General features: G+C 39.2%; 7 protein-coding genes and 1 long non-coding RNA gene across 11 annotated transcripts; 7 read left to right on the top strand and 1 right to left on the bottom strand.

Moving 5' to 3' along the window:
* The first annotated feature begins 15,364 nt into the window (after window positions 1-15,364).
* LOC119771960 lies at window positions 15,365-19,393 on the top strand. The gene is made up of 4 exons (XR_005279206.1): window positions 15,365-15,441; window positions 17,880-18,036; window positions 18,147-18,209; window positions 18,380-19,393. It is a non-coding gene; the product is annotated as an uncharacterized LOC119771960 (long non-coding RNA).
* A 50,251-nt stretch (window positions 19,394-69,644) lies between these two features.
* Window positions 69,645-115,705, top strand: LOC119771963 (xylosyltransferase 1-like). Its single transcript, XM_038268187.1, has 11 exons — window positions 69,645-70,180; window positions 82,860-83,367; window positions 85,488-85,657; window positions 87,596-87,798; window positions 91,510-91,590; window positions 92,426-92,642; window positions 94,533-94,709; window positions 98,768-99,036; window positions 107,360-107,555; window positions 107,707-108,043; window positions 114,908-115,705. Exons 1-11 carry the CDS (start codon window positions 69,683-69,685, stop codon window positions 115,228-115,230), a joined length of 2,979 nt encoding a protein of 992 aa, XP_038124115.1. The 5' UTR covers window positions 69,645-69,682; the 3' UTR covers window positions 115,231-115,705.
* A 5,442-nt stretch (window positions 115,706-121,147) lies between these two features.
* tmem220 (transmembrane protein 220) lies at window positions 121,148-126,471 on the top strand. Its single transcript, XM_038268193.1, has 6 exons — window positions 121,148-121,297; window positions 121,380-121,409; window positions 121,477-121,537; window positions 122,367-122,490; window positions 126,066-126,125; window positions 126,212-126,471. Exons 1-6 carry the CDS (start codon window positions 121,193-121,195, stop codon window positions 126,342-126,344), a joined length of 513 nt encoding a protein of 170 aa, XP_038124121.1. The 5' UTR covers window positions 121,148-121,192; the 3' UTR covers window positions 126,345-126,471.
* A 274-nt stretch (window positions 126,472-126,745) lies between these two features.
* On the top strand, window positions 126,746-137,719 carry LOC119771965 (protein SCO1 homolog, mitochondrial). Its single transcript, XM_038268192.1, has 7 exons — window positions 126,746-126,978; window positions 127,241-127,363; window positions 135,727-135,817; window positions 135,920-136,117; window positions 136,202-136,294; window positions 137,268-137,383; window positions 137,460-137,719. The coding sequence occupies exons 1-7, from the start codon at window positions 126,838-126,840 to the stop codon at window positions 137,592-137,594; spliced, it is 897 nt and encodes a 298-aa protein (XP_038124120.1). The 5' UTR covers window positions 126,746-126,837; the 3' UTR covers window positions 137,595-137,719.
* Window positions 137,720-151,940: 14,221 nt separating this feature from the next.
* On the top strand, window positions 151,941-217,728 carry gas7a (growth arrest-specific 7a). 3 transcript variants are annotated; one of them, XM_038268188.1, is made up of 13 exons: window positions 151,941-152,080; window positions 161,558-161,666; window positions 184,248-184,333; window positions 187,436-187,498; window positions 195,800-195,889; window positions 199,618-199,733; window positions 202,472-202,546; window positions 203,856-203,934; window positions 208,286-208,417; window positions 209,662-209,785; window positions 211,787-211,866; window positions 213,632-213,730; window positions 215,982-217,728. In XM_038268188.1, exons 1-13 carry the CDS (start codon window positions 152,078-152,080, stop codon window positions 216,093-216,095), a joined length of 1,170 nt encoding a protein of 389 aa, XP_038124116.1. In that variant the 5' UTR covers window positions 151,941-152,077; the 3' UTR covers window positions 216,096-217,728. The 3 variants fall into 3 exon arrangements, with proteins under 3 accessions (XP_038124116.1, XP_038124119.1, XP_038124118.1); XM_038268191.1 differs by lacking the exons at window positions 151,941-152,080; window positions 161,558-161,666; window positions 184,248-184,333 and adding an exon at window positions 186,660-186,733; XM_038268190.1 differs by lacking the exons at window positions 151,941-152,080; window positions 161,558-161,666; window positions 184,248-184,333 and having other exon boundaries at window positions 187,151-187,498.
* A 3,331-nt stretch (window positions 217,729-221,059) lies between these two features.
* rcvrna (recoverin a) lies at window positions 221,060-222,604 on the bottom strand. The gene is made up of 3 exons (XM_038268185.1): window positions 222,114-222,604; window positions 221,825-221,936; window positions 221,060-221,732 (listed from the first exon to the last, which is right to left on the bottom strand). Exons 1-3 carry the CDS (start codon window positions 222,492-222,494, stop codon window positions 221,614-221,616), a joined length of 612 nt encoding a protein of 203 aa, XP_038124113.1. The 5' UTR covers window positions 222,495-222,604; the 3' UTR covers window positions 221,060-221,613.
* Window positions 222,605-232,512: 9,908 nt separating this feature from the next.
* On the top strand, window positions 232,513-253,713 carry LOC119771962 (germ cell-specific gene 1-like protein). The gene is made up of 5 exons (XM_038268186.1): window positions 232,513-233,262; window positions 240,609-240,656; window positions 245,330-245,482; window positions 247,092-247,203; window positions 247,481-253,713. Exons 1-5 carry the CDS (start codon window positions 232,959-232,961, stop codon window positions 247,785-247,787), a joined length of 924 nt encoding a protein of 307 aa, XP_038124114.1. The 5' UTR covers window positions 232,513-232,958; the 3' UTR covers window positions 247,788-253,713.
* Window positions 253,714-258,396: 4,683 nt separating this feature from the next.
* elac2 (elaC ribonuclease Z 2) lies at window positions 258,397-270,068 on the top strand. Of its 2 annotated transcripts, XM_038268195.1 has the most exons (25): window positions 258,397-258,495; window positions 258,710-258,931; window positions 261,816-261,866; window positions 261,951-262,021; window positions 262,820-262,884; window positions 262,951-263,008; window positions 263,093-263,161; window positions 263,257-263,358; window positions 264,615-264,670; window positions 264,747-264,805; window positions 264,884-264,956; window positions 265,034-265,146; window positions 265,602-265,700; window positions 265,774-265,912; window positions 266,003-266,088; window positions 266,260-266,381; window positions 266,751-266,847; window positions 266,932-267,070; window positions 267,147-267,185; window positions 267,309-267,418; window positions 267,628-267,727; window positions 267,808-267,928; window positions 269,189-269,267; window positions 269,350-269,494; window positions 269,579-270,068. In XM_038268195.1, exons 2-25 carry the CDS (start codon window positions 258,735-258,737, stop codon window positions 269,825-269,827), a joined length of 2,439 nt encoding a protein of 812 aa, XP_038124123.1. In that variant the 5' UTR covers window positions 258,397-258,495; window positions 258,710-258,734; the 3' UTR covers window positions 269,828-270,068. The 2 variants fall into 2 exon arrangements, with proteins under 2 accessions (XP_038124123.1, XP_038124122.1); XM_038268194.1 differs by having other exon boundaries at window positions 258,412-258,931.
* The last annotated feature ends 18,290 nt before the right edge of the window (window positions 270,069-288,358 follow it).

The following is a 288,358-nucleotide window of genomic DNA, read 5'->3' as shown; positions in this document are numbered from 1 at the left end:
CTGAGGCCTGAATTTTATCTGCTTCTTTATAAAAACCTGTGGGAGGAAACTCCAAATAAGGATCTATTTAGTTTTACTTTTGTTTCTCCTGTTGCATTTTGAGGTGTGGTCCATCCAACTGTAGGTTTCACTTCTACAAGCAGGTAATTGTATACAATTGGGGGACTTTCTGAATTTTCTTCTTTTTTTCTCTCTTTGTTTCATACTACTAAGATAGATCATATTATTTTTGATGTGTAATTGTAAAGAATTTTATCTGCAATAAAAAAAGACAAATTTTGATTTAAAGACAATCCCATCCAACCATATCTTAAGATATAGTTTAGGTTTCATTTTCTATAAATATTCCATCGTGGGTTGGGCATTGGTTTATTCACATGTAAAACCAAGAGTTTAAAAGGAAGGTTTTAAAAGACTAATGGACTGAATTTCTCACAGACCATAGATCAGATCAAATATTTCCTGATCACCAAAATTATCATAGTTGATAAATGTTCACAAAAAAAGTGTAAATGTACTTTCTTTGAACTGAGAAGTTTACACACACTTTCTGAGTATTTTATCAAACTGTCTTTAAACTGTATATCTCTGGAAAAAAAGGGTGTGGTAATTTACATTTAGTCCAGTAACAGTTGTGTAAATTTTCTTTGAAGTACTTTTAGGTGTAGCTTGATTGCAGCATATTTTATTGGCACTGTAGTAACATAGATAAGTAGTATCACTACTTTTGTGTAGAATGTTTAACTACTCTCACAACCACTGGTAACTTATTCAAATGAAAAAAATACTTTTTTAACAAAAAAATAAATAACCAGATACACAGTTAAAGTGTCAATCCTAGGACAGTTAAAGTCCATTTTCAGTAGATAATGTCTCTGACCATAGGCCTCTTCCTCCTTTGCACTAGTCTGTGGATACTAGATCTGGTGTTGAATCCACCATGCATGGTGAGTAGCTTTGGTTGTTTTACATCAGTGGTCTGAATTTCCTCCTAAGGCTAACTTATTAAAACCGGCATGGTATCGTATAGCAAGGTATAGCTTTCGATTGCCTGGACTTACCATTGAGCTTTTTTTCTTACCATTGAGCTTACCTCTCATCACAGGTATTTGGCTGTTGCTGCCTCCCCTGTGGGCTGTGTGTGGTTGCTATTTGTACGTGGTATTCCAAGGTACTTGTGCCTCCCTTCTACATCTGCTACCCTCCCTTCTGGAGTGCAATCCTCTGTGTGTGGTTTACCTTTCCTCTAATCATTATTCTCCAGTTCAAATCATTTCCAAAGTCCCTGCTGTAGATCCTGGAATTTGTGATCAATATCTTGCTCATGCTAGGTATCAGCTTGATGCCATCCATGTACAGGAAGTGAGTGATAGTGCTCCCATTTGTTGATTATTTGGCTGAGAAAGTACAGGCCTCTGCAGGCTATCTCTATCTTCTGTATCTATAATAGGCTATCTCTGAGCTTCAATCTGCACACACAGAGGGTGTTTTCATCATTGCTTGTGAATTTAACCAGGCTAACTTGAAGACTGTGCTCTGTCATTTTTACCAACATGCGGACTTTGCTACTCAGGTGGAAACATTTTAGATTTAAACTTCTCTAACATCAAAGATGCATTCAGAGCAGCTACCCGCCCCCACCTCGCGTCATCAGATCAACATTCTGTCAAGCTAATTCCTGCATACAGGCCCCAGCAAATCAGGGCAAAACACTGCATGAAAAGTGGGATTTTTGTCAATATGCGGCACTGTAGATTGTCGTGGAAGTTCAGGTTAAAGGCAGTTTACGGTAATTTGCAGGCTTCGCCGAAAACTCCCGTAAATTGTCAGAAATTGACGTGGACTTTCTTAGGCAGTGTTCCCCCCATGCCTCCCCCCCATGGAATTCTAGGGGAGGCTTTAACATGTAAATGAAAAGGCTGTGAGCTATACAAATGCAAATCAGGGTTGCAGGGGGAGTTTTACCCCAAGTGACATTTTTCTAAAAGGTAAGAAAATCTCTGATACAAAGAGATCAGGCTCAGTATAGACTCTTACATTTTAGCTTGAATTGATTTATTTAATTAAAGTATAGAGACCAAAACAGATCTTTAGCTGACAGAGCAATACATTTAGAGCAATAATTATATAAAAAAAATTGCATTTAAGATAAAAAATAAAATGTTGTCTGTCAATAAGCTCAATTCACAATTACTTAAGTGGAAAAGTTTCAAGAAATGAGTCTGGGATGATTCACTTTATAACATGGCGCATTATCCTGCTGGAAGTAGCCATCAGAAGATTGGTACACTGTGGTCATAAGGACATAAGGTCAGCAACAATGCTGAGGTAGGCTGCCTCATTTATTTGATGCTAAATTGGTATTAAGTGGCCCAAAGTGTGGCAATAAATATCCCCCAAATAGATGGTACAATAGATCAGGCTCAGTATGACCTATTTATAGACTCTTACATTTTAGCTTGAATTGATTTATTTAATTAAAGTACGCTAGATTACTGTGTATGCCATTAGCAATGGCAAATGTTTTGTAAAAAAATACACAATATAATTTATTTCAAAAATTAGTTTTAATCAGAATCAGTTGGTAAAATGTGAATCAGAATCAGCAAGGTAAAATGTGCATTCCTTGCACAGCTCCTTGGGATTTTTAAAGCTTGGGAAATCTTTGTTTCCAAATCCAGCTTTAAACTTCTCCACAACAGTGTGTCGGACCTGTCTGATGTGTTCCTTGTTCTTCATGATGCTCTCTGCACTTTAAACAGACCTCTGAGGCGATCACAGAGCAGGTGCATTTATCGGGAGACTTGATTACACACAGGTGGATTCTGTTTAGTATCATTTAGGTCGACATTGGATCATTCAGAGATCTTCACTGAACTTCTGGGGAGAGTTTGCTGCACTGAAAGTAAAAGGGGCCGATTCATTTTGCACACCCCACTCTTCAGTTTTTTATTTGTTAAAAAAGTTAAAAATATCCAACATATTTAATTACACTTCATGATTGGGTAAAACTAGTTGTTGATTCTTCACTAAAAAATGTTTATGTTCGATGCCTGAAATGTGGCAAGAGTTTGAGATTTTCAAGAGAGCAGATTATTTTTGCAGGGCAAACTGTAACTGAGCTGATATCTAAGGAGAGCTCTGACAGGGTTTCACTTAGAAAAAGTCAGCAGCCTCTCCAGAACATATCTCCAAAGCCTGCTATTTTCTGTAACACAAGTTTTGCTACCCACAGTAATTGCTGATAATAAGTCTAAAGACTGTTTTAGAATTTTCATATTTCTTTATGCTATTACTAGTTTTAAATCTGTGGTAAACCATTGTTTTACAGCAACTCCTCTCTCACATTTACAATATTCTGTCAAGAACCGAGGACAGATGGACCCAGTATTCAGGAGAGACAGTCAGTAGGAAAGTTCAAAAGGTTTATTAAAATAAAACAAAAACGAAAGCGGAGCTGTGGCTCGCGGACACTGCAGGTGGGGGGGCGGGGCACCGCCCAATCTCAGACACTCCGGGGGAGAAACACAGGTAAGTGACCACGATCATCTGACAGAAGATTAACTGTGTTGGTCACTTACCTGGTTTAACAGTCCAGACCATGAGTGTCCCCAGTGCTGCAGTCCCAGAGGTGATGGTGGAAGCTGATCCTGGTGAGGGATCCAGAACAGACAGGAACAGGCAGGATCCAGATCAGACAGGAACAGAGACAGGTGGCAGGATCCAGACTTCCATGCAACCACAGGCTTCCAGGAGGGTTCAGAGTCTTACTGGGACCAGAAGCATGACCAGTTGGTCACGCACAGGAGCAGACAGGATCAGGTGCAGACAGGCAGGCACAGTGGAAGACGGTAGCCGAGACAGGACGTGGAACCGGAACTTGAAGCAGACTTTAAACTGGTCTCCACCCAGGAGCCAGGCTTACTTAGATAAAAACTGAACCTCCCCCCAAAATGAGCCAAAAACCCAGAGGACTCCGCAGGGGAGGAACAGTGGACAAGCAGGAGACGAGACAAACACTAAAACCCTCTTTCCACTGGCAGCTAGGATCCAGGACATGAACCAAATAAAAACTGAACAGAAAGACTGACAGAAAGACAAGCAATGATCTGGCACTGAATGCTCAGGCTGAACTGAATATAAACCAAAGGATACAGGTGAGGGGAATAAATTATAATTGAGGCAGGGAAGGAAGAGGGCAGGTGATAGGAATAACTAATTAGGGGAGAGCAAACAGGCCAGATCATGACATATTGCATCTTCTAATATGTTTCCTTAAAGACTGTTTAGGACAGGAAGCTACAAAAAGTTAAATGACCATAAACTCAATGTAAACCCCTAGCTATTATTTTATGTTTATTTTATTTATTTGTTTATTTATTTATATGTTTGTTTCCCTTGTTTTATTTTTATTTATTTTTTACATTATATGTCTCATTTTTTTAAGTTATAATGTCACCAACTGCTTTGTATCTTTGTTTGATGTTTGAATTACTCTATATCGTTACACGGAATTGCCAATAAAGCAACAAAAAAAACAAACATGATAGATGCAGCTGTTCTTGCAAGTCCTTCCATATAACAATGACCTCGTATGTGATTGGAGGAGCTATACTCAGAAGAACTTTATCTCCAGTTCCTTTGTTTGGATTTTGCTGGTACGTGATCCATGGCTGGACGACGTCCCCCGTTCAACTCGCCTTCAACTCCTCTTGGACGCGATGGGGACTCTGCAGTCGAACAACTGTGCTGGACAGACGAACTCAAAGAAGAGATGCTAGCGGTAAATATATGTTTGATTACTGCCTGCTAAGCTAAAAGCAGCCTAGCCTAAAGCTCTGGCTAATAGCAGCCTAGCCTAAAGCTATTGCGAATAGCAGCCTAGACTAAAGCTACGGCTAATAGCAGCCTAGCCTAAAGCTACGGCTAATAGTAGCCTTGCAAGAACAAGCTTTATTTAAGTGTATTTTTTGTGATTCACAGGAAGCAGTACGCCATCTTCACAACTCGGAGACAAATTGCAGGCGCTATGAACCGGAGCAAGGGTAAGAGTTAAAGAATATGATTACATTCTGTGGTAAAAGGAAATGGATACGGATGGATACCGATCATAACTGTATATTTTGTTTTCACAGACTAATCTCGCCTCATAATGAGGCGGTGACCTCCTATTATTCATACCACTCTCATTTAATTGTTTTCCAGCTGCCTGTAAGACGTATTATGAGACGGTACGCAGGAGCTTCAGATATACGCAGCCTGAGATCACGTTGTGCGCGGAATCTGCCAAGCATTCAGAAAAGAAAGGGAGTAAGACTTTATTTGGTGACTATTTTTCAGGTGCATTGATAGATGCGTTGTGTCCATACGCAGTGCATCCCATCGCATAGTGCTGATTCATTGTTTTTTTGTTTTTTTTTTTACAACTGCTGGAATCGAGGCAGAGTGTGCTAGCTGATGAGGAAGTGGAACTCTGGAATGGCCGCCGCCATTTCGTAGGCCGGATCTCTCTGAACTCTGTGTTAAGCTGCAGTCCCGGTTAGAAGCGATGCTGAAGTACAGGGCCACGCACAGTAGGCGTCTGCACATCGGACCTGCCTCGAAGGGAATGCTGCCAGTTACCTCCAACCCCGAGGAAGCAAACGGACCGTTCACGGACTTGTAATTTTTGGATACGCGTTGTATATTGTTGTGTGTGTGTGTGTGTGTTTTAATAAAGCTCTTTCTTTGCATAAACAACTTCCTGGCAAATGTTCATTTCCTGTATAAATTCATTCATGTCCTTGATGGTAGCCTAATAATTGTGTAGTAGTGTAGGATAACATAAATACACAGCATATGAATGAATAAATATATGAATGAATAAATAAATATATATATATATATATATATATATATATATATATATATATATATATATATATATATGTAAATTTATATGTAAATATATATATATGCCAACTAATCACAAGCGACTTTACTTGTTTAAAAAGAAGTGGTTCCGTCCAATACTCGGTAAGAAAATTAAAGCCTGGCGTGGCCACGTGTGGTTTTGCTGCCAATCACGAGCGATTTTACTTGTTTGAGAATAGTGGTTTCAGCCAATACTGAGTAGGTTATTCAAACCAGACCTGGCCAGCCGCGCGGATTTGCTGCATTCATATGCTAATTAGGGCCATTAGTACAGCTGATCGCTCTCCACATACGTCAGAGTCCGTTCCCGACAATTTGTGGCACTGACAAACGGGGACAAGCGCGGGTTGCAAATTGTCGGAAACTGACGAAAATCAGGGAGATCTGCGGGAGTTTACGGGGACAAAAATCTCACTTTTCATGCAGTGTCTGGCACAGATGACTGGTCTGAAGGCTGGTTAAATAGAGACTAAAGCCGGTGGATCAGATAAGCGGGTAAAGTAAACTGGACGGAACTAAGCAGATGTGTGAAATGAGTAATTAGACCATGAATCAGTGCCAAGATCATGACAGACACCTCTTCAAGAGCGATTATTCTCACCTGAAAAGGTCAGGTGGAAAACTTTTGGCTTCCAACATTGACTAATCCTTTAACAATGTACATGTTGTTAACAAAAAATTGATAAAATATTTCCCTGATGATAAATGTTACTCAGCCGAGGCCTTGAATAAGTAACAACAAAATAAACACAAGATAAGAAAAACCAAAATGGTTGATAAGGTAAAGGCAAAATAAGGGTCACATTCATCAATGCTTTGCAGTGCAATCACCGTCTCCCCATGGAACCTGACAAAGCAGCAGGCAGTTGCAACAGAACAATCAACTCCTCTCTAACTGAGCCCCCACAAGCCTTCAAGAGCGCTGTCTTTTGTATCCAGCCCAACACTACTGTTGAATCTGCCCCCTAAAAATTAAAACTCAAGCCCTCCCCATTCAACCCCAAACCCCCTCCTCACCTCGTCTTTGCAGCTAAAAACTACCTCAAAGCTGAAAAGGTATGACTCTGTCTCCTCCATATATAAGGAAATATGGCATCTTAGCCAATCAGGACCTTCAAATCACTTTCTTGCGACATACTTGGGGTTCCAGTGGTAACTTTATCAGAACTGATCCTCTCCAGTAAAAGCTGAGACCCCATAAGTAAGATGCATGTAAAATCTCAGTTTTAATACATGGCAGAAAGACAGTACTAAAAGGACAAATAGTAATAAACCATCCAACTTGAAAACTATAAAATGTGGAGCTCAGCCAGCTAAAGACATAATATTAACCAAGGTATTTACACTAGTTTTACCTAATATAAAATATCTTTCAGTAAAATCTTTTAAATTAACCACCTAACATCAAGGGGCTAATCAAACTATAGAAGAATTCAGCAAGGCTGGCAGTACTGTACAAGGTGGCAGTACTGTATGATGATCATGTCAAACATTTAGGTATTTTCTGAAATCCAAATTAGTTTTCAGAAAAATCCTGAACCATAAAAAAAAAAAAAAAAAACTTCTGCTCTCAGTATTCAGCAGTATGACTGCATTAGGTAGCACCTGGAACATTCCTTATGGGGGCCACTCCTCATAACATTTCCAACCCTTAACGACCTTATATTTCAATGTCTGCTGGATGATTCTGTGAAAATAAACAGCTATGATTTCAATACTTTTCATTTAAAACTCTGATATTATCATACTATGATAATAATAACAGGACATTTTTTAAGAAGGGAAACAGGTACATGTCTAGGTGGAAACATATATAGCAGGGACAGGGGAAAATGAAGTTCATACTAGACAGGAAAGCTTATAAAAAGGATAAAGAAGGATTAAAGCTTTTAAGTTCATATTTCTTTATTGTAATGTTATTTTGATTCTTTGAATTATTATTCAGAAACAGTTTTAAGTTCAAGATCAGTGTCACGACTTTGAAACATTTATTTCTTAGGTCCAAATGGCAAACTTTACCAAATAATTTCTTGTTAAAACCTATTAGAATATAATTGATTGTACAACATGAACCAGATATTGCTTGTTTTTACTTGTAAGAACCCGAGTTCTGGCCTGAAACAGGAGTTGGTTTAATGACTCGAATGACGTTGATTCGCTTGGGATCCCAAACGCAATTCTCCTCCCGGCCACTCTTCACCATCCCACAGTTGGGCGGTACCCAGGCAGTGTCGTATCCATGATCATGCCAGGTCAGCCGCATAGGGTGACCCTGGCAATCAATTTTTTTTACCTTCCCTACATTGACCTTAACCTTGAGGACTGCCTTTTCCTCATCTGGATAAGGAGGATCCCGGATGGGATAGCCACTTGCTTTCTGCAGGTCTCTGCTGAGGTAGACACCAGGACCAAGCATCCCATCTTCAGATTGGCGGAAACCGTTGTCTTGTATGGCCTTTGCATTATCCTTGGTGGTGCCATGATACATTATGTAGGTTCGATTGTTATCCGGTTGGTGGGTTTCCAATCGTTGTGCTCCAGCAGGTGGATCAAAATCATCTTCAATCCACTGAAACCGGCTCATGTTGTCAGAATTCCTGCAAGAAAGAATTTGAGGCTAAATTTACTCATTCATTATATTGTCAAAGGGATGCCAAAAATATTTTATAGGGATGAGGGTTCCAGAGATTTCTGTTCCTAAATGCATAACCAAGAAAATTTTAAGATGAATGATTAATCTTTAGTTATCTATTAGCACAGCATGATAGAGATGTGTGTTTATGAATTTGTTTATTTAAACTAAGACCATATGTATGTTTTGTGATTAATTTGTTAGCCACGGCTTAGCCCTAGAGCATCCATTTATCTTTTAAACAGGTTTCATTTTATGACCCCAAAGGGCTAAAATGCATTTTGAAGCCATCCTCGGTTCTCTTTTATTTCCACACCTTCAGTCAACAAGGCCAGGGAGGAAAACAGGTTAGAGAAGGGATATACAGAATCATTAATCATCTCACTGTGTGGCTCAGTAGCTTTGTTTTGTTTTTTATAAAAATATAATTAAATAAAAACTAACAAATATAAAAAACATTTTTTTAATCAATTCTTTTTTTCAGAGTTTAATCTGATTTTTTCAAAGGTGGGAGGAAAGTTTTTATTAAACTTGTTTAATAACTGTACTGATAATGTCTTTTAGAACATACTGCAAAGTTTAATCGGATTTGTTTATCAATTTTAACACAAAAGTCATAAATTATGGCAGATTATTACTTCTTTAAATTCATAAAAAAAGTTTCAACTCTACACAAACATAAGTCTTTCATTTAAGTTCATCGTTCATTTTAAACACACCTGTTGATTACCTTTCCTTTTAAATTGACATTTTGTTTCTATAAATATAAATTAAATTAGTGTCTTCCTGACTTACCACTGGCCGCGTCTGTCTCAGAGTGTAGTCTTAATCCTGTCCTGCTTTTTTATAAAGCAGGACAGGAGGAAGCTCCAAACAAGTATTTCTTTTGTTTCACTTTTGTTTCTCCCGTTGCCTACGTTTCAGGTGTGGTCCACTTAGCTGTAACTTTCAGCTCTATACTTTTAGAGCCATGCAGACTTGAAGACTTGCAGACTTGCATGCAGGTTTTAAATTTTCATAGGTTCTAATAACTACTGCTTCAAATCTTTCTGATGTGAAGCAGTAGTTATTCTGAAGAATAAATAAATAAATAAATAAAAACTTGTTAGCAAATCCTGCCCAACTAGATTTCCGGTATATTTAAGTTTCATTTTCTGTGAATCATTCCAAAGGCCAGCCCACAAATCTCTCCCTCACAGTTAAGGGCCTGGGGCTCCTGAGATTGTGGATATGTATAGAAGCCTGTGTGAGAATGTTTGACTTTTCATGATTCTTTATCATGACTGTCTTATTTATGATGGGAGCATGTTGTATCATGTAAATTAGTTGATCTCATTCATTTTTCATGTCTGTGTCTGATGACCATTTATATTTATTTATTTGTTTGCCACTGTCTGTGTTTAGACTCGAGTTACAGTTAATATCAAAAGTTTACATTACATATACTGTATAAAATGATTAATACACTTTTTTACTACTGTATGACTATAAATCATATTAGAAATTTCCTTTTATGGGTCAGTTAGAATTAACAAAGGTATTTTGTTTGCTAAAATGTCCTAAAACTAATTATTTTTCTTTCAAGATGTTTACGAACATTTTCTGAGCATTTTCTAGCCCTGCTTTTAGATTTGCATGGTGATAGCTAGCCTGATAAATCAGACTAAATGTGAGATTAAATGTGTAATTTAGTCTGGTCCAGATGAATCAGACATCGGAAGATTGTTGATAAAAACAACCCGTTGTTTTTCAAACCATGTCTGTGCCAACACTCTGAGCAATGAGCGCTCGGCAAAGAACTCATGCTCTTCCTCAACACTGAAGTCCTCAGACATTTTTCTTTCGTTGTTTCTTTCTTTGCACAGGTAAACAGCACATTTCTTCTTCTACGCTTGCATTATCGGCAGAGCAGACGCTGAATGCGCACTTTCATCTGGTTTGGTCTGCCACGGTTTCCGTAGACTCGTGAACGCGCTTTTAGGAAATCCTATACACTACTGTTTATGCTCTAAAAACATTCTAAATGACTTCGTTTCGAGTAAATTCTGGATGCTACCCACTCAGGACACTTGGAATACATTGGACGAGCAGTATGGAGGAATATTGACACGTTTTTTGTGGACTTTTATGGACCTTTCTGCCTCGGGCGCCATAGACCTCCATTATTTGAATGTCAGCAGACAGCAAGAAGCCTCCCAGATCTCCAGATGCATTTGAGATATCAAAAAAGTACTCCAGAGTGTTGTTCAGCATGGGGATGAGTAGAAAATGAAGGCTAATCATGTTTTGGGTGTACTATTCCTTTAAGGCTGATGACCACCATTTCCTACTCATCGAGATCAGTAGGATAGCAACTTGCTTTCTGTTGGTATTGGCTGAGGTAGATCCTAAGGTAAAGCCTGCAATCTTTAGGCTGACTTAAAATTAAAATTTCAGCCTAAATCTATCCATGTATTCTGTTGCCAAAAGCATTAACACAAAGGTATTTATAAGTTTATTTCATTCATTTAAAATAAAACCAGTTTTTATTATTGGCATATTTTAGGATAATGTTTTTCTGTTTTTAAAAAGGTTTCAATTAAAAACAAAAATTTCAACAAAAATAAACAACTTGCCTAATTTACCACAGACTCTGGGGTAGATTTGTGCATGGAATTAACACTGTACACTGCTAAAATCTCTAAAAACTCATCAGATCTTAATTCTAAAAGAAAAAACCAAACAAAAATAAACAATGGTGGTTAATCATACTCCCGTGCAATAGATAATAAGTTAGGGAACAAATTAATTGAAAGAAAATCAATGAATATCAAGTTACTTTTATTTCTTTATTCCTTATGGAATAAAGAAATAAAAGTAAAAATATTTCATTGAAAATGACCTTTAAACAAAAAACCTAAATAAAAGATCTTAAAACTTCAAATAGATCAAATAAAATCCCCTCAAAATGCCACACAGAGCGCAGGCCTGTATTCTTAGAGAAAAGCTATGTGGCTTCATTATACTGTATCTAATTGGTATTTTGGTTAAATTACCAATATAATGATCAAAAACTGATCCAGCCACTGGTTTTGTTTGTATTATTAGTTTTCATTACTATTACATTTTAAGAAAATGTTAGTGGTGACAGTGGCTTCGGTTGTAGGAGTAGTTCTTCAAACAAGAGGTTATTGGTTCTAAACCTGGTCTTAGCCTTTGAAAGTTGTTGTACTACCTGAGCAGTATTTTGGTCCAGCGACCAATTGCTAATGATTGCAATATAGATTGGTTAAATATGTTACCAAATTAGATTGGTTGGTTTAACCAAAAGATTATTGGATACATAACTTCCAACAAGATTAAAACCAAAAACTGTAAAAAATATTTTTTTAAATAAAAATAACTAAAACGTTTCAGTTTGCTCATCATTGCCGAAGTTGCACAAGCTCTTTCAATATTTGCTTTAGCTTGTCACTAAAATTACAAAAAAAACAACACCTTAGAAAATATTTTATTATACATATCAATAATAAACAATTTCAAAGGGACTTAAATAAAAAAAAATTGCAAACATCAGATTATATTGCAAAATATAGTAACAGCAAGGCAGAATTGGTCAGGATCAGGCATTCACAATAACAAACACACTAGAGAACTCTCATCGAAGGCTCAAATAATCTTGCACTGGTGTCTGGGAGCAAGCACATTAAATAAAGGTTGGTGGATAAGATGAACAGTGATTAGAAACTGGAGCTAGAAACCTGAGCTATGCAGGTGATTTGAATGAACCATTAAGCCAGTCATCAGTGCCAAGATCATGACAAATTTTCAACTGAAATATTTTATCTAATCATAAAAAGAAAACACTTTCCACTTTAACAGTTGAAAAAAAAAGAAAAAAGGGTTCTGACTTGGCTAAGCTCCTAATCCAATCTCAACCATCTTAAATTTAATACTAATAAAGGATCTTGCCTAAGGAACCACACTGGCAGCTCGAATCCCCACTGAGGGGCATGAGCTGCCAGTGTGGTTTGGCAATATCATGGGCGTAGGTTTGCATAGGGACCATAGGGACATGTCCCTACCAAAATTTTGAACCGACCTAATTGTCCCGACCAATAATTGGATGTGAGCAACATGTTTATAATTTACAGCAGTAGTTGTTGCAGCAGTGGCTTCTTTTCCTCTCGCAGCTCCTCTGCCTGGTCTCTCCTGTCCCTTTCATGTAGCAGCGCATGGAACTGTGCTGTGCTGTTTAACTCAACTGTCATTGGTTGTTCTGCCTTAAGTTCCGCCTTCTCTCTCTCTGATTGGCTGTTTTCTAGTCCGCGTGTGCTTGGAGCACAACATTGAAAATTTATTCACACTAGAATGCAGCGGTTACTACAATTAATATTAGGCTACAAAACTAGCCCCAATAAAAAAAATGAATATCATGTACACTAAAAAACAAAAACCTTTTTTTTCTTTTATAAAACGAAATATTCTGAGTCAGCCAGGAGTTCTGAAGACACAAAATGGGCAAATAAAGGCTGTAAGCCATCAACATTTCTGATTCTTAGCCACAGCCAACTAAAAAAGAAAATGTGAGGGTTTCCTTTTTACCGATATTAAGTTGATATTACTGTTTTCATTTTTTTGTTTTTATTTTTACAATTTTGATATAATAACTGATCTAAGTGGGTTGCTCTGTGGGGAAAGGCACATTTTACATTTATATTACTGTATGTTTTAAAGTCTCTATACTCCAGTTAATGATGAATCACTCACTAAATTAGTTGACGATTATTGAAATAATCAATTAATATGATTCATTTTTTTTCAGCCCCAGATGAAATGCATAAAATGGGCTACACAGAGTAACTACAGCCCAGATGTTCAACTTTTATAGTGAAGTTAATATTTTAATGAATGTATTATTTTACTTGATACAGAGAGAGCATAGTAGGTAAAATATAAGAGTGGGGTTTAACTCTGCATAATTCTACATCTTCAAAAGAAAATACTGTATTTACCTTCTCTATTAGTCATTCCAATGAAACCATTTACAAAGTGGAAAACAGTCCTAATTCCACATTCATCAGAGCTGGTGACACTTCAAACATTGATAAACAGCATCTAATGAGTGTAGTGCTTAAATTTTTTTTTTATGTAGCAAAATGATGCTTTTCTCTTTTAACAATGAATTCCTCTTATCAGTACGGATGCTCACATCGAGCATAAAAAAGGGCATGCATATTGCATAGCACCAATGACACCAGACCAATAGTGTCCCTACCAAAGTTCAAATCAGACCTACGCCCTTGGGCAATATCCTTCATACAAATGCATACCTCATTGTAATATTGTGTCTAATCTGTAAGATGTTTTGGTTAAAAGTGTCTGCTTAATGGATAAGAATTAAAAATTAATACAAATGAGCAAAAAAGTATCTAGATGTGCAAAGCTGGAGGAGACCTTATTCCGAGGGCTTGCATCTTTAACGGCTGTAAAAGATGGTTGGAACAGCTGCACTTTCATTACTTTTCAGATTTTTATGTGGAAGAACATCATCTTCCTTCCATTTAAAAATAATACACTGCTAAATATTAATCTATTAAAGCAATCCTAAATAAATTTATAAGGGTTTTATAATTTTAATGACAAAACAATCAGCTGGTTAACAATTTCAAAAGATACTGCATGTATATACGTGTAATGTTTATAGGAACGTAAATAGGATTTTACAAAAGTGCACAATAAATGGAATATGACATGTTATATAACTATTTCCCATGTGATAATCTTTGTCCACATTTATCAGCGTATGACTCACTCAAAGAATTTTGTTATCTGTAGGATTTATGTATTTGTAGTCTGTTGTTATCCTGAACACAAATGCTGCTGCCAAAACATAAAGAAAATCAGATCGATAATTTTTTCAATGCTGCTGCTGGAGGTTTGCTCCTGCTAAAAGATAGTTTCCTACTCCATTTTTCTGTGATTATTATGGGATTCCTAAAGGACCTATGACCAGCAAGTTATTGTGGCTAAGAATGAGTTATTTAATGATTAAGCAACAGTAGAACCTACAGGGAGACTTTTTTTCCCTACTGTATCCCATGCATCCAATCATCCATCATGACCTGAAAAGAAAAAAGAAACTGAAAAACTGCACAACAGTTTAATATTAAGAAATCAACTGTTCTCTCGTGATGACGAGATAATTATCTTGTTATCTTGAGAAAACAATTAAACATGTAATAAGGGCTCTTTTACCAGATAAAGAAAAGGCAAATAAGTTCCTCATGTTGTTTTTCTTGTAGCAATTGTGCTTTAACTTAAACTTTTTCGAAGTTAGAGCACAATCAATATTTTTTTACTTACTGTTATTATTAGAAAAGGCTAGTGTCAATCATGGTCATGAAGTTGATGCGGAGGGACGGGATAAAGTTTGGAGGGGTTGGACGAGGAGACAGATGAAAAGAATTGGGATAAAGAGGAGGAGAAGATTATAGAAGATAAGGAGGGAGAAAAGAAGCACTAAAGTGTCACAGAAACCTTACAATAGTACCAGATAGATGTTTGGTGTGCAGAACTAGTTTGGCAGAGTTGTTAGAAAGAATTATTATCTCTTTATATCTGATATCTGAGAACCTTTGGCTTTTTGACATCTAAAAACATCTTTGACATCTTTTTAACATCTAGCTTGTGTTTCAGGATATAGCCTTGTGTTTTGCTTTTATCTTTATGATGAGTTACTGGAAACTTCTAAAGGTCTAATCTTATCATCGGAATTACTGGCAGAAGTGAAAGCTTACTGGGACACACCTATGGTAAACACCAGACAAAAGGAGTGAAAAAAATAGGCCGATATTCACAGTTTATAAGAAGCAGAATATGATTCAGGCTGCATTCTGATGTGGACACAGCCAGAGGTAAGTCAGAAGAACACATACTTGATTATTATTTTTTTAATCTTAAATTTGAACAGGAAATGTGATCAACCTGTTTAAAATAAACAGTGAACCTTTTGGGTGAAAAAAACCCAAAAACAAAACAACAAAAAACAGGTTAATCTTAGTATTTCAAGGATGTAAGGGTTCAACCTCCCAACTTCCTTGAATGAAAATCAGTTAGAATCTGCAGCCAAATTTTGGTAATCAATTAGCTCTGAAACCTAGACCAAATTCATGCTTGATAAAGGTGTATTTAGATTTACTATTTTCTGAAATAAGAAACTAAAGCTATTAAACCCTGTACGAGGCATATGTGACAATATTTTGATTGGGCAGAGTCCAATGGCATTGGGTAACTGGTACTGGGCATCTATTCCCTCCTCTGTTTATCTAGTGGGCCTTGTTGACTAAAGGCATGAGGAACATCAGCCCAGCACAGGGTTAAAAAACCAGGACATCATGACAGGATACCAACTTGGACATTCAATTTTGTGCCTTTAATTAATAGCTAATTTACACTACACCCTAAAATTAACTGCAAGCTAGTGTTTAAGACTGGGGTGATGGAAGAGTATTTGTTTGCTTTAGGAAGAGACCTGGCTGCTCTGAATGGCTTTCAAACATTAACCTGATTATCTGTCCACGGTTATTAAAAAAAAAATCTGAACATGGTGTCAAGTCAATGCACGAAAGTGGTTGCTAGTACTGCTTGGGAGATGATTTTTTTCATATATTAGAAATATTGATTTAATGAAAAAAATGAGAGTTTGATCTGGGTCTATTTTCACAATGATCTTAAAGTCCTCTCAGATTCAGATAGCTCCCATCTTAACTAAAAATGACTTGCTAAGGAGACCTTGATAATGATTGATACAGATAGCTGCTGATAGCAACTCCAAGCAAGGAAGTGACATCCTTTTGTAGCTTACTGAGGAGGTGTGGTTGATTGTGTTGCTAGATGTGACACTGATTTTTTTATAGCAAGAAGACAGATACATGAATACAGCAAATAAATTCCACAATTACGTTCTAAGTAATCCATGAAGAAATATTAAATTATTATGAATTGAGAAAGGGATTAACGAATTGAACGGGGGTGCCTATTTGAGTCAGCGGGGGAGCTGGCTCCCTAGGAGTGCAGTAAGCACCCCAGTAGGGCATTGTCTGGGGGGTGGGGGTCAAGGGCACCGGGGGGGGGTTGGAGGGGAGCTTATTTTTTTTCAGGTTGGGGTCTGAACTGCTCCCTCTCCCAAGCATATCTCAAGTCTTCGCTAAGTGCGGAGCCCATTCCCCCCGTCCTGCTCTCCCCCCGCTGGCTGGCGTGGGGGCTCACCAGTGCACTGGAGGAGCTTGGGGTTTGGGGGTGGATGCCCGGGTGGCTACTGGCTTATTCCTGGCAGCTTCTCCATAGCCCGGCTGGGGCTCCCATTGGGGGGTGGGGCGCCCTTGGAGCCTCGGATCCCTGAGGCCCATGGCCAGATTTACTTCGGGCTGGCTGGCTCTTCACCGCTGCTGCCGGGGTCTCCGGCATTGCGGTGGCTGGGGGACTTCCTTGGGGCTGTCTCTCCTCCTCCCTTGGTGGGGGTCAGATTTCCTGGGTTGGCCCATCCTTGGCGCCTTCGCTCTTGGGGTCCCTTTGGGCATCTGGGGCTTTGGGTCTCCAAGCGCTGGACTTGGTGCTCTGGGGGGGCACCTCTTTGGCTCTTTACAACCAATATTAAGCATTTTTTCTTTGGATAAACTTTACATGCACAAGTGCACTCTCACAAACAACTACATTTGCTTGGTCCCAGGTACTTAGAGATTCACTTCCACACAGAAAGTCCATATTCTTATCTTCAGGTAACACAGAATACATGTCAGATTAAATCATACTACTCATATTTCAGCGATAGTATCTAGATGTTACTTTATTGTATATCTTGTACCATGTCCATTGGTTGTGCTGTTCTTTTTACATCTCTTTGCAGTTGATGAAGCAGACAAATTTTTTTTTTCCGTTATCTCCCTTTTATCTCCTCTTTCTTTCATCTTTTCTCCTTTTTTCTGTTTTTTCTTTCCTGTTCTATTTACATTGCAGTGTCCATTTAAACTGTAAAATTCCCTGTATAATTAAAATAAAGCAATTTATGTGCCTAAATCAAGCGGAACACTATGGCAATAGCCGTATTGCTCCACTTGTGAAAATAAAATCTGTTGGACTCTTTTTGGCATCAAGACAATTATTCATATTACCACATCGCCAGACAGGACACTACTAAATGAAAAAAAAGGGATTAGGAAATTTTTTGCATGATTACATTTTTTAACTGGATTGTCACATAGCATTAAAGACTTTGAATGCGTGTTAGTTCTACACTCTTGTTTGCTACCAAAACTATTGACTTCACTACTTTGTCTGTTCTATATTTATACAGAGTCTTCTGTTAGCCTTTTACTATGATCGCCGAAAGTTCTATTTGGTAACAAGACAAGCATAAAATGAAGAATAAAGGTGGAGAAAACCAGATCTGGATGGAGGAGCAGAGTTTCTGTCCACACAGCTTTGGGAGAAAAATACAGTATTGTCAAAAGGTAAATTGGTGCCATGATCATGGTGCAGAGTTATCTTTTGCCACAATCTGCTTAAAAGGTTAGCCCACTTAAAAGTCCTCATTAGCACTCCTATTATTTTTTCCCTTTAGGAGCTCCCTTAAGGCTTAACGTGCCTTGTGAATAACATATCTCATAGGACATATCTTATCAAGGTAAATTGTAAGAAAGACCTTTTTTTCATAAAATTGTATTTTAGTCCTAGGATTATTTGTGAATACTGGCCCAGATGTCTTAGAAGCCAAATGTAACTCCTGTAGGTGACAAGAAACTATTTTTTATTTTCTTATCTTCTCATACAAATGTTTAAACTCCTCTTTTGCAGGGATTCTGACACAAACATGTCAATACAACAAGTGGTGCAAATAAATAATGTTTCTGTAACATATCAATTCACTACCCCAGGACTTGTAAACCGAACGTACATCATGTATCATGGCACCACCCGGGCAAATGCTCAGAGCATCGCTTCCACAGGTTTCCGTCAATCTGCAGATGGCATGCTTGGTCCTGGGGTCTACCTCACCAGAAGCCTGGAGAAAGCAAGACGCTATCCTATTAATCATCCTGAGTGGGACAAGGTTGTTATCCAGGTCCAGGTCAATGTGGGGAGAGTGAAAGCCATCAGACGCAAAAATCACCCTTTGCAGAAAACCTGGCATCAACATGGATATGACACTGCCTGGGTGCCACCCCGTTGTGGGATGGTGCGAAGTGGTGACGAGGAGGACTGTGTCTGGGATCCTCGTCGAATCCAGATCCTTCAGTACATTTACCCCACTGCTGTTCCCACGCCTACATATGTTCAAATGTAAATACAAGCAGTGATTGGCTCTTTTTTTTAAATCATATGTATTGATATACTCGGATTAAATTTAATTTTGTCATCTTGACCTGACCCTTTAAAGTTCCAACTAATCTTAAATTTAAATTTGTCAGTCTGGGACATCACTAATCATTAAGACCAAAAAGTGTAGTTCAGAGATAATTTAAAGAATGTAAAATACAATATAATAAGAAATATATGAAAACATAGATTTAAAGCTATAAAACTGGAATCTTCTTGATTTGGTTCAGCCTTGGTAATATACATCCTTTAATCCCTAACCCTTTGAATTCTCAGTTTTTTAGTGGGATTAAGTTTGAAACAAAAAAAAGAAAAAAAGAAAAATCAAAATCATATCTGTTGTTGCCAACAGAGAATTACGACAGGGATCATTTACATATGGGCAAATAAGGGTTGTAAATTTGTTTAAAATAGGCCCAGGAAATTATGTTTTATCTACAAGGAGTGTGTTGATTTCCTGTGTTAATTAAAATTGAGCTCCATTACAAGGAGAAAAAAAACAACTAAATTGACTAAACTTAAGTTGAAAAACTCTAATGTTAGGCCATAATCTATGATATTATTTTTGGACATTGAGAACCAATGTCCATGCTGATATTAGCATGATCATTGGGGTAGGAGCATGCATGTTTTCCCTGCTGTTAGACTCTGCTACTTCTACAACCATCACCCAGCACACAAACTTTTTAAGACACGCCCACGGGATATGCAATTCTACCCTCCCACGGTATTTAAGGAGAAAACATCCAACTCATATGAATTCTGTCTTTTTCCATGAGACTCTTGAGAAATATATTGGTAGACTGATCAAAGGGTAATTGGATCTGATGGCTAAGTTCAAAAGCAAATTAATGCAAAATGAATGATTTCTCTCTGAGTTTCAGGAACTTTTAGATGCTTGACGATACTGTAAGTGGGGAGCACAAACAAATTCTACGCTTAACTGTGGATCATTGCTTCCTTTTTTTTTTTATTATGGTTCTCGAATATGTGTTTTTCTTTTCCTTCTTCTGTAAGTACATAGTAGCTGTAGTAGGAAAAGGTATTCAACTTTACAATCCAGTTAAATAAAGGCAATAGATGGCAATTCACTCAGTCGGCACTTTATTTTCTTTGCAAAGAAAATGAGGACAAGATGGCATAAGGTCCAGCCCTGCTCTGGCTAGGCAAAGTGTATTTCATAAATTTTAACCCTGCAGAAAAGCAGTGAAGCAGGGTTGTTTTTGAAAGCCATCTTAGATTTAGTGATAGTTTTCGTCTTCAGGACAAAAACTTTCATTAGTTTTAGTCACATTTTAGTCATTACGATATGTGATATGTGATAGTTTTAGTCCAGTTTTAGTCCAACACCTGGAAACAAATTTCTGGGGTATGTATGCATGGTCATGCTCATGTATAAAGGGTTTACAAAGCTTCTTCGGTAGAAAAATTGATAACAGGTGTGGGTGGCCCTAGACTCCTCCTACAGGCCCTCAGGATCGATAAAGAGTCAACACAAGCCCAAGATCACAAGGATAAGAGAATTAGAATTAGAATCAAACCTTATAGTCTTAAAAGTGTCACAAGTACAAAGCAAAAACAAAGTGCCTAGAGTACCATCAGCATACCAGCAAACAATGGCATCTGTCACTGCGGGAAGCATAAGATGTGGAGGGGGCGGGCCCTGCTCATACTTGGGGCCTAGGATGTTCAGCAGGTTGGGCGTTGCAGGCAAACCTCCTATCTGAAAAGTCGACGAAGGAAACTTCACATTTACACAATCCTACCCTTACAGACAGAGCTGTGAGAACAGCAGAGGATCATTTGGGCTCCTGTTCCATCCATTAAAGAGGAGGGAACGCTGCGTTTCACGGGCTGGTAACATCACCACTGACCTCTAACACTCTCACCATGGATTGTTCTCCCTGCTGCCCTCTGGGAAGAGGCTTCGCAGCATTCAATGCAGGACCAGCGGGTTCTGCAAAAGCTTTTCCCCCGCTGCCATAATACTGTTGAACTCTGGAAATTCTACTGTAATCCAGTCACAAATCAAGACTCTGCATCAAACTTCTTATCATCATATTTGCACTACATGGCAAATTTTCAAATCCTTATAAAAAGAACTGAACTCAGTGTTCTACTGCATTTTGCATCATATTTATTTTGCACTTCACCGAGCCAAGTCAGGAACAGGGCATGCTCAGTGGATTAGAGACAGGACATAATCAGGAACTCTACGAAAGGTGAATAAGATGAGTGGTGATTGGAAACCGGGCAGAGTTAGGCAGGTGAAAGAAATTAGCAATTAGGCCAAGTCTTAGAGCCATGATCATGATATACAGTCACTGTAAGAGACAATAAAACAAAAATATTTTTGTAGCATTTCCCAAATCTAAAATTTTACTTTTACATTTATTAAATCTGACTTTATAAGATATCTTATATTTTTGTTAAACCAACATAATTTTCTGTCTGTGTAGAACTGGAGTGGCTGTAGCAATTAGATGTAATAATGCAAGCTGAAGGATCTGTTTATGGGATTAACAACTTCCGAACTGAATTATTGTCATTTTGACTGAATTATAGAATCAGTTAATTTTGATGTCATGATGCAAATCCAGCTACAAGTTTGCAGAGCAGGTTCTCTGTTGTGAACTCATCCAGTAGCTTACATGAAAGTCCCTCTCTTCTCTGTCCCTTATTGTGGCTCTAAAAATGCAGACATGTTTTAATGTAGATCCATTCATCCATCCATCCATCCATCCATCCATCCATCCATCCGTTCAATAGGGAGGCCCAGAAGTCCCTCTCTTCTCTGTCCCTTATTGTGGCTCTAAAAATGCAGACATGTTTTAATGTAGATCCATCCATCCATCCATCCATCCATCCATCCATCCATCCATCCATCCGTTCAATAGGGAGGCCCAGAAGTCCCTCTCTCCAGCCACTTGGGCCAGCTCCTCCGGGGGAATCCCAAGGCGAGAAACATAGTCCCTCCAGCGTTTCCTGTGTCTCCTCCTGGGCCTAACCCTAACCCCTGGGCCTCCTCTCGGTGGGACGTGCCTGGAACACCTCACCAGGGAGACATCCAGGAGGCATCCTAATAAGATGCCCAAGCCACATCAACTGGCTCCTCTCAATGTGGAGGAGCATTGGCTTTACTCTTATGCTACATTCACACTGCAGCCTGAAGTGACCCAAATCCGGAATTTTTTTGCCCATATATGACCTGGATCTGATCTTTTCATGGCTGTCTGAACAACACAGATCCAATTTTTTCCAATCCGACCCAGGCCACTTGGCTATCTGGTCCTGAATCCGTTACGTATCTGATCTTTTCAAATGCGACCTGTGTGTGAATGGCCAGGTAGGATTCATCCGACCTGAACGTCATTAATACCTGACATAGGTCACTATTCTGCGTTTTGCTACACAGAAGCAGCGAGAACAACAACAACCATGGCAGATGATGATGCGGAGAGCAGTATTTATGTTTAAACATATTGAAAAGATTGAGTTTTTATGGTTGGAAAAGATTGCTAGATGCGCGCCAGCATTATCATCCATATTTACTTCCGGAAAAAAAGAGCACGCTGGCCTTTGATGTAATTGCGTCCTCTACTGCACATGCGAGACACTTGCGTTGTATGACTGCAGTTCACACAGGAGATCCCATACAAGCCGCACATATTTGGAGATATGAATGGCAAAGTGAAAAAAAATCAGATTTCACAAAAAAATCGGAATTGAGTATCAAGGCCTGCAGTGTGAACGTAGCCTTAGTACTCCCCAGATGACTGAGCTCCTCACCCTATATCTAAGGGAGAGCCCAGACGCACTACAGAGAAAACTTGTTTCAATCTTTGTATCCGGGATCTCATTCTTTTGGTCATGACCCAAAGCTCATGACCATAGATGAGGGTAGGAAGGTAGATCGACCGGAAATCGAGAGCTTTGCTTTTTGGCTCAGCTCTCTCTTCACCACAACAGACCGGTACAGCGCACGCTTCACAGCAGATACCGCACCAATCCGGCTGTGGATCTCCCGCTCCATCTTCCCCTCATTCGTGAATAAGATCCCAAGATACTTAAACTCCTCCACTAGGGGCAGTACATCCTCCCCAGCCCGGAGAAGGCACTCTGCCCTTTTCCGGCTCAAGACCATGGGTCGGATTTGGAGTATTGTTGTTTTAATGTGTGAACATTAAAGATAAGCTTTATCTTACAATTAGACCTCACAGAGTCAGCATTTAGTGTTTAACAACTAACTAACTATAAGTCCAGCTCTCTCTTATATGTTGGGCTGTTGGAAGTTTTCACTGTAATCTTTTGGTGTATAAAGACATTAGACGGACATCCTAGGACTAAATTGGTTTTAAGGAATTCTCAAGCATGTGCTCTGCTGCACATTCATGTTTTCAGCTATGTATAGATAACCATTTCTTATCTTTATCTTTTCACTCATCGGGTTAGGGTGGTGCAGCACTAAACGGTGATTATAGAGAACACAGCAGAAATACAGTATATCTGACAGTTTTATCATACATGTTTATAACAGACATGTACTTTCTAATATCTTCATTGTGAGATCAGTGGCCTGTGGAAACATCCAAGGCTTCTACTTAGAAGCATGCTGAATTTTTTTTCTTCTGATGTCTGATCGCATGGGTTGACCTTATGAAAGTTGGACAGCAGATGGGCTCATTATATAGTCATCAATGATTTCATGTGTGTTATGTGTTAGGTGATAAATTTGGTAATTTAGTAATGTTTAAGTCAACATAAGTAAAGCAGACAGGTCACAAGCATTAATTACATTATTTTAGGTTTTCTATCGATTATTTTTATTGGAAATATTTAAGAGAGAAAAAAGTGAGAAGAAAAGTGAATGTAAATATAGTAACAGGGATTATGACTTTTTTCCTTTTACTATTTTACAGTGCTTATTTATTCCTTAATGCCAAATGATAGATTAAAAGTCCTTTTAGTAACATGCATGAAAAAAAAACCTTAAGAAGTGAGTGTGGCAGGGAAAATTATTATAGATACAATTAGGATTTCAAAATTGCATATCGTATTCACCTTTTTTACAGAGTTTTTCTGTATTTTTTTTCTCTCCTTTTGACTTTAAAGCCACTAAGTTAATATTAAGATGATTACAGAAACGTTAGCACTGAGTACTTCAGAAGATTTAAAATCCACCAGAAAGAAAACAAATACATAATCAGCAGATTTGATCTGTTATGAATTAGAGGGGTCTGCAGTTTTACCCCTTGAGAGGAGTTCTTTTATTACTATCATAGACATAGATAGACCTTGCACCATCAGTTGAGAGGTCTGCCGACAGAGCGGCCATCTTAGGTCAGACCAGGCTGCTGTTGGGAAGACAATACCCATCAATTCAGGCATATCTTACTTTATGACTTTAGATGCTCTTAACCCGGTGATCTCTTAACCAGTTTCCAGATAAATTGTCTGACCGAAAAAAAGAGAATGTTTCCCTTGTTATATGGTACCAACTGATTGATCTGATTTTCTGTTTTAATACATAATTTTGACTTTTTTATTGACAGGTAGCAAACAGTGCTTCCTCTCAGGATGCCCGACATTTATACCACATATGGGTGCACAAATAAAAGGAGACCACAAACCAAATCCAGTGGAATAATTATTATCTTGATATTCCACAGGTATATGGGCATGGATTGTTTTTTTTATATTTAGATTCATCTCACTGTAGTCTTGGAATTAATTGGCACTGCATTGGCACTTGACATGAGTTAAGATGGACAAATGACATAAAGTACAAAATCATTTTTATACGAATCTATAAAAATAGATGTAATTACAAAAAGTGAACTAAAGATTGTTTGTATTTACAGTCAAACATGGAGGCACATAGATGGGCTGGGCTGGGAGAACAGTGGGGTAGGTGAGCTGAAGGATCTGGATTCGACGGGGATCCCAGACACAATCCTCCTCCTGACCGCTCCACACCATTCCACAACCCGATGGCACAAATGCAGTGTCGTATCCATATTGATGCCAGGTCTTCTGCATAGGGTGGTTCTGGTAATTGATGGTTATCACTCTCCCCACATTTACCTGGACAGGGATGACCACCCTGTCCCATGCAGGGTGATTAATAGGATAGCGAAGTGCTTTCAGTGGGTCTCTACTGAGATAGACTCCAGGACCAAGCATACCATCTCGAGACTGAAAGAAACCGTTGGTGAGGATGCTCTGAGCATTCAAACGGGTGGTGCCATGATACATGATGTATGTGTGGTTGTCAAGCAGCTGCTGGGTAACCAATGGATATACTACAGGAGGATTATATAATTGCACCCCCTGTTGTATTGACATGTTGGTGTCAGTGTCCCTGCAGAAGAGGAGGTGAAACGTGTATGAGTGTCAAGTTTTTTGGCCTCTACAAACCACCTTGCCTTCTGCCCAAACTTGAAAAGGGCTTGCTCCCATCAAAGAGACTCAGGACCAACTCATCTCAGTGTCATCTTTTTATTTCTCTTTTCTCTTTTTTTTTCTTTAAATCACTTCACTTTCAAAGACAAGACAACCAAGCAGGTTGAAAACCTACAAACAAACAAAACAAAACACAATGAATTAATAAGTTTCCAGTCAAGGTTTTTTACTTTTAAGTTATCAATAAATAAGCAAAATAAAGTTAATTCCAAATGCACAAATCCATCTTTGTAAAGCCTGCTAGGTCCTCTGAATGCAGGTTTAATGTTTTAAAGTTCATTTCCTACCAGTGGTGTCTCTGCAGGAGCTTGAAGATGCAGTCTTTGTCTGTAGAGATTGCTCAGAACACAGGTGTGTTGAGTTACTTTATAGGCTCCTGAAGGCCTGAGTGAGAGAGTTGGGTGCACTTGATTTCTGTAAGGCGCGTACCAGTTGGGTGGAGATGGTATTGCACTCACACCAATACACCATTTGCTGTTTTAACTTGACACCTCCCACTTGAGCTCCTGGTCTTTGAACCTAAGGAGGTCACACCTCTTTCTCTTCACTAGATCTTGTCCCAGCAGGGTTTTCTTGTTCTTCTATTGGCAATAACACAACAATGCGCCTTACGTCTCTGTGAAGTATTGTTGAGGGTATCTTCATTTGAAGTTCCTTCCTCATCTTCCTCGTTTTTCCTCCAGTTCTCACATGTGGCACGGGGTAACTTGGATAAGTATGAACATGCACATCTCTTACCGTCCCCTTTCCGTCACTTTTTACACTAATCACTCTGCCAAGTTTGTACTGACCTCTCAAAGCATTTTGGTCTGCAAGCCAAATAATGTCTCCGACAGCAACATTTCGCTTCTTTGAATGCCATTTACTTCTGATAAACAAATTGGGTCCAGCTAGTTGACTCCATTTTCTCCAGAATCTGTCCACTTCTGTTTGAATGAACCTTAATCTCTTGAGTGGATAACTTTTAAAGTCAAATCCACAGTTATCACTCTTTGGATCAGTTCTTCCAAGCAGCAGAGAGTTTGGGGTGATGTAGCTTATGCAATCTTCTCGACTTTGAGTTCTTGCATCTATTGGTCTTTCATTAGCCAGATTAGCTGCCATATACAGGAATGTTTGAAATTCACTCCATGTAAAAACTCCATCTGATCCTAGATTGTGCAATGCTTGCTTGACTATCTTTACAGCTGCTTCTGCTGCCCCATTCCTATGGGGGGAGTCTGCAGGATGTATTTTCCAGCTCCATTCAGTTCCATGTTTCAAAGCTTCCTGTTGAATTTGCTCTTTGTTTAGATGGTCCAAAAACAAGTAAAGATCAGCCAGGACAGGTTTGGCTCCAATAAAGTTTTTTCCGCCATCTGACCATAACTTCCTTGGATGTCCTCTCAAGGCTGTAAATCTTTGGTATGCTAACAAAAATCCTTCACTTGACTGATTGCTTACAAGATCTGTGTGAATAGCTCTAGATGACATGCAACAGAAGATGATGCCCCACACTTTCAGTTTAACTCTTTTCCGGGCCTCATCCCTCACTTCATAGGGTCCAAATAGATCAATAGTAGTAAACTCAAATGGTCTGGCAGGCAGTGTTCGTTCTGGTGGAAGATCCCCCATTATCTGTTCACATCTCTTTGCCCTGATTTTCCGGCACGTCACACAATTATCCACAACTTTTTTAGCCAATCTTCTGCCTCTCACCACCCATGCTTTTTTCCTCATCTGCAGTAATGTTCCAGCAATGTCTTCATGATTTACTTCATGAGCTTCAAGAGCAACCAATGTGGATACCCATGAGTCATATGGTAAAATGGGGACAACTCTTTTGTCTTCATTAAAGGATTGAATACGACCCCCACATACCTGAAGTCCAGAGTCTTGTTCTTTAAACACAACTAGTCTGTTTAAAGTTGTGTCATTGAATGAGGTACTCACTTGTGCAGCCAGGAAAACATCTCTCAGTGCATTCTCACACTCTTTAACACTAAGCCCAGGATGGATGGTTGGTTGTTTGACATCTGTTGAAATTTTTCCTTTCACTTTTCTGCCACTTTGCTGCTTTCCAAAGTGAGTTTCCAGTTTTCAACAGCTCTTCTCACCCATGCAATGACTCTGACTAGTTTAGAAAGACTACTATATCTTCTCTCTTGAATTAATTGTTTGGCAATGAATGTAAGAGGAGAGATCTTGAGTTGGCTGTCTTTTTCTTTACACTCTGTAGCTTTTAAAGCATTCTTTGTCACATCCTCATCACACATTTTTTCTTTAGTTTGCTTAGACTGTGCTCTGGTTGTTACTGCTGAGAAAGCTTTTCTTTGGAGCTTTTCAACACCTTCTTTTGCACCTATAGCAATGTCTTTGGCTGATCTTATCGGCCATTGATCAATAGGTTGTGACAAGAATTTTGGTCCATTTTGCCACTGTGAGTCCTCTTGGAGGTACTCAGGACATGCTCCTCTTGATGTAATGTCTGCAACATTGAGCTCACCTGGAATCCACCACCAATCTGCAACAGGCCCAGCTTTCTGTATTTCACCAACTCTGTTAGCAAAGAAAGTTTGGTATCCATAGCTGTCACACTGAATGGCTCCTAGCACAGTTTGGCTGTCCAGAAAATGGTACCAGCCTCCAATTTCCATCCTGCTGTGCTTTTCAACATACTTCCTCAGTCGAGCTGCAAACACTGCACCACACATTTCTGCTTTTACAGGTTCTCCTTTCTGGTCAAGTGGAGTTAGTTTTGCTTTGGATTCTACAAGTCTCACTTGGATCCCTTGCTCCGTCTCCCATCTGAAGTATAGAACTGCACCATAACTTTTGTCACTTCCATCAGAAAAAGTTATTCCTATGGGCTTTCCAATCCAACTGATTGGTGTTAAACTCCTGTGAAATTTAATTTGGCCAAGGCGCACATACTCCTGGAACAATTCAATGGCTTCATTTCTTAGCCCATCCGAAAGTGGCTGATCCCAAGTGTCACCTGCTTTACCTGCAGTTCTGGTTTCTTGGAAAGCCTTCCTCACTAGAATGGCTCCTTTCTGTTTGGTGGGTGTGACTAGCCCAATGGGATCAAAAAGACTAGCTACTTGGCTAAGGAGTTCTCTTCTAGTGAGAGGATTTGGAGTATTTGCCCTCACTTCTCCTTCTTCTAGGTTTTGTCCCACCTTCATTTTTTTCCTTCTTTTTGAGAAGTTGATTGATGTCATCACATATAATTTATCCTCCTCCACCAGATATCCCACTCCCAAAGCCTTATTATCATCTTCTTTCAACTGATTAGGGAGTGTAAGGATTTTTTCCCTGCTAGGTAAGGACATTTTTTGCCTCCCACTTTGACCTGATAGGACCCATGGTTTCAAAAAGAATCCCCCAGCTTGTAAGATCTCTTCCACCTTCTTAGTGTGTTTGTGCAAAAGTTCTGGGTCATTGTCAGATGTTAAGATGTCATCAACATAACAGTCTTCTTCCAGGATCCTCCGCTCCTCTTTACAGCTGTCAAACATGGGCAGTTTTGCTGTCTCTCGCATTGCTACTTGGGCAATACATCCAGCAGGTCGATCCCCAATGTTAACTCTGGTAATAGCAAACTCACCGATCTCCTCTTCTGAGCTGTCTCTCCAGAGGAACCTGTGTAGATGTCTCTCCAGGTCCTCAAGCCACACAGAGTTATACATCTTTTTAATGTCTCCCAAGGCAGCATGCAGTCCCCTTCTGAACCTGAGTAGAACAGCACGAATAGGATTTAAAACATCAGGACCTTTCAGCAGAATATCATTCATACTTAGACCTTCAAATCTTTGACTGCTGTTCCATACTAAACGCACAGGAGTGGTCACAGAATGAGGATTTGGTGCCACCTGGTGGTTTACATACCATACTGGTCCTTTCCAGTTGTTTAGGGTGGCTTCTGTTAGCTTTATTGCTGCTTTCCTCTCCACCATTTCATGCACTTGGTTTGCATAGACAGTTTGCCATTCAGGCTCTTTATTTAATCGTCTTTCTGTTCTTAAGAAAGTTGATTCAACACTTTTCCTGTTATTGGGAAGACAAGTGGGTTCTACAATCCAAGGATACTTTGCATCCCAGTGGGGAGCATCACTGTGGTCATCTGCTTGCACATAGGTAAGACCTTGTTTAATTATTTCAAGTTCTTTCTCCTCCATTAATGTCATATCTTTTCCACCTGGTTGACATGTCCCACAGCGACATCCACCACACTTTGGTTCACAAGCTGTTCCTATGCTCTCCCACTTCCACCAATCAATGAACTCTTTATTGGTAGTTATACTTTTGCTTTCTGCTTTAACTTCTTTGAAACTGCAGACTTCTTCATACTTTACAGCAGCAGTGCGCATAGAACGAGCAAAGTGTGTCTCTGACCTGTGTGCTGCCACGTCGACATCTTCACAAAGGTCCGGATGAGCTCCTCCCACGGCCATGCCTAGTGGACTGTTCCACAGGACCAGGTCTCCAACAACCTTGACTCTTTGAGGGGCCAGTCTGCCTTCTCTGTGACTTATTAGCAGCTCAATGGTATCTGGTCTTTTGAGGTCTTCCAGGTCAACATCTGGGAAAAACTTTTGCAGCTGCAGTGGTTGAATGACTTTATGCACTTTAGCAATTTCACTGAGTCCATAACAAATGAGCTGGTGGGCTTTCACTGTGCCTTTGGGGGTTTTGACTCTAACTTTTAACAGGTATCGTTTTGTTCTAACTTTGACTGACATTCCCCCAACACCATGAACAACTAATGTTATGTTCTCACCTTCTAGGTTCAACCTTTTAGCTGCTTGATGAGTAATGTAATTGGTATCAGAAGCCAAGTCAATTAAAGTGCCAATTTTCTGGCCTGCATTTGCAGTGACTTCCAACAGCATTAGAATGACAGGTTGCTCCTTTAGTCCATATGACTCCATAAGCCCAGGGACTTCACACTTTGTGTTTCTTGTTGAAGCAGTTACATTTGAAAATGCTTTTCTGCATTCTTCTGCTAGTTCTGGTGAAAGTCCAGCTATGAATCTCTCCTGCTCTTCTGTTAGTCTATTTTTCCTTCTTGGTTTATCAATCCCAACCCTTGTAAGCTCACCCTTTGGGCAAAGGAGGAAATGGTGATCTGAAAAGCTCCCTTTCTTACAGTCTTTGTTTCTACAAAGGTAAGTGTTGATGCATCCAGCATCCTCTTCATGCTTTCTCAAACACCTTTTGCATGTTTCCAATGTCTTTACAATGTTGAGCTTTTCAGGTACATTCATTTCTTTGAACTGTTTGCAGAAGAATATTTTATCTCCATGTCTTGCGTCTCCACACACAATACAGACATGATTCTTTCTTGTGGATCGAGTAAAAGCATGTCGTTTCTCAACCTTCTTCTCAGCCTTTTCACTCACTCCAAGTTGCTCTAATCTCTCTAGAACTTCCTCCTGTGTTTTTAAAAATTTGAGAAGACTATCAAAATGGTTATCTGGTGTAACTGCATTGGCAGGATTAACCATAAAAACTAGCCAGTCTCTTTTTATAACATCAGGTAGTTTGCTCTCTATGGATTTAATAACCAGAGGGTTTTTCATGGCTCCAGTGTTACCTAGCTCTGTTAAGTCAGCTAGAGCCTTTTCAATTGCTTGTATAAGATCTATCACCTTCCTTGGCTGGTTTGCTTTCAGGGGTGGAGTCTTCTCAAGCTCTTCAATAATTTCTAAAGCAATGCTTGACTTGTCGCCATACCTATTTTCCATCACTCGGAACATATCTGCAGCAGTATCATAAGCAGACAGTTGTAATTCAATACAGATCTTTTCATCTACACTATCCAACAACTGAAACTTTTTCACTTCCACTGAGCCACTTGGTTCTCCCTGCTTCTGCAGACTTTCCCAGTCTTTTCTCCATCTGTGAAAGTTTCTTTTACAGCCATGAAATTTTGGTAGACAAATGGGCCTGATCTTTACAATGGGTGCGGGTGGAGCTAGTATAGGTAAAGGTGTAAGGTCTGATTGAGCAGCATCTGATTTACTCTTCTCCTCTGCAATCGTTTGTGCTATGGCAAACTGTGATTTTCTTGCTTGAAGTTTATTTTTCATCAATTTTATCTGTTTTATTCTGTCTTCTATATTGTCCCTCTCTTCTACAGGAATCCATATTTCCCAGGTCACAAAACTTTTAATAGAATCCTGGATCACAGTCTCCACAAAGGACAGTTGGACTTCATATGCACTTTTGTTCACAGTTAAAACTTTTATGTCAGAAGCATCATTACATGCCTTTTCTGCCTCTTGGATTGCAGTATAGAGCTCATCTTGACCATATTTTTTCCACAAATTAGACTGAACTATTTGTTTGACTTCTTCTAATTTTGATTCACAGTCATCAATAGTCTTTTCCAAATCAGCTTCTTGCGGTTTATCAAGTTCACCAGCTTCAACTTCCATCTCTGCTAATAGTCCAGCTTTGTAATCATCATTTGAATCACTTACATGTCTGGCATCAGAGGTTAGCTTTTTGAACTCCTCTCGCAGTTCCATCTCTGTCATGTTGGAAGCTTTTCTGCTCAGGAAGTTTGCTTGCTTAGTGAAGGAAGATTTTGCCATGGTGCGATCCAGCTTCAATTGTTTCAGTGACTTTCCAAACATTTCCTCAGCCATTGTGGATTGTACAGATGAGATGACCTGATGTCCTCCTTGAGTTGATTCGTCAAAGCCCTTTTGTCAGGACTTCACCGTCATCAGGTCTTCAGTTGGTTTCCAATTGGTTTCCAATCAGCTTCCAAGTGGTTTTCAACTGTCAAGTTTTTTGGCCTCTACAAACCACCTTGCCTTCTGCCCAAACTTGAAAAGGGCTTGCTCCCATCAAAGAGACTCAGGACCAACTCATCTCAGTGTCATCTTTTTATTTCTCTTTTCTCTTTTTTTTTTCTTTAAATCACTTCACTTTCAAAGACAAGACAACCAAGCAGGTTGAAAACCTACAAACAAACAAAACAAAACACAATGAATTAATAAGTTTCCAGTCAAGGTTTTTTACTTTTAAGTTATCAATAAATAAGCAAAATAAAGTTAATTCCAAATGCACAAATCCATCTTTGTAAAGCCTGCTAGGTCCTCTGAATGCAGGTTTAATGTTTTAAAGTTCATTTCCTACCAGTGGTGTCTCTGCAGGAGCTTGAAGATGCAGTCTTTGTCTGTAGAGATTGCTCAGAACACAGGTGTGTTGAGTTACTTTATAGGCTCCTGAAGGCCTGAGTGAGAGAGTTGGGTGCACTTGATTTCTGTAAGGCGCGTACCAGTTGGGTGGAGATGGTATTGCACTCACACCAATACACCATTTGCTGTTTTAACTTGACAATGAGAGAATAAGAAAATAAACCTTATTGTTCCGTAAAAATTCAAAAAATATCCACTGGACTTGGTTTTCAAGATTTGAAGACGTTTCGCCACCTCTCCAGGAAGCTTTCTCAATTCAAATGTCTGGATCCGCAGTGAGTTTGAGTCTTATATACAACGCCTTGTATCGCTTGGAAACATGCAATGGTAACCGATGAATGGGTCGTTAGTTCCATCGTTAGCCTGTAATATCTGAACCTGTCTATGATTCTAGGGGTCGGTCCTGTCCATTGTTTCGCCAATATAAAGATCAGAGCATTCCTCGCTGCACTGAACAGAGTGGTATATGCTGTTCAGTGCAGCGAGGAATGCTCTGATCTTTATATTGGCGAAACAAAACAACCTCTCCACAGACGCATGGCCCAACACAGAAGAGCGGCCGCCTCTGGACAAGACTCCGCAGTACACCTACACCTTATGGACAAAGGACATTCTTTTGAGGACCAGAATGTCCATATTCTGGATAAAGAAAATAGGTGGTTTGAGAGGGGCGTGAAGGAAGCCATCTATGTTAAGAGAGAAAAACCAACTTTAAACAGAGGTGGTGGACTCAGATTCCAGCTTCCAAAAACATACAATTCAATCATAGACATGATCCCTTCCAGATATCTCCAAACCCCCCACCCCATCACAGAGGAACGAGGGACCTACCCGCCCCAGCCGGTGAACAATACCTCCTTAACGACCAACCCTTAACAATCATAGACAGATTTCAGGTATTACAGGAGACAATCCCCCCCCTTAATGGCAATCCCCCCTTTAACGACCGACCCCTAGAATCATAGACAGGTTCAGATATTACAGGCTAACGATGGAACTAACGACCCATTCATCGGTTACCATTGCATGTTTCCAAGCGATACAAGGCGTTGTCTATATAAGACTCAAACTCACTGCGGATCCAGACATTTGAATTGAGAAAGCTTCCTGGAGAGGTGGCGAAACGTCTTCAAATCTTGAAAACCAAGTCCAGTGGATATTTTTTGAATTTTTACGGAATGACTATGACCTGGATGACTGAGAACCTTCATCAGCAAACCTTATTGTCCTATAGTGGGGAAATTTTGGGTGTGACGGTAACAAGATAAATAGGCAGAAGACATAAGACCAACACACAAGCCTAAATCATTTGAATATAACAAAAAGGTACATTTAAAAGTTGAGCTTTATTATCTAAAAAAATATCAAATTACATCCACTGTACCACATTTATGTTAGTTTCAGAACAGGTGAAACATTTATATATGATAATAATAATAATGAGACAAACGTCTATAGAAACCTTTCTACTTCATATCATTTAATCTCTCAGTTTCATAAAAATGTCAAATTCACATGAAACCACAGATTTTAGCTAAATCATTTCTCTTCTCAACTTTGTGGAAATTTTAAAGCTTACATCCCTTTAACCAAAATCAATCATTTATTTTCCAATAGGTTTACTGTTTATTTGATACATATGTAGATCGCCTTTTCTGTTCGTTTTTAAACATATGAATATAAGTCTGTGTCCTCCTGACTTACCTCTGGCTGTGTCTGCCTCAGAATGCAGCCTCAATCTTATTCCATTTCTTACAAAATATAGATCTTTTTTGTTTCACTTTTCTTTACCTGTTGTCTAACATAGGTGTGGCCTGATCAGCTGTAGCTTTGATTTCAGGGCAATAATTTTGTTGATAGGATAGTACCTTTATTAGTTTCCAGAAACTCATGATAAAGATCAAGGGAAATTGATAAGTAACAAATCTATATTCTGTAATCCAAGCTAACCCTTTTACCATGTTATCAGACGTTAAAAACACTTACTGCCTAACCAGTCCTGCACAATGAATATCTATCTGACATTGTTCTTTTAAGCTGCTTTTCCTCTTCATCACTTTACCCCTCCAGCTTCTCTCAGATTTTAAATCATTTAAGTGGAATTTGTCATGGTTGGTCTGATATGTCTGACCCACATGCAAAACACTCAGGAAAAACAGGTCACAGAGTAACGTTTTATTCTTAAAGGAAATAATCATCCGTAACTCCTCTAGGAAACGACCACCAGAAGAGGAGTTCGCGAGGCGAATCTCTCGAGCGGAACACGAACAATCTAGGGATTAAGGAGAGGAAACAATTAGCGGAGGAAGGCAAGAGCAGAGGGAGAAGAAGAAGGTGAGACGCGCCGGCTTACCACTTAGGCTTAAGAACGGCCGGGGGGGGGGGGGGGGGGGGGGGGGGGGGGGGGCTGAGTGAACTTAGCTCTGCAGGCGGAGAGGTTCCGACAGCTGACCGGTGGAGGAGGGCGCAGGCTGGGTCCGAGCGGCGCTGGCTAAATCCTGAGACAGCAGGGGAACCAGACGGATCCGGGGGTGGTCCTTCCACGGCCCGGTTCGGCGGTCCACGAAGCCGAGTGGGTTTCCAGGAGCCAGAGACGAGGGATCAGCTGGGCCAGAAACGAGCTGAGGCGGAAGGCTGCTCTGCTTCGCCTGAGCCTCGGGGGGTAAAAGGCAAGCAGAACCTGGGAGACACAGAGAGCACGAGCTTAGAAAAAGGTTTGATCAGCCTGGAGACTGAGGCCTCTGAAGCATACCAACAACGGATAATACTCTGGCGTCCTCCTGCTGTCAGAGTGCAGAGTGCAGCCCAGCGCCGCTGAACACACGGCGAGGGCGCGCACCCCGCCCATCAGTCAATTGCCGTCAGCTGTGGAGAGAGCAGAGGGAAAAAGCAGGCCAGCAGAGACTGAGTCCTGACACCACCCCCCCCCTCAACGGTCACCACCAGGGGACCGAGAGGAAGACGTGGAGGGACGGGAAGACCGGAAGGACTCGAGGAGTGACTGGTCAGTGATCCAGGAACCGGGAACCCATGACCGGTCCTCGGGACCGCAGCCCTCCCAGTCGACGAGGTATTGAAAACCTCTACCCCGGCGACGGGAGTCCACGATCCCACGGATCCGGCGTCCCTGGAGGTCCGGGGCGGTTGGGGGGGGTTCGGCCGGAGGGCACAAGGGACTAGAGACGACGGGCTTAATTCGGGAAACGTGGAACGTGGGGTGAACTCTAGAGTGGGATGGGAGACGGAGACGGACTGCAGTGGGACTGACGATGGAGGTTATCTCGTAAGGTCCAGAAAAACGGGGGGATAGTTTTCTGTGGGAGGAACGGGAGGGGAGATCCCTAGTAGAGAGCCAGACCCGCTGACCGGGTTGGTAATGGGGCGCCGGGACACGCTTCCGGTCGGCGAATCGGCGGTTCCGCTCCGCCGTTCCTTGGAGGGCCCGAATGGTCTGAGCCCAGAAGTGTCTACAACGGAGAATGTGGTGGTGGACAGAGGGGACCGCAACTTGTTTCTCTTCAGAGGGGAACAGGGGAGGCTGGTAGCCTAGGGAGGCTTCAAAAGGCGAGACTCCGGTGGCAGAAGAAACTTGGGTGTTGTGGGTGTACTCAACCCAGGATAGGTATTTGCTCCAATCTGAAGGATTAGATGAGGTGAGGCAGCGGAGAGCGGCCTCCAGCTCCTGGTTCATGCGCTCCGTCTGACCGTTAGTTTGCGGGTGGTAACCAGAAGTGAGGGTATACCTGGCCCCCAGGGCTGAGGCAAACTCCTTCCAGACCTTGGAAACAAACTGTGGACCACGGTCAGACAGGATGTCCTGGGGGATCCCATGGAGGCGGAAAACATGTTGAACCAGGAGCTGGGCCGTTTGCAGGGTGGAAGGGAGCTTACGTAGGGCGACGAGGTGACAAGCCTTAGAAAAGCGATCAATGATCGTGAGGATAGTCGTGAAACCGTTGGAGGAGGGAAGACCAGTAACGAAGTCTAGGGCGATATGGGACCAGGGGCGTCCTGGAACAGGAAGTGGCTGTAGGAGACCGGCAGGGGGTCTGTTAGAATCCTTGTTTTGGGAGCAGACAGGACAGGAGCGCACAAAGTCTCTAGTGTTGCGGGACATGTGGGGCCACCAGAAGTGACGGGAGAGGAAGGAGTAGGTGCGGTGCACCCCGGGATGGGCAGAAAACTTCTCTGAATGGGCCCATAGTAAGACCTGGGGACGAACGGAGGCAGGAACATAGACACGGTCCGATGGGCCGTCACCTGGGTCCGGGTCCGACTGTTTGGCTTGAGAGATTAGATTCTCGATCTCCCACTTGAGGGCCCCGAAGGTGCAGGAGGATGGTAGAATGGGGGCTGGTTCCTCTTCAGAGTCCGGTGGGGAGTGCAGGCGTGACAATGCATCTGCCTTCTGGTTCTTGGACCCGGGGCGGTAAGAGATGGTTAGATTGAACCGAGAAAAAAAAAGTGACCAACGTGCTTGCCTGGGGTTGAGGCGCTTAGCTGATTGTAGGTAGGCCAGGTTCTTGTGGTCAGTCAAGATCTGCACAGGTTGCTCGGAACCCTCCAGCCAATGGCGCCACTCCTCAAGGGCGAGTTTAATTGCCAGGAGCTCTCTGTCCCCCACGTCGTAGTTTCTTTCTGCTGGAGACAAACGTCGGAAAAGAAAGCACAGGGGTGAAGCTTTTGGTCCAGATCAGACCGTTGAGATAACACAGCGCCAACACCAGTGTCAGAGGCATCAATCTCAACTGTGAACTGTTTCTTGGGATCGGGGTGAATAAGTATGGGTGCCTGGGAGAACCTAGCCCTAAGAGAACTGAAGGCTGCTTCAGCTTCAGGATTCCACTGGAAGGGGACCTTTACAGAGGTGAGAGCATGAAGGGGGGCGGCAACCTGGCTGTAGCTGCGGATAAAACGTCTATAGAAGTTGGCGAAGCCAAGAAAACGCTGCAGCTCCTTTCTGCTTTGAGGAACGGGCCAGTCACGGACAGCCTTAATCTTATCAGGGTCGGGTCGAACACGTCCCCCTTCAAGGATGAGCCCAAGGAAGGTAATTGAGGACTTGTGGAACTCACATTTCTCCGCTTTGACAAACAGTTTGTTCTCCAGGAGGCGCTGGAGGACAAGACGAACGTGGTGTTGATGCTCGGCCAAATCACGGGAATAGATCAAGATATCATCCAGATAAACAAAAACAAAAACATTCAAGAAGTCTCTGAGGACATCGTTCACGAGGGCCTGAAAAACTGAGGGAGCATTGCACAGGCCGAAAGGCATCACGAGGTACTCGAAATGACCTATGGGGGTCTTGAAGGCCGTTTTCCACTCATCCCCCTGGCGGACCCGTACCAAGTGGTAAGCGTTGCGAAGATCTAACTTCGTAAAGATAGTGGCCGATTGTACCGGTTCGAGGGCTGAGGAGAGGAGCGGTAGGGGATACTTATTCTTAACGGTAATGGCGTTTAACCCACGGTAATCAAGGCACGGACGTAGGGACCCGTCCTTCTTCCCGACAAAGAAAAACCCTGCTCCTAGGGGAGAAGACGAGGGGCGTATGAGGCCGGCGGCTAACGACTCGTTAATATATTTCTCCATGGCCTGCCTCTCGGTTTGGGAGATATTATAGAGCCTACTGGTCGGTAGAGGAGCGCCGGGTAACAGCTCGATAGCGCAGTCATAGGGGCGATGGGGAGGTAACAAGCAAGCCTGTGATTTGCTGAAAACCCTCCGAAGGTCCTGATACTGGACTGGCACCAGTTCCAGATCCTCAGGGCCGATCTCGGCAGAGGAAAAACCGGAGGCCGGGCTGGTCGGCACGGCTGCATGCAAACAACGCGATAAACAGTTAGGTGACCAAGATTCGACACGACGGTCGGCCCAGTTAATCTGCGGGTTATGCGACTGCAACCAAGAGAAGCCCAGAACCAACGGAGAATGCTGAACGGGGAACACGAGAAAAGAAATCCGTTCACGGTGATTACCTGAAACAACTAGCTCAAGAGGCTTCGTTTGGTGTGTAATTTGTGGGAGAGCTCCGCCATTTAACGCGGAGACCCTGAGAGGGGAACTCAAAGGAACAGTCTCGAGTCGAGCCTGGTGCACAAAGGATTGATCAATCAAATTAAAGTCGCACCCCGAGTCGAGCAGGGCGGATAACTTAAAAGTTTCTTGCGGAGTAACAACCAAGGCGGGGAGACTAAGCCGCGGGGAGGTAGAGATCTTGGATCGGCCCGCCGGGTTCTCCGCTACTGCCGGCGGACCTGATCTTTTGGCCGTTCAGGACAGGTGCTAATAAAGTGGTCTGAGGAGGCGCAATAGAGACACAGTCTCGCATCCATACGTTTCTGTCTCTCCTCAGGGGAGAGCCTTAAACGGCCCAACTGCATTGGTTCCGGAGGAGAGGGTGGGGCGGTCGCGGATCGGGTTGGAGGGCGATCCGGGATTAATGGCCTGGGTGGAAGCGGCCTATCCGCTCTGCCCCGGCTTCTACCCCTAATACAGTTGTCTAAGCGTATGGCCAAAGTTGTCATGTCATTAAGGGTCGCCGGTTCCTCCAGGCGAGCGAGTTCGTCCTTTAACGGATCGTCCAAAGACTGAAAAAACACTGTTTTTAAAGCACGCTGTTCCCAGCCCGCGGCGGCCGCGAGCGTGCGAAACTCAATGGCAAAATCAGCTACACGCCTCCCTCGCTGCCTGAGGGCGAGAAGCCGACGAGAATCCTGCACCTCATCGGAATCAGCAGCGAAAACCATTTTAAATTCACAAAGAAACTCAGAGAAGGTATAACCAAAACTCTGACAGTCGGGAAAGCGGGACTCAGCCCATCTTAATGCTCGCCCGGTCAATAAACTTAAAATAAAAGCTATCTTGGCATAATCCTGAGCATAACGTCGAGGCGACTGGTTGAAAACAAGAGAGCACTGAAAAAGAAAACCTCCACAATCCCCACTGTCCCCCGAGAATTTGTCGGGGCTGGGAGAGAAAGATTCAGGGATCAGTGGAGGGGCATCAGCTGACGCTGAGTCGGAAGCGGGGTTAAGCATGACGGGAGCGGCTGGATCAGGAGCGGCAGGTTCAGGACCGGCGGTGAGCGCGGCCGTCAGCAGATTAAGCTGAGCAGAGATGCCCTGAAACTGATCCTGCATCGAACGAACTACCGTTTCTAACCCCCGAATTTTATCCTGTTGGGCGTCTAACGCCCTGCCTAAAGTGTCTGCTGGGTCTGTTTGGCCAGAGTATTCTTCTGTCATGGTTGGTCTGATATGTCTGACCCACATGCAGAACACTCAGGAAAAACAGGTCACAGATTAACGTTTTATTCTTAAAGGAAATAATAATCCGTAACTCCTCTAGGAAACGACCACCAGAAGAGGAGTTCGCGAGGCGAATCTCTCGAGCGGAACACGAACAATCTAGGGATTAAGGAGAGGAAACAATTAGCGGAGGAAGGCAAGAGCAGAGGGAGAAGAAGAAGGTGAGACGCGCCGGCTTACCACTTAGGCTTGGGAACGGCCGGGGGGGGGGGACTGAGTGAACCTAGCTCTGCAGGCGGAGAGGTTCCGACAGCTGACCGGTGGAGGAGGGCGCAGGCTGGGTCCGAGCGGCGCTGGCTAAATCCTGAGACAGCAGGGGAACCAGACGGATCCGGGGGTGGTCCTTCCACGGCCCGGTTCGGCGGTCCACGAAGCCGAGTGGGTTTCCAGGAGCCAGAGACGAGGGATCAGCTGGGCCAGAAACGAGCTGAGGCGGAAGGCTGCTCTGCTTCGCCTGAGCCTCGGGGGGTAAAAGGCAAGCAGAACCTGGGAGACACAGAGAGCACGAGCTTAGAAAAAGGTTTGATCAGCCTGGAGACTGAGGCCTCTGAAGCATACCAACAACGGATAATACTCTGGCGTCCTCCTGCTGTCAGAGTGCAGATCTTATAGTGCAGCCCAGCGCCGCTGAACACACGGCGAGGGCGCGCACCCCGCCCATCAGTCAATTGCCGTCAGCTGTGGAGAGAGCAGAGGGAAAAAGCAGGCCAGCAGAGACTGAGTCCTGACAGAATTGTAAATTTTACTTATTAATCTGTGAAAAACTTGAATCTGAAAATGTATCCAATTTCTAAATGAAGATTTGAATACCAAATTCACAAATCTGATAATAAATGTCTTTCCTAATCACACAATTTAAAATTGGTATTCCTTATTCCATTTCCATTTTCTTTTCAAATGCATTTTCAAATCCTTTTTGAAATAGCATTTATTTATTTATTTTTTGCATTACCCAATCAGCTTAACTTTCCCATTACCCTTCTGGTCCTTGAGCACACTGAAAGCACAATTAAACCGATCACAGTTACACTCCCCATGTAAGCAGCTTTTCCATTGGGGGATGACACTTCTAAAGTTCAAACCTTGTCATAAACCCTTTAACCTTACCATTTTGAGACAGATTTGATGTTACTCCTTCCTTCCTTTTAACTGTGGGTGTAGCAGTGCTAAACAGAGATTTTCAACATATGGACCCAACAGATAGCAAACATCTTTGTGTGAGTCATAAGCTCATAATTGTGGTTAAGGACTCACACTTAGGCAATGATTATATAACCATTTTACATTCCATATTATACATTGTGTACAGTTGTAAAAGGCAACCTTACTTCCTGGAACAACTTCACATATCTTCATGAAGTACCGTGAGATTAAATATTAGACTGTTCCTTTCCTTTTACCTGTCTCTATGCTGGAGTTAAGATATGTGAGAAGTTGGGAGTGGGGATGACGGAGAGCGGTTGTCTCCTCCCGCTAGACAAGGGTGAAATATATATAGATACATGCCCTTCAAGGTGTATAAGGCCCCTCTAATGGCATGAAGAGAAGACATCTATGGGGGTATACATAGTGTATTCATAATGAGTCCAGCACTTATGTCCAATGGCAGCCTAACTTTTGCATAACGCACTGCAGCGTAATGCCCATGAAATGATGCATAGGCCAGTGTCCTGAGGGGAGCAGCGGCGCCCGGTCTGCTTAGAAAGATATCTTTGATCGCGGTATAAAGAAGATAAAAAAGAGAAAGGAAAAAGAAAAAAAGAGGGTTTGCCGTCGCAGCAGATTCAGCATCATGTCTGCTAGGAAGTTTATTGGTGGTGGCCGTGGGCATGAACGCAGGTAGGATCCATCATACTCAACTTCTCGCTCACCCTATGATGGGGATGAAGTATGGAGGAGTACTAAAAGTTTCCTTCTGTGAACCCCCTTTATACCAAAGCACTGCCAATATGCCAATTAAGAAGTATCTGTCAGTTAGAAACACGTGCAGCGGTAGCTGGAACACATCAGATAAGTTAATATACGTTGGAGATAAGTTACGCATACGTTATGCACAAGTTACTCATGGGTTTTGAATAAGCTAGAAACCAAAACGTATGAGTAACTTACACTTAATATAAGTCAACAATGAGATAACTCACCTGTAACATATACCTGCATATGTCATACTCGTATGCAGTGATGGGAGTAACGGCAAAATTAAATTGGTGTGACGGGGTCTAATATGAAATTGATGGACAAAGAAAAATCATGCTATTTGAATGAAAAATATGACATTTTAATATGATTAACACATTTCCTATTAAGGGGAAAGTATTTCTAACCATAACAACGAAACATTTTTGAGATTTATTTCATATTTCTTAAGTTTTACATTACACGAATGAGGAAAAATGGTCAGAGCGGACATGAGAAAATGATTGCAGTTTATCATAAAAAGTTATAAATGTGCAAAATATATATTTATTGTTCAATTTTATTTGACCTCATGCTCCCAAATAAACTTGAATCAATGGCTTGAGACACTTAAAGTATTGCTTCCTATTCCTCTTTGAATGTAAACTTAACAGTTTTCATGGAATTAACCTTTTACCTTCCCTACATTGACCTTAACCCAGATGACCACGCTATCCTCCTCAGGGTAATCCAGAGGATATTGACTAGCTTCCTCCAGGTTTTGGCTTAGGTAGACCCCACGGCCAAGCATCATTAGATTGACAGAAACCATTGTTACAGATATCCTGAGCAATCTCACTGGTGGTGCCATGATAAATGATGAAAGTCATCCAGCTGGTTGAGCAATTGAAATACTTCAGTAGGAGGTTCAAAGCTGTCTTCAGGCCCATGTAACCTGAATGTGCTCATGTTTGAGTCAGTTATCTGAAAAGATAAAAGAAAAAAAAGAAGTGTAACATCTAAAATAAATCTATTCATGTATTTTATTGACAAAAGCTCTGTCAGTGAGCCCCAGGCAGCAGTGTGAGTATGTGCGTAAATGGTTGAATGACTACATGTAGTGTAAAGTGCTTTGGACATGTCTCCTGACTTGAAAAAGCGCCATTTAAGTACAGGCTGTAACCATTTAAGATAATGCTTCTCATTTTTTTAATAAATATCACTAAAATTAAAGAACTTTGGCAGCCACTGGAGTAAATTTGAACATTAATTCAGCACTTTACACCTTACAAATCACTGAAAAACTCTTCAAATCCTAATGGTGAAAAAGACAACATGCTGTGCTATAGATAATAGGTAAGGAAACTAAATGATGCAAGATAATTTGATAAAAAGGAAAATTATTCACCAACAAGGTTCTTTTTTAAGTAACACTGAACCTGAATAACTGTAAGCAGAGATGGCAGTTGTGGAGTCAGCAAGTAACCATGACATTCATTTGTTCTGCCCAGCCACTAAACCAATTAAGTCCAATCTGCGCAGTACATAAAGTTTTGCTGATTGGACTCACCTAGTTTAGTGGCTGGGCAGAACAAATACAAGACATAGAGATGACATGTTGACTCCACATCCCCCATCTCAGAGTTGGCAACTCAGTCCAATACAAAATCAGTGGAATCAATTTCTTAACTCTACAGGAGCTGTCTGCATACTGCTGCCAAATGAGTATGGAAGGAATAGTGAACAGTTCAATAATGGGTCAAATGGGAAAAAAAATGGGAAAAAAGAATAGAGACATGTAGGTATATTGAGCATCTATTATCTAACAAACCTCTGTTTTACAGTAAATGGTAAAAATTGCATGTGTATTTGCTCAAGCTAAATGCAAATTCATTTAAAACAGTCCCCTGTTTTAGATGAATACAAAATTATTTAAAATAGTGGGCTGTGTTTAAATTAAGGAAAACAGAATATGTGTTTTCAGGAACATTTTTGTTGTTATGATCCTTGCATGAAGTGCTGCATTTTGAATCCTCTGCGGTTCTGCTCCAACTCCATACCATCAGTCAACAAGGCCACAGAGGAGAAAAGCAACAGGAGCTTGGTTCGCATTGCCAGCAGTAAGTCAGACATGTTCCTGGTGCATGCTGGTCTCTGCCAGGGCTTCCCTTTGTCACTGTTCTGTTCATTATATTTATGGACTGAATTTCTAGGTGCAGACAGGGACCAGAGGTTGTCCGGATTGGAGACCTCAGGATATCATCTCTGATGTTGTCCTGTGTGCCTCTTACAACCAGGACCTTCAGCGTGTACTGGGGCGGTTTGCAGCCAAGTGTGAAGCGGCCAGGATGACGATCAGCATTTCCAAATCTGAGGCCATGGTTCTCCAGTGAAAGGTAAACTCCCCTCTTCAGGGCTGTGGAGAGTCCTTGTCTCAAGTGGAGGAGTTCAAGTATCTCAGGGTCTTGTTCACGAGTGAGGGAGGGATGGAGCGTGAGATCGACAGACGGATCAGTGCGGCATCGGCAGTGATGCCGACGCTGCAACATTAATGGACTGAAAGGCAAACCTTTCACTTCCTAATGTTGTTATGGAATAACGTTACTAAACTTCGTTTCGACTATGTAATAATCATCATACATTATCAAACCAAAGAAGTATAGGATCAAACATGCATTAAATATGTAAAATTAATGTCACTGTTATCCACAACAACACAACTGTTGTTAAAGATTATCATCCCTGAGTTGATAGAAAGCAAGAATAAATCAATCAAATCTGTAAACTTTTATTGATACTTAAAGAATTTGTACCAGTAAAAACTTTAATCAGTCACTTCAGCACAACTAACCCTCTGGAATCTAAGTTGCAAACCTACAATTAAAACATTGATTGGATAATTTAAGCTGTGTCGTCCTGGTTAGTACCACATTAATATCATACACATGTCTACTATTTCAAAAGTCATGGAAAAGAACCTCAGGAAGTTCACCAAAAACATGGAAGCGCTTGTTTCCAGCAACACATTGCTATACATTACTGCCACCACAAGGAGGCACTAAGGTATCAGCTTGTACCACCATTGTTTTTAGTAGCTGAGGACAACTGTTCATGTTTAACATTTACAGTAGGTGCTTCCAGGGTCTCAAATTACTTTTTGTCATGATGGGTGTCACAGAGAGTAAGCCCAAGATGCAGAACACACACGGAGGCACTGGTAAAAGTCCAAAGAGTTTATTAAAGGCTCAAGCACATGAATCACAGTTCAGGAAGGGGACTGATTCGCTGGGGTCTGTGCGGGGAAAGGGAGATGGCTGGATTTGAGCTTCCAGCTCACTGCAGGGAAACAACAGGGGAAATCCACATGGGAACCTCTTAGGGAAACTCCACAGGGGAGTCGACAGGTAGCATCCACGTAGACTTCTTGGGTTGGCTCACCAGGGCAGATTAGCAGGTTAGCTTTCCTAGAGCGTCAGGCTTGGGACTGGCTTCCTATGATGCAACTCTCCCAGAGCTGCAGGCCAGAGACAGGTTGCCAGAGAGACAGTTCTTCCAGAACTTCGCAGGAAAACAGGGGGTTAAGCTCATCCAGAGCTTTCACGAGGAGACAGGTGGTTAAGCTCATCCAGAGCTTTCACGAGGAGACAGGTGGTTAAGCTCATCCAGAGCTTTCACGAGGAGACAGGGGGTTAAGCTCATCCAGAGCTTTCACGAGGAGACAGGGGGTTAAGCTCATCCAGAGCATTCACGAAGAGACAGGAGGTTAAGCTCATCCAGAGCTTTCTCGAAGAGACAAGATTCCTGTGAGGCAGAGACAAGGAAGAATTAGAATCTGATCTCACACTAGAGATAACAAAGATTCATCTGTAACAGAGGTTCAGGAAGCTAACCATCTAAGATCAACACTGCGGCGTGGGATCAAGGTCAGGCAGGAGCTTATAAAGGAGAGGTCTTCTAATGAGAGGATTAGGAACAGGTGTGCAGGAAGGTTCCAGCTACAGAAGACCCACAGCGCATCCTGCTGGAGACAGAGGGTAATCTCCAGATCCCCACAGTAACTCCAAACCTAAGGGAAAAACAAAGAGGGCAGAAGAGGATCCTCGGCGCCCTCTGGTGGGCAAGCCTGAGGATCCCAACAGAGCCGCCCCCTCAAGGGCGGATTCCAGACGCCCCTTGAAAAAAAAGTCCAAAAAAAAAAACAACAAAAAACAACCCACTCAGGGTGGGCGGAGGGGGCACTAGGGTGAGGAGGGCCAGAAACAACAAAAAACAGAGTCCAGAAAACAAAAACAACCCACCCAGGGCGGGCGGAGGTGGAAACAGGCCAGGAGGGCAGAAAACAAAACCAGAGTCCAGAACAAAAAACGATCCACTTATGGTGGACGAAAACAAAAGAAAACCCAAAAACTTTCTTGGGAAAAGTCTCTGGTGGCCGGCCGAGGGACCGGCGGCGGGACAGATTCTCAGGTGACCGGCCAAGGGACCGGCAGCGGGACACAGTCTCAGGTGGCCTGCCGTGGGGCCGGCTGCAGGACACAGTCTCAGGTGGCCTGCCGTGGGGCCGGCTGCAGGACACAGTCTCAGGTGGCCTGCCGTGGGGCCGACGGCGGAGGCGTAGTTGCTGCTCAGGAGGTCGACCGTTGTGATGAAGGTGGAGCAGCGTCTTAGGGGGACCACCGGCGGGCCGGAGACAAGGTTGAGGTTCAGGAGGCCGGCCTACAATCCGGCAACGGAGCAGAGTCTTAGGTGGCCGGCAGCGGGGTCGAAGGCGACGCTGACACTCTGGGGGTCTGCCACGGGGTCGACGGTGAAGATGATGCTCCGGGGGTCTGCCGCGAGGCCGAAGGCGAAGCTGACGCTCTGGAGGTCTGCCGCGGGGCCGGAGTCGAAGCAGCTTATCAGGAGGATGACGCCCAAGCTTCAGCAGGTACCCCCACGGGGTACCCCGTCCCCTCCTCGGCAGCTCAGGAACAGTCTTAGAAACAGCCGCCGACTGCGGCTCTGGAGGAGGCTCAGAGGAGACCGCCGACTGCGGCTCTGGAGGAGGCTCAGAGGAGACCGCCGACTGCGGCTCTGGAGGAGGCTCAGAGGAGACCGCCGACTGCGGCTCTGGAGGAAGCTCTGGGGAGACCATCGACTGCGGCTCCGGAGGAGGCTCTGAAGAGGCCGCCGACTGCGGCTCCGGAGGAGGCTCTGAAGAGGCCGCCGACTGCGGCTCCGGAGGAGGCTCTGAAGAGGCCGCCGACTGCGGCTCCGGAGGAGGCTCTGAAGAGGCCGCCGACTGCGGCTCCGGAGGAGGCTCTGAAGAGGCCGCCGACTGCGGCTCTCTAGCAGGGGAGCCTGCCGATTGCGGCTCCTGATCAGGAACCGGGGAGCGTGCCGATTGCGGCTCCCGATCAGGAACAGGGGAGCCCGCCGATTGCGGCTCCCGATCAGGAACAGGGGCAGGTGACACCACCGACTGTGGTTCACCTTCAGGAGCAGGAGGGACCACTGATTGCGGTTCCACCTCTGGGACTGGAGGGAACATCCATGGAGGCTCAAGTTCAGTCTCTGAGAAGGCTTGAAAAGTCTGTAGAGGGCTCTTGGCGAATTGTGGTACCTGTAGAGAGGCTCTTGGAGGCCTATCACCATCAACTCCGAACTCAGAAGTCCTTCTAACCTTTAGCTCAGGAGTCTCAAGACGGCACAGGGCAGGCTCAGGGGTCTCTGGACGGCACAGAACAGGCTCAGGAGTCTCTGGATGACACAGAGCTGTCTCAGGGGTCTCTAGACGGCACAGAGCTGACCCAGGGGTCTCTAGACGGTACAGAGCTGGCTTAAGGCGACGCCTTTTCTTACGCCGAGAAGTATTAGAGGCTAAGCTAAGTGGTTTATTGAAAGGATCAGACGCACAATTAACCGGTTGATAATAAATAATTACTTTTTTTTTTTTTTTTTTTTTTTTTTTTACAGTGTCCTGTCTGGCAAGGTGGCAATAAGAATAATTGTCTTGATGCCAAAAGAAGCCCAACAGATTTTACTTTCACAAGTGTAGCGGTATCGCAATTGCCACTTGTTTCATGTATATAAATTGCTTTATTATAATTATGCAGGGAGTTTTACAGTTTATATGGACACTGCAATGTAAGTAGAGCAGAAAAACAGAAGAAGAAGAAGGAAAAAGAAAAAAACAGGACAAAAGATGAAAGAAAGAGGAGATAGGAAGGAGACAATGGAGAAAAAATAATTCCTGAATGGATTACAGGATCTGGGGCTAACAAATCAGGCATGGGGTCTGGTTCAAAACAAACTGGGTTATTTTCTGGTCTGGAAGCTGGATTAGGCTGGCGTGAAACAGAAAGCGGAGGCTCGAAAGGGCAGATATCATCCCTATCTCCATAGAAAAGGTTCCATAACTCAGCTTCATGGATGTGGGGAGCTCGATTAACAGGCGAGGGAAATGGTTTTGAAAACACGGAGACAGGTTCAGGTGTCTGGTCAGTCTGTACGGCTCTGGGTCTTGTTAGCAGCTCGATATCTAACCCGACTGCTAGCTCAATGAGATCCTTAAGGGTATCAGGCTCAACGTAAAAGCTTAGCTTGCTTCTGACCGGTTCATTAAGAGCTTGGATAAATGCGGTCATAAGCGCAGACTCGTTCCACCCAGAAACGGCTGCTTTACTCTGGAACTCAGAAGAAAACTCAGCAACGGACCTATTACCCTGTTTTATTTTCAGAAGATTGCCGGAGAAGGAGCACTTAGAAAACTGACTAAAAGTTCTTTCTAATTCTCGGATGAACGTTTCATAATAACAGTTAAATTTTGACGGGAATCTGGTCTCAGCCCATTCAAGGGCTTCACCGGACAGAAAAGACACAACAAACGCTATCCTATCCCTATCATACAGGAAATCAGACTCATAAAATTGAAAAAATAACCGACACTGAAATAGAAAAGACTTGAGCTTACTTGGGTTGCCAGAAAACCTCTCAGGAAGAGAAGGACCGGGTGACGAAAACGACGGGATGAGTTCTGACCAGAAAGGAGGGTTATTATCTTGACTGGAAGGTGACGGACGGACTTCCGGAAGTGACGAAACCGGAACCGGAAGTTGAACTGGCGCCATCTTGTGATTCCCACGAAGCCTGTGGGATCTTGAAACGTGTGTTTTCTTAAAGTCAAAATGGGATTTTAACTCACGGAGGGACTGTGTGTGATCAGGAGTCAGAGCGTCCTGTTTCTCAGACCTACGACGGAGGTGATCTGCTGGGCTTTGTGTTTGGCCGCAGTGTTCTGTCATGATGGGTGTCACAGAGAGTAAGCCCAAGATGCAGAACACACCCGGAGGCACTGGTAAAAGTCCAAAGAGTTTATTAAAGGCTCAAGCACATGAATCACAGTTCAGGCAGGGGACTGATTCGCTGGGGTCTGTGCGAGGAAAGGGAGATGGCTGGATTTGAGCTTCCAGCTCACTGCAGGGAAACAACAGGGGAAATCCACATGGGAACCTCTTAGGGAAACTCCACAGGGGAGTCGACAGGTAGCATCCAATTCAATTTCAATTCAGTTTATTTATATAGCGCCAAATTCACAACACATGTCATCTCAAGGCACTTTACAGTTCAACCAGATCATACAGTCAAATTGATACAAAGTTTTCTATCTAAGGAAAACCAGTTGATTGCATTGACTCATTGACTCAAATACAATCCCCCACACTAAGCATGCTTGTAGCGACAGTGGAGAGGAAAAACTCCCTTTTAACAGGAAGAAACCTCCAGCAGAACCAGGCTCAGTGTGAGCGGCCATCTGCCGAGGCCGACTGGGGTTCAAGGAGACAGAAGCAGAGATACAAAAAGCAGCTGTAAAAGGCGGCCCCGTCCAGGAAACACACAGCCAGGCAGACGAGCTCCAAGGCAGCTCCCATGCCAGAGGACGAAGAGAGCACATCCACTCAGTCACGGTCAGAGAAACAGGACCACACTGGAAAACAGGCCGATCTCCAACATCTATTAACAAGGGTGTTGATAGAAGCAGCACAGCTGATGTTTTTTTCCAGGATGACGTCACAGCCAAACAGGAACAGACGAGGCAAAGCTACTCTGAGGAAAAGCAGAGAGAGCAGAAGGTTAGAGATTGAACTAACAGATTCTGCAGAATAGGAGAACAGAGAGAAAATTAAGCAGAATGATGAAATGGGGGTCCCTATGTCCTCCAAAAGTCTAAGCCTATAGCAGCATAACTATAGAGATAGCTCAGGATAACCTGAGCCACCCTAACTATAAGCTTTATCAAAAATGAAAGTTTTAAGCCTAGCCTTAAAAGTAGACAGGGTGTCTGCCTCACGGACTAAAACTGGTAGTTGGTTCCACAGGAGAGGAGCCTGATAACTAAAAGATCTGCCTCCCATTCTACTTTTAGAAATTCTAGGAACCACTAGTAAACCTGCAGATTGAGAGCGAAGTGCTCTGTTAGGAACATAAGGAACAATCAGATCTCTGATATAAGATGGAGCTTGGCCATTTAAGGCTTTATATGTGAGAAGGAGGATTTTAAATTCTATTCTTGATTTAACAGGAAGCCAATGAAGAGAAGCCAGGATAGGAGAGATATGATCTCTCTTTTTCATTTTCATTAGAACTCTGGCTGCAGCATTTTGGATCAGCTGAAGGCTTTTAACTACAGTTTGTGGACTTCCTGATAGTAAAGAATTACAATAGTCCAGCCTTGAAGTAACAAATGCATGGACTAGTTTCTCAGCATCACCCCTGGACAGGATATTTCTAATTTTTGCAATGTTCCTCAGATGAAAGAAGGAAATTCTAGAAACCTCTTTGATATGGGATTTAAATGACAGGTCCTGATCAAAAATAACACCAAGATTTTTTACTTTATTTTCTGAAATCAGTTTAATCCCATCCAAATGAAGTGACTGGCTAATCAGTTTCTTTTTCAGAGACTCTGGTCCAAAGACTATAACTTCTGTTTTGTCTGCATTCAGAAGCAGAAAGTTAAGAGTCATCCAGGTTTTTATGTCTTCAAGACATGCCTGTAATCTATGTAATGGGTTAGCTTCATCTGGATTTATAGACAGATATAGCTGGGTATCATCAGCATAACAGTGGAAATTAATCCCATGCTGTCTAATAATTCTACCAATTGGGAGCATGTATAAAGTAAAGAGAATTGGTCCTAGCACTGATCCCTGTGGTACTCCACAGGTAACCTTTGAGCGTGTTGAAGATCTATCATTAACATGAACAAACTGAATTCGATCAGATAGATAAGATTTAAACCAGTCTAGTGCTGTTCCTTTAATTCCAACAAAATATTCAAGTCTTTCTAAAAGAATATTATGGTCAACTGTATCAAATGCAGCACTAAGATCCAACAGGACGAGCACAGATACAAGTCCATTATCTGAGGCCATGAGAATATCATTAGTGACTTTCACCAGAGCTGTTTCAGTGCTATGATGAGCTCTAAAGCCAGACTGAAACTCTTCAAAAAGTTCATTATGGTGGAAGTGATCGCAAACTTGTTTGGCAACTACTTTCTCAAGAATTTTGGATAAGAAAGGAAGATTGGATATAGGTCTATAATTGACCAAGTCATCTGGGTCAAGAGACGGTTTCTTAAGCAGAGGTTTAATTACAGCAATCTTAAAAGCTTTAGGTACATATCCCTGTAACAGAGATAGATTAATCACATCTAAAATGGAGGAGGAGATCAAAGGGAATACTTCCTTAAATAACCTGGTTGGAACTGGATCTAACATACAAGTTGAAGGCTTAGATGAAGACAATAATTTTGCTAATTCAGAGAGTTCAACTGGATCAAAGCAGTCTAAACCCGGTTCAGATTCCATGACTACCTCAGGTACAATCGCGGATCGAGGAGTGCTTATGATCTTTTTTTTAATAAGATCAATCTTATTTATAAAGAATCCCATAAAATCATTGCTGCTAAGAGCAGGTGGAATGGACGGTTCAACAGAGCTATGGCTCTGGGTGAGTTTGGCAACTGTATTAAAAAGAAATCTAGGATTATTCTTATTCTCCTCTATTAATGAGGAGAAGTATGCTGCTCTTGCTTTACAAAGGGTCCTCTTATACAGCAGTAAACCATTTTTCCAGACTAGGAAGGACTCTCGCAGGCCACGTAGACTTCTTGGGTTGGCTCACCAGGGCAGATTAGCAGGTTAGCTTTCCTAGAGCGTCAGGCTTGGGACTGGCTTCCTATGATGCAACTCTCCCAGAGCTGCAGGCCAGAGACAGGTTGCCAGAGAGACAGTTCTTCCAGAGCTTCACAGGGAAACAGGGGGTTAAGCTCATCCAGAGCTTTCACGAGGAGACAGGTGGTTAAGCTCATCCAGAGCTTTCACGAGGAGACAGGTGGTTAAGCTCATCCAGAGCTTTCACGAGGAGACAGGGGGTTAAGCTCATCCAGAGCTTTCACGAGGAGACAGGAGGTTAAGCTCATCCAGAGCTTTCTCGAAGAGACAGGATTCCTGTGAGGCAGAGACAAGGAAGAAATAGAATCTGATCTCACACTAGAGATAACAAAGATTCATCTGTAACAGAGGTTCAGGAAGCTAACCAACTAAGATCAACACTGCGGCGTGGGATCAAGGTCAGGCAGGAGCTTATAAAGGAGAGGTCTTCTAATGAGAGGATTAGGAACAGGTGTGCAGGAAGGTTCCAGCTCCAGAAGACCCACAGCGCATCCTGCTGGAGACAGAGGGTAATCTCCAGATCCCCACAGTAACTCCAAACCTAAGGGAAAAACAAAGAGAGCAGAAGAGGATCCTCGGCGCCCTCTGGTGGGCAAGCCTGAGGATCCCAACACTTTTTAGGGAAATCAGGCCCACCTGATTAAATTAATTCAACTTTTGCTTTCTTAATATTGGCACTGAGCATAAAAACAATGGGTAACATCTGGAACACTCTTTAAGGTGGCCATTCCTCATCACAGTTCCAACCCTTATGAAGCTGATATGTTAATATCAGCTGGAGGATTCCTGTGTGGTAGATTCCCATGGAAACCAACAGCAAATTGAGAATAACAGAGAATGATTTAGGTGTAAAGGAGAAGTTTTTGAGTGGAGTAGGGGAAAGCCGAAAATTACTTTTATGATGAACAACAAAGCTGATAAGCATCAAGAAGCGTTCAAGCTTTAAATGCATATTTCTTTTGAATTATGTAGTTTAAATTCTTTAAGTAATTAGTCAGAGACTGGTATATTTAAACTTTTAAAACTTTTATTATTCAGGTCAAAATGACAGAGTACAATTATTGGTTGTTAAAATATATTTGATTGTACAAAATTAATCAGATATTGCTTGATTTTACTTATAACCGTATGAAGAACCTGCAGTGGTCTGGTCTGGGACACGGGTAGGTTTGATGAGCTTAAGGTTCTTGATTTGTTTGGGATCCCACACGCAGTTCTCCTCCAGACCACTCTTCACCATCCCACAGTTGGGCGGTACCCAGGCGGTGTCATATCCATTATCATGCCAGGTCTTCTGCATTGGGTGTTTCTGGTGATCAATTTTTTTAACCTTCCCTACATTGACCTTAACCACAATGACCACCCTGTCCTCCTCAGGGTGATCAATAGGATAGCGACTTGCTTTTTCGAGGTCTCGGCTGAGGTAGACCCCACGGCCAAGCATCCCATCCTCAGATTGACGGAAACCAGTGGCCCAGATGGCCTGAGCAATCTCACTGGTAGTGCCATGATACATGATATAGGTTCTGCCATCATTCGGCTGCGGGGTAAGCAGTCGAGACGCTCCAGCAGGAGGATCAAAGTCGTCTTCAGCCCACTGTAACCTCAACTTGCTCATGTTGGAGTCAGGATATCTGAAAAGAAAAAGGAGAAATATTTAACACTAAATCTATTCATGTATTTTAGTGACAGAAGGAGTGCTACAATGGTATCTACATTTGCTTATTTTCTAAAGCTCAAAAACTTTTAATTATTGCCCTATTTTAAGATTTAAAAAAATGTTTCAACTAAATATCACTTAAAATTAATTACCTTTGCCACCCATTGGGGTACATTTGCACATGCATTAAATCTTGTGTGCTGTTAAAAATATTTGAAAATGTATCAGATCATAATTGTGAAAAAAAAGTTATTTATACCTACTGCTGTATAATAAATAGCTTAGGGAAATAATTATGCCACATCATTTGACTAAAAGTGAAAGGATCCACCAACAAGGTTGTTTTCTAAAGTAACAGTGAACCTGAAAAACTGATACGGCAGGTTAGTCCAGTTTGCTGTAAAATGTATGGCTGCCAAATATAGAGTATGCAGGGGCAGTTTTGGCCTAGTGCTTAGAGCAGTGCACTTGTGCTCTGAGAAGGTTGCAAGTACCCGGCTCGATTCCTGCCGGCCTCAAACTGCACTCTGGGTCTCTGAGCAAGACCCTTAACCCCCGGCTCCCTGGATGCCGCACAGTGGCAGCCCACTGCTCCCCAAGGGGATGGGTTAAATTCAGAGAGTTAATTTGTCCATTGTAAGAGATCAATAAAGTTCAATTTATATCTTTTACACAGTTCGAAAATAGGTACAATGGAAAAAAAAAAAAGAATAGAGTTATATAACTATTGAGAATCTATCATCCTACATTGCATGTATTTATGCTCATGCTAATTACAAATTTATTTAAAAGTTGACAGTGTGAGAGAGCTTTGTTTAAGTTTAAGAAAACAGGATATGTGTTGTCAGGAACATTTCTTGTTATGATCCTTGCAGGAAGTGCCACATTTTGAATCCCCTGCTGTTCTCTTCCACCGCCTTACCTTCAGTCAACAAGGGAGGGATTTACAATATTTCCATATATGCCTCCTAAATGACTCAATAGCTTAATTTGTTGCAGTCATAACGTAATTAGATACAGCTCAAATAAACATTTTTTTTTTTTTAAATATGAATTTGACATTTCATATTACTATCTAAAAAATGTCTAAGTCTTATTTAACAAGAATTTGAGATCCGGTGTTTCTCATTCAAGCCAGCATTTTGTTTTATGCAAATGATTATTCTCAGTCAGCCAGGTCGTTGTCATTCCAAAAAAGTTTAAAAAATTCTCCACTGGACTTTGTTTTCCAAGTTTGAGGATATTTCGCTACCCATCCAGAAAGCTTTCTAGATTCAAAATGTCTGGAGTAGTGTTGAGTTCCAGGCTTATAGGGTTCTAAAAATTATTGATGCATATTTAAAACACCAATCGTTTCTTTTTTTCCTTTTAAGGATGTTCACAGTATGTTTTTTAACATTTGTTAATCACATTTCCTGTATAAAGTCTGATTCTTTAGATAAATACTGATGTTTCTGTTCTTGACTTACCTCTGCCTGTATCCGTCTTAGACTGAAGCATGAATTTAATCTGCTTCTTTCTAAAAACCTGTGGGAGGAAACTCTAAATAAGGATTTATTTAGTTTCACTTTTCTTTCTCTTATTGCATACTTTGGTGTGGTCCACCCAGATGTAGGTTTCACTTCTATAAGCAGCTAATTTTATACATATGGGGGACTTTCTCTCTGTATTTTTTTTTTTATATTTTAGATATTTTTTTATTCTTATTGGAGACAATGTTATCTGCAATAAAGAAAAAAAAAATTAAAATTTAAAGACAATCCCATAAAACCGGATTTTGAGATATATTATATATTTCATTTTTTTTTTATATAATTTCCACACCAATGGCCTCTTTAACAATTATTTGTTAAGTTACATTGAGATTACAATTAGATAATGAGGCTGTGTGATTTTTTTGGAATGATTGGAATAAAACTTTAAATTATCATGACATATTTGTGATTACAACCAGCTGAATCCATTGAAACAGGTGGTGGCATATCTTCCACTTTCTGCTCCGCTGGTGGTCCTCTGTGGCATCTGCACACAATACATTCTGATAATATTTTTCTGCAGGCCGAGTTGACAATTCAGTATCTTCTCTGAGGGCTGAAAGCAGTGGCGGCTGGTGAAAAATATTTTTGGTGGGGCTGATATAGCCTAGTGTATGTCTCCAACTAATCCAGAATAAGAATTCAAATAAACAATTGGAAATTAAATACAATTTAACAGTAATGATTTAATTTACTATATACTAACAGTAACAGTGATGATTTGGGTCACTGTGACGGGGTTCTTTGGCCTCCAAGAATCCAGGCTCAGTCGGGTTACCGGTGTTGATGATTTATTGTGCTCAAAAACTCAAAACAGGGTGCAAAAGAAACTAAACATGTACAAGATACTCTGGGCCTCAGCCTCCCTCCAGTTACCAGCAATGTAACAAAGAAATAGAAAACAGAAATGGCCGCTTTTCTTCCCACAGCCCTCATTAAATAGTTTAAGCCCCTACCCTCAGGCTCTCTTACATCTGATTTCTTCTCATTAATCAGTTTTGTCCATATATTACCTCCACAAACAATTGATGTACAAAAACAAGTAATTTTTACAACTTAATTCCTTTTACACAGATTCATTAACTTATTCAATTACACCAAACTGGGTTTGAACCCAGCAAAGACGCAGCCAGACTGAAGATGACAAGTCCCCGTAGCATAAACACGTACACACACACACACCCACCCACACACACACACGGCTAACCCCACTGAAATATTAAGTGTGCCCCTCAATACGCCAGCAGGTAACCAGGAACAGCTTGTGTGTTTTAAGTTCATGGAGCTACTGGTCTCAGCGCGAGTGAATTGGTCCTCACAAGCACGGTATAACAGGAATGTGTGTGTGGCGCGCAAAGTTAGAGGATGTTTTAAGCGACGAGGTGGATTCTTCACAGTCACAATAACCATGACATTAAACATTCCTACCCTACAACATGGACGTTCTTCTGGCAAACGGGTAGATAAATAAGGATCTCACCCAATTTGGTGGAAGCTGCATCTCGTTCGTTACATTCGCCATCTTCCCTCTAATTGTCTGCACCTGCGCTTGGGTGCAGAAGCCTGTTAAAGTGCAGTATAGGGCTTGGTCGTCATGACGTAAGCACTTCGCGTCGCCGCCATGTTGAATGCGTCTTTTACCGCGGCTCAGACTACTGCCTATGACTACCGCGTACTGTAATCCCTCTCAGCCGTGTCTTAATTTGATTAATTTCACCTTAACTTGATTTCAATCATGGTAAACCGTTGCTGTATTGTGGGCTGTAACAGCTCAACACATGATCGCCATGGGAAAAACATAGAAAATGGGTTTACTTTCCACCGCTTTCCTGACTGGAGGCGTAGCTTTCCTGACTGGAGGCGTAACCATGGAGACCAAGTGTCAGAGATAAAGAGTCGTCGGCTAGCTTGGATCGCGGCTGTAAGACGACCGAACATAACTTTCCACAGTATTCCAATGTCATTGAGAGTGTGTTCCCTGCATTTTCATTCTGGTAAGTTAAAGATGCAGGGTTTTATTTTATAGCCTACTTTGTTTCTTCCCTTCAAAGTTGGGATCTTTTACGGGAAAATAATAAAAACGGCAGCGGGAAAAGGCTCAAATAAGTGAGAAACCCGGAGGGTTGGCAGTTAACGTTACTAACTACACCTTTGAAACACATAGCAGCTAGTTAAAAGTACATTACATGCGTGAGTGGTTGTTAGCACTAGCGGTTAGCAGTTGCTAAACTAGCAGGTTCCAGAGCCCGTCTGATCACAGCTTACCTTCGTACGGATTACTGTGTTCCCACTGTTTGCTGGCTTTATGATGTGCAGCTCCTGAACCCATCCATTCATGAACTGCACATGAGACTCCAAGGACTTGTAGCTTGGGAACTGTTTAGAAGTATAGGCGCTCACTCATCGGTGCTCCACTCATTGTTTGGAACTTCATATGGATCCAAATGATTAATAATGCTGATTTTGTCAACATACCAGTCCCTGGCTTCTCTATTTAATGTGTCCCGGTAAATTCCAGATCCTTTTCGGGATTTTAACATCTTTTTTCTCTCTACTTCTGTCTCTTCTTTCAACAACAACGTTGTGTCAGAGCTATGTTTACGTTTGCTTAGCAGTCAGTATGGCTGCGACGTCCCACAATGCAACGTGGATCCCGAGCCCTATTTTCAGAGCCCCAAGACCATAAAGTTCTGAGACGCTGATTGGCCATTAAATTCACCTAGCAATAGTACATGATTGACAGATTCTCTGCAAATGTGGGGCTGTCTGATCACAGCCCCAAGACAGAGACGGTAGGAGTCTGTCTGTGGAAATCCACAAATGAATGACAGTAGATAGGGAAATGTAGTTTATATAATTTGTTTTGCTTATAGGTACACGCTCTAGAGAGTAAAACTGACATTTATGAGTTAATTTCTAAAAATATATTTTACGTTTCTCTCTTCTTATCAGGGAGGGCGGTGCCCCAGCGCCCCATATGGGCCGGCCGCCACTGGCTGAAAGCATATAATTTCTTCCTGCATGGCCCAGATGCTGATGAAGATCTTGCACTATTTGTTTGGAAACATGCTGGCCTTGAGAAAGGATAACAGGATGTTTCTTTTCCAGAGATAGGGCTGAAGCTGACCAGCCGCGTACAGTAAACCTTGTCCTAATATTGGATCAAGTCTGTAGATATTGCTTGCTTTCTTCGCAACAGATGCTCCACTCTGCAAATCTCTATTTTTTTCTGATGATTTCACATTTTCTTCCTGACGTCCACAACCATCTCCACTGTTTTTAGAGCGATGAGCTACGGTTGTTCCTCTTGCAACAGGTAGCCAGATGGTCAACCTTCCAACTGTAGGTGGACTTGTCACCATCAGAGATAAGTCCGATCAGAGTGGTGTCGTCTGCAAACTGCAGAAGTTAACAGACTGATGACTGGAGGTGCAGGTGTTGGTGTACAGGGAGAAGCACAGAGGAGAAAGGACACAGCCCTGGGGGGAACCAGTGCTGATGAGCTGTGAGTCTGAGACATGTTTTGCCAGCTTCACATGCTGTTTTTTGTCAGACAGCAAGTCTGTAATCCATCTGCGGGTGAAGTCAGGCACACTTGCCTAGGCGAGCTTCTCCTGAAGCAGAGTTGGGATGAATTTTTGAAAATCCACAAACTAGATCCTGGCATAGGCACCTGCGGAAACCAGGTTCTGGAGGATGTAGTCAAGGGCCAATTTGACAGCATTGTCTGAAGACCTGTTGGTTCTGTAGGCAAACTCTAGGGGATCCAGGAGGGATTCAGTGATCTCTTTCAGGTGTTAAAGCACAAGGCGTTCAATTTATTATTCAATAGTGTCTTTCTGTGGTTGACCCCTTTCAATGTCACTTCTTAACCAAAATGTCTGTGGACCCCATGGGGGGCGTTGTTCAAGTTCCATTAATACAAAGTGGGTCAGAGTTCAAACTGGGGTATGTTGGCAAGATCAGTTCAAGATCTTCAGGTGGTCCTTAATCCGTTCAAAATGTATTGTAAGAAAATTCGCTTGAGTCATTTGGGTCTATGAGGTAACAAACAGAACATTCTTTATGGAACCCAATCAGTTTTATACCATAATGGTCCCTTGAGTGAATACTTTCACTTGACAATTTCTTTTGAGGTTTCCTGATTAGACCAACATGATTCAAATAGATTTTCATTTCATACTCAATCCCACTGCAACCTGTAAACTTTGAAGAATAGTTTAGGAGTTGAGGAGGTTTGTCAACTGAAGCAAATATTCAAAAGCATTCAGGCTTTTGAGTTTTGATCTTTTGTTTTTCAAAAATATATTTTTAATAATAAGGTTATGGTTTAAGTGATGTAAAATGCTAAAAATCAAAACTTCAGATTAGCCTCAAAACATAAACGCTTTTATTTTTTCAGGTCAAAATGACAAAATGTACAAAGTATTTGTTTTAACCAAATCTATAATAATGCATGTGATTGCAATAAATGAACAAATTATTGCTTTAAATTAAAAGATTTAAAAGACTTGCAACAATGGATTGAGCAGGATCAAGTCTGGGGTAGATGAGCTGAAGGATCTTCATTCGACGAGGATCCCAAACGCAGTCTTCCTCCTGACCACTTGGCACCATTCCACAATTGGGCGGCACCCAGGCAGTGTCGTATCCATGAAAGCGCCAGGTCTTTTGCATAGGGTGATTATTGTATCTGATGGCTATCACTCTGCCCACATTGACCTTAACCTTTATAACAACCCTGTCCCACTCAGGGTGATTAATAGGATACCGCCTCGCTTTCTTCAAGTCTCTGGTTAAGTAGACCCCAGGACCAAGCATGCCGTCTTCCGATTGACGGAAACCATTTTCAATGATACTTTTAGCATTCTGCCGGGTGGTGCCGTGATACATGATGTAGGATTGGTTCTCAACCGTCTGAGGAATAGTCACCGGATATGCTTTCACAGTAATACTATAAATTTCAATCCGCTGTACCCGGCCATGATGGTGTCAGAATCCCTGCAGGAAAAATGGGGAAACATTTAAACTAGATGTTCTGCTATTGTCCAGATGGCTGATGCTACCACAGAGACAAAGAAGAACCTAAGAAGCATCTGCTGCACTCCAAAAGGTATCTGCAGCAAGAGTTTGCTCTTAAACTTCAATGCATAAAGAGTATTTATGAAATTACTCCTGCACAGGTAATTAAGGCTAGAACCCAAACATTTATAGGAGTCAACTATCTCAGCAACAGTTTGCTGGATTTTTAGTGTGTAAAGCCAACTAAAAAGTAGCTATGCTGATGAAGGTTCTCAGTCATCCAGGTCATAGACATTCCATAAAAATTCAAAAATATATCCACTGGACTTGGTTTCCAAGATTTGAAGACGTTTCGCCACCTCTCCAGGAAGCCTTCTCAATTCAAAATGGATTGAATTGAGAAAATGAATTGAATTGAGAAAGCTTCCTGGAGAGGTGGTGAAACGTCTTCAAATCTTGGAAACCAAGTCCAGTGGATATTTGAATTTTTACGGAATAAAAAGTAGCTAAAGAAACTACCGGCTTCATTTTATCAGTCAAAGCAGTCTTTAAAACAGGGTGTTCCCTTTGGTGGCGAGGGAGAGGCGGCAGTGGCAGAGGCAGTTGCATAGTTCAAAACAGCGACAGAACCAGTGTTCTAGTTGATGTCCACAGTCGCTAAACCACAACCGCTGAACTGTGGTTTATACAGGAAACAAACCCTAATAAATCCTCCCTGCTTTAAAAGCAAAATCAATGGGAACTACTAGACACGCCTGCAATCCACAACAATTATTGAAGATTTCCAGAGGACTTCAGCACTGAAATTTACAAGAGCTATAGTTAAACTGACAATGCCCACGTGCATGCCAGTTGGAATTTGTAATACATCGGGTAAAAGTGAAAAAAATTAGTTATTTCACCATTCCGATTCCTGATTCTCCACGGATGGGTTCGTTGTTGGGTTACCAACTTGAAGAGGGAGGATTTGCCATCAAACTTCTGACCAGAGAAAAAACTTGTAATATGTAGCCAACATTTCGAAGAATAATAATAGAGCGTTGTGACAAACACCAGATACAGCACTGGGACTTGATGAACAGCCGATACCGCACCATGACGTCACAAACTGGTAGGTGGCAGTAGTGTTATTTGAAAAACATGGATGTCTCTAGTAAAGCAAATTGAAATGAAAATCACTCTTAATTAAAACACTGATCATTTATTGAACAATATGTAATAATTTCATATTTAAAGTACTTTCAGAAGTTTGAATTCTGAATATGACCGGACTTTTTCTTTAAGTGACGTACAGTAAGCACATTATAGACTTATTTAGTGTTGCACCAGGAAATCTCATCAAAAGAAAATTGTGTAAAAATATGGACAAATTATAAAGGAGTCATGAATCTAAAAGCCCAGAAGGTTAACAGCTACTGAATAGGAAGCCTAAGGTGCAGGTTGGGGTTTCGAAGCCCCAGGAGAAGCTGGTATCTTGACATGTCTGGTTCAAAGATCACCTGTGTGAAAGTAAGGCAGACCAAACATGAGAAAGCACCAAAAGGACACACATTTATAGTCTTTGTGTAAATGAGGTCTTCTGTTGGTCTGACACGCATCAGATAAATATTTGTATTTCTCTTTATCTTTATTTATTTATTCACTGCCCAACCATGAGCTCATGAACAGAAGACAATAAAATGCAACACACATTTAACAAACTTGAATTTTCTTCTAAGGTTTTCAGAAACATTTCACAGTTAAAAGTTGAATAGGAATATCTTGTGTTTGTTTCAAAGAGGCAGAAAGTATAATTTTGCTAATCAGTGCTAAGAAACATTCACTTTATAAAGAAAATTGTATCCGTTGCTTTAATTAATTTGAATATATCCTAATTATAACCATAATGTTTAGCAAATATTCTCCTTTAATTAGTGGAAAGTTTACTCCTTCATTCTTCAGACATCAAGATCAATCTGTTTGTTTTTTAAAGGTTAACTGTTAATCTTAAATACCCGTTGATCATATTTCATGTTTAAATGATTCCCGTTGGGAAAAATACGTTTTTTTTGTTCTTCTGACTTACCTCTGGCTCTGTCCGTCTTAAGGTACAGCCTGAATCGTGTGCCAATTCTTATAAAACTCTAAATATAGACTTGCTCTGTTTCACTTTCTTTTGGCCTGTTGTCTGCCGGAGATTTGTTCCAATCAGATGTAGCTTTCACTTCTGTCAGCCAGTAATATTGCCGATAGGATGAGAACGGTAGAAGGTTCCAGATTTTTTTTTATACATGTTGGATTATCCTGAATATTTCTGATGTGAAGCAGCTGAGCAGTTTTGGTGTAGTAAATCCAAATATATACTACAACTCAGGCCAGCTGACAAGTTTGCTAGGGCCTGGGAAAACACCTAATTTACATCTAATCTAACAGATTAGCTTAAAAGTTAATGAAATCGATTTCAACCTAGAAAGACTTAGAGAACATAAGCAACTTTAAGAGAGTTTAAATTATGAGAAATATAGACTTTGACACTTAGGGCCTTTTTAAGACATTAGTAAGAGTAGATAATTATGTTATGGTTGAACAGATGAATTAGGATAGGTACATCAGATTGGACTTCTTACTATTTAAATATAGAATTATGTTTATCAAAACATATTAAGTCAAGCTATGATAGCATAAAGTCAGGGCGAGTTAGGGATTCTGATGATTGTTCCAAAATCTAAGGCTTAAGTACCAACTTCACAGCAGTAATTTCCAACTCATGTTGTTCTGTTCTTCTAGAGGATTTGTAACATTAGATTTGTCAATTCTTGTGTTATAGGAGAGTCCTTCAGAAAGTCCCACAGATAGAAAACATCTCAGTGTGACTCATAAACTGCTAAGTGTGGACAAAGGTTATAACGGTGGCAATAATTATACAACCGTGCCATATTTCATTTATTATGTAATGTAAAAAACTACCGTAAGACATGTTTTATTTATTGAGATTTGTATTGCAGATCAAGCGGTACACAATTGTGAAATTAAAGGAAAATAATGGTTTAACTGTGTTATAAAATATAATTAAAAAGGCACGCATTTGTTGATACTGGAATTGTCTTTCACTTCAGCTACATCGGCAGGCATTACTTAAAGAAGTTTTGCACATCTGAAAACAGACATTTTGCATTATTTCTTATAACTCTACTTCTTCTGTTGAGCAGTTTTCTGATTGTCAGTGCTCATAACAATTCTACCATCACAATATCTGTGTCCTCTTCTTCCCGTGGTTCCCCTGTAGGTTCGATGATTGTTTTATTATAAAAGAACTCTGTGTTTGGCAACAATCAATGACTGATTCTGGGTATTTTACCAACCCTATGAAAATGACTGAAAAATATGTAAATAAAATTTTCCTGAAAGTAAGATCTTTTGTTTATGTGACAGTCTAATTCAATTTAATTGGATTCTATTATGCCACAATGATTCACAACAAATCATGTCGAGGCATCAATCAAATCAGAGTGAGAGGTTGGTTAAAATGTTTAAGGAAAACCAGCTGATTGCACTGAGTCATTGAATTGCAGAATATACTCCTTCTAGAGCTTCTTACTTCAAGGGAACAGTAATGCAAACTGCATCCCCTTTGATTTTTTTTTTTTTTTTTTGTAGCTATTTTTGTATTTTCAGACAATCCTGTGAGTAGATTTAAGTGTTTCAATTAATACTACAGTATAACCAGAATTAGTAACTGTCAGTTTAAATTGGGGTCAGGGAGGGCCCTGAGCTGGGGCCTCTTCATTAGAATCAACATGCCAACTGTCACCAAGCTGAAAACTGTAAAGGAAACCAGCATTTCACTGTTTGGAAACACATTTAACAAATCAGTGTAAAAGAAGCTTTACAGTTCTGTAAAACTACAACATCTCTGATTTACCCTCTCCATGCTGAGAAAGAATCTAGACCAGGAAAAAAAAGAATATAATGCAAGAAGCTGTAAAGAAAATTTTTTTTTTTTTTTTTTACAAAAAAAAATCCTTATAATGGGATCTCTGTTTGTAAATTTAACAGGAAAAAAAAAACGCAGCATTTATCTCTAATACAGCCATCACATTTTTTATATGTTTAAAAGTGAAAGAGAAACATGACAGAAGTCATTTTTTGTAGGTCCTGATCATATTTTACAATGAATAATTGTTAAACATCAAAACCATATTTAGCAATATAGAAAACTAATAATGATCTTAAATTAGAGTAGTAAATCTTTCAAATAATCTGAGACCTAGAGGCTAGTGGAAAAATAGTCCTGCCTTTGTGTCTAAAACACTGTTTGGTGCCCTCCTCAGGTTAAATAGGGTTGCTGCATCTAATTTTTACTGCGGGTTTAGCCTGGGATGTGATGTAATTCATTAGAACTCATGAAAGAAGTGATAACCAGATTTATTTATGATGTCTTACAGAAACCTGGCTGCAACAAACAATATTATATCAGTGTAAATGAGGCAACTCCAGCTATTTGAATTCTAGGTGAGGAGGAGGAGTAGCAACAATCGTTCAGTCTGATTTACTGATTAGTCTGATTGACTGATCCTAAGCCACTTCATAGTTACCACTCTTTTGCCTTGGAGGGGGGGATGAATCCCATTATGGGTATTGATTCAGCAAACAAACTTCTAAAAAACAAAAGGAGAGGGGAAAAGAAGGAAATAGTACAATGATGCACAAAGTAGTGTGAAAATAAATAAAATCTTGAACTAAAGCAATTAAACATTTAATAAATATTCACAATGCTCAAAGGTTATGGAATATAAATGAGAAGAAGAAAAAAAGGCGGGTGGTTTTAAAGAGTTGGAGAAATGAGGACTGCTGAAAGGAAAGAAAAAGATTAAGTCGTTTTAATGTCTTAGATTTGACTTAATTAATAATAGGAAAATATAATAAACGGGAAATATAATTATTGTGGAGGATAAGAAACTATTTTCTGGCTTAGGAATCTCTCCAAATTGAAAATAAGATTAAATTCATTTGAATTATTAAAGAGAAATTAATCACCCAATAGATCTCAAAATGTGATAGATTTTCTTTAAATCACTCATTTATTTCAAATTATTTTTTTTTTAGTCCTTCTAGTCCACAATGCAAATCATTTAGTGGTGATAATACGCTCTTACATTTTTTTTTGCCAAATAAAATCTAAAAAAAAAAAACTAAGAGCTCTGATGAGTGCTAACTCCCATGGTGAGGTCAAGCCTTCTGAGATTTGATTAGCTTCTTGTTTTTTTATTAAGAAACTCACTTCTGTGTTTTTGCTCCCAAGGATTCTCTGATGAATTCTCGGATTCCACTCCAGCACACAACTCTTGGACTCCAAGAAATCCTCTGCAGATCCCCCATAGAAACTCTGGTATCAAGACCGGCTGGCAGCTCCTCTCCTCCTTCTCCCTCGCTGGATCAACTTGCACTATGCCATCTGGTCAGTTTTCCACTTAAATTCCTGATTTATCAGCACCGCTGAGACCCCTCGCTCCCTTCTTTCAACCGTGAGGTTATTTTGCTAGAAGACCAGAACACCCCCAACCTGCACTAAACATGGCCGGTTCTAGACAAGGGCCAACGAGGGCCTGTGCCCCTTTAGAACTGGTCCTGGCCCCTGTTATGCCCCTTGTACTGAAAGCTGCAAAAATGTAACGTATGACATTTTTTCTTGAAATATATGTATTTTTTTCCTTTAGTTTAGGCAGGCAAGTTAAATTTAAGTCAAGCATAATTACCATATGAAATCAAGTGCAAATACACTGATTTCTCCTTCTCACTTTTTGTAGTGTTATATTAAACTAATTTCTTATGAAGACATGCGCTGACAGAAGAGACTGTAACTGATTTGTCCCATAATGCTTTGTGAGCAGAGCTCTCTGCGCAAAGCATTCCAGCATATTTTACCAGTCTATCACTGTTTATGTCAGTCTGTAAATGTCAGTCTTGTATATTTCTTGTATATTTCTAGAGAGAAAACGTAATTTCATTTCCCTTGTATGTCTTGTACATATTAAAGGAATAGTACACCCAAAACATGATTAGCCTTCATTTTCTACTCACCCCCATGCTGAACAACACTCTGGAGTACTTTTTTGATATCTCAAATTTATCTGGAGATCTGGGAGGCTTCTTGCTGTCTGCTGACATTCAAATAATGGAGGTCTATGGCGCCCGAGGCAGAAAGGTCCATAAAAGTCCACAAAAACGTGTCAATATTCCTCCACACTGCTCGTCCAATGTATTCCAAGTGTCCTGAGTGGGTAGCATCCATAATTTACTCGAAACAAAGTCATTTAGAATGTTTTTAGAGCATAAACAGTAGTGTATAGGATTTCCTGAAAGTGCGTTCATGACGCTACGGAAACCGTGGCAGACCAAACCGGACGAAAGTGCGCATTCAGCTCGGCAAAGAACTCATGCTCTTCCTCAACACTGAAGTCCTCAGACATTTTTCTTTCGTTGTTTCTTTCTTTGCACAGGTAAACAGCACATTTCTTCTTCTATGCTTGCATTATCGGCAGAGCAGACGCTGAATGCGCACTTTCATCTGGTTTGGTCTGCCGACTTCCGTAGTGTCGTGAGCTCGCAGGCGCGCGCTTTCAGGAAATCCTATACACTACTGTTTATGCTCTAAAAACATTCTAAATGACTTCGTTTCGAGTAAATTCTGGATGCTACCCACTCAGGACACTTGGAATACATTGGACGAGCAGTATGGAGGAATATTGACACGTTTTTTGTGGACTTTTATGGACCTTTCTGCCTCGGGCGCCATAGACCTCCATTATTTGAATGTCAGCAGACAGCAAGAAGCCTCCCAGATCTCCAGATGCAGTTGAGATATCAAAAAAGTACTCCAGAGTGTTGTTCAGCATGGGGCTGAGTAGAAAATGAAGGCTAATCATGTTTTGGGTGTACTATTCCTTTAAGAAAATGACAATAAAAGCTGACTTGACTTGACTTGACATACATCTCCCTCTTCGGGGGCCTTTTTCTTCGCATACACTTCATAGACACTTTTTCTCTTGTGCGCAAGCATTTTCAGGGACCCGCTTTGCAGAGGCGTAGCCAGAAAATTTTTATAAGGGTGGCCAGGCAATTACCAATGTACGCTGAGGGGTGGCTGAAAGTAGATAGGCACCAAAACCTGTCAGTACATCTACAATGTTCCAACAGGAAAATTAATGAGCAAAACATCCATATTTTCTAAATAAAGACAAACTATAATTTTCCACAGCCTTTGCTAACAAATAGACAAATATATTCAAACATCTGTGCTTTCTAGATAAAAGGTGTAGTGGATAACATTTTTTCAGGTTTGAGTTTTGGGCGAACATCTTTTCCATTGCCATCATTCTGCATTAAATTGATATTTACAAGTACAAATATCTACATAAATTGATTATTTAATAATTTTTTAAATAGTTATTTATCTATGATTTCACTGAAGACTCCAAAGTAAATTTTCTCTTTATCCCATTAAACAAAATCTTTTTCTGCTTGAATTCTGTATTTATCATCTTTAATATTAGTATATTGATGTGCATAATTAACCACGGTGTTTTTGTTGTCAAGTAATTGTTAATATATGAAAAATTAAAATGTTTTGAATATTCCACTTGAGAGGATAAATGTTACCAATTATATGGTAGGGTGGCCACAGGGGTGGCCAATGATTGGCTAAGGGTGGCCATGGCCACCCCTGGCCCCCATCTAGCTCCGGGCCTGCCACTGTGAGAAAGGTGAGCTTCAATGACTGGCAAAAACCGCATCTCACCACAGATGTACGCCTGAAAGTGTGCATGAGCAGAAAAAGATAGCTAAAGGGACATAGAATGGCATTACGTAAACATATCACCAGAATGGTTGACAATTAGGAGGGCCTATTATTTAGATGATCCACCCGGAAATAAACGATCGTCCTTTATACCTTTAATTCAACAATTATATAGAAGTGTCAGTTAGCTTTAAGCTTCAGTAGTATCCGTATAGGATCACATTTTTTATGTTAGTATGCAACCTTGGTTTTCTGACTCAATTAATATACTAAATATAAAATATAGGCATAATAATTACTAAATTATGCACTCCTACTCTGTTTTATAAGTGTGTTTGTTCTTCACACTCTCTGGAAAAATAACAGAGTGTGGGGACCAAATGTTCCTTGAGGGGCATATGCCAACTCCTCTTGAGTTGCTGTTTTAGGGTCAGGGGTCACGTTTAGGACCGAGGTGTGAGCTGAGCTTAGGTTGGGGTTAGGTATTAACCCCTAATGGTGAGGTTTAAGGTAGGGGTCTCAGTTGGGCTGTAGAAATGAAGGGAAGTCAATGGAAAAGGTCGTGAGAAAAGCTTCTGTGTGTTTGTGAAAAGAAACACCACCCTAACCTTGACCCCTGTAAAATTGGCCCGGAGCTGCCACTGTTTCAGCTGCCTTGATTTTAGATGGAAGGTCAGTTTGCTAGTTGGACTAAAGAGTAAAAGTAAGGTGGGATTTTTATGGCAGGGATCCACTTTTCTCTTCTTTCATTATATAGTTAAGCCTGTGATCTTTCCACTTTGAGCCTCGACAGTTAAAATCCTGCAGATTGATGGCAGCAGTTATTGTAGGAGCAGGGAGGAGGAAGAGGAAGGGAGATGGGGATAAAACTAATTTAGCAGCGAAATAGAGTTTTTGATCTGAGTCAGGGAAAGACAGTTTTAAATAGTTATCTGGACCCAGGTGTGTTTAAAAAAACTGTCAAACCTCTGTTGATATTTGGTCAAGTTTCAATCAGATTTCCATCCTCTCTATGCATTAATGCTTCTAGTGGAAAAAAACATCCTCTAATCATCATGCTGCCACCACCATGCTTTAAAGTTCACACTCCTCATTGTTTCTAAACAGCTTAATCTGTGTTTAGTCATAAATCGTTTCTTAAAGGCATCTTTTGTCATGAAGTGGTTCTGAACTTTCTTATTTATTCAAAAATAACTTTTTACATTGGTTGAACTTAAAGGCTACTTAGATTGTCGGCCCATTTGGTGTAACAAGTATTTCAAGTGTAGTCAAGTGGAACAGTTTTTGGTCTAGGTTTTCTTAGACATGAAGATAAACTGCTGGTAAAGATTCTTAGTCAACCAGGTCATAGTCATTGCAAAGAAAGTAAAAAAAAAAAAAAACAACCACTGGACTTTGTTTCTATGTTTGAAGACGTTTTGCTTCCCATCTAGGAAGCTTTATCAATTCAAAATGTTGAAAAGTAAGATTTAAAAAAGCGAAATGTCTTCAGACTTGTAAACAAAGTCCAGTGGATTGTTTTTTATTGTTTTGTTGTTTTTTTTACTTTTTTTGGAATAAAGATAAACTAAACTTGACCTTGTTTAATAACCATATATTGGAATGGGTTCATGGGAACCTTTTTGGCCCCCAACAGGTTGAAAATGGTCCCTCCAGGACGTCATTTAGACAAGAAATAAACGTTTCCTCCGGCTGTGGACCCCTGAATGACCACATGGGGGCCTCCTCTCTGCGTCCTCCTCGCCGCCTCCAATCCTCTCTCCTCATTCCGATCTGGTGCCAAACTCCCGCTCCCATTTCTCCTCCTCCCTCCTGTCTGCCCTCCTGCAGCCCCCCTCAGGCCGTGGAGGGGAGCATTCACACCCCGCTGTCTGCGTTTAGCAGACGGGGCCCCCAGTCTCTCAATGAAGCGGAGGGAGATGAACGGTAACCCGTGCGCCCGCAGGCTGGCCCGCCGCTCCCGCTCCGCCTTGCTGCTCGCCGCCGTGTCCGTCCTGCTGATCCAGACCCTCATCGTGTGGAACTTCAGCAGCCTGGACTCCAGCGGCGGGGATACAGGCGGCAGGAGCCGGGAGAAGAGGGACGACCGGACCGGGGGGTTCAACAAAGCCGACAAGGAGCGCATCCGGAGGGGGCTGCAGAGGAAAGACGAGCCGCAGCTGCTGCATGGGAAGGCGGCTGTCCGGCACAAGCTGCTGCAGGCGGTGGGTTTGAGTGATGAGAGCCGCTGATATGATCTTTCCACGCGTGTCTGGAGCGGAGACGTGTCCGCGTGGATGCTGCTGCTGCTTCAGCAGCTGGTGGCTCCCTCTAAGGCCAGATAGATCCTGATTTATGGAGGCAGGAACATCAGCCTCATCAGAGAGGAGCTGTTCTCTACAAAGCTGCTGGTTTGACTGGAGAAGATGCTCCAGGAGGAGATGATGCTGATTTGATTAAAGCAATAAACACGCCTTTATTGTCAGTATTTATGGCGTCAGCATCACTTTAGGCTTTAAGTGCTTTTCTTATTCTAAGGATTTTACTTCAGATTTGCTTGTGCTCCAGTGATATCAGGCTGTTAAGGTATGATTTGTGTTTACAGATTAAAACATGGCCCTGCAAGCCTACAGAGTTATTTTTTAGTTTCTAATGCTTCAGATCAGATTCCACTGTTTTCTCCAGGTGTTTCTGTGTTGTTAAGACATGAATCTGCTGTAATTGCTGCTAGTTGGACTAAAGAGTAAAAGTACGATGGGATTTTTATGGCAGGGATCCACTTTTCTCTTCTTTCATTATATAGTTAAGCCTGTGATCTTTCCACTTTGAGCCTCGACAGTTAAAATCCTGCAGATTTATGGCAGCAGTTATTGTAGGAGCAGGGAGGAGGAAGGGGAGGGGAGATGGGGATAAAACTAATTTAGAGTTTTTGATCTGAGTCAGGGAAAGACAGTTTAAAATAGTTATCTGCACCCAGGCGTGTTTGAAAAAACTGTCAAACCTCTGTTGATATTTGGTCAAGTTTCAATCAGATTTAAAACCTCTCTAGGCATTAATGCTTCTAGTGGAAAAAAAAAACCTCCTCTCATCATCATGCTGCCACCACCATGCTTAAAAGTTCACACTCCTCATTGTTTCTAAACAGCTTAATCTGTGTTTAGTCATAAATCCTTTCTTAAAGGCATCTTTTGTCATGAGGTGGTTCTATACTTTCTTATTTATTCAAAAATAAATTTTTACATTGGTTGAACTTAAAGGCTTCTTAGATTGTCTGCCCATTTTGTGTAATTAATCAATTAAAGTGTAGTCAAGTGCAACAGTTTTTGGTCTAGGTTTTCTTAGACATGAAATTCAGAACTGCAACCGTTGGAACAGCTGCGTCCTTAGGACTTTAAAAGTATGTGTAATATGTCTTGTTGCTAAGGTGCTACACACAGACAAGCAAAAGTACAGTGGACATAAAAACATTCAAGAATAATTTCAAATAAAAACAAGCAAGTGGTTTTGAAACATTATGAAAGCAGAGATGATTAGTGCAACGTTTGTAGAGGAGTAGCACCATGGCAGATATTAAAATAAATAACAGTATGAAATAAGATTGAATTAACATGTACTGAGATGTATTTTTTTTCCAATGAAAAGGTGTCAGTTTGAGACTTTGACCTTGAAACAACTGTTTCTGTGGTTGGAAGTTTTGATGCATAGCTGTCTCTATCAAGGGATCTGCTGTACTTTTTGTGTCTTCCTTTTGATGTATTAGCTTTCTTAAAATAAAAACATGTTTTATAGGCATTACTGTCCTTGGAAATGAAATGCAATCACCAGATTTCCTCATACAGCAAACTTTAAACCAATCGGTCTGGATGATCTGACAGGACTTTCTCCGTAAAGTGCCTTGAGATGACATGTGTTTTAAATTCCTGCTATATAAATAACCTAAATTGAATTGGATTAATACAAACCGGCCAGTGCTTAATAAAATACACAGCTGATGGATTTCATTGTTATATTTAGAAAATATTTTCAGCCAGATTAATATTATTGTGTTATGTTCTTACTTTATGCACATATTTCTGACTGCTGCTCTTACTACAGAGATTTTTCCTTGAGCTTTGCACCCTTGTGCTGAAACAGTTTAAAGATTTAAATAACTTAAATTAGATGCTCTGTTACTGTTTTTGGACTCTTTTAAATGGTTGCGACTTATTCAGTTTGCAAAAGTGGAAAAAAGATGCTGAAAGGAAAAAGGCTGCTGTGATTAACGGTTAGGAAAAATATGGATTCTGATTATCTTTATGACCAGGATAATACAGCAAAATAAAAATAAAACATAGAATCTATTGCCTCTCTTTAAAAACAAAGCAAATTTGTCTGTAAATGAAGTTTTGCAATAATGGTTTGAATTTGACAAAAAGGTTGCTAAGTTTGTAAACTGAACTATAAGTCTGTTTTAATGCATTTATTTTTCCCACTTCCTGAGGATATCAACTAAAAAGAGACAGGAAAACCAGAACCCCTTATTCTTAATTCCTTAATCTAATGGCGCTGCTATGTTTATCTGGTGTGGGAAAAGCCCTTAAGTTTGTTTTGATATGTTTATGTAACCATTTTACTAATGAAAGAGCAAAGTATTCAAATAATTTTTTGCAGATATCCTGAGGCATCACAGTCTGCTGTCATAAACAACATGGGGTGTTTATGGACAGGAAGGAGCTTCAGATTTAAAAAAAATTAGTCACTGGAAGAAACTAAATAAAAGCTGGAACTCCCCCAGCTTAAACATGGCGAGTTCAGACTTGTGTCATCACTGATTTCATCAGATGACACGGTCTGTCCCTCCATCACTGTGTTTAAGTGCTGGGAGCCTTTAAAGAGTAGTTTCAAACCTTATCTTGGTTTAAATGGTGTAACAAACTTGCAGCTTATGATAATATTCTAGCTAGTATATGAACCATTGTCTAGAAATATTTCTGTTTCCTGTCTTTGTGGACAGACAGACAGACAGACAGACATAGATAGATAGATAGATAGATAGATAGATAGATAGATAGATAGATAGATAGATAGATAGATAGATAGATGCCTCAGATTCAGTTTGACATGTAGGATTTCTGCTCTCTAATGCAGTTTTCAAAGGTGATCCCTTAATCATCAGTCTTTCCTCCTTAAAAGGGATTTGCACATTTTACTTCAACAAAAAATTCTTTTGTCAAAACTTGAAAGAAGAAAAGATAAAGATAACCTAAAAGAAGATGAATCACTTTTAAGTTAAACTCTCATTCCGATCTTCCTGAAAACTGATGGATTATATGAACACAATAATTAACTGATTCAGTTCCACTGCAGATAAACTTCAATTAAAACATTTAACAATGAGGAAATTTAAAAGATTTTTGATTTGATTACATTTTTTAATGTTGAGTTTCAAGAAGTTTGGAAACTTCAGATGGTTAATCTGTTTTTGCAATGTATTAGTTTGGTTTTAAAAGAGATTTTCTCTCCATTTATTTTACAAGGTCTCCGCTCTGTCTTGTGGTTTAAGGTTTTAAGGCGGGATTTTGGCTGCATGTTGGCTGGATGTAGGTTATGCTTTCATGACTCTGTGACTTGACCAGACCTGCTCATTATGTCGTTCTGCTGCGGTCGTCATGACTCCACTCTGTTCAGCATCACGCTGATGTAATATTTGATAGAATTAAGTTATAAGTTATTATATTTTGAACTTATTTAAAAGTGGTTAGCATTAGTGCGGAGCGATTCAGTGAAAAATCGAATTTGAAATGTTTTTAACCAATATTTTGGCTTTTATTTAATTTTTCTTTAGACTAACTACAAACATGTAGATGTTTCACTTCAGGGTTTAATGTTTTTAATGACCTTGCTTGTCGGAAGTCCTTTATAGCAGAACCTCACCACTGTGGTGTGGGAAAGTTCTAAGTTTTACTGTCATGCATGGATCTGCTCACTAGCTGCAACTTACACATATATCTGCAACTTAGACTTAGAAAACATTTATTGTTATTTTGTATACACAGAGTACATGCAAAATGAAGTTTCGTTGTACATTTGTACCTTTCCATTTTCTTAAAGTGCAGCAGTGATCAAATGTAAGCATTGTGGGAGAAAAAAAACATGTTGCAAAAAAAATGCATTGATATGGTCAGTTTGATGCAGAGTCTGTGACATGTAACCAGGGTTAGTTAGAAAGTCTGTGTCTTACTCTGATTTTGAAAATTGCATTGTTAAATTTTGATAATGTATTGCAAATGGAGGATTTTCTTGAATTTTTTAAAAGACCCACCCTCTCCACTTAAATCTCCACAAAACATGCATGTGAGAAATGGGCTCATGCATGCTCTGTTTAAAGGTTATTGTTCTCATAGCTCATACAAGATTACTGTGCCCAATGTCTGCCCTAGCACCTAAATCCCTCAATCACTATATAGAGCAGGGACTATATAGCAAACTCAGTCAACTTACCGTTCGGACAGATGATCACTTCCCCATTGGTCCACTGCGCGGTGCCTGCGCCATCTTCATTAGTCGCCACTGTTGAGTAGCAACTGCCAATGGTGACAGCGGGCTGCTGTGACAGCAAATCCCATAATGCTTTGCAAGAGAGCCTTCTGCGAAAAACATTCTGCGATGTATCTGCCTCTTCTTAGGCCTTTCTTTTCTTCTCACAAACTTTGCAGACACTTTTTCTCTTACGACCCTTGGCCATTTTTAAAGAACTGTGGTGAGAAAAGTGAGCTTCAGTTAAATTGTAGCTCACTACAGATATACGCCTGAAATCGGCCAAAAAAAAGACAGCTAACAGTACGAGCACGTAGGACGGCCTTACGTGAACATATCACCTGAATGATTAACAATTAGGAGGACTGCTTACTTAGATGATCCACCCAGAAAAAAACGATTGTCCTCTATACCTCATAAGATAACATTTTTGATGTACTTGTTGGTGAGTTGTGTACAATTAGAACAATTACACCAGAGGATCGTTGTTGTAGTTTAGAATTATGTGCTTCAACCATTTATTGCTTATGACCTTTATGTATCATGGCTAAGAAGCCGTGCTATGAATAGTTGCACCTCAATTTGTTTTATATAGATTATCAGAATAAATGAAATTTTAAGATTATATTTTAATTTAAATAGATGTACCTGTGGTTTTGTTCTGTTTAGGAATTTAATATTGTTTTTACTTTGCTTTGAGGACGCTATTGGATTGAAAGCTTTATTCAGTACCTACTGTTGTCTGGTTTTAGATTTTACATCCAGGACAAGAAGACAAAGTCCTGCTAAGGTTGACATTTAGCTCAACCCAAAGTATTAATTAAAATGATCAGAGAACTGTTGGTAGAATAAGCAGTAATTCCTCTAAAGTGCTTCTACAGGAAAACACAACCAGGGAGTTAATTATATAAAGCTACATCTGGACAATACAGCAAAACTTAACTATATTTCTTACTTTCAGTCGATAAGATATTATAAAGATACCAATTCAAACAAAATAAAAACCTCAGAATGACTGACAAGAATGGTCACAACAGATTAGAAATAATTCACAAAAAAAACATATAAAACTTGACAAAAAACACACTGAAATATCTGAAAAGTCATATCATATCTGAAATATTGTCCATCCCTAAATAAAGTACATGAAATTAGAGCGGAGAATGAGGATTTCATCCTGGGCCGCTGGTGATTTAGTTCCAAACACTGATATTAAAGCTAGAAAGCTGCTTTATGCTTTTTTTTCCCCCTTTGAGATTATTTCCCCTAAAGCTGGCATAGATCAAAATCCCTGCTGTAATCCCTGCTTGTTTCAGTAAAGTCTCACCGTAACATTATAACCTTTTGAAAATAGTCAGTTTAGCTCACTCTGACACCACCTGCCTTCATCTCTGCATTCATTTTCCTTCAGGAGGAAATGCTTCCTCCTCTGCCTTCGGTTTGCAGCAGGTTCTCAGCCACAATACTTAACATTTAATAACAGATGAGGGATGCAACACTTAGGTTATCCTTTCTTTTCCACTAAGGAGAAGCTGCGAGCTCTCCAGTCGCCACTTTCTGCTTATTAAAGTATCTTTCAAGTTTCACAGCAAAAGAAAATACTTTAATTTTAATATGTTTCTGCAAGAATCTTGTTCCATTTATTTAAGACTTACTGTTTTTTAACTTTTTAGATGTTCATATATTCTAAGCCAGATGTTTCAAAGGGTAGCAAGCATGAAAATGTAGATTTCCTCAGATGTTACATTTTCTCATTCTTTCAATGCTCATTTGAACTAATTAGATAAATATTTTCCATAAATGTAAATTAAGATATCTATCAGTGAGTGAGCGAGAAATAAAGGAAACAGGAAAAAAACTAATATAAACTGAATCAGATAGTGAATAAATAATGAAGTCTGGCGGAGTGAAGAAGTTTAGGCGCCATTAAATATTCTGCATCTATATAATGTGGACAGTTATAAATGAGTAGTTGGTAAGAAAATTGAGCTTTGTTTGAACAATAACCAATAAAGGGTAAAACAGACAAGATAATTAGGACATTTTTTTCAATGAAATAAACATTATTATCAAGGCTAAAGTCTTAAGTTATGAACAATTGGGTGGAATAAATGGGACATATGTGAAGCTGGGGGATAAAGATGTAATCTTTTTGCACTCACAGATGGGGGGTATGTGAGGTATGAAGTGGATAAAAAAAATATAAAAAACACTCCTTGGAAACATGGCGGGTCTAACGATTCATAAACCAGTTGTTCCAGTGGATGAAGTTGAACCAAGGCAGTTAAACATGGCTGTTTTTCTTACCTGTGGGATCCTGGAGAGCAAACATATAGTCACAGAGCTTATTTACGTAGAGTGTCAGCAGAGTGCTGTACAGAGCTGCAGTGTAAGGCCAAATGAAGGAGCTCATTATGACTGAAACTGAAAGTTTACTTTCACTTTCCATCACTCAGGATTCACCTTATAACTGCTGCTTAAAAATTATTACCTTATTTATGGCTATTATGGTATCTATTTAGGGCAAAACTGGGATTTTATTTAACTAATTTTAAAAAGATCTCTGTTTTATCACAGAGATCGCATCTGAGTCATGTTATTAAACAGTTATTACAAGTTGGAAAGTCTTAATATTTTTGAGGTTGGTTTCTGAAGCCGATGTTGTTTTTCTTCCGCCATTTTAACGACAAAAAAGTTACACAATTCTCAATTTAAACATAAGAAACTTTTATTAATGAGGCAAACAAAATCAATCTTTAGTGGGGGTTAGCAGAAATGCAGGCACTTTTATCTCCACAGCTTTCCACTGTTGGATCTACTAATCTACACGTCTAGGTGCTAAATCGTACCCTGCAGCAGATCTAACTCACATATTGTTCCTTTTGCTTTTTCCACCCCCTGATACTCATGATCACCCCTGTGTACTCTTCCTCAACTTTCTTCATCCATATCCTGTTGTTTTGGTTATTTCAATTCAATTCAGTTTATTTATATAGCGCCAAATTCACAACACATGTCATCTCAAGGCACTTTACAGTTCAACCAGATCATACAGTCAAATATTTGTTTGACTGTAAATATTTATTGACTGTATGTTTAATAGTTATTTGACCTCGGATACCTCCACTCATCCACATTCAGTAACTCCTCCCTATAAGCTGCTTCATGTTTTAATTGACCTCGGATTTGCTTGCCTTTCTGTCTAAAACAAACCCTTTCATCCATTATCACTGAAATGCAGGCACAGGTTGGCATGCCTGTGTAGAACCCACTTGTAACCTTTCTGTTTGTATTTGGAGAATTAACACTAGCATAAATTCAACAATACACAAAAGTATTCATGTCCCTATAAATTTGCACTAATGGCTCCTTTTGTTCTGCCAACTTGTTTTTTCTTGAATGGAATTAATGTATTTATGTTTAGGAAAACCTCAGTTTGATTCCCAACTTAAATCTATATGGTTAGGGTGAAGGCAAAGAAACTGTCCAACACTTAGAGTACATCAGCAAAAGGTCTTTGTCAGAAACACCAATAAAAACATTCAAAAGGCAGGTCAGCAATATATCAAGGAGATAGAAGCAGACATAGAGAAAGAAGCAGAGATACAAACTGTCAACCACAGGTTGCTCCATTCAGGAAACACACAGCCAGGCAGACGAGCTCTGAGATAACTCCCATGTCAGAGGATGAGGAGAGCACATACAGTTAGTCACAGTCAGAGAAACAGGACTACATTGAAAACAAGGCCAACATCTATAAACAAAGGCGTTAATGGTAGCAGAACAGCTGGTTATGATGAGAAAAAGCTGAGATACTATAAAGTTAGAGGTTGAATGAAGCAGAATGATGAAAAGGGTCCCTTTGTCCTCCAGCAGTCTAAGTCTATAGCAGCATAACTATAGAGATAGCTCAGGATAACCTGAGCCACTCTAACTATAAGCTTTATCAAAAAGGAAAGTTTTAAGCCTAGCCTTAAAAGTAGACAGGGTGTCTGCCTCACGGACTAAAACTGGTAGTTGGTTCCACAGGAGAGGAGCCTGAAAACTAAAAGATCTGCCTCCCATTCTATTTTTAGAAATTCTAGGAACCACTAGTGAACCTGCAGATTGAGAGCGAAGTGTCCTGTTAACAGGGCTTGGCCTTTTAACACTTTATATGTGAGAAGCATAATTTTGAATTCTATTCCGGATTTAACAAGAAGCCAATGAAGAAAAGTTAGGAAAAGAGAAATATGATCTCTCTTTTTAATTTACATTAGATCTCCGTCTGCAGAGTTTCACATCAAACATCTGCCTGATATCAGGCAAAAAGCAAGTATTGAATTATATTTGCCTTCCTCTAAAATCTAAAATAAATGTACACTTCTATTTAAAGTTAATGTAATCCATAGACCAATAATAAATGGCACAATGGTTTTCATAGATAATTTTAACTATTGTTCTGTTTATATAAAATCCCTGCATCAAAATGTATAAAAAAGAAATCTGTGCTGATATCGTAGCAGGTCAATATTGGCATCAGTTACTCGAAGCCGTAAAATTGACATTGCATCGAAAAATGAAATAGTTGTATCGGTAATATCAAATGGATATAAATTTGTATGAAGAACACTCATCGGTTTCGCTTCTTAGTTATGCTTTCCAATTTTTCTATTGTTAATCCTAATAATCAGATTTAGTTGTGGTTCTTGTAGTGAAAATAACAGGAATGACTTTAGAGAACTACTGTAGTTACTGGAAAAGTTTATAGCTGAAATGTAGTAATTAATTAATTACCACCAATGAATAAGCTTACAGTTAATGTCTGTACCTGTTTTGTCTGGAGGTGGGAACCAGGCCCACGCTGTCTCTGTACGGATAAGCAGATATAGATTCTGCTTTATGAAGCTGATCCAGTTATAGTTTTCTAAAAGCATCATTGTCATTATTCTTCTGCATTTAAGGATTATTATTATTTATTTCACAGGTTTTTACACGTCAGTAACCAAGGAGGATTTAACCTAATCTCTGTTATATAAACAACATCGTCGCCAGTCATCTTTCCTAATATCTGTGATAATCCCAGAAATCAAACAAGCGTTTTCTCCTTCTTGTGTCCATCTCCTCTTCTATTGCTGGTATCCTTCAGGACTTATTTCTCTCTGTGTGTGGTTTTTGTTCCTGCTGCCTTTGTGTTAACTCAGCAGGAGGTCTGACTGTAGTGAAGTCGACTTCAATAAGAACCTGCTGAGGAGGCGGGCCCAGCATCTCCACAGCAGGATGGCGGGGACTCTGGTCTGGTCTGTGTTAGACTAAAGAAAGATGTGTTTGTAGGTGAGCCTGGTATTTTAGCTGTAGTCGGTCTCCATGGACTGCACAGCCTTCTGGGGAAAAACGCACATTTTTTCCTTTGTGTGGTGATCAGAGAAACAAGTTTTCTGTCAAGGGGCGTTAGGTCTTAATTTTTCTTTGCAATGTAAATAGTACCTGTTCATCTTTTGTTCAACTGAGAAGAAAATGATAAACTGAATTTCCTTAGAATAAAACCACTTTAGATTTTCTGTCTTTTAGCTACAACTTTTTCATTTCCGATACAGGTATTGCACACTGGAAAAACGATTTAGAAATAAGTAAAAATTTCTTAAATTAAGTGTATTTACTCTTAATTTGAGTAGGTAAATGCGATAGTTTGACAATGGAATGAGTATTTTTACTCTTAATATAAGATAATCCGATATTATGCACCTGAAATAAGACAAGGCAATTGTGTTTTCTCATTTTAATTGTAAATTGTCTTGTTCCATTGGCAAAATGTCTCTTTTACCTCTTCAATCCTAGAACCAATGCACTTATTTTAAGAAAAAATTACTCATCTAGATTTCGATTTTTTCCAGTGCAGCTTTGAGTAGGGACCAATACCGATAATGACCCAATTTGATATCAGCACAAATCATGCTAAATTAACTTTTATTACTCATTTCATAGAGAATAATATTATTGATTAAGAACAGAGAATAAAAGAAAACAAAAAATGGTAAGAGAACATCTGAAACAGAAGAGGAGTCTTTCTAACAGCATGCACATTTTGGAGGTTTTAGATGCATATATTCTGTTATTAGTCTTTTGGCTGATATCAGATTCATATATGATATCAATTTCAGACCAGAAATCCCTCTAATATAGTCTCTTTGGATATTATTAAGCAGTCCTTTTCTGGGGACTCAAGAATACATCTGTTGTCTGAGCAATTCTGTTTTGATTATTGTTTCTGCATGTCTGAGGTCTTTTCTGTCTCTCTGGTTTTTGTTTGAGGACGTCAGGGTTTTGCTAAATAAATACCTGTTGGGTTTTAAAATGTTATGTATGGTATAGTTACGACATGCCTGCAGTTACAGTGAGAAACCACTGATCTGGGTGCAGCGATGGACTCAAACCTGATCCTTTAGACGAACATAAAGAGTAACAAAGTCGACCTTGTATCACCTGTAGACATTTCCAGGATTAAAGCACTAATTGCTCATCAGGATCTTTACTTCAGTCTATTACTGAAATGGTGTTATATATTTGTTAAGAGTCAGAAATAAACTGTTGAGGAATGATCTCTCTTTATACATCAGATGAGCTTCTTTAATGTTTAATTATAATACTATTTTGAAAACAACTTCAGTATTCATTCATTTTTGGCACTGACATTTTCTCTACCCTTGTTTTTTGGTTTTATTGATCTAATTTTTTGTTTAATTGTTCTTATTTTTCAATGCTTTCAGCATTTTTAATTTTTAGTTTGCAACACACCTTTTTGCTATATCAGTCTATTTTCTTCCTTGCTTTGTAGTTCCCTTTGTGCTTCAGCTTCCTCTTTGTTAATCAGTCATCTTCCGCTGCTTCCTGCTCTGTACTCCTCAGCTGTTATTAGACTCATCTGGAATTTTTTAGCTCTTGGTTTCTATTGTTCTCTATTGTTTTCTTGTGTTTCATCATCCTGCTTTCCTTATACGGCCCTGGAAATTCTTCGCTAAATCCTAATGAATAGCTCTGCTGCTCCTGTTACTATATATAAACATCATACTCTATGAAAAAATAAGAACATTTATAATAGACACAATAAAAATAAATAGTACCCAGTAATCTTAAATTACTTTATATAAACGAGAACCTGACTGACCAGCTTTAAATGGAAGTTTTTTTTTCTCATGTCGGGAGCTTTCATATCAGTCTTGCATTATTGAATACCAGAAAGTGGCCATTTATGCATTCATTTACGAATGACAGTTAAGATAAATATGCTGTTGGAGTCTACTGTAAGTAAGCGGTGTATATGACTCCAGTTAACTGCAGGTCACCAGCTGCAAAACGAGGTTAATGCTTTTCATTATTCTGACTAATATAAACAAGACATTAAGGTTTCAAAAGCTCAGGAAAACATAATAAATCCTCTGTGTGGGAAAGCTGTTTATCTCTCCCCTTGTTATTCAAAATGTTGCCTGCAGAGCTGGAAATGTTCGCTGCAGCTCTATGCGCGCTCACTTTCCTCTAAGCTGATATCAGAGATGAGATAATGAAAGGCTGTCTGTGGAACAGGTGGTCAAAGCTGATATCACCACCGTCTCTCACACTCATACTCTCTGGGGGAAAAAAAAGGAATTTTGGGAGATTTGAAGGATTAGGAGAAACCATTAAGGTTGCATTGCACTGCTGAGTTAGAATGGGTGGACATGTCTTTAAATTCATATTACAAATGTTTCAGGAGGGGGGCATGACAAAGCATTTTGCTGTCCTAATGGGCCTAAAGCAGAAAAGGTAGTTAAAATGTTAAAAAAAACAGCTGCCAGGGTCTTAAAATTGTATTTTAAATATCATGTTTTGCAGCAAATACTTTTGATCTTTCTCATAGGAAAGGCTAAACACCATAAGTTTTCATCAGCCACATTATTAGATGATTTTGAGTTTGATATACATTGTAAAAAACGTTTTTGGGATACTTATACAAAGCAGATTAAAGGGATCATTCTGACTTTTTGAAGTAATTTCCTGCCAAAAGGTTAGCATCCTCATTATCACTGCCTAGTTTTCAGTACAAGTTTGAATTAGTTGTTATTCTTTTGTTGTCTGACACTGTTGCTTCTCAATGATTCCAAGAAAATGTCCCGTTTTATAACATTGAACAAGATATTGATTCATGTCTCTAGACACTTATATGTTATTAGTCTTATTTTATCATATCCATCATGTTTTCTGTTTTTCAAATTTTATTCCAGCTCTAAGTCAATGGGGACTTTTAATTGGATTTTTTTATTACATTTGACAATATTTCAGGTTTGTTCTTGGGAACTTTGAATTTGAGAAAGTAAACATATCTTGGAAACATTTAGTGTCTTTCTTATGATGTGTTTGTCTTCTGCTTTGCAGGATGTCCACTATCCGCACCGTCTTAAAGAGAAACTCCGTCCGGACAGCAACAACAATGAGAACTCTGTCCCAAAAGACTTTGACACCATCGACAGCAACAGCAACCTTGGAGCGCGATCGCAGCGCCAGCGACCACGAAAACTGGAAAAGAACCAAAGCATGATTGGAAATGACGTCCTAAAGCATGTTCCCATCCTCCCTAAAGTTCACAACCAGACCCACAATCAGAAGGCCCTCCCACAGCTTCTAACCCATCCAGTGCCGGCTCCGGGATCCAATCAGGATCCCCCGTTTTCTCATACAAAGAGGCCCGGTTCACCTCTGTCGCCGCCGGGTCTGGAGCCAAACAAGGAGCAGCCACAGTGTGAAATCAATGGGAAAGAGGCCATTTCTGCTCTGTCCAGAGCCAAGAGTCGGGAGTGCCGGCAGCAGATAGTGGAGGTTTACTGCAAGCACAAAGAGGGGGCACTGATTCCTGAGAAGGTCCCTCGTTACTGCCCTGTGGAAGGTGAGAGCATCCGGGAGGAAACTTAGTCAGTCTTTGAGTTTAGCATGTAGGAAATGTTAGAAACCAGCTGTGGCTTCAGATGTTCTTCCTTCTAAATTTACCCTTTGAGGAACAATTTTAGCAGAGCGAGTTTCCTTGAAGGAGAGCCCCATCTCTGTGGTCAACAGCTCTATTTTCAGGGCATGAAGAGACGCAGAGAGGACGCTGCTCATCCGGGGTAATTACACCCTAATTAAACAACCCGTTTGTAGTCCTATTCTAGAAGGGCTGACTAATGACTCCCTCTCAGAGCCACCCCAGGGCCGCCGAGGGTTACTTCATATGATTATAGGGTTCTTTGATGATACAGTAGTCATTAGGTCCAAAGAGACGTAGAAATTTTCAGGCATTTTAGTCCACGTCAAAGGGCGTACACGGCTCAGCAGAACCTCCTGATTACAGATCCAGTTAATTTCCCAGCATGGCCCACAGCCAAGAGGTCACTCATTTGTTCTAGAAAACCTCGACCCGGCCATTTTAGTGAGAAGGTGGAGCATCACTGCCTCTAGAGCATAAAGTTCAGGCCTTTGCCCCAGCTTTCTTCTTTTTGTTACATAACAATAGCTGTCTTTAATTCATTTTAATTGGGTTTAATGTAATAGACCAGTGCCAAACCCATGATACATGTGAAAGAGATGCAGGGACCTACAGCCCAGATGAGATAATCTAATGATAAAACTGTTAACCATGCAATCAATACTCTAAACACACGATCCCCCTTCAAGCACGGTGTTGGCAGCATTGCCTGCTTCTGCTTTTAGCCGGACAAACATGCAGCTTTTAAATTGAAGAATTTGGACAAAGTGGTTAAAGCCCAGAACTTGATTCAGTTTAAAGTCTGGATTCGGCTCTATTCTTCTTTACTAAACACCAACATTAAAACAGTTTTCTAAACACTATTCAAGTAGCCTGACGTAGTCCGACTCAATTCTAGTCAGAATTAGTCTGATACTGCTCCATAGAGCTGTGATTATGGGGCGTGTTTCGAACGAACCAGGAAAAAAAAATGCCTCTGCACTCAATTGGATAGACCTACAACCAATAAGAGCAACGGAGTGCGTGACGTGTGTTAAGCGAGGCATAGTTGTTGTCCACAAAAATCAAAGCGTGCAGTTTCGCGCCTAGAATGAGAAGATGAGACTTGATCGCGTTTCTCTGTTCCTCTTTTAAAATTAATTTGCTGTCGATATCTTCTAGAACAGACCTAATAGCAGAATCTACACACCCAAACTCTCCAGCGGCAGCCATTATTGTTGTCACCCAAGCGCGCTTTGATGACGTGGTTGATTACGTTACTGTTGATCATCTGTCCATCATCGTATAAAGCCCGCCCTGACAATTTGATTGGATCGCCTGACAGTGGGCTTTAATACTCGCGCTACTATGGAGCAATGCCAGACCAAACTTCCCCGAACTCAAACCTTGTGGGTGGGACTAAGTTCGGACTGGCACCCAGGCTACTATTCAAGTGTTTCCTCTTAGAATCAAATATCATTTTGTGCTCCTTCAACCTGGATCTTAAACTTTTTGTCTTTCTTTTTGCACCTCTGCCATAGAGGCCAGACTTTCTTAGCCTCATTACTTCCTTGTTTACCTGTCGTGCACATTCACAATATCATACCTCCAGTCACGTGGTGTGAATGTAATTATACACAAAAAAAGTTTTGTTTACTAACAAACTGAGCAAAAAAAAAAAAGAAGAAAATAATAGCCCAGTAGGATGCTGTTCAGAAGAACCTTGTTTGCAACCGGAGTGAGATACTGGTATTTATATTAAAGTGCAAAAGCAGACCAAACCAGTTTGGTAAAGGTTTTATTAAGATAATTAATTACAGCTTTTTAGGCGTCTTGTTGCATTAAATCGAACTGAATCCTATCAGCCCTGTTGTCCCTAAAATAGACCTTACTGCATTGTGCCACAATGAAACTCCATTAATTACAAAAAGTTGAGGAACATTAGGGGCTACAGCTGAACTGTTGCTTTGCAGCCATCTTTTCACAGTAGTCGTAGAGCTGTTTTCTTTAAACCTATGCTTTCATGTTATCTGACCTTTGACCCACCTCCTTTCCTCTCTGTCCAGGTAAGGCTAATGTAAACATTCAGTGGGATGACGATGCGACCCCCAAAGGCTCTCCACCAGTTCGCATCGCCTTTGTTCTGGTCATCCATGGTCGCGCCTCACGTCAGTTTCAGAGACTCTTCAAAGCCATTTACCACACGTCACACTTCTATTACATCCACGTAGATCAGGTAAGGACCTCAGGTTGTATTCTTCTTCATCATAAACATTCACAGCAGGCGGACGGGTCAGACTGTTGGATTTAAAATACCTTCTAAATCTGTAGGCACGGTTCGGAAATGTAACCCAACACATTTTTTTGCTTTTCAGTTTGGGATACTTTACAAATGTCTTTCTTTCCACTTTACATCCAAGGTCCTATTTTATTGAAGTTTTATATGACAAACCAACACGAATAACTGGAGGGAAATAGAACATGACATTCAACAGTTTTTATGTGTAATTATCTGAAAAGTGCGGCATCAATTTGTACACTGCAAAAACCATCTAGAAATAGGTAAAAATTTCTTAAATTAAGTGTATTCACCCTTAATTTGAGTAGGTAAATGAGATAGTTTGCCAATGGAATGAGTAATTTTACTCTTGAAATAAGATATTTAGATAAAATGCACTTGAAATAAGACAATGCAATTGTGTTTTCTTATTTCAAGTGTAAATTGTCTTGTTCCGTTGGCAAAATGTCTCTTTTACCTCCTCAATACAAGAACAAATGCACTTATTTTAAGAAAAAATTACTTATCTAGATTTAGATTTTTTGCAGTGTATTTAACTCCTTGGTGATATGCAGAACTGCAGCTGGAATTGCTCATAAATGTTTCTCGTTTTGCAAAACAAACTTAACTTAACCAGACTAGAAACGGACAACTGTCACAGATTATAGAGCAGATTTTTCTTGAAAAGCCTTCAAGGTTGACTTGGCCGTGCCAATGCATGAAAATTCCTTAATCTAAATTGATCTATTTAATTCCAGAATTTTCTTGTATTTAGCAACACCATCATGTTTCAAGAAGCTGACTTCAGTGATAATTTGCTGCCTTGTTTAGTTTTCCTTTAGTTCTGATGAAGAAAGTGATTTTAAAGCTTGTCTTCAGTATTGGATTTCTTTTTAGATGTTGTGTCCTTAAGTGTTGATATTTATAAGCTGTGGAACTCTACAGCTCCTCCAGAGTTACCATAGTCCTCTTTTGTCCAATGCTCTCCTTTCCCAGCCTTTCAGTTTAGGTAGATGTTCATCTTTGCAGCTCTGTGATTTCTCCATCGTCTTTGTCCATAATCTGGGATAGAACCTAACTTTACTTTAAATAGTGCTGGGCATTTAATTGCATTTGCAATATAATCATAATTTAATAAAATCCAATTTTCAAATAGCAGAGGCACTTTTAGTCCCATTATATTTGGCAAAATTAAAACCCTACATTTCTTACTGCAGCTCTTTAAGTAGCAGTAAAATTCTTAAAGTGAGTTTGCTGCCACACAGAAAGGTAAACAGAGTTGGAGGTACCACACAGATTCATGCATGCAAGTAGAAGGAAGCACTTTTCCACAAAAATGTAACTAAAATCCTCGAACAATGAACTCCTTTCAAGCAAGCTTTCAAAAACTGAAAGCCTGCGATGAAACAACACAAGCTTGACATAAGCGTAAAGGAATATTGAAATAAAATAGCAGTATTAGTGAAAATAATTGTAATTTTCTGGCAAAATCATTCATGCTTAACTTTAAACATCTCAGAACCTCCCTTCTGACCTTTCTAATGGATTCCTTGGTCTTTATGATTCTTTTTTTGTTTGTTTCTTTTCAACGAAAAAACCTCTGAGGCATGAAACAGGCTCTGTTACCTGATAAAGTAACTTCTCAAGGTATATTATTGAATTGGAAGATAAAGCAAAGGCTCAACAATTCTACACATTTTAATTTGTAAAAGTAGTATTTACCATTTATTGTTTCCTTTAAAACTAGAAACGTTAAAGGGGTGTGAATACTTTATCAATGCACTCTATTCCATAGTTTTATCTCCAGCCGCATTACTCTGACCTGTAATCCTGTTGGTTGTTCCATTAATGTGACTGTTTAAATGACCTCTCCTTGTTTGTCTTCATCCCCCTCAGAGGTCAGATTACCTCCACAGAGAGGTTCTATCTCTGGCAGATCAGTTCCCAAACGTCAGAGTGACTCCATGGAGGATGGCCACTATCTGGGGTGGAGCCAGTCTCCTCACCATGTACCTACGCGGCATGGATGACCTCCTCAAGATGGCTGACTGGTCTTGGGACTTCTTCATCAACCTCAGCGCTGCTGATTACCCCATCAGGTGAACGGCTTCAGGTTCAAAAAGAAAAAAATGTTAAGGAATAACTTTCCATTATATTCAGAAACAGAACCCGGGATTAATCTTTAATTTTCTTCAATCTTAATGCTTTATTAGATAAAAAATCATCTCAGCATTTTAAGGCATCAAACTCGAGTACTAAAGACCTTAGTAAGGTCTTCACTCTCCTTCTTTGGGTTGTTCTGAGTGACTCTGTCCTAATCCGGTTCCAGTTCCATACCTTTCTTTCTTCCAGTCTGACTGTTAAAAATGTGCCGTATCAAATCAGACTTTCTGAAAACCTACAAACTTTTTTCAAATGTTCAAGTAGCTTTTTTCACCCATTTTCAGTCCAATTTTTCCAAATAATATTTGTAATGAAAAATTAGTGAAACTTTAAACTACCTCAACGGGCATTTATCCCTTTAGTCATGTACAAAAAAAACAACTTAATTACTTACTTTTTGGTGATTTTTTAAGCGTATTTGTTTTTTTTTTGTACATGGCTAAGGGGATACACACCCATTGAGGTAGTTGAAAGTCAATTTATTGTACAAAACTAAAGGAATAAACGCAAATTTGACGTCTTGCACATGCTTATTGACTATGCTGGTTATGACGAAGTATGCTCGTCTGACAGAATAATGGCAGATTACATCATTATAAAAACTAGGACCATTTTCAGAGTTATAGCTACTGACACGTTTGATAAAAAAGGATGATTAAAAAGTAATTCAGTAACTTGGTCAAAGAAAAACAGATTGAAGGTTTTTCTAATCTGACAAACGAGCCTCATCAGTGCAAATACTCTGATTTATTGAATCTAACAGTGTGTCAATTGATATCTCACCATTGCTATCAAATGTTCTTTTGTACTTTTTATCACTATCATTAATTCACCACACATATTGATGCTATTACACCTTCCAGCAAAAAAGGTTGGAGTCTTTTTGGATAAAGTTTGCATTTTCTCCTTTTGTTCTCTCCGTATACGCTGCTTTTCTCCCACATTCAAAAAAACATGGATGAATTAAATCTTTGTTGCTGAGCAACATATAAGAGCAGTGCAGCAGAACTGGCAATGATTGTAAACTGGTGAAAATTCTTGTAAATATGTTGCATTAATATTTATGTTGATGATCAACATGCACTTTGATTCTGATGTTTAGTGTAAAGCATGGAGACAACTCTGGCTGTTTGGAAAGGAAGTACAGAGAAATGAGGAAGAAAGCAGCTGTTCTGCCTGCTGTTGACACTAAAGTATCAACATAAGTCAAGATTATTAGTTTGTAAGTAAAACAGTGATGTTAAAGCAAACTATTGCAGGAACCGACAATAAATACTGATGTTTGGAAGGTTCAGGCTGAACTAAATGCCTAATCCTGAGAGAGAGATTTGGACCCATCTGTGCCGCGTGATTCTGCTCATTGTTTGGGTTTTTCCATGCTGTTTCCTCCCTGCGGTTTGTCCTCATAAGGACGGAAAAACAGCAGATCAAAGAAACTAATCACCAGCATGAGAGGCCGAACATGCTTCCAGCTAAAATCCATACCGCAGCATCAGCACCATCCATCCATCGATAGCTGTGGGGTCACATCCGCTCATGGAAAGGATTCGGTAAAACAGAACAGGACAGGACAGTTTCTTCCTGCAGGTCAGGAGAAGGTCAGATAAATAATCCTGCTTTAAACTGGGTTCCTAAACTTTATTTCTATGTGGAAATGCCCCCGCATTAAGTTGGCCAAGTTCCTTCTTCACTGTTAATCTCTTTTAGAAATGTCTACATTGGAGATGTACTTATAGAGAATGGAACAAGAAATAAAAACAGATATTTGTGCTCTAATTTATAATTTTCAGATTTCCTTCAGACAGATTTGGAAAAGAAAGAAAGAGGGTCCTATTTCGTAAAGACAGAACAACCAGAACATCCATTTTCCGTTTCTTTTCCATCTTCACAACAGCAGAGTCACACAGCAACCACTGCAGACAGTAATCGGATGTAATCAGGAATAACCAACCGGCGGTCCTGTCTCATCAGACCAATATCTCTTTGAGTCATCAGTTTCCTCATCAGGCTTCACTCAGCAGTCGGTGAAACAAATCAGTCCAGCTTTGACCAAACAAGGAAACACGCTTCCCTTTAATGGAAGACGCTTCCTTCAAATGAGGTCGTATCCTGTTATAGTTGAGACCATTAAAGATAAACTCCACTTTAAAGTCTGGAAGAAAACAGCTGTGGGGTTTCACCAAGTTTACTTCCATCCTGAGGTTGTAGCCTACATGTAAACACATTACATCATGACTGCTGCTTTACTGGTGAGAAGGAAAGCTTTAACAAAGGCGGATCCACAGCCAGGTTAAAATAATTTTGTCTCGTCCATCCATCCTTCATTCGTCCATCCATCCATCCATCCATCCTTCATTCGTCCATCCATCCGTTCGTCCATCCATCCATCCATCCATCCTTCATTCGTCCATCCATCCGTTCGTCCATCCATCCATCCATCCTTCATCCATCCATCCGTCTGTCCGTCCGTCCATCCATCCTCCATTTGTCGATCCATTCGTCCATTCGTCCATCCATCCACCCTCCATTTGTCAATCCATCGGTCGATCCATCCATCCATCCATCCATCCACCCTCCATTTGTCAATCCATCGGTCGATCCATCCATCCATCCATCCATCCATCCATCCTTCATCCATCCATCTGTCTGTCCGTCCGTCCATCCATCCATCCATCCATCCATCCTTCATCCATCCATCTGTCTGTGCGTCCGTCCATCCATCCTCCATTTGTCGATCCATCCGTCCATCCTTCCGTCCGTCGATCCGTCCATTCATCCGTCTATCCGTCCATTCATCCACCCTCCATTTGTCAATCCATCGGTCAATCCATCCATCCATTCATCCATCCATCCTTCATCCATCCATCCGTCTGTCCGTCCGTCCATCCATCCTCCATTTGTCGATCCATCCGTCCATCCATCCATCCATCCATCCTTCATCCATCCATCCGTCTGTCCGTCCGTCCATCCATCCTCCATTTGTCAATCCATCCATCCATCCATCCATCCATCCATCCTTCATCCATCCGTCTGTCCGTCCGTCCATCCATCCTCCATTTGTCGATCCATCCGTCCATCCATCCATCCGTCTATCCGTCCTTTCATCCACCCTCCATTTGTCAATCCATCGGTCAATCCATCCATCCATCCATCCATCCATCCATCCTTCATCCATCCATCCGTCTGTCCGTCCGTCCATCCATCCTCCATTTGTCGATCCATCCGTCCATCCATCCATCCGTCTATCCGTCCTTTCATCCACCCTCCATTTGTCAATCCATCGGTCAATCCATCCATCCATCCATCCATCCATCCATCATAAGGCAGTCTGTGGGCCAGATGAGTGGTGTACCCTGGGCAGGTCCTTAATTCTTTGTGAGGCTGATTTAAATTTCATTTACTAACTTTTTTGTTATGAAGTTAGGAACATAAATTTACAAATAGCCTAAAATTGTAGTTGTAACAACCCAGCTGGAATGTGTTATGGAATCTATTATTCAAATTGAAATATTATGTAGATTATTCTTAGTTTATTTTTTTATTCTATGTATTTATTGTCTGCTTGATCTTGTTTTTCTCACTTCCTGATTGATCAGGTTAATTTTTCCCTGGAAATGGATTGTTAATATTCTGCTGCTCCTCCTTAGGACCAACGACCAGCTGGTGGCATTCCTCTCCAGATACCGCAACATGAACTTTATCAAATCTCATGGCAGAGACAATGCTCGGTAAGAAACCAGGAACCTTCTTTTCTTAACTCTTTTCAGTTTTTTGTCACATTTGCTGAATGTCTTCTTTTAAATTTGATCAACAGGGATTTGAAACATTAAAGCTGTATAAACATCTGTTAATTTTCAGTATCTGTTGATAGTTTGCAGCAAAGTCCATAGATAAATCAGGGATTGGCCCAGCAGCAGATCCCTAAAATGCATTCTTAAAACAATTTTTAAAAGGCAAGGCAAGCACAATTCAGTACATAGACAATGCAAAGTGTTTTACATGATTTAAAATATAGGAAAATAAAACAGAATCAAAGCAAGTAGGAAAAAAATAAATATATAAATAAAATACAAAATGCAGAAACCAAAAAGAACATTAAAAACAGTTGGACTAAAGAAAATAAGAAAGTTGAACTAACTCAGGTGAACTTTTTAACTAGAACAGTCGAAGGCAATTATAAACAAATGTGTTTTTAGTCTTGATTTGAAGAAATTTAGGCTTTCCGTACTTTTAAAGTTTTCTGGAAATTTGTTCCAGATAAATGGAGCATAGGAACTAAATGCTGCTTCTCCATGTTTAGTTCTGGTTCTAGGTATGCAGTTTCCTTTTAAAAGAAACAGGTATTATTTCCATTTAGCTGCTGTTCATGCAGTTTAAAAAGGGTGAAAAACATTAGAAACAACAAGAATTGTGGTAACTTTCTTTCTCCAAGGACAAAAAGCAAAATCTTTTTGGAAGAAAGTTTGTGTTTTTTCTGCTTTGCTCCTTTAACCTTTTCTCCTCAGATCAGTAAAATGTTGGACGTGTCGTACTGTAACTCCAGGCTGCTTTGTTTCTTCCCAGCTTCATCCGTAAGCAGGGTCTGGACCGGGTCTTCTACGAGTGCGACACACACATGTGGCGTCTTGGAGACCGCAAGATCCCGGAGGGCGTATCCGTGGATGGAGGCTCCGACTGGTTCCTGCTCAGTCGGCCGTTTGTGGATTATGTAGTGAATTCCAAGGACGATCTGGTCAGCAACATGAAACGCTTCTACGCCTACACGCTGCTACCAGCCGAGGTACCAGACCCACAGACCCTTCATAAGATGATCTGTGAAACCAGGAATCATTTTATCACAAACAAGTTTAAACTAATTGTTTTGGTCCTTTTATCATTTTGTGTTTTTAAGACCTTTTATCCTTTTATCATTAAGTTGCATATCTTTTTTTTCATTAAGAAGAACATTTATTATATAAAACTGAAAATATATAAGGCTTTAATAAACTTTTTTATTATATGATATATAAGAATAATAACAAAAAAGGTTTTGGGGGGGTTATTGGTTAATTTTAAAAGTGTGTTTTATTAAAAAAAATAATATCTAGAAAGAATAATTAAACAATGTGAGGTTGGAAAAGGGAACAATTTTTATACCCTAGTTGTGATGCAAATTTAATAATCCACATTTGATTTGATTGAAAACCAAACGTTTCCAGTAAAATATTTTGGTTTAACATTTATTAAGTTAAACCATATTTTTTAATGGGTAGAAAACTAAACGTAAAAATGTAAATCCGGAAATCATGTTAGTTGGTGAAGTTAATGATGTTATAAATTTTTAATAGTTATAAGAAAGTAAAATAATGTAATAAAGAAGAGTTTTAATGAAGAGAAAATAGTTATTTTATAAGTAATAGAAGTAATAGATTTACCCATTCATTTGGTCTTTAAAAATCTAATAAAACAAAAATTATCTCGATTATCAATTTTTTATTTCTATGATATGATCATAAAATAAATTATTTGTAAAAACAGAAATAGTTTTAATTTCTATCAAAGTATCTTTTAAATCTTTGAATACAAATTGGCAATATTTAAGCAACACAACATAACATTTCTATAGAAGTTTTAGTTTATTTTAAGACATATTATGATTTTTATGGCCAATATGCATCATTTGAGGCTTTTTAATCCTGGCAGCTCTTCTCCAAAACCCACCTTTTTAAGTCTAAAGGGTCGGATCCATCACAGATTTAGTGATGTCAACCAGAACACATGTCAGAAGTTCCCTTAAAGGTATAGTGGAGGATTTTCTTTTTATGGGTGGATCATCAAAATAAGTGGTCCCCCTAATTGTCAATCAACCTGGTGATCTGTTTAGGTAAGGCTATCCTACATGCTCGTCCCCATTTTCCTATGTACAGTGGTCAGTCTGACATAGTAGAAGAATTGCACATCTTATTTCGGAAAGCTACCTTGTATGAGCAATGCACATAGCAACTTTTAAAGAGAGCGTGCATGAGGAGAAATGGGCTCCTGCAAGCTTTCGCACACGTTTAATAGGCGTTCCCTCTCGGGAGCGGGTACAGGGTTGTGCATGTGCATTTTTTTAAAGGTGGATAGGGCGGGTCTTTTCAATTTGCAAAAATCCTCCATTATACCTTTAAACATGAGAGCTAACCCTCAATAAATTGTTAAGGAACAAAACAGATTTAATTTTATCTGATCAAATATACTTTCGTTTTATGATATAGTATTTTCTGCTGGTCCAAAATGGGTTCCAGAGGTTCAAGCCCCACTCACACAGACCACAGTCCCTGAGCTGGACCCTTAACCCCATGCTGCTCCCCGGGCGCCGCACAGTGGCAGCCCACCACTCATCAAGGGGATGGGTTAAATGCAGAAAATTCATTTTGTTGCTCTGTACTTGTGACAGTGTAATGACAATCAAAAAGCTGAAAAAAGTCACAGGTCTAGCGCCCCTTGTGGCTAAAAGATAAACAGCATATTTTAAAATGAAATACAGTGAAATTTTGGAGCCACATTCAGCCAAAGTAAGCATTATTATTATATACTGTAAAAGTGTATTATAAAAATGAGAAAATGAAATTGGAAACAGGAATCTCCTTAGGAGTTTTTTTGTCTTGTTTTGGTCGGTGATATAAAGACATGTTTATCCTTCTCTCAGTCTTTTTTCCACACCGTTCTGGAAAACAGCGTCCACTGTGAGACCATGGTGGACAACAACCTGAGGCTCACCAACTGGAACCGCAAGCTGGGATGTAAGTGCCAGTACAAGCACATAGTGGACTGGTGTGGCTGCTCTCCAAATGACTTCAAGCCCTCAGATCTGCCGCGATTCCAGGTGAGATTCCAGCTGCCTACTTTTCCTGCTATCAGTTAAAATCTGATGAAATAAAATTTTGCTGTTTAGGATAGATATGGTCTTTAAGCGTTTTGTTTGTGCTGTTTGGTTTTAAGCTAATTAACCAGTTGGTTGGTGATCTCAGTGTGAGTAACTCTGTATAGCGATGCTTCTCGCTGTGTGTTTGAACAGCGTATTCCAGATGTTTGAAACTGCCCACCTAAAAAAGTATTTAGTCAGCCACCAATAGTGCAAGTTCTCCCACTTAAAAAGATGAGAGAGGCCGGTAATTTTCATCATAGATATACCTCAACTGTGAGAAACAAAATGAGAAAAAAAAATCCAGAAAATCACATTGTCTGATTTTTAAAGAATTTATTTGCAAAATATGGTGGAAAATAAGTATTTGGTCAATAACAAAAGTTAATCTCAATACTTTGTTATATACCCTTTGTTGGCAATGACAGAGATCAAACATTTTCTGTAAGTCTTCACAAGGTTTTCACACACTGTTGCTGGTATTTTGGCCCATTCCTCCATGCAGATCTCCTCTAGAGCAGTGATGTTCTGGGGCTGTCGCTGGGCAACACGGACTTTCAACTCCCTCCAAAGATTTTCTATGGGGTTGAGATCTGGAGACTGGCTAGGCCACTCCAGGACCTTGAAATGCTTCTTACGAAGCCACTCCTTCGTTACCCGGGCGGTGTGTTTGGGATCATTGTCATGCTGAAAGACCCAGCCACGTTTCATCTTCAATGCCCTTGCTGATGGAAGGAGGTTTTCACTCAAAATGTGACGATACATGGCCCCATTCATTCTTTCCTTCACACGGTTGAAGGAAAGAATGTCGTCCTGGTCCCTTAGCAGAAAAACAGCCCCAAAGCATGATGTTTCCACCCCCATGCTTCACTGTAGGTATGGTGTTCTTTGGATGCAACTCAGCATTCTCTCTCCTCCAAACACGACGAGTAGAGTTTTTACCAAAAAGTTCTATTTTGGTTTCATCTGACCATATGATATTCTCCCAGTCATCGTCTGGATCATCCAAATGCTCTCTAGCAAACTTGAGACGGGCCTTGACATGTACTGGCTTAAGCAGGGGGACACGTCTGGCACTGCAGGATTTGAGTCCCTGGCGGCGTAGTGTGTTACTGATGGTAGCCTTTGTTACTTTGGTCCCAGCTCTCTGCAGGTCATTCACTAGGTCCCCCCGTGTGCTTCTGGGATTTTTACTCACCGTTCTTGTGATCATTTTGACCCACGGGGTGAGATCTTGCGTGGAGCCCCAGATCGAGGAAGATTATCAGTGGTCTTGTATGTTTTCCATTTTCTAATAATTGATCCCACAGTTGATTTCTTCACACCAAGCTGTTTACCTATTGCAGATTCAGACTTCCCAGCCTGGTGCAGGTCTATAATTTAGTTCCGGGTGTCCTTTGACAGCTCTCTAGTTTTGGCCATGGTGGAGTTTAGAGTGTGACTGTTTGAGGTTGTGGACAGGTGTCTTTTATACTGATAACGGGTTCAAACAGGTGCCATTAATGAAGGTAACGAGTGGAGGCCAGAGGAGCCTCTTACAGAAGAAGTTACAGGTCTGTGAGAGCCAGAAATCTTGCTTGTTTGTAACTGACCAAATACTTATTTTCCACCATATTTTGCAAATAAATTCTTTAAAAATCAGACAATGTGATTTTCTGGATATTTTTTTCTCATTTTGTCTCTCATAGTTGAGGTATGTTTATGATGAAAATTACCGGCCTCTCTCATTTTTTTGAGTGGGAGAACTTGCACTATTGGTGGCTGACTAAATACTTTTTTGCCCCACTGTATCATTCTGGACATATGGAAAGGACTGGAAAACGGAACTAATCTAATCTTGAAAACGTAAAATAATTTATAAAAGAAAACCCAAAAAACAAATTCAAAATAATAAAAAAGTTAAGTTACAGCTATTTACCTTCATCTAAAGCAAAAGATCAATCCAAAGCTTACGTTCAGCTGCAGTATTTGGTTTAAAAAACTTTTCCTTAAAGTAAGAATTCACATTGGGTTGTTTTTGGAAATGACACTAGTGTTGAGCACTGGTGTCATTTCACGGGAGAAGAGGAAAACTCCACAGTCTGCTGCAGCAACACACAGGTCTTTTGTTTAGAGGCATGATGTCATCCTGGGTAAGAAAGTATTGAAGTTATTCTAAACAGGATTTCTTACTTTTTAGCAAGAAGAGGGACAACTGTGGATTCTTTTCATTCCCAGAGCAGATCTATTCAATTCAGTTTGTTTATATAGCACCAATTCACAACACATGTCATCCTAAGGAACTTTACAGAGATGACTGTATCAGATCATACAGTAAACCCAGTTAAATGTTCTCTATTTTAAAAGAAGGAGCTGCCTGTATTCAGTAATTGACTTTGTCGGATTCATTTCTCCTGGATGAACATGTGAAGACATTGTGTCACTGACTGCAGCAATTCATCACACTGAGCATGCATGCAGCGACAGTGGAGAGAAAAACTCCCTTTTAACAGGAAGAAATCTCCAGCAGAACCAGGCTCAGTGTATGCGGCTGTCTGGCGAGGCGAATGAGTGTCAGGGAGACAGAGGCAGACAGACAAAATAAAAGTAGGAGCACTTATCCATGAATACTGTCTATGTTAGAAAAGGTAACATTAAACCAGCTCAATAAGAGGTTCGGGGCTCCCTACTTTTTGAAAGCCTCTTTATTCCATCACCAGTGAGACTCCAATTCAACCATTTTTATTGCACTAGAAAAAAAGTATATTTTCTTACTCTTATGTGGATTCTCAGATTGAGTTTGAGGTGCACTTGGCCTGAGAACAAGAGTTCACACTGCGTCACAGATTCAGCCTGAATCACTCCTTCATAAACTGATTAATGAAGCCCATAGGGGCAACTGTGGTAAATAGAGGAAAGCTCATTTTACTTATCGGTCGATGATAATTGGATGTGTTGGAAAGAGAAAATGTATTAACCTTCTAAACTTGCACAATGCACTTTTAATACGGGGCAAAATAAATTATTCAAAAAAAAAACTCATTCAAAATGTCTGCTTTTGCTGCATAAGTAAAAAAAAAAAAACATTCCAAATAAAAAATTAGGTGATTCATTTGTCAATTTTATAATAGAAATTAAGTATTTTTTAAAAAACAACTTTTATGGGGGGAAGGAAAGAAAAAAAAAAGCTTTAAAAAGAAATTGTTTAAATGATTTACAATTACAAACAAAATTTGAAACTAAATCATAAGAAATATGCACAAAATACAGTTTTATACTAAATAAAGGGCTATATTCAACACTAACTATTCAGCTAATTACTTTTCATATATTTTTAATTTAATTTAAATTTGGATTGGGAGCTACATTTTTAACCTTGAAGAGAACTAGAAAAGTTCTGCCCATGATTCTGGACCTGGACATTTTGCCAACATCATCTGTAATATAAGAACCCCGCTCAGTGTTGTGGTTTTCGAGGATTGGATGATCAGAGCAATATACACTCTTTATTATGAGAGCGTAAAAATAAAGATGGCATTTAACCCTGAAGCACTGAAGAACAGCAGAAATCCTTTAAACATCCAGTTCGTTGAAGTGTTCAGATATAGTAGATTTGTTCCTTTTGGGGTCACTGTAGAAGCCCAGAATAGCACCGTATTCACAAATTAGCAGTGCTGCGTTTAGCTGGCTCCAGGGTCTTTGTAGTGGCGGATCTGAGGTCAGGGTCTGTGGACGGATTCTATAAGAGGTTCTAATCCTGGAAGCAGCTGTAGCCCCGAGGCTGCAGGTATTTTGGGATCCTTGTAGCTCACAGCCGCTGCGGTTTTCAGGGCTGGTATTATTCTAATGTTGGGGTTGGACAGTGAGAGGTGGCTGAATGTCAGACTCTGAGCCACACACGTACAACATGTACAGAGAAACACACACTGTCTACAAAAAAACATGAAACAAACTGAAAGGAAAATAGATAAATCCCTTTAAATGATGATGTTCTGTTGAATTTTTGTGACTGAAATGAGTCTAATCGTCTTTGACCACAGCAAGCCTCCAGGCCCACCTTCTTCGCCCGGAAGTTTGAGGCCAGCGTCAGCCAGGAGATCATCAGCCAGCTGGACGCCTTCCTGTTCAGAGCGTATCCGTCCAGCACCCCGGGTCTCCAGGCCTACTGGGAGAACATCTATGACCAGGAGACGGACGGACTCTCCAGCCTGTCCGACTCCACTCTCAGCCACTTCCACGCCTTTTCCCGTATGGGACTGAGCCGTGCTGCCGGGTCGCTGCAGGGACATCCCAACGACCACAGCTGCAGGTACAAGAAGGTGGAGAAGACGTAAAACATCTTCCTCCTTCTCTCATGTTTCTTGATTAAAATGAATTTATGTCTTAAAAACACAAAGATCCATGAAGCATCCTGTTAATCCACAGCTTAAATATTCAGGCAAAAACCCAATTTAGGTCCATTTTTACCCTACAAAAAAATCTAATTTTATTGAGTCAAATACATCTGCATCATCATCCAAAAGTTAATTTATATAATTATCTATAACAGGAGAAACGGATGTATTTAATAGATTTTGTAAATAAAGAATAATGAATTAGATCATTTTGGTTTACAGCATTAAATCTAATTATTCTCATTATCAGACCAGTAAAAGGATTTCTGCCTGTTAATGTGAATGTCTTCTCATTAGGCAGTATATTCACTCAGGTCTCGGTTGGGGCTGTTTTGGCCTTTACTGCATCAGTCCTGTGTGGGGTTCAGGAAGTTGATTTAAAGGAAAAGTTCAGTTACATTCAGAATACAAACTTCTAAAAGTACTTTAAATATGAAATTATTACATACTTTTAATAAATCCATCCATCCATCCATTATCTGACACGTTTGTCCCAATTGGGGGTTGCAAGGGGTGCTGGTGCCTATTTCCAGCAGTCAATGGCCGAGAGGCGGGGTACACCCTAGACAGGTCGCCAGTCCATCGCAGTTTTCAATAAATAACTGGTTTTAATTAACAGTAATTTTCATGTGAATGTGCTTTACTGGAGGCATCCATGTTTGTCAAAGAATACTACTGCCACCTACTGGTTTATGACGTCACGGTGCGGTATCGGCTGTTGATCAAGTCCCAGTGCTGTATCTGGTGTTTGTCACAACGCGCTGTTATCCATGATGGCGTCGACCAGTGCACTATGCAAAGCAGAGATTAACAGATTAATTAAGCATTTTTTCTCTGCCCAGAAGTCCAATGGTAAATCTTCCCTCTTCAAGTTGGCAAGGTGTTACTATCTTTGGGCAAAAATGGCCGTTCCCAGACTAAGTGATCGCGATGAAATAAAAAGTTTCATTTTTTTGCTGTTTAACGCTAAATTCATTAAATCACCGCAAATGTTTTAGTTTTAGGTGTAAATAATGATCCATTGGCTAACTGGACTTTTCTTTTAATAACAGACTTCCTTCTTTCTTAATCAAAGGTTATAGATTCTCTGCAGGGTTAAGGTCAGGCGTGATTGCAGGTAGATCCATAGTAGAGTAACCACAGTAATCAAAGCAGGTTTATGTTTATGCATTTAGCGGATGTTTTTTATCCAAAGTGACTTATAAAGCAGACACAATTTTACATTTATCAACAATGTGGCAATACATTCAAAGAAGTAGAAGTGCAGAAAGAGCAGTCGAGGGGTAACAGTTAGGTTAGAAATGCTATTGGTATTGGTACTGTGGTCAGTGCACACAAGCAACAAAGAAATGAAAATTAAATCAGCATCTCTATATGTAGCTTGTGTGAAGTTATTTGTAATTTTCTGGTACAGGGTGTGTTACTCAACGTTTCCATATTATCTCAGACTGTTCAGGAGCAGATTAACACGTGTAATAATCCATGTTCTGGATCTGTCTGTGTTCAGAGGATTTTAGGCCCCGTCCACACGAAGTCAAAACGAACACGGAACGCTGATATTTTCCAAAACGTGTGCCGTAAGGACGGAGACGTAAAATAAATGTGAGCGTCCACACGAATGCATGAAAACGCTGCAAAATGTATGCCAGGCCTGTAAGTGGCGCTGTGGTGCCAAAGCAAAAATAAGCGACGAAATGTTGGGCATGCGCACTAATATTTATACATGGTTGCCCTGCGGGTCTATTTTCGTGGTTAAGTCAAATTCAGGTGCTGAACTATGTGGTCGATATTGCTCTGTTCTTCCTGGAGATATTCCAGAAGAAGAAGATTCTGTTGTAAGCCCGACAGCAGGGTGAGTAGCATTAGCAGCAACGGCGCCATTGTTGTTGTGATACTGGTCACGCATGCGTGTTTAGAGGCGACGCTATGACGCATGCGTGTAAAAAAAAATATGCGGTTAGAGCGTAAAGATGGAAACGCGAAAACGGCGTTTCGAAATCTTCCCACTCTGAAGGCTGAATAAAAAAAAGATCGTTTACAGACCCCCGAAACGCCGGCTTCGTGTGGATGAGAGGCTGGTTTGGTGAAAAATTTGTGCGTTTAGGCCAGGGAACGTCTTCGTGTGGACGGGGCCTTAAAGCTCTGATTTCTTAGAGCTTTTTAGAGGGAAAAGTCATACCCTATTGTTGCTGCTCTTTTTTTTTATTCAAACTTTTTCCTTCCAGTTACACAGTGAGCAGCCGCTTGCTTAGTGATGACTTGTGACCGACTCTCCTTGTGATGGAGATGGTGACGTTTTGCCAGCAATGTTTAAGTCAGCAGGTTTCCTCATGATTTTCTGTCATAACAGAACGTCCCTGTTGAAAACTTCTGATGCAAGATTTTCATTTTTCAAGAAACTTTCTTTTCAGTTTTTATATTTTCTCAGATGAAGTAGTTTAGCTCAGTGTGCAGAAACCTTAAAAATCAGGGGTTTAAACAGAAGCTGCTCTGTTCTAGCCTGCTGGAGAGAAGGAGGAGGGATCAATGGGATGCATCTTTCCACTAAACTCACCACAGCAAAGTTTATTTGGTCCAAATTAAATATGAAGATAAGGCCTGCTTGTACTGAAGCACAGCCAGGCTTCAGTTTCTGCTCTAACTGGGTTTTTCCTGCTTAGTCAGGGTTTCTGTGAGCTTGCTGTGGGTGGAGACCCACAGACGCTACAAGGAGGTACTTGTTGCTGGGGTTTGGGTGGGGATTGGTGGTTAGTATGGGTGGTGGCATCTCAACAGGGAGCGTGTGTGAGGAGAGGAGGGGAGCAGCTGCTTAAAAAGGAGCACTTTGTTTCCCTCAACATGTGTACAGCAGCATGAATCTGTCTAAAAAACACCTTCAACTCTTCATAGGAGGTCATGGCCAAAAGCTTCATGCTTTCAACAGTTTTAGAGGCTTCTTTCCTTGCTTCAATGCAAGGCTAACACTTTTTATGCTTTAAAGCACTTTAACTAGATAGTTTATTGAGTTTCTCATTATTTTAAATATTCATAACGTCTCTCATACTTGATGTTGGCTTCTTCGGTTCTGATCTGACAGCAAGTGGAAAACCAAAATGTTCGGATATCAGCTTCTGTTCTCCAGCTGTCCAAAACTAACAGAAAGAGAACAGTTGGCTTCATTCTGTGGCCACCTCTAGAGGTTTTCCTGGACAGTTTCCTCTTCCTGGTCTGGATAGGTGAAAACATTAACCATACTACGTCATAGGAAGAGGCGGTTCACCTCTAGGTATTTGGAAACTCCTGGACATCCTAAAATCTCCTTCACTGGAGCTCGAGCGCTTTCCTAAGTTATTTTACTCAGACATGAACTTATCATTGGAGACGGAGTGGTTTCAGAATTCGGAGCTCAAATAAAAATCCAGCAGTCTGTTTGGAGATTTTCCTCGCTGCTCCTTTTATTTAAGTGTCAAAGTTAAGTTTGGGCCTTGAGAATTGATCAGAACTGGTTCCAACCCTTCAATTCTCCAACAATTATTGAATTCTTTAATTTTCCATCCGTAGTTTATATTATATCAGAGTTCATAGGTTTGATATTTATAAACTGGTTGAAAACAACTATGTGATCATTTATAGCAGGCATCACCAAACTCAGTCCTCGAGGGCCGCTGTCCTGCAACTATCAATTAAAATCAGCTGTGCTGGAGCAGAGAAACATCTGAAACCTGCAGGACAGCGGCCCTCGAGGACCGAGTTTGGGGATGCCTGATTTATAGTGATGTTCACACAAAGTTAGAAGTTTAGATCCTTTCATCCAGACAGAAGTCAGGTAGTCAGCTCATTTATAACATGTAAACCTTTATGATTCTAAGTATCAGAATCAAGAACCGACAGGAGCCAGAATTGTTCAAATTCAAGCAATGCCCAAAAATAGTCAGAGTGCTGATCTCATGGATTGTAGCTTTAATCAATATAATCAGAGGTGATGTAGTTGATTGACTAATGTAAAAAAGGAAGATGCAATAATGAACATCTGGTTTTTGATTATATTTATGAACCTGCAGAAAGGCTGCAATGTAATCAAAAATTTTGCATGAGTTAAATCTCTTTCATCTGTTGTAATGCTTTTCTTTTAATCTAACAAAGCAACTCATCAGTGCCCATTTTTAATTTGTGTTGGACTATGGCAACCTTCACAAGACCAACACAGTTCATCATTCTGCCATTAGATTTATAACAAACTCCAACAAATAGACCAGGTTCTGTTCTTGGGTGGGATGGCTTTCTTTGACTACCTACAGGCTTCGTCATTGATCCACTTTTTATGTATAAGGACTTGCTTCAATCTATCTGTGTGAAATGAAAAAAATTTGGATCTGAACTTCCAAGATTCCAGAGGAGGAGCAGTAAATGGTTAACCTGACTCCGCCAGATGGATTTGCTCCGCATATCTATCTGGAAACCTTCCGTTGAAGTAATTTTGGGAAGGGGCAAAAATACTGGTTAGCTGATTGGCCTATGTTGGTGATAGACGGGCCAAATAAACCAATCAGATCAACGAAGCATATGACGTACTAACAGAGCGACGACGAAGAGGAGCCAATTGATAGATCAAACTCTTGCTGAAACCAGTCGGGAGAAGAGCAAAAACATCTTTTCCTCTGAGAAAAGCCTCCAGAGCAGTGTTTTGCTCTTCTTTCAGTGAAGAAATACTCTGTAATTCCCATAAAACTTGCTCGATAGCCACGCTAACGCTACTTTCATCGGCTGAAGCCGCCATGTTCTTTAGACTGAACTGTCGCGCTTCACGTTGCGTCACACCTCAACCCGCCTCAAAGCCAACACTGATTGGACGTTCGTTTGGTGAACGGCTCCAAATTTTCTTTAACGGAGAGACTCCAGACTGATCTGCGAGTGAAACCTTGAATGCTCGCGAGATAAGGATGGCTCTCACGAGGCTAGTAAATGGCACGTCCAAGGTTTTTTAGTTTTTTTGGGGATTGCAGGTGATCTACAATGATTACAGCATTAATTTTTTTTTTTTCCACATATTTTTATTGGAAAAACACATTATAATGTTTTCAATCATAGAAATACAATTTACATTTTCCCTTTTTTTTTTTTTTCCTTAACACATGCATATGCACACGGAAACATATACACTCAGAAAAAACGAGGATAACTACACAAAAACAAAGCAAAAACCCACTCTAATAATAAAGTAGAAGAAAATAATTAAATTGAATTACAGTGCCGTGTGGTAAACAATGAACCACCCCCCACCCGGCTCAACACAACAAACAAACATAGTACTGGTTATCTGTTCAATATATATATAAAAAAAAATAAATAAAAAATACAACAAAAACAGACACACATTCAATTGGGTAAAACGTCCAAATTAGTAAAATAAGAAATAAAAGGTTGCCATTTGTGGAAAAATTTGACTGTACATCCTCTCATTGTGAATTTAATTTTTTCAAGTTTCAGAAAAAACATGACATCTTTGAGCCATAGAGAGATAGAAGGATATCTGGCAGACTTCCAGTGTAATAGTAAGGAACGTCTTGCTAGTAAGGATGTGAAAGCTATAATGTCCTTTTTTGTAGGGTTAAGTGCAATTGAGGGGTTAGGAATACCAAATATAGCAATCAGAGGACAAGGCTGAAGGTTTACCCCAAGAACAGAGGACATAATAGTAAAATAATCCGCCCAGAAACTTTTCAAATCAGGACAAAGAAAGAACATGTGGCTAAGGTGAGAAGGAGAGCCATGACATTTATCACATTTGTCTTCCACATCTGGATACAGTTCAGATAATCTTGACTTGGAGAAATGTGCCCTGTGTAAGACCTTAAATTGAATAAGTCCAAGACGAGCACAAGAGGTGGTAGTTCGTACCCTTTCTATGGCCTGTTTCCAGGACTCCTCATGTATTTGTATTCCCAGTTCCCCCTCCCATGTACACTTAAGTTTAGCATTAGAGTGGTTGCCAAAAGTTAAGATGATATCATACAGCTTTGAAATGATTCCTCTATGATGAGGAACAAAAGAAAGCATGGTTTCCCACTGGTGTTCTGGAGGTAGAGAGGGGAAATTAGGGAAACACTTCGCCACAAAATTGCGAGTTTGAAAATAGCGAAACAAGTGAGTAATAGGGAGGTTATAACGAGATGACAAATTGGTAAAACTATCAAAAACACCCTCTACATATAAAAATCTAAGCTGTGTAATACCCTTGTCATGCCACTCTGAAAATGTCGAGTCCAAAAGTGATGGAGGAAATAGATGGTTGCTATTTAAAGGACCCAAGGTAGATGCAGCCACAAATTTAAAGTGCCGTCGAAATTGGTACCAGATTTTGAGAGTATTAAGAACCACTGGATTATCGGTATATAGAGAAGGCCTTGTAGGTAAAGAGGAATAAAGTAAAGCAGGTATAGAGGACCCCCTACAGGATGATAGTTCCAATTTGCACCAAGAGGATAGAGGAGATTTTAACCAGTAGCAAATTTTATGGATGTGAGCAGCCCAATAGTAAGTTAGAAAATTGGGTAATGCAAGCCCCCCACTAAGTTTGCATCGCTGCAGTAAAGCTTTACGAACCCTAGGTGGTTTCCCACCCCAGATAAAAGAGCAAATTATCTTATCCAGTGAAACAAAAAAATGTTTTGGCAGAAAAAGAGGAACGGACTGGAATAAAAACAAAAATTTTGGTAAAATGTTCATTTTAACAACATTGATCCTGCCAATTAGTGAAAGGGGGAGGTTACCCCATCTCTGAATATCGGATGTAATCTTTGAGATAAGGGGAGTGAAATTAGCAGATGCAAGGCTAGACAGAGAACGTGTCACATTAATACCTAAGTATTTAAACCCTGATGGACTGAATTGAAAAGGTAAATCTGACTGTTGAATATGACATGCTGCAGTGTTAATAGGGAAACACTCACTTTTTGCCAGATTCAATTTATAACCTGAAAAGGTGCTGAAGTTCTCCAAAATACTTAAGACAGCAGGAATAGAAGATGTAGGATCGGTTATATATAATAACAAATCATCCGCATACAGCGATAATTTATATTCAATTCGATTGCGGGTGATTCCTTTAAATAAGGAGGAGGATCTTAATGTAATAGACAAAGGCTCGATAGCAATGGCAAAGAGCAAAGGCGATAAAGGACAACCCTGGCGACACCCACGTCCAAGGGCAAAATAATCAGAATAAGCATCATTGGTATGGACACTGGCCTTAGGGGATGAATAAAGGAGGCGGATCCAAGAGATAAATTTGTCGCCAAAACCGAATTTCTTTAAAACCGCAAACAAGTACTCCCACACCACCCTATCGAATGCCTTTTCGGCATCTAAAGAAATCACAAGTTCAGGAAGTTCAGCCGAATGTTTAGAGTAAATTACATTGAAAAGTGTACGGACATTAAAAAACAATTGACGTCCCTTTATAAAACCATTTTGCTCCTCGGATATAATATCAGGAAGCACATTCTCTAAACGGGATGCAATTACTTTAGCCAACACCTTTACATCGGCATTAAGCAGAGATAATGGCCTGTATGAACCACATGAGGTTGGATCCTTGTCCTTCTTAAGAAGGAGAGCAATAGTGGCTTGTGTCAAGGTTGGTGGTAATAATCCATTTTCCAAGGATTCATTGAATACTGATAAAAGCAGCGGTGCCAATTTGATTACAGCATTAATGTTCAGAAATACGAAACACTGTTTGGTTCCACCCATTAAAATGAGTAAAAACCTAAGTTCTGATGACATGTAGCCATGTAGCTGGAGGTAGTAATGACAAAAGTTTTATTAAAAAAAATAAGTAAATAAATTCTAAGTCTAAAAAAAAAAAATTTAAAAAATTAAAATAAAATTTTTTTTTATTGTATATACTGTGTCTAAACATCCTCTATTTTCTTGTATGTGCAATTTTTCCTGCTACTGGAAATATAATTTCCCGAAGGGAGTAATCCCAAGCGATTAATAAAGTCAAGTCTAAGTCTAATAATTATGATACTAAATAATATTTACATAGGTAGCCAACCTTAAAATGATGAATTAATTAAATATAATAAACAAGGGAGCCGATTCTGTGGACATTATTGTTGGTCTTTTAGGGATTAACACAAATATGTGCAGCTTAAAATTAACAAGACCCTTAATCCCAGTGAAAAAGAAGATAAAAGGTCTATTTTTAGCTGTAATTTTTTAGCCATTATCTGGAAACTCTCTGCTGTCCCTCAGGTACGTGGCCATGAGCCACCCAACGTCTGTGCACCTCTACTTCCTGTCGGACCAGTTCCAGGGCTACCTGGTGCGTCACGTGGCCACCAACCGAGCCTCCACCCAAATGGAGACCCTGGAGACCTGGGTGACACCCAAAGACCATTTCACCCTGTCCAACCAGCCTCACACCAGTAACAGACTCCAGCACATCCAGGTCAGACCACATCAGAACCACTAATCCAACCTGAAGTCCAGTTGTTTGTTTTTCTGAGGATTTGTCTATTAGAAATGATAATCAGCTCTGATCTGTTCTTAAAATGTTTGTCCAGTTGAAGCTGAAGAGATTCACAGTCTGGTTGTTTCAGGTCGGGTCAGACTGGGATCCAAAAGAGCGCATCTTCAGGAACTGGGGGGGTCTTCTGGGACCCGAGGACGAGCCTGTAGCTGTGCAGCGCTGGAGCCGAAGCCAGAGCAACCTGACTGCCACTGTGGTCTGGATCGACCCCACCAACGTCATCGCCGCCACCTATGACATCCTGGTGGACGCGTCCGCCGAGGTCACCCACTACCGGCCGCCTCTCACCGCGCCGCTGCGACCGGGCGTCTGGAAGCTGCGGGTGCTTCACCACTGGAACCCGCTGGGTCAGACCAGCTTCATCGTTGCTCCGCTGGAGTTTCACCGACAGCAGCCCATTCAGAAAGGTGTGCAGGACAGTAACTCATGCTTCCCGTCACATGGGTCACATGTAATCAAGCCCATGGTTATCTGGTGCAGAGCATCTGCACTCTGCAAATGCTTTAGAGGGTTCGGTGCAGCTCAGAGGAGATCAGATTTAGACTGTGAGTGGAGGTCCTGCTCCCTCAGCTGACACCACGTGCAAACATATTAATAGTTTTAGTAAGTCGTGGACACACAGGGTCACCTCCGTCTGATTAGGCCTCCCCCTCCTCACAGTTAAACCTCAGTGGGAGCTGTGGGTCTCCAGAGGCCCTAAGTAAAGACCAGTGACACGACAAACGTTCCTTGGGCTGAAAAGGGCTGCAGGACTGAAGGGGAGGATCACTGCTGTTTCTATGCAGAATGGACAATCTAAAGAGCCAATTTTAACCTGCAGCCTTTCACTAACATAATTGTTCCTGTTTTTTAGCTGAATCAAAGAAAAACATTTGTTTGATGAAAGAGAAGAAAATAGGATTTTAGATCCAACATGATACCAAACAGCAGTAGGATAAAACTGAGATGAAGTGGCTCTAAAAACTCATATAGGTTTGTGACAAAGCAAAAAATGAAAAAAGTTTTCATACCCTCCGTATTTCCCAAAATCCTTAATGTGACCACCACAGTACCATGGAAAACAAAGATCAGTAAAATGTGGTGTCAGTTTATCAACAGTCCCGTTTACTCTGATACTGTCATGGTTTTATCTACATTGCAAAAAAACGGATCTAAAATAAGTGTATTTGCTTATAATTTGAGTTGGTAAATCTGATGATTTGCCAATAGAATCAGTGTTTTACCCTTAAAATAAGATTATTGGATATTATGCACTTGAAATAACAGACTATAAATGTTTTGTAGTCTTCTCACTCCATTCGCAAAGTGTCTCACTTTCCTGCTCAGTTTCAAGAGAAAATGCATTTATTTTAGAAAAATATAATTAGATTTCAGTTTATTTGCAGTGTAATGCAGTGCAGGAAGGACTCTCAGTTGAAGTAGAATTAGTAAAATAAACTTTATTGCACATAAAGGGAAGGTGAGAAAAATTATCCAGGTCAGGAGGAGAAAGAAAGTGGGAGCTGGAAAGAGAGGAACAATGAGTAACTGGGGAATGAACCAAACAAGAGGGTCTAGATCTGGGCTTATGGAAGAACTGCCCCCAGGGAGATGTGAGTAGATCTGGGGTTTGTGGATGAATTGATGAAGTGATCCAGAGGGAAGTTGGTGTAAAGCAGATGCTGCTGCAGGTAGAACCCGGTGGTTTGTGCAGAGATACTAGAAAGGAGGTTACCAGATATGGATGAGTATCCAGGAGGATCAGAGAAGCAGGCAAACAAAACTCCTGTTTGGATTAACTGAGTGTGCAACTGAGTGTGCAACTGAGTGTGCAGCTGTTCAGAGGATCTCCATCTGAAGTTAAGTTATTTTCTCTGTGATATCTCTATATCTAAGTAACTCTAACTGACTACTTTAAAACATAGCACCTTCTGCTGCACTTTTCTACTGAGCACTTGTCAGTTTCACACGGTTTTATTTCTGATAGCAAGAAGTAGCTAGCCTAGGCTAGCGCTAGCTTAGCATTGCTATGGCTTCTCTCTCTCCCTCCCTTGACTCTTTTCCAACTCTTCCTTCTTCCTCTCCTCTCTCCTGCTCTCTGTGTCAGATGTTCAGTTATTCCTCTGCCTCCTTTAGTGATAATGGGATGTGTAATAAGTGTAGTATTTTTGTAGCTTTGGAGGCGAGGGTGTCAGAGTTAGAATCCAGGCTTCAGGCTGTTGAAGTAGGCCCCCCACGTAGCTGTCCTCCAAAAGTGCCTGAGCAGCCAGGCGATTGGGTAACTGTACGCAGAAAGCGTAGTCGTGGATCTCTGCCCACTGGTCACCACCAACCCGTTCACGTTTCTAACCGGTTTTCCCCACTCAGTGACACACCCACTGAGAAGCCCACTCTGGTGATTGGCAGCTCCATAGTCAGAAACGTGGCATTAGAGACACCAGGGACCATAGTCAAATGTTTGCCGGGGGCCAGAACGGGCGACATCAAATCCTACCTGAAACTACTGGCTAAGGATAAGGTTAAATACAGTAAGATTGTTATTCACGCTGGTGGTAATGACACCCGGTTACGCCGATCGGAGGTCACTAAAATTAGTGTTGCTTCGGTGTGTAAGTTTGCCAAAAAAATGTCGGACTCCGTAATTTTCTCTGGTCCCCTCCCTGATCTGACCAGTGATGACATGTTTAGCCGCATGTCGTCATTCAATCGCTGGTTGTCTAGGTGGTGCCCTGAAAACAACGTGGGCTACATTAATAATTGGCAATCCTTTTGGGGAAAGCCTGGTCTGATTCGGAGAGATGGCATCCATCCCACTTTGGATGGTGCAGCTCTTCTTTCTAGGAATCTGGCCACATTTATTAGTCCTCCAAAACCCTGACCACCCAGGGTGCAGACCAGGAAGCAGAGTTGTAGTTTAACACACATCTCTGCAGCTTCTCTACTGTTACCCACTCTTTACTCCATCCAGACAGTGTCTTGCCCACGACCAAAATCTAATAAATTAGCAAAGATTCCCAAAGGAGTATATCATGATAATCTAATTAAAATCAAAATAACTCCAATTGGGGAAAAAGTTAAAACAATTAAATGCGGTCTGTTTAACATAAGATCGCTTTCCTCTAAAAGTCTACTAGTTAATGACTTGATTTGTGATAATCACATTGACTTGTTTTGCCTTACAGAAACCTGGCTGCAGCAAGAGGATTATGTGAGCATAAATGAGGCAACTCCTTCAAGCTATTTAAATTTTCACATCCCCAGAAGTTCTGGGCGAGGAGGAGGAGTAGCAACAATCTTCGAGTCTGACTTACTGATTACTCCCAAAACAATTAATTCCTACAACTCTTTGAACATTTAACCCTTAATTTCCCTGATCCAAATTTCAAGGCAAGAAAACCTCTTCTTTTTGTAACTTTGTATCGTCCACCAGGTCCTTACTCTGAATTTTTAGATGAGTTTTCAGAGTTCCTTTCTGATTTGGTATTAAATACTGACAGGGTCATCATAGTGGGAGATTTTAACATCCATGCTGACATTGAAGGCGATAGCTTAAGAGCAGCCTTTAATGCTATCTTAGACACTATTGGCTTTGTTCAAAATGTGAATAGTCCCACGCATTCTCATCTTCATACTTTGGATCTTGTGCTGACATACGGCATAGAATGTGAAGAAATAACAGTATTTCCTCACAACCCTGTCCTCTCTGACCACTTTCTAATAACCTTCAGGATTACTTTAACAGAGTTCTCCTCCCCCAAAAGAAGGTTCAATTTTAGTAGATCTTTATCAGATAGTGCAGTTATAAATTTTAAAGAATCTGCTTCACTTTCTCTCTGCTCTGTGTCACTGAGCAGTGCTGCAGAGTGCAAAAGCTTAGCTTATTCCCCTTCACAGGTTGATGATTTTGTTGAGGGGGTTGCTAGTTCTCTGCGTATTGCCTTAGACAACGCAGCTCCTTTGAAAATGAAAACCGTTAAAAATAGAAAGCTTGCTCCTTGGTTTAATGCAGAGCTGCGTACTTTGAAGCAAAATGCTAGGAAACTGGAGAGAAAATATCGCTCCACAGGCCTGCGAGAGTCCTTCCTAGTCTGGAAAAATGGTTTACTGCTGTATAAGAGGACCCTTTGTAAAGCAAGAGCAGCATACTTCTCCTCATTAATAGAGGAGAATAAGAATAATCCTAGATTTCTTTTTAATACAGTTGCCAAACTCACCCAGAGCCATAGCTCTGTTGAACCGTCCATTCCACCTGCTCTTAGCAGCAATGATTTTATGGGATTCTTTATAAATAAGATTGATCTTATTAAAAATAAGATCATAAGCACTCCTCTATCCGCGATTGTACCTGAGGTAGTCATGGAATCTGAACCGGGTTTAGACTGCTTTGATCCAGTTGAACTCTCTGAATTAGCAAAATTATTGTCTTCATCTAAGCCTTCAACTTGTATGTTAGATCCAGTTCCAACCAGGTTATTTAAGGAGGTATTCCCTTTGATCTCCTCCTCCATTTTAGATGTGATTAATCTATCTCTGTTACAGGGATATGTACCTAAAGCTTTTAAGATTGCTGTAATTAAACCTCTGCTTAAGAAACCGTCTCTTGACCCAGATGACTTGGTCTATTATAGACCTATATCCAATCTTCCTTTCTTATCCAAAATTCTTGAGAAAGTAGTTGCCAAACAAGTCTGCGATCACTTCCACCATAATGAACTTTTTGAAGAGTTTCAGTCTGGCTTTAGAGCTCATCATAGCACTGAAACAGCTCTGGTGAAAGTCACTAATGATATTCTCATGGCCTCAGATAATGGACTTGTATCTGTGCTCGTCCTGTTGGATCTTAGTGCTGCATTTGATACAGTTGACCATAATATTCTTTTAGAAAGACTTGAATATTTTGTTGGAATTAAAGGAACAGCACTAGACTGGTTTAAATCTTATCTATCTGATCGATCAAAAAAAATCCTCCTTCTCACATATAAAGCCTTAAATGGCCAAGCTCCATCTTATATCAGAGATCTGATTGTTCCTTATGTTCCTAACAGAGCACTTCGCTCTCAATCTGCAGGTTTACTAGTGGTTCCTAGAATTTCTAAAAGTAGAATGGGAGGCAGATCTTTTAGTTATCAGGCTCCTCTCCTGTGGAACCAACTACCAGTTTTAGTCCGTGAGGCAGACACCCTGTCTACTTTTAAGGCTAGGCTTAAAACTTTCATTTTTGATAAAGCTTCTAGTTAGAGTGGCTCAGGTTATCCTGAGCTATCTCTATAGTTATGCTGCTATAGGCTTAGACTTTTGGAGGACATAGGGACCCCCATTTCATCATTCTGCTTCATTCTCTCTCTGTTCTCCTATTCTGCAGAATCTGTTAGTTCAATCTCTAACCTTCTGCTCTCTCTGCTTTTCCTCAGAGTAGCTTTGCCTCGTCTGTTCCTGTTTGGCTGTGACGTCATCCTGGAAAAAAACATCAGCTGTGCTGCTTCTATCAACACCCTTGTTAATAGATGTTGGAGATCGGCCTGTTTTCCAGTGTGGTCCTGTTTCTCTGACCGTGACTGAGTGGATGTGCTCTCTTCGTCCTCTGGCATGGGAGCTGCCTTGGAGCTCGTCTGCCTGGCTGTGTGTTTCCTGGACGGGGCCGCCTTTTACAGCTGCTTTTTGTATCTCTGCTTCTGTCTCCTTGAACCCCAGTCGGCCTCGGCAGATGGCCGCTCACACTGAGCCTGGTTCTGCTGGAGGTTTCTTCCTGTTAAAAGGGAGTTTTTCCTCTCCACTGTTGCTACAAGCATGCTTAGTGTGGGGGATTGTATTTGAGTCAATGAGTCAATGCAATCAACTGGTTTTCCTTAGATAGAAAACTTTGTATCAATTTGACTGTATGATCTGGTTGAACTGTAAAGTGCCTTGAGATGACATGTGTTGTGAATTTGGCGCTATATAAATAAACTGAATTGAATTGAATTGATTGTGAGGATCTGAGGGGCTTGATGTTACCATGGAAGGATAACAATCAGGGTTAACCCACATAGATGCAGGACAAGTAATCAGTCCAGCAGCAGCCTCAGGATGCTCTGCGTTGGATAACCTATAGAATAACAAAACAACAACCACCTAAAAACCCTGATTCCTGACTGATAACCCTTAATAAAAATCCAGAGCATAACTTTTAGAGGTCAGCTGATTGGGACATAAGAAAACACCTGTGTGTAATTTAATCTCCAGCGTTTCTTTTTCTGCTCTCAGAGGCTGGGACATTTAGATTTGTGGAGGAAATTCCCTATTTTTCCAGAAAAGCTAGTCAGAGATGATTCAAGGGTGCCGAACACACAATATTTTTATCTGGTCAATTATTATTATTAAACAACCTTCTTCACCTTCAGAGCTATGTGCTGATTTATATTGGCCTGTGAATACTTTAGCAGAGTATTTCTAAGGTTATATAGTCTGATATAGAGATAGAAAGATATTGATTATTTTGACATCAGTCTATTTTTCAACCATTAGTTCTGGAGCCTCATTGGACCTTTCAGCATGGCTCTGAAGTTTGGATGGAAATTGATAAAGAAAAGATAAATACATTTTAAAATAGATATAAAATGCATATTTGAAGATTTTATCATTGTGTAGCTGCATTAGATCTCCAACTCAAAATGATAAATAAGCAGTAACAATCTTTTGGTAACAATCATTTTTCCAAGTGTGAAGATTTTTCTCCTTGCAGGTTTTTTTTTTATCTTAAAACCCTGAAAATATTGTGGCTTTCTAAACATGACAAGTATTTTATTATAGATATTCATAAAGAATGATGCCTTATTAAAAAGCATCATGTAACAGTAGGGGCTCTTAAGAAGTTCGATTTAGCTGAATTCGGGGCCAGTGTGGCCTTGTAGACTTTTAAGTTTGCAGATACTTGATATGTGTTCTGATTCTTGAAGCCTATTTTGTTTTTTTCTTCCTCCATTTACATAATAGAGATGCAACAAAACCCTCAATGTAGACCAAAAACAAATAGTTATTAACAAATCAAGCATAACGTAAACAACGAATGGCCAAAGGATGAAGTGCAAGGCATGCGCTTTATGTGATCTCAAAGCATGGCGGCTGAATGAACTGATAAATCGGTGAACACATGAAATTATTGGCCGATACAGGAAAATAATATCAGCCAGCTGAGTTATCAGTCTGCCTCTAGTTTTATGGTGTGTTTCCTGTGAACCCTAAAGAGAACCCCTTAATTTAAAGATGTTGGTTTGATTTTAAAGTTTCTTCTGTCTGTCCTCCTGTCCACACAGAGGATACACTGCGGCTTCACGGCGGTCCAGCCAGGAATGCCTACATGGAGCAGAGCTTCCACGGTTTGAACCCGGTGCTGCGGCTGCCGGTGAGTCTCAGCGCCGTGGAGGAGGCCGAGGCAAACTCCGCCCTGACGGGGGCGCCGCTCAGACGCTGGCTGGACGGCCTCCTGGCGGGCCACTGGTCCGCCTCGGACGTCTGCTCCCTTGGCCCCAGCGCCTGCCCCGTCATGCAGCGATGTCCCCTTACAGCATGGAGCTCAGCCAGCCCTGACCCAAAATCTGAACTGAGCAAACCCAGAGAGAACGGGCGGATCAGGTAGCAGTGGGATGGACGGAAAACGGAGAGAGACGGATGAAGAAAGGCACCTTTGTGTCTGGTATTTATTTATTTAAAGATTCCAGGAACCGAAGAGGAGAATCCAAACTCAGTCTGATCCCACTTCAGTTTGGGACGGTGAGGCTGCTGAGCAGAGCGAATGAATGTCACATCCAGAACCTCATACCTCTTGTTGAGTCTGAAGGAGCTGCCTCACATGTTCACACTGAAAACAGCTGTGGATGCTCGATTTAAAGGAGCAGCTCAGAAAAATCAGCCCCAATCCAAACGTTTTATTTCTTTATTTGATGTCGACCATCAACAGATGTTTAAACTCAACAAAAATATAAATGCAACACTTTTGGTTTTGCTCCCATTTTTTATGAGATGAACTCAAAGATGTAAAACTTTTTCCATATACACATTATCAGCATTTCCACAAACCAGTCTAAATCTGTGAAAGTGAACTTCTGCTGTGTGATAAATTTGAACTGTAAAGTGCCTTGAGATGACATGTGTTGTGAATTTGGCGCTATATAAATAAACTGAATTGAATTGAATTGAATTGATAAAACTGCAATTTTCAGAGTGGCCTTTTATTGTGTGCAGTATAAGGCACACCTGTGCACTAATCATGGTGTCTAATCAGCGTCTTAATAGGGCACACCTGTGAGGTGGGATGGATAGGGTTAGGGTTATCTCAGCAAAGTAGAAGTGCTCACTATCACTGATTTAGACTGGTTTGTGAACAATATTTGAGGGAAATGGTGATATTGTGTATGTGGAAAAAGTTTTTGATCTTTTAGTTCATCACATAAAAAAATGGGAGCAAAATCAAAAGTGTTGCGTTTATATTTTCGGTGAGTGTATAACTGGCCTTGATGTATTTCGCACAGTTCCTGAACAGCTTTGGGATGTATAGGGAGGAATGTTTCAGTAGTATTTCTCAGAGTTTAAGTGTGGAGCAAAGAAAATTCAAGTATTAAAAAAAAATCTTCCATTTTAAAAGGATATAACTGTTACTTTTGTTTTTAAGAACAAGTGCTCCCTCTAGTGGCATCGTACTGTAAATGTGGACCACATTAAGAAAGGTTTAAAAAATTTTTACAGACCAAATGCTGTACATGAACAAACATTTTCCTTAAAATAATATTGTTATACAAAAAACAAGCTTTATAAACCTCTGAAAAACTTTCAAAAATGTTGCAGTTGGAGTTTATATTGTAAATTTGTTTTTGTTCAGCACCAACATTTCCTGTAAAGTTTAGATGGACCCAGGATTTGATTTTGTTTTTTTCCTATTTGTATTTTAGATGCTGAGTTGGACTCAAATTAACTCAGCTATGTGTTTTGCCCATTTTACATCTAAAGAAGAAGATTGCTTCCTGTGAGCTTAGAAACATTCTCCTCATTAGTTATCTTGGAGTGAAGTGTTAGTCAATGATATGAACATGAACAAAGCTTACAAAGTTATTATTATTGGATATTTTAGACGTTAGACCTGAATTGTATACATGGCTGAAAATGCCGGATGATTGATGGATGCAGAAAAATACATTTTCAATGGTTGGATAAATCACAGATGATTGAATTTTTAGATAAAAATGAGAGGAAATTGATAGATATTTTAAGTTACTGGAAAATAGATTTTGGATTACAAATATTTGCATTCTTCTTTCTTTTCCTCTGCATATTAATCCACACCTGAAAATTCTCAACTCCAATTCCATCCTTTCTTCCAGACTGAGTAGGAACTGTTATGGATGTAATTTATCCCATAAACCTCCTCAGCAACCACAGGTGTTTTCACATAGAGTCCAGCTGGAGTCAGAGGGAGAAACTCCATAAAAACAACAAATCAAACGTTTTTCTCTTTTCTCACTCAGATGGTTTGCTGAAACATTTTCCCATTCTTTATTAAAACACGATCAAATGTGAAGAACTACCACAGTTTAGGACATTTTGTTGCCTAATCACCACCTGCTGGCGGGACATTTTTATTTCATTATTATCTATTGAAATAACAGTCCTCTGGTCATATCTGATAAGCAGATAAAAAGTGAAAAAAAATCTTTCTTGTTGAATATTTTCTTAACATGTCGAAGGTTTTTCTTCCCGTACTCCAGCTGCTCTGGTTTGTGTGAACTTCTGGGTTTTCTTTGTGCCATTTTCAAATCCTTCAGACTTGAAGTGAACCAATCCTGAAAGGAATTGATCTTCATATTTCTTTTTAATGTTTTCTCTCTGTGTTTCAAACATTTAGGACCTGCTGGAGTAATTTATTTATTTTTTTTCTTAGTAGTTCCTCATCTGAAGAGATTCTGTATGTGCTTTCTAGGGTAAAATATGTGCCTTTGTTTCTAAAGGCTGATTAAACTACTAAATTTTATTGATCACAGAGGAACCATCTTGATGAAGCTGTGATGTGCTTTTCTTTCCATCATGTTGTCTGAAAGATGGGAGACTGGATTCTTATTGAGTTAAATAAACACCTTTTAGTCTTCTCTGATGAAGAAATGTCTAATTTTACATTTTTAGTTCAGAAACTATCTAAATTTATGCCTTTTTGCTGCTAATTATTTCCATAATCTTCCTGCTCCTCAAAAAGGATAAAACTGAACATCAAGGTCGCCCTCATGTGGACAAACGGTGTAAAACTGACAACTCAAAATATTGAACATTTTAAAATATTTCAATGATCTGATATTTAATGATTATGATCTGATGAAGGCAGCCCGCATATCTGTTTTATGAATGTTGAATAATCAAGTATTTTGTTTTCTATGTTATGGATCAGAATGAAAGTTAATTTATTTTTACTAAATCAATTCAAAAACTGAGAGTATTATTTAAATAAATACACACAGAATGTTGTATTTCTAGCTCTAATTTATTTTGTTATTGTTTTTTTTATTTTATTTATAACTTTCAAAGATGAAAAGCCAAAATTCTTTTCTTAGAAAATTAGAATATCAGACTAATAAAAGATTCTTTTAATAAACTATTGTGGGTCTAATGAGTAGTATTTTCATGTACTATACTGTATCTCTGGTCATTGCTGCATCAATGCTGTGAAAAATGCAGCTGATCAACCTTCAGTTCTGCTAAGGTGTTGAAAGGGATTAATAGGCTTCTTCTTGACAATACTCAATGTTTTCCCTGCATTATTGATCAGGGTCATAAAAGCAGGTCCTGAGAGTTTATGTAGTGTGAGCCACAGCCAAATTGCACTTTCAATTAAAGCTGCATCTAATGTTTGTCAGCAAAGGAAGGAAAGAGTCTCCTTTTGGAACCACGTTCTTTCCTTTCACTCTTCTTTCCATTATAATATTGAATAAAGCACTTTGTAAACCAACTAGCTTTCTCAGCTTGTGTGTTAAATTGTGCAATAGAAAACTTTCCAATCAGAAATCTCTCCTGTTTATGTGGGGAGGACTGCTTTAAAATTTCTGAAACCCTGAATTTGAGGTTTTTATCAGAATTCAATAAAAAATATCCATATTGGATCATTTTGTTGAATAAATGAGAGTTTTCCTGTTTTGAACCAAAAGTGAAGCTGATGAACTGATATAAAGCTTTATGTGTTAAACAGTTGAAGCAGATCTGTGATGGCTCATTCCTTTTATTTCTGATTCAAAGATAATTTTGGGTGAAATGCTGGAAAAATTCGTCACCAATGTCTAAAGCCTGAATAAATGTTGGAAAACATCAACAAATGAACCCATATTTTAGAGCTAAAAGGTTAAATAAAAGCCTTGAAGTATTTATTCCCCGTCCTTAAATGATAACGTAAACCCCATCTATGGCTGCAGCCTAAGGAATTTTTGTTGGTTTTGATTTTTTTGATTCTCTGAGAAATATTTAAAAAATCAGGAAAGATGATTGGCTTTTTTTTTAACTGGCACAAAATTACAGAAATGTACAAACACTCCAGTCATTAGTAAACATAACTAGAGCAGATCAATGAAAATCTGGACTAAAACATTCGAATCTTTGTATATTTGAAATTCATGCAGATACTTTAAATCTTAATTCTGAACCCAAACGTGATTTCTTAACGAGACTTATCATCTTCATTAAGAATCAAGTCAATCAAAAACGCACTATTTGGTTGGTACGCTTTAAATATAATTTATCTTATGAATGGTAATTCCTAATATTTTCTATATAAACTGTCATTTTAATATGTCTGAAGCATACCACCACCAGACTCCACACGTGTGTGAAAAAGTTGGCTCGTGTTATGACTCTCACCTTTAAGATTACAAAAAAGGACCAGCAAAGACTCAACCTTCATCACTAACCATTTCAACATTGTTCCAACTGTAAAGTATGGCAAAGGGTAAATTATGATGCGGGGTTGATCATTAGAAATCAGGCTCAGCTCATTGGTTCTAGTTAAAGGAAACCTTAATATTTCAGCACACTGAGACAATTCATCAACAATTCATGCTCCCAGCCATGTGAGAACAGTTAGTGGACAGCTTTTTTCCCCTTCTAACATTGCACATATCAGGATCCCATTCAGACAGCTTTGAATTTATTCATAAACAATTTGTTTTACACTTTAAAGGGGAAGTAGTTCTAAACCCTCTGGCTTAAGAGCTCCTTTTTTTATCAGCCCAGGGGCGTCAGCTGACCCAATACTATACAGGGGCACAATAGGGCACCAAAAAAACTGCAAGCGCACAAGGCGCATGAGCAAAATAATTTTTGGGCAATTATTTATTTAAAAAGAGCATGGGCACAGATAATTAATGCAAGCAAATATTTTATAGCACTTATCTATTATCATAAAGCATCATAAATAAATTTTACAATCAGATTGTTATTTTCTGCATTAATAAATATCTACCTGAACCAAACTGAATTGAATTGGCCCACTTGTGAACTTAACTGCATATCTGTAATCTACTACTTATAAAGACACAATTGATTCTCATTAAATATCTGTCAGTAAACATGAACTTAAAAGCTGAAAACTTGAAATATGCAACTGTAAAAGGAAAAAAAATATATGTTTTTCTTTTTTTGTGAAGGGATTATTTGGGCCATTCATTTCCACATCTACTAAATGTATAGCTTGTAGAAAATGATTGAAAGCTCTGCTAATGTCCAGGAACCTAAACACGCTCACTGTTTTGTCTCATGTTTCTCATCTGTGATTTAAATAGTTTCTTGGCTTAATTGTCAGTTTCTGAATATTGTAAATATGTAATCTCTTTAAAGAATTAACCTGAATATTGGTATGAAAAGTAGTGCTTGGCACTTCCCCCTCATAAATTAGTTATTTTTCTAATTTTAGATTTTGCTTTACAGTTTGTTTCTGCTTATAAGATATATATAAGAGAAAAAATAATGATGAAACTAAATGAACTAAAGAAATCACAGCGGACACTGCGTTCAGTATTAGTCCGCCTTTAAATATCTGTATTGCTGCAACCCAGGTTAATAATAATAATAATAAACAAGGTGTTTTATGTAGATATATAAAATGCATATCCTCTAAATGTGGAAACTAAACAATATAATAAAAGCAATACAACTTAAATTGGTGTGTTTGACACCTTGATGAAAAAACAAACATAGCTACTAATATGATACATTTTTTTTTTATAATTTCTTTCTTTGGTACACACAATTTTTTAAGGATAAGTTTTTTTTTATGTTAAGCGCCTTTTATTTTGACAACAAAAACGGGATATCATAATTTCACATTTCCGCAAGAACAAAACGGGATTAGTTTTAATTAAATAACCAGATAGCTATTGTTCTTATCTAATAATTAAAAAAAATGAACTTAGCAACGTATAAAATACAATGTGTTCTCTCTCCCTGCGTCTTTCAGCTGCAGAAGTGAATATCGAGCGAACCCTCTTCAATAAGAGCGACGTGCGCCTGCTTCCTACGTCTGTACGTCCCGGAGGCGCGGGCGGAGAAGAAAAGGAGGTCCGTTTCAAACAACGATGGGGGAAGTTTGCGAGAAGAACTGGAAGTCATGTCTTTCTGTTGTTTGGAGAATAAGTAACGTTTTAATGTCCGTCTTCTTTGCTTTGGCTTCATATGTTCAGGTAAATGTTTGATAAATCAGTGTTTGCTTTGTCTGTCTTCCTCTAATGATATAGCCTAACTTTCCCTGATCTCATTCTGCAGATCAATGACCCAGATGCAGGTTTATGGATGGTAGGTTTATGATTATTGAAGCTTATATTTATGTTCAGGTTGTGTTTTCAAGGTATTTCTCTTTCAGGCGGGTTATGGAGTTCCTGCGGTGCTTTGTGCATTTATTGGTTTCAGACCTCATTTGACAGGTAGGCAGAAAACTGCTGATTGCTCTGGAGCCACATGATCTCTCCTGTTTTCCACTTTTTTTTTTTTTTTTGTAAAAACTTTATTAGCACGTTATAAACGACATGCAATTTCGAAAGCATAAGTTGAAGCTCAATTTATTAATTTACAGAAAAAGCAGATATGGATAAATGGAGCAAAAAATAAATAAATAAACAGATAAAATAAAACACCTAGAGATCTGCTGCACTGTTACTAAATGATTAAATTATTGGATTATTTTGGAAGATTTACTTTTTTTTTGTTTTGTTTTGTTTTTTCCCCAGTTGTTTATTTCAAATGTTTAAGAACTGTTATTCTAAAGTCATAAAAGCAGGGTCTATTTTTTTTTTTTTGCCCTATTATGTTATGTATAAAAGGATTAAATTAATTATATATTTTAATTGGTTGTTAAATATGAATTAGTGACTCTGAAGTATTTATAATTTGCTCAGAAATATATTTTTTTGAAATATTCATGAAAATATATGATTGCAAGTGGAACCAGAAAGAAGCAACATCGACATAATTAACAAAAATATGCTCAGTGGTTCCCCTCACATCTACAAAATACACACTTGTTTTTAGAATAGGAAAAAAAGAGACAATTGCTTTGAAAAGTAATACTGAAGTACAACTTTGAAAAGAAACTTTTAGATTTTGTTTTTAACTATATAGGAGTTTTGAGGTAAATCGTTGGACTCTGTACCATTAAAGCATGCTTCACTGGATGTAATAGCACCATCTAGAGGCTAAATGGGGTAACACTTCAAGTAGTTATTTTTCATCTCAGTATTTCGTCTTTAATTTCAGAGACTTTGCCCTGGAGGCGAGTTGCTGATCTCCACCTAATGATCTCCAGTGCAGCTATCTTCATATTAGGGTGGAAACTTTACAGAGAACAAGTCACGCAGATCTTCCAGCAGGAGGAGGGCAGGTATGGTATCACCTCATGTCAACTGGATAAAAAGAAAACTGAGCTTCTTAGGTCTAAATATTTAAAAAAAAAAAAAAAAAAAAACGGAACCATCTTCCAAAATAAATGGTTTAAAGGCATGAAGTTTTGCCCACTAACATTCAGGGTCAGCAGACCCAATTAGTACATCGGAGTTAAAGTGGAGTGAAATAAACTACGCACTTGTTTGATGTTTAGAGATGCATCTGCATATATCAGAATTAGATTAAAATATGAATTTATTTCATAAATGCAATTCTAAAAGTTCAAAATAAAGTTCACTCTTAAACTTTAGAACTCATCAGATGTGTCTTTAGCCTCGTGAGACCATCCTGTTCTCTGGAGCTTTCAAGGTTTCACTCGCAGATCAGTCTGGAGACTCTCCGTTAAAGAAAATTTGGAGCCGTTCACCAAACGAACGTCCAATCAGCGTTGGCTTTGAGGCGGGTTGAGGTGTGATGCAACGAGAAGCTCGACAGTTCAGTCTAAAGAACATGGCGGCTTCAGCCGATGAAACTAGCGTTAGCGTGGCTATCGAGCAAGTTTTATCGGAATTACAGAGTATTTCTTCACTGAAAGAAGAGCAAAACACTGCTCTGGAGGCTTTTCTCAGAGGAAAAGATGTTTTTGCTCTTCTCCCGACTGGTTTCGGCAAGAGTTTGATCTATCAATTGGCTCCTCTTCGTCGTCGCTCTGTTAGTACGTCATATGCTTCGTTGATCTGATTGGTTTATTTGGCCCGTCTATCACCAACATAGGCCAATCAGCTAACCAGTATTTTCGCCCCTTCCCAAAATTACTTCAACGGAAGGTTTCCAGATGGATATGCAGAGCAAATGCAGCAAATCCATCTGGCGGAGTCAGGTTAACGTGTCTTACCTGCCATCAAGATCTGCTGCTAATCAACAAGAGCAGCAATTGCAATCATGTCATTCTTTCCTGTCCTCCATGCATCATTTTTGCAGAACGTTTTTTTTAAGTGGTATCTGACATCTATTTTGTTACTAATCAGATCTTTGAGGAGGGATTTATTGTTATCATTTCTGGTGGTCCTATATGAACTTATGCTTGTTAGGTTTTCTGTAAAGTAAAGGGAGTCACAACTGTTTTTTTTTTTCACCAACTTAAGTAAACAAATAAATTTCTTGGGTTTATGGATAGTGTTTGCAGGTCATAAATCTTTGGACTATTGCTCAGTAGTCCAAAGTTCAATTTTCAGATTAAAGTAACATCCAGTTTGTTTATAAAAGCTTGCAGAGTCTGGAATAAGAGCGAAGACGGCGAGTATTAATTTCCACACTTGGTAATTATTTAGTGTAACATGACTTGATACCTATGAAGGACCAACTCTGCCATATTTAAAAATAAATACAGAAATAAATAAATGCTCAATAAATGTATAAGCATACAATTAATTGCCAACAAAAAAGTGAGACATAAATATATATAACTCTTAATTAGCTTCTTTATTTATTTGCCTTTGTAATATTTACCTTATTTATTTATCTGTCCTTTAAAATCTGCAACTTTATTTTTTAATTACTTATATTTTTAAGTATTTATTTATGTGCATGTTATAATATTTTTGTCTGTTTTATTCTTCCTTTGTATTTTTTTACCTTAGTTATTTCTTCGCCGCTGTTTATTTCTGTCTGCCCTTTTTACATTTCTCTCTGCCCTTTTTACATTTCTCTATGCATTTCTGTCTCATTATGCAAATGAGGAGGGGGTGTGTCCTAGAGAGTCAACTTCTGCTCATTGGTTGGCTTGGCGGTCCATCTTCTTAACTCACAGAGCTCAGAGTACTAAGTTAAATATTCTCTTTTCTGTTGCTGTTGTTCAATAAAAGTACGTTTTAAGATCATTTGAGGCGAGAACCTTATACTTTTAAGCATCACCATATGGCCCATTCACAGATTTAATGCGTAATTTAAAAGAAAATGTGACGAACTTGAGAGGACCGTGGCAACCAGCAAAGCTCCGAAGCTGACGGCAGCCAGGTCTAACCACAGCCCATCTGCAGCGGCCCTCTCTCGGCATAGCTGTGTGTGAAGCGTGTTGGTTAGCATTTTACTACATCGGTCGAATCTACAGGAGGAGAGTCTGATGTCGAGTCTGAAGTCATTAGAACTTGACTAGGGACTTTGCCAAACTTTGCCAAATACAACAAAAAATCGCCATCATAGCCTGGCTATAGACCTGGCTGCCGTCAGCTTCGGAGCTCCGCTGGTTGCCACAGTCCTCTCAAGTTCGTCACATTTTCTTTTAAATTACGCATTAAATCTGTGAATGGGCCATATGGTGATGCTTAAAAGTATAAGGTTCTCGCCTCAAATGATCTTAAAACGTACTTTTATTGAACAACAGCAACAGAAAAGAGAACATTTAACTTAGTACTCTGAGCTCTGTGAGTTAAGAAGATGGACCGCCAAGCCAACCAATGAGCAGAAGTTGACTCTCTAGGACACACCCCCTCCTCATTTGCATAATGAGGCAGAAATGCATAGAGAAATGTAAAAAGGGCAGAGAGAAATGTAAAAAGGGCAGAGAGAAATAAACAGCGGCGAAGAAATAACTAAGGTAAAAAAATACAAAGGAAGAATAAAACAGACAAAAATATTATAACATGCACATAAATAAATACTTAAAAATATAAGTAATTAAAAAATAAAGTTGAAGATTATAAAGGACAGAAAAATAAATAAGGTAAATATTACAAAGGCAAATAAATAAAGAAGCTAATTAATAGTTATATACATTTATGTCTCACTTTTTTGTTGGCAATTAATTGTATGCTTATACATTTAATGAGCATTTATTTATTTCTGTATTTATTTTTAAATATGGCAGAGTTGGTCCTTCATAGATACCTGCCCACACTGCTAAAGGTTCCAAACCCTGGTTCAATCTCCTTGGTGTTTCTGTAATTCATTTACCGGGGAACTCATCTGACCAGATCAAAGTAGTATGTAATTGAATTAAAATTCAATCCATAAATACTTTGCTGATCGCGAATGGAAATTATATTTAGTTGTAACTGTTTGTACTAGAGTTGAGTGCCTGTAGGCACTAAGGCTCTTTGAGCATCTTTTATTGCGGTGGATCTGATGAAGCTTCTAACTAAAGACACTGTTGTTGTACAACAATCACTTGCCTCTGTCCTTAATGATCTTAATTTTATAAAGAAACTCCTAAAGAAAACTCCCAGGAGAGAACAAGCCTCGTTGAGCTCCAAGTCCTCAGTTCTGATGCTGCTACCCGAACAGATGATCACACAGGAGTTAGCACTGTCCTTGAATTATAAGTGCCATTTTCTTTAAAAACAAATAAACATAAATAAAAAAATATTTTTACATGCCTAAAAATCAAGTGTGGATTTAAAAAAAAAATCTATTTTTCATAGAGTGTAAAAACTTTATTCCATTTGGCTATTTAGTAAAGTGATGTTTATAATAATGGGATAAATATATATGTTTGCATAGGCTATTGGTGAGCAGGAACACCCATAGCAGTTGTGAGAAATTATCTATCAATAATAACCTTTTCCATCTCTTTAGAGAATTTTCTGGTCTAACGCTAACGGCTGTTTGGCTCCTTTTGTGTCGCCACTCTGGAAGGTAATTTACTCTCATGACAAATCAACTTTCATCTTTTTCAGTAGATTAAAGCTTGTTTGTTTTCCTTCTTTACTGTCCTTTATCAGAGGCCCAGTTGGGATGCTGCGAGTCTCCACAGCTGTTGGCATCACAGTTTTCCCGATTGTGGCTTGGCTTTACTACCACTTCAATAAGGAGCTGAGATCAGACTGGCCTTCACACTGTAAAACTGCAATTTAAAGGAGCTATATTTGAGGTTGTCTGCTTTTTATAAACTTTTTTGTTGTCTGTTGGAAAGCCCGATCCTTTACCAAAGAAATGCTGTTTTTTGTGGACCTGCTTAATAAAAAGGCATTAAAAACAATAATTTCATTTGTTTGTTCATTATTAAATTATAATAAAATAAACTTTGTCTCTTGAAAATAGAGTCTGGATTTTATAAAAATAAATGCTTTAAACTATTTTCTGCCTCTTTTTTTTTAGTCTGCAACCCTAACTTTCTACCCTTGATGGCAGCAGAGAGCCTCCAGGCTTGAAATAAACAGTAGAAGAAGAAGCGTCTGAAACGGCTGATTTCAGATCAGTTCATTTACATGCTGTAATGCTAATCTTAAACAGACTGACCTTGGCAAACTGACACGAGAACAGCAGTTTTTTTTTCTCTCCAGCTTTTCTCTTTCTATGTAACTTCCGTGTGTTTAGCAACAGCGGGTCTGCAGAGGTTAAAGCCAACATGAGCGTCCTGTTTCAGCGCTGCTGGCTGGTTCGGAGTAAAGCCGTACCGAACCGAGCCGTCAGGCTGGCTCACAGCTTCATTCAAAGGGAAACTGGACTGAACCGGACGCTTTCATCGCGAGCAGATCTCGTCCACCTGGTAGGTCAAAGCTAGGAACTACCGCTCTCTTTGGGAAACCAAACTCGATTGGGAAAATCAGGCAAATTAACGCCTATGTCACATTTCCTTAAATTGGAATAAAGAATGTATATATTTTTTAATTTTATATTTATCTTTGGGCCTTACTACGGAATTCGGTGATATAACTTATCACATTAATTTTAATTATACTAGTGAAATTTGCTTTCTTTTGCTTAATGAATCTAATTACTGTCATATTTTGCTCTGTGGTCTCTTGCAGGTGAGTGTCAGTCGGTGGCAAACCTACAGAAGAACACAATGGCTCAAGTTTCATGGATCGAGATCATTTTCCTCGATGCCTCCACCCTCATCATCATCAGGCGAGAAGACTAAGAAATCAGGGGTAGGTGGGAAGAAAGCTGTCACATCTTATAAAAGCTTTATAGTTCATCTCAAATGTGAGGTAAAATTTTCCAAATGTTATCTGATTGCAAAATACCTAAACTAATGCTTAATTGGAGAACTTTTTGAACGTTTCAAAATTCATCAGAAGTTTCTGGTCCACAGCCTTTAATCAGGACTTCACAGTTTGTTTCCAGCTTAGAATAGATTAGATTAGGTTAGATTAGATCAAGGCTGCACTTTAAAAAAAATTAAATTGTAGAGAGAACTGTTCTAAACAAAATATCTTTTTGTGTACACTTGTGTATACAAAATGACAAAATAAATCTAAGATTAAAATTTGGTGTCTAATGAAGCCAAAGGCTAGCTGTCTTTTATGATTAAATATTCTATGCTCATTCTAAATGCTTTGTCTAGATCCATAAACCCAAATAAGTAGATAAAAACACATAATTTTAGTTTCTTAATGTAGGAAGAAAAGCATACATTTTAACTAATTTATTATTCTGTTAAACCCTGACAGAAATGTTATAATAGAACTGCTGAAGCTACACATTTTTTGTCATAGCTGGAGGAGCAGCAAAAGAAAAATGCAGGACTCTGGAGCCACATATGGCGGCCCCTGGAACTCGCCTCTCTAGAATCTACCTTTTCTTCTAGTGAAACCATTCTTTTTAATCATTTGGATGTTATCTCATAAACTAACTTAAATTATAAAGAATAAAACAATTCTTGTTAACACATAAACCAGGGTTAGGGATTTAAAAACTATTTATTTAGCACAGTGCAGTACAAAGACAATTCAGAGTGCTTTACACCAGGGCTCCTCAAGACCAAGGACCCCCAAACTGATGGTAAGAATTCAATTCAGTTTATTTATATAGCGCCAAATTCACAACACATGTCATCTCAAGGCACTTTACAGTTCAACCAGATCATCCAGTCAAATTGATACAAATTTTTCTGTCTAAGGAAAACCAGTTGATTGTATCGACTCATTGACTCAAATACAATCCCTCACACTAAGCATGCTTGTAGCGACAGTGGAGAGGAAAAACTCCCTTTGAACAGGAAGAAACCTCCAGCAGAACCAGGCTCAGTGTGAGCGGCCATCTGCCGAGGCCGACTGGGGTTCAAGGAGACAGAAGCAGAGATACAAAAAGCAGCTGTAAAAGGCGGCCCCGTCCAGGAAACACACAGCCAGGCAGACGAGCTCCAAGGCAGCTCCCATGCCAGAGGACGAAGAGAGCACATCCACTCAGTCACGGTCAGAGAAACAGGACCACACTGGAAAACAGGCCGATCTCCAACATCTATAAACAAGGGTGTTGATGGAAGCAGCACAGCTGATGTTTCTTTCCAGGATGACGTCACAGCCAAACAGGAACAGACGAGGCAAAGCTACTCTGAGAAAAAGCAGAGAGAGCAGAAGGTTAGAGATTGAACTAACAGATTCTGCAGAATAGGAGAACAGAGAGAGAATGAAGCAGAATGATGAAATGGGGGTCCCTATGTCCTCCAAAAGTCTAAGCCTATAGCAGCATAACTATAGAGATAGCTCAGGATAACCTGAGCCACTCTAACTAGAAGCTTTATCAAAAAGGAAAGTTTTAAGCCTAGCCTTAAAAGTAGACAGGGTGTCTGCCTCACGGACTAAAACTGGTAGTTGGTTCCACAGGAGAGGAGCCTGATAACTAAAAGATCTGCCTCCCATTCTACTTTTAGAAATTCTAGGAACCACTAGTAAACCTGCAGATTGAGAGCGAAGTGCTCTGTTAGGAACATAAGGAACAATCAGATCTCTGATATCAGATGGAGCCTGGCCATTTAAGGCTTTATATGTGAGAAGGAGGATTTTAAATTCTATTCTGGATTTAACAGGAAGCCAATGAAGAGAAGCCAGGATAGGAGAGATATGATCTCTCTTTTTAATTTTCATTAGAACTCTGGCTGCAGCATTTTGGATCAGCTGAAGGCTTTTAACTACAGTTTGTGGACTTCCTGATAGGAAAGAATTACAATAGTCCAGCCTTGAAGTAACAAATGCATGGACTAGTTTCTCAGCATCACCCCTGGACAGGATATTTCTAATTTTTGCAATGTTCCTCAGATGAAAGAAGGAAATTCTAGAAACCTCTTTGATCTGGGATTTAAATGACAGGTCCTGATCAAAAATAACACCAAGATTTTTTACTTTATTATCTGAAATCAGTTTAATCCCATCCAAATGAAGTGACTGACTAATCAGCTTCTTTTTCAGAGACTCTGGTCCAAAGACTATAACTTCTGTTTTGTCTGCATTCAGAAGCAGAAAGTTAAGAGTCATCCAGGTTTTTATGTCTTCAGACATGCCTGTAATCTATGTAATGGGTTAGCTTCATCTGGATTTATAGACAGATATAGCTGGGTATCATCAGCATAACAGTGGAAATTAATCCCATGCTGTCTAATAACTCTACCAATTGGGATCATGTATAAAGTAAAGAGAATTGGTCCTAGCACTGATCCCTGTGGTACTCCACAGGTGTACCACAGGGAGCAGGGACCCCCTAATTATATATATTGTATATATTGTATGAAATTGTGTTCTATCAATCTGGTCCTATAGTCACTCTATTACATATGGAGTAATGTAACGAAAGTAATTTCACCCTGGGATTATTAAAGTATTTCTGATTCTGATTCCTGGTTGATGGGACCGGTGTTGTGAATGAAACGGTGTCCAGGTTTGAAAGAGCTCCTGTGTGTCGCTGAATGTGAGCATTGATGACTGAAAGACATCTTCTGCCTCCATTGATCTGTTTACTACAGTGTGTTGAATTAACGTTAATGTGGATTTAAAGACATTTCAATTAGTGGAAAAAAATTGCAAGGGGGAATATAAAAAAAAAAAAGGCTAATCAAACAAAACTTTTGCGACTCCCCCCATGCAGTACCTCCGTTGACCAACTAGCCGCTTTGCACTCGACAGTAAAAAACTGCAAGTAAAGATAAAAAACATGAAAAAAGTAGTTCATTGAGAGGACTCTAGCTCCACTGAGTGACTGATGGAGAAAATTAGAGTGATTTATACGGTAGAATAACTGAGAGCTGGAACAGTGGTTTTGTTACAAACATTTGGAGAAGGATGTTTTTATTTATTCCCTCATTGAAATAGTTGCTTGGTTGATCAGGGAAAAACTAGAGGGAGCAGCTGTTAACAGCCATATGTGCAGCGTCCCCTACAAGGGGAGAGAAAACTTTAAAATTAAACTAATAACACTGAGTAAACAGTTTACCTTCAGGAGTCAAAAGCAGCTCTAAATAGGTTTTTCACTTTGACTTAAAATAACTCAGACTTTCAGCACTTTTCCAGTCTTCTGGGAGTTTGTTCCAGATCAGTGGAGCAAAGGAACTAAATGCTGCTTCTCCAGGTTTGGTTCTAGTTCTGGGTGAACAGAGTCGGCTGGAACTAGAAGACTTTGGTGGTCTGGGAGGTTGATGCACTGACAAAAAAACTGTCATGTTGTCAGAGTATGATGTCAACATCATCGTGTTTTGCTCTGGTAATGCTCAGTGTTGTCTAAGCCACAAGTATATAATTTGGACTGAAGGTTTGTATTAATTTATTTTAAAGACAAAGCTTCTTACCTTTAATCCTACTCCTAATCCCTCTCGTCCTTTTGTGGGACACTGTTCTTCCAAAATTTCTCCAGATAGGAATAACTCCCCCCTCTCAACGATCTCTTGTTGCTTAAGAGCAGTTACATCCTTTATAACTCAAAACTCTTTAAACAGCTGGACTTAATTTCAGGTTTATTACATTCACTAGAACCGAACACAGGTGTAAACTGGGGTTACTAACTTTCCAGTAAAATATGGAATCCTACTTTATTTGGCAGTCAGTTATTGAAACGATACAGAAAGCGATTTGTTCCGTGTTTTCCTAAATGTCCAACGCACATGTCTGAGACACGCATCAACACCCAATTGAGCCAAAATGACTCAAACACTGTGAAAACTAAGGGCAGCTAAATTGTAGTTGTGGGAACCAAGCAGCTGCTGTCATGGTTGCTTATAAATTAAAATGCTGCATGAAAACAATTATTTGGAAAATAAAATAAGGAGTCTTTTTAACATTCCCTGGTTAATGGTTTTATTGTCTTCTGTTTATATTGTGTCAGATTCTTAGGGGTCAAATGATAAATCTGATTAATCATGATTAATCGATTATTGAAATAATCATCAATAATTTGGTGATCTAATCATTAACTTGACTAAAAGTACACATACTAAAAAACCTGCTATTTCTTGAAAGAATAACTTACAGCAGTAATTGCAAGGCTCTATGTTAACCATCGCCCGATTTCCCGGGGCAATCCGTTTTATTGTTGGGAGAGTACAAATTTTATTGCATTTGACTGCCGGGCAAGTGCAATGATCGCAAAAATAAATAATTTATCACTGAAAATGACTTTAAAATCCTGACATTCGATGAAAACGACCCAGAAGCGTTGCCATTTTTGTTGTTTTGTACACATTCTCGCGTGATTTGAAAAAGGCGCGTGATTTGAAAAAGCTGGGTGATTTTCCACCAGGTGGTGTGATTTTTTTTTTTTTTTTCCACCTAGCTGTAATTTTGATGTAGTTACCAAATCGACAAATGGCTGCATTTATTTTGTCAGGGAAAACTAATCCTGAGTCAGTTAAAAGTCAAGGAATTCTGAAATTATGTTAGACTGTGGAAACCCTATATAAAGTTTTTAACCTGTCAAGTTTTTTTTGTTTTTTAACATTAAAATTTATATTTTTCCAAGCACACAACAGTTTAAAGCAAAGTTTAGTTTGAAAAGAATGTGCAGGAAGGATTGAAAAGCATGTTAACACGGTAATGTAGGCTTGAGTTCATTATCTGACGCATGCAGATACACACCAGGAACCTGGAAACTTAAAAAATACTGAATTACAAAAAACAAACATGTTTCATTGATATATATATATACAAAAATGAATATTAGGAACTATATTTATCAAACATTATACTGGGCAAGTAAAAACTGTTTCTGGGCAAATGAAATGTGAAAGTCACTTACCCAAAGGGCAAGTGATAAAAATCCCTAACTTCAACCTCTGAATTGAGACAAAGCTATAAAAAAACTATAAACTATATTAGTTTTTCTGTTTAAAATTAATTTAGAATGCCCAATAATGGTTGTTTTTTTATTCATTGGATCAAGTGATGTGTCAATTACTGAAATAATCAATAGTGTAGATGAATTTGTACCGTAGCTCTTATAAAGCAGTTGCTTAAGAATATTTGGTGCAGATAATATTGAATGCTTAGTAAATGTTGCTTTATTGCATAGGTGGTACAAACTGACCACCTTTTAGTTGCAAGCTTGGTAGATCATACAATTTCTCCTTATAATTAACGGTGTAATAACAAACTTATGTACATACAGCACTTATATTTATACTTATATTTTCTATGAAGCAGCGTTTTACAATAAATCTGGTTTTAATTCAGAGTTTTAGGCAAGGGCAAGGCAAGGCAAATTTATTTGTATAGCACAATTCAGTACAAAGACAATGCAAAGTGCTTTACATGATTAAAATACAGGAAGATAAAACAGAATCAAAGCATGTAGGAAAAAATAAAAAACAAATAAAATAAAATAAAAAATGCAGAAACAAAAAAAGAATATTAAAAGCAGTTGGATTAAAGAATTGTTTAACTAGAACAGTGGAAGGCAATCCTAAACAAATGTGTTTTTAGTCTTGATTTAAAGGAACTCAGGCTTTCTGCACTTTTCCAGTTTTCTGGAAGTTTGTTCCAGATAAGTGGAGCATAGGAACTAAATGCTGCTTCTCCATGTTTAGTTCTGGTTCTAGGTCTGCAGAGCAGGCTGGAGCCAGAAGACCTGAGTGGTCTGGAGGGTTGATACACTGATAGCCAGTCTGTGATGTATTTAGGTGCTAAGCCATTCAGAGATTTATAGACTAACAGAAGGATTTTAAAGTCTATTCTCTGAGATACAGGGAGCCAGTGGAAGGACTTTAGAACTGGGGTGATGTGCTCCACTTTCTTAGTCTTAGTGAGGACACGGGCAGCAGCGTTCTGGATCAGCTGCAGCTGTCTGATCCACTTTTTAGGCAGACCTGTGAAAACACCGTTGGAGTAATCAATTGGACTAAAAATAAACGCATAGATTAGTTTTTCCAGATCATGCTGAGACATTAGTCCTTTAATCCTGGAAATGTTCTTCAGGTTATAGAAAGCCCACCTTGTAATTGTCTTTAAAGGGATAGTTCGGTATTTTTGACATGAATCTGTATGGCATCCCCATCACCAGTGGCATGCAATCACACTGACTTACCCCTGGCAGCATCCTGTGAGCAGAGTTATCGTCCAGTTTTGGTCAAGCCAAAAGTAGTCCGGCAGGTTTTTAGGAACAGCGAAATAAAACCCAACAACAGCCATGTCTCCCTCCGCGGCGGAGGGAGACATGGCTGTTGTTGGGCTCGCTGTCTGAATGACGGCGCGCACTGATACGAACAGAGAGAAAATAGGACCAATTGATAACGACGTGTGACTTTTTCCACTACAATGTTTTTGGGATGCGAAAATATCACTCTTTTGAACACATAATGTTTTGGGAAGAGAAAAGTTTTATTTCGCTGTTCCTAAAAACCTGCCGGACTACTTTTGGCTTGACCAAAACTGGACGATAACTCTGCTCACAGGACGCTGCCAGGGGTAAGTCAGTGTGATTGCATGCCGCCGGTGATGGGGATGCCATACAGATTCATGTCAAAAATACCGAACTATCCCTTTAAATGCTTTTGGAGGTTCAAGTCTGAATGCAGCACTACACCTAGGGCCGGATTTATCAAAGGTTTGCGTGTATTAAAACGTGAGCTATTTCACTGCGCACGCTAAAAAATGTACAAACGGATCTATCAACAGCGTGCTAAAAGCATTTGATCTTTAAAACGTGCTAAATAGCGCCTGTGATCCATTTAGTACTTTTTCTGCAATGAATATGCAATATGGGGCGTTTACACGCAAAAGTGCGTCTTGTGGGAGGAGAACATGTAAATATATTAATTTAGCACTCGCAAAGTGATTTATCAAACCTGAAAGCTATTTTGCTAACGGTATCTGACTCTATATTTAACACGTTTCAAAAGAAGGTGCAAATGGTCTGTATGCGTAATTGCGCACACATGGCAGCGGTTATTGTCGCAAAAAGGAGACATCGAAATGAAGCAAGCAGACGCAGAGAACGCATTTTTTCACTCTGTGTGAATATTTTTGGAATGAACGAGGAAACGATCATCAAAACCTATCGTTTATCCAGCATTGCCATTTTGGAGCTGTTGGGGGAACTCCGAATGGATTTGGAGCCAGCCACAAGGAGGACCCACGCAATACCAGATATCACAAAACTCCTTGCAACGTTGCACTTTTTTGCATCTGGGTCATTCCAGCGTACGGTTGCAGCGTGAGCTGGGATCTCCTAATCTCGTTTTTTCAGAAGTGCTGTCCGACGGGGTCGGGGTTCTCCCCCTGCACCTGTGGAGCAACATGCCAATGCTGCGGGGATCTCATCCACAGTCACAGGCCAATACAAAACACCTGTTTTTTTTTTTTTGTTTTTTTTTTTTACTGCAGCACATACCACCTTAGGGAATAAAGGTTGCCAATTTATAAATAAATAAATATATATATATATATATATATATATATATATATACTTATTTATTTTTTTTTGTTGGGGGTCACTGTAAGATTTAAATTTCTTAATGCACTAGTTTGTACAGACTACAAACTACTTTGCCGCAAACCACAAAACGCGCAAAACCATCATTTAAATAGGGCGTCTCCAACAGTTTTGCACCTTCCACCAGTTACGCAATCGCTCTTGTTAAATCACCCGCAAACCATGGTTCAGCCCCTCGCGCAAAATTCCAGTTTGCGAGCGCAAATTACTGCACGCAAAATTGGATCTTGATAAATCCGGCCCCTAGACTTCGGGCCTGATCAGTGGTTACTAGCTGAAGCCACTGAAGCTGTGTGCTAACTTTAGATCTCTCCTCTATTGGTCCAAAGATTATTACTTCAGTTTGGTTTTTATTCAGTTGAAGAAAATTATGGCACATCCAGGCATTGATTTCTTCTAAGCATTTCCTCAGTGCTTGAAAGCTAAATTTAGACCAAGAGCTTCTTAATCACTCCTAAATGCTGAAGCTGAATTAAACCAAATGATGGGTTTACAGGTTTGTACATTTAAACTCCAAACTTATGAACCCACCTATCTGAACCCGTCCTGCTGAGGTGTACGGATCTGTTTCATATCAGCTCCTGTTCTTTGTCTTTTAAAGCCTGTGACGTGGAAATCATTAGCGGTCACTTTCGCCCTTGGAGGTGCTCTGCTGGGAGGGATGAAATATTTCAAGAAAGAAAAAGAGGAATGTGAGTAACTTCCTTCATCAAAGTGATGCTTAAAAACTTTTGGAAGAAGAACCAGACATTTTCATGATTTCCAGGACTAAAAATCTGTTTTATTTTTCTCAGTGATTGAGAAAGAGCGGAACAAATCTATCGGGCGGCCGGCGCTGGGCGGGCCGTTCTCGCTGGTCGATCACAACAACAAGCCCACCGAGAGCGAAGACTTCCTCGGCCAATGGATCCTCATCTATTTCGGCTTCACTCACTGCCCCGACATCTGCCCAGACGAGATAGAGAAGATGATTGAAGTTGTGGATGAAATAGGTAATGAAATCCGTCTTCAAATACAGAAAAAGGAGAGACAATCACGTTTTAACAAACAGCCTGTTTGTGTTTGGTTTTCTGCAGATAAAATCAAGGCTCTTCCAAACTTGACGCCCATATTGATCACAATAGATCCAGATAGAGACACTCCAGAGGCCATGGCTGCTTATGTGAAAGGTATCGGATCAACACTGCGAACCCTCTAACAGGACAGACTCTTTGGTTTAGTCTGAAAATTTGGAAGAAATCCTGAACTTATACTTGGAGTTTATCCTGTTTTTTGACTGCTGTCCAAAATATTTTTAATTTTATAAGGAATTCTTCTTTGTGAAATCATCTAGAAGTGTTCCTAAAACAGAACAGTCCTTCTTTATAAAGTTTCTTTAAAATAGGGGATGTTTATTAAGTTAGGACCCGAACCATTAATCTATAATGGATAAATGACGTATAGACATTTTGAAACATGCCCTCTATATGGGTAATTTGCTCCATCCAGAATTCTTAAAGAAGCAGTTTTGGTTCAAATTCTGTCCAAATCTCCTTTTAGTACATTTTACCATCTGCTTATAAATGAGTTAACTGAAAAGGTAGTCAACAGATGAACTGATTTACAAATTATCCTATTTCCAGCTCTTTATAGATCTATGTAGCACATGCAGTTATGGCTGGAAAAATCAGATTAGTTGTGATCGATTATTGAAATAATCGTCAACTATTTTAGTAATCAATTAAACATTAAATGGAGTATACAGATGGTAAAACACGTCTTAAACTGACAGAGCAACCCGCTTGGAGCACTAATTATGTCAAATTTGTAATAAAGAATTTAAACATTTTGCATTTAAGATAAAAAACATTTTCTGTAAATGTTTTCTATCCAGAACTCTAAAGTGGAAAAGTTTTAGTTTCACCTGGTTTAATTTCGTAAAAAAAAAAAAAAAAAAAAAAAAAAAAAAAAAAAACCTCTTTAAGGAACCTTTGGCTTTCTGATTATTAATCAATTAATTGAAAGAAATAATCAACAGATTAATCAATTAGCAAGATAATCGTTAGTTTCAGTCCTACATGCGGTGCTGGTTCCATTGGTCCAGATCATTGTTTCCCCTCTCTGTGGTTCTGTTGATGTCTCACAGTCTGATCTCTCTATCAGAGTTTTCTCCAAAGCTGATTGGTCTGACGGGGACGACGGCCCAGGTGGACGAGGTCTCCAGGGCCTACAGGGTGTACTACAGTCAGGGGCCCAAGGATGAAGACAACGATTACATCGTGAGTCTCAGCTGTTCCACTTTTATTTAAACATTTTGTCTCCGTGGAGCAGAACTAACCCTGATGTTGTTTCTAGGTTGATCACACCATCATCATGTACCTCGTTGGACCCGATGGAGAGTTTGTTGATTATTTTGGACAGAATAAACGGAGTGTGGAGATCATCAGCTCCATAGCGGCTCACATGAGGAAGTTTAAGAAGGGCAATTGATGGTGCAGCCCATTAAAGCCCACCATGGACTTGAAAGTTTGTCTTCAGGGGTTTAACTGCTGCTGTCTTATCATTTTTACTTTATATACATCCATAAATGTATAAAGACTATTTCTTTTCACTAATGTGCTGCTTTTTGATCTTTTTACAAGGTTTCCTATCAGCCATTTATGCCCATTTAAACCCAAATATTTATTTATTTTTTGTATAATTGCCCGAAGACAATAATTCCTCTATAGATCAAATCCTGATTGTAGCTGATGAAGGAAACCAAATAAATTATTATTAAAGGTAATGGATGAGCAGTTTGGAAAAAAATCTTCCTGTTTCCATCCAGATGGTTGATTTTGGATCCACCTAGTGGTCAGAAAACATATTGCATTTCTTCTTTCCCCTTGTGTGCAGTTGTTTAAGATGGTATTCTGAATTTTAATCTCTTTTAAATTCAGAATACCAGAATAGCTTTCAAACCTGGGACTTCTTGAAACTTTTGAATTTTGAAAAAAATCTGCAAGCTTTAAAATGATTCTTCATGTTTTAATAAAATGTATTAAATAATGATTCGGCTGATTTGAAGAAACATACATTTATTTGGCTGCCAAAGCTTTTAAACCACATCTTTGTATCACTTCTAGGTTTTTTTGCTATTTGTCCAAATGTTGATAAAGATCCAATCACCATGACTGATGAAAATAAGGAAATTGGACTTTGCTTTGATTGAGATTCTGATACTAATGAACCCTTTTCAAAGTGTTTAGAGTTTTATAGCTGAACTTCGATCTGAGATCTGTGTCAAACTAGGTGTTTGATACATGAATAATCTAGAAAGTTTTATGTCAACCAGCGAAACTTTTTCATCTCTGATCCGACACCAACCTGACACTTATATATATTTACCGCTCCCATATTTATCTAATAGGATATCAGCATGAATCACATACTTTTATCTGTCCTTTAGTGGCGCGTAATTTGGAAAATGCTTTACATGTGTTATTAGTAAAATGGTGACCACGTTCAATAACAAGAATAATTGACCCATTTATTCCTAATCGTTTACAGAAACCAGACAGAAGCACAGCATGGGTGTGGCTGTGCTAATATTGGAGACTTTAGATGCAGGCCGATGTATTTGAAGTTTAATTGGCTGAAATTGGACTAATCTGATATCGGATCTTGACATTCCTAACATAAGGATGTAGAATTGTCTACTTTCGCAGCGTCTCCCCTCATACTTTAACTACATTTTTCTTTTAAAACTGAAAGCCAGGGATCTCTGCAATGTTGAAGCCTTCTGCAAAAATAGTTTTTGTATTTCAGTTTGCTTTTCTGTAGCTGCATTGGAACCATTCAAAATGCAAAAAAGCTTATTTATTTGAATGTATTTTCATTCAGTTATTTTTGCTTCTTTATTTGCAATATCAACATTCTTTCATTGCTATGTAAAGAACAATCTTTATATAAAAGCTGTTGTACAATAAGTTTGAATAATAAAAAAAAAAGTTTAATGCAATATAGAATGATTGTATTCAATCAGTAAGATTGTTTATTGGATGTTGCTTAAAAAAAAAACGCCACAAATTTAACCCTGGAAGACTTTAAAGCCGGATTCTCTTGTGATTCGGCTTCAATCTAAAACAAAGGTTGAAATATGCAGTCAACTGTTGAATAAAATTTGACTAATTTATTTAATAATGGAAAGCCTAAAAGGATGTCAGACAATTTTGAAAACCTTTTGAATCAGAACACTGACATTTTTGGAATTAAGCAATTAGATTTATCATATCCTGGCCAATCTGTGTATAGAAATTTACAAGCTTATGTTTGTGAAGTTCTTCATTGTCAATGGAGCATTTTCTGAATTTTTATGAAACCAAAAACATGTTTAGGTTCAAAAAGTCTTTACAGGAAAATTAATCCATAGTTTTTAAAAAGTGGTCATTATAAAAGATACATTTCTAACAAATGCACATCAGAAAGCTTTTCTTTATAAAAAACAAACCCAAATACTCCACTGAAAAGGTTTGCAGGTAAGTTCCATGCCGGTACGAGCAGGGACCGTAGAAAATGTTTTTGATTTTATTGGGAGCATTATGAGGAACAAACATGAGTTGCCTAAAAAAAAAAAACAACTCCAAGAAAGATGTAGGTTTAGGTTTACAAAGTCAACAATTTTGTCAAGCACAGATTTCAGACAGGAAATGTGTGGAAGAGGTGAGAAGATGTGGAAATTATTTGGAGAAGATAAAAAAATTCTGACTAGAATTAGGAGAGATATACATTAGATATAAAGTAAGAAACAAACAGTAAATGAAGAATCAGCCATCATCAGTCAGGGTTTGGACCCCTTACAAGCAACCCCGCCCCAGTCCCTCAGTGAGGTCTAGAAGCACAAGATCTATATCTATTCATTCAGCAAAGATACTGCTACATGGCTGTACAACTTATTTTGGCATTTGACCAATTTGATGAGCCCTTGAATGATAAAATACTGTCAATTAAGTTGAAAAAAACTTATGAAAAAAGTAAATTAAAAAAGTTAATAAGCCTAGTTTTACAATTATATATAGGTTTATAAACTAAAACATGTAATTGCCAGTATCAGCATTAATGCCTAAGGTTAGATTGTAACAAAAAACATGTTTCTTTTCCTCTCAGTGTTTTTCATGAATTTCTCATAGAAGCACTTTTATTTTTCTTAATATATTCGGTCAAGTTGGCATTTCTTGTTATTACATTTACATTAATTTTTGCCATCAAAATATCCATATTTTCTGAATGTTACAAAGGTAATAAGGTCTTGTCCTGGATTCCATTAACACTATTGGCTTGAAATTTGGCTTTTCAAAGTATTTGAGTGCCGTATAAAGGGTTAAGCAGGCCCATCCCAATAATAACCTTAAACTTGGGTTCAATATCTATAAACCAGGGTGATTTGGGGGCATGAATAGGAGAGGAAATGAAAGAAAAAGAAAGCTAGCTGGTATAATCTGAGTATACAGATGTGTCCAGTAGCTTTTCATCTAGCTTTGTATTACATACACTTAATACATAATATAAATTATTAATTTGTGTCACTGTGTGTATTCCCATAAAGATGTCTCCTTATGTAGCCTGATGGATAAAGTTAGTTGTCTTTTCAATGGAACTATCCCAGTTTTCCAAAATATGATCTATTATCAGGACTTTCTTAGAGTTTTTTTCCACTTGTCAGGCAGAAACAGGTTTCTTATGTCTACTAAAAACAAAAGGTTTGGAAATTAAACAATAAAGCTTAAACAGTAGCAAGACGCTATAAGGACTGCTTTGAGTAGATCCCTTATATCCTATCCAGTTAAACACAATAGAAACTGCTACCAAGGATAGCAGGTTTGTTTGGTTTTATTCTCAGACAGGCGTAAACGTATCAGCTTTCACCAGTCAGACAGGATTCAAACTCAGATTAATATTCTGATTAGAAAGCAAAGAAGCAGTCGGTGTTCATCTGATGTCAGGCTGCACAGTCTGTGATCTGTGAACATCCTGTATTGATTTATTCATATCTTCTCTGGCTGCACTCCTGTTGTGTTTCCTCCTTTAGAAACTGGATTAGAAAAGCAAACTCAGCCGCGCTCTGTGTCCAGACATCACATTTATTCTTGGACTTGAGAGGAAAATATGGACTCATGCAAATGGATATTTTGCTGTATAGATCAATATTCACACCCATTAGATTTTCCTACTTTTGCTGAAATTTGTTTCTCCTATTAAGATATTGTCAATAAAATGAATAAATTATGATAGAACTAATTTTTATTATGTTTCAAACTTTTAGTAAGATGAAAAAAATGTTTTTTTTAAAACACCCATTTGTAAAAATAAACGGGGATCATTTATTTCCACCTATTCATACGTTAATAAATATAGGATAGAACCCATAAACCCTGCAATAATGTGCTTTATTTTTTACTTTACAGCAGTGAAAGAGAATTAAACTGCATTTAGATTGATATCGCAAATGATGTGCGAGGCCTCGGTCTCCACCAATAGGAGGTTTCCTCATACTTAATATGTGAGCTCCCTGATCCTGCTCTCAAGCTTGCAAACATGCTAAATATATTCAGACCGATGTGTTTTTTCCTTCTAGTTCATTCAAGCTCTCGCACCTGAAGAAGAAGACCAATAACCTGCATATCTGAAATCTCAGCTGGACTTCTAGAAAGTTCATATCTGGAGTAACGTAGCCTTACATGGCTAAGTTTTCAGCCTCATCAAGGTGTCGCTGCAGGTCTTTCATCGTTGCCTGTAGGTTCTTCTTCATTCTCTCCAGGTGAGCAGTTGTTTCTTGCTCTTTCTTCAACTCCTCAGCCATCACTGCCTGAAAAGCGTTGTAACTAAAGCCAGCTGCTTCCCAAAGGGTGAAAAAACAGCAGTTAATCTACATCAGTGATGGGCTTTTTCAGCTTTCTCCTCAGCATTCCTTGATCTGGAACAAAACACAGACAGAAACTCAGAAGTCACATTTTTGAGGATTAGGATTTTAATGAAAAAGCAAACAAACAACAAACAGGCAATGGGAAACGGAAATTAACTGACATCCCAGTGAATATTGAACACTGACTGAGACCTTAAGTAGAGCAGAACATTAATAAAATTTAGTTTTTTTTATATATATATATATACAGGTTGAGAAGGGAAAAAATTTAAATTTTAATCCAATTATTAGACAGAAGAAGACAAAAACTATAGGATAACGGTTAGGATTAGGTTTGATTATCGGTTTCAAGTCAAGTAAAGGAGAAATTGGCCGGTTTCAATTAAGAGCTGAATCGTTGGTGCACAGTAATTGCAGTACATGCTTATTGCTTCCCCAATGCCTTTAACATTTAAAGGTGCACAGTCACATTAACCTTTTTTAAAAATGTATATGCCAAGTTGTAGCTCACTTTGGTTGCATACAAAATTTATAAGAAATGCAGGTGAAGTTTCTCAGTGAAAGCAAAAGCTGAGCCAACGACCCTTCGGTTGCAGGGCAAACTCTGTGTGCACCGTGTGACTTCATTCAGATGTTCCCGTTTTAACCCACCTCCAGCCCCTCCTCTACCATCGTAGCTAAAACTTCATGAGAGTTTCATTCCTCCTGGACTCTTACTGCATTCCCATCTCATTTCAACTGGTCTGGCAGAAGACCGCCGTGTTGAGCCTGGTTCTGCCAGCGGTTTCTTCCCAGTGGGGAGTTTTTCCTCTCCACAGTTGCTTCATGCTTGCTCATCATGGACAGGTTCTCTCAACCTGTGTTATCCAAGCTGGACTTCCATCTTCCAGGTCCCTGAGTCCCTGTAGCTCCAGTATCAGCTCACGCAGTCCACTGGATCTCCCTATAAATCTCAGCATACTTTCTCTCTAACCAGCAGTCTACAGACTGACCAACTTCATCTATCTCCACTCCACCACCAGTTTCAGGCCTGGGGGGGAAACAGCCCTGTTCTTTACTCCTGTTAATGCATATCTATCAAAATTCAGCGCTGTTTCCTGCCGAGGTCTGAGTGCCAAAGATCAAGTTATTGTATCAATAAATTTCTTCTAATAGTTTTTTCTCTTCGTGTGAGTTTTTTCAGATTGAAATAAAGATTTTACAAAATGTATGTGATGAGGATAGACTGATTTACACAATCTAAAGTAGATAGGGATGTTATAAATGTGTAATTTATCTATTTGTGCTGGTTTTGCTGTTTGTTTTACCTGTGAACATGAACTGGTAGGTGTTGTCGGAGAGAGGAAAGGTGTTCAGAGGAACCTCCATCCTCATCTTTCCTCTGCTGGCCCGGACCACTTCAGGGTTGTAGACTGGGAGCCATTATTAAGGTTTAACGGTCACACAGAAGAGCCCTGAGTAGGTCTGCATGGAAAAACATATTCAATCCATCACAGGATGGAAGCTTCACCAGAAAATAATCTGATTACAATCCACATATAATCTCCCTCATATAGAAAAAAGATTAAAAATCCACCAAATGAGAAGCCCTAAAATCTTGATTTGGAAAAAGCTTTTCACACGAATTCCCTGGAGAAATCTGAGCTTCTCTGAATTTTTTCGTTCTTTATCAGTCGGACAGATTTTCATTTACTTTGTTTTATTAAAGTGTTTAAAAATGTTCAATTCAATATTTGCCACTGTTGTTTTTACCTCTAAAGCTCAAGATGAGGATCAGTGTAATCTGCTGGGCTCTATACATATAATTGCAGTATCATTAATAAATGGATGCATATGACTGAGATGAGCTGATAATCCTGTAAAGTTATTTAATGTGACCTTTGTCTCGAACTGCTGCCATAAGAATAGATTGAATTTACACTTTCATACAATATAAGACAAAAATTATATAATTTAATATGATTTAATATTAAAAAAGTATTTAGTAAGATATTAACTAACTCTAAGTTAGTCATGTTCAGCAAAGGTTCACCTTAACCACAAAATAAATAAGAAAAAAAATCCAGGAAATTAGGTTTTAGTATTTTTTTTTTTTTTAGAATGTATTTATAAATTATGGATAAGCTGTTATTGTAGCCCATTCCTCCTTGCAGATACCCTCTAATGCTGTGATGTTCTGCGCTGGGGTTGAAGTCTGTAGACTGGTTAATTAGGCACCATCTACATATTTCTAAATGAGTCTTTCCTGTAATTTCAGATGGCTTGACAACATTTGACTTTCTTTTCCTTAATATTTGTTGTGAAAATATTTTCCTCTTAATTGTGAAATTACAGGTGCTGGTCATAAAATTAGAATATCATGAAAAAGTAGATTGATTTCAGTAATTCCATTTAAAAAGTGAAACTTGTATATTATATTCATACATTACATACAAACTCATATATTTCAGATGTTTATTTTGTTTAATTTTGATGATTACAAATGACAACAAATGAAAATCTCAAATTCATCATATCAGAAAATTAGAATATTACTGAAGACCAATAAAAACAAAGGATTTATAGAAATGTTGGCCAACTGAAAAGTATGAACATGAAAAGTATGAGCATGTACAGCACTCAGTATTTAGTTGGGCCTCCTTTGGCCTGTATTACTGCAGCAATGCGGCGTGGCATGGAGTCGATCAGTCTGTGGCACTGCTCAGGTGTTATGATAGCCCAGGTTGCTCTAATAGTGGCTTTTAGCTCTTCTGAATTGTTGGGTCTGGTGTATTGCATCTTCTTCTTCACAATATTCCATAGATTTTCTATGGGGTTAAGGTCAGGAGAGTTTGCTGGCCAATTAAGAACAGGGATACCATGGTCCTTCAACCAGGTACTGGTAGCTTTGGCACTGTGTGCAGGTGCCAAGTCCTGTTGGAAAATGAAATCTGCATCTCCAAAAAGTTGGTCAGCTGCAGGAAGCATGAAGTGCTCTAAAACTTCCTGGTATGTGGCTGCGTTGACCCTGGACCTCAGAAAACACAATGGACCAACACCAGCAGATGACATGGCACCCCAAACCATCACTGACTGTGGAAACTTTACACTGGACTTCAAGCAACGTGGATGAAGTGCCTCTCTTCTTTTCCTCCAGACTCTGGGACCTTGATTTCCAAAGGAAATGCAAAATTTACTTTCATCAGAGAACATGACTTTGGACCACTCACCAGCAGTCCAGTCCTGTTTCTCTTTAGCCCAGGCAAGACGCTTCTGACGCTGTCTGTGGTTCAAGAGTGGCTTGACACAAGGAATGCGACAGCAGAAACCCATGTCTTTCATACGTCTGTGTGTGGTGGTTCTTGAAGCACTCACTCCAGCTGCAGTCCACTCTTTGTGAATCTCCCCCACATTTTTGAAGGGGTTTTGTTTCACAATCCTCTCCAGGGTGCGGTTATCTCTCTTGCTTGTACACTTTTTTCGACCACATCTTTTCCTTCCCTTCGCCGCTCTATTAATGTGCTTGGACACTGAGCTCTGTGAACAGCCAGCCTCTTTAGCGATGACCTTTTGTGTCTTGCCCTCCTTGTGCAAGGTGTCGATGGTCGTCTTTTGGACAACTGTCAAGTCAGCAGTCTTCCCCATGATTGTGTAGCCTATAGAACTAGACTGAAAGACCATTTAAAGGCTTTTGCAGGTGGTTTGAGTTAATTAGCTGATTAGAGTGTGGCACCAGGGGCCATCAATTTTGAACCTTTTCACAATATTCTAATTTTCTGATATGATGAATTTGAGATTTTGAGAAATTAAACAAAATAAACATCTGAAATATATGAGTTTGTATGTAATGTATGAATATAATATACAAGTTTCACTTTTTAAATGGAATTACTGAAATCAATCTACTTTTTCATGATATTCTAATTTTATGACCAGCACCTGTATTGTTTCCAAAGAGAAAAGCCTTTTATCTCATGTTTGACTCAGATTATCCAGGCTCTATATCGCTCCTTCAGGTTGAAGAGCACAGCAGGTTGATGGAGGTGCGTCATCATCACCATGTCTTCAATCTTATCAAACTTTGGGGGATTCATCAGAAACTCCTGCTCCTCCCTGACAGTTGACAAAAAACATGTTCAGACGAAGCCAGCAAACAAAACAGAAAACACAGGAATCTCTGCTCAGACAGATATACGGTACCAGCTCATATTTAGAACTGATTGTTCTTGCTGTCCATCGACTCTATCATCAGTGGTCTTCGTGGCGACTTTCCCACCAGATTTCTCCCGGATCTCAGCCTTTAGATGCAGCTCTTATTTTATCACTAACAAATACTCAGTCCTGAAATTAAACAGGCGGTTCTCAGCTTGGTCCCTCTGACTTACGCAGGTATTGAGTCGCAGGCCGCAAAAACGGGCATTTTCCCATCGGAGCTCATTCTCTCCACAAAACCCTCAGCAGAGCATTGATTCTTCCATTCGTGGAAGAAGCTGTCATTACCAATAACACAGCTTTCCTAATTCACGCTATCAGTAGGGAAACTGAAACCCTGCTCAAGTTGCCTTAAGGTTTCCAAACATGCAGCACAGCAGTTGCTTAAGAGTGCTTGAACAATGCAGTTGTTCCTTTCTATATATATCACAGCTTTGTCCCTGATGAGAAGTCTCTTTCCTTTACATGAGCATCCGCTGGTAGAGTTACAAGCTGGCAGCTTATCATAGACAAGGATATTTCAAGGATTAGGAACAAGAAGCAGTACTGCTATAGTTATTGTTTTAAAGCCTTTGAAAGTCTTAAAGTCTGGTGGCCAAGTGGTTAGAGTTTGGAAGCTTTGATTTCGACTCCCACAGACTGCCAATCAGGCACCTTTAGCAAAACCCTCATCCCCAGACTGCTCCCCGGGCGCTGCACATTGGCAGCCCCAAAAAAAGAAAAATTCAGAACTCTTAGTTTTTATTAAGGCTTGTGGTTGGCAGACTTACTGTAGCTCAAAATTATGCTAAACGTCTTTTTAGAGCAGACAAAAGAGAGCAGAAACAGTAGAAGGCTTTTAACTTTACTCCCCCAATTTCTAAATATAAGTTTAAGGATTTATTTAGGATTTTTGATCTGAGGTACTGCATGGATACTATTGAAAGTCATGGGGGTAAATATGTTTACAGGGGATTACTGTAATCCCCAAAAAAAGAAAAATTCAGAACAAAAGACCAATTGGACCTGTACACTGGAACGACGAGTCTTCCATCACAAAAGTCCCGGGTTCCACACCCCCTGCGGTCATCTTTCTCTGTACTATGTGTTTTGGTGTCACAGCAAGGTGAAGCAACAGACTGCCTGAATTCAGGCCCTCACAGTTCCACATTTCTATGTTATTCAGTTATTAAAGGCTCTGCGCCTCAGTAATAAATACAGATCTGGTCAACTTACAAGTTAATTTGGATCTTTTAATATTGCTAATTAATTATTTAAATAAAACCGGAGAAACGAGTCACCTCCTAGAAGAGATTTATTTTGAACCAAAAACATTTTTTGCTTTGATTTACATAAAAGGAAAAAAGATTCAGTAAACATATATCCAGGGTCAGTGAAACCAGGTTAGACCCAATCAGATAACTACGCATGTGATTCAAAATTGTCTTTTTTAAAAGAAAAGCCCTTAGAGCAGGATATAATAAAGGAAATCAATAAAGTTTTTTCCGTCATCTTCACTAATATAGAAAAGCGCTGCTGCATTAAAAGTAAATCTGCTGCTAAAAGCCACTCAGACTTCCACCTCTGCTCTGAATGGTCTAGCAAATTTTGTCTAGATAGTTAAAGCCTATTCATATGATACCAGAGAATGAAAGTTACTTTTTTATTGTATGTTAGATGCAGGAAAATCCATGAAAGCACCTTTACTGTTGTATAAAGTTTCGTAAGTCAAATACACGATAGGACAACCTGTCCATCCCAATGAATTAGACCTTGATGGCTTTGTTTAAATCTATTTATGTAACATTTAGATCAGAGGTCTGCAACCTCTGGCTATGGAGGTGCAATTGGCTCTTTAAACCCTCTAAAATTGCTCCTAATAATTGCTAAAAATAAAAAACTAATGTACAATAATAACAAATCCCAATTTTAGAAGATTTATTGGTTTTTAATTAGAACATTAAAATTATATATATATATTTTTATTTTTTTTTATTTAAAATTCTGTATATAATATTGTAATTCTTTACATCAAATAATAGCCTATAGAAGAAAATTCATTCTTCAATTCAATTCAGTTTATTTCTATAGCACCAATTCACAACACATGTCATCTCAAGGCACCAGATCTTCATTTTTATTCTTTCCATGTTTGAAAAGCTCTTTTCTTTAAGATGACAACTAATTTCCTTTGGCAGATGCTTAACAAAAATAATCGCTTATCATTTAGTTATAATTCATGTAATACTTTGCAGCGCTAAAAGATTTTTACTTAGCTGGATTCAGGAAAAAATGTGTCTTTGAATGAGAAAGGATACAGAACCCTGATCTAAACAGATTTAAACCTTAAAAAAATCTTAACTTTTAGTTTTTATTAAGGCTTTTGGTTAACGGGGGCAGACTTAGCTTGAAATCATGCTGCTAAAAGCCACTCAGACTTCCACCTCTGCTCTGAATGGTCTAGCAAATTTTGTCTAGATAGTTAAAGCCTATTCATATGATACCAGAGAATGAAAGTTACTTTTTTATTGTATGTTAGATGCAGGAAAATCCATGAAAGCACCTTTACTGTTGTATAAAGTTTCGTAAGTCAAATACACGATAGGACAACCTGTACATCCCAATGAATTAGACCTTGATGGCTTTGTTTAAATCTGTTTCAGTTCAGTTTCAGTTCAGTTCAGTTTAGTTTATTCGAACAACAAAACAATATAAGATGTGTAAATACAACACAACACAATGAATACATAAACCATAACAAATTGTTCGAAAAGGAATGGGACGAAGTATAAACTTTTAAGTTTCCCATCCCTAATGAATCAAGAGACCTAAGTTGCTCATTTAACTAGTTACATTCACTCTTCCATATTAATCTACCTGTTTTTTATCTTTCCTCTTCTACATATTTATCCAAAAGTAATTTTTTGTACCTTCTCTTAAACAAATTTACGTTCACACTCTGCTTTAAACACGGCTGTAGACTATTCCATAACTTCACTCCACTACTTGATATAGTCATTCTTTTCATCGCTGTTCGTACCGTCTTCGTTCTGAATACTGCATCTCCTCTAAAATTATATTTTACATCTCGTTCTTGAAACAATTAATTTATATTTTTAGCCACTAGTTTGTTTTTTACTTTATACATTACTTGCGCTGTCTTGAATTTTACCAGGTCTGTGAATTTTAATGCATATAGCTGTATAAATAATCGATTGGTGTGCTCTCTAAATCCTACTTTGCATATTATTCTTATTGCTCTTTTTTGTAGTTTGCATATGGATTGTAATGTGCTCTTATAGATGTTACCCCAAACTTCAACACAGTAAATCAAATCTGGCAAAAACAATGAAAAATAAAGCATTTTTAGTGATTTTGGGTTCAATATATGACTCGCCCTGCTAAGAATAGCACAACATTTGGCAAGCTTATTTTTCACATAGCTTACATGTGGTTTCCAGCAGATCTTGTGGTCTAAAATCACACCAAGAAACTTTATTTCATTCACTTTTTTTATTTCTTTATTATCAATTGAAATTTTTCCATTAATCTCAGAATTCTTTCTTCCAAATATGATAAACTTAGTTTTGTCCAAATTAAGAGATAATTTATGTTTATCAAACCAAATTTTAAACTTATTCATTTCTGTTGTAATTAGCTCCAAGATCTGCGGTAAACTATCGCCCGAACAAAATACATTTGTGTCATCTGCAAATAAAATCAATGACAGTGCCCTTGAAACTTTACAGATGTCATTTATATAAATGATAAATAATTTGGGGCCCAACACTGAACCCTGTGGTACTCCACATGTAATTTCCAAGAGCTCTGATTTATGTTCCCCTATTTGAACAAATTGCTGTCTATTTCCTAAGTAGCTTCTTATCCAGTCCAACCCAACTCCCCTTATCCCATACCTTTCTAGTTTGGTCAGCAATATGTTGTGGTCAATGGTATCAAAAGCCTTTTTTAAATCAATAAAAACCCCAACTGCCACTTTTTTATCATCAATGCAATCTGTAATTTCCTCCATGAGTTGTATTAGTGCCTTGGATGTTGATCTGTTTGACCTGAATCCATATTGATTGTCAGTGTATATGTTGTGTTTTTCCATAAAGATATCTAGTTTAGTGGTAAATAGTTTTTCAATTATTTTGGAAAATTGAGGGAGTAAAGAAACTGGCCTATAGTTTGTAAAATGGTGTCTGTTTCCGTTTTTGAACAGTGGAATAACTTTGGCTATTTTCATTTTGTCTGGAAATGTACCTGTTTGAAAGGACAGGTTACAAATATAAGTTAGTGGTTTAATAATTTCTTCCATAACAATCTTAACAGTTTTCATATCTATATCCATCCAGTCAGCAGAGGTTTTATTTTTGCAGTTTTGTATTATTTCTCTAACATCAGTCTCAGTCACTGCACCCAGAAAGATTGTGTATGGGTTCCTTTCCCCCATGTCTTCGCAGACAGATGTATTTGTCTCTGATATTTTTGACGCAAGCTCAGGTCCAACATTGACAAAGAACCTATTAAAACCATTAGCAACGTCAGTCATATCCTTTATAATTTTGTAACATTTAGATCAGAGGTCTGCAACCTCTGGCTATGGAGGTGCAATTGGCTCTTTAAACCCTCTAAAATTGCTCCTAATAATTGCTAAAAATAAAAAACTAATGTACAATAATAACAAATCCCAATTTTAGAAGATTTATTGGTTTTTAATTAGAACATTAAAATTATATATATATATATTTTTATTTTTTTTTATTTAAAATTCTGTATATAATATTGTAATTCTTTACATCAAATAATAGCCTATAGAAGAAAATTCATTCTTCAATTCAATTCAGTTTATTTCTATAGCACCAATTCACAACACATGTCATCTCAAGGCACCAGATCTTCATTTTTATTCTTTCCATGTTTGAAAAGCTCTTGTCTTTAAGATGACAACTAATTTCCTTTGGCAGATGCTTAACAAAAATAATCGCTTATCATTTAGTTATAATTCATGTAATACTTTGCAGCGCTAAAAGATTTTTACTTAGCTGGATTCAGGAAAAAATGTGTCTTTGAATGAGAAAGGATACAGAACCCTGATCTAAACAGATTTAAACCTTAAAAAAATCTTAACTTTTAGTTTTTATTAAGGCTTTTGGTTAACGGGGGCAGACTTAGCTTGAAATCATGCTAAACATCTTTTAGAGCAGACAAAAGAGAGCAGAAACAGTAGAAGGCTTTTAACTTTACACTCTGTATCTTTAAATGTAAGTTTAAGGATTCATTTAGGATTTTTGATCTGAGGTACTGCATGGATGCTATTGAAAGTCTTGGGGGTAAATAAGTTTACAGGGGATTACTGTAATCCCCAACATTACTTTGCCTTGCATTTTCTTTCCCCAACTTAAAAGTTTGATTTAAAAACATAAAAGAGACGTCAGTAGATTTCCCCCATAACTTTCTATGTGCATATATCTGCTAAGGACACAAGTGTCTCCCTTGTCCTGAGAGAAACAGAGCTCATCTGTTCTCAGTTTGATCCCCCTGACACTCATTCAGAACATGCAGAGTCAACTCCATTAAAAGAACGGAACAAGCTGGCCAGCCAGAAAAGTCCTTGTTGTGTCTCAGAACATTTCTGGTTTTGTTAAGCGCAGACGGACGACCTCTGGCCTCTTTATGGTCTGATCAGAACTGAAGCATGTGTTTCTGTCAGGGCCCACTATGGTTCTGAGAGGGAGGAAAACTGCTCATTTACAGAGTTTCTGTGTTTTTCACTTAGTTCTTCCTCTTCGGCTGCAGACTGTAACATTTTGGACACTAATGAGATCTCGTCCTCCTCCCTATTTCTTCATTCATATCTCCAGCAGTCGACTGGTGGTCTAGTTCCCAGAATCACAGCATGGTAGGAACCTGATTTAAACTCTTTTTGAAGCAGACTTTAAATACGTCATTTTACACTAGGTGATGTTAAATATAAGCCCTATGTTTATTTGTGCACATCATATTTAATTTAAATCTTAAGATCATATCATATTGAGGATCTAAATCTAGGTCTGTAAAATTTAAACTCACGCATTTTTGTTAGAATTACAGCTTATCGAAGACTAATTTATTTAAATACCATATTTCAGTACAAGACAGTTCAAACATGACATTTGTACATGAAGAAAACATAATAGGAAAACACACAGACTAAAGTAAATTAAAGTGGCATGGGAGGAGAGAAAATTATGTTAAAAGTGAGTATTAAAGGTAAAATATTGATAAATGAAAATAAAAACTTTAAGTGATAGTATTATTCAAAGAACATAAGAACTAAAAACTGCTGCTTCATGTTTGTCAGAATACCTGAGAGGTCTGGCTGGTCCACTGATAGCAAGTTTGTAATGTATTTTGGAGCTCAACTATTCAGTGATTTATGGTCTAACAGAAGGATTATAAAGTTTTTTCTCTGAGATAAAGGGAGCCAGTGGAGGGACTTTAGAACGGAGCTGATTTTCTCCACTTTCTTAGTTTTAGTGAGGAGGCTGCCAGCATGATTCTGGAACAGCTGCAGCTGTCTGATCCAATTTTTAGATAATTCTTCAGTAATTGAATTCTACTAAAGATGAATGCATGAATTGGTTTTTCAGGATTCTGCTGCAACGATAGTCCTTTAAGTTAAACGACAAGACTTAAGAATTAGATAAAAAATTTTACATGCAATAGACACTTACTTACAGTAGATGTTGTGTGTATTTTTGGTTTTTGTTTCTTTTATCTTATTTTTACACCAATCAGAAAGATGCTAGTGGACTTGAGCCTTATTTATGAGATAGTAGCAGAAGCTGCTTTGTGTTTGATGGGCTCTTCTGACCCTGATGGACCACAGCCTCCTGTCAGAGGAGAGTCTGACACAGTTTGTGTCTAGGGTGGGAGGGGACAGCTATAACCCTACCTGCTCACCTATAGGTTCTGAGCTGTACAGTTTCTGAATGTAGGGAAGGTTGCAAGTGATCACCCTTTCCAGGGAGACCCTTTCTTTCAGCGTTGTCTTTTGCATGGATGGGGCAGCAGTGTACCAGATGTTGATGGAGGAGGAGAAGATGGACTCAATGATGGCAAAGTAGAAGTGCACCATTGTTGCCTTTGGGAGGCCAAACTTCTTCAGCTGTTGAAGGAAGTACATCCTCTGCTGTGCTTCCATGTTTAGGGAGCTCATGTTTAGCTCCCATTGGAGGTCCTGAGCAATGTTGACATCCAGGCGGTGGAAGGAGTCCATAGCGGCGACTGGTACGGGATCACAGGGACGGTGTTTCACCTCGTAAATAAATAAGCTAATACTTTTCTAAAAATCAGAGCAATATTTTGTATTAGAACCTGTTTTCCCGCATGTCTCCTCCTGCTGCCACAAACTTCTCTGGGACTTGATGTCTGCTGAAGAGAAAAATGCAAAATCAGGTGTGCATAACAGAAGCTCCTAAAACATGAAGGAGGGACAGACCTGCTGTTTGAGATCAACATTTTGGGGTAGGGTACTTTCTTTTGTTGCAAGGCACCTTAAAGCCTCGGAATCTTACCTTTCTAAGGTAAAAGCAGTTCACAAAGCCTCTCGGCCTTAAGCGAGTAAAACTGTTGGGAAAACTGAGGAGGATGTTTAGAGATATTTATGCCTAAAATAGGGAGGAGGTTGCAAACAAACCCTAAATAGTAGAATAAGTCAGCTCATAGAAAAAAAAAACAGGTTGATCTGCTTGGTTATCTGCCTCTAAATATGAAGCAACAGAGGGCGCTGCTGCTCCTCTGCTTCTTTTTTTTTATTTATCTTGTCTGTTTTGCTAAATCAAACAAACATCACAGTAAAAGGCAAAAATCAAAAATAAATATAATAAACAAATCTAAACGATGAAAAGGATGATAAACTATGTTCATTTTAACAAACATGGGCCCTGAACCATCAGAGTTCATGTTTCAAAGAGGCAAAAATAAGCTGATTTTCAATACAGATCTGAGAAAAGTTATCAACCAAAGTTTGAAGCATGAAGTACAAACAGCAGGAATCTGGAATTTTGCATTAACAGCGTTTCATTTCATTTTCTGTAAGCCTTTTTCTAGTTTTATCAAGTGACTGCACATTCCTCTGCAGCGCTTCCACTCTCTCTTTCTTTCCATAATTGCTGCTGTTTCAAACTCATCTGCAGCCAGAGGCACAGTTACAAAATATGAAGAAAAAAAATTCTGTCAGAAAACCCAGTATTATACAAATGAAAACAACTTAAACACTGCATACGATTTATATTATATTTTATTTTATCTTTTGATATAATTTGGACTTTGTTTTTGTCTAACAATGCTTCAGCTGTTCCATTACCAGTAAGGTTAATCAGTCTTTTTTCCAGTGGGACAGTGGGCTTAATTCCCTTTTACCCTGCTAGTCTTCATCAGCCAGCAGAAGCTTGAAGACACAGCCTTTCTTGTTAGGCTCACACAAAGTGAACACCAGACGAGGATTAATCCTCCTGCAGCACCCAGAGGATTTGGGGGTTTCTGTAGAGCTATCTTACACATCTGTGTCTGATTTTTTCTTTTTTCTGTGAAAAACCTGATAACTTTAGGCCACAGTTCTGCTTTCAAGTCTGTGAAATCAGTGAGAACAAGAGATCGGTGGATGATTAAAAAAACAAGATAAGGTCTTAATCTGTGCCTGCTCAACAACAATAAAGAAATGTTTTAATCTTAAGCGCTTGTATTTTCATGCTTTGTTAGTTCTTCTACATTTTGTCTTGGGGTCTTTTTCAGCAGTGATAAGATGAAGCAGCAGGGAGTTTATAGACGGATTGGGGCAATGGATTTCAGTGTTAGGGTGAAGAAAAGAGCTAAGCCATGAAGCTAAAGTCTAGATCCACTGCCCTGTCTACAATGTAGCACTCGCATATAGTTTTTGGACATAGATCATGACTGATAAAACTAGATTCCTGTTGCAACAAACTGAAATAAGCCGATGGAAATCAGAGCAGAGATCACATCCTACCTAAGTTGGTTTACCAGGCATATTTCAGAGACAAGATTCCACCAGAAAGAGCCAGAACCTGGAGCGGGATGCCTGGGTTTCTGTCCAGAACTTCTTACATCTGTGACTTAGTCGGATGAATAGTGAAATGGATGATCAAGTGGTTCTGCACACAGTGCAGTTAATGTTCTGCACAGAGTTTATAGCTATTAAAATGTTGAAAAGTAAATATAATTTCAATAATATTTAGAATTGCTACAAGAAAAATACAAACAAAACAAAATTAACAAATTTATTGGAACAGAACACTTACAGTATAAGTCAAGATCAACACTCAACCCTCAAGGTCTTGCTTTTTGTCCACTGTTGTTGTTTTTGGCTTAAATCTGAGAAATTTATCATGGAGCCACTAAGTTTGAAGAAGAGCCTCAATATTAAAGGTAAATGGAGGATTTTTGCAAATCTTTGAAAAGACCCACCTTCTCCAACCTTGTACCCTCTCCCAAGAGGGAACTCCTATTGAACGTGTGTGAGAGCGTGCATGAGCCCATTTCCCCTCGTGCACGCTCTTTTTAAAAGTTGCTGTTTGCATCGCTCATACAAGTTTACTTTCCAGAAGATTTTAAATTTTTCCACTATGTCAGACTCACCATGTGGAAGTGAAAAATGGGGCCGAGCACGTAGGACGACATTACAAAAACATATCAGTAGAATGATTGACAGTTAGGAGGAATATGTATATATATATATATATGATGCTGCACTGCTTCATCCATTGTTACAACATGCACTATATAAACAAAGAAAAGAAAAAAGAAATACTTTCATGTTACCCAGAACTAAAGATAAAAACAAAATAAGAAACAAGCGGGAAAAACTAAATTCAGATTTAATTTAATCCATTATATTTATACAGCATAATTTCACAAGGCATGTCCTCTCATGGCCCTTTATAGAGACTATTCAGTCAGATCATCTTTTTATCTAAAGTAAACCAGCTGATTTCATAGATAGGGCCTTCGAAGCCGCAGCTCCCCATCTGTGGAATGCCCTCCCAGACCACCTTAGGGCCCCACAGACGGTGGATTGTTTTACGAATGGACTGAAAACTTTCCTTTTTAGAAATGCCTACAATTGTTGATTTTAGATTTTTTTAATAGGCTACTTATGCCTTTGTGTATTGATTTTAATGATTGTCTTTTTACTCTGTTTTTAATGTTATGGTATTTTAAACTTGTTTTAATTTTCCCTTTTTTTAAATGTAGCACTTTGAGATTTGAAGTCAAATGTAAAGTGTGTTACAAATAAAATTCATTATTATTATTATTATAACTATAGGTGCACTGAAACAACAGTAACAAAGTGTAATACTGTCTTAAAGGCTGTTATTTCATTGAAGGGAATTTAATTCATTAAATTAGCTCTATATGTAAACAGACATGGTTTTAAAAGTACTCGATGTGTGCAGCTTTGTTATCTTAAAAAAAAGGCAAAATATGAGCAGAAGATCATGGATTGATGGAAAATGTGAATAAGTAAAGCAACATAATCATGTTATTTTTCCATGACACATTCAGACAGGCTTTAATATGACCTGCAAACAATGGAGGGCATAGATGGAGCACAGCAGAGGTCTGCCTATTCAGATGTAAACCTTACAGCTTTTTAGCTTTGTCCAGATCACCTCTAATTCAGTAAAAGCAACATGTGCAGACATCTTAAAAGACCTACATGATCTGTGATTACATTTCACATTTGATCATGTGTCAAACAGAATCCCTGAACGTTCAAGGGAAATTCTTTTTCCCTTCGAGTCCTGCAAAAACTCCAAAGGAGGATCATAGCTTCTGTTTATTGCTGCAGAAAATATCAATAAATCAAGCCTCCAATACACAAATCGATGAATTTAAAGCTACAGTGTGTAATAATTACAGGGATATACAGTCAGAAATGTAATATATTATACATAACTATGTTATTGATCATCATCTACGAGCTCAGCCTCTTAACCTTAATATTTGCGTTGCCTTAGAATTCGTTATTTATAATTACATAGGAGCAGGTCTCGCAGCCATGGAGGCAGACATCTTTGCGCTACGGCAGCGCAGAGCCAACAAACTAGCGATTGCGAGATCGCCAAAACGTCACAACGATGTAGAAAAAATAACGGGTATAGTTATTATCTAAAGTCTACATGAAATCTATACCCTACACAGACTAATGAAATACTATCTGTAAAATGATCTATGTAAACAAACCTCATCACTTGAGAAGGTAGGTGATGCGGACGTCGTGGAAGACATTTTGTCCCGTAACGCTCGCCGTACTGTTGGGGGGGAGAAGCGGTGGGGGGGGATGTTCATGTTGCTGCAGTCTGCAGTCTGACCGCTAGATGTCGCTAAAGGTTACACGCTGTAGCTTTAATTAATTTGATATAGAAAAAAAGAAAACTACCAACTCCACCAACAGTTTAAAATGATGGCGTAAGTGCGGCGGAAAAACATTAACAGTGAAATGTGCACAGACAGTCTATAGATAAACAGTTAATGATTACAGCCGCACTGTTGCTGCTGGGGGCAGATAGCCAAAACTGCATCATAAGATATTTTTGGCCCTCAGTCAACAAGACGTAAACACACCATTAATATTTCATTGCCCTGACCTAATAGTTGCCTCGCTCATATATCCAGCAGACAGAGTGGAACATTAACACTGAATGGATGAGCTTAAAAACAAGGAAGAGAAAAATCTGAGCTTCTAAAGAAAACAGCAAATAAGCTTTATTAAAATAAAACACCGTTAAAATGATGCATCCAAGAGTTCTTCCTGTGTGACAGAGAAAATTAAGGCCAACTGGGATCTGATGGATAAACCTGGCAAGTTTGTTTATATAGCACATTTCCGTAGCAAGACATAATGTTAATGTGCTTTACTGTACATGAGATACAGAAATTAAAAGTGCATTTTAGTGAATTAATGTAATGTAATGAAACCATAGTGAACATAACTGAACAGAAATTATTTGAGAATAAAAATGAATCAACACACAGATTTAGAGTCTGATTGGTAGTGTCTAGATCTATTAGCTGAGGCTGTATGCTAACTTTTGAAAACCCCCTACTTTAGTGCAAAATTATTACTTATGTTTTGTTTACATATGGCTGTACAACTTCAGGCTATTCGCTTCTCTTCAAGAATTTGGAGATGGTAAGCAAAATCGTCATTAGATATAACATGGTCTGATAAAATACTGGATTCTGACCAAATGTAGGGTGTCCTTTAAAAAGGGTTTTTAGGACATATACAAAAAAAAGTTGCGGTCAAATAGCCAACAGCACCTAGAGCCAAAAGTGGTATATGGCATATTCCAGTTGAAAAATCATGAAAGCCAAGGAGCCCAGAATATAGGCCAGGGGGAAGCTTAGGTGACGATTGAGGTGGTAATTTTCATGGTATCAAACATCCCATAAGGTTCTTGCCAGTGAAATAATTTGACCACAAAAAGAGGGTTGAGCAATGGCAGACCCACCAAGACATGGAAGCATATTAAGTTGTTTTAATACATCCAGTAGAAAACATGTGGCAGGTTCGGTTTAGTTATTCTATGAAGAAGAATGAGCAAAACTATCGACAGCTATAGACTTGAGTCTGTAACTACAGCTAAAGGTGGTTCTAGAAAATAAAATAAAACTGAAGATCCTCAATAGTCAGTTCTGTGTGTATCTTTACACTTTTTCCTCTCCACTGTCGCTACAAGCATGCTTAGTGTGAAGGATTGCCTTCGAGTCAATGAGTCGATGCAATCAACTGGTTTTCCTTAGATAGAAAACTTTGAATCAATTTGACTGGATGATCTGGTGAACTGGAAAGTGCCTTGAGATGACTTGTGTTGTGAATTGGTGCTATGGAAATAAACTGAATTGAAACTCAGCCAGTGATCATGTTGACAATGTTTTCCTCTGTTCAGCCAATTTTCCTCACCTCCACCAGTCATGCTTTCTATACAGCTAGTCAGTGTTTAGACATCAGCTCCTCTCATCAGTAATCATCCCAGCTTTTCACCTGTTTTAATTCCTCCTTACTGGATGCCTCTGCTGTTTCCTGTGAGCTGAAACAATTAGGAATCTAAACTCATATAATCCTATTCGATAAATTTTTTTGTTCTGTGCAAAATCAAAAAGATCAAAAAGAATTTTAGCTTTTGGGTCTCCTCACTTTGTCTATATTCCATGTATCTATTGAGAAATTTCAATTCTTGCATCAAATACAATCTGAAACATATTAAAATAGTTGTTTTTTAATAGATTTTCTCGTAATCAATGCAGATGAACTCAGGGAGTGTTCGGCTAAATGAATCACTATAGAGACCAATAATTATTAAAAAAAACAATTAAGGGTTTACAGGATTTTGCCCAACTGTTTCGTTTTTTCTAAAACAGCAGTTTGTTGATTTCTTTTTGCTTTGCTGTCTGCATTCTGCACGTTCAATAAAGCAGCTAAAATCCTGCAGAAATCCAGATCTGCATTAATCTGCAGCGAGCAAAGCAAAATGAAAAGACCCAGCAAGTCACTTTAATGTTACACATCAATCGTCTCTTTCCTCCCACTCCGCCCTGTTACTAGAACATGATACGGCTCTTTTATCACCCTGGTAATAATCTGCCCGTTTATAAATCCCCCCGTCACCTCCACCACCACCTCCACCCTCCCAGATGCTTGATGGGAGAGCAGCATCCTGAAGTTTCTCAGTCAGGTTTCAGCTGGCAGGGATCTGAGGAGTCCACGCTCGGCTGCCTCTGAAGATGAACATCCAGGAAGCCAGTGATCCCTGCAGATTAAAAATGTCTCTTCCCTTGTAAAGAACACTGCAGTAATTCCTGGCCTCATGTGCTCAGAGCAGAGCCTGAATAAAAGCACCTCACGGCTGCAGAGGCTCCTGGGGGATTGCTGATAAGGTGGAGAGCGTTTATTCATATTTATCCATTTACTGGATCATTTTTTACCACAGGAATAACTCCTTTATTTAGCAGGTTAGGGATGTTTCAAAATATAATGGGAATCTGATGGTTTTATTTGCATAATCCTTGGAGGCCATTGTGGCTAAAACATTCACATTATCTATCCTCATTGTATCTACATGTTTGTGAAAATATTGTAGCTCAACATAAACATTATCTTGGGGCTCCTCTTCCCTCCATTAAGGACATTTCATCACAGCGCTGTGTGTCCCGAGCCCGTAATATCATCAAAGACCCCTCACACCCCCACCATGGACTGTTCTCCCTGCTGCCCTCTGGAAAGAGGTTCCGCAGCATCCGCTGCAGATCCACCAGGTTGTGCAACAGCTTCTTCCCCACTGCCATCAGACTGTTGAACCTTTGATCCACAAACCGAACTCTGCACCTATTGCACATTATCGGGCATCAAATGCTGCTGAACGTTTAACTTTTAGCCCTTTAATTGTTCATCTCATTTCTATTTTCAATAACGCATTTTTTGCACAAATGCCTATTTGCACTGAACCACTGCAACTTGCACACTGTCTCTTATCCTCTGCACTGTTCACACTTTGACCACTGCTGCACTTTTTGTATTTTTCTATAACTTGTGCCATTTGAAATATCAATGCAACATTCATAAGCTGTATGTAACGCAATTTCGTTCTGTATGCACCCTGTGCATACAAAATGACAAATAAAGAAGTCTAAGTCTAAAACATTAATGAAGCAGCAGAAGCGTCTCATTAAAGGCTGCTTTCACAGGTCTATGTTCCTACAGTCTGAATAAACTCAGTTATCAACATTAACGGCCCAATCATTACACCAAACTGCAGGAGTTCTTATTTATATGGCTCCAGTCGTACGTGGTGGGTATGAATCACTGATAGGAGCTGACTATTGCTGTGCAGCAGCAATTAGAGGAAGCCAGCCTTCACTGCCACCATGACGGAAAACAAATCTATCAATTATCAGGAGCATCATTTAAATGTGCTGGTGAAGATTCTCAGTCATCCAGGTCATAGTCATTCTGAAAAAGTTTAAAAAACAATCCACTGGACTTTGTTTCCAAAGATTGAAGATGTTTTGCTTCCCATCCAGGAAGCTTTCTCAATTCAAAGTAACTAAATATGATTAAGTAAATGCCAAAATTGGTTGCAATCTTTTTTTCAGTGTAGAGCAGGCAGAAACTTTAGTGAAGTAGGAATGCTGATACTTCAAGAATGTTACCAAAGTAAAAGTAAGAAATAAAGTACAGTAAAGCTATTCCCTGAGCTATTGTTTTTTTCAAAAATGTATTATTATATTATTATTTTTTCTCAAATAAATGTAACTGGGTTGATTTAACAAAAGTTGCATGTTGTATTGATGTTAAACTGGTATATGTTTGCAGAGCTCCACTGCATCCAAACTGGACCCTGATAGGCAGCTTCCTTCCTCTGGTCAAAGGAGCAGTTGCTATCATAAGGGACTTAAGTACCTCACCAACAGCCCAAAGAAAGGTAACATCTGTACAGCTGCAACCTCTTCTGTGAGCCAAATCCCTTAAATTACATTTGTTTTGTGATGGGAAAGGGGAGTTTTTGGAGAGCTTTAAAAGTAGCGACTCTGTTTGCAAAATGTCTTCATTATCTCCATCCACAAACTGTCATGAAACGGAGACAGAAGGACCCAGTATTCAAGGAGAGACAGTCAGTAGGAAAGTTCAAAAAGTTTATTAAATAAAACAAAAACTAAAGCTGTGGGCGGCAGACACTGCAGGATGGGGAGCGGGGCACCGCCCAATCACAGAACTCTGGTTTAACTGTCCAGTCCTAGAATGTCCCCAAGTGCTGCAGTCCCAGAGGACATGCTGGAAGCCGATCCGGGTCAGGGATCCAGAACAGACAGGAACAGGATCCAGATCAGGCGGGAAAAGAAACAGGTGGCAGGATCCAGACTTCCAGGCATCCACAGGCTCCCAGGAGGGTTCAGAGTCTGACAGGGTCCGAAAGCGTGACCAGGTGGTCACGCACAGGAGCAGACAGGATCAGGTGCAGATGAGCAGGCTCAGTGGAAGAGGGTAGCCGAGACAGGACGTGGAACCGGAACTTAATGCAGAACTTTAAACTGGTCTCCCTGGAGCTAGGCTTACTGAGATAAAAACTGAACCTCCCCACATATAGAGCCAAACACCCAGAGGACTCCGCGGGGGGAGGAACAGTGGACGATCAGGAGACGAGACAAACACAAAAACCTCTTTCCACTGGACTCCAGGATCCAGGACATGAACCATGAAATAAAACTGAACAGACAGGCTGACAGAAAGACAAATAATGATCTAGCACTGAATGCTCAGGCTGAACTGAATATAACCAGAAGAAACAGGTGAGAGGAATAAATTATAATGAGGCAGGGAGGGAAAATGGCAGGTGAAAGAGATCATCAATTAAAGAAGAGCAAACAGGCCAGATAATGACACAAACATATTTTGCTTTACTGTAGAATTGAATCTCACGTTTTGTCTTAATGTCGCATAACAAACCAGATTTCTTTATGACCTACATAGACGATATATCAAGCTATTCAGTTTATCTCCACGCTGCTAATTTAGTTTCACTGGCTTCAGCACCTTAATACTGCAAGCTGGACTCATTATCATTCTCTGCTCATCATCATCAGGCTCCATCAGGCCTGCAGATTCGATCCACTTTAATCTGATTATTTGAATTTGCTCCGTTGGAAGAAACATAGCAGCATAGGCCTCTCTCTCAGCAGTAAGATCAGATGTGGAGGGGATGCTTTTACTCTTCAGCTCCCCGACAAGGAAACATTAAAAGCTCAAAGGTAGATGACCTTTTAAAAACAACTGCTCCTGGGTTTGTGCGTTTTACACCTCATTTAGGGAAGAAGAAATAGTGGAAGAACACAGGCTCCACTGGGACATACTGAGGCTGCAGAATGAGAAACACACACACTTGGAGAAGCAAACAAAAAAGACAAATACAGTTATACACAGAAACCACATGCTGCAGCAGTCGCTTTTTATTTGCTTAGTTTATTGTTGTGTCATGTTGGAAAATGGAGCTTTGGGAAACCGCAGCTCAGCATGTCGCAGTTATAAAGATGTCAAAGCTGCTCAGAGCTGTCAGTCGCTGTCATTTAATGGAGACATTTGCACAAAGGGGGGATCAGTTGAAATGTCTGCTCATAGTCTCTCTGGAGCCTCAGTTGTGGTAGTGGGATTTGGAAGAAGGAGAAAAATTAATTGAGAGGAGATGAATCATTAAAGCATGTGGTTGTTCGCTGATAGAAGAAAACTTTCCCCAGTGAGCACATCTATGTACCAGATGTGTTTTATGCTAAAAAGATGTAGAGATTTTTTGTTTTTTTCCTTTGATGTTGTTTGATGCAATATTTGAAAACCTTTAAATCTGACTTAATCCTGTAAGCCTACCAGCAGAGAGGGGTTGCCAATTAGCTAATCCTAGAAATAAGCAAGTGAATAAAAACATGTTTATTTAGCCCCGTTGCTCTCTCTCACACCTACTGGTTTTACCGCTTCTACTATTATGAATCAGAATCAATGATATATTGAACAAAGGTGAGCAGAAAATGTTGATGAGTTTGGGAAGATGCGCCTAAGAAGGAATGCAGGAAAATCAGGTTAATCAGATCTTTAAAATCCTCCACCAGCTCTTAGTTATTTTTTTATTATTTTAAGGGGCTTTACTTGCAGCAGTGAGGAAATGGAAGGAGGGAGTTAAACCGAAACATGAAACTGTCAATTTACAGGTTTACTGACCTACAGCCAGATATGCATCATGACTGATATGAAAATGAGCTTCTTGCAATGGCGGTTGTTGAACAAATTCAGCAGGGGAGGAGCACCGAGAGAAAGTATGAAAACAAGGTATTAGGCCATCATTTTATATATTAAACGCCCCGAAACCAGCAGAAAATTGTGATGCTATCTCAATATGAATGAAGCTACAAGTGCATCACCTTCATTTTTGGATGCAAGGACCTGTGTAATGCATGCAGGGTTGGGTCTTACTGGAATGGAGCCCACCGAGCAACCGCAGTAAGGCCATCGTTACCAGAGTTGTGTTTAATCATATTCCCTGGTGTAAATATAAAAATGCCAAACTGCATTGCTGCCTCAAAGTCTACATGAGATATTTACCAAAACGAATAAATGTGATCGTCTTGTGATATACTGTTTACTATATTAGCTACAGCTAATACCATTAGGGGAAGGTACTGTGAAATCCAAATTGAGTTAGAAAGTAATGAATGTTTAAGGTGACAGTGAAGCATTTTTCAGTTGTAACACATTTTCTAATATGAGAAAATGTTTTGATTGAGAAATTGGAGCTCTTGTTAGTAAAACTCTCCATGTGAGGCAGCTTCACCTAGCACCAGCGTCTTCAGCCAACTCTCCCGTCTTCCTGTCATTTGGTCCGTCTCTTCTTCATTGTTTGTTTTAATTTCTATATTTTCTTCAATTTCAACTCACTTCAGTTCAAAAGGAAAAGTTTTAAAGTTTCTCCATTGCTGTTTTTGGCTGAACAGAGCAAGTGCTACACGACCTAACATATGCCAGGCACTTAGAATACATTGCAGCATAAATACCATGGCTATATTTGTGTAAAAATCTTTAATTTAAATCTATTAAAACTAGCCCTTTGACAGACTGGTGACCTGTCCAGGGTGGACCCGCCTCTCGCCCATGGACTGCTGGATACAGGCACAAGCCCCACCATGACCTGACAGATTAACCTGGAGAAGATAGATGGATATTCCTTTTTGATTGAAATACTTTATCCGGTAGTTTATGGGTGAGAGGTGAGGTCCACCCTGGACAGGTCGCCAATCCATCACAGGGCAACACAGCCCTGCACACAAACTCACAAACTCTCTCCCAAGGATATGCTTGGCATTTCTGGATTCTCCCAAGGAGAATCCAGAAATGCCAATTAACCCAACATTCATGTTTTTGGACTGTGGGAGGAAGCCACCCAGAGAGAACCCAAGCATGCATTGGGGGAACATGCAAACTCCATGCAGAAAGACCACAGGCTGGGAATCAAACTCAGGAGCTTCTTGATGGATGGATGGATGGATGGATGGATGGATGGATGGATGGATGGATGGATGGATGGATGGATGGATTTATCTGCTGGAGTTTCCATATTAAAGTCCAGGTTAAAGCTGCAACCCTTACTTATAATCAGACAGGATGCAAAGAAAAATGAAAATAAATATCTCTAAAGTCCAGCCATCCATGTTGCTGTAACAACACGGCGATGCATAACTTAGTCAGCTAAGGCCCCACAGAGGCAGCTGGCACAACTAAACTCCTCAACATATGGTGAAACTGGGCCTTCTCTTCCTCAGCCACCCAGTTTTGGACACAGTTATTGGAAACAGAAACACAAAGTAACAAAAACAGCATAAAAAAGGAAACAAGAGACTGGAGCAAACATCTAAAAGATATTTTACATATATTGAAGGAAATTATTATGATTTCTTAGTTAATAAGTTCATAGCTTTTGAAGCAACACATCAGGAAATTATTTTTCACATCCTAACTTTCCAATTTATTCAACTTAATTTGAGGCAGCACAACTCAAAGACAAATCCCCCCGTAACACTGTGTGAACACAACTGGAGGCTCATTATGCTTCACTACCGCCCGCATCTTCGCTCACTAGATGACATGAAGTCAGAAAGCAGATGGTTTTCCTCCTCCTGCTGGCATGGGGCCCAAACACACTTAGAGGAAGAATGAACTGGGATGCTGTCAGGCTGCAGGGCATTTTGTCAGCATTTAACTAGACAAGTTCCTTCCTCCTTAAAGAGAGAAATACTTTTCTATGGGCTAGGTCTAAAACTCTGACCCCCCAAAAACAAAGCTCAGTCTAGACTGAATCTGTTTGCAAAGACACAAACGTCACAGAAAAGTTCTGGTCAGTAATATAATTCAATTTAATTTGGTTTATTTATATAGTGCCAATTCACAACTCTGACTCAGACACATATACACTATATTGCCAAAAGTATTTGCTCACCTGCCTTGACTCACATATGAGCTTAAGTGACATCCCGTTCCTAATCCATAGGGTTCAATATGACGTCGGTCCACCCTTTGCAGCTAGAACAGCTTCAACTCTTCTGGGAAGGCTGTCCACAAGGTTTAGGAGTGTGTTTATGGGAATTTTTGACCATTCTTCCAGAAGCGCATTTGTGAGGTCGCACACTGATGTTGGACGAGAAGGCCTGGCTCTCAGTCTCCGCTCTAATTCATCCCAAAGGTGTTCTATCGGGTTGAGGTCAGGACTCTGTGCAGGCCAGTCAAGTTCATCCACACCAGACTCTGTCATCCATGTCTTTATGGACCTTGCTTTGTGCACTGGTGCACAGTCATGTTGGAAGAGGAAGGGGCCAGCTCCAAACTGTTCCCACAAAGTTGGGAGCATGGAATTGTCCAAAATGTCTTGGTATGCTGAAGCATTCAGAGTTCCTTTCACTGGAACTAAGGGGCCAAGCCCAGCTCCTGAAAAACAACCTCACACCATAATCCCCCCTCCACCAAACTTTACACTTGGCACAATGCAGTCAGACAAGTACCGTTCTCCTGGCAACCGCCAAACCCAGACCCGTCCATCAGATTGCCAGATGGAGAAGCGCGATTCGTCACTCCAGAGAACGCGTCTCCACTGCTCTAGAGTCCAGTGGCGGCGTGCTTTACACCACCGCATCCGACGCTTTGCATTGCACTTGGTGATGTATGGCTTGGATGCAGCTGCTCGACCATGGAAACCCATTCCATGAAGCTCTCTGCGCACTGTTCTTGAGCTAATCTGAAGGCCACATGAAGTTTGGAGGTCTGTAGTGATTGACTCTGCAGAAAGTTGGCGACCTCTTCGCACTATGCGCTTCAGCATCCGCTGACCCCGCTCCGTCAGTTTACGTGGCCTACCACTTCGTGGCTGAGTTGCTGTCGTTCCCAAACACTTCCATTTTCTTATAATACAGCTGACAGTTGACTGTGGAATATTTAGGAGCGAGGAAATTTCACGACTGGATTTGTTGCACAGGTGGCATCCTATCACAGTTCCACGCTGGAATTCACTGAGCTCCTGAGAGCGACCCATTCTTTCACAAATGTTTGTAAAAACAGTCTGCATGCCTAGGTGCTTGAATTTATACACCTGTGGCCATGGAAGTGATTGGAACACCTGATTCCAATAATTTGGATGGGTGAGCAAATACTTTTGGCAATATAGTGTAAGTGTGTCTGAACCTTCAAGCACTAGTGTAATTATCCATCTTTAAATAGAATTCTCCAAAGATGAAGAGGTAGACAAGGTGTGTGCATAGTGCAAGGTCAGGAAAAGACAGGTGAGAAAACACACAGAACAGTGGCAGGCAAAGCAGCAGTTGTTAAACTGACAAAGAAAAACCTTCCATTCAGTAGATAATGTTACATACTGTATATGATGGAAGTTATGTCAGCGCATATTAAATGCTTTCCAGAAGCACATGTGGAATTCTATTGTTAAGGAAGAAAATATTCTAAATAGTTAACTTTGGAAAAAGGTTGGGTGTTTCTCTTCCTCTCCCAGGTGCGCTCAGCGAGCTGCGTGTGGCCCCCAAGGAAAACCAGCAAGATATGCGAACGTCACAGAATCACAGAATTTAATCCAACAAAAAACAGCTTATGAGTTAACAACAAAACTGCAGAACAACAGAAACATACATTCAGTTACCTGAGGTAGAGAAAAATAGAAAAGAGAGGCAAAGACGCGTCTTTGGAGAGAGCTGGTGCAAAAGCAAAAAAGTGGCAGCTATCTGAATTTTTGCCCCTGTGCCCAAAATTTTATAATGTAGATAAGTCCTTCCCTTTAGTATAAGGTCGTCCAGCTTGACCAATTGGAAGCTACTTTGGACACTCAGAAAAACTAATTTACGGCCGGGCCCCCCACTAGATTCTAACGTCATCTGGCTGTCATGAGATAAAGCTTAACAGAATCGATGTGGAATGTTGAGGGCCCCTTTCCTGCCATAAATCTCAAGAACAAACTTAAATTCAGTATTTTGGTTCAGGGAAAGGTTATCTTCACAGCTCAATCTTGCTCTTTTGCACCATTCCACCCCAAAAGATTGAATCCTGCCTTAAACCACATAGAATCAACAGAACATAAAATACAATTCCTTTTTCTCACATATAAAACATAATATTCAATCTAACATATTCAATTACCCCATTAAACCTATATCCTGAGCAATTTTCTAATAGTAAACAAAACATTTTCATTCAAACAATTTCAATTTGATTCTGATATTCACACAGATAGTACAACTTTCAATTAAAAAACATGATATTAATACTTAGAAAAATGTCTTAAAAACTAAATGTTAATGTTTTAACATTCTACATTTTATTCAGTATTACAGCATCTCAGATGTTTATTCTGGAAGACCTTTGATCTTCTGTAACCCAAGGAGACCTCTCCCCTGAGGCTCAACTGTTATTCACCCCCCAGGAGATACTCATTTTAAGGCCTCCTGTGCTTTGAATACTTACCCATTAGTAGTTTTAAATCATTAACACAGCCTTGTTCAAAATTCAGAAATATGGTCAAAATGAAAGTGTTCAACATACCTTTTACACACGCCATAAGATTAACTGTTTTAAAAACTAAAATAATCATTTTTCTTTAACAGTCCCCGTTTTGAGGTCTGAGACACACAGACCTCACAAATCTAATTGATTAAGCCTTCTAATAGAGGAACCAAAACACTATTTAGTATACTAAGAAACTAAAACATTATCCTAATTATATAACAGTCCCCGTTTATTAAACAGAACCTACCAGCTCCACAACCCCCTCATCAGCAGCACCGCGAAAAAGCATCTGATAGGGAGACGGAGCAGACGGGCCACTGCTTCCCTTCTCAATTGAAACTGTAATAAGCCTAATGATAAGCGACCGGATGCACGGTACACAACAGCATCCACAGGTGACCACTATGGCTACAAAAGTAGCCACAGAAACTAGCAGTGACATGACGATCCCTTTCCATTTACCAAACATAGTAGAAAACCACCTGTCCAAACCACCATTAATACCCGAATTTTCATGCATAGATTTACTCAAAATTCTCAAACCTTCTAACGCTCTAGTGACAGATCCATCAGGGGCTGTATTATTAGGTATCAACGTACAGCAGCTGTCTTGGAACATAAAGCAGACCCCTCCTTTTTCAGCCAAAAGCATGTCCAGGGCCATCCGATTTTGAATTGTCATTAAAGAAGTCGGGGCTAACTGGTCCTTCAAACCTCCAACAGCATCCCTGGTCAGATTTGCTAGCCTCAAAAGATTATAATGGACATAATTAATCCTATCAACATTTTTATTCGGGGTGATAGGAAAGAAAGCTGATACCACAGGTAAATTCTCAAAACCTGCTGCAATTTGATCCGCCAATTTATATTGATCCGGAACCCCTCTCGGCACACCGATGGCATCGATATAAGTAGGAGAATTAGTAGTCAAATCAAATGCAGTATCCAAATGTGTATGACGCACCTGTCGCTTATTTCTCTGTGTCAGTAAGTTGAACACCTGCGCCGGACCTACAGGATCAAGTCTTTCTCCTACAACCATAAGCGGGACTGCAAGGCGAGTCATAGCACATACTCCGACAGTCTTAGGAGGAATTCGCACATATAATCTATCACCTCCACAAAAATAATAAAGTCCAGCTCTGGCCCAATTCCCGATTCTGGTTACTATCAAAGTAACACTACACCAATCACTAGGAATCTGTCCAAAATTGAAATCAGGCTCAAGATGAGTGAAATTAAAACAGACATACAATCCCGTACCCTTATCCGGAAGAAAAGTTCCCGTTTGAGTATAGTTATTAATAGGCGGATATATTGTGGCAAACACAGTACAATTCATGGGATTCGCCTCACGTGTTAATCTCAGCATGCAATCAAAACCCCAGCTATCCCCCAAGTGTAATGGGGCAGGTTCCGTATAAAAAGGTCTAGCTGTTGCACATGCAATGCGCCCCCAAATTTAGTTTCTTTAGTGTTTGAACCACCCAAATTCAACCATAAATTCCTCCCCTTATCCCCGTCACTGTTTGAATGTGCCCAATGGTGTGACTGCGGTAGTCAATTTTACCCGCATATGATCGGAACCTAAAATTCCCCACTTTTTCCTCTTGGGGCCTGATAATTAATTTTAATATTCCGAGTGGATCTTTCTCTCAATTGAACCCCCCCAAAGTTAAAAAAACAGCTGAATCCGGGGATATTTTTTAAAGAAAGATTATGCTTTGGGGAAAGTTTAAAAACAAGGGGTTTTTTTGGGACCCTTCGCGGGAGAATTTCCTATGTCCCCTTTTTTATGTTCCCTTTGTCTTTTTCAGTGACATTTTTATAAGCATAAGGTGGACTCCAATTGATCCCACCCATCTGAAAAGCCAAATTTCCAAGGGGGCCAATTGTCGAACCCCTTCTCCTGAGTAAAAAATGTCGCTGAAAATGAATCTCACACAAATACAAAGGGTCTTCTGCCAGGATGAGGAGTCGACCACAGCGACGAGTTCCTCACACAGGTAAATTTGGGAAATCAGTCAAAGTACCCAAACTATAATTTAATTAAATTCCTAAATTTTTAGTGAGGCACTTATCAAAAAGGGTCTAAAAAACGCTTCACAGAGCAGTACATTTCCCCAGAGACTCCCAGTAACAAAAATGGGTTGGAAAATCAGATGTCTGATAGGAATTTAGTCCGCGGAGACCCTCCTAAACCCATACCCCCACAGAATGAGCCCGAAAAATACACATAGCAAAACTTCCACTCCCAATCACGTGTTTTAAGCTAAATCCATTATCTGAAAAAATTTTAATCCCCCTGTTGACCAAAAAAATTTTAACCCAGTAAAAACTAAAACCAAAAATACTTTCACTTATCAAATTGAAAATCATAAAACTCAGTTATCGAAAGAAAGCAAACACACATAAATATCAGCCCAGAATATGAAAAAAAAAAATAAAAAAAAAGATATCTCAAAATTATAAAAAATGCTCAAAACTTAAAAGACAATATTCACCAAAAAACTCCAATTTTCAAAAAAAAACAATAACAACATAAAAAAAATACATCATAAACAAAAAAAATGACAAAAATACATAAACACATAAAATTTTAAAAAATAATTTTTTTTTTTTTTTCACAATTCAAAAATAAAATTTAGAGTTGTCTTTTTGCTTTTTCAATAGCCCCCAAAAATGAATATGAATTTTGTAAGGAAACGACCAAAATACCGCAAAAAGAAACGAAGTTCTTAAAGAGTTCGAAAAAAAACGAAAACACGCAAAAAAGAAGTAAGTTAATGAGACTTGTAGCCTGCCCCTTCACTGTTCCTCCTCGTTTTAAACCTAGGTTTTCCACCTGAGTGTCCTTTTTGCTCACTAAAAATTGGAGTATTTGCCATTTAACAGTGAGTTTAAGGGAGGGTGAAATCTCCTTTTCTAAATGGAAGGACACCAGAACAGGTTATTGTGCCTGTCGGGCCCTTTTTAACCCTTTTTGATTCAGGAAAATGAAAAAATCTTAGCAGGAATCCCTGCTACACTTCTGCCGGAAATGAGATCCCCCCCCGCGTTGGGATGTGCCTGCAGACACTCCTCGACCCCAGGTTGAGACTGCAGATTCTCCTGTATGCTTTGTAGCGTGCGTTGTGGCCCCTCGCTGCTGTGCACTGACTCCAAGGGAACCCACGTGTCCCCTTTCCCCTTGTAAGGACAGCAAGATGTCCTCTCCACGACCGGTAGGGCCCCGGTGAAGCGGGGTTTAGACCACTTTTCTTTTGATGACCTTCAGGGCACCCATCGTTTCCGGGAAACTGCTCCCAGCCTGGCTTTCCTCTTTGTCTGGATTTTGTAAATTCTGCCCCAGGCCCCTGTAACTCATTGAAGAAATCTTTATGAGATAAATGGCAAGTTAAACCTTTCCATCCTGGGATGGGGGTAGCAGGCCCTGGAAACACCGCCCCTGTTGGAGCCATATGGAGAGAACCCCTTTTGTTTGGGTTTAAATAGACATTCCAGACATAAAAGCATGGGAAAAGAAACTCCCAAAATTCAATTTGGTATGTCCCACATATTTTTACCCAATTTTTGTTTAAAGTTTTTTTTAATCTCTAAACCTTACCTGTGTTTGGGGATATATACGTACCGAATAAATTTCTTAAAATCCGGCATCTGCTCCATTTTGCAATTTTGGGTTTCCAAAAATGAGTGCCGTTTTTCTGATTTACCTTCTCTGGAATCCATGGGTCGGAATGAAATGTTGATCAGAACTTTATAACAGTTTTACGCCCTTTTTTTGCTGGCCACCCCCGGGCCACCAGAGTATGCATCAAACACATTAATTCATACCTGTTTCCTTACGGGGCGTTATCATGTTTTAAAAATCAATAATAATTTCCCTTTACCGGGTTGTGTATGAAGGGGAAATGTCCCCTTGGGGTTGAAGTTGGTTTTGTTTGTGTTGCCACAAATTTCAAATTTTTTCCTGTTTCCTTGCCCATGTCCCCAAAAAGGATGCCCCGTGCTCTAGGTTTTTTAACATCTGTGTAACGCCCACATGCCCAAAGTAGAGTTTCCCCTGAAGAACCTGGATTTCATATTAGGGGAAAGAATTATTTTTAATTCGGTCCCCGCCAGAGCCCCTCCATGCAGACGGCCCTCTTGCTTTCCAACTGATGTTTTTAAGGTGACACGCTTTTCTGATGAGAAATAATTTTTCCCCAGGAAATTTTTTTTCCCATCTGCTCAATTTATTTACTTCCCTTTAAAAAAAGAGATGGCAGGTTCCAGTCCCTTTTAGCGGCCTCATCCGGGGCCCTTTTCTGCTGAAAACTTGGGGTCTTGTTTGATCGTCCCTTGCATTTAACCCCGCAAAAAATTGAGGCAGCAGTAATCCCTCCCCCAAATTCTTTCTTTTCAGTTTATTTTTTAGGGTTTTGTGCTGTGTTATAAACCCTGCTCAAGCCACTGAGGAAGTTCCCCAGTTACGGCACTAGCCACATAGGCTATCATGTATAGATTCACCCTCAATCCTTCAGCAAATTTTCGGGCCTCAACCATCGTTTCACTTCTGCTCTCTGTGCTGATTGGGCACCCTGTAACCTTTCTCCTTTAAAACCTGAAACTCACTGCCCACATCTTCCACTACACTATGCTGCTCTCAACCCGTCTGTGTCATGTTTAAAAGCAACCATCTGTGTAAAAAATTTTTTTACATCTTTACTCCAAAAGGGGAAACTTGTGGTCAGGTCTTTTTTTTTTTTTCCTTTTTTACTAACTCCTCACAGTTTGGGCTGCCTTCTTGCTCCTGTCAGCCATATTCACTCCGTTTGTACAAAGTTATATTAGGTGATTCCGAATTTTGCTCAATTTTTGTTGCTCAATGTTGTCAATTTGAATGTTTTGAATTCACATTGCCCACACTGTGTGATGTCATAATCTGCAATGGATGACCCATCACAATGTGTGCTGTTTTTTTAAACATTTTTTCCCACCGTGTGCTGCTTGTACATCAGGGGTGCCTTTCCCATAGGATCTAACTTGCATGACAATTGGAGAATTTCCTCTCACCCCCCTTTTTTCGAAACAGAACGCATTAACTGTCCTCTGTTTACGAAACATCCAAAAAGAACTGTGAAAATTAAATCAGGAAGGCCAACTGCACTGCAGCAGCCAAATTTTTTTTCAGGAAATGAAGCATTTCTGCCCCATAGTCCAATTCAGACATGGCTGGATCGAATCCCATGCTCTCTGACTAAAGCCCGTAGTGGTCCGTCAGTCCCGTATAGTTAGGAAGTAAATTCCCAAATATCCCGTCGTCCCAAAAAAAGAAACATTCCTTCACAGTAAGGTTTGGGGTGATTTAAAATTGCAGATTTATGACTGGGGGACATCTGGTGCCTGTCCCCGTGTAATCCGTCCCAAAAAGGAAACTTTTTTCCTTGCAATTTGCAATTTAGATTTGCTGACTTTAAAACCCCTGTCAGCGAGATGTGACAACAGTCGTCGTGTGGCTTCAACACAAGACTCCAACGTTTGTGCTGCCAGCATGAGGTCATCAACATACTGAATCAAGGTCACACCCTCTGGTAACACACAGTTCGATAACTGCTGTTTCAAAATCTGATTAAAAAGCCCCGGGGAGAGAGCAAAACCCTGTGGCAGACGCGTATATCTCAGCTGCTGACCTCTGTAGGTGAAAGAAAACACATCTCTACATTCCTCAGCCAACGGGAGACAAAAGAAAGCGTTAGCAAGGTCCACACATGAGAACCAAGTTTGAGAGGGATCAAGGTTAGTTAGTGCAACATGGGGATTAGGCACAGGCACCGTAGGGGTCAATAAAACAGAATTAATCGCCCTAAGATCATGTGCCATGCGGTATTTACCTGTCCCCTTCTTTTCCACAGGTAAAATAGGAGTGTTCCAGGAGGAGGTGGAAGATTCTAGCACACCTGCCTCTAAAAGACCCCTAATAGTTTCTGCTATCCCCTCCTCTGCCGCCCGCTTGTGAGAATACTGTGACCTCCAAATAGGAGGACCCGGTTGTAAATCAAAGGTGACAGGTGTGACATCAACAAGCCCCACATCAGTGGGACCTGTAGCCCACAAACACTCCGGCAAAGAAGACAACATTGCCACAGCAGTTGGATGATCAGTCAACTCCCTGCCATGGTGCCTAGGAAGTTGAACATGTCCCAAAAGTACAGAGTCCACAGCCGAACATTTTATTTTGTACGTGTTTGTAGAAGGAGAGAAGAAGAGGTCAGGAGCAACAGTATTCTGCCAGTCTGAAACTGCAAGAGAGCGTTTTACCACGCCCCCCAATTCCATGGCCTGATGGCCAGGATGCAGAGCCAAAGAAATATGTGGAACTGCCTCATCATGCATCTTATACCAAGCCAACTGATCCTGAGTCAGATTAACCGCAGCAGCAACACCCTCCGGTGCCACATAAATGTCCTGTGAAAACACAGTCCAATCTTTACCAGCTAAATGCAGCTCAAACTGCTCCTGGAACCATTCAGTCTGGTCTTGGTCATAAAACAAAGTTACGTGAGGAAGATCAGGAGTCGGCCCATACGGTGCAAGTGCTTGGATCCAGGGTTTCCAAAGCAGAAAACAGGACAGGATCCCAGCATGGTCAGTCGTCTCTGGCTGTAAAAGACCCCAGTATATGTCAGCCAGAAGCTCCTCAGATTGCTGGAGCAAAAATTGTCCATGTGTATATACTCGAGAACAGGCATGGGAAGATCCATCAGGAAAAGTGACAAGTAGTCCATCAGGTCCGCACAAAATAGTTGCCCCCAGAGCAATCAACAAATCTCTCCCTAATAAGTTCACAGGAGATGAGGGGGAACACACAAAAGGATGTGTCACTTTTTGTCTGCCCACAACTGTGTGTAAAGGTGTGGAGATAGGCAGAGTTTGTTTCACCCCAGAAAAACCAACCACTGATATTGTCTGATCAGAAAGTTTTTGCAAGGGAAGGACAACATTCATGGTGGAATATGTTGCCCCTGTATCCACCAAAAATGGCAATGTTTGTCCATCAACCGTCACATCAATCAGGGGATCTGCCAACGCTCCCTGATGCAGGTTCTTCTCAGGGGTGTGTCAATATTCTCCAGTCTGGTAGTACTGGCCAGGATGTTGCGGAAGCAATGCAGCAATCGGAGGTTCTTGTGGCGTCAGGTCCGGCAATGCACCCTCTTCGCCACAATAAAAACACTTGTCTCTGCGTCTCAAGCCTCGTCCACCCCTTCCTCGCACACCCGACCATGCGGCCGCTCTCCCTCTTCTCCCACGCCACCCCGGAAAACCAGACTGCCAACGTGGAGCTGCATACATGTGAGGACCAGGTTGTGCTACTGCCACAGGAGCCTGAGTAGGAACAGGAACTAATGGAGTAGCAGCTGTTAACATAGCCTTGACCTCCTTCCGGTCCTGTTTTATAAGATGAAGCTTTTGTCTGGCTTCACTTAACTGAAGCCTCAGTAATTGTTTCTTAAAATCCTCCTGCTCCTTCTCTGCCTCTCTCTCCTCATCCTGAGAAATCTGCAAATTATGCAACAAATGCAACTCCCATTTCGCATGTTCACAACCTTTCAACTCCGGGTTTTTTCTCATCAAGGCAGCGACAGAGGGAGGGACACCATCCAAAACAGCTTGACGGAAATGTTCCCTCATTAATGTAGCACCAGTTGGATGAACCCCAGTTTGCCGTCTCCAGATGTCTAGGGCTTTATCTAAAAATATTTTTGGGTGCTCTTTGGAGTCCCATAAAAATTTAGGAATAAGTGAAAGAGACACAGGGGGAAACATGTCCCTCAGGGCCGCACCCACAGGAGTCAGAACAGCTGAAAGAGGCGTATGGTCAGGCTGATTTGTAGTTCCAGCAGACAGTTCAACATCACGACAATTTGTTGTTGTTGTTGAACGACTTAAAATAGCTCTGAAATCTCCCAAAGCTAAGGTTAACCCTCCTGTTAGGGAATCCAACGCCTGTAACCAAGGAATAGCACCATCCACCAGAGAGGGTAACTTATCAATTAGGGTCTGCAGATCCCCAAAGGAGAAAGGCTTATATCTCTGACCCTGTTGTGTTACTAATAAGGGCATAACGTGATTAGATGAGCTCTCAGAATGTACTGATGTAGCCTCTGAATGACTCGATAAAGTAGAAATGCATGTGGTCAAATCATCAATATCACGCCGCAGACTCTCCTCCATTTGCAAAAAGCGCTCAGGAAAAGAATCTACGCCAGAGGGGGCAACCACAAACTGAGGTGTGTCAATGTCACAAGGGGAGGGACTAGCCTCCCTACTCTGCAGATCAATTAGATTGGCCCCATCCCCATGCAACCTAGGGGTGGAGGTAAACCTCACAGCGCCCCTCACGTGTGGGTGAAAAGATGAGGAGTGTCCTAGAGAAGGCGGAACTTCCTCTCCAAGACGTCCCACCAGTTTCATATCCATGCTCAGTTGTACCTCCCCCTGTTCCTCCTCCTTAGAGGAAGGGGCTAAGGTGGGGGCGGTGCTGCATGGTTGATGTGTAATACGAGTCATACTTGGTAAAGTCGCAGAAGGAGGCAGGGAAAAACAGAGTTTTTCACGCTGGACGCGATCTGCCATAGGAAGACTATCAGAAACAGGGCAAAAATGTATAAGGGATGTCGGGGATAGAGTCTTTGACTCGGGTGCCTCCTTTACCGGTGGAGCACCAGAAACAATCGGAGGAGGAGCTCCCACAATATCCCATTCTGCCGTACCCATACGAACATCCAAAACTGGATACAATCCCGTGTAAAAGGGATTGGTATTATTATATGGAGGCGGGAGTGGAGCATCAGATGGACTATGTAGCTGTTTAGGTTGTTCAGAACACACCTCCGGACGATCTACCCGAGCGTGAAATGAGTCCGAAGTCTGTGTAACTGACCCCTTTTTATAAAGGTGATCCGTTCCCTGCCAACCCACCAGAAGGTTAGCCCACAACTGTCTATCCTGTTCCGCGTTCTCTAACTTTTTAATTAGTCTTTTCTTGCCAAACAGACTAGCTTCATCCTTCTGTAATCGCACTGCATCCCTGACAGCTAAGGCTTGTTTTAAACAATCATTCAAAATCAAACCCAAAGGCTTTGTCGCAGTAAGAAGTTCATTCTGTTTGCGAACCGCATTTTCCAACATGATTTTCAGATCAACCGCCTTCAGATGAAGCGAAGCCAAACCAAGCTGCTGATCATAAATACCAATTAAGTCATCAATCTGTTCCCGCAGAGTTTCCCACGGACCTAAACCATAGGAATGGCCAATAACATCTTTTTGCAACTCGGAGTCCATCCTATCGTTACAATAAAAATGCGGCAAAAATCAACTCAAATCAGCACAAACAGCGGTTTTCAGCGTTCCACTCAGCAATCCGCACACAGACACACACACACAGAGCTCTGCAGATTCAGACACCACACACCACAGCAGCAGTCTCAAAAATTGCCACAAACATAGAAATACAGACAACACAAAACACAGTGTCAGACAAGCGGAAAAGACAGAGAAGAAAAAATAAAAATTAAAAATTAGGCGCCGGCTACAAAATATATATGATGCATCAATCTCAGTCCCTCACTTCAGAGCTGGGTCAAGCTCGAGGCGAAAATAAGCCTCAATTTAGTTTATTCGATCAATCAATCCACCCAGTGACAAAAGGTTTTTTTTCTTTTCCAGCTGGGGAGAGCGATTTAACCCTTATTAAATCAAATAATTTATCTTAGTCCTTTATACTATAAGCAACCCGATTAAGGGTGCCAAACAAAGGTGATCCAACCTGCTATTAGTCCTTTATTTTCCACGAGTGATACAACTCGGTCCAATTAACCCAAATAATTATAAGTCCACTGGAGATGAGTCGAAATCTCCGGGCTGATACAAGCCCCTGCTAATTAATACACAGATACCCGAAATTCTTTTTTAGAGGCACAGGGATTGCTCCTCAGGGTAAAGAATAAATTAATCTTTATTAATTAATCAATTAATTAATTAATCAATCAATAAAACCTTCTTTTAAAAAACCCAGCTTAAGTCAGAGTTAACGTAAAGGCTCTGTTTGAACTAGCCACAGTTCCCTGTAATGTGTATTTATCCAAATCCTTAAACAACCGACTCTTTTAAGAGAGATTCTATCTATTTCTGCAGCTTCTGAATTCTGTGAGGCCGCACACAGCAAATCAGCCCCGGTCCGACCACACGGCGCTTCAGACAACTAAAAAATAATCAAATACGGTCTTACCACACCGAAGCGTCGGGCCGAGACGGATCAATCAGGACCAAACAGCCGCTCGCCGAGACTCCAGAACCGGCACGAGCCCCCAATTTGTTAAGGAAGAAAATATTCTAAATAGTTAACTTTGGAAAAAGGTTGGGTGTTTCTCTTCCTCTCCCAGGTGTGCTCAGCGAGCTGCGTGTGGCCCCCAAGGAAAACCAGCAAGATATGCGAACGTCACAGAATCACAGAATTTAATCCAACAAAAAACAGCTTATGAGTTAACAACAAAACTGCAGAACAACAGAAACATACATTCAGTTACCTGAGGTAGAGAAAAATAGAAAAAGAGAGGCAAAGACGCGTCTTTGGAGAGAGCTGGTGCAAAAGCAAAAAAGTGGCAGCTATCTGAATTTTTGCCCCTGTGCCCAAAATTTTATAATGTAGATAAGTCCTTCCCTTTAGTATAAGGTCGTCCAGCTTGACCAATTGGAAGCTACTTTGGACACTCAGAAAAACTAATTTACGGCCGGGCCCCCCACTAGATTCTAACGTCATCTGGCTGTCATGAGATAAAGTTTAACAGAATCGATGTGGAATGTTGAGGGCCCCTTTCCTGCCATAAATCTCAAGAACAAACTTAAATTCAGTATTTTGGTTCAGGGAAAGGTTATCTTCACAGCTCAATCTTGCTCTTTTGCACCATTCCACCCCAAAAGATTGAATCCTGCCTTAAACCACATAGAATCAACAGAACATAAAATACAATTCCTTTTTCTCACATATAAAACATAATATTCAATCTAACATATTCAATTACCCCATTAAACCTATATCCTGAGCAATTTTCTAATAGTAAACAAAACATTTTCATTCAAACAATTTCAATTTGATTCTGATATTCACACAGATAGTACAACTTTCAATTAAAAAACATGATATTAATACTTAGAAAAATGTCTTAAAAACTAAATGTTAATGTTTTAACATTCTACATTTTATTCAGTATTACAGCATCTCAGATGTTTATTCTGGAAGACCTTTGATCTTCTGTAACCCAAGGAGACCTCTCCCCTGAGGCTCAACTGTTATTCACCCCCCAGGAGATACTCATTTTAAGGCCTCCTGTGCTTTGAATACTTACCCATTAGTAGTTTTAAATCATTAACACAGCCTTGTTCAAAATTCAGAAATATGGTCAAAATGAAAGTGTTCAACATACCTTTTACACACGCCATAAGATTAACTGTTTTAAAAACTAAAATAATCATTTTTCTTTAACACTATCTAAGCAAGACATCTTTAATACATTTTCCTAATTATCTATATGCTTTAATACCTTCTTAATTTCACTATACAAAGAGCAGAACAGGGAGATGAGACAGAGCAGAGCAGAGAAAGAGAGGAAAAGGATATGCAGAGATACAGTAGCAGCATGGCAGCAACCAGGCCAAAGGATCTCAACATCTGCATTTTTATTTAGCAGATAAGACTACAGGTCTTAAAAACATTTAGAAATGTTCTAGTTCCCACAGTTTGGCGCACAGAAAAAGAGCCTTTCATGAAATTTGGATCAAAAGCTTTAAATGGTTGGAAAATTCCTCCATCCATCTATTTTCTAGCACGCTTATTCTGAGTGGAGTCACAAGGGGTGCTGGTGCCTATCTCCAGCTGTCTATAGGCAAGAGGCGGGGTCCACCCTGGACAGGTTGCCAGTCCATCGCAGGGCAACACAGAGACAAACATGACAAACAACCATTTACACCTAAGGGGACTGTAGAGAAGCCAATTAACCTAACAATCAAGTTTTTGGACTGTGGGAGGAAGCCAGAGTACCTGGAGAGAACCCACGCATGCTCGGGAAGAACATGCAAACTCTAAGCAGAAAGACCCTGGTCCGGGAACCGAACCCAGAACCTTCTTTCAGCAGTGCTACCCACTGCTCCACTGAGCAGCCCCCTGGTTGGAAAATTCTTCAAAGAAAAAAAAAATGCTGGTTTGGGCTTTGCTTGTCGGGTATTTGCCCCAAGTTTTGAGATATGAAGTATCAGTGAATAATGGAGTCAGCAATTGGCAAAAGCCACTGAGCAAGTTTTAAAAATATAGAAAATGTTTGATCACCCCTAAACCTCTGATCCTAGAATTGCCTCTGTTGGCAGTTTATGAACTGCAAGTTACCTGCTAATCTTTCTGCTCATTAAACAAGCAAAATAAAATGCGTAAATAATTAAGCCAGAGCAGTTGGAAGGTTTGATTGTTAGAGTTAGAGGGAGCTAACATTATGAGGAGATACAAAAGGAAACATCCAGGACATAAATACTGGGAACCTCTGTTCTCCAAAAGCTGATAGCTGACAGGTCATCAGACCTTAAACTTATCGATGGACTTCTTTGTGCAGAGCTGCTTGTATCAGAAAACATTAATCATCAGTTTTAAAGGGTTGCTGACAGAGGTTAACTGAGGTCAGGGGTTTCTTATTGCTCCTGTTAACAAAGTGATGATCATCTCTATTTTTGGAGCCGCCTGGATGCACTGAAGGCACCGGGCTTTGGCCAGCATCCTCGGCTGAGATGTGCGGCCTTGGCCCAGGGGAGGGGGTAGCGCTCTGTCGGCCTCACGTGTTTACCTTCAGCTGGGAATGGGCCGCTTTGATATGCAACGATTGGACAGCTCATGAATCACCAGGGATGGAGAGGAACCATTATGGAGGCTGTAGGATGAAACCAGGGTTGTTATCACTGAGCAGTTAACCCTGGAGGCTCAGGGTTGGTAGGGACATTAATGTGAGATGTCACTGAATGTAGGGCTGTGGAATACACTAAACAGACCTGAAACCAGAGTAGCATTTTGATAATTAAGCTTGTTCTGTCCTTTGATTTTTAAGGTAAAATATTTAAGGGGTTTATATTTACTGTCCTTTGGTTTTAGGTTTTTGCAACTGCAAGTGTTGCTGAAATGGATAAAAAAAAAAATTATGGTCTATATCTGTCGAAATGACAATGAGGATAAGGAAAAAACAAAAGGAATAATATATTCTGATGGCTACATTTCAACAATTTTTCTTATAGTTTAACTGGAAGTAGCATAATATTTTTTATGAAAAGTTTTGCTCAGCAAAATGAAAATTTTTTTGCTGATCTCAATATCATATGAATTGTTTTAGATTAGTTTGCCATAGACTCACTTATGGTTCATCAAGTTAATTTTAAAGAAGAAATGGTGCGAGTCAGGAGATGAAGATGGGGATGGAGTAGCTTCCAGTGAAATGGCACATTTTTAAAAACAGGCAGGTTACAAGGCAAGGCAAGGCAAGGCAAGGCAAGTTTATTTGTATGCACAATTCAGTACATGGACAATTCCAAGTGCTTTACATGACATGAATTTGTTAATAGAATGGAAGAAAAATAAAAGCTGAACAAACGCAGATAAAGACAGAAAAAGCAAAGCAAATCAAACAGTTGGATTACAACCTCAAACTAATAACACCTCAGTTAATATTTTACATTCAACTGTCAAAGGCAGTTCTAAACAAATGGGTTTCCTCTAGGTGAGGTCCTGAATCAGATGGAATTTGTCACCGAAATTCAACATATTTAAGTACATATAAACACACAGGAGATTAAATTAGTGGGCATAATTTGCAGTTTATAAACAAAAGAAAAAAGTAAAATAAGTTGCCTTGGGTATATAACAACCCTGCCTTTTGCCCATAGCCTGCCGGAGATAGGTACCAGCCCAACTACCACCCTGATGGTTAATTGAAATTTCATTGTAAATTCAACATAAATTAATGTCAGGTTCTACATCACTTTCAGAATGCACACTACAAAAGTCATTGCTTTATTGTAATTATGTACAGCAAAATTGTCCTGTAATGTCCTGTAATTTTATGATAATTGCTTTTTCACTGAGCCTGCAACATTAAAGTATACAGTGTGACCTTTACTACAATGCATTGTAATATCACAGGTATGAAATGACCGTAAAATGCTGTATGTTTCACAGCATATTGCTGTACTCCTTAGTCCTGCAAAACGTATCCAGTTATTCAGTGTAAAGTCACACTATGTACAGAAGAGACCTGTTGCTGTGACCTATCAATCATGTGCGCTGGCACAGAGGACGGTAAATCAGGTTTTAGGGGGTCCAGTGACCTAAAACCCGCTCCTGCTGGTAGAGATCAGACAGAATCCCCAGCAGGTAACCCAGGGTGAAATGTTTGGCTTGTTTAATGTCTGTCTGTATTGTCTAATTACTTGGCATATGGACCCAGCATATGGTGCTGCTTATGACACAGTATCAGTGGATGTCCTAATACCCCCACATGCCCAACATCTGCCCACAATGATGTCCCGCATACCAGGTGATTGCATCAGACAACCTGGCCTTGTGCAAACACCAAATACGAGCCCATTTAACTCCTGACGTGCTACTGATGCTGTGTAATTACGCTAAGAGGTGTATCTGTGTCTAACAACCTTTACGAATTCTTTTCAGCTACTGCCAGAAAATCTGGTAACCGTCTGTTAAAAATCAAATCACTTGAACTGTCTAAACCTCCCAGTTTCTTCCAGAATTGCATATTTAAATCCTCATCATTGGTCTTTATGTTCATTAAATTGTGCTATTTAGGCCATCTATGCTTTTTGTGCAGATTTATGCAGATATTTGCATGTGTTAAATGTGTGCAAATCAGAGTCTTGGCTTCTTCTAAATACTGAATATCAACAGGAACGCAAAATTGCACCTGAAATAGCTCTACCAAGCAATTAGAGTCTCTGCACCAACACAATCTGCTGATATTTAAATGATGTATTATGCATGCATTGCCAAGAATGTCTGCCTCTATTTATGCAAATGTATATCACAAATAGAGCTAAATGCTTTGGATTTTCAAACAGCATTGCTGCTTGCAAAATGAAGAGACTATCAAAGTAAAATATTTCATTGCTTCTTGGATTTTTTTAATAGTAAGTGTTACAAATGATTACTATAACAATATTTCCCTCTGTTTTTTGTAAAGGTTAGAATCTAAATAATTCAAATATCAAGTATCTGAACTAGGCAACATTTTGAATAGCATATTGTATTTGATTATTTAGTTTGAACCACCTTTTTGTATAATTTCCCCTAAGTTGATCAGTGCCTGCTCACCTTTGGTTTGTGCTTAAAGGTCAGACATAGGCTCTCCGTTGTATTGATGTAATGTGTTTTTGCTCTCAGCTGACAGATGCAGCAGCAGAACGAAGAATGGCAAGTTCCCTGACACCACTAATACTCCTCTGAGGAACCTTGCATTATGTAGAAAGGTAAGAAGAAGTATCTATTATACAAATTAAATCTACTGTGCCTAAAGCAACAGAGACATATTCAAGAGTGCTGCTAAACTTTATGCCTTGGCTACCATCAAGACTAATCCAAACAATAAGGATGTAATCTGAATTTGGCTCTGGTTCACTGTTTGAACCACAGACAAATGCACTGTATTAACGGTGAACTACAGTGAGGGCCGGATTAACAAAGATCCCAGTGTTGTGATGATCTGCAAAGATTGCTTGTTGAATTGATAAGCTGAGGAAACTGGTTGTTCATCATCTAGATTAACAAATTATGTGTGATACCGTCATTGTCCTTCCCTTTTAGGACTCTGACTTTTTAGTTATTTTAGTTTTTAGTGTTCAGTTATTGGTTATTCTCTATTGTTGATTTTTGCTTTATTTTCCATTATATTCAAACAGTCTTTAGTTACTCTCTGTTGCCCCCTTGTGCTTGTTTCCTTTCACCTAGGCTTTCTTCTAGTTAGTTCCACTCACACCTGCTCCTTATTCAGCTCATCAGTCCATCCTTTGTTCTGTTCCCCTTATAAACTCCACCTCTGCAGTCACTCAGTGCTGGTTCCTTGTAGTTGTTAGTCGCTTCCTTGTCTCTGGCTCCTAAAGTGCATTTCCCTGATGTTTTTTTTGGCTCTTTGTATTTTGCATTTTTGGATGTCTGCCTTAATTGACTAATAAATCTACAAGAACTAATCTCTGCTTCACTCATCTTTATTTCATAGTGCTACAAACTAAAGTTATAGCAATCACTTTAGTTTGAACCTGTTAATACCTTAGAAAACATGACTTAAATTAGCTGCTGTTTTTTTTAACCTTTTGGAGGATCAGGCCTGCCATTTAAAACCATTGTAATGGTGAACTGTTGCCTTTTTGTGGCAGTATGAGGCACAGCATTCGTGACAATTAGAAGATCAAAAATAAATCATAAAACATGAAAAAAACTACTTTTTCAGCTCCTCCCCGACTCCATCAGACAAACGGTCTGGGAGGGAGCCACAGTCAGATTAGACTAAAGGGGAAGGATTTATTTTCCCCAAACTTCTCACAGCACCCGCTTCACCCAAAATATTGGAAAGCACAGTAGGCTAGTAAGAAATGTATACAAGATATATGTGTTTTGTACTGCTCTGTAAAAGAAAACATATAGAGGAAAAAAAACCTAAACATTCTTACTACAATTTTTACACAGCATAGTGAACTTTTTTTTTGCGTCCTCTAATGTCCCATCTACAGGCTCCATAATGGTTGTTCTCCAGTGGAGATTAATATTCAATTTAGTCTTTTGTTTTATTTTTTTTCAAAAAAAATGCTGCAATGATTAAGTCATGTTTTTATTTTTATTTAATTTAAAAGAGCACTTGCTACCCGCAAAATTAATTTGTTCACCATAAAGTTTTTTCTCCTAGAGACATTATTCTGTTCTTGGTATTTCTAACAGTCCAAACATGTGCACAAACTCTTATTGAATGTTAGTATAAAAAGGCCTCCTTTTTTGCCAGAATGACCTTAAGTCATTACAAGTTTGCGCTAGACTTCCCGACAAACTAAATATACAAACATAAACTGTGCCTGCAATCGCTTTCAGGTTTTAGAAATCACTTTGTTGATGATAGGTATTTAGATTTACATATTCACCACCCAGTATTTTGTACATATTTGTTTATAAGCATAGGATGTGCATAATCAAATAGGCAAAACTAAAAAAAGAAAAAAATATCCTGCTAATTTTACACACCTGGTTTGAAGATCAGGTTTGCACATGACAACCAATTTGCACTATTTTTATACAAGGAACATTTTGAATACCAGGCATTAGGAGTTAGGCAGCTTCGCAATGGTTGAATGAAGGGATAATTTTAACACAACGAAACATTTTTAAGGGGAAATCCTCAGTTTCACTCCAGGGCTGCTAATATGAAAAGCTTTTTACCGCCAGACATCACTTATGTGAAAGTGATAAATTATAATGACTATTGACAACCCTTAACAAGCATGACCTATAGTTGGCCCATCATGAAAATAATCAGAGCAGCTTGTCCTCTAAAAAAACATTTTCAGATCACAGTAGCGTTTCTGCCCACTCAAACAGGGCCGCTCCCGCAGCTAAGATGAACCTTGGCCAAAACTGATTTCATGCCAACCCTCGTGACTGATTCAGACTCAGATGAGGCCACACCGTATGATCACAAGGAAGAGAATCGATGGACGGACAGTTGGGACACTCAAGCCAAACAGGCAGCTGAGTTTTAGACTCTAGATGACAGAGTTTACAGTAAAATAGGCCGAAGCTGGGAACGCTGGGAACACGGAAAACAGATCCTGGACCTGGACATATGGCGGTAGGAACGGCTGGCCGCCATGTTTTGCACGACGAAGGTGAGATTCTCACTCGCTCCTTGGTGTTCGGGTTGCAATGTTAGATCAGTGCAGGTGCTGAAAAAGGTGTGGGGTTCCTCTTTTCCTGCTGCAAACAATCGAGCATCTTTTAGATCCTTCATATTAGATTTAACCCTTGAACTGTGTGCAGCTCAAACAGTCAGAAGTAGCATCACTGAGTAGCAATCTAAAGATCCTCTCAAACCATGTGCTCCAACCCAGCCCCAACACCTACACCCTAACTGCTCCCTCCCCTCCCCCTTACTCTCTTTTCTAACACTTGTTTTTTATCTACATCTCCATCCTCAGTGGGGCTCAGTGGTCCTTATTTCCTTACGGGGGGGTTGTATGGTGAAGGCAAGGTGTTGGGGGATCAGTGTGAGGTTGGGGGCTCAGTCCTCACAACCTGCAGCCCTTAAACTTATGTGACAGCATCTTAACTGGAGGCTAGACTTCGTCACATTCCCTCTGCAGCCCTCCTCCTCCTCAGCATCCCTCTCCCCCCTCCCCACAACACGACTCCTCTCCACTCGCTCTGCAGCTTGTGAGACAGGAAGGCAGCCTCAGTGTGTGTGGAGGGATAGAGAGGAGAGAGGCTTTCCCAGAATAGAGAAGCAGCAGGAGGAGGTGAGCGGGATGATGATGGAAGCCAGCTTTGACACTGAGGAGAGTTTTGATGATCCCTCCTGTCTCGCCCCGCAGCCTCCAGGCTCTGTGTCACCGGCCAAGAGACAGATCAATGAGGTCAAGGAGACCAAGACCACTGTGAGTATTCCTAATCCTTCTCTTAGTAAAGTCTCAAATCTCAATCTTTGTTTTCTATTTTTTTTTTGGTGTTAACTGTTGACATTCCACCTGAGGTTGTGATGGTTCTTTAAAAACTATAGTAAAATTGGTAATTTGTGTTATGTTTGGTAGATTTACAGGTAATACAAATTAATTTGTCCCTTAAAGACCCTTTAAGATGCTGTTTTTCACTTAAAAAAAAACAAAATGGAAAAAAGCACAAGGAGCTGCAGTAGGACCTTGTGGTATTTTTAGTCTGTCAGGTAAACTGATATCAGTGTTTCTCCCATCCTTATATTCCTCCCATCGTTTTTCCTATGAAAGAGCTTCAGATGTAATCAGTTTGGGTTGGGAAGAAAACATGCTGCTGTTAGAACCATTCAGATTATCCTCCTGCAACTATGATTTCTTAGAGGTGTTCTGTAGCTGTGTCCCAAGACGCTCGGACAGAAGCAGGGGGTTATGTAATCTCTCAGCCCATTATGGGGGAGCTTCTAAAGGGCTGAGAAAACCAGACAGAGGTAAGGGTTTGGGTCTCACACCAGGCAGTAAGACCCTGACATCCGGAACCATCGCTGGGGATGGACATTGGGAAAAAATCTAAACCCACCAGACCTGGGAGAGAGGCAGCAAGTCCAGTTTCCATGGTGACAAAGGCAAATGCAACGATTAACGGGTGTTGAAATGGAAAACAACCACAAGAGAAGAGGGGGGAGACATTCAGGTGTTTGCTGATGACATGCTGTTTGAACAAGGAAGGGGAAATCTTATGTCTGCTTGAACAACAAGAGTCCATGGATATCAAACGTTCCTGCAGAAAAAAAAAAAAAAAACAGGTGATTCGAGTCAATCTCTGACACCCCCTCCCTCCCAGAGGTTTCTTTTGTTCACCACAGTGCAACTCACATTACACAACCCCAACCACAGTTGTCATGGAGACGCACACATCCATGACGGATGGCAAAATGGACCCATGCAGGATTCTTCACACATCAGAGAGAAGCAGCTGCTTTGCAACCTTGTTTTCACCTTCAGCGTGTTTGTGTAGGACCAATCTGGCCGTTTCACCATTTGAATCTGACGTTCGCTGCCGTTCAGATCAACTTGTTGCTGGGGATCATTCAGCCCCATTGGTGGGAGTCTTCAATACCTTGGGAAGAAAAAGCAGAGGTCAAAACTATGAGGATGTTTAGTATTCAAGCTGTAGTAACAACGCAAGTCTGTTACTGTCAGCTAAGGATCGTTTGCTGATGAGGGTTTGCATTTTTTAAAGATCCATTTAAAAAATATCTTCTTTACCTGCAACAGTAATTAAACAAATGCACACCATATTAGGTATAAATGTATTGAATTTGTCTAATATATGCAAACTTGGATTTTTACAGGAGACAAAAAGTTAAACTTTTAGTAAATGTAGTTAACTGAAATACAGTTAGTCAAGGCACTCAAGATCAATGATTTTGTTAATAAAATCATTAATTTATTCATTTTGGATTGTTGCTAACTAAGCTGACATATATGTATCACATGGAGGAGGCAGCACAAATGATTGAAGAAACAAAGCTGCATATTATTGGTTTGATAATTTAAACTGAATAGAGAATACATGTGGCCTTCAGATCAGCTTAGCAATGTTCTGCAGAGAGCTTCATGGAAAAGGTTTCCTTGGTCAGGCAGCTGCATGCAAGCCATACATCACCAAGAGCAATGCAAAGTGTCAGATGCAGTGGTGTAAAGCACACTGCCACTGGACTCCAGAGTGGTGAAGAATCTGGTTTCTCCAGCTGGAAACGTAAAGGATGAGTCCGGGTTTGGTGGTTGTCAGGACAGCAGTACTTGTCTGACTGCAGTTTGCCAAGCTTAAAGTTTGGTGGAAAGGGAATTATGGTGTGGGGTTGTGTTTTTTTTGGGAGCTGGGCGTGTTTCAATGAAACGAAATCTAAATGCTATTGGACAATTCCATGCTGACCGCATCCTCTACCAACTTGACTGGTAGCCAGTTCAGAGAGCAAGGTCCATAATGACATGGATGGCAGAGTCTGGTGTGAGTCCTGATCTTAACCCGATAGAAAACCTTTGGGATGAATTAGTGTAAGTTACTTCTGTGTAAGTAAGGCACAAATGTAAGAGGGCAGTAATACAAGAAAGGCCATTGATACACAAAAGTGACATTAAGAAGCAGCATTCTTATAAGAAATGTCCCCATATCTAGTGTATCTACTCTAGATCTAGTGTAATCTGTGCTCACTGTTTTTGGCAGCAGATGGGGATCAGCATGGGTGCTCCTGAATGAAACCACACAGTGATGGGCTGTGTTTTTTCTTACACCTCTCCGTCAGAACCTCAGACTTCCTTAGCTACTCCAGCTGCAGTTAATGAAGTAGATGCTGACCTCAGAACGTATCCTGGAAATCTCTGCTTCGCTCTTGTCAGGCTCTCTCTGCCTGTTTCCCTGCCTTTGAGGACATAATGTTCACTAGCTGCCTGAAATATTCCAACCACTGACAACATCAGTAATAATAATTGCTATTCACTTTATCTGTTACTGGGCATAATATTATGCCTGTTTACTATAGGTTAGAAAACCCTTGTGGTCTCTGTTAGATAATGGAAATATATCCATCATGACGAGCAGGATGACAGCATCACTGATCCTACACTGAAGCCAGAAACTGGTCCGTGTCAACTCTGCGTTACTGGAAGGTACATTTGTGGAGGAAGGGAGGGGAGGAGGCACAATGATATTTTACCACAAAAGTAATTTGTCGCTTAGCAACAGTAGTAGAGTATCCTGCACCCTCATCTGCTGAAATTTTCTCCTCAGAAATGGCTGTTTGATTGGCTGCCAAGAAATCTTTTTTTTTTTTTACATTTCTCATGGGCCATTTCCTTTACGACTTTGTCAGGATTTTTTTATTTTTATTTTGCTACATTCAGCAAATAACGAGTGTGAAAATAAATGAATCAGAAGTAAAACGTCACAGAGGAAGCAGTGGTCTCTCTCTTACCTGAGGCCCAATGCTCATAAGTGCTGAGTGAAGACAAAATGTTCCAATCCCACCAAACAGTTCTGTTTATGATTAGCTGCACTTAGATTTGTTCAAACATGAAACCCAGCTGCAGCATTCAGCAGACTCCAACTTTAACCGTCCAGCAAGAATGGCCTCGGAAAGGCCGATCTATTGCACACTGGGTCACAAAGGTAATCTGTATTAATATTTAATTCCCAACCCCCGGAGCACCTCGCTAAGCGACCATAAAGAAGTAAGTTAGCCAGACGGGCTCCCTTTAGATGAATGGTCTCATTCTGAGTGGGATGTCAGAGGTAGAAAACAATGCTTGTGATGGATGTGGAGCCGGCGTAATAGAAAATCTAGTGCACATGACAATCAGTGGGATCTCTGAGGCAGAAAATGAACAAAGCGAACGGTCGGAATGCAGAGTAAATCACACCCCTGCTCCCTCAGGTTACTGCTGTGCATGTGCTTATGCTCAACGTTTCCTCCTAATATAAAAATTCACATAACTGAAAAAACAAAACAAATGCATGTTAAGGCGTTCTTCAGCTGTTTGCATAAAGTGTTTAGATCAAAAACCTTCTTGAAGCCGGACTAAAAATTAAGATTCTTGCCTGTTCACATAAAGCTGATGAAAGATCTAATTAGATCTTATCTAATGCAGGTACATTTTCTGCACAATCCAACATTAAAGACTCTTTCATGTTTATCTAGCCACAGCAGAACACACAAACAGGAAACGCGTGAACAAAGCAGCGGATAGATTGATAATTAGCCGATGAGATAATTATTAATAAATGTACAAAATTCAATAAATGTATAAATTTATAAAATTACAGATAAAGTCAAAGTTTCCAGAGGATATACTGCAAGAAAGCCAGAAGTCATCAGTACTAATTCTGTCAAAGGTAAATATAGTGAAATATTATCATTTAGACAAATAGCAGCTGACAGAATCACCCCATCAGAAATATCAAGTTTCCTGTTACAATAAGCTGCTTATTATAGATATACATCATTAATTATGTGCTACTGCATATAGAGAGAGGATGACCTGATACTTTAATCCGTTTAACTTGCAGTTCTGCTTTCATCCTCATCTAAATTGTATCAGCATCATGTTTGAAAAACTGTCCATACCATTTGTGTGATGTTCTGTCCATGTCAGACAACCCATTGTTAACCCATTTGTTTTCAGGCAATAGCTTTTTAAAGGTAAATAATTTTTTTTACCCTTTTAAATATTTCAGGAAAAAAATAATTGCTCCAACATAGTAACTTTTTTTGCTGAATCGCAAACTTAACCCCATAAGCAATTTTTTTTTTTTTTTGCTGTGTGTGTTTGGCTTATTGGCTTCTTGTATCACAGCTTTTTTTACTTTTGCTTCTACCTGGAACATATTAAAGTGGCCCAAAATTAATCATGCAAACAACATACTTTCACGTGTGGTGCTAAATAAATCTGTACCTTGCCATCCAAATAAATATGGTCCTGTGTGAAAATGATTTTTTGTTAAATCAACTACGATTAATCTTTAATCATACAACATACATAAAACAAAGTCACCAACAGTTTTTCTGGAAAGGTTACAAAACCACTTTAAAGGCTTTAGGACTGCAGATGGGAAACCATCAGACCCAGATAAAGAAAAAAGGGAACAGTGGAGATCCTTCCCAAGATTTGTCAAAGATGTCAATGGCAACTCATCCAAATCTAAAGGTCTACAGTCATAAGCTAACATTGAACGTCAAAAATAGGCAGTAAAAACCTAAGCTGGGTTAAAATGGCCTCCATGGGAGAGAGCCTGACAGTTTTCATAGTGGTGGCCAGGGAGGGACCAACGTGCACTAATAATCCGCCATAAACATTTAGGCACCAGATCAATTTCAGGGTCAATCAACAATTAACCAACAGTAAAGATATATCAGCAAAACATTAACAAATAAATCACTGAAGACTGGCCAGATTTTCCTTATGTACTTATCAGGAAATATCCACAGAAATATATATGTTCATACAGCCTAATTTAAACATGGTGTACAAGTTTTTTTGCTTCTGATGCATAGCCTCTGCAACCGTCAAATCTGTCTCTGCATTGTTGCGCACCTCAAAAAAATCCTGACTACGCGTTTTACTGTTGCGAATCCACGAAGACCTCAAGCGGAATTGCGCAGACAAAAAGCAGCCGTGATTGGTCCTTGGTATGCCTTTCCGGCTGTCTGTGTGGCCGTCCTTCTCGATTCGGTGCCGGGGCACGCCATTTTTATAAACAGGAACAACTACATTGGACAATTACGATGAAAGGTTAATCAATGAGGTTCATTAAGAGATCCTGTTTCTCTTCGTTGTCTAGCAACTCTAGATCCATCTCCGTGACCGTGATATCTTGCAGAAGAGCCATTGTTGTTTTGGAAGATAGACACTCCCACCGGCGAAGTTCTCGTGACCATCTGCCGAAGTTCTCGACAGTTCTGGAATAGATTCCCCCTTGCACTTTGGCGGGAAACTGCAGTGCGTCCCTAGAAATTCCAGACCAACAGTGCAGAAGCATACCAGCAAAACTGGTTCACGACCAGACCCAAATGACATTTGATGTGTGCGGTTGCAGAAGCATAATCTGCCCTTTAGTCATGCAGTGGGACTGTGTGAGGAATCCGGATTATCCAGAGAAAACCCACACAAGCACAAGGAGAACATGCAAACTCCACGCAGAAAGAGCCCGGTCTGGGGATCAAACCCAAAACCCTGTTGCAGCAAAGCAACAGCACTACCCACTGCTCTACCCTGCAATACTTCAAAAGATTGTACTCTTTTAAAGTATTAATATATAAAAACATTTGAATTGAAAAAGCTTCGTGAAGGGGAAGCCAAACGTCTTCAAACCTTGGAAACCAAGTCCAGTGGATTGTTTTAACTTTTATGGAATAAAAACATGGGATGTAAGTAATGAATTCGTCTAAAGTCGATTGATCTTCTCCATCGACTAACAATTAATTAATTAGCAGGCCTTTTTTTAAAGACTCGAGTTTCTTCTTGTATCAAGATCATTGTTCCATAACATGATGGGCTTAAGGGTTTTTAGAACATGCTGAATTTAGCAAAGTAAATAATTTAATAAAATTTTATTTGTGTGGCTGGGGAAAGGTAACCTGACTCCGCCAGATTAATTTGCTCCGCATATCCATCTGGAAACCTTCAGTTGAAGTTATTTTGGGAAGGGGCGAAAATACTGGTTGGCTGATTGGTCTATGTTGGTGATAGACGGGCCAAATAAACCAATCAGATCAACGAAGCATATGACGTACTAACAGCCAGGCTACTCTTGCCGAAACCAGTTGGGAGAAGAGCAAAAACATCTTTTCCTCTGAGAAAAGCCTCCAGAGCAGTGTTTTGCTCTTCTTTCAGTGAAGAAATACTCTGTAATTCCGATAAAACTTGCTCAATAGCTAACGCTAGTTTCATCGGCTGAAGCCTCCATGTTCTTTAGACTGAACGGTCGCGCTTCTCGTTGCGTCACACCTCAACCCGCCTCAAAGCCAACACTGATTGATTTTCTTCAACAGAGAGTTTCCAGACTGATTAGCGAGTGAAGTCTTGAAAGCTCGCGAGATCAGGATGGTCTCACGAGGCTAGGGGAAAGGGACGTTTAGGCCTCCTTACTGAAACTGCTACCCCAGTGACCCGACCTCGATAAGCCGAATGGATGGATGGATGGATGGATGGATGGATGGATGGATGGATGGAATATGTTATGACTAAAAGAAACAAAGTAATTTTTTCTAATATATACTAACAAATTAAAATTTCGAATTAGTTAAAAATTCAAACTTCTTTTTCTGGAGGTTGACTCGGAACCAACCAATCACCTGGTAGGGGTGGCCAGAGAGGTGGACAATAATCGGCAAGGGGTGGCCATGACCACCACTGGCCCCCCTTTCAGCTCCGCCCCTGGTTCCAAGACCAGAACAACTGCTTCTCACATTAGCAAAATCCTGTTGATGATATGAAAGTGGACCTCCTGTTGCTTGGTGTAAAACTAATAAAACGTTCATAAAAAAAAAAAAAAAAACATTTTTTTTGATATTTGACCATTGTGGTGGTGGAGGTATGATGGTATGGGGCTGCCTCAGGATATGGTCAATTTCTTTTTTATTAATAGAACCATATTCTCCTCTCTTCCATAAAGCTCAGTGGCACTAGTGTTACGCAGCTGGACAGTGATCCAATGCCCAGCAGAACGTTCACCTCGGAACGGCTAAAAATAAACATGTTTTGGAGTAAAGTCTGCAGTTAAATCTGATTAAGCGGCTGTGAAATTACTATTTTTAGATTAAACTCCACTTTGAATCACATCAATTCTAAAATAGTCTTCACAGCACGCTGGCTCTTAAGAGGGATGCATGTGTACTTCTTTTTCGACTGGTATGCATCAGTCAATAAATGTTTAGCTGAAATCTACAACACTCAAAGGGAAGATTTCTGCAAGCCTGAGAAGAAATGTAGATGAAACACAGTAGAGGCAAAGCGATCTCTTTGATTTTTGTTTTTGCTGCTTTGATGCTCTCACTATGAGTTCTTTGAAATTAGAACCAGCTCTTCACATATCAGTTTTCCCAACATTCCTTCTCGCCAGCATTTTTGTAAACATTTGAAGCACACAATGCGCTGTTGTTCAAAACGCTTGGAAAGCTGTGCCAGAAAACGCTGTTGTTTATGTTGTTTCTGTATCTGAAATATGAGAGAAGAAGACGAAAGCAGCTCAGCTTAGTCAGATGTTTGTCGCCATTGCACCGTGACAGCAGCGCAGCGCCGAACGCAGGCTGTAAACACGATGAATCAGGGTGTTTCAGTGCGTTTGTGGTTGAAGCATCCTGCCTGCGTGCCCCGTGCCGTCCAAGGCTGAGGCTGACATGGCGCACATGGCAGGAGGGAGGGTTCACAGATGGCCAACATTACATAATTGCAGCCACGGGAGTAATTGAAGACGCTGCAGAGTGAGGAGGCTGGATTCAGGCTGAGAATGTTTATCAGCAGAAACACTGTGGCTCAAGTGTTTAATAGAGGGGATAAAGGTGCCTCTCTGTCCCCTCTGAGGCCCGTCAGGTCATCGCTTTCATGTACTCACATCTGAGCTTTTTGAGCTCATCTGCATGATCCTAATAAAGTTCAGCCCACTGGCCCCATTTTCACATTTTGCGTTGTGTTCTCATTCAAATGTCTCTGAGCCTTCAGACTTCATTTGTTATTGTCCTCTTATTGCAGGTAAACTGTGTGACTTTCCCGCTGCCTGGAGAAGGTCCAGAGCAGCAGCTACTCAAGCCCAACGAATGGAGCTACTGCGATTATTTCTGGGTGAGTTTTCTGGAGCGCAGGGATGTCAGCTCTGGCATAACGAGGGCTTTCCTAATATAGAATCCTGGGAATAAGTGAACTGAAAAGTTTCTAAACTGCAGCAGCTGTTTCTGTTCATTTCTGTCTCATTTAGTATTTTACCCAATTAACATTAGCTCTGTGACCTCCTGTGTAAACATCCCAGCCGCAGAGAAACTGATAAAATCTGACTAACTTCTGCAGTTAAACCTGGAAGGAAATAAGTAATTAGAAGGAAGAAATCAGGTGTTCCGGTTAAATCAATATCACACATGATGTGAAGAAACGTTTTTCTGGCACAGCTTGTTAATTCAAACATATCGGAGCTTTAAGTGAAAGAAAGATAAAAGTCAATTTCAAATGGTCAATTTCAAGTCTTGCTTGTTCCAACATAATTTTTGTATTTCTGGTTTGAAACCTTTATTTTTTACATAGAATATAAAAACAAGCAACCAAATCAACTGAAACAATTAGTTGCCAGTAAATAATTACTTCAAGTCAAAGATAAAAGTATCGAATCACCAGTTCTTGATCCGAATTCCTAAAAATGAAAGCTCCTGGCTTTTGTTTCTAGTTCTAGTCCCTTTACCTTCCATGGGGTCAACAGTATAAACTCTATCCAGGGTAGGAAAGGCGCTCCAGGCTGCTGTTTTGAGTCCAGATAGCCTTCAGCCTTATTGTGCATTGGACATGAGTGACACAGTTCAAATTTGGACTACAGAAAACCAAAGTTAGATAAATCTAACAAACAGCTGAAGCTCTCCTTTGGCAAATAATGTACCTTTTGCAAAGGATTTTGGGCAATTATATTGCTTCTAGTAGCACCTAAGGACGTCAGGAAGTCCCTATGCTAACTGCATCAGCGCTAGGAAGCATACTGCTTCCTGGTCCTAGGTCCTAACTGCTGGTACTTATTATGGCGATTTGAGGTTTGCAGGTCGAGCTCACACGTCGTCCCTTATGGCAATGGCACCTCTTTAGATTACTATTTTAAAATTGGTGTTGCCAGCACTGCAACAAAATAAGCAACAATGCTGTTACATTCATGGGGTATTTTCTATTTATGTAGTGAACCAAATGGCTGTAGATTTTCTTTGAGAATCTTGAAGAGAATGTTGAAATGTAGAGGCAATCATGTTTGATGCTTGTTAAAAAACAAGAAGTAGGAAAAAATCTGTGCTGGTTATTGCTTTATTTATAATAATCAATGGTTCAGCTTTTTCAGTATCTTAAACCAGGGGTCACCAACCCTTTTAAGGCTTACGGCCACTTCAAGGGTATTTAGTCATAGGAAGGGCTACCCATACTGATCCAAGGATCAGCTTTTATCCAAACTTTCTACATTATAAACATATTTTTATGGCTTTTTTTATTTCTTGTTTTATTTTAGGCAATGAAAACTTCTTAGCAAAGCTCTCGATTTACCGGTCGATCTACGTTCCTGCCCTCATCTCAGTCATAACTGAAGGACTCTGAGGACACCCCATATGGTCCTTGAGGGCCCCTTGGTGCTAACTGTGTTAAACTATTGACCCTGTCTCATTGGTCAACAAATAAAGTTGGACCAAAGTGAAATGTTGGATCATACAAAAGCATAACATATTTTTTCTTAGAATATATATACTTTTCAAGTGGTAAATGTGAATTCTTGGTTTAGAATATCACATAGTTTTTACTTTAATTAAATGAACAAACATAAATTTAAATCAGATTAGAGTTAGAGCCTAATTTAAAATGATTCCTTTTGCTCCGAGAAAATAGAGCAATTTTAAGTTGGTTCAGTGTACAGTCTTAAATTCAATACATATGTTTGTTAATTATCATTTGCATTTAATAAATGTCCTTTTCTAATTTATAGGTTTTCTAATATATTTCTTTCAATATCACAGTGTGATGTCCAATAAAAAAAAGTCAAAATCAACAGAATTGACTGAAAATTCTAACTTTTGAATGGTCTAGAATACTTTTAGAGTTAAATCTGGGAGAACATTTGTGTGGGAAATGGCTTGGCCGGTCAGGATGTAGAACACTGTCATAGAGTTTTTTATAGAAATTTGCGAGAGAGAGAGAGAAAAAAAAAAAACACAATCCAGAAATCAAACTGAAAAAGTTCTTAACCATTCAATTTTCTTAAGGTATTTCTGCTGTTTTATCAGATTTTTTTTCTTCAAATTTCTCTGAGCTTTTCTAATTGCATTCATTGATCACATTCTCCTTACTGCAAGCTGAGTACAAATGCTTACTTTTGAACGCACAGACTGACAAATAAAAATGCCCTCAGTAATGTCCAGGCAGACCAATAAATATTTGCTTTCGCTCCTCGTTCGAGAACCAAAGGAAATATGATCCCTCAAATACAATTTGAAAAATACACATTACATAAAACTCAATCTGAAAATGACAAATCTGAAATTTTAAAAGAATAAAATCTGACAAGAATTTAAAACATTTTTTGAAAATGTAAAATCTAAGAAAACTGCCAATTTTCACTTCTATCTTGATTTTTTCCCCCTAATTTCTATATAGAAAGTAGTTATTTTCTCACAAATAATGGAACCAATAAACTAATACACTTCTTCCATCAAACAGGACTTTTTGCACATTAGTGTCACCATTTCTTTCTGCATTTTAATATTTTACCTAACGTATTATTCTGTGCTTTAGTTTAAGTGCACAATATAAATATCAGATTAAATCTGGAGAAATCTTAAACTCCTTTTCAAGATCAAATTTTTTTCATTAAAAAATTGTCATATTTGACAATATAGAGAGGTGTGTGATCTAAGACAGATAGAAAACATTCTAAAAGTGATCATAATAGCAGCTAAGGAGGATTTATTGAGTTATGATTTCATTGCTTTAACAGGAGTCTCGCTGTGTAGAAATACTAACATGCCATCCATGTTTTTCAGCAGTAACAAGTCGTTATGTCATCATGTTTCATCTTAAGAGACATTTAAGAGAACAGCCAATAATCCAACACTTGTAGATTCATTTTCTCCAGATCAGCTAATCCATAACATGACTCACTGCAGCACTACTTGAAAACAATTACAAGATCAATTTGCTGCAGATTCAAACCTTTTTTTCTTATTCAAAAGACAAATTTAATCCTGAAAATCCAATTTTACAACCATCCTTGCTTTATTTGAATCATTAACAAAAATCAATGCCACTACTGTAAATGTGCTGTCTGATGTGGATCAAAGTGCTTCCAATTGGATTGTGCCTGTTGAGAACACAGGAAAATGTGCATTTACCTCACATAAACATAGTTAGCATCTGATTTAACCTCTTATGTTTTCATTCAAAACCCGTTTTGTATTAAAAACCTGGACGGATGCAGTTTCTGACTGAAATGAGGTCTTTCCTGAAGCGATGTTGCCGTTCCATTGCTTCCTGTTGGTTCGCTGACCTGCTGCTTAGAGCTGCTGTGGAACAGTCTGACACTTCTGTCCCACGCTCCCGTCACAAAACGCACCACAAAACTGCCACTCATGATCCAAACAGGGTTGACACTCGTGCTCTGAAAAACGCCCATCCTCCTAACAGTGACTGACGTGTGAACACTTACGAGTGGCCTCCTTGACAGGATGAATCATACATTCTCCTCATTTCTGACTCACCACGCTCTCAAACGCTCTACGACCGCTCCATGGCCATGATCAATGGCAAGGTGTTTCTAAATTACATGTGCTCCTCTTCCTCAGGCCGACAAGAAGGACCCCCAGGGGACCACCCATGTGACGGGCTTCGAGGTTCTCCTGCAGAAACAGCTGAAGGGAAAACAGCTGCAGAAGGAGATGGCTGAGTTTATTCACGAGAGGTAAAAGCTCTTTGTTAGCTGATTTAATTCAACAAATCTGTCTTATCAGGCTCAGAGGGGCTCAGGAGGAAGAAATATTTCCATATCAGCGAAAGGGCTGTTTCTAAAGGGCATGGGGATGCGGCTTTTCTAGATATGAACTTTTCTATGCGTCCCTTACATCAGGCCCTAAAAGCCTCTTAACATTTTAATATATAACTGACCTCTATGTATTTTATTTAAATCTAGAGGTAGCTATTTTTAATGTATTTTGAATCTCAAAAGGTTGTCCTGCATTAAGATTCAATTTCCTGAGAAAACACTTCCAGGAACGACCTTTCGCTGTATCAGTAGCTGTAGGGTTTTTTTTATGCTTTGCACATATAGACAGAATGTTTTTTTTCATTTTTCTATACAGAAAAAAAAAACAAGCTTTGTGTGACTTGATGGGACGCTTCTGATTGATCCAGGTTAGGGTTCCCTTATTCAAATAGGGAGTAATCTCCATGTAATGCAAAAAGGAAAAAAGCATTTTAAGGTTTAAAAGAATTTATTACAATTAAGTAACAGAACAATTGATAATGATACCTCAAGCTTTTTTCTCATTCATGAGCAGAAGGAAAGAGACCTCCTAACTGGGTTTTCACCCTCCTTACAGTAGTAGCCATTAAAATTTCACTTTCCTTGGCTGGTCCCCTACAATTCCTTTGTACTAAATTTTTTTCTTAAACTATTCCTTCTGTCATGATTTATGGTAACTAAAATCTAAAGAGAAGTGCCTTCTCCTAGTCAGACACAGTAATTCAGTAAAAGGGTGGAGTCAGAGTAAACAAATATGCAATCCCAGGAGAAGGAAGGGGTCACTGCAGTTGCTGGAAGTTCAAGGGGATTTTCCTGGGAGTTACAGGGAATAGGGCTGCCATTCAGTTGGCTTTTGACTGGGAATGGCCATTTTATATGGCTGTTACTGTATATACGAAAGCCACACCTCATTAGGCTCCATCAATCTCACCCAAATTGAAGGATTTGCAGTTCCTGCCTTGATCCACAGACCACATTATGTCCATATAAGGTAACGGAAATACACAGAGGAGGATGCATCTAACGATACACGGCTCATATTCCTTATCTATATCTTATACTTCTTTGAATATTTGTTTTCATAATCTTTCCATAGATTTTCAGCTAGATGTCAGGTCTGGACTTTGACTAGGCCATTCTAAAACATGGCTTCAATCTGAGCTGTTAGGGTTAGTCTCTCTGGAGGATGAAGCTGTGCTCCATTCTCAAGGCTTCTGCTGTGTAGTAATCAGGGGATGTTGACCCTGAACTGGTCAGGTGCCCCAAAGGACACATAGTTCCCCACCTGGTCAACCTGTAAAGGGCTTCTGAACTGAAAACCTTTGGCAGTTCTTATGCAAGTTTCAGCAGGAATCATACATACCTATATTACTAATTTTGTAGAAGTGATATTAATGAATCAGAGAAACAAAAATCAGCAACAATAAGTATGAAAACAACCAACCTGTTTATTGTTATCCAATACGCTACATCAACTTTGAATGGAAACAGAATTTTCCTATATACTTTCTTTCAAATTCAGATTTTATTCTGATATCTGATTTTTCGGCTAATATCGGACAGATTTTTAATATCAATACTGGATCGGATCTTTATTGCAGTCATGACATAACCTTGATCATTAGTGGTGTTTGAATGCAACATTTTCAGATCTGATGTTGCAGCTTTGAGGATTGTCCAATATCGATATTGACTCAATACAATATCAGCATGAATTATACACTGTTTCGTCACCAATTTTTCCTGTGTGGTATATTAGAAAAGGCTGGATTAAGTGCTAATATTCAAACACAGAATAATACTGAAAAAAGGTATGAGAACAGCTGACACATTTATTATTCATGAGGTAAATACATTTTAAGCTGAAACAGTGTTTTCTATTAGTGACATTTCCAAATGTTAAGGATGTTTTCTTAAAACTTAACCCTCCTTTAAACTTCTCCAATACTTTAGCTGTTTCCCATGGAAAATAACTGAAAACCATTTATTTTATCTAATAGTATCAGAGAAAATAGACATAAAAAGGCAACTAATACTTCATAAAACTTATGTTTTTAAATAATTGTACTTCCACTTTACATTTACCAACTATTTTGTGATTGTTTAGAGCCAGAAAACCAGTTAAACAGTGAAATAAGATGAATATATAAAACAAGTTTAATGTGTGTGAACTCTATTAAAGTTGCTGTAATTGCTGAAGTCCTTTCCACTGTAAAGGAAACTGTTTTTTTTTTCACTTCCTACTAATTCTGTAAGGAAATGCATCCAGAATTGTATACATACTGAAAGCTGCTGATCTATTTTTATATTTTGTAAGAATGAAAGCACTTTTCTTTTCACGAGTGACCTTTACTGCTGCGTTTCTGCACGCTGCCTGTAACCTGTAACAGTCTGAACATTAAGCCAAAGAATGAGCATGGTGACCTTCTTTACATGGAGTAGTTATTCAGGTGTGGATGGTAAATGTGACGCTGCTGTAGGAAGTGGATGTAAAGGGCACAAACGTGTCTCCTCTGGCTGTATCCCCCTCAGGATGAACTTCTTAGAAACTGCAAAAGAGGCAAGAACAGCCGCTCTGAAAATGGCCTCCTCTGTTAAACTCATTACCAGCCGGGTTATGTTCAAAAGTAGGTGTTGGTTTGCCATTAAGCTGACAGCTTCACATTTCTGTGTTTCAGGATAAAGATTGAGGAGGAATACGCCAAAAACCTCTCCAAGCTGTCCCTGAGCCCGCTGGCAGCACAGGAGGAAGGGTGAGTGCAGAAGACGGATCCAGAGAGCAAAGCGAAAGCTCCCGCTGCAGAACAGGGTGGCTAATTAGCAGAAAGCCTTCTAAAGAAAAGCCCATTTAAACAGACTTTTTCCAGACTTCAAAAAGCGCTCCAACGATTAGATTGTTCTTCCCATAAAATCAAACTGTTTGCACAAACCTCAAAAGGGTTTTCACTTAATAGCAGAGGTTAAAAATAGAACAAGTTTCCATGAATTCAACCAGTTAAGAGCATTTAGTGAGGGCATTGTTGCTGAAAGATTTTTCTAATCTCTTGGAGCTTTTGTTTACATTTTTTGGTTTCAGTTGTCAGTTGTGGACTTGTTTTTTTCTGTATCATTATATTACTTATATTACGGTATTTGATTTTAATCTGCTAATTACTGTGGTTATGACTGCTTTATTTAAGCCACAGCTGATTTGATTCTAAACAAACTGGATCCTGATTGAACGTTTGGCCGTGCATGGTACAAATTCAAGGATAAATATTCATAAATGACTTTAAAATCCAAAGAATCTTCCTGCCATTAGATCAATCTGTCAGATTGATGACATCACCCAGTTTTAAGCAAAAAACTGAAATCTCACTGCTGCATTTCAGGAGTTCTGCTTTTCTAGCTTTTCTACCTTCAACTTTCATTGACTTTCATTGGCAATGAGGAATGCTCTGATCTTTATATTGGAGAAACCAAACGTCTCCACAGATGCAAGGCCCAGCACAGAAGAACGACCTTATGGACAAAGGACTTTTTTCTGAGGACCAGAATATTCACATTTTGGACAAAGAAGACAGGTGGTTTGAGAGGGTATGAAGGAAGTCATCTATGTTAAGAAAGAAAAACCAACCTTAAACAGAGGGGGCAGACTCAGGTTTCAGCTTTCAAACACCTACAATATAGCATTTGAGTTCATCCCTTCCTGCTATCAATGCGACCTCAGCCACTGTACAGGAGAGCGGAGGACCTCGCCAACAATTCCCTTCAACAGTCCCCATTTCAGACACTTAGACAGGTATGGGACATTGCAGATTAACAAAAGTAGCCAAAAGACCCACATTGGAAACGGGGTGGACCCCGTCGTACGTTTCAATTTTCATGTTTTCAAAACAAAAACAAGGCTTTGTTTGGCTCTTATAAAATCTCAAACTCAAAGCTATTACTGAAATTTTGAATTGATAAAACGTCTTGCATGGGATGCAAAATATCTTCAAACTTGGAATAAAAAGTCCAGTGGACTGTTTTTTAAATTTCTTTTTTTGTTACTTTTATTGACCTTAAGTTTTCTTTATCTAGGACTCTTGGAGAGGCCTGGACTCAGCTGAAGAAGAGCCTCCATGACGAAGCTGAAGTTCACCTCAAGTTCTCTAACAAGGTAATATTTGATTATTCTGGGTTGCTTCAGCTCAGCTGACTGGTTAAACAAGAAACTTAAAAACATCTTTTAACAGAGTCACTTAGATTCAGATTTTTTTCTAAAAGTTAGATGGAACAAAAAGAAGAAAAGATATTGTACCTTGAGTAAAACTCTGCAGATTTTTTTTTTAATGTCCCAGCAGGAATCAATAACATGATCTAACTCCCTTTATTACAATAATTCCTGCTGTTGGTAAAACAAAATTTCTATAATTATCATCAGATTATAGACAAGATTTTTTCTTAATTAATTCAATTTGAAGCACAAACATAAGAAATGACATGACAAAACAAACATGTTTTTAATCTGAGCTAGAAGTTTCAGCTTTGTTTTCAGCGACTTTATTTCAGATTAGTGACATTAGTCACATAAAAACTAAATGCTGCTTCTTCATGTTTGGTTAGACTATCTCTAAGTCCTATTTTCTGAGATAGGGAGAGCCAGTTGAAAAATTGAGCTGATATTCTCCACTCTATTAGTTTTAGTGAGGACGCTGGCAGCAGCATTCTGATCAGCTGCAGCTGTCTGAGACATTTTTTAGGCAGTCTTTTGAAGACACCGCTGCAGAGATCAGTTCTACTAAAGCTAAAGACATTAATTCGTTTTTCTATTTCCAGAAAGATTATTCCTTAATCCTGATTAAAGGTGCATAAGTAATGGAGGGCCGACTTGTTCCTGTCTTACTGAGCATTCGAAGGTTCAGGTCTGAGTCCATTTCTACACCCAGATTTAAAACCTGATTGGTGTTTTCTAGCTGGATTAAAGCTGTGTGTCTTCATGTATGGTTATGGTAACTTAGACAATGTTTTAAAAAAAATTTTTTTTTGGTTGTTTATTTTTATAATCTGAGTTTAGGGAATCATATCAGTGTTAAACAGGAGGGGCTCTAAGATGGACCCTTGGGGAACACCACTCGTGATTTTTGTTGTCCCTGATGTAAAGTCACCTACTGATACAAACACTTCCTGTCCTTTAATAGGATTTAAACCAGTACAGTTTGACCAGTTATCCAGACACTCGAATAAAATCCCCCACAACACTATGGGTCTTCCACAGTTTGCATTCAGGTGAGGGATAAATGTGGTAGCCTTGTTTCAGTCACCTGACCATCAGTGTGCAGCGGCATTTGGGGAAGGGGCCGCACTGTGCTGCTATCTCGCCTATGCAGCAGAAATCAGTTGATTAGAAATTTAAGGATGCGTTCGCCATAGGCTGTACCTTTAGTACTTGTAACGCCTCTATAATTAATTGTGACCAATAAACGAAATTAATATTAAACCACAAGAATACTGATTGCTTAAGAAAAATCCTAAACACTATTGGAGCTGCCTTTTTTTGTTTTGTTTTTGTCAGCCGAGAATAAAGAGAAAAGAAAAGTATTTATGGCGATTGTGTATCCGCCATCCAACCACGTCCTCAGGTGTATTCTAGCCCCCACAGGGGGAAAATGAACCTGATTACAAGTGATGCAGAAAGCATGCACAAGCTTCAAAAGCAGAAACAGCCCCTCCTCCATCTAATTAATTAGCTGCTAGTTCTGACAGGCCTGTACCCAGGCAACGCAGACTCGCCCCTGTTCCACATAGGCTGGGTGCCACGTTAGTCGGGAACCAGAACCAGGACTCCTATCAAGCCTGCAGAAGCTGCAGCTCGTTTCGCTCAGACTTTTTAATAAGCCGCATTCAGAGCTCTGGCTGCAGCTTATGAAACTCATTCTGCACAACAAAGCTGCAGGACATTTGAGGGTTTATTGCAGTCCCTATAGAAAATTATTTCTAAACAAAGGCTAACAATGAATTTGTCTCCTCTAAACTGATGCTTCCTCGGTTTTTGTTTATTAAGAAACTGCTTAAAAGTAAAACGTTTCAGCTTCATTTGTAAATGTTTTTATTTCAGAAAGATAAACATGTGTCAAACAAAAAACATGTCATTATTAAACAAAAAATTGCTGCACTTCATCAAACAGTGTCGTATTTGTTGGGATCCAAGGGTTTGCCCTCCAGAGGGCTGTGTGGATCCCTTCCGTTGGGCTTCTATTTCTGTTGGGATCCAGAGGTTTGCCCACCAGAGGGCGCCGTGGATCCTCTCCTGGGAGCTGGTTCTCAGCACTCAGCTGATTCCAATCAGCTCTGCTGATTAACCTCCCACTATATAAGCTGTTTGATAGCTTCACTCTGGGCCGGATCGTTTCCAAGCCTTGCCATGTTCTCCCATGTTCTGCCATGTGCTACCTTGCCATGCTCTTCCATGCCATTGCCATGCCTGCCTGAATCTGCTTATCGGTGCCTGTTAAACCCAGTCTGTCTGAACCAGCGAACCAGTGAGTTTGAGCTTGTTTATCTGTCCCTGAGTTAACCTGTGCTCTGTCTTCTCTGCCTTCCAGGGCAGAACCTTGTGTGTCACTAATAAATATTGGACTTTAATCCTGCCTCAGTGTCTGTGGAGTTCTGCATCCTTGGGCTAGCAAACCAACCACGTATCATGACAGTATTAAACTGTAGAAACCATGAATTTAAGAAATAATCACAAATTATTGCATGCAACAAAATGATAATATAAAAACACAAACTATTTTAAAGTAGAGAAATATATCAGCCTCATCATTAATTCTTCACGCACGGTCATCTATTCTACAAACTACTACTCAAAGGTTAAAGAGGGAGTTTTATCGTTAAGAAATAGAAGGTTTCATGTCCTTAAATCCAAATACTGGTCAGATACTGGTCTTAATCTAAGAGATGACAGAGGAGAAAGTATAATATTCTTTTTTTTAACAAAAGAATATCAGGCTGTTGGATTTATCAACAAATCATCAGAATCTCTCCTTGGTTCTCTTATTTTATTTTGACCATCAGGGAAATCTCAATGTAGCTTCATTCACCCTAAAGGTCCCTGAGACTATTGTATATATTGAGCTTTTGGTTTTAGGTCAGTTTGTACAATATGTCAAATTAACTACAAACAAACTCTTCCTTGATTAATCAATTCAGTTTATTAATTCAAAAAGAGTAAGCTCAGTCAGACCAGTCAGTCGTATTGGTTAAAGTTTTTCTATCAAAAGAAAATTGTCTGATTTCATCCAGTCATTGACTTTTTAACCAATCCATCAATCAAACTTCTTTATTGTGAACTACAATTTACATTGCAATCAAAATTTCAGTTTCAGTACAACCGTTCATCACAATACGTCACATACATTCGGGTGGGGGGGCCGAGAGGGGGGAACGGATTGACTGAGGCTGCGTGCTGCAGAACGCTGCCATTCAGCAGAACAGCGCATTCTTATGGTTTGCCAGGTTCCAACCGGTTACCTGGCTTCCAAGGTCCCAGGCGGTTACCTATAGCGCTGCCTTTATCTCTGTGGAAAGATAGGAGCCTCATTGGGGGGAAGAGAGGGAAAAAAAGCATATTTCCCACATTATTCTTGACAGAATACAGTTTGAGATGTCAAAAAACCTCTGCAGAAGAAAAGCACATGTATCACAAGACAGAAAATTCAGCAGAGGGGTCACATCAGAGGCGTAGTCACATGAAGTCAATCTGACATATTGAGACATTTATTGTGTGTGTATGATGAGTGCGTTCAATTTGTCCATGAACGCTGACCACAGCTAATGTCCTTGATAAGATCAAAGTTTATCAACAGTCACTGTGCGCATCCACAGATGTTTCACGGGTAGGGTGGGGGGATGGGCAGTTCCTCTGTGTCCTTTCGTCATAACATCCAGGGGAGATCAGATAAAGGGGGTAGGTCAAATCGAGAATAACACTTATTGTTTTGAGAGCAGGCTGCACAGGAATTTCCTTCAGCCTTGAATCTTTTTCTTGCTTGCTCTTTCATGGCGAAATCCAATATTCCAAATGTGTTGGGCTTTTCTGCCTTAAAGCGAGCATGCTCATCCAGATCTTGTCCCATCTCACCTTTGAGTTCAACCACAGCAGCCAGCCTGCATTCAATCGCACCCAGCATACGTCTCAGCTCTCGATCCTGCTCGTTCACCGCCTTATTGAGGGCGTCAACCGCTGCCGGCAGCCTGATCAATGCATAAGGGTTGTGTTCCTCCATAGGGTTAAGTTTTCTTGACTATTTTTCCTCAGTTGGTTATGCCATTTCTTGTATTGTACATGAAAATACACTTATTAAAATATGAGTAATCAAACTAAAATATACTTCAATATTTGTGCTGAACAGGAGGACATTTTATTTCAACACAATGTCTTTTTACTTCAAATGGAATATTGGGTCTGAATGGGTTAGACGGTTCTAACTGATGAGTAGTATTAAGAACTGGATGATTTGTTTCTGCAGCTGCACACAGAGGTAGAAAAACCTTTGCTGACATTCAGATGCGATAACTTCAAGAAGGATCTGAAAAAGTACGACCACCATATCGCTGATATCAGGAAGCAGCTAGCAAGTCGCTTCGCAGGCGTGGAAAAGGTAAATATGCATGAAAAACTAAAAAAAAAAACACTCACAGAAGGCAGTGTTTGTTTACATCAGAGAGATGACATAACTGTGACAGCTTCTGTAACTCCCACAGTCAAGGCGCAGTTTTTGTGTTTCTTCCTCCCACCTGCTCAAACAGCTCATGAATGGAAGCTGCTTTTGTTTTTCACTTTTTATTTTCATGGCATCTTGTGGTGGGTGGCAGCCATATGTGGGTCCTGTTGTTTCCACCAGCAGGAGGAGAAAAAGAACTAGTGCATCTAGAGAGTTCATGTGGGGCAGCAGACTGAGTATTTACTGTATCCTCCCCAAAACATTAGCAGGACCAAACCCTGCTTGTTGTCACTCAGATTTTTTCTAGTTATAATTTCCACGTTGTTCTCTAGGATGTTTCTGTTAATACCAAGATTAGTGGTTTAGGTATTGCACAAGTAAAAAGAAAAAACACCTCAGACATATGGAGTGAATTTTGTTCTATTATTGTTGGAAGCAAAGAACACATTTTTCTTAAAATGGAGATATGGAAAAGAAATGCAATGCAGAAATTAAACACTTTAGAATTGAAGAGTAATTTTATTGTAACTTTATTGTTTTTTTTTTTTTTTAGATTGTGTTTTTCTCTATTGGTCTGCATGGATGTTAGCTACATTCTCATAGGCTGATGCGTTTTTACACCAAGCATAGGTATTTGTCTTGCATTGAAGAGAACATGATGCAATTTGAAAAGACTTCAGTTCATAGAATTTAATCAGAAAAAGAGAGATTTCAAAAAATTAAATTTTCAACAACAAAATCTGTATTAAAGAAGTTTAAAAAATAAAATTTGAAAAACATAAAATCTAGATAAAACTGAAAAAAATTGTATTTATTTATCTCAGTAAACAACAAAACCTTTTGTTAGTTAAGAAGTTTCATATCTGTTTCATATTCTATCTTAAAAATTTTCTACATCTACATAATGTGTCCTTTTTCTTGCAAAAAGTGTAAAAAAAAAGTTACCCAAAACAATCTGGAAATGTCTGAACACCAAACTCTCCACCTGAACCCAAAGTAAACTGTAACCCAGTGTTTATTATGACAGGCCTTTTTAATTCACTGTGGATAAGCTGCATAAAGGGGCTGCATTCATTCTTTCAAAGAAACACAACTACAGTAAGGTTAAGGATGAGGATGAGGATGAAGATGAGGATGAGATGCTCTTATTGTATTATTCTGTGTGTGTGTGTGTGATGCAGGCTCGTAAAGCCCTCGCAGACCGGCAGAAGGATCTGGAGGTGAAGACACAGCAGCTAGAGATTAAACTCAGCAACAAGACAGAGGAGGACATAAAAAAGGCGCGACGGAAATCTACACAAGCAGGTCTGAGGTTTGAATAGGGAAGTTTGCTGCTACATAAACATACAGTGACTTTGGCTGCATGATCACATCTTGGTTATATAGGTTATAATAGAAATAAATAAATTATGAACAAAGTCAGGTTTTCTGTGACAGAAATAAATCCCTTTGGATCCAAAATGACGTTTTTATGAGAAATGTCAGACTGTGTACTCTGAAAAAAAAAAGTTACTTTAGATCAACTTAAAATAAATGCTGTAATTTATTACACTTCAATTCGTCATCCTTCAAATTAAATACAATACAAACCATACAAATTAAAACTACGGTATAACTTTGATCATAAACAGATTTTATCCATTATCCTAACTGCTTATTCCCTAATGGGGTCACAGCGAGGACTGGAGCCTATCCCAGAAGTCAAGAGGTGAGAGGCAGGGTACGCCCTGGATGGTCCGCCAGTCCATTGCAGGGCTGTTTTATACTTTGCTAAATCAGAATTTTTTCAATTTGGAAAAAGCTTTTTTTTATTTATGTTTTTTTTTTTTTTTGTTTACAATTACATATATGTATAAACTTACCTTGGAATAAAAACAAAAATGTAAAATTTAATGGTCCAACTATATTTAATCACCACAGACAGGATTTATTATTCATTATAACTTACAGTCCGACTAGAATTATTATTTTTTAAATCATTAGTTTATCTTGAAATAAAATCTTCTCCATATAATATCTGAGACATTTCACTACATTCTACATATAACTACATTCCCTGCGCATCACAAACATTTCTGTTCTAAAACTGAGTAGACTGCATTCGTTGTCACGGCAACCTTACTCATGGTATCAAAGTGCTGGCCACACATATTTTAAATTACTCAGGTAATGAGGTCACATTCATGTGACTTACAGCATTTAAAATGATAAACCGGTAGTGAAAAAATTACCTTTGATGTTCCATAGATATTTACTTTGAATCTAATAGTTTCAGATTATTTATTAAATGATGAGAAATTTTAATTCCAGGTAAAGTGAAATCCTTGCTTTATATTTAAGCTGACAAAATGACATTTCACCTCTTTCAGTGTAGTTTTGCTCCGCCGGAACAGATCTTCTCTCCGTGGTGCGATTAGTCACAGCCCAGAGCAATAATCGATGGCGTTCATGAAGCACAATTAATTAAACAAGGTCAACCTCAGGCGTAGGCTACCCGATATATATGAATTTAAATAAACTTCAGTGATTATTCTTTTGTTTCTGTCTCTGTTCATCCAAGCAAATAAAATACTTAATTAATCATGATAATGAAGTAAAATTTTAGATTTAGGTTCTTTAAGTCTTTTTAATGTCGTTAACCCAACAGATCAGACTTCTTCCATCCATCTTTAGTTGTGATAGAATTAAAAATGAGATGTGAATGTATACTGAAAGATACAAAACAATTGTTTAGAATAGAAAAAAGTTATTTGAAAGAATTTACTGAGAGATTTATTTTAATTGCACACATATTTGTTCAGTATTTTTGCCGTTTTAAATGGCTTATGGCTTAAAGTTGGCATGGCTTGTTTTTTCTCTTAATTTGAATTAATCTTCAGAACCTTATTTCAACTTGGAACATTAAAATTTTAATCAGAGCAATCCATTTATTTAAGGTTTTACTTGTAAAAGAAGATGCCGTCACTATTAAAATATCAACAAACAGATTTGAATGACAATAATGAAATTGTCATAAAATCATAAAAAGGCATAAAAACAAGTTGTTCTGATGTTTTCATTAATTATTTTAATATAAGTTTGTATAAAAATGTGAATATCACTGTAAATCTATGATACATTTAATTGATTCGCTGTCAGACTCTCTGAAAGATGATTCTCTGGTTCCCCCTGGTGGACATTACAGGCTACATTAAAAACAGCCAAAATGCAATAAGAGAAAAGTGATTATTGTTTGAAGCGTATAGATATAAATAATTAAAATGATTATTAAAGCTGTATTTTTTTTTTATGTTGGATTGTTTGCAGGAGATGATCTAATGCGCTCTTTGGATCTCTACAATCAAACCCAGTCCAAGTGGTTTGAAGAAATGGTCACAACCAGCATGGTACTGTTGAAAGTCCAGGAGGCTTTCACATTAAGTCACACAGCTTCTAATTCTAAAAGGAGAAATAAATGTTGCTTTAAATTCTCCATATTATAGGGATTTCCTTAACAAGTTGTTGTAGATGCTTAGAGTCCGTATCTCCTGTAGTGGTCTGTCATTCAGCTGATCTGGAAAAGCCTCTGGCTGAAAACACTCTGGGCCGGATTTATCAAGATCCAATTTTGTGTGCAGTAATTTGCGCTCGCAAACTGGAATTTTGCGCGAGGGGCTGAACCATGGTTTGCGGGTGATTTAACAAGAGTGATTGCGTAACTGGTGGCAGGTGCAAAACTGTTGGAGACACCCTATTTAAATGATGGGTTTGCGCATTTTGTGGTTTGCGGCAAAGTAGTTTGTAGTTGTTTGTAGTTTGTAGTGCATTAAGAAATTTTCTCCCACCCCCTCCAAAAAAAGAAATATATATATATATATATATATATATATATATATATATATATATATATATATATATATATATATATATATATATATATATATATATATAAACTTTGGCAACCTTTATTCCCTAAGGTGGTATGTGGCTGAATTTCTACTTCACCGCAGTAAAAAAAAACAACAAAAAAACAAAACCCAGGTGTTTTGTATTGGCCTGTAGAAAAATGCACATACCAAATGGCTCACAAGAAGTGACTGTTGATAAGATGACTGCGCGTATGCATCCCCGCAGCATTGGCATGTTGCTCCACAGGCGAAAGGCGGGAGGTCGGGGTTCTCTCCGGTAGGGCGTCAGGGCGACATGGCATTCAGAACGTCGGACAGCACTTTTGCAAAACTAGATTGGGAGATCCCAGCTCTCGCTGCAACCGTACGCTGGAATGACCCAGATGCAAAAAAGTGCAATGTTGCAAGGAGTTTTGTGATATCTGGTATTGCGTGGGTCCTCCTTGTGGCTGGCTCCAAATCCATTCGGAGTTCCCCCAACAGCTCCAAAATGACAATGCTGGATAAACGATATGTTTTGATGATCGTTTCCTCCTTCATTCCACAAATATTCACACGGAGTGAAAAAATGCGTTCTCTGCGTCTCCTTGCTTCATTTCCATGTCTCCTTCTTGCGACAATAACCGCTGCCATGTGTGCGCAATTACGCATACAGACCATTTGCACCTTCTTTTGAAACGTGTTAAATATAGAGTCAGATACCGTTAGCAAAATTGCTTTCAGGTTTGATAAATCACTTTGCGAGTGCTAAATTAATATATTTACATGTTCTCCTCCCACAAGACGCACTTTTGCGTGTAAACGCCCCATATTGCATATTCATTGCAGAAAAAGTACTAAATGGATAAGAGGCGCTATTTAGCACGTTTTAAAGACCAAATCCTTTTAGCACGCTGTTGATAGATCAGTTTGTACATTTTTTTGCGTGCGCAGTGAAATAGCTCACGTTTTTATACACGCAAACCTTTGATAGATCCGGCCCTCTGTTGTTAGATGATGATAAGTTAAACATTACATTTTCTGTTCTTACATGTGAATAAAGTTTAACCTTCACCCACTAATTAAATAAAAAAGTTCCCTTTTGACTCCTTTTGACATAATTTGGTCCTTCATTGCAAATTAAATGAATTATGTATCCGTCAACAGTTTACATGCTTGTTCCATTACTGTACATCCAAATTGGATCAGTATGTGAATGTATTAAAGGTTGATCTTTGTTTCTGGCTGCACTGATTCTTAAAAGCTTGTCTTGTTTCACCTGCAGGAGCTGGAGAAACTCGAGGTTGAGCGGGTTGAATGGATTCAGCAGCATCTGCGTCAGTACACGACTCTGAGGCACGAAACAGACATGTTCAACCAGAGCGTGAGTTCACATATGTCATTAAGTTTGCATGTGTTTACTGCTTAATTGTGAGGTTTCGCCCCAAAACTTGATGTGACGTCTTCATAGAATGAAGCATCAACTCAAATTTGTCTTTTACTGTCAAATAATTGGCTTGAGAAAATCACAACTCGTCACTGCACTGTAGCCACAGCTGCTATGGGGCACACTGACAGGATTCTCTGTTCTGCCATTTCTAAAATCCTAACTGAGGAAGGTTCCAAAGATATTTTATCCTACGCTAAAGCAGCAATGGTATCCTGTGAAATATGGGTTTAGTCAACAAGGATATTTTAAAGGACCTTGAAGGAAAGCTGAGTAAAGCAGCTGTGTTCCTGTGGCCTAATTGGACAGCTAATCCAGGGGGCTGATTTCTCCTCTTATGGGCTTTGCATTCGAAAGAGAAGAATAAATTACTTTGCATTCAATATAGTTTTTGTAACCAAGCATCATCATAATCATTGTTCAACATAACCATGTTTAAATAGTTAACTTTTGGGCACTAGTGTCTAAAACTGCCCACGGCGAGCGTCCACCTTTCACCTAGCGCTTAAATATCCTGCAATAGTTCAGGCCCCAAGGAAAAAGCTTTGATATTCAGGAAGTAAGTCCTGCAGATGTGATGAGATGTTTCTTGTCAGCTTCATGCAAATGAGGCATAATGTTTGGATTCTCTCATGTGTGCCTATTGTCAAAATTAATGATTTAAAGCAAACAACAGGTTCTAGGAACATTTAGGATTAAGGCTTTATGGAAAGAAAACAGCCAAAAACTCTAAGATTTTTTTTTCCCATTTCCTAATTACTGAATTTAATTTATATTAAGTACTAAACTAATCGGCTCTCCTTACAACTGAAAGCTCATTGTGGTGTCAAAATAATATAAAAGTATTTCTTTATAGTCCAAGACTTTTGGTTTTAGTAAAATAAATGAAGGCTTTTAGTCAGCAGAGTGTCAGACGCCGCCCAACAGGAAATCAAGTCCAGACGTTAGATGTGGGACTATGACAGGGCTCTCTGAAGGGACTAGGGCATGCAATTTGGAGGAACCAAAATATGACTCTGGTATGAAGACAGAGGACTCAATTGACATTTTATTTTCTAGTCATTTTCAGTTTACCTCAGTAGATCATAAAATGATGTGTAGAATCATTCATTCCCTTATTACAAATTAATAAGGAAAATTCTTCCCTGATATAGTTTAAATCTACACAAAATTTGAATTTGGAGCTAATTAAAACCCAAACAAAAGATATTATTAAAACATGATTTTAACAGAAGCGATAGACCCAACGTAATAATGAAGACAATTGACTTGTTAATTGTCCTGCTCGCAGTCATTGTTCAGGATATCGGCTGTTCGTAAAGTGCCATGTCCAATGGAAAGTTAAGTGGAAGGAAAACATTTGGTCGAGAAATTGTCCTGAGCAACAGCCTTGAGAAGATTATTTAAGCACAGCTTGTTCAACAGTCACAAGTACAAAATGCAGGTTATTGATACATGAATTAATCTAAAGTTGATTGATCTGATCAGTCCACTAATGATTAATTGATACCTTGCCATTTTTCTAAAAAGTGTTTTTTTTATGGTATCTTTCAATAACATCTGGGGTATAAATCTCTCTAACATATGATGAAAAAAAAGTATTGTATCAGCTGTGTTAGATATTGAGTTAATAAACAAAAAACACATTCTTTCTTACATGTTAAGACATATTTATAAGCTATAACAACCTATCAGGTTACTGATTAAAATGTGTGAAACATGATTTCCACTTAACTGAGAAGTAAAACTATCACCAAAAGACGTGTATGTAGCTCTGACATACTGTCAGACAATTTTCCACTTCTTTTTAATGAAGTTATAATATACTTTTTTTCTGTATGTTATTTATACTGACAAAAAGATGATCAAAAGTTCAGCAGGAAGATGAAATTAACTGATTTTATTCAATTAGTTTTTCTTGCAAAAATAAGCTATCACCCTCTAGAGGGAGGCAGTAGCACTACAACACTGAAAGAAACTTGTTTCAGTGTTTAATTTTATTTGAAAATAAAGATCTCAAAGTCTGTAGGAGAAATGGACACATTCAGTCCAATATCTTTGAGGTTTTGTATTAAGTTTCCATAGATGGTAATGATTTCTTCCATGTCAGCATTGATCAAGATCTATTATGACACTTTGTGGATTAGGGCTGTAATCTTTGCAATTTGTCTCCGTTTTCCTCTTCTAGACGGTGGAACCGGTTGACCAGCTGCTGCAGAACGTGGATCCAGCCAAAGACAGGGAGCTGTGGGTAAAAGAGAACAAAACCGGCGAAGTTCGACCTGTGGATTTGGACATATAGACGAGCCTGACCTGAACATCACCTGGCCTGCTTTCAGCATCAAGACACGTCCACACAGTCCTGGAAAGTTTGTGATTGCACTGATCCGTGGACAGTGCATGTTCAGACTCCTGAGCTCTACTCATCCTCTCTGACTTTAATCACAAGGAGGGAAAGATTTAATGCAGTCGGAGTCTTGGAGAAAGGAAAGGATCAGAGTACCAGCATGTTCCTTCAAAATTCTACCCCTATCATACACAGTATTAGCTTACTGAATGCCATAAAATGTACTCTGCTGTTTAACTGTTGTAAATTGTATTAAAAAAAATCCATGTCTATAAATTCTTTAATTTTAGCTTAAATCAGCTTGTTTCCATTTTGTGCTAACCAAACAAAAGTAAATAAAACTTAAGCCTGTTTATGGATATAACCTTTATTTTAGATACAGATTCTGACACTGAATGAGGAATTACAAGGAATATGATATATTTTCATATTTTTTCCTGGTTCATTTCATCGGAAATGCATGTTTTAAGTATTTCACTTTTACAATCCACGAAGAGCCGAAAACCTTTCTGCTGTCAAAATAGTTGTTTTGTGAAGTTCATTGAATTTGGGGAAAGTAATCAGTGTCCTGTAGTTGATTTAGGCTCTTTCACAAATACATAAAAATTTTCCAAATCCAGTAACCTTTGCTGTTCGAAGCAAACCCTGCTTTGGAATGTAAATTTGATTATCCCAACAGGTGGCAGATAAAATTTGGATCCAGTGTGCAGGGAAAAAAAAGGTGGTCCAAGTTACACTAAAGCACCTTTTAGTGCCTATCAGTTTATATTCCTGGAATGTCCTTGATATATGTTCTCTGCATCAGTGTATATTTGTAGATACTGCTTAGATGTATTTTGCTGTGAAACGTTTTAGCACATCTGCAGATGTTCCGACCGACAAGGTGTGATTAACACAACCTTGTTTATTTTTGGTAAATGTGCAGGGAATATTTTTTACGGCGAAGTCAAGCAGCGTAGGAAAAAAAGGATCAAGTTGTTTGCTGACAGTTCGATTATGCAGCTTTAGATTTGCTTGATCCCGTTCCTCAAAAATGAAAGCCCATCAGATCAGAGTCTGCATGTAACGTTTGTCTTTGTGCTTATGTGTGTGCATTTGTCTGTTGTCTGCAACATTTGGTTGTGATCTGTATGTCTCAGGTTGATTTTGCTCATTTTAGGACAATTACATAACAAATGACAAGCCCCCCCTCCAAAAAAATCATTTAATTGAAAAGTAATATCTGGAATATAAATGTATAATCTCAATTTTATGCAACAACAAAAAAAATGTCTTCTTCTTTAACCTTTCTTTTAGGCAAACTGTCTAACATTTTAATTTGGACCCATTTAGCTACATGTGCAGACTTTAGGTAGTGTGTTTGCTGTAGAGGTTTCATCGTCGTGCATCAGTGTTGTGCACTAAATGTTGTTACGTTCCAACTAAATGTTCCTGACAAGAGTTTGAAGATGACGTAACGGTTGACCTTGCTGGTGAACGTTTACATTAAACCCAGTGTTTTATGAATGTTTTGATCATATGTGACCTCTGTCCAAATCGTGAACTGAGGAATGCAGTGTAAAAATAAATTTCCTCTTTGAAAATGAAAGAACTCTGTGCAGTTATGTAACTTTACTGGGAAGTTGGGATTTTAGCAATATTTCATCTGGAAGACGTTGGATTTAGAAATGGGATTAAAAACATCCAAGGGGAAAAGGTGCTGAAAATTTACCATGTAGCATAACATACATTTATTGTATTCAGTATTACTTATAAAAGGAGGGAACATTACGAACCAATAGTACATTAATGTTATAAATCTGGGAGGGACAGACAGAAAAATTGATTTGGAGGATTGGAACATGAGGCTGTATTTCCGGTCTGTCTCATGTTATTTTATAATTGGCAGACATGATGTCTTGATTCCAATTATCATTAATCAGCTCTCTTACATTTAACCCATTAATTGTCATATCCGGTCCTCGGAGACCTGGGTATGTGGTGCTTCCAAATTTGAATACTGCCAAAATAAAGCTACTGATCGGCATTGCAACAGCTTTATATGGCATTCCAGACCTTCCAAAGGGTTAAATCAGCTCCTGATTTATTTAATGCTTTTTCAGATATTCATTGTGGGTTTAAGGGAAAATGCCCAATGCATTGTATGAGAGCAAACCAGAATTTAAAACCTGTGTAAATACACTTCAGTTTCTGGAAGCCGCCTGTTCATCAAATAAAAATAGTTAAAAAATAGATCATTTTTTTTTATAGGGGGGGGGGGGTGTTAAATATTTAATAAAGGGGTTTTTAATTACAGCTCTAAAAAGGTCAAAGGCCATTTTCCTCAGACATTTAAAATGTTATTGCTACTTCATAACTGAACATAGAAAATAAATAAAAGATATGTCAGGAAATGTAAAGACTGTAGAGCTAATGCATTATCATATAAGTGACTCAACTGTGGAAGCCATGACAGGCGGATTAAAATATTTTCTCACGTAGTCAGAAGCTGTAACTCCTCAATCTAAAGACTTTTTTTTTGAGAAGAGATCAAAAGGACCTACTCAAGTTTTTGTTTTTCTTACGACGATCCATTTTCAGAGTCAGTCAAAATGTTCTTTTCCTTCCAGCTTTAGAAGCTATCTGACAAAATATGTTCCTTTTTTTCTTGATGATGGAATATTGTTTTTTCCAGATATAAAATATGAATAACATAATGTACAGAATCTTAACAGTCATTTCTCTGTTTTTGTAATACACTTTTTGAACACTAGAGGCACTAAAGAGAAGCATCATTGAGAGCTTTGTGGAAAGTACATTCGCAGTGAATGAGAGGCAGGTATAGAAAGTTGGAGCAAAAACTTAAACCTTTGATGTTTAGATAGAAAAGTCAAAGGCGGGTCTTGACAAATGCGTGTTGACTATTACAGTTTTCTTCGAGTTCATTCCAGATTAGTGGAGCACGATAATTCAAAGCTGCTGCTCCATGTTTGGTTCTGGGTAGGCAGAGGAAACTTGAATCAGAAGACCTGAGAGGTCTGGCTGTTGATCCACTGACAGCAAGGCTGTAATGTATTTTGTAACTAAGCCATTCCGTGATTTATAGGCTAACAGAAGTTTTTCAAAGTTTATTCTAAGATTCCGGGACCCAGTGGAGGGACTTTAGAACTGGGCTGTTGTGCTTTACTTTAAAAGTTCTGGTGAGGATGCAGGCAGTAGCATTCTGGATCAACTGCAGCTTTCTGACCCACTTTTTAGGCAGACCTGTTTGGGTTGCTCTATCCAGGGGCAGAGATGGCAAAAGTACTCACTTTCCGTACTTGAATAAAAGTACAGATACTTGTGTTAAAAAATACTCTGGTAAAAGTTGAAGTACTGATTAAACTTCTTTACTCAAGTAAAAGTAACAAAGTACAGGCTTGTAAATTTACTTAAAGTATAAAAGTAAAAGTAGAAACCACTTTTTTCATGCCGTTGCCTACATTTTAAATGGATGTCTGCCACTAGGACTAGATCTTCGTTGTGTTCATTTTCAATCATCTCGTCGTCCATGCTACTATGCTAACGCCACCGCCACCAGCTGCAATGATTTGCCGCCAGTGAATACCGCCGAATCTGTCGATTCATCTTGTAGTGGTGCGTCAAATGCAACGTAGATTCCCATCCAATTAGATTGAATTTGGTATTGATGACGTGAAAAATAATAACGGTAACTCCATTGAAATGATTCAAAACTAAAGTAACGAGACAATTTTTTAAAATGTAAGGAGTAGAAAGTACAGATATTTGTGTAAAAATGTAAGGAGTAGAAGTAAAAAGTCGCCATAAAAATAAGTAGTAAAGTAAAGTAAAAATATCAGAAAAATCTACTTGAGTACAGTCACGAAGTATTTGTACTTCGTTACTTCCCATCTCTGTCCAGGGGTCAGTGCCCCTTTAAAACTGATCCTGCCCCCTATTATGGCCCCAGTACTGAAGACATAGTACAAATTTTCTTCACCATAACTGATTCACCTTTAGGCTGATTTATACCTTAAGTGAAATGCTTAAACGGTGACGAAGAAATAATAACAATAATATATAATAGCTTTAGCCATGGTGAAATAGAATCACAGGTTTCATCTGTTACTTGCAGCACCAGAGACCTCCTGGTTATGTTCTTCAGCTAATAGAAGGCCGATCTTGTCTTTATGTGTCTGATTCCATCATTACACCCAGGTTCTGGGCCTCACCAGTGGTTTTTTGTTGAAGTATTTGAATGTGTGTCCAAATTGTTTTTGCTCTTCTATTGGTCCAAACATAATTACCGGTACTTGAATTTTGCTCAAGTTATTTGAAAAATGGCGCTGTGGTTATAAAGGTGAGTTTTTTCCTTCATGAAGCACTAATACACACCAGTGTTGTATATTAACCTGAAAGATCATTTCATATATTGCAAGTGAAGCAAATACTTGGGGAAAAGTTTTAACTGTGTTACTTTATAGTATATTTAAACATATGCATATTATTTTTTCCTTAAATTAAAAAATAATGCAGCGTCCGAGTAAAAGCTTGATTTCCAGAGGTGTCGAATAGTTTTATTTACTGCAGATAAATTTCATCAAATAATCTTTAATTTAATAAAAGACACCAAAAAAGAGCCTCACCACCAACAAAATACTTTTATAGTTGTCATGGTAACCAGAGGTGGAGCACAAAGGAGAGGGAAACTCCAAAAAACCTCAAAAATATCTTTATAAGCAAGAGAAATTTATTGCTTTAATTAATTCCTTTATGAATTTTTTTCTTAATGCTAAATGTAAAAAAAGAAAAAACACACACTATCTTTGCATTGTTGCATGTTGCAATCCTTCTAACATCTTTTTATTGGTACAGCTTTTATCTGTGAGGTAAAACTAAAAGAAAACTAGTTTGATGAGTGTTGAAACAAAGACAAAATATACAGATTCAAGCTATTTATTGTTCCTCCAAGTCAAGCCCCTGTTGTTCTTACTGGATGCAGTAGCACATACATTAATACACAAGTGTCTCAACCGACCTTCAGCTTTTAATTGGATTGGTTGATGCAGGTGGACTGTTAACATGATCCTAATTCCCAACATAAGAAGCTCTCCTTCTGACTTTTTCTCAATTAGGCTAATGAATGAACCAAAGAGTAAAAAAAAAGCACGTAGATGTCCAATCTCTAATTGGTTGGTGCCATCTTGGCAGGCAGAGCAAAGCAAAAATTGAGTGAGATGTCAAGAGACACAAAGATATTCACTTTTAATTACATCATAAACTAACAGAGCTCTTACAAGCTCTTAAATAAAAGCTCTTACATTAATGGCGATTTGAGGGCTGCCTCTCATTAATCACCCATTTACTAGCCCCCAAAGTTAAAAACAGATTCACAAAAGAAACGTAGCTCAGACAGGCAGAGTAAAAAGGTAAAACATAAAGTCATGGGTAATAAAGTCTTATATCACAAGAGGAGGTGATTTTAGCTCCTGAACTATTGCTTCTTTTCTTTCAGCTTGTCTTTGATTTTCTGAGGTTCATCGTATTGTATCAAGCGCAGGATGTCCTTGTTGTCCATCACGCCCTGAATGAATTCTCCCTCCGTGATTTTATCTGCAGAGTAAACAACAAATGTCTTTGAGATTGTTTTCATCTAAAAGCAGCCACAGAGTGAAGAAAGACTCATTTCAAGGAATTTAGCTCACCGTTTTCCTTCTTTCCAAAGAACGCCCAGATCTTTTCAGCCCTCTTCTCAGGAGTATTTTCATCTTCGGGGAGTTTCTGCTGATCCTCTTCAGGGATCATGTTAAATATCGACTACAGGAAAAGAGCAGAAGATGTTTTCAACATTCTCTCTCAGTTAAAGCAGTAAATTAGAACTATTACTATAAAAAAGATAATAAAACAGCTGGTATTTCCAATCTTTACTTTACTCATTAAATATTTAGTGCTTGAAATTAAACAGTAAATGTTAGTTTTTAAAGGCCTCAGTACCCTAACAATCTCTTGAATTTCACTTTTGCTGATGGTTCCATTGCCATCCACGTCATACAAGGCAAAGGCCCATTCCAGCTTCTGCAGAGTCTTTCCTCCAGAGGTGAGGTGCAAAGCAACAATATACTCCTTAAAGTCCAACGTGCCGTCTGCATTTGTATCAAAACTCCTAAAAACATGCCGGGCATATGCAGTGGGGTCGGCGCCCGGGAAGAAGCTGGCATAGATGCCTTCGAACTGCTCCTTGGTGATCTTTCCGCTTGGACACTCTTTCAGGAACGACTGGTACCATGCACAGAGCTCAGCTTCACTGTATTTGGTGTTGGACTTCAGTTCCTCCAGTAGCTCCTTCGACAAGGCGCTGCTCTTCGTGTTCCCCATCCTGCTCAGAGATGTGGAAACCTTGGCCCTTATTCCTCGGCTCCTGCGTTTGAGGGTTAAACTTGTGCAGAGTGCTTAGAGGAGTTTCTGTGCTTTGCTGCCAAATGAGATTATGGTCATCACTATCTAAATCCAGACAGCTGTCTTAAAGAGGATAAACACGTCACAGTATAATGACACCTTTTTCAGGGAGATACAATTAAGACATATCAATCAGATCTCATATATGTAATAGGAATGTTTTATTCTACTAAATCTAGAGTGAAGATTTTTTTAATGAAAAAAAAAACAAAATATCTATTTATTTTTTATACAGTAAAAAGTTGTAATATTTTATTAGATTTTATGGTGCCTTTTAACTTTTTTATTATTATATTTGTTTGTTGTTTGATCTATTATAAAACTGTATTTTTTTTATCTAGATTTCCTCTCTTATTTTGAAAATCCTGCCTCATTAAGATGGTTTAATTTTTTTGTTTGGAAACTGCATTTTCTACTCAGTCTTGAACCAGGCTTTGATTTCTGCACTTTTCCTAGGCTTCCTAAAATCATATTACAAAAAGTCTTTTTTTTTTTTTTCAGAAATTGCACAGTTGGTTTAATCTTTCAAAAAGAAAAAAAACTTAGATATGTTTATTTTGAAAATGCCCAGCCTGTAAATGATCAATTCAGAACAATAGGATAGTTGTTCTATTATGGGGAAACAAAACCCTGACAGGAGGGTTATAAGTGGATGAAGTTGGCTTATATTTAAAATCATTGTTATTACATCCACTACAAACTCATTTAAAAGGTCTTCAAAAGGCCATTTAGGAAACTTACAGAAACCACATAGATTGCTGCGAGAGATTACGCCTCTGAGATTTCTTGTTGTTTTTTTTTTGCATTTGCATGTCAATAGTAAAATAAGATCAACTAAAAAAATTACGAAGTCAGTCTGTAAAAAGTTGTTCATGCACCTGTTTTATTGTTATAAATACCTCTTATCATTGTTATACATCTTTTGTACTTGGTTCCTTTGTGTTTTGATGGACCATTGGGTTTGTTCTGATTTGGTTTGTGTTTGTTTACTACGCTGATGTGATTTCCTGCATCCATCTACAGGACATGAGAATGTCCATATAGGGTAAGGATACACATAAGAATATACTGTTAGGACTCCTGTCCGTGTGGTTTGTGTTTTGTATGTTTGTCTTCCTTCCTCCACCAGGCGTCGCCTGGTCCTGATTCACCTTCCTCACACACCTGCAAAGGGTTACCTCATTAACGGAGCGCTCTTAAGCTGCTGACTGCCACTACCTCGATGCCAGCGTGTTTGCCAGTTTTGGGAAGTCATCCTGCAAACTGGACGCTTCGGACCTTCTCTCCCTGGAAGGATCAACTGAGCCTCAAACTGAGCTGGGGATTCAAACTGGAGGTTTGAATCCACTTTTCTCCAAGGGATCGTTTGAGTTTCACAATAAGCAAGGGATTCATGTACACCACAGTCCGTTCAAGTACTGCAGGAAATCTGAGTGGCACTCAGTTTCTCCGTTCTCCTACAAACAACCGCATTCTGGGTAAACCCTGTCCACCCTCCACCGAATCAGACAAACACTGGAACAACCCACACCAACTGGAGTCAAAGAGTCAACCACTTTTCTGGAAATGTGAGTCTGCAAACCTTTTTTCCTCTTCAGGTTCGAGAATCAATTTTTCCCACTGAACCTGAACTAACCGCAGTGTCTTCCCCTCACCTTTCAGTTCCGGTTGAGCAGTATTCAGAGCAACAATGGAATCTCCACAAGCTTCTCAATAAACCTCTTAATCTTTTTCCCTGGTCTCTCTGTTTCTCTGCATGTGGGTCCGAGCTCTTGATCAAATGATGACATATACAGATAACATTTCTTACATCTATTTCTAACAGTCAACTGATAAGAATTGTGAATAAGAAAAACAAAGACTAACAGCAGGATTTAAATTAAGATCTTTGAAAATTAAAAGGCAATTACATGCAACCATTACGGAGACCTAAAGTAGTTGAGACCATAAAATGAATAAATAACTCCATTTTGTCTTAAATGTAAATGTATTTTATTTATCTGCAGGCTGGACATGGCAACAAAATGTGAGCTTATGAGTATGAAATATGGTTAAAAAAATGACAAACAGGTGATGTTTTTATCCCTCATGGTTGCCTTTTTAACAGTTTTCACGTTTCCCTCACACAGAATATTTAGCGCCAGGTTTTAATACTGACAAAATGCCCTAAGTCTTTAGATTTCACCAGAAAATTGTATTATTCCTGAACTTTATTTATCATGCAGGAGTCACAGCTAGTCCTAAAATGACTCACAACAATAAGCAAATTTACCCTCTTTCCTTGGTTGATTCTGGCTTTTCCTTTTGGGGGGAAGCTGGGAAATGGGTTTTACCATCCTTACATAAGTTGTTGTATCTTGGTTAAATAAGTTTATATGAATCATATCGACTGTTCTCAATCAAAAATCAAAATGATGTAACTTCTGTTTGATCCACATCCAGGGTTGAAAGCAAGGCCAGGATATTAGCCAGCACCAACAGAGCAGCAAAGGGCTGAGCCGACTCATCATGGGTCGTCCTGCCACCCCCGCCTGGTGTTGACTGCTCGGCCACAATGTGATCAGATTATCCGCGTCTCCACTGTTATAATCTCTATCCAGATAGCGGGACCATCTGCTGCAGTGGTGCCAAAACCACAGCAAGTGAAGGTAATTAAAGAAAGAGGAATGGCGGCTGAAGAAATTACTTAACCATAATCAAACCTGGATGAATCCTAGATTAGAGATTATGGTTGATGTGCTGAAAGATATGAAGCTTTAAAAATAAATGCTTAGATAAGTATAAGAGACATTCAGGGTTATTGTTTTTAATGATACAACCCAGTTTACCAATTTTCTGCATACCCTCCAGCCTTATTACAAGCCTTTGAAAGCCAGATAACAGATAAATCTTTCATTCTATCATAATGATATTACTGTGATTTTCTGTTTAAATCCAACTTTCATATCGAAGTAATCTAATACAGCAGGAATAAGGCTTGTGTTTGTGATGTGTGGGTTAAAGTAGGACCACACAGTGCAGACATGGCATGACCATGATGGCAGTCACAGAAGGAAAAATGAAGCACGGAGGAGAATTGGACGGTTTAACCAGAGGATCCAGTAAAAAAACAATCAAAACCAGTTTGCTTTGTTTACTCAGAAAGGAGGGAATTCAGACTGCAAAACTTCATAAGTAGAGTTAAGTGATTTGAGGATCGTGACAGCCAAATTTATGAACTTAAACTATTAAGTTTATTAGATAAATCAAATTACAACATAACGTGAGCATAACACGTTTTAACGTACTTTTACATTCAAGTAACTTTCCTTACAAACATGCATTTTCCAATTTTCTAATTAATAATTTCATATTAGAGTACATTAGATATAATACAGTATTCTGCATTACAGAACCAACCAACAATTGTATAAATGATGGATATTTCACTATTTAGTGTTTAAGATTAAATATCTTGACATTTATGAAAACTTAACTGTTCAAAGTTTCTGTTTCTATCTAATATCAACCTCACGCAGACCCACTGGTAAACAGTAATAGTAGTAATAATAGTATTAACTATTTCATTAAGTTCTTTACGTCAGGCTTAGTTAATAAGCAAACAATTCGGATTAAACTAAATGTTTTATTGAATGTACTCAAAAATCAGAACTATGTTATGTTAACTCAACTATTTAAGCTAGAAGAATTTATACAAAATTATTTTAGAATTATTTACAGTGCAACTAACTTAGTCAACTAACTAAACCACACTTGACTTTATCAACCAAATAACTATTTTAAAAAAGGGTTGTAACAGTAAGATAGACAACACAACTACTTTCCCATGCAGAGGATGTCCATAGATCTATTTTAGAGCTACATTGGGTTGATTGCTCCTTGTTTTAAATTAGCCCATAAAATTCCAGTAACATTTCGTATAAGTAAAAAAAAAACAATCCACTGGACTTGGTTTCCAAGATTTGAAGACGTTTCACTTCCCCTCCAGAAAGCTTTCTCAATTCAAATGTCTGGATCCGCAGTGAGTTTGAGTCTTTATATAGACAAGGCCTTGTATTGTTTGGAAACATGCAAATGAAAACCGATGAGTGGGTCGTTTGGTTCCATTGTTCTTAAATTGAAACATAGATGGTTCCTATAATCTGCAAGTTTCCTAAGCAATTTCTCATACTCACACGTTATTCCGAGGGTATCATTCCCAAAATGGAGTGCAACATGCTGATGAAGATTCTCAGTTATCCAGGTCATAGTCATTCCGAAAAAGTTCAAAAACAGTTCCAGTAGCATTTGGACTTATGATTGGACATTATTGTCTCTATAAAGTTTATTGAGACAACATGTAGTGTGGGGGTTGTATAAATAATTGAATTGACCTTTTTATTTACTGTATTTTGCTCAAATTTGACATGACATGATTGTAAGCTTTATTAATTGAACAAGCTTGAACATATGCTTGGATTTTTTCATATCAATAAATATAATTTTTTTCTTTTTCTTTTGAATTCACATGTTTTGTTATAAAGACAGTTGTCATATATACATATATATTTAGAAAATCAACTCAGGGAAAAGTTTTCCATACATTGAGTAATAAGAGATAGATTTGTTAGAAATTGCTAGTAGCTTGGCATATCATTAAAAAAAAAAGCAAAGTAAACCGAAGGATAAAACCAAGCAGTTATCTTAAAAATGTTATATCAGTTTAGAAAAACAGCATTAATGTACACCTAATATTTATTCAAATCATTACAGTATATAGCTAAAGAGATAAATTATAAGGGGTTGTGTGGAATTTTAAACCATAACAACTCAAAACATTATACCTGGATATTATTCCAACAACATTAATCCATAAATTAATTATGGTAGATGTTTATCAAAACACTTAAAAGATTTTCCACAGCAGCCTAAAGCAGTTGTCCACTTTTTGGCCCAGCCAAGTCTTCATTAGGTCCCACTGCATGCATGTTGGTCCAATTGAGCCGTCGAAGAAGAAGTTTGCAGGATTTTTTGTTGTCAGTTTGTTCCTGTACTCAGTGATGATGCTGTTCATTCAGTTGTGTTGGAGCAAAGACCGATCTGACAGCTGCAGGAAACTGGTTCTTGAGGAGTGGAGTAGGCCACGCCTTAAATTAAGGCGATAATAGAGAGATCCTCTTAGTTAGACTTGGAACTGAAAATTATCAATATGCCAGTTGCCAAACAGCTTTTAAAAGTATGTGAAAAACTTTTGAGTTTGCTCTACTATTAGTGCTGGGTAATTAATTGCATTTACAATATACAGTAATCACATTTTAGAGAAATGCAATTTGCAGAAGCACTTCATTTTAGTCACATTACATTTAACAAGAGTTCTAAGATACAAAATTTCACTGCAGCCCTTTAGGTGGCGGTAAGACACTTAAAGTAGTTTTTCCGCCACACAGAAGGGAAGAGAGTGGCCACTTGCACGCAGATTCAGGCATTATAGAAGTAAGAGCTTTTTCATGCAAAGGTTACAGAAAAGTACTGCAATATTCGATCTGGAGAAGCAATCTTTCAGGGTCACGGAATAAAAGCTGAAGCCCTGGAGTAAAAAAATCTACATTTTTGTGCTTATTGCAAAATCACAATAAAGTTACAGTATTGGTTGAAAATAACCCCAGGTTGGATTTTGGGAAAAATTGTTCAGCTCAACTTTCTATGTAAAGCAAACCACTTATTTATGATCCTTTCCTATCCATTCTTCCAATTGAAGAAATACTTGTGGGATTAAATGTTCATTCACCTACAAAGAACTAAATAGTTAGCTTTTCAAAACTTATTATGTAATTAAGAGCTAAAAGTTTATTTTTGCTGTTATTTGCCAGATTTACAGAGAACATGAATGCAGCAGACCTGCCTAATCTGCTTCTACAAAGTCATAACAGGAAAATCCCAAATCATTCTTTAATCTTTAAATATCACTGCAAATTTTTACATAATCATTTCATTTCATTGTGGAAAGCTTTTTAAAATTGCATCCTTTTTCCAAAAGGTATAATATTTTGTTCAGTCCTTCCATCTGCCAGGTATCATGCGACAGATGATGCTCTGTAAAAAGTAATGAAGGACTTACTCATTCTGTGTTTATATTCTTCATGACATGATTGTGGAGTTTCTGAATAATCTCTCTTTTTCAGGAGAACTGCTCAAATAAAATTGGCAAGTGTAGAACCACATCAGAGTATAAACTCTCATTTTGCATTTGGTTTTTTGGGGTTTTTTTTGTTTGTTTTTGAAGCCTGTGATTGGGGTTCCATTTTAATTTAGGAGATTTTAATCACTGAGTAGTTTGAGCTAAAATAGGGTTACAGGGTTAAAATAGGGTAATATGGTGTACATATGATATACAAATGTATGCAACCTTATGGATAATATAGTTTTACAACCTAGTTGTAGAATTACCAATGGAACAGGGTGTTCAGTCTTTTGGGTTGGTGTTTTAAGATTCTTATGGTCTAGGGGTTGTAATTTGTTTTTGCCAGAATGGATGACAAAAGGGGATCACATGCACATTCTAACAAAAATCAAACAATAAACCACAAAGCAATTACAATTCATAAGGATCTCATGTAAACAATTAATTATTTAATGTTACTTTTGAAATATGAGGCTTGTGCATTGATATATTAAATATTTATTTAGATTTTAATAATAAAGTCTTACAGCAACACAAATACTTTGAAAATGTTACACTGAATCAACAAAAACAAAAAAATAGTAAAGATATATTGTTGCGGTCTACACAATCACAGTGAACACTACTTACCACATTTGGGAAGTTTACTTTAAAAAGTAACTAGTTATAGTCACTACTTGCTTATACAAAAAAGTTACTAAATAACACCAACTTTCCCCCAAGCCGCAAAAACAGTTTAAATCTGGGAAGAAGTAGCATATTGTGACATCAGGAACAGCTCACTGACGTGTGTTCACCCGGGTCAAACGAGTCAGCAAGTGAACCGATTACAATCCCCTCGGCTTTGATCTGCATGCTGTGGTGATATTCTGCTTTGTTTACATTCGATAAACATGTCGCAGCGCTGATAAGAGGGATTCAGAGAGATAAAAGAGCGAAACAATAAAGCACAGTGACTACTCCCTGGCTTCCTTCCATGTTGCTCTCCATTGTTTACTTTCCTGATTTCTGACGCACTGGTGGCATAATCCACACCAACTTAGATTGATAATGTCACCAGGGAATGCAGCTTGCAGTCGGGGTTAGATCTAGCTTTTTATGCCATTAGGAAGGGAGCCAAATGCTGATTGTTAGCGTGTCAATCCATGTTTAAAAAACCCGGGTTATCCGGCTATTTTCAATTCAGTTCAATTCAGTTTATTTATAATTCACAACACATGTCATCTCAAGGCACTGTACAGTTCAACGGATTATCCAGTCAAATTGATTAAAATTTTCTACTTAAGGAAAACCAGTTGATTGCACCAACTCACACAGCATACTTGTTGCAACAGTGGGGAGGAAAAACATCCTTTTAACAGGAAGAAAACCTCCAGCAGAACCAGGATCAGTGTGAGCGGCAATCTGCCGAGGCCGACTGGGGTTCAAGGAGACAGAAGCAAAGATACAAAAGGCAACTGTAAAAGGCGGCCCCAAAGCCAGGCCGACGAGCTCCGAGCCAGCTCCCATGTCAGAGGATGAAGAGAGCACATCCAGTTAGTCACAGTCAGAGAAACAGGACTACACTGAAAAACAGGCCGATCTCAAAAATCTATAAACAAAGGTGTCGATGGCAGAAGCACAGCTGATATTTCTCTCCAGGATGAAGTCACAGCCAAACAGGAAGAGATGATGCGAAGCTACTATGAGAAAAAGCAGAGAGAGCAGAACGTTAGAGATTGAACTAACAGATTCTGCAGATTGGGAGAATAGAGATAGAATGAAGCAGAATGATGAAAAAGGGGTCCAGTGAGAAGGAGGTTTTAGAATACCTTTATATGCAGTAACTAAGTTAGTAACTTAGCCACTGCTCAATTAAAGAACTAACTACTAATCAAAGTGTCTACGCAGTTACTTTTTGTGATCTACATTTCAAATAATTTGAATAACTGTTCTGTTATTAAAACTGTAAATACATCAGATCCAATTTTAAAATATATATAGTAAATTTGATATTAGGAAACGAATTAGATCATCACCATTTTTGGTGTGTGGTTGGTTGTACATCTGAGCTCAAATACATTTACAGTATGTAGATGTTTTTATGATTTTTGTTTATAAATAAAGAAAAAGCAAGTTAAATGTTTTAGAATCTGAAGCTTCAACTGGACATAAAACCAGTGTGAATCTGAAAAATTATGCTTTTCAGGAATTGTAACAAAACAAAATACACTTTGCAACAGAATCAAAAAGATTTAAAACTCTTCCAGAAACAAAAGTCATTGACACAGAAAATAAAGACTAGTACGTGGGTAGCCAGTGTTGAGATGATAGGGGTACTGTAGCAAATACAGGACCAGAGGGTTGTCGGTTCAAGTCCAGCCAGGTTCGACTAGACGCTTGGGTAAGACACTTCACCTGCATTAGTGGTCAGAGGGACTGGTGACGCTAGAGCATGGCAGCCTCACTTCAACGATTGAATTTATTCTGACTTGATATAAAATAAAATAAATGTTGGTTGGAATACGCAGCACTAGAGCTCAAATTCTTATTAAATAAGATATAATTTTTTTCCGTTAATACACAACATGAGTAAATCACAGGAACATTTATCATTTGTCTTTAGATAGTGATTTTCTTTAGGAACGCTGTCTTTGAATCAGTGGCTCTGCACCATCGTCCCACCTCTTAGTCTGTTTTCATGGCAGCCTGAACAACAGCAAACATTGCAGCAGGTCTATCTATTTTAAACTTCCTCAACCAACACCCCTCATGTTGCTCCCTGTTGTTGGTTTCTGCAGCAAAACTTTCTTCTCACTGCACAGAAAGGGGCCTATAGAAAGTCGCTTTGACTGATTGAGTTTTAGTGACATAATGCAGTTACCAAGATGCTCTAATAATTAGTTAATAATTGGCCTAGTTTTTCTATGACTGACTAACAACATTAGTTATTCCCTGCACTACTAGTGTATCCAAGCATTCTATTAGAAAGTTCAATGTACTGAAATACATTGGCAGAAAAGCAGTAGGGGCATCTAAACCTTAAGAGAAATGCAAAGGAAAATCTAGTCAAGAGTTTGGGGGAGATTCCCAAAGGTTCAACGCTCCTAGAGCTTCCACAAACGTTTGACCTTGGACAGTCCTAATGTTAGGACCTTCTTACCTGAGCTAGGACTGTTGTTTAGTTGCACTTGACAATTTGAATTTGATAGGGTTTTTTTTTATTTATTTGCTTGACGCCAAACATTTATTGACTGGATTTGTTCAGAGGTTGGATACAGGTGTTCCTGCTGTAAGTCATTTTGTAAAGATTACCTTACTTATAAGCAGGCATTTATGTAAAATATGAATTGATACCATCCAAGCTGCGTGTAAATTTCAGAAGGCACATGTTGCATTGTTTTGCTGCTTCACTTTATAAAGTATCTCAGTATGTGGGACCCCCTCGACTTGGGACCCCCTCGAAAACGAGATGGATCATCTCAAGGGGCTATCCCTTGAGATGATCACATGTTGCATTGTTTTGCTGCTTCACTTTATAAAGTATCTCAGTATGTGGGACCCCCTCGACTTGGGACCCCCTCGAAAACGAGATGGATCATCTCAAGGGGCTATCCCTTAATAAAAGAATTGAATTGAATGTACATTTTCTTTATTTCTGCATGACCATCAGTTGGCCATTGGAAGGGATTTATCCCCTGTAAACACTCACACACAGACACACATATTATGGATGGATTTTTATATGAGACTGCGCACATTATGTCACTGGTCAAAGTTAAACCAGCCCTTGATCTTTTGCCTCTGGCTGCAATCACTCTGAAAATGCTGGGGATATGTAAGCAGCAAGAGCCTTATTTTGATTATAATCTCAGCCTGGACTATGCTCACAGGAAGGTTGGACCATAATTTGCCATTTGTAATGGATAACATTTTATGATGAGATTTTCTGATGGGGAGGAGCAATGGGTTTAATTTGATATACAGCATGAAATGGGGGTGGGGGGGAGGGGGTTTGAGTGAAGCAAAGACAAAAAAAATGGGTCTTTTGTGGTGTGGTGAAGAAATGCAGAACAGACGAAGAGCTGGTGGATGGAGGCTCTCAATTCTCACCCAAGGAGCCTCAAACGCAACGAGATTATGAAGATTTGACATATCTGCTGGGAAGCAAAAAACAGTGGCTACATATTCCAAGCCAGGATTAGTCGCCTTTCCATTTCAGCTCCTTTGCCCTGGCCTCAAACATGAGGCTAGAGCGCGGGCGGCGAGCTTCCCTGGCAATTACCCTCAACTTTGTGGCTTTGGCTTTTGCCGTGTCAGCTGTCACCACCAGCTACTGGTGTGAGGGGACCAGGAAGGTGCCCAAACCCTTCTGCTCAGGACCGCCTATGAAAATGAAACAGTCGTACTGCATCCGCTTCAACAGTTCAAACCTCAACGACAGCCGGCAGGTGCAATATATCTTTGAGACAGGAGAGGAAAAGTTTATTCTGAGGAAGTTCCATACTGGAATATTTTTCTCCTGTGAGCAGGCTGCTGATATGAACGGTAAGAATCCCAGACTTTCAGTCACTGACAGATTGATGATGGAGGACTCAGCAAAATAATCCATAACATATGTCCGTGTTTCCCAGCCCTGATCCCTGGGAACCACAGCTCTGTGGATTTCCAGTGCTTTACTGTAGTGAATAGATTTTGTTGGGTTATTGACCAATTTCCTGTGAATAAAACCACAGCATCGTGCATTAATGGGAAAACTATTTTCATAAACTATAAATGGACAAAGAATTGTTAAATCTCACTTGAGATTAATTGTTTACCGCTTCCTGAAACCTCTTTATTTAAACTTTATTTCCATTTACTTTAGCTCTGATACCAATTTGGTCAAGTAAAACACAAATTCAGTTGTGATTTTTTTAAGCAAACAATAATTCATTGATACTATCTATGGATGTTTTAAAACCAAATTTCTTACAGCAGAAGTGTTTTAAAGTGATGGTTCCCAAAGCAGGCATAAAATGCCCTCTGGAGGGTATAAACTCATCCATCATTGAAGCAGTGGAGAGCATTATTGTATCTAGAAGGGTGAAATGATCAATAACAATTATTCCTAGGTTTATCACCATCCATTCTTATTTATAAATCACTTAAAAAAACAAAGACAGATAGCAAAGTTCTTTACAAAGTCTAAATGGATTTAAAATAACACCAACACAAAAAATTTATAAATTAATAAATACAAAAATATAAAAGAAAAATTGGACCAACCTAAAACCATCCACCTCAATGAGTTTTACTGACCTGAAAAGAAAAGAAAAAAATGCTTTCAAAAGAAACGTAAAAAGTCCACAGATGAGGCAGTATAAATGAATGACCCAATGCAATTACCTGTTTTTGTCCATCATATGTTAGTTCCGGCGCATAGATTTTCCCCTTAAGCAAATGCATTGCAAGCAACTGTTTACCTCCATCAATATTGAAAAATAAATGGCCTTATTTAATCAACTATTTATGTCGGCAACATGCTAGACTAGTGGGAGGGATTGCTGCAATGTAAATGACATGGTGCAATCAGCTGTTAAGGTCTTCCTGATGGTAGTTCAGCGGGAAGAATTGCTGCATAATATTGTTTACACCTACCACATGGGGTACGTGTTAACATGGTAGTCAAGTGGTAGGGATTGCTGCATGCCAAACTACTCAGTGCATTGAACTGCTTATATCTCTTTAGGGGCAGAGAATAGTGCCATCTAGATAACTTAATTCTATACATTGTTAATCTTCATCACATTACAGTTAAGTGGTGTTATGAAATTAACCTTTACACATGTTACCAATTTATAACACTTTTATAATTGAAGTAAATCAATTGTCCGTTTACTGCATTGTGTCATTGCATGGTGTAAGCAGTTTGATGCAGTGAGGAATTCTCTGATCTTTATAGTGGAGAAACCAAACAACCTCTCACACAGACCCATGGCCCAACAAAGACAAGCTACCTCCTATGGACAAGACTTGGCGGTACATCTGCACCTTATGATTAAAGGACCTTCTTTTGAGGACTGGCATGTTTACATTTTGGACAAAGAAGACAGGTGGTTTGAAAGGGGTGTGAAGGAAGCCATTTATGTTAAGAGAGAAAAAACAACCTTAAACAGAGGGGTTGGACTCAGGTTTCAGCTCTCAAAACCCTACAACACAGAAATAGAGTAGAGTTCTTCCCACTATCATCCCAAACCCCACCCCCAGGCAGTGGACTAAAACATTTAGCCTGGGCAGCCAGGCCAACAATGACCCTAATGACCTCCTTTTTAGCAGCACAGACCAGTATCAGCTATTGCAGGTTATCAAATAGCCCAAACAACTCTCCATTCCAAGGTGCCAGACCCATTCTTTTTTTGTTCAATTTGCATGTTTTCTAAAACAAGTTTTTTTGTGCAACTCTATAAAGCTTCGAACTCAATGCTAATTCAGACCTTTTGAATTGAAAAAGATTCCTGGATGGGTGCCTTTCTTTCTTCTATGAAATCAGAGGGGATGTTTGATGGTTTGGGAACCCTACATTTTTATAGTTTTCTGTGTGCTTGATGGAGAGAATGTTTACATGCTTAGCTTTTTAAAAAGCCAGCACTTTATCTACTGTATTCCATATCTCACATGTCATTGATTCTGCAATGAAAAATGATAGCATGCATGCAGCAAAGGGGGCAATCTAATAGAGGAAGAAATGAAAGGACAGATCAGAATCAAAGGATTAGTGCTCAAAAACAACAGCAGGTAGTCCAATAAAATCATGCAGCCTTTAGTTCTCGATCTAAAGCCAAATCTCTTCAAGCAGAACATAAAGTCAAAAACGATCACTGTCTTATTTTTCTTCCAGGAAATAATTTCAGAGTCAGCCTGAAATCAATGCAATGAGTATTTCAAGTTAACAAATAATGTACTGAATTATTATAAAAGGTTATATGGAAGTATATTTGTGAAAGAACAAAGTGAGAGGAAGTTTAACAAGTATGCTAATGCTACTTGATTCTGGTTTTGTTCTATTTCTATTTTTGGAGCTTAACAACAGTAAAACTGATGTCACTACATGCAGTATCAGCCACAATTTTATAGTTTCAGAAAATCAAAATTTTAGTTGAATTTTAAGGTATCAGCTGCATCTCTGAGATCATGCCACATCATCTCAAACTGATTTATAGCTGCATCTTACTAGGATTCCCCAAAGCTGAATTGTCTTTTTGACTTTTGAGATGGAGTTGCTTTTTTCCTCTCGCATCAGGGTCATCAGTGCAAGAAGAATGAACCTGAGCGAAAGACCGGCAACCTTTGGCCAAACATTTACCTATAGGTTAGGAGTTTCTTAACAGGGCAGAAGATGCATTTCTATGAATGGTAATAACCTGTCCAGGTCTGAAGAAGCAACTACCTTTTCTGACCAAATGTCGTGCGTTAACATTTTTGTGATGTTAGTTTTATGCCAGTCAGTTTAAAAACAAATTCCTTTCACCTCCATAATGTGATATTATCCCCACAGATGCGTCTTGTCAATGTGCAACAGGTTTTGGCCCCCAAGCTGCAGAAAGGGTTGCATTTATGCCCATTTTTGTTCCACGATTGAATCATGAGCATTATCTCTAATTTAAACTATTACCAAGTAATGGGTCCTACTGCAAAATAGACCACAGACCCTTTTTAATTTGATTGTAATTTTCTTTTAGGGTAAAATATGCAAAGGTTAAATATAGTGTCCTTTAAATCAGGCTTGTCCAAAGCTGTCTCTGAGGGCCACTGTCCAGTGTTCCCAGGTGAGAAATGTAGGATTATCCTACCAGAGACGTAAAATTACCATATCTTGAGGGAGATTACCGTACAATTGCCATAACCAAAATAAGTTTATCGATATAGTGTCATCACTATGGTGTTGAGTAGTGTCTAACAGGCACTCATAGCTTTGTGGCATTAGTACTAAATGGATTCATCAATAGCCCCCCTGTTGCGTTAGGGTAATGTGCGTCCAATAAAAAATCCTTCTACAATGTTTGTTAGTATGAAACCTTCAAATATATATACTGATGTAAATATATATATGTGGACATGAGACATTAGGGGTATCTTATCTTTAACAGGTTGAAAGAATTAAATGTGAATAAAGCAGCCATACTGCATGAGTAGAATGCAGAGGTGTCTAAATTAGAATCAGAATCAGAAATAGTTTAATAATCCCAGAGGGAAATTACTTTAAATTAATAATGTTTATTACTCAAGTAGAAGTATAAATTAGTGTTGCACCGATACCAGTATTGGACGGGACCCCGATCCAGCACTAAAATGGTGATATAGGTGAGTACCAGCAAATAGGGCAACGATACCATTTTAGAGCCAAAATTTTATTCAACTATTGTCACCCATTCCAGGTAGGCAATAAAAAGTTGTACTGGATTTACTATTTATTAGTCTTTTTCCTGCGTCACAAAGGTAGGCAATAGCATGACAAAGCCATGATGGAAATTATTTTACATCCAAGTAGTATGCAGTTCTTCATATATACACACACACACATCAATTTCAAACAGATGTTATCGGTATGGTATTGGCCAATTCTGCACAGCCAGGTATCGGTTATTGGTATTGGGGCCAAAAACTGGCATCGGTGCAACAGTAGTATAAACCCTAATGTTTAAAAACACTAAGCTAGAGTGTCAACTTAAGCCTTTTACTCAAGTAAAAGTATAAAATTACAATTTTAAGGCTAATTAAAGTATAAAAGTAAAAGTCATGCAGAAAAAAATGTTAGGGACAGAAGCTTCACTGCACTACCCTATAAAAGGATTATTTTTTACCATTCTGGATAATTTCCTTAGACTTAATTATCCTAGTTTTATAGCTAATGGTAACAGTGTCAAATTAACTTTGCATCATCTTGAAAAACTTTGGTAAACAACAAAAGAGAACAAAAGAGTCCAACCACAAAGAAATTAATTGTCTGGATGAAAAACAAACATTTTGATGATCTTTATCTTTTTTAAATACCAACATAACAACAATGAGCTTAAATGAAACAAAAATATTGAGGATATTTTTTAAATGTGAGGAGTACAAAGTAGAGATAACTGTAAAAAAAATGTTAGGAATAGAAGTAAAAAGTTGTCTAAAAATAATTAGTCCAGTAAAGTATAACATTTTTACTTAAGTAAGGAAATGAAGTATTGGTACCGTGTTACTTGACACCTCTGGTAGATTCTTCCCTTGTCCATGTGTGTTTTTTATATATTTTTTGCTTCAGCTAACACCTCTGTGTTGCAGAAAGCTTTGCTCTTTGAACCAGCAACAGGTCACAGCCATACAAATAGACTCTCCCCTCTTTTTTATAAGTCTTTGGGCGGAGCTGCTTACTTTGGTCCTGCCCTGCCACCTTCTTAAACTTTCCTCCTTCTCCCCGTTCTGTTTGTCCAAGAAAGCTGATGGCAACCAATTACCACACATTCATTATCATACATGTGGCCTTTTTTGGGTTTATTGAACGTACATCGTACGGAGGGCAAAATTGTCGTACAAATATGATAAATATCGTACGTCTGACAGGACTGCAGCTGTCTTGCGGCTTTTATAGGTTTTCCTGTTTTAGCACAGCTGATTTTCACTGATGGCTGATTAAGAGGCTTTTGCTGAACTTTAAAGATATTGTGGAGGTTTTTCCCGATTTTTTTAAAAGACCCACATTCTCCACTTTAAAAAAGAAAAACATGCATGCACGAGCGTGCATGAGCCCATTTCTCCTAGTGCACGCTCTGTTTAAAAATTGCTGTTATCATAGCTCATTCAAGCTTATTGAGTCAGAACGTCCGCTCTAACCCCTAAATCCCTCAATCACTATATAGAGCAATTGCTATATAGTGGACTTTACTGAACTTAGTCAACTTACCGTTCCAACAGATGATCACTTCCCCGTTGGTCCACTGCGCCGTACCTGCACGATCTTTGTTATTAGTTGCCGTCGGGTAGCAACAGCTTATTGCGACAGTGGTATGGGACAGCCAAATCCCATAATGCTTTGCACGGAGAGCTCTCCGCGCAAAGCATTCTGGCATATATCTGCCTCTTCTGACGCCTTTCTTTTCTTCTCATACACTTTGTCGACACTTTTCCTTTTATGACCCTCAGCCATTTTTAGAAAACTGAGGTGAGAAAAGTGAAGTTCAATGACTGTCTGAAACCGTAGCTCCATATATATATATATATATATATATATATATATATATATATATATATATATATATATATATATATATATACACACTTGAAATTGCACATGCGCCTAAAAAGATAGCTAACAGGACGAGCACGTAGAACGGTCTTATGTAAACATAACAAGCTGAGAAACATTCAAAACGTGAACGAAAACACTCCTCAAGAATTGACTTTAGACATACCTGTTTAAAGATACATAATCATATTATTTGGCTCAACAGAAAAGACCACAATCCAGTTGATTATTTATGATAAAATAAGGTATTAATAAGGTATAATTTGGACATATAATTCAAACTTCCATACTGATAGTGATTTGATTTTCCTTTTTGAGCCTTAAAGGAATAGTACACCCAAAACAGGATTAGCCTTCATTTTCTACTCACCCCCATGCTGAACAACACTCTGGAGTACTTTTTTGATATCTCAAATGCATCTGGAGATCTGGGAGGCTTCTTGCTGTCTGCTGACATTCAAATAATGGAGGTCTATGGCGCCCGAGGCAGAAAGGTCCATAAAAGTCCACAAAAAACGTGTCAATATTCCTCCATACTGCTCGTCCAATGTATTCCAAGTGTCCTGAGTGGGAAGCGTCCATAATTAACTCGAAACGAAGTCATTTAGAATGTTTTTAGAGCATAAACAGTAGTGTATAGGATTTCCTGAAAGCGCGTTCACGAGTCTACGGAAACCGCGGCAGACCAAACCAGATGAAAGTGCGCATTCAGCTCAGCAAAGAACTCATGCTCTTCCTCAACACTGAAGTCCTCGGACATTTTTCTTTCGTTGTTTCTTTCTTTGCACAGGTAAACAGCACATTTCTTCTTCTACGCTTGCATTATTGGCAGAGCAGACGCTGAATGCGCACTTTCATCTGGTTTGGTCTGCCGGCTTCCGTAGCGTCGTGAACGCGCTTTCAGGAAATCCTATACACTACTGTTTATGCTCTAAAAACATTCTAAATGACTTCGTTTCGAGTAAATTCTGGATGCTACCCACTCAGGACACTTGGATTACATTGGACGAGCAGTATGGAGGAATATTGAAACGTTTTTTTGTGGACTTTTATGGACCTTTCTGTCTCGGGCGCCATAGACCTCCATTATTTGAATGTCAGCAGACAGCAAGAAGCCTCCCAGATCTCCAGATGCATTTGAGATATCAAAAAAGTACTCCAGAGTGTTGTTCAGCATGGGGGTGAGTAGAAAATGAAGGCTAATCATGTTTTGGGTGTACTATTCCTTTAATAGAACTCCCAACTATGACAGAAGACATTTAAAAGTCTAAATAATGTTTCTCAGTAAAGCATCAGGTCAAATTATAGATTCATAGTCTTTTTTTAGCTACGTATATCCCGTATATCCTTGCAGGCTTTCTAAGGTCTAATCTTATTAGACCATAGAAAGCCTGTCATTTTAAGAAAATATGTAAACAATTTCCTTTATTTATGCATGTTTTGTTTTTAGGAATACCTTTAGCAAGAATTTTACTTATCCTAAAAAGTAAATTATTTATTAGCAAATTAAAGATTCTTTTCTGATGATTACAGCAAATTATCTGCAAATCATCTGCCTGAAATAATCTGTTAAGTTTGAACAGTATATTTTATTTATTTATTTATTAAGTTTATTTTTATTTTACAGGATTTGACTGTCGAAGCTTTGCTGAGATTGCACCTGAACATCATAGAGGTTGGTCAATTCATGATAATGTGAATGGTAATTTTTGTTTTTCTTTTAAATTACTGATCAGTTGTTCGTGTTTCCTTGGACAGGAAAACTCACCCACATTGCCCTCTTATGGTCAGAGGGCCATTTTTGCCTAAATATAGTAACACCTCACTTCTGACATCTTCCGGCAGTGACATCAAAGTGCAGTAAGCCGAAGGCAATTCTGTCGCTTTACAAGCAAAATCAATGGAAACTACTAGACACATCTGCAATCAACAACAATTATTTAAGTTTTTGAGAGAATTGAAATTCATGATGGCTATAGTTAAACTGACAATGACGACGTACCGTACATGGCAGTTGGATGTTGCTATCTTGTAAAAGTGAAAAAAATGTTTAGTTATTTCACCTCTCCAAGTCATCATCCTCGATGGACGGGTTCATTGTTGGATTGCCAACGAGAAGAAGGAGGATTTGCCAACAAACTTCTGGCCAGTGACAAAAAATAATTAATCTGTTACTCTCTGCTTCGCATAGTGCACTTGTCATCGCCATCATGGATAATAGCGCATTATGACAAACTCCAGATACAGCACTGGGACTTGATCAACAGCCGATACCGCACCGTGACGTCACAAACCGATAGGTGGCAGTAGTGTTCTTTGACAAACATGGATGTGTCCAATAAAGCACATTCAAATGAAATTACCCTTTTTTAAAAACACTTAAAGCTACAGTGTGTAATTTTCAGCGACATCTAGCGGTCAGACTGCAGACCGCAGCAACATGAACATCTCCCCCCCACCGCTTCTCCCCCCCAACAGTACGGCGAGCATTACGGGACAAAATGTCTTCCACGACGTCCGCATCACCTACCTTCTCAAGTGATGAGGCTTGTTTACATAGATAATTTTAATACTGCCATCTATTGTTCAGTACCGTCTCAGTTCATCTCTCTCAACTTGCCGTAGTTACTTTCGAGCGTAATGGGAGATCTCGCAATCGCTAGATTTGTTGGCTCTGCGCTGCCGTAACGCAAAGATGTCTGCCTCCATGGCTGCAAGACCCGCTCCTATGTAATTATAAATAACAAATTCTAAGGCAACGCAAATATTAAGGTTAAGAGGCTGAGCTCGTAGATGATGATAAATAACATAGTTATGTATAATATATTACATTTCTGACTGTATATCCCTGTAATTATTACACCCTGTAGCTTTAATTATTGAAAAAGTATGTAATAATTTCATACTTAAAGTACTTTCAGAAGTTTGTATTCTTAATTTGACCACACTTTTCCTTTAAAAGTATGTTTTATTATGTCATTTTCCATAATTAATATTCCATAGAAGAAACTCCAAACTTACACTTCTTTAACTTTTTCTCTCTATACTTAGTCCAACATAAAAAAAAAAAATTCTGTTGGTTGTTTAAAATGGAAGAAGAATGCAGAAGAAAAAAAGATTGAGCCTTGAATTATGAGGTGGAATGAAAAAAAAGAGAAACGTACATACTTAAGCTAAAGGGTCAGCAACACACATTGACCTTTAGCCTAATCCTCATAGAAAGGTTTTAATGACGTGTGCTGGACATCAACTCATCATTCTTCCACATATAATTTTCAGGAAACTAAAGCTTATATTTTCCATTAGCCGTAAGCCATCCTCTTCAAGATTAACTAAATGAATAACGTGTGTGTTATGAATCTGTAATTTTTTTACTTCTTAAACTTTACTAAAGTAAATTAACCTGCAATGATCATTTGTAATTTACTGAGCTATATTTTTTTATTTCTTCAAGGTTTGCAGATTCAAAAAGTAGATAGAAATCAAGGGCGTAGGTTTGATTTGAACTTCGGTAGGGACACTATCAGTCGGGTGTCATTGGTGCTATGCAATATGCATGCCCTTTTTTATGCACGGTGTGAGGATCCGTACTGATAAGAGGAATTCATTGTTAAAAGAGAAAAGCATCATTTTGGTACATTAATAAAAATTGTATAATCACTACACTCATTAGATGCTGTTTATTAATGTTTGAAGTATCACAGGCTCTGATCAATGTGGAATTAGGACTGTTTTCCACTTTGAAAATGGTTTCATTTGAACGACTAAGAGAGAAGGTAAATACAGTATTTTCTTCTGAAGATATAGAATTGTGCAGAGTTAAACCCCACTCTTATATTTTTACCTACTATTCTCTCTCTGTATCAAGCAAAATAATACATTCATTAAAATATTAACTTCACCATAAAAGTGGAACATCTGGGCTGTAGTTACTCTGTATAGCCCATTTCAGGTATTTTATCTGGGACTGAAAAAATGAATCATATTAATTGATTATTTCAATAATTGTCAACTAATTTAGTGAGTGATTCATCATTAACTGGAGAAAAGACTCTAAAACATAATAAAAATGTAAAATATGCCTTTCTCCGACAGAGCAACCCACTTAGATCAGTAATTATACCAAAATTTTAAAAATAAAACATATATATAATATATAAGATTAAAATAAAATGTTTTTGTCTGTCAATATTCTTCATCCAGAACTCCTCATGTGGAAATATTTTAGTATCACCTGGTTTATTTAGACATCACCTGAAGCACTGAAGGGCAGCTGCTTCACCTACAAGCTGGCCTGCATTATTATTACTGGATATCTGTGTTTCCTATAATCATATAATGTATAAGTGCATTTTTAATAGTAAAGGATTAAATGTAACACAATCTTTTATCACCATCCTATATTGCTTACTGTCTGACTGTTTAAATAGCTCCTTATGTCTATTTTCTTTTTTAGTGGCATCATCTACAAACACAACACTGAGAATGAGCCTAAGTGTATTCAAATATAAAATCACTTTTAACAATTATAAAAGACATTATAACACTATCTTATCTGTAATTTAATAATATCCCAAATAAATAGCCAGATTCAAGCATTTTTACCAGACATTAATGTTTGTACTAATTTACTTATAGACTGTGTGGGAATCTATGTAAGATAAAATCAATGTTAATATTCTTCCTCTGTTTGTTCTTGTCTTTATCCTATTTCTAGAAGTATAAATAGTCAATTCAATTATTATTATTTTGTGGAACCCTAATTATGCTTTTTAAAGAAAAAATAGCAGATGTTTAGGCACCATTTCTTGTTGTTATAGGCTACTCTATAGAAGAAAAACACCTGCTAATAATTATACCTGAAAGAGTCATCAAAAAAATGAAAACAGTAATAGCAACTAAATATCGGTAAAAAGGAAACCCTCACATTTTCTTTTTTAGGTGGCTGTGGCTAAGAATCAGAAATGTTGATGCTTACAGCCTTTATTTGCCCATTTTTCCAGCAGTCTTCAGAACTCCTGGCTGACTCAGAATATTTCGTTTTATAAAAGAAAAAAAAGGTTTTTGTTTTTTAGTGCACATGATATTTCTTTTTTTTTTTTTTTAACTGGGACTAGTTTTGCAGCCTAATATTAATGGGCTCTATGCACAGCTCCACTACTTCCTGAATTTAAAGCAGCTCCTTTGTTTCCTGTCTTTCATGATTGGATGCACTGATTAATCCAGGTGTGTATGACCTAAGTAACTGGCCAGACACACCTGGATTAATCATTTCGTCCAGTAATGAAAGACAGGAAACAAAGGAGCTGCTTTAAATTCAGGAAGTAGTGGAGCTGTGCATAGAGCCCATTGCAGTAACCGCGGCATTTTAGTGTGAATAAATGTTCAATTTTGTGCTCCAAGCACGGACGGACTAGAAAACAGCCTATCAAGGAGAGAGAAGGCGGGACCTAAGGCAGAACAACCAATGAGAGTGGAGTTAAACAGCGCAGCACAGTTCCATGCGCTGCTACATGAAAGGGACAGGAGAGACCAGGCAGAGGAGCTGCGAGAGGAAAAGAAGCCACTGCTGCAACAACTACTGCTGTAAATTATAAACATGTTGCTCACATCCAATTATTGGTAGGGACAATTAGGTCGGTTCAAAACTTTGGTAGGGACATGTCCATATGGTCCCTATGCAAACCTACGCCCATGATAGAAATGCTAAAACTGTCTCAAGGAGTCTCTCATTAATTTTTCCCAGATTTTAACAATTCAATTCAGTTTTCAATTCAGTTTATTTCTATGGCGCCAAATTCACAACACATGTCATCTCAAGGCACTTTACAGTTCAACCAGATCATCCGGTCAAATCGATTCAAAGTTTTCTATCTAAGGAAAACCAGTTGATTGCATCGACTGATTGACTAGAAGGCAGTCGCTCACAGTCGCTCACGCATGCCTGTAGCGACAGTGGAGAGGAAAAACTCCCTTTTAACAGGAAGAAAACCTCCAGCACAACCAAGCTCAGAGTGAGCGGCCATCTGCTGAGGCCCACTGGGGTTCAAGGAGACAGAAGCAGAGATACAAAAAGCAGCTGTAAAAGGCGGCCGCGTCCAGGAAACACACAGCCAGGCAGACGAGCTCCAAGGCAGCTCCCATGTTAGAGGATGAAGAGAGCACATCCAGCCAGTCACGGTCAGAGAAACAGGACTACACTGGAAAACAGGCCAATCTCCAGCATCTATAAACAACGGTGTTGATGGCAGCGTTGAACAGAACATGCCTGTTGGACAATTGGGATTTTCCATTAGTGTCAAGCTAAAATAAGGGCTGCAACAGGTGATATTTTTTCTGTGTTCCCAGGTGTGCTGTGGCTGTGTGTCGTTGCAGAGAGTCTGTACCTCGGTCTGCTCTTCATAGGCGGAGTTCTCCTGATTATGGAGCAGGGTTCCTGCTTCAGCGTCATGAACAAGTTAAAACTCAGTGCCTTCGCCGCCATGTGCACTGCTCTTTCAGGTAAAAGCAAAACAATCTAATAAGTGACAGATCTATGAAGGTGGTGGGGATGGGGGGAGTTTCTTCCAAAAGGAAACTTTGGCATCAACAGGCAGCTTATTAATGTCTTTGTTCTTTTATATCCTGATTTCTGTGCGAATTGGACATTTTAGAGGTTCGCTTATGTCAATGCAACGGGATTTACCGTAATGTTATTAAAGAAGCAGTGCAGCAGCTCAGTGTGGTTGAATATGATGAGACTGACAGTCAAGCATCAGAAAAGCTAACTGATCTGTGGCCACTCGCTGCCTAGGAGGATTTACTGGTTTGTAGAGTAATCGGATTGGAACCGGGGCAGCGGGTTTGGACTGTGCCAAGATCCGCCCAAATGACCTCCCTCCCGCCCCCTCTGACCCCCATCCCTGCCCCCACTCCCACACACAGTGCCGTACTCCTGAATCCCATGCTATCCAATCCCCCCTGTTGTTCTGTGTTAATCCCAGAAAAAGCAGCAGCAGAGACTGAGTGAGAGTCGGAATGATGTAGAGTTCCCTCACCCCTCCGTTGTTATAATTCACATGGTTCCTCCTAAATCTGGAAAACTCTGAGAATTTCCCAGATTTAGGTACTTTCCAGCTGTGGATGATGATTAAAAAACTGTTAAAACTGTGGAAACATGCGTGTGTTTAAAGAGTAGACGAGTTCATCTGTCAACCTGTCTTTAAACCCACACAGCTGTTTGTCCCTCCTTCCGTCTCTCCATCCATCCATCCATCCATCCATCCATCCATCCATCCATCCATCCATCCATCCATCCATCCATCCATCCATGTACATTATAAGCTCTTATTTCTGTCCTCTGACCTTGCTCCTTCCTTCCTTCCTTCCTTCCTTCCTTCCTTCCTTCCTTCCTTCCTTCCTTCCTTCCTTCCTTCCTTCCTTCCTTCCTTCCTTCCTTCCTTCCTTCCTTCCTTCCTTCCTTCCTTCCTTCCTTATTTCATTGGTTTGTTCCTTCTTACCTTTGTTCCTATATTTGTTCCTTCCTGTTTTCCTTCCTTTGAACTCCATACTCGCTGAAATATGCTATAACAAAAATACAAATCTGGACATTTGAATTTTACTTCTGGTCAAGAAGAAAAAAATTAATAATAGTTGAATCAGTCTGCAGCATCTGGATTTTTTTACATGAACATATCTTGCTTTAGTTGAAGCACTGTTTTAAGCCTTACAGTAAAAAAAAAAAAAAACATAAACCATATAGTTTTTACAGGTTGGACAAAATCCAGGATCTACTCCCATAACCTCAGGGGGATTTTAGTTATGAGAAATTGTGCTTTTTTTCTTCAATAATAATTACATTTCACAGCTAAATTATTACTACAAATGCACAGCACATCCCAGATTTTTATTTCCTCATACACTACAATGAATGCTCTACTTTGTGCTGTTCAGATAAAAATAAAAATAAATACATTGTGGTTTGTGGGTGTAATAATCGCAAAATGTGAAAATTTAGAGGGAAAAATATGCAAATGAGTTTGTTCTGGGCTATATAACCTTTACCACATAATTCTCCTTCCTGGAATTTGATGAATCTGTGAGTATGGGCCCATATGCTCTTTTTTTTCAGGCCTTTGTGGGATGTTAGCCCACATGATGTTCACCACCATATTCCATCTTGCTGTCGCTATCGGACCTGAAGACTGGAGGCCCAAGACTTGGGACTACAGCTGGTCTTATGCGTAAGCAAATCCTAAATCTTTCAAAGAAAACATTTTGGTTACTTAATGCAACCAGAATATATCATTTTATAAAGACAGAAACAGTAACACCGGAGTGTTAGTTTTGTTATTACAATTGAAATAAAACAGAACTTTACTTTAGAAGCTGAACCTGATAAGGACTAAAATTTTTATTCCAAAACAATATATTAAATTATAAATAATTTATTTTAACTCTAAATAATTATTCATGCTGGTCTAACTCCTAATGTGTAGTCCTTTGTCTTTCTTCTTCCAGCTTAGCCTGGTGCTCTTTTGGCACCTGCATGGGCTCTGCAGTGACAACCCTGAACAGGTACACAAAGACCATCATAGAGTTTAAATACAAGAGGCACAGCATTGAGAAGAACCTGATGATCAAGCAGAAGATGGTGGAGCTGGGTCTGCCTGAGCAGATGTGGGACATGTACTTGACTGCTGTTCCGGGTGAGGCGGAGGTACCACCAGAACCCTTGGTAAATGGCCACAAGCCTTCGACGGGAACGCCGTATGTGTTTGAAGAAATGGATCAACCACCAGAACAACAAGTGGAGGCATACTGTTAAAAACACTGCATGAAAAAGAAAGAGGATATTGACTCTTTTTGTTCTCTGCTTCAAAGCTCATTTGTATCTGCAAGATTACAACTAAGACAGCACCCTTCTGCATGAACTTGAGTGGAATTTGCAGGTTTTTGTCCAAGATGCATTAAAACTGTAATTTGCTGCAGATGCACTGGGATGAACAGCGGTTCTAAGATTTATGAACTAAACAATCTGTGGTGTGTCAAGGTTGCATCGCTGAAATGGAGCAGGACACAAATAAGCAAAACTGTCTCTACAGCATTTCCTGAATGCTGATGGAGTTAAATGGCTGGAAACAGGCAAAGATGGATACACTGACCTCAAACTATTTTATTTTTCTTATTTTTCTTTTTCTTCTTTTTCTTTTTTCGGGGGGGGGGGGTCGCCTCTGTTGGAAAATGGGAATTAAAAAAATGCTAATTATGTGAGTGGCAGCTATCTTTGAAACATTCGTTGAAAAGCCTGGAAAAGTAAAGAATATTTTTTTTATATTTTACCATTAAATCTGGGACTATGGAAAAAGCTTCAGATCTAATTTCCATCCTCTGTTTTATAAAAAACTAAAACTTATTCATGATTTATAAATGGAGTCAAACAGGGACCTTTTTTACAACTGTTTGCGACTCACTCATTTTGAACTCAAGTGATAAGGTTGCATCAATGTTTTTTTAAACTGGTCAGATTGCAAGGTCCAAACAAAGCACAATGCAAACTGGGGGTTTCACTCCAGCTTTAACTCCAATGCTCATTAGACAATTCTAAACCTCATATTCTGAAACAAATCTGAATTATTTTAGTTCACATTCCAAAAGCATTAAAATGACCCCAAACTTCAACACTCAAAGCCAATTATTGGAGGCTACAGAAAAGCGTGTTTTAAAAAAAGGAAGAAAAAAGAAAAACAAAAAAGTAAAACTTCAATGAAAACTGGAAATTTAAATCAAAGGTTTTAAAAAGTATGGTCATTTTAATTGTAATCCTTAAGAGTCTAGCATTATCTCCTTACATATGATTTCCTAGAAGTTGATTTATGTTAGTTTTCCTGTTATGAATTTATTTGTTGTTGTTGTTTTTTCGCTTGTTTTAGGACTGAAGGATCCGAAAGATCAAAAAGAGGCCAAGCAACAGATGTAACAGACAGAGAGCATCACTATTTAAACCAAACTCAGGGTTTCTTATAAAAATAACATTTGTTTGAACCTTATGTGGTCTGACTGTGAGATCCTTTCACACATTTGTGTCTCTTTATGTCAGGACATAAAGAGACACAAGGACTTGACTTCATCTTCTACTGATGGCTCTCAATAAATAAAAAGAATTTCTGTTGAATGCTTGTGTTGGAAAAAAAGATTGCAAACAGAGCATAAGCAAATGTGGTCATAAGTTTACATTCACAAGGATAACCTTTTATTATGCCATATTTAAAAAATGTCAGGTGTGTGAGCAGCAAATAAGGGAACATTTTTACAACATCAGTGGATCACATCCCTGCACCTTCAGATGCGGATGGGTGGGTCTCTGACTGTTGTTTCGGGCCATAGGCCAAGCACGGGTATGAAGTACTAGGCCTTCTTAAGCCATTTTCCTACTGAAAACTCTGTTTTTTTAAATCCAGTCGTTGACCCACTAACAATCTGCTCTGGCTCTGTTCCCATTTGACCGAAAAGCCGAGTCTGACCCCCTGCTAGAAAGCTGCATGGCCACTGTCCCCCACCACTGCGTGTCTGATCATGGCATAACGCTGGGAAAGCATTGTTGATGTCAACAATGTGACAGAAATCAGAGAAGTAACTAATAGACAGCAACATGGACAGCGTCCAGAGCATAGTCATTCTATAGTATTCTTTAGTATTTGGCTCTTTTATCGGTCTGAATCCCTCTTACTAGTGCAGCGCTATGTTTATCAAATGTAAACAGAGTTCTTGCGGCTTGTTAGATCAGAGGCGACTGGCGTAGTGTGTTGACATCCGTAAATTAAGTTCAATGGTGTCACGTAACTTAGTAGGTCAACCCGGGACTAAAGTTCACACAGCACACGAGTCAGAGCTGAGTGTCTTTTTTTTGGCCAGTGTGAAAGGGGTATTAGTGTCACTGACGTGGTAGATATCGTTATAGATCAAACCTTGCTGGGGGACTTCAAGAAACATCAGTGACAGAAACAACAGTGAAACCTGAAAAGTGTCATCAGAAAGAGAAACAGACACTCAACTCTGAACATGACACGCTAGACCAAAGGTCAATTATCTTTGTTGTCGTATATTCTGACCTTCAGTCGCATGTCTTGGGTGATGAGAGGAGTTGAGCTATCCAGAGATGAGCACCTGTTGAAGTGTTGGATATGCTTGAAGAACACAGAAAGACTTGGCAGGCCAAAGGAGTAGTGAGATCCTGCTGGGAATACCTGGTTTAGTCCTGTTTCAGGGACAAATGTAACTCCCACCTCTGAGCTTCTCCCAGATTATGTGTATGTCTGGGAACATGGAGTCACCATGTCTGGATTACGTTCTATAGCTGTGGCTATTGTCTGTGGTACCTGTTTAGCAGCAACCCCTTAATCCAGTGGAGGACACTGATAATTTTGGATGCAATCAAGCTGAATATTCAGTCCTATACAGCCTGGTTTGCTTGTGGGGCTCCTGAGGAAACGAGGAGGTAACATGAGACCAAGTCTGCCGCGGCCTAGATGGTTGCCTAAGCAAAAACTCTGGCCTGGGAGGTGTTTGGAGAGACAATCAAGAAAGACTATTAGTCAGACTCAAAAGAATTATGGTAACCTTTTCAGTGCCTCTGGAGGGGAAGCAGTGCTTTGCTAATGCTTTTTATCATTAGGAGTGGGGAGCTGCTGACCTTGACTGAGGACATTTTTGGACTGTGCAAGGAACACATTGAGGGTCTCCTCAAACTGGCTGTAATGCCTGCCCTGGTGGACGCGGAGGATGGGTGGTCAGAGCCACACTTATTTATCAAAAACAAAAAACTCCATTGAGCCAAGGATTCAGGGTTGGATTCCCTAATTACCTTTGGTCTCTAGATGTTGTTGAGCTGTTGAGGTTGACATTCCTCTACAACATTGTATGGCAGTCAGGGACAGTGCCCCTGAACTGGCAGACTGAGTTGGTGGTCCCTGTCTACAAGAAGGGAGATCGAAAGGTGTGTTTCGACTACAGGGGATAACACTTTTCAGCCTCATCAGGAAAACCTATGTCAGGGTGCTGGAGCGGAGAGCCTATGAGGCTAACTGTTGAATATTAATGCTTGGCTCCAGTAAGAGCAGTGTGCTTTTACTGGCCATGAAACCCTGGAGTGGCTCTACACCCTCAAGGTTGATTGGATTTAACCTAAACGGTCCACGTTTGCTCTGTGGGCTAGGTACCATCCAGTAGCTGAAAGCGGGGCAAGAGTCTGTTCGGTTGCCTGTATTAAGTTTTACCTGTCCGTGGTGCATGCTTACTCCTGCAGGGCTTCCCTCTTTCACTGGTCCTGTTCATAAATTTTAAGGATCATTGGCTTTCTCCTGCCAAGATCTATGGACCAGTTCGCAGCCGAGTGCGAAGTGGCCAGCAGGAAGATGAGCTCCTCCAAGTCCGAGTCCATGTGTCTTAATTGGAAAAAGGTGACTCGCCCTCTTCATGTTGGAGAAAAGTTCCTGCCTCAGCTGGAGGAGTTCGAGTCTCTTAGGGTCCTGTTCACAAGTGAGAGGAAAATGGAGCAGGAGATCAAAAACAGATCGGTGAAGTTGCTACAGCAATGCAGACGCTCCAATTGTCTGTTATGGTGAAAAGAGAGCAGAGCCAAAAAGGCTAAATTCTCATGAGTTAAAGAGAAGGATCCTGGATACTAGTGGCTAAAATGAATATCCCCCGCAGGTTGACTATTAAAAGCTTTGCCGTCCGGTAGAGGATCTGAGTGGAGGTGCTTCTCCTCCACATTGAGAGAAGTCAATTGAGGTGGTTCAGACCTCTTCTTCGGATGCCCCATGGACGCATCCCTCAGGAGGTGTTCCAGACATATCCGACCAGGAGGAGGCCCAGGGGGATGGTTGGACTATAGCCAACTAAGGAACCGAACTAACTGACTGAAGCTCTGCACAGATTTTTAGTTTTCAGAGGGTAGTGTAAGTGGTGCTCATGTCCCTCTCAGTAAGTCTCTCTCAGGTGGACTTTCTCACTTAAAAATAGATTCAAACTACTTTTTACCCACTTATCACAGCAAATATACCTGCCATTGTTACAGGCAAAGAAAGGATAGAGTAGCTCCGCCTAACGTGCTTCAGACCCACTTTTTTTTACCGCACAGCTAGAGCAGCGAAGATGCTTCAGTTCTGCGTCAGAACTAAACTTTTACAAGCATCAAAAATGAAGCAGCATGTGCACTTTGCTGCTCTTGCTGTTTTAGGTGTGAATATAGCATAACAGTGCCTAACTTCCAGCCCATTGTTCATGTGTCAGGGTACGTACACAGGGGGAGGGACAAGCAGACGACCATGATTGACGTGTCAGAAACCAATAGTGTACAACGGACCGTGTTTTGTGATTGGCAGGGGTTACTCATTGATTTCACACCAGAGCGGGGACCATTTATTTTATGCTCACTTCCAGACCTTCTATTTCCCTGCTTGCTAAGCAGCTGTGGGGAGATCTTCAAGCCACATATTAAAAAATGCATCAGAAAAGATCTCCTACAGCACCTTTCTGTCTTTAAAAAATATAAAATGTATACCTTTCACTCCTAACATAGTGAAAGGTATACCTACCACTTCAAACGCATAGACATACACATACAGATATACATCTACTCTCATGGGTTTTTCTATTCGACAAAGTATTATTCCATCCAACAAGTCTCAGAGCAGTCTTGTTTATCACAGCAGTTTGATGCAGACAAACTACTAACTTCATTCAATCATGATTACCAAGGAGAGTTAGATAAACAATATGAGTGCTCCCAATTCTTGTTTTTAAATGTAACTACAGTTGTATGTGGTGAAATCAGTCCAACATGAGGAACAACCAGCTTTAATAAATAATTGAAAGCCCCAAGTTATTATAAAATTAATATTCAAATTAGGTGACTGTTTATATATATGAACGTTCCTTGAATGCAACTGTCCTGCAGCTTAGGCATGCGTCCTGCTCCAACACACCTGAAACAAAATGCCAAATTACCTCCTTGACATGTGGGTAGGCTTACCAGAGGCCTAGACATTATCCAATCATTTGTTTCAGGTGTGTTGAAGAAGGGATGCATTGAAAAGCTGCAGGACAGTGGGACTGAGGACCAACATTGCCTACCCCTGGTTTACCTGATGTCAATGGGCTTGCTTTCTCAATAAATAAAACCCCAATTCAGAAATGTGTATGTATGTAACTACACTATGAAGATATATAGTAAAGCGCGGCTTTTAGATTCATTCAATGTGAGCTCTTCAAAAAGCTCAAAAACGGCAGAGAAAATCCTATTCACATCTGTTTACAGCATCCGGTCTCTGATCGTTTAGTTTCTCAGTTCATCTCTTTCTGATGGACCAGCTGTTGCAGTGGTACATTTAATCCCACTCGACTGCAACAATATAAGCCACAGTATGATCTTATTGTTTTATTCTAGGCTAAGGATGAGAACAAAATGATGACACAATTGAAGTTGCTTATCAACTCGTGTACAATACAGCTCATGATGTTTGGAAAGCTTGAAAAGAGTAAAGTATAGATGTCTTTTGTAATTAAAAAATAAAATACCTGCTTAAAATTCAATTAAGATTTTTTTATATTATTGATACACTGAAATTGATGAAACATTAAGGATCATAATGTGTAAAAACACAAAAGAAACATCTTTGTTTCTTCATGTCTGGGGGATATCCAACCATGCATCCATCTCTCTGTCTGTCTTTGTCTTTCATGAAGGTATTTTTTCCAGCTTTTATTGTCATTAAATTGTTACAAGTACAGAGCAACGAAATTCATCCTCTGCATTTAACCCATCCCCTTGGGAACAGTGGGCTGCCATTGTGCGGCCCCCTGGGAGCTATGCAGGGTTAAGGGTCTTTGCTCAGGGACCCAGAGTGGCAGTCGTTTAGTGTTGGATTTCCCACAGTAAAAACATATGTCTTAAATTCATGCTGAAAAAAATGACATCAAACCATTTAAGATGGATGGATGGATGATGGATGGATGGATGGATGATGGATGGATGGATGATGGATGGATGGATGGATGGATGATGGATGGATGGATGGATGGATGGATGGATGGATGGATGGATGGATGATGGATGGATGGATGGATGGATGATGGATGGATGGATGGATGGATGATGGATGGATGGATGATGGATGGATGGATGATGGATGGATGGATGGATGGATGATGGATGGATGGATGGATGGATGGATGATGGATGGATGGATGATGGATGGATGGATGGATGATGGATGGATGATGGATGGATGGATGGATGATGGATGGATGGATGGATGGATGATGGATGGATGGATGGATGATGGATGGATGGATGGATGGATGGATGATGGATGGATGGATGGATGGATGGATGATGGATGGATGGATGATGGATGGATGGATGGATGATGGATGGATGATGGATGGATGATGGATGGATGGATGGATGATGGATGGATGATGGATGGATGGATGATGGATGGATGGATGGATGGATGGATGATGGATGGATGGATGATGGATGGATGGATGGATGGATGGATGGATGATGGATGGATGATGGATGGATGGATGGATGGATGGATGGATGATGGATGGATGATGGATGGATGGATGGATGATGGATGGATGGATGGATGGATGGATGGATGGATGATGGATGGATGGATGGATGGATGGATGATGGATGGATGGATGGATGGATGGATGGATGGATGGATGGATGGATGATGGATGGATGGATGGATGGATGATGGATGGATGGATGGATGGATGATGGATGGATGGATGGATGATGGATGGATGGATGGATGATGGATGGATGGATGGATGGATGGATGGATGGATGATGGATGGATGGATGGATGGATGGATGGATGATGGATGGATGGATGGATGGATGGATGGATGGATGGATGATGGATGGATGGATGGATGGATGGATGGATGGATGATGGATGGATGATGGATGGATGGATGGATGGATGATGGATGGATGGATGGATGGATGGATGGATGATGGATGGATGGATGGATGATGGATGGATGGATGGATGATGGATGGATGGATGGATGGATGGATGGATGATGGATGGATGGATGGATGGATGGATGATGGATGGATGGATGGATGGATGGATGATGGATGGATGGATGATGGATGGATGGATGGATGGATGGATGATGGATGGATGGATGGATGGATGGATGGATGGATGGATGGATGGATGATGGATGGATGGATGATGGATGGATGATGGATGGATGGATGGATGGATGATGGATGGATGATGGATGGATGGATGGATGGATGGATGGATGGATGGATGGATGATGGATGGATGGATGATGGATGATGGATGGATGGATGGATGGATGGATGATGGATGGATGGATGATGGATGATGGATGATGGATGGATGGATGGATGATGGATGATGGATGGATGATGGATGGATGGATGATGGATGGATGATGGATGGATGGATGGATGGATGGATGGATGATGGATGGATGGATGATGGATGATGGATGGATGGATGGATGGATGGATGATGGATGGATGGATGGATGGATGGATGATGGATGGATGGATGGATGGATGGATGGATGGATGGATGATGGATGGATGGATGGATGGATGGATGGATGGATGGATGGATGGATGATGGATGGATGGATGGATGGATGGAAATAAAAATGTTGGGCCTCATGCCATGCAACATCATTCTTGTACTCTTGGTGTAAATTCTCTTACTTTTTCTCCCACTGTGGGCTCCTGTGGGTGCACCACATCAGATTCAACCCTTGTTCTTAACTTCAGTCAATGATCATGAATAATCCCTGCAAACTTAAAACATTACACCAGAGTATAAGTGAGCGCGCCTTCATGAAAATTGCCAGTCTACATAATTACCGCTGCCCATAATTCCATATAAGGCGTTGAATTTCAGGGCTCCTCAGTTGGTGTTCACTCACAGAAAGGGCATTGTAGACGAAAAAGAGAGATTTTACCAGTTTGGAGATCAAAGTTCTTCTGATTGAGAGCTAAGCAGCAGAATTAAAAGACCAGTAAAAGCCAAGCAGAGGGGAATAAATCACAAGAGATGTAAATGATGTGGTTACATGGACATTTACAGTTTATTTTTATATTCACAAACATAAAAATAATTTGATCCAAAAATGGTGTCAAAAACATGTTTAACAAAAGCAAGACCGTCAATAAGAACTACTGCTGGAGGCAAGAGGTTCAACATATGATGTAAATGCTTAATACAAATTTGCTATTAACCAACACAACAAGATTCTGCAAAATCTCCTTTCAATTCAAAAACATGCACTGTACATCTCATAAGGCAGGAATATGAAGTGAACTGAATGCAGTTTCAAGCAGTATCATGTTGCTAACCTCCTCTCTGAACTATCTATGTATTTTCTGTTCCAGGTGTTATTCAATAGTAGCTTGAAGGTATGCACCGATATGAAAATTTGGGCCGATACCGATATCTGAAATATATATATATATATATATATATATATATATATATATATATATATATATATATATATATATATATATATATATATATATATATATATATACCATATATATATATATATATATGGTATATATATATATATATATATATATACCATATATATATATATATATATATATATATATATATATATATATATATATGTATATATATATATATATGTATATAGATATATATACATATATATTTGTTGCAACAGTGGCGTTGGATGTAGGAGTTTGCCCTGAAATCGAAGGATTGACGGTTCGAGCCCCGACTCAGACTTTCAGTGTCGTTGTGTCCTTGGGCAAGACACTTCACCTGCATTGTCTACTGATGGTGGTCAGAGGGCCCGGTGGAGCCAGTGTATGAGAACCCTGCTTCTGTCAGTGAGCCCCAGGGCAGCTGTGGCTGCAATGTAGCTTGCCACCATCAGTGTGCGTGAATGGGTGACTTGAATAAAGGCGCTATCTAAGTACATGCCATTTGCCATATTGCTTTTATGGCCGATAACCAACATTTACCAGTATTGCACTTTCACACACATACACACGACCCCATAGTAGCATGTTTGGGATGGTTGTACTGTATTTGGCACCAACTTCAAATAAACAAAGCTGATTTTCAGAATCGTCTCACTTTATTACTGAAAATTTATACTTTACCATTTCAATTCTTAAGTGTATACAACTCTTCTTCCCAAACTAAAAAAAAAAAAAAACTACTAGGAGAAAATTTGGATCACAAATTTAAATGATATCAACTATAAAGAAACTAGGGAAGAGTGAAAACCATCAGTCCCTCCATATACTAGCCATACCTGTGCAGCGTATCTATCCAAAGCAATGCTCTGTTCAACCATCGTTCCAGGCGACTGGTTGTCAGAGAGCTGATTGGATCAGTCCGATAAATTTCTCTGGGTTACTCTCCGGCAGTCACCTAGTTCCCACTCAAAGCTGTGCATCTTGTGAAACGGCAGAGGTTTAATCCTAGAGTTAAAAAATGGAAATACAGGACTAATTTTACAGCAGAATATGCTAAAGTATATCCACGTCTAGTGAAGGTGATGAACAGTGGCGGACCTAGACCAAATTTACCAGGGGGCCAGGAGGGGGGCAGCATGTTTTCATAGGGGCATCTCCCTGAAATGAGTTTTTGGAACTTGGGATGTTACACAGTGGACACCTTCTCATTCCACCATGATGCATAGGACAAACAATCTTACCAATAACCAACCAGTTTTAAAACATTGATTAGAATAAAGTGTGTAATGGATTTATAAAAAATGGACTACAGTGTGGCTCCCGAGAAGTCCAGCATTCATGTAAAGAGTTGATCACAACTGAAATGCTTCAAAAACTATGTCTTTTAAATGTTAAGTGTTGTCCAAAATGTTTCCTAACAACATTTATTGGGTCTTTACTGACCCAAATGCACACACAACTACAGTTGCACTGTTAAAAAAAAACTTATAAAAAAACGCATTTAATTAAATCTTTTAGGGTTAATTTTTGTTTTAAATTTGTTATTTTTAGTCTATGTTTAGGTCTGTTCGTGAAAACAATTCAACACCCGACATTTTAAATTAAAAACACATTTTTATATTTTCTAAAATTAAATTTTTTGTATTTCAGTAATTATATTTCATATCTTGACATTTTTATTATTTAAAAACACGTTCTTAATGCTTAACATGATTTCAGTAAGGACAGGAGATATCGTGAAATAATTAGTGTTTTATTTAGTGATCATTTGTCGACGGTAACCTCTCTCTCGGAAACAAGTGCTGCTCCCGCCTCCATGCACTGAGTCTCGCTTTGATTGGTCTGTAGACTTAGCAATAATTTCAGAGAACCAATCAGCGTTAAGAACTGGGACCTTTTGGATGACGTTGAAGGCTGCATCCCGGAAGAAAGGTCGCGTGTGTTAACCAACCTCTAATGTTCCATGGAAGAAGCTTAAAGTCATTTTTGGGTAATAAAGATATCAAAACAGTTCAGAAATGTCTAAAGACTTTTAACCAAGATCTCGTGGACGTTAACCACCACATGTATCAGGCGTTTTAATTAGCGGCTGCCGTATTTAGCATGGTTAGTGTCCATGTGAGGCTCTGTATGCAGCTGGTTGTGAAAGGCAGAGCCCTGTCTGCTGCTGTAACGGTTCCACGTTTAGATTCTACTTTCCGCAGGACTGTTTTCTACTTCCACCGGTCAATGGCGACCCTTGAAAATGAGTTTCCATCGAAGAGGCCACAGAAGAAGCAGAAAGAGCCGCTGCGCCGGGTGAAGACCAAGGAGAGCCGCAACAAGCGAGGGGACGTTCACGGTCCGTCCACCGTGTACGTGCAGGTGGTCGGTGCTGGTAGCAGGGACAGCGCCGCGTCGCTTTATGTCTTCTCCGAGTTCAACAGGTTGGCACTTTATAACCCAAATTATATTAAACTGTGTTTTTTAAATAGAAATGCCATGTAAACAACGCGTATTAGAATATAATAACAAGTTTATCTAATCCCTGACATCTAATTTCAGTTTCCGTACAACCAGTAAACGTTACGTGTATTTTGCAGAGTTTCCTTTGGATTTCAGATCAATTGTTTGCATTTGATCAAGGGTGTAACTTTGTAATGGAAGTTGGTGACACTCTAAGGGTGGAGGCTGATGGACCTGCAGTTACTCCACCCAAACCCCTTCATTAGGTTTTAGTATTTTCCAAAAATGAGCTCAAATATATATTTATTGAATGTTTTCCTATTGTTGACAACACATGAGTACCATAATACACTCATATTTATATTTATTGATAGTTAAGAGAGATGCCTTTTAGAGCATTATTTATATATATATGTATATATATGACCTAAAACATTAATGTATTAAAAATAATGAATACCAGCCAATTATGATTCAAACATTTATATATTACATCCCTAGATTGTACAATTTCAATTCCATCCATCCAGAAAACTATGGATATGCTGCATTTTAAATATAGCATAGCATATCTTTTTCTTGTAAACTTGGAAATAGATTTTTTTGCATGTTGCATATCCCAGTAAATCTGTTTTACCTTTAAATTTGCAGCTCTCCCTTTTTCCTCCTTCTCTCTTTAAAAAGATTAATTAATGAGAAACTAAACTTCAAGATATGTAGAAGCTCTGTAGTCTGATTCTGTCTGTTAAATAAGAAAGAAGTGTTAATTTTAACCTGTAACTGGGAGTCATGGTCCTCTGAGAAGTCAAGCTTTTATAACTAGTAAAGAAGAAAAAACTGTTTTCTCAAGCTTCTTGCATTATATTACTAATTTGTATAAACTTACAATATGTTGCCTTTTCTATCTGAAAAAGCTCCATATGTCTAATGATCAGATTTTTCGATGGCATGATGTCAAATTTTTCTTAACCAACCCGTCTCCTAACTTTTACTTAAACATCTATCGAAGTGGCTCCAGTTTAATGCTGCTGTGTGTCTCTCCTCCAACCACGTAGCTACTTTGTACGCAGCGAAATGTGACCTCAAATCAAATGACTCAAAGTGACAGATCTGATGATGTTACACCGAGAGGCGGGACGTGAGAGCAGCACGATAGAGGAAGAAAAACACGGACTGAAAACGCTCTGAACACAGATAGCTGCATCCATCCTCTGTTACCGTTGGCTAAAGTAAATGAGCGGAAAGGGGAAAAAATGCGGAAATTATTGGTGGGGACATATCCACACCATTCCTTCAGAAAGTTACACCTGTGCTCCCTCAAATACAGTGTTTTTTAAATACACAAAAAATACTTAAGATAATTAGTCAAAGTGTCAAAGGTACAGTGTGTCTGGAAAACAGAACACCTAAATGCCAGAACTATGAAAGCTTGAGGCCCCGTCCACACGAAGACGAACCCTGGCCTAAACGCACAAATTTTTCACCAAACCAGCCTCTCATCCATACGAAGCCGGCGTTTCGGGGGTCTGTAAACGATCTTTTTTTTATTCAGCCTTCAGAGTGGGAAGATTTCGAAACGCCGTTTTCGCGTTTCCATCTTTACGCCCTAACCGCATATTTTTTTTTACACGCATGCGTCATAGCGTCGCCTCTAAACACGCATGCGTGACCAGTATCACAACAACAATGGCGCCGTTGCTGCTAATGCTACTCACCCTGCTGTCGGGCTTACAACACAATCTTCTTCTGGAATATCTCCAGGAAGAACAGAGCAATATCGACCACATAGTTCAGCACCTGAATTTGACTGAACCACCAAAATGGACCCACAGGGCAACCATGTATAAATATTACTGCGCATGCCCAACATTTCGTCGCTTACTTTTGCTTTGGCACCACAGCGCCACTTACAGGCCTGGCATACATTTTGCAGCGTTTTCATGCATTCGTGTGGACGCTCACATTTATTTTACGTCTCCGTCTTTACGGCAAACGTTTTGGAAAATATCAGCATTTCGTGTTCGTTTTGACTTCGTGTGGACGGGGCCTTATTCTTTTAGTAAAAGATCTTTATAAAACGAATCCTCTTGTATCATCTGCAAGTCAATGAGCAACATCACATCCACTAAACTTTCCCTTTCATTTTCACATAATGGCATATTTACCATATTTTCTTAAAAAAGATCAAAGATATTTTAAACTTAATCATTTTAATTGAGTTATAAAATAATACAACATGCTATACTACTAATCAAACTATGATATACACCAAGTACTCAAATCTGTATCTGATGCAATAGTGTAGGATATCCAGTGGGTGTCCGTATAGAGCAAAACAGTGACAGTATCAATACTGGCCTAATCTATCCATCACATCATACTGGTATTACTAATCTATCCATCACATCATACTGGTATTACTAATCTATCCATCACATCATACTGGTATTACTAATCTATCCATCACATCATACTGGTATTACTAATCTATCCATCACATCATACTGGTATTACTAATCTATCCATCACATCATACTGGTATTATATGAACATTCAACACGAAATCATCACAGTACTATTAGTCAATAGCAGTTGTAAAGACAGTGAAAAATGCTTTTTAGTTTTCTGGTTTTTAATAATTGATAGTTAAGAGTTAATATGAGAACTTATTCAAAATTTAAAAGTTTCTTTTTATATTATTTTTTTTTTAATGAAGCCCTAGTGAATTAGATAAAACAAATAAACTAGAGTATATAGAAATACAAAAGAGTTGTATCTGATCAGTTTTGCCCCATGTATTATTTTTTCCTATTTAAATTTTTATGTAAATAAACACTTCCATGTGTTTTTACCTCTGTGTTGCAGGTATCTCTTCAATTGTGGAGAAGGAACTCAGAGACTCATGCAGGAACATAAGTAAGCAGCCTTTAACCTCGTCTTTATCTCCGCTCGGCTCCAGGATCCGGTAACCAACTTTAACACGCCGTTTCAATTTGGCAGGCTGAAAGCTGCTCGGCTCGACAACATCTTCCTGACCCGACTGAGCTGGGAGAACGTGGGAGGCTTATCAGGTCAGAGGTCGATTCCGATCTGATGCCATGGTTCACTTGTCTGGATAGGAAAACTGAAGAGGAAGTTTATTTGATTCTGCTGCTTTTGTTTTCTAAATGCAGCTACAATTCCGGGCTTTTTAATTGGCAAGATAAGATCTGTCCTCTCGCCCGTAGACAGCTGGAGATGCGGGATAAGCGTGTCAGAAAATGTATGGCTGGATAGATTTCTAATGCTACATTCACACCGAAAGCAGGAGCAGCTAGTTTACGTGCAAAGTCAATGGTTGACGCGCATCAAGGCGCAGCAGAAGGTCCTGCAGCGCGTCTGAGCAGCTGAAGCAGCATGACCTGAGCATCTAAGGCACGGGACGCGCTGTAAACGCAGCAGCTGCTGGAGTTGGAAAAATGTAACTTTTGCTGCTCGACGCGCCACATCAACCAATCAGAGAAGCTGGTCTGGGAGCTGGCAGGGAGACAGACACATCGCTGATGATACCGACCACCGCTATCACTCCACTATAACAGTTTATTAACGCCTACATTAACTTAAAATGTAGAAACCTGTCGGCAGGTCACTTTTATTATCCTGGTGCCGGCAGTTTGGATTACGTACATGAACAAAAATACCAGCTTTGCATTTCAAACTGCTCTAACCAGCTGTTTTTGGGTTTTAGGAGAAATATCTGTCCGTTATTTTAACCATCATTAAGAATCCAGTTTATTGCCAAGTAGGGTTGCACTTAGAAGGAATTTGACTCGGTGTTGCTGGTGCAGACAAATTAGATAACCTTTTTTTGAATCTCCTATGTATTTCAGGGATGATATTAACTTTAAAAGACACCGGCGTTCCTGAGTGTGTGCTTTCTGGACCGCCACAGCTGGTAAGAAACTAAATATCTTACAGTCAGCTGCAGAAACATTTTATGCAACATTTTTTCATGTTACAGAAGAATTACCTGCACGCCATCAAGTCCTTTTCTGGCCCTCTGGAGGACATCAAGCTGTGTATGATGAGTTTTCATGAGCGTTTTATTATACTTCTATCATGTTTTTCCTGGTGGCATATCTCATAATTTGACGTCTTTGCAGCCGTTCGGCCGTACACTGAAGAGATGCACAAAGATGAAACCATGACCGTGTGTCAGGTGCCCATATTTGGTAATTGATTTGTTGGTTTTGATTTGTGTGGAGGATACTTTGTCTTCTAAGTCGCTTTCACATTTTCAGATGTTTTGTTTTCTTTCTTTTTGTAGCCAAGTCAAAGAGCGACAGACGGCAGAATTCACCCAGGGCTGGAAGAAGCGGCTCCTCTTCTCCAAAGAGGGACGGCTTTCACCATAACGACAGACGAGATGGTGATTATGGATTCTCTCAATGCAAACAGGATCAAAATTAAACTTGATGGCTTTACGTTTATGGTCCGTGTTCTATGGAGGATAAAAAGTGCCAAAATTAAAAGAATCTGTCAAACTCACCCATCAAAGTTAGGGTTATGTGCAGGGTGACCAATCAGGTGTTAGATAACCGCCCCCTAACTTTGATGGGTGAGTTTGACAGATTCTTTTAATGGTTTCGATGCACTGCGACACAGGACCATGAAATAATTAAATGCACACTGAAATAATTATATATATATTTTTAATAAAATGAGGACGTATTTTATTAAATTAATGACACATTTATATATTTAATTCCTTATTTATTTAATGAATTACACATTTAATTAATTGTTTATCGCTGTATTTATTTATTTAATTGTGGCACTTTATATTAGTGACGTGGTTTTAATTAATGAATGACACATTTATTTATTTAATTCCACATTTAATTAATTATTGACACATTTAATTATTTATTTAATGCTATGTTTATTTATTTGACTTTGGCACTTTTTATCCACCATATTGTTCAGGCCAACCATTGGATTTTTGGTTTTGTAATGGGAAATCCAAAATCGGAAAACCAATAATTTCCTGAGTTCTAAATATAGTAAAAAATAGAAAAAACAAAAAGAAGCCCATTTTTATTGTTTTGTTTTTAAATCCTAAACCAGAAAACAAAAAAGTCCCATTATTGTTTTTTTTTTTTTTTTTATTTCAAACAGAAAATGAAAATTAAAAACTGCATATTGACGTCATTCCAAAAAAGTTAAAAAACGATTCACTGGGCTTTGTTTCCAAGTTTGAAGACGTTTCGCTTCCCGTCCAGGAAGTTTTTTCAATTCAAAATGGCCATTTTGAATTGAAAGAGCTTGCATTTAATTTTCCCCAAATTGGAATTAAGTAAAGGTTAAAAAAGTTTATGCAGCGTTTTATACATCCATATTTTTTATTCCATCAAGATTTCTCCCTCTCGCCAATTTTTAGAAAGCCCTTTTAGACCCCAGCTGTGTTTAACGCAGCACTGAGATCTAGCAGCTAACAGACCCTGAAATATTTGCATTTTCCAAAGCTGGCCGTCCAGCGAGGTTCCAACATAATCAGTCCATTACATGAAAAAATGACATCCTCCTAAAATTTCTATTTTTACTCCTTCAAATTGCACATTATGCTGAATAAATGTCCTGATTCTGCTCTTAATTCATCTATAATTTGTGTCAAATATCTTTCAGGGGAAAGACGGGGTGCAGCTAGAGACACATCACTAGTGATCGCCTTTGTGTGCAAGGTTCGTCTCTATAGATCAAATGCTTCCATGTTTGATAGCGGAGCCTTTGGTTTTGACACACCTCTCATACTTTTAGCTTCATCCCAAGAAAGGAAACTTCTTGGTTGCTGAAGCCAAAGAGCTCGGACTGCCAGTGTGAGTGTCCATACTTCCTGTCATTTATTTAAGTCTGACCAAATCTGTAATAATGTCTTTAAAATGGTCTACCTGCAGGGGAACAGCAGCTATTGGTCCTCTCATCAAGGCCTTGAAAGATGGAGAAACCATCGTTCATGATGGAAAAGAGGTGCTGTTTGATACCACCAGTCATTGGATACACCTCCAAACGTTTCAGCTGCCTGACTGTTTGCTTCCGTCTCACAGATCCGACCCGAACAGGTTTGTACTCCCACTGACCCAGGACCAGTTTTTATCGTGGTGGAGTGTCCGTCTGAGGAGTTTGTAGAAGGTGTTTGTAACAACCAGCAACTGAGGAGGTAAATATTCACTTGTCAGCCGACGTCTGAGTTAGGGCTGAAACTATTAATCGATTATTGTAATAATCATTAACTAATTTAGTAATCGATTAATCGTTAACTGATATATAGAGACTTTAAAATGAATCTTTAGCTGACAGAGCAACCCGCTTAGAGCGGTAATTATATCAAAATTGTAAAAAAAAAAGTCAACATTATTCATTTAACATAGAAATATCTTTTTTGTCTGTCAGTATGTTCAATCCAGAACTTCACAAGTGGTAGTTTTATTTTCACCTGGCTTGATTTCGTTAAATGTTTTCTTTAAAGAATCCTTTGCTATCTGATTATTAATTGATAATTCAAAAAACTAAAAAACTAATCCACGGATTCATTGATTTTCAAAATAATCGTTAGTTGCAGCCCTAGTCGGGAGCGTGGAGTGTTGCATTGTGGGAACTTGTTGTTTCTTTCAGATACCAGACTGGAGGGACTGAAGACTCAGCTGTCCTGGTGGTTCACATGACTCCAGAGTCCGTTCTGGAAACGGACCAGTACGAAGAATGGATGGAGAGGTTTTGCTTTTCGTAATATTTTTTTAAACTAGAGCTTGTTTTTTTTATCTGAGACCATTCTGGAATTTCACAGGTTTCCATCCACGACGGAACACCTGATCCTCAACGAGCAGGTCTGCACTGTCCATAACATCAGAAGTCACAAGATTCAGACGCAGCTCAACATGATTCATCCGGAGATCTTCCCACAACTCAAAGCCTATAAAGCAAAGGTAATGTTTCTGCTTTTATGTGGTCTCTGATTAGTTTTATGTTTATACACCAGATTAAAATCTGCCTAATGCTTTATATTATTATTTCAGCAACCACAAGCTGCGCTGCACGTCCCCAATGTCCGAGCAGAATGTCTGCTAAAGTTCCAGCTCCGACCTGTAATGGAATGGCAAAGGTTGGTTTCCTCAGCTTCACTTTCAAGATAAATATTAAATCTGACTTGGACTTTGTTTTATTTTAACAGTTTCACAAGACTGATTAAAACAGGAAAAATAATTCTTCTGCAGGTTGTTTTTTTTGTAGACTGTGAAGTCAGTCCTTTTTTTTCTGTCTCTTATGTTGACAGAGATGCAATGTCCTCCTGCATCACCGAGGAGTTTGTGAGAGAAGCTTCCGAGGTTCCAAACTTTCTGGAAGAAGTTGAAAAGTGCAGAAAGACTTGTTCAGCAGAAGCAGCGGAGCATTCTGGTCAGTTCCGGAATGGCTTGTTAAGTTTTTGTTCATAAAATAATAAATTTTTTTATTTTCTTTTTTTTTTTTGTACAGTTTCCTGTCTTGCGATGTGGCAATAAGAATAATTGTCTTGATGCCAAAAAGAGCCGAACAGATTTTGCTTGATTTATGCATATAAATAGCTTTATTATAAGTCATGCAGGGAGTATTATTTATGTATGGACACTGCAATGTAAGTAGAACAGGAAAAGTGCAGCAGAAAAGTGCAGGAAGACTTGTTCAGCAGTAGCAGCAGACATTTCTGGTCAGTTCCGAAAGGGCTTGTTAAGTTTTTGTTCTTAAACTAATATTTAACGTGATATGGTTTTTGTTTCCTTCTTGCAGTTCCGGGTGAAAAATACCCAGAGGTGGTCTTCCTGGGAACCGGATCGGCTCTTCCTATGAAAATCAGAAATGTCAGCGGAACTTTAGTGAACATCAGGTAAATGTAAAATAGCAGCTTATTATCTTAAATCTACTTTTCTTTTGTCTATAATAGATAATGTTTGTTTGTCTCCTCATGAAGTGCGAGTCAGTCCCTGCTGCTGGACTGTGGAGAGGGAACCTTCGGTCAGCTCTGCAGGCACTACGGAGACGACGTGGATGACGCTTTATCAAAGATCTCCACTGTCTTCATCTCACATCTTCATGCGGACCATCACACAGTAAGTGATGGTGCAACAATCGGGTGTTAAAGACGTAAAACCTGCGGTTTAATCCTGACATTAATGCTCTACTCAGGGGCTGATAAAGCTGCTGTACCAGAGACAACGAGCGCTGGTATGTAAGCTCTCACTGGCTTTCTGGTGCGTTTCAAAAAGGTTACCAAGACAGCAAACTGGGTCTTCTCCCTCATGCAGGGTAACTGTTGTCTTAATGTTATGTATGTGATCATGCCTCTAGGACACCTTGGGAAAACCCTTCAGCCCCATCTACTTGGTGGCTCCAGCTCAGATCATGACCTGGCTGGGACAGTATCACGACTACTGCGAGGAGATCCTGGATCATTTTACGTATGTTGAAAAACAGAAACGATTGATAGCATCAGGCTGCAGGAACAAAGGTGTGATGTTTCCTTTATTATGCGATGCAGTTGACGCCTCAATTCTGTAGAAATAGTTGCCATAGTTTTAAAGTTGGGATTACAGGCTACCTTGATTAAGCTTTGAATTCTTACATTATTATGTTATTTAATAACAGCTGCCGTTTCTGTTTTCTCCAGTCATATCCCCAACAGATTCCTCTGTGATGACGCTGAGGTGTCCAAACCCAAAACCCATTCGTTCATCCAGGCAATGCTTAAAAAGAACGACCTTGAGAAGGTCTGCAGCCGTCTCAGCCTCCTCGTTTTTACAGCATTCTTTAAGAGGGTTTAAACTCAATAAATGTTTCTGTCGCTTAGTTCCGGACCTGCATTGTGCGCCACTGCAAGAATGCCTTCGCCTGCAGCTTTGTGCACCAGTCGGGCTGGAAGCTGGCCTTCTCTGGAGACACCATGCCCTGCGACGCTTTCGTAAATATCGGTAAGCAGCACTCTGAGATTAAAGGAATAGTACCCCCAAAACATGATTAGCCTTCATTTTCTACTCACCCCCATGCTGAACAAAACTCTGGAGTACTTTTTTGATATCTCAAATGCATCTGGAGATCTGGGAGGCTTCTTGCTGTCTGCTGACATTCAAATAATGGAGGTCTATGGCGCCCGAGGCAGAAAGGTCCATAAAAGTCCACAAAAAACGTGTCAATATTCCTCCATACTGCTCGTCCAATGTATTCCAAGTGTCCTGAGTGGGTAGCGTCCAGAATTTACTCGAAATAAAGTCATTTAGAATGTTTTTAGAGCATAAACAGTAGTGTATAGGATTTCCTGAAAGCGCGCGCCTGCGAGTTCACAACTGTACGGAAGCCGCGGCAGACCAAACCGGAAGGAAGTGCGCATTCAGCGTCTGCTCTGCCAATAATGCAAGCGTAGAAGAAGAAATGTGCTGTTTACCTGTGCAAAGAAAGAAACAACGAAAGAAAAATGTCTGAGGACTTCAGTGTTGAGGAAGAGCATGAGTTCTTTGCCGAGCTGAATGCGCTGGTTTGGTCTGCCGGCTTCTGTAGAATCGTGAGCGCGCAGGTGCGCGCTTTCAGGAAATCCTATACACTACTGTTTATGCTCTAAAAACATTCTAAATGACTTCGTTTCGAGTAAATTCTGGATGCTACCCACTCAGGACACTTGGAATACATTGGACGAGCAGTATGGAGGAATATTGACACGTTTTTTGTGGACTTTTATGGACCTTTCTGCCTCGGGCGCCATAGACCTCCATTATTTGAATGTCAGCAGACAGCAAGAAGCCTCCCAGATCTCCAGATGCATTTGAGATATCAAAAAAGTACTCCAGAGTGTTGTTCAGCATGGGGGTGAGTAGAAAATGAAGGCTAATCATGTTTTGGGTGTACTATTCCTTTAAAGCCCATATGCGAGCGGGTTGTCAAACTGCAATGTGAGATTTAACATTTTAATGTTTGATTAAAGCTGCAGCTTCCCAGCACAGGTTTCACTCATTCATTTAGCTTCCAGCTTATTTTATCGCTTCCCATTAGACCGATTCTGGTTAAATAGCTTGGCTGGATTCTTTCCAAGCAGGACGTCTCTGAGGAAGCGTTTGTATCCGTTACCTGCAGATATGATGCATCTGCAGAAAGAATGATGGTTCTTAGTTTTTGACATTTTGTTTTAGGTGAAAAATGGGTTAGAAATCTCTTATAGAGTTTTGCGGATTTCTTTGTAGGCAAGAATTCAACATTATTGATCCATGAAGCCACGCTGGAGGATGAGCTGGAGGAGGAAGCTGTGGAGAAAAGACACAGGTGAGTAGTCCTGACTGACAGCTGATGGGAGTTTAGGTGCTTCTAGCAATACTTGAATAATGCTCTTTTTTTTTTCTGACAGCACGACCTCACAGGCCATCGGCATCGGCATGAAGATGAACGCAGACTTCATCATGTTAAACCACTTCAGCCAACGCTACGCCAAGATCCCCCTATTCAGTGAAGACTTCAATGACAAAGTGGGAATATCCTTCGATCACATGAAGGTAAGACTGAGAAATGTTCATATATACATACATGAATTCAGTCTAATATTGATTATCTTTTAATAATGACTTATTATCTTCCAGATCCGCTTCAGAGACTTTAAAACCCTTCCTAAGCTTATTCCTGCTCTTAAAACCCTCTTTGCTGAAGAGCTGGAGGAGATGGAGGAGAGAAGAGAGAGGAGGGAGCTGAGAAATCCAAGAGGAGTTTCCAACGATGCTGTCAGCGAGCAGAAGATGTTTGGAAGATCTGAGGTGGAAAGAGGAGTGAAGAGAGAGCAGGAGGCTGCAGGGTTAGACAGCTTAGACACAAAGAGACCCAAGACCACCTGATTCATCCGGAGGAGAGGACTCTGCAGGAGCGCATACTGGATTATTTTATTTATAAGAAGCTGAGATTTTTATTTGACTTAAAGAAATAAGTTTTCATGAGATGTGTGCAAAAGTTTAAGTTTATAACATGCTTTGGTTTTCATTAAACAGAATAAAGCATCTTCACTCCAAACTGGTTCATCCAGATACTTTGCTTGAGCTAAATGGAGGAAATCTTGTTTTAACACTGAAAGATTTTTTTTATAAAAAAAAAAAAAAATTCTGAGTAACTGCTGTTTTATCAGCTTTTGTTTAAGTTTTTTTTTTCTTACTTTGAGCCTAATACAATATATTCTTGATACTCAAATCTACCAATACAGTGGAGCTGACATCCATGCAGAGCAATGGAGGCTTTCCCTCTAGAAGAAATCCCGCCCCAAGAAGTGGAGGGAATATGATGTGCTGTTTGAAAAGAATTTAGTTTCTTCTGAAAAAAAAAAAAAATTTTCCCATAAAATCTTAACAGTCAAAACATTCTGATGATTTAAAACAGCAATTTTCCTCACAAATCTTTTTCTTCATTTTGTTTTTGAAAGTTTCTAGACCAAATTCTCTTGCTCTACACACACTCAGATAATCTTAGCTATGAATGCTGCTAGGTAAACTATAGCTGAAAAACTGTCACGAGGTTTTAGCTGCTATATTAATTCTAAGTTTAGATCTATTTATAGACTGTCGGTTTTGAAATTCGCTAGTATGTTTTTCAAGAAAATTCTTTTGAGCCCAACGATACACCCAGACAAAAACTGGTTCATTCCAAAGACCCAAACCTAACCTGAGCGGCATTTTGTGTGCAATCCAGTTCACTGAGAACTGTACGGCCTCCTATATTGGAAAAACCAAACATCTGCATAAATGCATGGCACAGCAGAGAGCCAGTGGCTCTGAGAAAGATCCAGCTGTACACTTGCACCTCAAGAACAAGGGATACACCTTTGAAGACCAAAGTGTTCAGCTTTTGGACAGAGAGGACAGATGGTTTGAAAGAGGGATGAAGGAAGCTATCTTTATGTAAAACCATCACTGAACAGAGGGGGGGAATCAGGATTAGCTTCCAAGCATTTACAATTTAGTCGTGGAACTCATTCCTAAAATATTACATAAGCACTACCATTATGATTCAAAGGACCAATCATAGAGCCTGTGCACAACAAAAGGCTCCTACGTTCCAGGAGAATGAAGGGTGGCTATTTGATCAGCATCTTACACTGAATGTGTGCGAGAGGCTGGACTTCCATGCTGCTTAAATACATCAGCACTCCTACAAGAATTTGCTCTGCAGAGAGTCAACAGAATTGACAAAGACCCCTGGATAGCTGCAGAAACAACTTCAAAAAAGGTGAGCGAAAGTCAGATTGCCTTCCTATCTAAGCCTGTTTGTGGTTCAATTAAATTAATACAATAACCATGAAGTAAGTAGATTAAATGACAGACATGCTGCCATTTTAACATGAAGTTGTTTTTACTTTATATAGTTAAATTATATTGTAAAATCTCACATTTGATATTTTCACTGGTTTGTAACTGGTATTTTGTACGTGTGGATCAATTTTGTAACTATCTCGGCAAGGGCAAGCTTGTAAAAAAAAAAAAAAGGTTTTTTCATATCAATTTTTTCTAGTTAAATAAAGGTAAAAACATAAAAAAGATTTTATATTTATGATTCATATTTTCTTATTTAATACCTGATTAATATACTAAAGGAACAAATGCATTGTAAAATGTGGAATTTAAATTAAAGATCATTCAAATAAATTGAAATGGTTAATTTATTAAATGCCATGTAAAATATAACAAAATATTGAAAGATGAACATAGTTTATACATATAAAAACTAAAAAAATATTCTATTGCTTAAAATTAATTTATTAATAGTCATTTTATTAGTTTCTCTATTGAAGGAAAAATAATTTCACAAAAGCCAATATAATTGTTGGTACAATTACCAATGGTGAGTTCTGAAGGAACCGTGACAGACTGCTGAGGACCAGAGTCACCATGACACATGAAGCAGGGAAGATGCAGAACGACAGCCTGATGATTGGGGCGATGGAGGGAAAAGTTCTCTCTCAAAGACTTTGATCTCACAGGAGAGAAATCATCAAAATACAAACCGAAACATTCACAAAACGTGTCTGCATTTAAAAAAAAGTTGTATTGATTATTAATAGAATACTATTAATTTAAGGAACAATAATTCATAGCATTTATTGAAATATGAATAACATTTATTTAGATATGTCATTTTTTAATTATTTTACATTTTTAGAAATGCCTGTCTCTACTCCTGTCATAAACAAATTTCTTGGTTGGATGAATACATTTATATCTAAATGGTCAATGGGTGTGCATATTCTTGGGGATAACTGAATGTACTAAAATATACAATTATGACTATATATACATTTTGAGCTTTTTGATTTCATTATTGAAATAAATAAAAGTATAATAATTTCATTTAAATTTCTATTTAAAAAACTCCAATACCATGTTTATCATGTGAAGAAGGCCAAGCAACGACTTCTTTATCCATGAATTTGGAAAGTTCAGAACTCTCTCTTCAGCTACTGATAAACTTTTACAGGACCGTGTAAAACATCTTGTGTCTCAGCATGACAGTGTGGTCTGGGAGCAAAACAGGAAGAACTTTGCACCGGCAGTAACACAGCACAGGGGATTGTGGGATCCCATCTGCCAGATCTGGACTCAGTTTATGTTACACAAATGTAATAAAAGGGCCAGACATAATGCCACAGAACCCACCACCAGGCCTATGAGCTGTTTGTTTCTCTTACAACAGAAAAGTGTCTCAGGAACTTTACACCCAGAAGAAATAGCCTTAAAAACATTTTGGTACATTTCATGACCAATTCAGTCTGTTCATTGGCTGCTCTAGCATGAGCTACAGCTGCTTTATATGAATACGCCATGCAACATCCCTATGCTCATATTTTTATGCTTCTTCTTAGGAGATTTACCTTTTCTCCTAATGTGCCTTATAATATTTACGTTTGTTAAATATATTTATGTCTGCTGTATTTATGTACATTCTGTGGCTTGACAAAACCATTTAATCATGGGTCCATAATCTTGATTAGATTCTTGATAGAGCTTTAAATTATTTTTAAAAGACAAGTAAAATCAAGACGGAATATTTAATAGACCAAAACAATTTTTTGTTATCTAAAAATGGTTGTATGTATATATATATATATATATATAAGATAAGATGTTTGTTGATTTAAAACTCTAAACACCACTTTCCAGATGACCAGAACTTCATAATTGTGGGTAAATAAAGGGATTTTCCATTTCTATTTTATTTTATTCTATTCTATTCTATTCTACTCTATTCACTTGTTTGACACCTTCAGTTTTCCACACAAGCATTTTAAAGAATATCCAGCAGAGGGCGATAGTGCCTTTTGAATGTTTAGACTTTTTAAGGCCCTCTCTTTCATCAGGAAGAAGGATTTAAGCCAGTTTAAAAAAAAGGTTATGTTTAAGGTAATTTCAAGAATAAGTTCTTTAAAAGGTTTTGTTTATCTGGGTGTTGGGTGGTGCAGAAGTTGAATGTGAGGTGCATCTACAGAGGCTTCGAATCCACAATGTGGCCGTCACAGGTTCCAAGTCCTGGCCTGGTGACCTTTGATGCAAACCTTTGCTCTTCTCGACTCCAATTTCCTGCCTATCTACCCTTAAAATAAGGTAAAGACCACTGGAGTCTTAAAGGAATTTTTTTTTTTTTTAAGTTTGTGTTTTCCTTTATTGGTGCATCAGAAATAAACTGCAGCTGTTCTATGTAGTTTGAAAAATGAATGAAGCTTCTTCTAAAGCTGCCTAATAGTGCACTGCATTCAAAACTGCAGAGATGTAAGCAGAGACCTGGCAATCAAAGAGTCATGTGTTGAAATATGTAGGGAAACTGAAGCATCAAAGACGCCCCATTCCTCCAACCAAAGTGGTTCACATCAGAATCCCTAGAAATTTAGGTTGAAAAAGCTTCTTTTTTGATTTTCTATTCTTGCAAACAGCGAATGACTCCAAGCAAGACATAAAATGATTTTTATTACATGCAATGTTAATGGCTTCAATGGACAGGAAGTCCTGCTTATTGAACTGAACTATTTGAACCCTTCTCCTCCATGTATATTCTGAAATATAACATATAAACTAAACCTTTGATTACCTAAACTAAGGAAAAAATAGGGCCAGACACAATGGCCCTTTTCACACATTAGCAACATTAACAACTTCCAACAGTTCGTTACCAATTGTTTCCTAGTGACTTAAATGATAAGTAAAAAGGTAAAGCAGCCTTACTTATTGACTGTATTAGGGAAGATTTTTTAATTTTTTAAATCGCCCTCTTTTCCAAACGCAGGCTTAATGCCATCTTCATCGTGTTATCCCAGGTTAGCGAAACATTTTGGTGCAAAATGCACACCAAAGACACAGAGACCTGTTTGCAGAGTCACTGGAATTACATTGTGAAAGATTAATTTATCCATTGCTCCCTTGTAGCTTTGTAAATAGGTGAAGTGAAAGTATTTTCTCATCTATGTTGGCAACCATCAGCATGAGGTTTTAACATCTTTCCTTTCAGGACAACTCATTTGGAATGAGGGTGACTCAATGTGACAACTTCAGGTGATGGAATAGAGACATTGTGGTTTATGTTATTACACTGGTATTATTGACATCAATTGATCACCCAAACCAAAATCTTGTGTTTAAGATGCTTTAAGGCGCTTTTGTTGGCTTTTCACACTCTGGATTTTACAGGTTTAACTGAGGACCAACACCCAAAGACATTTTAAATTGAAAAACTCAAGGAGGTTATAGAGGAACCCACAGAAAAAGTAAAAAGTTCTCCAAGATCACATTTATCTCAGTTAACATCGGTGTTCAAGTTCCAACTGGGCTAAAGTGTCCTCTTTGGAGAGTTCCAAGAGCAAAACAATACTTCACCACAGCATAAGCAAAGCCTGTCACCAAAAAACACCCTAAACTTTTGAGAAAACAAGTTGAATGATAAAACAAAGTGAGAAATCTTTGGTGAAACAGATGTACAGATGTTGCTGAACTTAAACTGAGGTTTAGGTTTAGATATCAAACCCATGATAATGGTCTGTGGCTGCTGTGCTGCTCTTCTCTCTATCGTAAAATGCTAAAGGCGAATGTCCAGCAATAAGTTTGTTCCATGCCTTTCTGTTTTCCTTTAATTTACCCTAAACCACCTTGGGTTGCTTTATATGAAAGGTGCAACATAAACAAATTTGGGCTGCAGGGCTTTAGCATCAAATGCATGTTTGTATGTTTTGCAACATTTCAACTTGGAGAGACTCACTCAAAAAAAAGAAGCAATTAGAAAGATTTTATTGACCTGAATCAAATAAGTTCTTTGGCGCTTGGACCCTGGCATAAGACAGGATGCTGTAAGTTTACATAAAGTTGGACAAATAAGTTGCATTCACTACCAATGCGTTCTGGACTTCAAAAACGCTTCAATGACAAAATTTGGACCCCTGGTCAAACACTCCTGAAGATGCTTTGACACCTCGACGCTCTGCACTTTGGTTGGTCATCAGTTCTGTCGTGTTGTTAAAAGAGAGCTAACTTTGTTTTGAGGAGTAGAAAAATTTGTTTTAATATGTTTTTGAGCTAGAAAATCCACCAATGTCACCTGTGCAGTCAGTTCTTCAGGATTATTATCCTACTAAAACATTCTGTACCAACAGGAGGCATTGCTGGGAATCCCCAGTGAAAGCTCTCTAAAGCCAGCCAGGGATGGAAAATAGAATATTTTTCACTGTCGATTTAATACTTTCATGTAATGTATGTATTTATGAACGTTTTTGCCACAGTTTATAAATACTGTAAGAAAATGAGTAAAGATGATGAAAGCTCACTCTGTTTTCCTTTACATAACAATCCAATCTCCTGGCTTCCGTTTTTATAACCTTTAGTGTAATCCCATTATAATTATTTGTTTTTCATATGCAGACAGCTCTGCAAAAGCGATCACAGCTTTTATGAGGCGTCTGTCTCCCGAAAAAACTCCTGGATTAGTTTTTGTGATTGGTTGAAGCTCTGTGTCAAGCTGCAAAAGGTCAGATTTCTGAACTCCATCATCCAACACATGGATGTGCCGATGCTGCTTGGGACGCCAGGATGCCCTGCCAGTCAGACCAGCAGATGCTTGATTGTGCCGCTTCTGATGCTCATATGCTTTGCAGGACCTCTTGACGATGTTTATTGCTCTACCTTTAGACTTTGCAAGGGAATAGGCATTTAATGAGAACGCACCTTTAGAGTAGTTTTCTCCTGGGGCTCGGACACTCATAGTGGAGGATGTGAAGGTTGAAGAACAATCTAAGAGTCAGGGAGGAGATGAGGCCGAGGTAGGTCAAAGTTCGGCTAATGCACTGAATAAGGAAAGCTGGGCCTTCGTCTTAAAGAAGAGGGACTTGAGAAACGATTGGCTTCAGAGAGTTTGCTGAAGCCTGAGTGAGGCGATTCAACAGGTGTTCCAGTTGAGCCTGATGTAGAATCTTACCGATTGAATTTTTGCTTTAACTTCATGACAATAGTTGAAAGGAAAACCAGTTATTCTCCATCTGATTTGCAAAAAATCCAAATTAAGTAAATCTGATTCAGATTGGGTCTCACGACCCCCAAATAAGTCGTCTGTAATTGAAAACTCATCATTGTGGCTGAATTTAAACCATTTTCAAAGAAGAGTGGCCACAAATTCCTCCACAACTATACTTGGAAATATTGCTAATTATCACAGATATTCTACGCTGTCAAGGTTGGAACAAGTTATTAACGTTGAGTCAAATTGTTTTAGATAAACTTTTAGTAAAATAAAGCAAACTATACATTAAAAACTGAATGTCTTTTCTGATTCTAATATCAATTTCAAGACCTGAAACATGTCAGTGTAAACAAAAAGTCACGACCAAGGAAGTCTGTAAGGGGAAGCAAACACCATTTCCCAGCTCAGTGTGCAGAAAAGGATATAAAAATACCCCCCCTACCCCCCCCCCCCCCCCCCCCCCCCCCCCCACCAAAAAAAATAAAATAAATAAATAAATAAAAATATAATGTAAGTCAGGGAACATTTAGTCCTTAAAGACCACCTCCGGATATATCTTTTATATGATAATACAATCATTAGACATAAGTTCCACTCCTTACTTTTCTGCTAGACAGAATATCGATGCACCTTTCTTCCATTTTCAAACATGCCCCCAATTCAGGAACAAGATTGTTCCAGTTCATCTCGGCCTTTCTCTTTCTAATTCTGTCTCTGAGAACCTTTCAGTCTGCTTCACAAAGAAGGAAGAGCCAGGAAACCTTTGCTGTAAAATGTCCATTTGAAAGCTATTACTGAAACTACCTCGTGCTCAGGAGTGTCATCCCATATTCTCTGTAACTCCCTGATTTTCTGCTGTCCCAATTTGTTGCCAGGATATTGCTTTTTTCCCCTCACTATAATAATAGGCTATGCAGAGGAGTAATGCTCACACTTCCTATAGTTGCCTTGTTTTCCTTCTCGTTCCTCCCTCATTATTCCTCCATCACCAACGAAAAAAAGGAAAAAGTGCTAGGTCTCCCTTCATTGCAGGTCGAATGACTGCTCTTTCCTCCTCTCCGCTGCTTTCTCATTGTGGGAGTTGGGGAAAGAGGGCGAATCTCCCAGGAAAAAAGAATCTAGACCAAAGCCTTCCTGAGCGCCGACCTTATAATTAAATTGGCAGATTAAATTCTCTCTTATTGTGGAGGATTTAATGAATATTCACTTGCCTTTGGATCGTCAGGGTGATGTGAGCTTTGCTTTAGTTATCACAGTGACCCCATCAGACTGCAGGCCTCCCTCTGCTCATCAGTTCAGCACAAAGCAAAGACCTTTTGACTTAATTGATCTGCAGTGTAGCTGCACTTCATTTGGATGCATGCAGAAATTTTAGCATGATAATTATAGGGATTGCTGTTTTAAAGGAGCATTTTAGCTCTTTTAAATCAACTTATTAGTAAAAGACAATTTTGTTTTGATGCGAGATAGAAAATATGGAGCAACATCTAGTAATAAACCTCAAAGGCACATGTGATATCTTTCCATCATTACCCTTTAACCTGCAAAAAGAAACGGAAATACTATAACAGCAAGATTTTACACAGGAAACATTTATTTTTAAGCTATGGAGGAGGAATAGCTCATTATTATTGCACTTATATAGACAATACATTTATATTGCTGAACTATTTTTTTTACTTTAAATTCACCAGCAACACCGTGTAAAAATTCTACTGTAGAGTAAATAAGTAAATAACATATAGAAAATGCTGCAGAGTTTGGCCTAAAAGAATTCAAATGCAAAAATCAAATGCTAAAAAGTTGAGCTTTTGATGACTACTCAAAGCTATCGGCAAGGAATCAAATCAAACAGCTCTCTTTCATTCTCATTGCAACAGTTGGGTTTATTAAAGCTGTTTCCAGTTGAAACACATTCACACTTTAGAAAATTAACCAATTTAGCTAAATAGCTAAAAGCAATTTGCTTTGTTGAATGGAGCCTTCTGTAGGTGGAAGTTCAACAGAAGAAACTGATTGCTCTCCTATATCCACCTACGACACAGCCAATCAGCTTTGAATCACACCTCCACGAAAGCCAATCGACATTCAAAGTTCAAAGAAGACCGCCATGTTGAGCCTGGTTCTGCCAGAGGTTTCTTCCAAAGGGAGTTTTTCCTCCCCACTGTCGCTTCATGCTTGCTCATCATGGACAGGTCTCAACCTGTGTTACCCAAACTGGGCTTCCATCTTCCAGGTCCCTGAGTGAAGCTGTAGTATCAGCTCACGCAGTCCACTGGATCTCCCTATAAAGCTCAGCAGACCGACTCCCTAAGCAGCAGTCTACAGACTGACCAACTTCATCTATCTCCACTCCACCACCAATGTCAGGCCTGGGGGGGAAACAGCACTATTCTTTTCTCCTGTTCATTCATTCCTATCGGAATTAAGCGCAATGTTTCCTGCCGAGGTCTGAGCGCCAAAGACAAAGTAATTGTATCAATAAATTTCTCCTAATTGTCTTTTCTCTTTGTGTGGGTTTTTCAGGTTGAAATCCAGATACAGAAAATGCTAGTCTGATAAATCCAAGGAGAACAGCAAGAATGTTCACTTCTGATAATTAAATTTAAATCTTGTTTCCATTAATTAATCAATGCTGTATTCTACAGTTTTCATACAATCACCCCTAAGACAAATTGCCCTGCATTTTTCTGATGTTTCCTGATTTCAGTTCAGTTTGCATGTTTTCTAAGGCATAACCAGGCTTTGTTCAGCTACTCTATAAAGTCTGAACTCAATGCTAATACAGACATTTTAAATTGAGAAAGATTCCTGGATGGGAAGCGAAACGTCTTCAAACGTGGAAAACAATGTCCAGTGTTTTTTTTTTACTTTTTTTTACTTTATTTGCCTTGACACCAGTGTTTTACAGATCTGCATGACATTCAAAAAATATTAGAAACTCAGGGCAGATATTGTTAGTAGTTTACACATTTTATTAAGGCGTTAGCTGTTGTTCAGTAGGATGAGTTCTGAAATAAGAGTTTCTTTGTAGATTCATCCATCCATTTTCAAACACGCTTATCCCAAGTGGGGTCGCGAGGGGTGCTGGTGTATATCTCCAGTGAGTGAAGCCAATTAACCTAACAGTCATGTTTTTGGAATGTGGGAGGAAGCCGGGTACCCAGAGAGGACCCACTCATGCTCAGGGAGAACATGCAAACTCCATGCAGAAAGACCCCAGCCTGCTTGCTCTAAGGCAGCAGTACTACCCACTGTGCCACTGAGCAGCCCGTAATAGATTCAACTTTCAACTAATCTATAGTGAAATTGTGAGAAGAATCATGACTCTCCTGTTTTCTTCTTGGTTTATTTTTAAATAAAAAAACAATAATCAAAATAGCTGTCTTTATTTTTTGTGGCATTTTTATGCAGAAGTTTAGAAATTGTAGCAGTGTTTCAATATATCAATATACATGCAGTGGTTTCTGAAAGTTACAAGGTTCTTTAAAATTACTTTGAATAATATACAGTATTTTTTAATACTTAAGTACTTAAAAAAATCTATGTACTTTTGGATACTTAGGCATTTTCAAAAGTGACTACTTTAATACTTTAAAGTAATCACTTTAATGCTTTAAATTGAGAACTACTGTTGAGTTACTTCGTCCACCATTGGTTAAAGTAGAGACACAAGGGTTTTTAATTTAGGTTCTTCAGGTCCAGTGTCCTCACGACCCCACTTGGGACAAGCGTGTAAAGAAAATGGATGGATGGATGGAGGTCCAGTGTCCCGCACCTTTTAGAGGCATTTCTGCTTTAAAACACCTGAGTCAAAGAATCAGCTCATTAACAAGCAGGTCTCTGGAGAACTTGGCTGCATACTGAGGAGGTAATGCAGCCAATTGATTCAGGTGCATGGAAGCAGAAACACATCTTAAAAAGCTGCACGATGTGAGATGTTCAGGGTGGGGTGGCTTTTTCCCTATCGAAATTCTTAAACAAGCCTTGGGGAGGAGGTTAAAAACTTTTACTTTGTGTTAAACAACTGTTGTTTCAATTAGGAAAAGGGAAGAAGCACCGCATTGTGGAGTTCTTTAAAATGTGTCCTGCCAGGCCGTGGAAGAGAGGACAGAATGCTTAAGCACACAGAGCAGTCACCATTACCCATGCTGAGCTGAGGGGGAAGAATGGACACTGCCATAGAAGAAAACTACCCAAAGACAACTGAGTGTTGTAATTTTGTGGATGTGTCATTTTAGCAAAAACAGGCTCTAAGACACCTGAGGAGAGCCTTCAAAATGATCACTTTCTCTTCAAAGTTTTATTTCTTCCTCCTGACTGATCTGCAAATGAGTTGGTTGAATATTTTGGAAATGTGACCAAACTCAGATTTTGTCTCACAGATCAACAAGGTAATTTTCTTTAATCACAAACTTACATGTGGGGTCTTACTTAAGCCAGGCATACACTATATGATTTTTTGCCCTTTTTGGGCCAGTTCTCCAGTCATGTGAGAATTTTTTGATTTGGAAGTCATTCTGCCTGCTGCCGCTTTTGAAAACATGGATATTGTCGGCGCCCCAAACATAGCTGCCGTTATCCAGGAATATTTTGAATCAGGACATACGTACGAGGTGATACTGGATATGCTCAAGACTAATCACGAAATTTCAGTTAGTTTGCGTACACTGAAGACACACTTAAAAGAAGCTGGACTGTTCAGACGACGCAACTTCCGGTTCAAGGGTCAAACGGCGCCGTTCGTCCAGTCAGCGATGTCTCATGTTTCCCACTGGTACCTAACTTTTCCAGTAGGTTAATGTAATTGTGTTTTTCTTAATGTAGTTGCGCTTTCCTTAATGTAGTTTTGTTTTCCTTAATGTAGTTTTGTTTTCCTTAATGTAGTTTTGTTTTCCTTAATGTAGTTTTGTTTTCCTTAATGTAGTTTTGTTTTCCTTAATGTAGTTGCGCTTTTAGATTTGTAGTTGCAGTTTGCACTTCAGGGCCACCGTACTGGACCCACAGAGAATGGTTTTATCAAATATGGACCAGAAAGCCCTTTACCACAATTCATTAACCAACAACACCTTCAGAACCGGCTGATCTGCATCTGGACTGAAAAGACTTTATAAAGGCCTCTAATCAAAAAATGAAGTGGTGAACTCCAATGGAGGATTTTACACGGCGCCATCGCCACAAACTCATTTTTATCCGTTATTAATTGGGGTGTTCTTTGGGGTCCTTTCTGCGGTCTGTCTGAACATGTGTTCCACGTTTTTATGGAAAGCACAAGACTATAAACTATTTTTAGCCTTTTAAATTGTGTTTTTAATCTTTTTGGGATGGTTTTTTACAAAAGCTCTTTTTATAGGTGGAGTTTGCCAAAACACAAGAAATAAACCAAAGGCTCGACTTTCAGATTTTTTTAAACAGTGAAGCAAAGATGGCCGTTTACCTCTCCTGTAGAGACAGACTGCAGGAGGGAACTCACCTTGATGCCGTGGCTCTGTGGAAGTGCAACATTAAAGCCAGAATAAGGCTGGAGTTTCACTTCCACAGAGCCACTCAGAACATGGAGGATTTTAAATCACTTGTGGGGTTTTAACAACATTTTATGCACTGTGTCAGATGATGGAGAACTACATTTTAACAAGCTCCTGATTTAATTATTTTTAGCCGACACTACTTTTTACCTTAATAGTGATTTTGAACTGGCACTCGTTTTACGTCAATTGTTTATATGTTTGAATTGTGTAAATAAAGTGTTGTTAAAAGTGAAAAAATTCTTCCTCTCTGAAAACAAGCATGATGAGGGTGCGAGTGAAATGGGGTTCTTTCTGTGAAATTGACAGTCAGTAGTAGCCAAGTTTGCTCAGCCATGTCTTTGTCCAAAAATGTCGTTGCCTTTTCTTTTCAGGGCTTTCAGCACAAAATTGCACAAATTGGCAAAGCAGCCCGTTTCACTCCAGTGAGCTTCATATTCCTCTTCTACTCATTTGGCTTCCGGAAAGAAAAGTCTGAGTAGCGCCATCTCACTGTGGAGCTGAGTCTGACGTGGTTTTTAGACGTACAGTGTGAGAACTAACATCATGAGCTGTTAACATTTAAACCCTGCAGTTTCATCGTACACTGTAAGCTGTAGCTGTGTGCAACAATTGAGAAAATGGTACAGTTTATACCTGGCTATAGTTAGGGTCTGATATCAGAAGAATTGCATGTATTTAAACATTAGAAAACGTGTTTGCATTCACTGATCTTTACACAAGGTGCAAAGCAATTGCAAAATCAGCAGGCAGTGGATGCAGTGTCTTCATGAATATGCATACAATATTCTAACAACCAAAGCAGGCAAATGTAGGTGTGGAAGATGTGCAAATACATTTTAAAAAGCTTGAAAGTCAGGTGCAAACAGAAGCAAAAATGTCTGCTTTCATCAAGGCCACAAAGGATGCTTTGGTACGATGAGAGACAGGAGAGAGAGCATTGCAACCAATTTAAAGAGTCAGAAATAACAACTGTGAAATAATAGTTAGTGGGAACAAAAGGCATCTGTATGGACCACCAACAAATTAATGCTGGAAGAATCTATTCTAAATCCAGTTAACCCAAAATGACGAAAACCAAACATAAATGTACTTGAATATTGTAGTATTTCTATTAAGAATAAACAAATATTTAAAGCTACCATTGAAAAAACATCACTGAGTCTGTAAAGAGAGATAGGGGATGGGAGAACTTTAAAGCGCCCCAAACATTTTACTTCCCTAAATGTTACTTTATGATCTCCATATTAAACAAATCTGGTCATTTCCAGCTGATTCCAGAAGCTTAGAGGAGGTGAGGCTTTTCTTAAGTTCCCAAGTTACTCTTATACATTTGACTGGATCCTTTAACCCATTTAAAACTTACTTTTACTCACTGGCCCTGAAGGCAACTGAGATTTGATTTGACTCAATTTGTACTGGTATTGTTTTGATCTTTTCTGTGTGATTTTTGTAGCAAGTTCCTTTCTTTATTATTATCTGCTTAGGTTTACCCTTTTATCCCTTACGTTATTTTATAGTTTGACTGCAGTGATGAACTATATTATATAAAAACATTTAATGTTATTTATTTATTTATTTATTTTTTTACATATTATCTAACATTTGTTTTACTCTGTTGACTTGTTTCCCCTTCATTTGTTTTATTTTGGCAGTTTTTGTCCTCTTTCAATACCCACACTGGGGAGCTGTGGAAGAAAGGTGGACAGTTAGAGGAGAGCTGCAGATATTTTGAATTACGACTTTCAAGCCATTATAGCTGTCATTTTGATGGTTAGCAGTTTATTAGGCTTGTCTAGCAGCAGACCTGAACCCTTTCACAGTGGCAGCTCATATACAATGTGATTTCCAGTATGTGAATATGATTATTTTGCATGACAGACAGAGGAGGGCTGCATGCAACACCCAAACAGGGAGGAGGTCATGCATAATGAGGAGACGAGGTGTGTCCTCCCAGCTGCAGGAACATTGATGCTGACAGCAACAAGATTTGAGGAGTTCAGGCCAGAAAAACTGGAGCCATCATCAGGGAGAATATGTATAAACTCATCTCTCTTGCAGTATAACATGTTCACAGAGTTTGACACAAAGAACGGGCAGTCTAAGGTTATCTGCGGACTACACACCATTTTTAGACTGAAGGCAAAAAGAATAGAGGGAAATTAGGACTTTAAAGCTTTGAGGCTGTCTAAACTCTGACATCAAGTGAAGATAGTAAAAGTATCTCTAAATACAAAGTCAGGCTGACTGTTTGCAAGTTCAAAAGTGGTAATATTTCTGACATAAGTATCTGATGAGCGAAAACAGCCATGAACCTAGTTGGACAAAGAAAAAAGGGAAATATTAACTCTGCAGGTTAACACAAAAACAACAATTGACTATTTCTATGAAATATTCAGGGGGGCAAATTTTCCTGAGATGCTGTTGATGTGTAACTAGTGATGCTCTGCCCATCATTAAACTGTTCTGGTAAAGTATTATGGCTATACTGTAATGCTTCTCAACCTTGCTGCCCTATTAACTGCAAGAAGTGTGGCATCATTTTCAAAGAAATATATTATTTGATAGTTAAAGCAACACTTTGTAATATTAAGCCACTAAAAGCGAACAGCTAACACTGCTGTTATGGTTTTCCCTTTGTGAACTTCTGTTTGAGTTTCCTTTTAAGTTTCCAGTTCCACTTTGATTTATGTTACTCTGTGTGTTCTTGCTTATTGTTTTGTTTTCCGTTTTCTGTTATATTTAAGCAGTCTTGTATTTTTTTGGCTGCTCTCCATGTGTTCTAAGAACCCTCTTTCGACAAATATTTAATTATCTGCGATTTAATTCTGTTCTCCCATCAATTGGATCCTCATCACGGACATGCTATGCTTGTGCTTCTTATAACCTACTGTGTTTAATGGACCAACTGACTGATTTTCTTTTCTGGTGTTTGCACAGAAATGTGAGCTCCTATCCCACTATGCTCTCCTGACCGAATCAGGAAATAAACAAGCGTGACTGGTTTTAAGGAAGGCAGAGACAGAGGACACTCCGAGTTCATGGGGAAAAACTTGCTTCTGACCAGGTTGGCTCTATGGAGAATGTAACTACAGTAACAGAAACAGTGGTTAAGGGATGTCTGTTCATTGAAAGAAAAACTTTGAGTTTCCCTGATTTTATGGTCAACAACATAGATTTTTTATCAAAAAGCTATTTGAAACCAACTGAGGTGTTTTTAAACAGTGGAACAGAGAATGCGAAATGGTGACCATTGACCATCCCTTCTTACCTCCAGCATAGACCCTGGCAAACCTCTCCACAGCATCAATGCTGTCTGCCCCGCTAGATGCAACGAAGGACCACCAAATCCAACAGTCACCCAGACTCAGCTCTGGATGAGCCAAAGTGATCTACGTTCATAGTGCTTCTGGAGCACATAATAAGTTCCGTGTCCTTATGCATGTACACATGGAAAACATGAAATTTGGGGCATAGATTAGTTGTACTGCTTATGCAGTCATTCTCATCTATTCACTCATGGGCTTCATAATGCCCATTGAATTTGGCAGACAACACTGGGCCAGAGAAAAGAAGGACAACAATATCTCATTCCCACCTGGAAAGCCCTTTGGGCAGATGTATTATCATAATTATGTTTCATTATTCTTTAAAAATTGGGTATTTTTTAGCCAGACCGTTAGCATGACAAAGGCACTCATGAAACATTGAACATTCTTAACCACTCTATTGTTAGAATCTGTTGCTTGCATGTCCCAAGAATGTTTCTTTTAAAGCTCTGAATGGTCAGTGAGGTGCAGTATGTGACTTAAGACCAGCTCAGCAGAGGTGATAACTAAGAGATCCTCAAACAGCCTTTCTAACAGCAAACAAAACAAATGGGATCCCCTCATCCCAACTTTCCCAGTGTAGAGACAATACTTATACAGCATGGACTTAATGGTTGGATGCCGCCATTCCAATGCACTGTGTAACAGAGGAAACACCATGCTTTACAACTAGAGTTGTTCCTAGGTCAGTTTGTATGATTTTTGGCAGGCCAACAGAAAAAAAAGTCAGTCCTATATCAACAGGTTTTGCTGTAATTTCAATGGAATAGCTTCAGGAACGTGTGTTGCAGCACACAGGATTGTGAGCAAATATTGTGTTTAATTTTATAAATTAAATAAGGTATTTATTAATATGAAACCAAACTACACAACTTTAAAAAAATATATTTTTTAACAGCTGAATTAAGAAAAAGCCAGGGTCTAAGCACTGAATGATCATACATAAATCCCACCATGTTATGAGGTATAAAGGTTCAGACAAAGTCAAATAGCTGTGTTGCATGTAGGAGAAATTTGAGTAATTATTCACCTTTAATTGCACACCTGAAGCATGCAGGTCGGGAAATAGAGGTGGTTGGCTCTGGAATGCTTTGTCACCAGAACAACAGCTCCCCAATTTGAGGTGCCCAATAAACTACAGATGAATTAAAACATGGGGGTTGTTAAGGATTGTAAGAGAAAAATGTATGTTCCTTTATTTTACTCCAGTGGCAGCTTGGCTTGCAAATAATGTTTTCTCTTAACAACTTAAATAGTTACTTTAAGAAGCCAATTTGCAACAATATTTATAAAGCCTTAACTTAAATGTCACCAAAGAGAACAAAAATATGTTTTTTCCTACTGATCATTTTTATTTTCATTGAAGCTCAGTTTAATCTGTTCTCATTTATCAGAAATTCTCTATTTCCCCTAAACTCAGTTTTTCGTTTTGGTGTTTAAAAAAACTAACAAAAAAACAAAAAAAACCCAAAAAAAACCAGCAGAGACAAGTCAGCATCTTCTCTGATGCACTCCTCTCCCCTGGCTGTATCTAAGAGATCAGAAGGTGCAGCAGATTTATGGCTCCTTAGTCTTGACTTCTGACCAATCTGATTCAGCAGATAACTGCTGAGTATGAGTCGTTATCAAATGGACAACCAAGGCTTCTTGATTTATCACCCAGATTCTCAGGTTAACCTCCTCTGGCAACCTGTCAGGACAGGTGGGAACAAAAACGAGAGCAATGGGAGTTCATTACATTATGTAGCCCTGCAAAATAACCTGGTTGTAGAGAAAATTGTTCTGCTCTTAGTGTTTTTGAGACAATTAGGGTGTATCCAGAGTGCAGCCCTATTTCACAAAGCAGTGATAGTGGCAATCCAGAATAAGTTCTGGGGAAATTTCTTTCATACTGACATTTTAATTTAAAAAACCTTAAAGGAGCTACCCCTGGGAGAATCCTGACAAAAAATTTATTTGTGAGTAACTAAGTACTCTAAGTAAATCCTTTCTGATTAAATATGCACAATGAAGTGTTGGAAATGGTTTGTTCTTTTCTGGAAGAACACATTGAGGTTGGAGCACAAATAATGTGACCAAATTTCTGAAATCAAATATGGTGGCATTTCCAGCTCGAAGATAAAAAGAGATCACAAAAAAGTTTGAAGACATTTCGCTTCTCATCCAGGAAGCTTTTTCAATAAAAAAAAAAATAAATCGATACTGTTATTAATAGAAAACTACACACTGGAAAAAAATCGAAATATAGATAAATTATTTTTTCTTAAAATAAGTGAATTTGTTCTTGAATTGAGGAGGTAAAAGATACATTTTGCCAATGGAACCATACAATTTACACTTAAAATTAGAATACACAATTGCATTGTCTTATTTCAAGTGCCTTTTATGTAAATATCTAATTTTAAGAGTAAAAATACTAATTCCATTGGCAAATCATCTCATTTACCTACTCAAATTAAGGGTAAATACACTTAATTTAAGAACGTTTTACTTATTTCTAGGTCGTTTTTCCAGTGCAACTGTCTCTCTGGGTGGGGGGAAAGGGGTGGGAGTAGAGGTGGTAAAGGGTTGGTTACCAGGGCTTTCCAATGTAGCAGGCCTAAAGACCATAGGAGTCACAGAGTGACAGGAGCAAAAGAAAAACAACAGAAAAGTAAATACAAACATTTATCCAACATGTCTGTGGTTGTTGGCAGAGACAGAATTCCCCTACCACTTCAAAAAATTGCAAGAAATACTCATTCTTTTCACATCTAAATACTTATGAGAATCAGGTTTTTCTGCATTAACTTGGATTAAAAACAAATAGCTGTCAAGCCTGCAGGTAAAGAATGTTCAATGGTTATTACTGTTAACTGACTGCATCAGGGGCATTTGCATCTTTAAGAATCTGATTAATTTCTCCCACTAATTAGCGCTATACATAACACCACTACTTCCTGAACTTCAGCCAGCTCCTTTCTTTCCTGTATTTTATTACCAAGCTGATTAGGTGTATCTGGCTGATTACTGAGATTATTTTCTTTTTAGCCCTCCT

Source organism: Cyprinodon tularosa, unplaced genomic scaffold, assembly GCF_016077235.1.
Source record: "Cyprinodon tularosa strain WSP-4 unplaced genomic scaffold, ASM1607723v1 ctg697, whole genome shotgun sequence".
Taxonomy (NCBI): domain Eukaryota; kingdom Metazoa; phylum Chordata; class Actinopteri; order Cyprinodontiformes; family Cyprinodontidae; genus Cyprinodon; species Cyprinodon tularosa.
Note: the sequence above shows the minus strand (reverse complement) of the source record. Positions and strands in the feature narration are given on the sequence as shown.

Bases quoted from the DNA above. Each gene is read 5' to 3' on its own strand.
- LOC119771965 (XM_038268192.1), top strand. From the start codon at position 126,838: ATGAGCGTCCTGTTTCAGCGCTGCTGGCTGGTTCGGAGTAAAGCCGTA. The intron at 135,818-135,919 runs GTGAGTAACTTC...TATTTTTCTCAG, and splicing joins CAAGAAAGAAAAAGAGGAAT to TGATTGAGAAAGAGCGGAAC. The intron at 137,384-137,459 runs GTGAGTCTCAGC...TGTTGTTTCTAG, and splicing joins ATGAAGACAACGATTACATC to GTTGATCACACCATCATCAT.
- elac2 (XM_038268194.1), top strand. From the start codon at position 258,609: ATGGTTAGTGTCCATGTGAGGCTCTGTATGCAGCTGGTTGTGAAAGGC. The intron at 263,359-264,614 runs GTGATTATGGAT...AATATCTTTCAG, and splicing joins CCATAACGACAGACGAGATG to GGGAAAGACGGGGTGCAGCT. The intron at 264,957-265,033 runs GTGCTGTTTGAT...TCCGTCTCACAG, and splicing joins TCGTTCATGATGGAAAAGAG to ATCCGACCCGAACAGGTTTG.
- LOC119771962 (XM_038268186.1), top strand. From the start codon at position 232,959: ATGAGGCTAGAGCGCGGGCGGCGAGCTTCCCTGGCAATTACCCTCAAC. The intron at 240,657-245,329 runs GTTGGTCAATTC...CTGTGTTCCCAG, and splicing joins TGCACCTGAACATCATAGAG to GTGTGCTGTGGCTGTGTGTC. The intron at 247,204-247,480 runs GTAAGCAAATCC...TTCTTCTTCCAG, and splicing joins GACTACAGCTGGTCTTATGC to CTTAGCCTGGTGCTCTTTTG.
- tmem220 (XM_038268193.1), top strand. From the start codon at position 121,193: ATGGGGGAAGTTTGCGAGAAGAACTGGAAGTCATGTCTTTCTGTTGTT. The intron at 122,491-126,065 runs GTATGGTATCAC...CCATCTCTTTAG, and splicing joins TTCCAGCAGGAGGAGGGCAG to AGAATTTTCTGGTCTAACGC. The intron at 126,126-126,211 runs GTAATTTACTCT...GTCCTTTATCAG, and splicing joins TTGTGTCGCCACTCTGGAAG to AGGCCCAGTTGGGATGCTGC.
- rcvrna (XM_038268185.1), bottom strand. From the start codon at position 222,494: ATGGGGAACACGAAGAGCAGCGCCTTGTCGAAGGAGCTACTGGAGGAA. The intron at 221,937-222,113 runs GTACTGAGGCCT...CTTTTCCTGTAG, and splicing joins AAATTCAAGAGATTGTTAGG to TCGATATTTAACATGATCCC. The intron at 221,733-221,824 runs GTGAGCTAAATT...TTTACTCTGCAG, and splicing joins CTTTGGAAAGAAGGAAAACG to ATAAAATCACGGAGGGAGAA.
- LOC119771963 (XM_038268187.1), top strand. From the start codon at position 69,683: ATGACCACATGGGGGCCTCCTCTCTGCGTCCTCCTCGCCGCCTCCAAT. The intron at 91,591-92,425 runs GTAAGAAACCAG...GTTTCTTCCCAG, and splicing joins CATGGCAGAGACAATGCTCG to CTTCATCCGTAAGCAGGGTC. The intron at 94,710-98,767 runs GTGAGATTCCAG...CTTTGACCACAG, and splicing joins CAGATCTGCCGCGATTCCAG to CAAGCCTCCAGGCCCACCTT.
- gas7a (XM_038268188.1), top strand. The intron at 199,734-202,471 runs GTAAAAGCTCTT...TCTGTGTTTCAG, and splicing joins GCTGAGTTTATTCACGAGAG to GATAAAGATTGAGGAGGAAT. The intron at 211,867-213,631 runs GTACTGTTGAAA...TTTCACCTGCAG, and splicing joins AAATGGTCACAACCAGCATG to GAGCTGGAGAAACTCGAGGT.